General features: G+C 39.6%; 5 protein-coding genes across 8 annotated transcripts; 2 read left to right on the top strand and 3 right to left on the bottom strand.

Annotated features, from left to right (window-relative positions):
• Positions 1–17,754: 17,754 nt before the first annotated feature.
• LOC127575327 (homeobox protein six1-like) lies at positions 17,755–20,307 on the bottom strand. Its single transcript, XM_052025135.1, has 2 exons — positions 19,659–20,307; positions 17,755–18,487 (listed from the first exon to the last, which is right to left on the bottom strand). Exons 1-2 carry the CDS (start codon positions 20,216–20,218, stop codon positions 18,184–18,186), a joined length of 864 nt encoding a protein of 287 aa, XP_051881095.1. The 5' UTR covers positions 20,219–20,307; the 3' UTR covers positions 17,755–18,183.
• A 45,519-nt stretch (positions 20,308–65,826) lies between these two features.
• LOC127575285 (homeobox protein SIX4-like) lies at positions 65,827–85,521 on the bottom strand. The gene is given in 4 exon segments (XM_052025052.1): positions 65,827–70,186; positions 77,975–78,258; positions 78,260–78,667; positions 84,692–85,521. Coding segments are annotated over 4 exon segments (2,247 nt in total). The 5' UTR covers positions 85,426–85,521; the 3' UTR covers positions 65,827–69,365.
• Positions 84,462–191,990, top strand: mnat1 (MNAT1 component of CDK activating kinase). Of its 2 annotated transcripts, XM_052025122.1 has the most exons (10): positions 84,462–84,597; positions 91,546–91,672; positions 91,906–92,054; positions 119,147–119,299; positions 122,192–122,265; positions 124,827–124,930; positions 126,466–126,606; positions 127,825–127,949; positions 145,957–146,079; positions 191,453–191,990. In XM_052025122.1, exons 3-10 carry the CDS (start codon positions 92,020–92,022, stop codon positions 191,571–191,573), a joined length of 876 nt encoding a protein of 291 aa, XP_051881082.1. In that variant the 5' UTR covers positions 84,462–84,597; positions 91,546–91,672; positions 91,906–92,019; the 3' UTR covers positions 191,574–191,990. The 2 variants fall into 2 exon arrangements, with proteins under 2 accessions (XP_051881082.1, XP_051881073.1); XM_052025113.1 differs by lacking the exons at positions 84,462–84,597; positions 91,546–91,672; positions 91,906–92,054 and adding an exon at positions 102,641–102,792.
• Positions 191,991–207,828: 15,838 nt separating this feature from the next.
• On the bottom strand, positions 207,829–216,697 carry trmt5 (tRNA methyltransferase 5). 3 transcript variants are annotated; one of them, XM_052021186.1, is made up of 6 exons: positions 216,666–216,689; positions 215,964–216,047; positions 212,029–212,672; positions 211,557–211,681; positions 209,630–210,281; positions 207,829–208,749 (listed from the first exon to the last, which is right to left on the bottom strand). In XM_052021186.1, the coding sequence occupies exons 3-6, from the start codon at positions 212,516–212,518 to the stop codon at positions 208,679–208,681; spliced, it is 1,338 nt and encodes a 445-aa protein (XP_051877146.1). In that variant the 5' UTR covers positions 212,519–212,672; positions 215,964–216,047; positions 216,666–216,689; the 3' UTR covers positions 207,829–208,678. The 3 variants fall into 3 exon arrangements, with proteins under 3 accessions (XP_051877146.1, XP_051877138.1, XP_051877153.1); XM_052021178.1 differs by lacking the exon at positions 215,964–216,047 and having other exon boundaries at positions 216,666–216,697; XM_052021193.1 differs by lacking the exons at positions 215,964–216,047; positions 216,666–216,689 and adding an exon at positions 216,505–216,603.
• Positions 216,698–216,749: 52 nt separating this feature from the next.
• On the top strand, positions 216,750–263,496 carry slc38a6 (solute carrier family 38 member 6). The gene is made up of 16 exons (XM_052015497.1): positions 216,750–216,871; positions 224,079–224,209; positions 228,086–228,159; positions 228,450–228,502; positions 229,258–229,297; positions 241,011–241,089; positions 241,584–241,669; positions 245,809–245,867; positions 251,510–251,572; positions 252,367–252,417; positions 255,341–255,420; positions 256,159–256,259; positions 256,353–256,477; positions 257,898–258,042; positions 258,866–258,960; positions 261,182–263,496. The coding sequence occupies exons 1-16, from the start codon at positions 216,818–216,820 to the stop codon at positions 261,275–261,277; spliced, it is 1,332 nt and encodes a 443-aa protein (XP_051871457.1). The 5' UTR covers positions 216,750–216,817; the 3' UTR covers positions 261,278–263,496.
• The last annotated feature ends 24,862 nt before the right edge of the window (positions 263,497–288,358 follow it).

Consider the following 288,358-nt stretch of genomic DNA (forward strand, 5'->3'; position numbering starts at 1 on the left):
AAAGTGGGGGGTGGGGGGGGCGGAGGGGAAGATGTGCCTGATGGCGGGATCCCGTTGGAGATAGTGGAAGTTGTGGAGAATGATGTGTTGGATGCGGAGGCTCGTGGGGTGGTAGGTGAGGACAAGGGGAACCCTGTCCCTGTTATGTTGGTGGAGATGGGATGAGGACAGATGTGCGGGAAATGGAGGAGATGTGGGTGAGGGCTGCATTGATGGTGGTGGAAGGGAAACCCATTTACTGAAAAAAGATGACATCTCTGATGTCCTGGAGTGGAAAGCTTCATCATGGGAACACATGCGGCGGAGGCGAAGGAACTAGGAGAAGGAGATTGCATCCTTGTAAGGGACAGGGTGGGAAGAGGTGTAGTCAAGGTAACTGTGGGAGTCAGTGGGTTTGTAAAAGATGTCTGTGGTTAATCGTCTCCGGAGATGGAGACAGAGAGATCCAGAAAGGGGAGAGAGGTGTTGGAGGTGGACCAAGTGAATCTGAGGGCAGGGTGGAAGTTGGAGGCAAAGTTGATGAAACTGATGAGCTCAGCACGGGTGCAGGAAGCAGCCCCAATGCAGCCATCAATTTAGCAGAGAAAGAGTTGGGGAGCATCACCAGTGTAGGCTTGGAACATGGACTCTTTCATGTAGCTGACCTTTTCTAACCTGCATTAACTGTGAGCCTACTCCAATACTCAGTCATTTCCAGTTTCTGGTAAGCATTGGATCGTTTCTTGATTTTAGCTTTTAAATTCCTGGACAGAGGTCAACAACACTGCAAGACCCAGCTGTTCTGTTGCTGAAATGTTAAAGTGTCCTTGATCAGCTTATAGCACTTCCCCCACGGTATTTGTGCCTGTCTCTGGCCTACTGGTCCTGCTGGTTTTTCCAGCCTGGTTCGCTGCTGGAGATAAAACCTTCCGAGTCGGAGTACATTTCTCCATTGCTTCTGGAGCTAAAAGTGGCAAACAATTTGATTTTGCTCCTCAATGAATTCTGCATCCCTCCTGGATTTTCAGCTCCATACAAATAAGTTCCTTCCTGGAGCTTCTGGGCATCCCTTGCCCTCCATCTGTATCTCTGAGGTTGGGTAATAATTCACCAATGCTCCGTGAATACTTCGCTCTTTCTGCATCAACTTTATCCCACCATTATTGGTATTGATATTGGTTTATTATTGTCACTTGTACTGAGGTACAGTGAAAAACTTGTCTTGCATACCGGTCGTACAGGTCAATTCATTACATGGTGCAGTTACATTGAGTTAGTACAGAGTGCATTGATGTAGTACAGGTACAAACAATAACAGTACGGAGTAAAATGTCATAGAAGCAGAGAAAGTGCAGTGCAATAAGATGCGAAGTCACAACGAGGTAGATCATGAGGTCAGAGTCCATTTCATTGCATAAGGGAAAAGTTCAATAGTCTTATCACAGTGGGGTAGAAGCTGTCCTTAAGTCTGGTGGTACGTGCCCTCAGGCTCCTGTACCTTCCACCCGATGGAAGAGGAGAGAAGAGAGAATGTGGAAATCTGGGCCCCCATCTCTCTATTCAGTGCATCAACAGGATGCGTGTACCCGAAGGAAAAACTGAACACGCTGCAAATGTTCCACAGGTCAGGCAGCGTCTGTGGGAAAAGAAACGGATTTAATTACCTTTCTTCAGAACACTGACCAGAAGTGTTAACTGTGTTTCTCTTTTCACAGAGGCTGCCTGCCCTGCTGAAAACATCCAGTATCTTCTGCTCTTATTTCAGATTTCCATCCACAGTACTTTGTTTATTGTAAATTTATGCTAACATTTTCCACATAACTAGAACCTTGAGTTTCTTCTGTGTCCACTTATGCTTGTTTTGGCCGTCATACTGGAGCCAATTATTTGGAGCAATACACAAAAAGTGCTGGAGGAACTCAACAGGTCAGGCAGCATCCATGGAGGGAAATAAACAGTCGACGTTTCGAGCCGAGACCCTTCATCAGGACACTGCCTCCAGCACTTCTTGTGTATTGCTCCAGATACATTCAACATCTGCAGAATTTCTAGTGTCTCTGGAGCAGATTATTTCTGTTGTGACTTCTCCCCACAAACTCCCCACTTTCACCACCTTATATTTCTTCCCTTTACCCTGACAAGACCCCTCTTTTGCTGTCTCTTCTCCACTCTTGGGTCCTCCAATCTCCCAGCTATTCTCAATACTCCTATTCTCCTGCCACCAGGCAGGCATGAACCTGCCTTAGATAAACCAACAGCTTCCCTTTCTCCCTTTCTTGTTGTTCTCTGAAAGGTCCATTAGGTAACTCATCTGTCCTAACAAGCAGCAGATCCAAACAAGTATCACAGCAACTTTCTCGTCTAAAGGGCCTGCTAGCGCTAATCTCATGAGTTTGCTTCCCGTCTAATTCACTCCTCCAAGTGCTCACCCTGTGGACTCGGATTGTGGACCAGCTATCACTGTCAATCTCTCTCCAGAGTGTCTGCTCACTTGTGAACAAGGCCCTTGCCAGCGACCAACTTATTGTGGTCCAATTGAGCCTTGACCTTGAGGGAAACCCTGGCTGATGGGTGAAGATGCTGCTCTCTCAAAGTCAATTCTCCCTGCCTGGGTGTCCTTGCCGCCACTTTCCACTAGTTCTTATCAACAAATTGTATTATTGTTATTACCCTTACTGTTCTTCAACTTTGTCCTCTTTTGAGCATTTCATCTTGTTCCAGCTTGTCTGACAAACTGCTTCCTATCCCAGGATCATTGTATAACTTTTCTCTACTGCAATCTGTTTTGTTAGGCACCTCTCTCTCCTGACTCCTTCCACCTTCACAACCAACAACAAGTAAGAGGAGACCGTAGACCTCTTTGTCAATTTGGTATTCAGTCAACTGCTTCTGCCAATTTTGACCCATCCCCTCACCCATCACACTGAATTTCCCGTTTCCCCACCTTAGTCCTGAACTTGCTCCAGTGTCTCCCTTACTTTGTCTCATGCCCTTGTTGAGCACACTTAGCACTGGTGAGACCACATTTGGAGTTCTGTGTACAGTATTGATCTCTCTATTTAAGGAAGGGTTTGGACACAGTTCAGAGACGATTTACTAGACTAATAACTGGAATGGGCACGCTGCCGTATGAGGAAAGGTTGAACAGTTTATATTGTATCTATCTGAAGTTGGAAGAGCAGGGGAAGGAGGGTTGAAGAGCGAACGAAACATGAGATGTTGCCTCTCTTGAGAGAATCTAAAAGTAGGGGTCATTGTTTAAAATATGGGGTCACCCATTTCAGGGAGAGATGAGACAAAATTACCTCTCTTTAGAGGGTCATGAATCTTTGGAGCTCTCTTCCTGAAAGGGCAGCAGAAGCAGGGTCTTAGAACATTTTAAGACAGAGGTTGATAGATACCTGATAAGCAAGGGGTTTCCTCTGGGTGCTCCAGTTTCCTCCCACATTCCAAAGACGTACGGGTTAGGAAGTTGTGGGCATGCTATGTTGGCGCCGGAAGCATGGCGACACTTGTGGGCCGTCTCCCAGAACATACCATGCAAAGATGCATTTCACTGTGTGTTTCGATGTACATGTGACTAAAAAAGACATCTGACCTTATAAATAGGCAGGAATGGCAGAATTGAGGTTGGAATCAGATCAGCCATGACCTTAATAAATAGTAGAGCAGGCTTGAGTGGCCTACTCCTTCTCCTAATCCATGTCTGATACCTACCTCCTGCCGTCTCATCCCAATTCCCACAAAACTGCTGGTTTCCAATGTACACTTCCTGGCTCCCTTGTTAAATTATGTTGGAGGTTGTATTTTTAGGACTTGCCCTAGGATTTTCCTCTCTACAAGTCTCTATCTTTCTACCTCACTTTCCTCCTCTGACACTCTCTTTACCACTCACCTGTTGCCCAAGGTTTTGGCCATCTGCCCTATAGTCTCTTTATGCAGCCCAATGTCAGCCTTTGTGTGATATCACTCCAGTGAAGCACCTTTGACTGTGGCAAGACACTATACATATTATCTGAACCACAGTTGTACTTGTGGGATCAGTGCTTGTCAATCTGGAAACAAGCACCAGGTGGCAGTAGGTGCTTAGTAAATGTAACCCCTGCCGAATGTTAAAATAGCCCAGAGCATGGGGACTGCTGCTGCATGGGTATTTTTAAAGATATCCTGTAAGCTTTCTCCAGAATGTAAATACTTCTGTTGACATTGACGAATATTTCTGGAGCATTCGACCCCGTTGTGACTTAGAGAGAGAGAAATTTGAGCAGAATGCTCTGTAGTATGATAGAGTCATGTCATTGCAGCAACAAATTTCTGCGAATGAGAAAGACATTGGGGCAAGTGGGTCAAGCAAAGGGTTAAAAAAGGGCCCACGGAACAATCATATAATCTTGCAGTTCAGGAAGAGGCCATTCTGACGGTCCAATAAGTGCCAGCTCTTTGAATCACCATTTCAACATCCGCAGAATCCAGAAAACTATTTGATCTTTGGATCTAAGTTCCCAGACAATTTATAACATTTTGGTGAAGAGTCCTCATTTGCCAATCTGCAGCTTCCTGGCGTGCCTCTGTTAGCAGACCACCAGTAATTCAAGAGATAGAGTCATGCAGCAGGGAAACAGGCCCTTCGGCCCACCATACCCATGCAGGTCACCAAGAGCCTGTCTATTCTAACCTGCTTTCCCAACGCTCGGATTGGACCCATCTATGCCATAGTCTTTCCAATAACTAGTAAATGTTGTGAACGTTCCCACCTCCATCACTCCTCACGGAATGTGTTCCAGATTTCAACCGTCATCTGGGTAAAAAAAAAATTCTTCAAATCCCACCTAAATCTCCTACCACTTGGCTTAAACCTAAGGCCTCTGGTTATACACACAAAATTGTGGAAGAACTCAGCGGGTCAGGCAGCATCTCCGGAGAGAAATAAACAGTCGACGTTTTGGGTTGAGACCCTTCATCAGGACTGGAAAGGAAGAGGACAAAAGCCGGAATAACCCTTGGGCTCTTCTACCTATCACCTCTCAGCTTCTTACTTCTCCCCCTCCCCCCCCCCCCACTCTCCTACCTTCCCCCTCTCACCTGGACTCACCTATCACCTGCCTGTGTGTGCTCCTCTCCCTCCCCTGACCTTCTTATTCCGGCTTCTGCCCTCTTCCTTTCCAGTCCTGATGAAGGGTCTCGGCCCACAACGCTGACTATTTCCCTCCATAGATACTGCCTGGCCTGCTGAGTTCCTCCAGCATGTTGTGTGTGTTGCTCCAGATTCCAGCATCTGCAGAATCCCTTGTGCCTCTGGTTATAGGTACCTTTGCTAATAGGGAAAGGTTTCTTACTCTCTATCATGCTCTCCCATAAATGTGTATGATTCATTCAGGTCCCCCCTCAGCCTTCTCCACTCCAGAGAAAACAACCCAGCCTCTCCAGTTTCTCCTCATAATTGAAACACTCCATTGCAGACAACATCTCCAGCCATCTCCATTTTCTCCTCATTCTCCATTCACCACAACAACCTCCTTTATTTCTGCACCCTCTTCAGTGCAATCACGTGTTTCATATGTGTGGTGACCAGAAGTGCACACATCACCCCAACCGTTGCTCAATGTTTATAAAGCTCTGTGCTCTGAAGTAAGTACTGTGTATGCGTTTTAACCACCTTACCTACTTGTCTGCTGCCTTCAGGGATCTGTGGACATGTACACCAAGGTCCCTCTGTTGCTCAGTACTTCCTAAGATCCTACAATTCATTCTGTATATCCCAACCTTATTAGTCTTCCCAAAATATATTGCCTATCGTGTTCAGGATGAAATTCCATCTGCCAGTTATAGGAATCATTAACATTGCCCCATGCTGTGGGTGTAATGTCTATTGATTGTGTTTACGCATAAATGTAGCTATGCTGGGGAAGTACTTCCAGAACAAACCTGTTGCCAACAAACAGTGCAATACTACCTAAACTGTACTGCTGTAAGATTGCGACTGAGAAACCTCCTTCATTCATAGTCAACAGGGGTGCCTTTAGGTTCAACCAACATAGTTGGTCCTATATGGGGTGAATACACCCTTGGTGGGTTTATTTTCTTCCCAATTCTTTATGTATGCTCTAAATGGCACCAAGACCCTTATCACATTGTGTGCAGAGCACCAAAACAATGCAGTTTATACTGGGAGTCAGTCATGACCTAACTTGGGAGAACGTCCTTTGAGGAAGAAAATCTACCATCTTACCCAGGCTGGCCTGCATGTGACTCCACACACACACACACACACACACACACACACACACACACACACACACACACACACACACACACACACACACACACACACACACACAAGTCTGCTTGAGTCTTACCTCTCCTTTGAAGAAAACTAGCAGGCCTCTGAGGTTCAAGTCAATGAGGAATGGGCATTAGGTGTTGACCTTGGCAACAATGTCAACATCCTGTGAATAAATTAAATGGTCTGCTCCCCAGAAACCAATTTCTGAATATGTCCAAGGATTTCCTTGTGGTGACAGTGCAAGAGAAGCTGTTGAGTCTCAAGGCTTTGGGCAGTATGGGGGAGTGCACCTGGGAAAGTGCAACAAGGGAATGTACAATAACTGGAAGAACACTGACTGGTGCGGAGGAACAAACAAACCTTGGATTGTATGTCCACAGATCCTTAAAGGCAGAAAGACAGGTCAATAAATGATTAAAGCAGCATGTGGATTGTTTTCCTCTATTAGAACAGGCACAGGTTATTACAGGAAGGTCATAGTGCAACTATATATGAAATCAGCTAGGCCACAGCTAAGTATTGCATTTTACAAACCACAACAAGAAATGTATGATTTCACTGCAGAAGGTACAAAGCTGATTTATAAAGATACTGGTAAGGCTGGAAAATTGTAACCATGAGGAAAGATTGCACTAACTGGGGTTGTTTTCTTTGGGATAGAGAAGGCTGAGGAGAAACACAAATAAAATTATTTGGGGCCTCGCTGGAGTAACTGGGAAGGGCTTATTCCCATAGCAGAGGGGGTCAAGAATCAGGGGGCATAAGTTAGTAGAAAGGTTAGGGAGGAGATAAGGAACATAAATTTTACCCAGAGGGAGGTGATTTGGGACTCATTACCTGAAGGGATGATACAGGCATAAATGGTCATTGCATTTAAGCAATAGCCAAGTATTTGTACACAAAGAGTTGTGACCTGCTGAACTAAGGCCCAAGTGCAGAAGGATAGCAGTCAATTGAAGAGCTCACTTTGACCATAACAGACACCATGGGCTAAATATGTCCCAGGATTATTCTGATTTTGATTCTGCATTTTAAGTTTCAAGGAATGGTGCCTTTGGCCTGCTCATACCCAGGTACTGCTGTTAGCTGTATCATAGTCCACACCCCAGGCCATAAGAGAAGTCAATCATTAAATAATTAATAATTCTATCAAGAATTTAATCATGCTGTAAATGTACACCAAGTCTGAGGGGTTGGAAGGTAACCTGAGCTCTGAACTCTAGATGCCAGATTCTATGTTATAGCTCCAGGTTTTTAGGACATTCCAGACAAAGAGGTATCTAACGTGTGTGGGCCAGAGATAATCCAATTAATGTGTGTCAGTAGCAATCTTGGAAACGTGTTTTCTGACCCAAGCTACGTGGAAAGTGGGAAAATGTAAAGTCGACCTCATTTTGCACATCTGTAACATGACTGCAGGGTTGCAGGAGTCTTCGACCTGAAACGTTAACAGTTTCTCTTCCCACAGATGCCGTCTGACCTGCTGAGTGTTTCCAACATTTTCTGATTTTATTTTTTAATATCTGAATAATTTTGATGGATTTGTCTGAATTTGATCGCGTGCGTGTTTGGGAAGGAGGGAGTTATATTTTCCATTATTCAGTAGTTAAATATCTCCCAAATTTAGGATGATATTTTGTGTCCCTTTTCTGTTGCGGTAGTTTAGTGACAAACTGGTTAATCCTTGTGTGATCCCAGGTAACAATAATAATCCTCGGTGTTCATTTGAACTGAAACCTTCCGTTGATTAGTTGGATACTCCTTGTTCAAAATCCAATGACTGAAGTCAAGACGGAAGTAACTTATGCGTCCCCTTCGGTTTCAGGGCAAAGTAAGTGCTAAGAGGCATTTTCCTTCATCCTTGAAGGAGGGGGAAACACAACTAGTCCATTTCAGTGTGAAAATGGAACTCCACGCTTCGCAGGAGAGAGGACTCCATTCTGGAATTTAAAAATTGTGTCTGGGGTTTAAGCACAAGTGCATGAATTCATGTATGTAACATAACCTATGAGTCGTTATCCGAACAGCAAATAAGCACAGATGCAGATCTACACATGCAAAATATATTTGGGCAATCGCGTTCAAATGTACCTACATGACTTTGTGCTTAAAAGTTTTGATGCATTTGTTTTCTAAACGTATACACAGTCTTGCTGTTGACATCTCTTGAAAAATTTCTGCCACTGCCTACAAGATCCCATATTCGGACTCGTGTTTAATGACTCCCGCGTTGGCTGTAAAAGTCTAATAATGGAAATGTCGGTGTTACAAACAAATTTGAAACTACTGTTAGTGCCGTCATAAAACTCTCACCTTTGTTGGAACTCAATTTGCTCTAGAAATCACTGATGCGTGTAATTTGCAACAGATTTGTTTCTGCTGTTTGGGGTCACAGCAAGTAACTTATGAACTCTGTCTGTACCCGGGTTAATTAATATTCCCGATGTAACGCAATGATTTTTTGATTTTTCTGTGAGCAGTATCTGTGTCCTCCTGATACAACTCTGTTACTATTTCCCTGAAACAGGATACCAAGTAGCTTTATTTGTGCTACTTTTATTGAATTTCAAGATGTTACAATAAACTATAGGTCGGATGAAAATTCAATACTCTTGGAATTCTGAAAATAATGTTTTCGGACTATTTGAATTTATCCATTCCCTGCGTTACAATTACGTCTCTTGCCGTTTGTCTTTGAAAAGTGTTATGTATGTGTGTTGGATTACATTCTTCTTCCTTTATTGTCGTTTTAAATTAAATTAATTGTCCACAGCGGGATGCAGACAAGCAGTACTCTGAAATAGGTGTAACTTTGGCACTTATATTACCAATTAATATTAATTTGTAACAATGTTGTTATCGATATCCGGGGCCTTGATAGCATGGCAATGGCAAATTGCTCCTTCCTTGCAGTCCCACTGTAACTATTTCAAATTAAACAGAAACAGATAGATGAATCACCTCGCCTTTTACAGGTGCAATGCACTGTCACGTTATTAATGGACATTTAGTTGAAGGATAGTAATTTGCATTGCGCTAGTGTGACCTCTCCCCTCCCAACGCTCTGTAGCACATCCAAATGCGTACGCATTGGCGGGAGTTTAATGTTACGGGCGATACGATTCTGTATGCTATATTGGCAAATGGATATAACAGCTCTTTTCTGGAAAACCTCAGGTCTTTATACAATGAAGCCGTTTAGAAAGTTAATGCCAATTCGTTGTAACGGTGGGTGTGTTTTACAAATTCGATTGTGCATCAGTGCACAAGTATCATGGTAATAAATACCTGTTAAACTAAGGGATATTCTGACATTGAGAAACAAAAAACAGCTTTCACTAGTCTGATAGGTTGCTTGGCGGTGAAAAATATATGGATAAATGCCGTTCATTTGAACTCCTCCAAGGTCACATGGTTGGACGTTGTTTTGACATGAAATACAGCAATCGTCGAATTTTATGAGCAATGCGCATATTTGAAAAGGGATGTTATTTTTGGGAAGAAAAGTGCTTATTGTACACTTACGAAAATGTTGACCCATTTAAAGGGCTGCTTAGACAGACATTTCTAATAAATGTGGGAGCAGGCTGCCAGCTTTCTGCTCAATGTGACGGCTGTTTTGTCTCTACCATCTAGCTGCAAAATAATCCGGGTAGGTTCCTGTGAGCCTTTGTGTTTGCTCCGGGAGATGTTGGCTGAAAGGATCGAGTTACAACTTTCATTTCCTGAAATGTTTGAGGGGACATCAGAGTTTTATCCTCAAATCAGCCAGCCCCACGAGCTCGTGTTTCTCAGCCTGTCAATCAGCTGTCACCGAACAAATGCCCCTTTTTTAAGAGAAGGAGATGGAGATCTACCTGTTATTCATGACCTTTTAACAGGTGATCGCTCACCGTAAGAACAGGTAGTAATAATGATTTAGCTTGTCCCTTGTTTCCTCTTTTTAAAAATGTTGGTAAGTGAATACTATTCTTTCCTTCCTAGCGTTTGAGCTCTTCAGGACAGATGAATACATCAAATGTAAGTCAATATCTGTCTTGTTTAGAAAACTCTCGGCCATTCATAAAACCCCCAGTAATTATAAATACCTCTGATTTTTTCAATAAATCGTTTGTACAAATAAACCTGGCTTTAAACCTGTAACCTTTACGTCCCATTTAGTTGATCCGAACTGCTGATCAAACAAGGACACATTACCATACACTGGAGACTCCAGCAACAGCTTTGTATAACTTTTTTCATTTTTAATTTCCTTCGTCCTTTAAATGCGATATTATCCATTAAGAAAGTATTCCCCTCCCCCTCCCCCCGAAATAAGAGACACTCGCGCGTCCCTTATGCTTCTTACGTACAAAATCATTTCTAAACAGCTACCGATAGTTTAATTCCTGCCAAATGGAAATTAAACAAAAAAACTTGTCGGCTAAATCCAGGTGGAAGCAGGTAGAAAAATTGTCAACAAGACAGTTACACTGACTTTCTAAATTTGCTTTCCCAATGTTTGCTTGCGTTCAGATTTGTTCGACCTGGGTGTATGGAAATTAGCAGGCTATTACGAAAAGTTTTAATTAAACGCTGGCAAATTAAACTTATGTTGTAAAATAAATTTACTGTCAGCATTTTCCTTTATTTCTGAACCAATATTAAAGTAGAAATACGTTCCACCTCGTATTTTGCGATTTTAGAACAAAATCTTAGTTATGACTTTGCGGGATCTCATATGCAGCGCTGGTTTGGAGTAAATTGGAGGGGGAGGGGAAGCGAGATTTAGTCATAACAGCCCGAGTATTTTAAAATATTGAAGCAGAACATATATAGATCTCAGACAGAAAAACTGAAACTAATTGAGAAAACACTAATAGGAATTGCAATATATATTGCAGAATCTTTCTAGGTGTAAGGATATTTTTTTTTCTTGGTCTGACATTGGATCCCCACTAATTGCAGAAATGTCCAGATTCCCTTTGAATTGTTCCTTATAACAACCCCCACTTTCTCTCGAAATGTTCCGATAAAATATATACCGGCCGTTAACGAATACATTTCTTAAGAACGTGCCGTCACAAGTAAATCTTGTGCTTGTTAGGATTCGCTCTAATTTTAAGTTTAAAAATCACTTCCTGAAGTAACACCATCCGCCTCCCCATTGAGTGCGTCTGTTTTTGAGGTTGAGGGCGAGTACTCTGTCAGGGTATATAATCCGGGTATGTTTCTGTCAAGTATTCCGCTGAGCATTTCACCATATGCCTAAAGCACGTGCTTTGAGGAAGGCAGGGCCACTAACCCACGGTCTGGGTGTTATTTGTTCCTTAGCGCGGTTTGGTTCATTAAGTTCTCCTCCCGAATGGAGCCTGATACTTGAATTTGAAGTGGTCATATCTGAGGCAACTCCCTTTTAATCCCGTTCTCTGGAGTTACAAGTACAAATGGGGATTAGGAAAATTTTAGTTTTACGCACATTCCAGTTACTTTGATCCTGAGAGAATTGCTTTTGTTACCGCATGACATTCGAAGCCCCTCTGCACTCCTGTGCATCTCTGCGGTGCCACCTCGCCTCATATTTCAGCTTTCTCACGGCTCTTGCATTTAAAATAAAATCGATATTTCAATTACATAAAGTAAAAGATCGGGAAACTGCACACTCTTTGGTTTCTCGGAAAACCTACTAAAAAGGGAAGTCTCCCCCCAACACCACCAACCCCTATCCTCGCCCTTCCTAACGCTGCATTTTCATTTCATGCGGATTAAAAAGGCAAGTGCATTACTTCTTTAGCTGGATGTCTCTACAACCCGACTAAAACAATCGGAGGTGGTTCCAAACAAAAAACCGGATAAATTGATGTGGGCTCTCATCCTCTCAATAAAGACACGTCTGGCGGGGGCAGTGAGGTGCAGAGCTGATCTGTTCATTTCGAGCTGTTTGTACATCAGTGGCAACTTCATGAGGATCGAACACCTTGAAGTTCACAAACGATATCCATCACTACAGGGGGCTGCAGGTAGACGTTAATTACCCGGTAACTGTCGAGCTGAGGTTGCTGATGAGAAATGAGAACCAGTTTCATTTTTGTCTCCTTATTTTAAACATACGTTACTACTACTCTGATGCTATCGTTTGAAACAAAAACATAATCTATAAAACGCTTCACGTTTTATTTTGGAAACATGGCTTTGAGAAAATCAACACAACCAATTCAGCTCCTTGCTAAACATAGGGCGTGTCATTAAAGTGATAATGTTTGATGCTTATGCAACATTATTGTCCATTTAAATTATATGTTCGCAGCAATGACTCAATATATATCCTGTAATGCAGGCGAACTCGGGTGGGGGGAGGGGGAGATGGGGGTGGGAGTGCTGGTGGAGAACGGGGTGACGGTGGTCGAAAGGAAATTTTCCTTAACCTTCAGGCAATATAGTTAGGCTCGGCAGAGATCTGCAGACACTCGCCCTTTAGTCAGTGAATTGTATTGGGAAACACGTGGCGAAAGAGAATCTTTAAATGGCTGCTGCCAAGGGTGGATAGAAATAACCTGCTCTGGACAAGGCACTCATCCGTTACTGATACAGGAAGGAACATCACTAATTTTAGAGCGGCGGTGCCTCGGTTGTTTTATTAGTGGTTTGAAACTGCAGCGATGGAATTTAAGTAAATTAATTTCCCTTCTGCAGCCCCTTGCTCTCCCTTTAACATGGCACTCTTTCAAACAAAAAAGTACTAAAATCAACTAAACCGTTTATTTTATATCTAGGTCGTTAAATGGCAATGCCGGTATCATAATAATCTGGTTGTCACAGGCTGTATTCCTGCTGCCGTTTAATACACTGCCTCACCTAATTTTTCAACATAAATCATAAATCACCCATTCAACGCCTTCATATTGACTGTTTTCCCCATAAACCGGTGCATTTTAATACATTTTACCCACGAAAAGGGCATGCTTCTATCAATACATTTAGTGTTTGCAGATTTTATTGTTTTTTTAAAGGAATGTTTTCTTATTTTTCAAGCTAACGAATAAAGACGGCCCTGAACTCAGTGCGATCGACGCTAACGGCTTGTTCCAGACAATCCAACCGCAGTAAGGGTCGAGCGGCCTCACGTCTGGCTTCTAACCCATGCAAGTTCAACCAACATTTTCAATGAATATTTCGAGATGGAGTGTGACATCATCCATTGGACAAGCATCATTAAAGAAACCTACATTAATAAATGATGCAATTAAACAAGCGAAGAAATGTTATATTTTTCCCCAAGAAAATTCCTATATCAGTGGTTAATGCGAGGCCGTTATCTGTCTCCCTTATGGAATATAATGCGCTTGCTTAATATGCGCACCGATTGCCTGTGACGTGGTTCATGCTAGTTAACCTTCCGAAGTATCGAGTTATGACATATTTCTGCATATTTCCTCTTTACAAAAACTAAGCCAAGATTTTTTTTATTCCTGTCTACCTTACGGGTCATTTTGTAAATTTACTTTGAAGGTTTATCACGCTGAATCCTCATTGGTTAGACGTTTCATTTTCCTAATGGGTTATATTTTACATGTCTATTCACAAATCATATTACACTGAACGTTTTCTACCCCAAATTTTGCTCAGTCAATACCGCCCAACCATGTGGCAGGAAAATTTCTGAGAGGCAGCCATGATAATCTCGGAGTTGTTCATTATCTGCCCTTTTTTCCCCACTCGTAATTAAGAAAAACTTTCAAAAATACAGGCAAAATACAAAAAAACTGAGCTAAGGGAATTGGAAGAAATGGTCAGGAAAACAATGAGCCACATCCGTGCATACGAGCAACATCCGCGCAATAACAGGCACCCTGACTATGGCTTCCGTGGTGATGGAGAATCCCCGATGACGACTGAGCAAGGCATTTTATGGGATGTATCAGTTTAACCGATTTGACATTAATTTTTAGATTCCAATCCTGCCCCGCCAATATTTGTGGTCCTGCCCATTCTATCGGACAAATGCAGCTCTTCAGAGATAACGAAGATCTTTTTGGAAGACAACATATTGAACGTCAACTCAGTAGTGTACATAGAACAGCCATGTCCCCAGCCGCCAATAAGCGCCGCCACGGGAGATCAATTAATGTAATTTAGAAACAGAAAAAAACAAACAATTGATAGTTAAATATTGTCCTTTTGAAAGTTCATTTCCATTGTGAGCTAATTGACGGCGTATTTTGCCCAGAGTGAGTTAGGAAAATCTACAATCCAATTCAACAGTCGGAATTTTCAAGTAGATTAATATTTCAATAAATATTTGATGACATCTGAAAAAGTGATTTTAGTTTTATTCATAAGGCCTCGGAGTTTTGTAAACTTATTTACATAAATATATTAAAACGCATCACGTTCAAACAACATTCAACGCAAAACGTTTATATAGGCCAGTGTCCTCAATGAGCACAATCTTTCCAGGCCAGCTTCACTATGATTGCCATTTGAACCTTGCCTCGCAATGCTGTACACTGTTAACCGAAAACAATATAATTTGGGAACTATTTTGTACAACTGCATTTCAAATGCTGCATTGTAGGTCCGGCTGAAAATTGGTCTGAAGTGTATCGGACGCTTGTTCCTATTTTCAGTGGACTTCCTCCCAGTTTTGAAGAGTTATAATTCGATGAGAGCCACGTTTTAAAATAGGCCACATAAGACTCATTTGCACTAATCAAACACATTTTCTTTGAGCATTTTTGCTGCAAGAGTACTTTGTCGTTCTACGTTGGCACTGCTTTCCATTTCAAACAGCCTTTTTATGCATTTCTGATAATTCAAACCATGGTTAGGTACGATCCAAACCAATCACCGCGCTGCGGGGAAATATGCGAAGTCTGTCAATCTGATTGATTCCAACCAAAGAATCAACTTAAAGTTAAGGAATGGACCATATAATGGAAACTGCTTTATTTTAATTCGCTTAGCTGCAGGATTCTTATTAGTTCTGATAAAGGACACGACTTCGGGTTATAGTATAAACATAACCTCTGTTGTGGATTTAAATAAAGAACCTCGTTTTGTGAGCACGCTTAAAATGTAAAGAAAACAAATTTGAAATCAGTGCCGAGGTGCTTCTAAAAACACAAAAGGCTGAATTGAATCCCTGTAATATTTGCCAAAATCTGCTCCACATTCAGCAGGCGCAGTCCAGCCAGCGGCTGGTTCACATTAACTCCAGGAAATCCTCAGTTCTCTCCAAACTCGAGCTGTTCAAAACAATTACCCTCATCTCATAGAAGGCCTTTTTAGTTTCCAGCTAAAAGTGTCTGGAGGCCAGTCGTGTGTTTATTTTACATTTAGAAGAAAACTCGACCAAAACCGAATGTCTTTCGTAACCATTGGGGTATGGGGCGCTTGCCGTTTGAGCTGCTATTTTAAAATTACTGAAAATAAAACGCCCCAAGTGCAGCAAGATCAAATTCACCAATGAGCAGACCGTGATGATGCTACATTTTCTTCACAAGTACGATGCTTAGGTACAACGTGCATGGGGAATACATTTAAAGATCACCAATGGTTAGTATCGGCAGTCGTCATTTGACGAAAATATTCTGTCTCGAATTGCTAAATTGCATTTCGATGAAACCCAACCCTTCGGGTTGCTTTGACTTACTAGGCCAGAGTTGGATATCTGTGTTAATTAGCCTGGTGAAAAGATAATTAAAACAAATCTCCACAAGTCTTCTTTCATAAACTTATAAAAGGGCAAAAAATACAATATTGTCCCAACCTGTATTCCAGGAAACAGAATAAACAGAAAATTCAGCTATGGAGAATCGCTATTGTGTTTTAGTAGCTACAGTTATATATATGAGCTTTCCTAAATATTATGAGCTTCTAATTGTAGATAGAGCTTTAGTCTTTAGAAAATAAATGTTCTGTCTCTGTCCCGATCCTTCTAACCCACTTACTAAAGTTCCCATAAAAGGTTATTACAACCACTGAGTCCAATCTCTTTCATGAAGTGATGCAGCTGATCACAGTTGCGCTACTGACTCTGTCTTACACTAAACAGAGAGAAGGAGAAAAGGGAGCGCATGCCCAATAACTTGCAAATTTAGATTCGAAACGTAGCGCAATAAAAGTTAAAATTCCCTTTCGATCTCAGGTAAAACCTGGAGCGACTCATGTTTCATCTAAATCCCCTTCCAAGGCGATTGTAAGTTTTACACAAGAGTTCAGGCTGAATTGAGTCAGTCCCGAGTGAGGGTCTGGCCTCCAGAGGGGGTGAGATCTCCATGGCCCGAAACACATAGAATAAACATTCTACAATCTTCAGTAAACCATAACCATATACTATCACAGTGCATTAGGAACACGACACACGAATAAAGTACTAGAGAACCTGCAAATATGTTCTAAATATGTATCTGATTTCTATTTGGATTATGGATTTTACCGGAAGTTGGGGCGTATACCACTTTTGTCAGTGACATTTCCCCGCACAATACTACATTTAAAACGCTGCAACGCAAAGGCGTTGAGGACACGGAATAGTAAAAATGTGTTATCTTCCGCAACCTGAGAGTGATATATAGTGTGGGATGTCGAATTAGGTAAAGGACTTTTTTTTGCTCTTGAGAGACTTGACTAACAATGGTATGGATTCATTAACATTAAAGAACAACATTAGTGTTCGCAAAACTGATAACATTTGACTATTGCAATTTCAGCTTCGTTGTGTAAAACAAGTAGAACAAAGCTGATAAGATGGGGATCGAATTTCATCTTTAGGGAGAAAGATTCGAGGGTGGGGAAAGGAGGTAATAAAACAAGATGACACATTTTCAGCAGTTTAGGTATGGTTTCATTTTTTTTGAACATATATGTTGCAAACCAGACTGAAGAAAAGAAATCATTGGCTTCATTAAACACTATTTTCTGGGCCATACCCTTCGCATTCTAGAGAGCAAACCCAAAACCAAAATAAATAAATACTCACAGAAAGTGCACTCGGAAAATGCCGAATAATTGTGGTCCAGCTAAATAGGTCCCCTGCTTTGCTGTAGGGCAGAGGCTTGCTCTTTGGAGGTGAGCCACTAATTTGGCTGGTGGGAAACTCATGTAATCGTTTAGTTGCTAAATTCTAAGAATAATACAGCGGTTACTCACTGTGATATGGTATGAGGGAAACTTGTAGGGTGAGATGGGACAATGTGCAAACGCCGTGTACAAATCGCCGAGCCGTCTTCCTCCTAAACATGGTCACTTGTCCGACGTTTCGTTCCTCTGAATGTAACCGGCAGCAGATTGGATCCAATCATAGTTTCAAGCATCATTTTCTAAAAAAAAAGCTGCAATTTCTTTTTTTTAAAAAAATGAAAATAAGGAGACAACATAAGCACGTACTTTTCACATTTTGGATTTTATTATAAACTACTTCCATGTTACTCTCCATACACCACCGGTGAAAATGTAAACTTCAAATCGCCTCTGTGCCAGAATTTTGCATGGGTTAAATGGGGTGGGTTTTTTTTTGATCTGCAGTTACCTCAGTTACTACTGTTCCTCCTATTTGACGTCTCATTTCAGATTCACGATCAGTCAAGAATCTCAAGAAACGCAAAGAGATCGAAAACGGGATGTAATCCAGGTTGGACTCTGGCAGATGTTCGAACCTGCCAACGACAGAATTGGCGGGCACCCGTGTTAGCTTCATTTGCAAGGCCCTTTGTGCAGTGGAAGAGCAGCGGGATTTGAAGAGCATTAAGTGAAATATTAAGCCTCTCAGCAGTTTATGAAGATTTTGTTTTAATAAAGGCGAGCATCTCGTTTTTTCACAGATTAAGTACCATCAGTTGAAAATCCATAACTTCGACAAGACTGTTAAATTATTTACACAGCACAGTACTGGAGTGTCTGTTCAGTTCATACTTGGACTATCCAGCGGCGGTTTGTTCTTTTTACGATCCCAGGTCGACCAGACTGGATGTGAGAGTGCCCAGAAGGGAGTCCTGCAGTCCATGCGGATGGATTGAGCCAGCGTGGCCTCCTGGCGAAGAACTCAGGCCGTGAAGAGAGAAGGTGGAATCCACAGATTGGTTCAGACTCCCAGGCAGTAGTAACACGGGACTGCCCGAGCAATGGTCTGGACTCTGGGGCGGTGACAACTCCTCGTCCGAACTAGACATCAGGTTTTTACTACGATTGATAGGGGACAACTGGTTCTGTTTATTGCCAGAAGAATTTGTGTTTTCGTTGTTTTCCCTATTGGAACAGGAAATATTGCAAGATCTTAAAATGAGTGATGACAGTAAAGAAGACTTCCAACCAATAAACCTTGCTACATTCAGCGCTCACTTATCCCGGAAAATTTCACCATGCGGTTGTAGTGAGAAAATTATGTTAACACTTGTTAACTTTGTTAATTTCATCTTAAATAAACTACCCCGTCGGATGGGGTCTCTTAATGAACCCCAAACTCCTTTCATAAAATGCCCTGGATTAGTAAGGTTCTGTGTTGGAACAAATGTGCTTTCTATAGAGTGGGTGACATTCACAAGGGGAGTTGTTGTTCCCCCAAAGGACAAGCAAGAGATTCCCGCTTTACCGAATGCTATTGCTGCTCAGCAACTATTTTTAATATTAATGGTTATTAAGGAAATTATTAACCTGGGCTTCAAACTTTCGAAAATGCAGAGCCAAAAGCGACAATGAAATGAAACGAATAAAATGCACCACTGTCGCTTTGTTCCTCAGACTTAGTACGGCGGTGCTGGATTTATCTTGGTTTTACCCGAACAGATAAGGGAGGAAGTGTATGTACCCCGTCAGTGCCAGGACCTAAATTCTATCACCTGGCCAGGCCGCTCCGAACGCCACAACAAAAACCAATGTACGGTGCAAGTGCGTCTGCCTCTTCAATTATCATGCATAATTTCCCTAACTCGAAGAATCGAAACCTTTCGGTTAATTTGAATGTTTGAAATAAAAAATACATTTTAAGCCTAACATTTCTCTCCAGATCTACACCTAGTCTGCAATTAAAATGTTGGCATTTTCATACTTTGCTTTTAACTTAAGGAGATGGTACCGACGCAGGTTTAGCAGAAACTTGCGGTTCCCGATTAAGTAACATTTAAATGTCCAATTAGTGAATTTAAATATTTTCCTACCAATACTCTGTGATTTGGTCGCGAAAACAAAGGGGATTTGATGCTGTAGGATGAATATTTTGCTGCTTTCCCAGAGCGGGGGAGAAGATGACCACACACAGCCCCCGCTGGCTGTGAGTGAGTGGCAGACCGGAGAGGGGCCGATTCTGCTCATTACAACGCCGCCAGAAAATCTCCGCGTAAAAGCGGATTGTATATAGTATTTTACCGGGCGCTTTTGTTTTTGTGTTTCTGCACAGTGTACAAGCAGCGGCGGTCCTTACCTCTCCTTGGCCTCCGCTGCTCGGTCTCTCTGTCTTCTGTTTTTAAACCAGTTGCTAACCTGCGTGGTGGTGAGGCCAGTGGCTTCAGCCAGCTCGCGTTTCTCTCTCGGGGATGGGTAAGGGTTATGAGCGTACCACTCTCTCAGGACGCCCCGCGACTTCTCCTTGAAACAGTAACTTGTCTCTTCCCCGTCCCATATCGTCCGGGGCAGGGGGAATTTCCTTCGGACCCGGTACTTGCCCACGGCACCGAGGGGCCTCCCCCGGAGCTTCTCGGCTTCGATGTAGTGAGCCTTTAACCAGAGTTGCTGCAGCTTGGAGTGATTGTGCGGCGAGAACTGGTGGCTCTCTAAAATCTTGTAGAGCTCTCGGAAGTTACCCCTGTGGAAAGCCACCACCGCCTTCGCTTTCAGGACGCTCTCGTTCTTGTGGAGGTGGTCGCAGGCTGGAAGCGACCAGAGAAACCTCCCCAGCCTCTCTAGGTTACCCCCTTGTTGGAGAACTTCGCAGACACAAGCCACTTGCTCTTGAGTAAAACCGAAAGAAGGCAGCACTGACATGGCTCACTTCGAATCAGGGCGTAGTATCCGCAATCAGATCGCCAAAAAAACAGTCGCAAAGGCCAAGAAGGGTTAACAGATCCAAGCAGGTCGCGGATATCCAGCGGCTGATACTCTCATGCGCTGGTGATAGGTGCTGGCGGCAGTAGTGTGTTCCCATCCTTGTAAGTGCGCATTAATAGCGATGAATCGCCGCTGATTGGCTGCACATCCCTCCTACCATTTGCAAGAGACAAGAGCAAAGTTTTCCTAAATGAAGGACTCTGGAGAACACGTCAGGGTCTGAAATACGAGAGCCTCTCAAATGTCACCTGCGGGATTGGTCGGCTTTACACACAAATCAATTAAATTTCGCCTTTTTGAAGAAGTCCATATATTCTCCCCAGGACTCGAAACTTCCGCCTGTAATTTTTCGAAATGTAGGCGCAAACGTTTAAACAGTTAGTGGTCCACTCATCTCACATTTTAAAATCATCAACTGCTATTTTTTTCAAGGAGCGACGATCTTATTTTTTAAAAAACACCGATTTATAACCGAGGATCCCGGGGAACGAGTAACAAGTATTGTAGGGCGAAATCTTTATACTTGTCCGACCCATTGTCATCAGATATTAACACCCCCCACCCACCCCCCCCCCCAGAAAATATATTCAAAGCTCTAAACAAAAGTATAAACCACCACCTGGTCAATGGTGCACATCTTTGTTTTTGTGACCATTTTGCTCTAGGTGTTGGTGAATGATGGCAAGTCGAGCCCGAGTACTGTACACGCACATTTCTTCTTGCAGCTTCATCATGGAGCAACACTAGGAATACAATCTTCCGACGTTAATCCATTGAGACTTTCCTGCTGCACGCTCGGTTTACCAATGGAGCGTATTTCTGGCAGTTGTTCTGGGCAAAGGCACAACGACAATCAAAAGTAACATCTTTCCACTTACTCTTAGAGCGGAACTGCCTTTCTTTTAAAACAATTGGAAACAAGAGGTTTTTTTTACAACTATATACTTTAAATTGTCTAATCGTTGAATGAGTTTTTGGGACCACCTAAAATTGATCAGATTCATTCAAATCTATGTTGGTCGCTTGAGCAAGAGGAGCAGGCAATATTTCTCAATCTTGACTTTGCCTCTTATACAATTTGCGTCTCATAAAGGTTTATCGATTAAATACTCGTAGCGGCATCAAATCCGGCTTCTGCGCAGCAAAATAAAGGGAAGACACAGATCAAACCGCCGTACTATTCAGTGTTCAACGGAAAATGTTGTCTATACAAAAAAATTATCTTAGTCAAATTGTGTGGCTAATGAATACCAACCACCCTATATATGAAATAATTCGACGGGTATGGTGGTTAAATGGATTAAATAAATACATCCAAATTTTCAGGTGTGTTGGTTCTGCAGCTTAAACTATGGATTGAGTTCCGACCAGTCGGTTATCTATTGTGAGAGTTTTCTGCAATATCCGACAATGTACCTGATACAGACTACAGGTAAGCATTTTGTTGAAAACTCGGCAGATTAGAATGGGCCGGAAAGGGATAATTCATGTTTCAGATTAACTAAAGTTAATGATCTCATGAGGACTTGGTCTGATCATTGCCATGGTAATGAACGTGAACGCGTCGTCAATGGACATATTATTTCTATTTTCACTTTTATTTCGCCTGTGCCAGAAATTAAAATTCAACGTTCTATTATTCCCTATTTTATAATATAACCCAGACATTTACAGTGTTTTTGATCATATACAGGGGAAATAAAGCTAATAAGCAAAGGTAACATAATATATACTTTCTGCCCTAACTGCAACCCTTCTGGTAGAAACAGTTTCTTAATCCCGGAGATCAAAATATTTGGCCAGAATTTACACAGTACATTTATTTTCCGATTAGCAGTTTAGTTTTGGTGAGGTAACAGTCAAAACAATTGGTAGTATTTAATTACCTAAAGGCTTTTCTCTGCCCTAGTCTTTCCAAATTAATTGAAAGAATTCTGAAGCAATTATACTTCTTTATCTACAATGATAATCGGGACGCCTCGGTAGCCTCCAATGGAGAAGTCGCGTTTGACTGATAAAGGGATTAGGCAGTGATCTGTCAGATAGCTGTCTTTATTTAGAATTGTTGATTTCATCAGAATACAAAATTAGAAGGGAAAAGACATTGCCCTGCTATGTGGCGTGGTGACTGCTTTTCTTTCCTTATTTTAATGTCTGAGGGTGGGAGATAGGGTTAGGGAGCAGGGCTGGGTCCTGACAGCAGGGATGTCTCCACTTGTGGCAGATCCTTATTGACAAGGCAGCTGTTTGGGGACCGGAACAGATCCTTAACCCTCTATCTAAGTCAGTGTTTACCGTAAATCTTCGAAATCCCCCGCGCGTCTAACCACGGTGCACTTAGTTCCAAAACGGCCGAGACTTGAATGTGTCTTTTCACATAGGCCCTCTTCATTACAACAATGACTGCATGTCAGAAGAGTTTTATTGGCTGTGAAGTGTGAGACAACCTGAGGCAGCAAGAGGCGCTGTGTAAATGCACGTTCTTTTTTCTGTTCCCGAAGAGTCGGCTGTGGTTTCCATGTCCAGAAAAATAATTAGCATGTTTCCAGAACCAGTGCATTATTATTTCGAGCTAGCCAGAGTTATAGGAAATGAACGGATAGTGAGGCTCGTCCACCAACAACACTTGTATTGAATCAACACAGCAAATAATTGGCATCAGTGAAGGTAATGATTATCCCAAACCGGTCCAATTCTATCCACGTCGATTCCGGGGACCCACTCCACATTTTACTTTCTATTGTTCAAGCTTCGATACTGGAAGTTGTCCCAGTTGCTATGGCCCTGTTTTATACATCTTTTTATGCCCTGGAAATTCAAGAAGTCAGTAACCACAAAACATTATTGCACTTCTTGCCTTTTCACATTGGCAACCACTCTCCTATTTTAATTTTCCCTTTCAGCAATTGAAAAATGTCTTGAAAATACGTTAAGGGGTTAGAGTAGGTTTGCTGATAATCTATTGGGTAAATATAACTTTCTATCGACGTATTAAGAAGTCTAAATAATGTATGCAGTTTCAGTACTAACTAGCCATTGCTCTATTGTGGTCGATAGCGATGACAACTTTAAAAACGAGCGCAAGTACGCAGTTGATAAAGCACATACCTTCCCTACCTGACTAGATCGGTGTCTTCAGAATAATTTATTGGGTTCCACATAATCCCCTTTTTTTAATGAATACATTCTTTATCTCATGGCCGTTCCTGCACCAGGAGCAAATGTCCCGGGGTGAAATAAAAATCACTCTTTTGTTCCGATGAATATATCAAAGTAAAAATGTTATTCGCTCGTTGAGCAGGGTATCAAATTATACATTAATCTTGTGTCACCAAAAAACAGACTAGTTCTGTAAGAAATAGCTAAACATATCCCTCGAGTGTTGGATTTGTCCTCAATTCATTTCTCTTTGTAGGTTTTACCTCTGTAGAACTACGTATGAAAATTGTTGATAAAACTTCTTTTCAAACGCTTTGGTCTCTCTGCAGTTTTAAGGACTATGTCACGTTTCCTTTAACGTCAGTTAACTGTGATGTGAAATGCTATACTCTTTCTCTTCAGATTCTCGGGTTTCTATGACAAGGCGGAGGTCCTCAGATTTTGTTAACCTATTTCTGTAAATGTACGGATCTAGTCCTAAACATTTAACAAATTCAGCCATTCCTTTTGTTGAAGTTATCTAAATCCTCGCCAAATCCATTAGCCTGGGATAGAATAAACTTTTAATCACTTTTAGTGATTCCTCTGAACACCTGTAAAAACAATGTTTGCGAGCGCCCTGGGAGATCTGGGGCTGGGATCATCCTTCTAAGCCAATGCTAGTTTGTCTGTCTTGAAGGAAAATATAACCTACTTTTGGTATTAGCCTTACTTATAGTGCCATCAACAACAAAAACAATCGCAGGTAGTTACTGGGCGCGAACTACTTAGCAGCGCCCCACAAATTTTGTCTGCAGTGAACAAACAGTCCACAGTGATCGTTTAACATACTCTGGTTATGTTACATAGGAATTTATATCTCTGAACTCCAGGGAAAAAATAAAGCAATTTTCAAAGCAAAATTCTTATCAACCTATGGGCAGAGATCACTGTTCTATTCAAATCTGTACTTTCAGCATAGTGGCCACACAAAAGAAATCTATCCTATCCAGAAGACTCAATGGTCGGATATTTAAAAGACAAGCACATTTTTGTGCCTCGGGTAGTATTAAACCACTATCCCAGTAAGAAAACTCCCCGACAATCTTGTAAGAATTTAAAATACATCTATCTGTATTAATTTGGACTTAATGCAATCTGAAGTAGAAATGCCACTTTTTACCTCTATGGTCAAAGATACAATAGAAAATTCAATTAAAATAAACATTTTAAAACAAGGGATTTTGACTTTTGTAGCATTTTCAGCCGGACTATTTCAGAAGTATTTCAAACAATAAGACGGGTGTTCGCTAATTTCAGCCGCGGCCCTCATATTAAACTAGTTTTTCAATGAAACTGAATAAACATATTAGTATTACGAAGTGAACGCTTTGGTCACATGTTTGATCCTTAGAGATAATAGTGAGTTTCATATAAAATTATTTGCAATGACGGGAGAATGCTGTTTAGTAAGAAGAAAGTGTGAATGATACTAATGTTGTGTGACATTAAATAAACAATGGGGCTTGTCTGGAAAGACGGAGTTAATTAGCTGGTGCTTTCTGTTTAAATGAGGGCTCAGGAAGGTTGATTTGTTGTGGCGCAGTCTAATGGGATGGAGAGGGAGGTCTCACTGAGCACATCCCATTGGCTTCCTTTTAGCAATGTGAGCGTAAAATCACACGGTCCTTTTATTTGTCACTGATTGGGAATACAGGGGAAAAAATTAGTTGGGTTGTTAAGAACTAGGCATCGTTTGTTGCAATTAAAATTGCACGCAATAACAATTCACCTTACTCCTGTCCTTTGTGGAAATAAAGATAAGAACAGCGAATGGCCTACCATTTGCTGCGTTTATTATTCATAAATAATATACTTATGTGGATGTGAACTTCGCCGGCGGATATTTAGCAATCTAATTCCAATGGCATATATACCGCACAATAATTAGTAGAGATTACTATTCTGCGTTGCAATTTTTGCTAACGGCGCTTTATATGCTTGGTTTGATTCTGTTGAGAGGTCATCTTCGAGGAAACGCCTCTAAAATTAAACATTTTAAATTTTATTTTAAAATTATCTTAATTTTTTTAAACATTTTTAATTTTATTTTCTTATTGAAATTGAGTTTTTTGAAGTTTCGCTTACGACACACATAAAACAGCGATGTCTTACAATTATATGGTAATTTCTCCTGTAATGAAGCATCATGAGAAGCGTCAAAGCAACTTTAATAATTCAAAGGATCGTATCAATAATATGTTTGAATTTCTAGCCATAATTAGGAAATAGTTGCGCCCAAATTAGTACTTCTGTAGTCAATTGTTACAATCATAAATGTGAAGCCCTGGAACCGAGATAAAGGTTTTGGAATCAGTAGATGTGGTCCCAGTGCTCTGGACTGTACGGTATCGTTTGTCTCTAATCAATCCAAATGCAATGGGGCGATTTGAGTGCATGATGAATGGATCTCAGGTTTCTTGTAATGGCTCTACCACATTTTACAGGCCCGCCTTTTTTAACCCGAGAAGCTGGAGGGACGACCTCATTTAAAGCTGCTGCTTGTTTCAAGATGTTGGGAAAGCCTGTGGGCTAATACTGCCGTGCATTTGCTACTGCTGCTAAATGGAATGATCAGCTGGCAAAAAAAACAGTAAAACCCTCCATCAGCAACTCACATATCTCTCACTGGCATCATTTTTCTCTATTAAATAGAATTTCTGGACAGAATTTTCATTTCTGTCGAAGCATTTGCCCTAACGGCATTTAGTCCGTCGTCTGGGAGAACAACCCTTCGACAGGGCGTTTGTGTGCAATTTGAGACGCTGTAAATCACCGTCCTCGCCTCAAGTCACCATCATTTTTTAATTTGATTGATACCTTGCCTTGCTAATCTAATACATCTCCCAGTAATACTACGTTTCATAGTGCCTATGTTTTAGAAAACGGCCTGTTTGTTATTAATGCAAATTAATATCATTTTGATGCAAAATCTGTACGTACTATTGGAACCACTCTGCCCCTGTATGCGTGTTTTAATGTTTCAACTACGTATTAAAGAATAAATGGCCTACTCAGAATACAATAAAAACGCATTACAATTGTGAAGCGCCGTTATCATTATGCCAGAGTTAGGAGTTAATTATAGAGCTATAATTTAATCTCCTTAAGGGCATTCCAGTAGGCTTGGAAAGTAACTTCAGAGATAACCGCTAAATATTTATTCATTCTATCTATCTATCTATCTATCTATCTATCTATCTATCTATCTATCTATCTATCTATCTATCTATCTATCTATCTATCTATCTATCTATCTATCTATCTATCTATCTATCTATCTATCTATCTATCTATCTATCTATCTATCTATCTATCTATCTATCTATCTATCACCAAACTTGAATATTTATCACTTGAAATTTATGCACACTTATCCAGGAATCTCTTGATAATCAAGGTAATCTGAAATACATATTGAAATAAGAATATATTTTTTTACCAGATCATGTTCAATGTTTTAATATTTGCAGCTCTATTATGTTAAATAACTACTGCAGCCACGACATTAAATATCATCCATTTGTTTAAAAACAATCTAAGAATTTAGCTTCTTTTGAATATTTTGGTCCATTCTTGAAAAGTAAATATACCCCCTTTTGCTGTCACAATTACATTTAATGGCAATGGTGGAAATGAAAGGGGTGTAGCCTGGGTCATTGAAGGCCATATTTGTCAGAGAGACTGTTACCTTATGATCAGAATGTTTCAGTTACACAGTTATGATCCATTTCTTAGCACAGATATATTAGCAAGAATTACAGTTATATCAAGTTACATAGAGTTACATGTATTCCCCTAACTGCTCTATACCAGCTTTTAAGCTCCACATAAGCCTCGTTCTTCTGACTTCATTTAATCCATTCAGTACACCCTTCTATTCCTTTCTCCATGTGCTGATAGAGCTTTATTTATATTTTTATGCTGTTCAATTCAACTGCTGCTTATAGAAGCAAGTTTCACACTTTTACTACTCTTGGTGGGAATACATTTCTCAAATTGCCCTACAGATTTTATTGATCCAGATCTTATATTTATCATTCCTGTTTTTGATCTCTTCCACTGCTGAGGTATGCTTTCAAATCCGTTCACTATCCTGAGGAACTCTATTAGGTTACTTATCAGCCGTCCCTTTAGTGGAGAAAACAATACAAGTTTGCTCAACCTTCCCTGAAAAAATACATCCTTTTAGTCCTGGCATCCTCATAAATCTTTTCCTGCATTTCTTTCTCCAGTGCTTCCAAGTTCTTTTTCTATTATGAAAACCAGAGCTCTGAACAGTATTCCAAATCTGTTCTAATCAATGTTCTATATAGCATTAAAACCAATTCTCTGTTTTACATTTAGTCCAGTGTCTGAGTTGATTTTTTAATTTACTGTTTCCAACCAGAAGAAAAATAAGCAGCCCTTAAAGGGATTAATTTTGCAAATAGAACTTTAAAATATTGTTCATTAATGGCTGAAATTAGTAACTATAATAGATAAATGAGGACATGTAAATGATAAATGATCATTTGCAGGTTCTGGATAGTAAAAGTCTAAGAACAGCTTCTAACACATGTTGCTTTTCATGCAAATCTGGCAGTCACTTTATAACCACTAAACAGGATGTTATCTCAGGTGGGCAAACAAGAGCCACGGAATCAATTTTGGCTACAAATGAAATGTTCATTGATTCCAGGAGTCAAATGGATTATTTCTAAATTAGTTCAAAATGAGGAAAACAAAATCCTTGGAGCTAAATTCGTTCTGGATCATAGTTGGCAGTTAAGTAAGCTTACATCTAACTCTCAAAAATGTTCTTTCTTGAGAGGTTAATGAGCAGTTAAGAAAAATAGAAACCACAAATGCTCATCTCAAATACCCACCTTTGGGAAATGCATTAGGAATAAATAGCAACATTGATTGACTTTAAGAAACCATAGATTAGTCAAACTTGCCACTAGCCAAATCAGACATTTTTCTATGGATCCGGAGTGACATAAAGGTCAGATCATGTAAAGACAACAAATTTCCTTATATCAAGGACATCCATGAAATTTGCTCTCAAAGTTGTCACCTAATAAGTCAACTTCTTAAAATTTATTCATTCACAGAATGTGGGCATCCCTGGTAAGATCATAATTATTGCATGTGATTAATTGCCCTTGACCTGAGTGACTTCAGAATCAGAATCAGAATCAGGTTTATTATCACTGACATATGTCGTGAAATTTGTTGTTTTGCGGTAGCAGTACAGTGCAAGACATAAAAATTACAATATTACAAAAATAAATAAAAGTGCAAAAGAGGAATAATGAGGTAGTTTTCATGGGTTCATGGACCATTCTGAAATCTGATGGCAGAGGGGAAGAAGCTGTTCCAAAAACGTTGAGTGTGGTCTTCCCTGCACCTCCTCCCTGATGGTACTAATGAGAAGAGACCATATCCCAAATGGTGAGGGTCCTTAATAATGGATGCTGCCTTCTTGAGGCACAGCCTCTTGAAGATGTCCTTGATGGTGGGGAGGGTTGTGCCCATGATGGAGCTGGCTGAGTCTACAACCCTCTGCAGCCTCTTTTGATCCTACACATTGGAGCCTCCATAACAGGCAGTGATGCAACCTGTCGGAATAATCTCCACCGTACATGTGTAGAAATTTGCAAGAGTCTTTGGTGACATACCAAATCTCCTCAAACTCCTAATGAAGTAGAGCCGCTGGCGTGCCTTCTTTGTGATTGCATCCATGTGTTGGGCCCAGGATAGATCCCCTGAGATGTTGACGCCCGGGAACTTGAAGCTGCTCAAGCTGCCTGATTCAACTTGTTAGCCAAATCAGACATCTTTCTATGGATCCGGAGTGACATAAAGGTCAGATCATGTAACGATAACAAATTTCCTTATATCAAGGACATTCATGAATTTGTTGGGTTTAATAGGTAGGTCGCTCACTGGGGTTATTTCTATTGTGGTCATTCAAGGACTATGGCGAGCTTTATCCAACTCAAGTATACCATCGACAATAACAAAAAAAGTACTCAGTAATTCAATACTCCCAATGACCCAATTAATGACTTGATTCCCCACACATGCATACTATCTCTCCTTAAACTTCTACAAACCAGCTCTGATTACAATACGTATTTAGCTCTAAACACAGAATGAAATTAAGATGATTAAGAAATACATTTTCTCAAGTAAGAAGTAACATCATATGTGGACTGTTGCAAGCCATTTGATATGCTGTACTTTAACTGCCAAAGGTACTTGACAAGGTTCTGAACAATAGAGCTTAATGTGATGGTGGTACGTGTAATTCACTTTAAGGATTCAGTTCAGGAATTACAGAATGAACCATAGGAAAGGAGGTGAAACAAAGGAAGGTGAAATATAATGTGGACAGGTGCAGTATGGAATGCAGAAGACAAATTGGGTAGCAGAAGCATTCCATTTTCTTGTCAAAATAGAAAAGGATAAAGTTGACAGAAATCTAGTGATTTTGGAAGGTGTGTCATCCTTGTGGTGGGCTGTCAATCTTGCTTTAGTATATTGTCAGCCTTGTCTCAGTGGCAACACCCTCTTCTGAGACAGAGGGCTTTGGGTTCAGGTCTCATTCTAGAGTGCTGGGCATATAATTTAGGCTGACACTTCACTACTATTTTTGGATGAGACATTGAACTAAGTACAAAAGATCCAATGATGTGAAGAAGAGCACGGATGTTCACAATTGTTAATATTTATTCAATATGTATTCCTTAACTAACAATGCTGAAGCAGATTGATTATTATCTTATTGCTCTTTATTGGACCTTGCTCTATTTCAATTGCATTGCAACAGTGACTACAAAAATACTTCTTTGACTGTAAGGCACATACTAACCTACTGATGTTATGAAAGAATTATTTTTGTCTTTGTTAACAATCAACAGATTTGAGCACTGCAGAATGATACAATGAGCAAACAGAATGCTGTACTATTTAATTAAAACAACTGAAAACAAAGCAGAGTAAATTATATTCAGTTTTATCGTGCTCTGCTCAGATGATACCTTGAATACTTCATCCTACTCTGATCACAGAAACGCAGGGCATTCAGGTCCTTGAGGTTATACAGAGAAGAGCTCTGAGGTTGATTCCCAGTGTCAGAAGATTGAATTATGAAGCAAGGCTATTAAAACATGGGTTTAGCAAAGAAAAGCAGATGACTTTATAGAAGTATATACACAAGTGTTTCCACATGTTGGAGGCACAGAATGTCAACAGCAGCTGCTTGGCTTTCTGCAACTAGTCATGCTAGACATAAATCCAGGAAACGCAGGTAATGCTTTCCAGTAAATGTCATTTGAGTAACTAAGTCTCTTCATTAGTTATACAATGGACATCCATCTTCAGCAAGGTGGCATCAATTACACAAGAGAGTTCCTGCCATGTCAAGTGCCACAATATTTTAAGTATTGAAGTGCAGGGCTAACTATCAGGTGTATTTGCTTTTTATTCCTTTACAGATTGTGGACATCTTTGGCAAAGCCAGAATTTATTGGCCACCCCAAAATATTCCCTGAATAGTGGCTTAGTAGGCTGTTTCACAGGGGTTACATATCAACCACGTTGGTATGTCTGAAGTTACATAGAGGCCAGAGCAGGTAAGGATGACAGATTTCCCTCCGTGAAGGATATTAACAAACTGGATGAGCTTTTACAGCAATCTGAAGGCTTTAAGGTGACTATCAATGATATTGGCTTTTTATTTCATGTTTTTTTAATTACTTGAATTTAAATATCCTAACTGCTGTGGAGGAATTTAAATATTTGTTTTCAGGTCAATAGTCCAGTAATTTAACTCTTATCTTACTGTGTGTAGCTGTTCAATTAGCTCATCTTTCAACGTTAACTTTTTCCCTAGCGTTCTTAGTAACATGTCAATGTGGGCCAGAGCATACCCTTCCAACCCTAATACACCTTGGCCCAGGATCTTACACATGTGTAGGCATGAAACCTTGTATTGAAAGATTATGAGATCTATATAGCATCTGCCTACCTGGGAATTCTCCAATTTTTTTTTCAGAGACTCCAGTAATTTACAAAAGGTAATAGGGCTTCAGTGACTTTGGGAAGAGTCCAGGATATATAGCTGTTTTCCTGGATGAAGTTCTCTGTTGATGAGCAAAAGCCTGGAAGAGTCCACAACCCAGAAAACCTACTGGTATCAGAGTAGGCCTAATGGTAAATGGTTGTGAACAGAAAGGAAAATATCATAATGTAATCAGATTGCTGACATATTTTGGGATCAGCTTTGTTCGATGTACATTGTTTGATTGCAAGGCAATGCATGATTTGTAGTTCTTTCCCAATCAGTCTTCTCCTCCTCCTTCTTCAGCACTCCCTCGGGATTGAGGACGATTTGCTTCCACTCTGGTTTTGTGGGTTCTGAGGTGAATGACACAGCCATTCTGGGATCTGCTGACTCTTCTACTAAGAGGGCAGATGGCATCTGATGGGGAGGGTGGGTGCATAGTTTATGCGGTGGTGTGCTCCTTCTGCTGCTTATGCAGACCTTTCTGTGTTCTCCTGATCCATGGACTCGAATACCATCCTGAATGCTCCTTCTCCACTTTGAGTGGCTATGGGCTCAAGATTCTCAGGATTCAGCAGAGAGGTTGCATTTTTATCAAGGTGGCTTTGAGCACATCTTTGAATCTTTTCCTTTGCCTGGTAATCCCTTCCCATGACACAGCTCAGACTAAAGTTTTTCAGAAGTCTGGTGTCAGACATGCGCAACATATTTAATAGAGCTGATTGAATTCAATTAGACCCTCAATGCTAGGGGTGTTGGCATGGACACTGACATTGGTCCATTTATTTGTCCAGTGAACTTGGAGGATTTTATAGAGACAGTGCTGGTGCATCTGAGACCTGAACTACTTGTAGCAGCCACGTCAAGGCACTTGAAAGAAATCACTCAGGAGGCTTTCAGTTTCAATAGCTGTAAGATGGAGTGAGCTTGCACGACAGAGTATGGGGTGCAGGCAAGGTCTAGGGCAATGAAATGTATGAACTTTACACATGGAAAGTACAAAATATATCCCTTACCCTGACTATCAACCCCTGCTGGGATACAATTCCACATTCAATGTGACTGTTGCATATGTGCTTACTATGAACCTAAGGTCTGAATTGTTCAATGTGCCACAAATTTGACCTAGATTTGAATTTTAAATATGTTGAATTTATCTAATAGAAAGAAAGAAAAAAAAATGTGTAAGTTTACTTGAAGGAATGTGTCGAATTCAAATGGTAAGTGAAGCAGAAAATCTTTCAAAAGCTCAGTTATTTTGATTTCACGCTTGGAAATAAACAAATCTGTCATCACTAGGCTGCAGGGTGTTGGATGAGGATATGGTTGTTTTAGTTTCATTGACAGGAAGTGCCAGAACGTGATCTCTTTTTGATTTGTAGTAATTCAGAAACACTTGCTGTATCACCAAAATGTGAAATCTATGGTGAATTTTAGGAAAAATCAGGAACCATGTGGCTGTGTAACCATCAAATGATTCATGTTAATAAAACAGCAACAGTGTGCACATTTCTCTTCAGCCATCAGCATCGGCTTAGGAACAAGAATCTGATTATCCACCTGTGCTTCATGTTGCAGCTTCTTATCCTTAACTTATCAGAAAAAGCATAAATAACAAAAAAAACTATCTTACTACCAGTATGAGTCAGCCAAGTCAATAATGTTTTTGTCATTCTGTTATTTTCCTTTTCTTTTCTGGATTGAACCTTCTGAGTTTGTCTTATTTATGCAACCTAGCCTTTTCCCACCATTAATGTGGACTTCCCATTGCCAAATCTGTTCAAGTTAATTGCCTTCCAAATATTCAATACAAAATATTCAATAACTTTGCTTACTAGATTCTAGATGTAATCATTTTATCTTTATTGAGAAGCAATGATATATTTGGAGCAACACACACAAAAAGTGCTGGAGGAACTCAGTAGGTCAGGCAGCATCTACGGAGGGAAATAAACAGTCAATGTTTTGGGTCAAGACCCTTCATCAGGACTGATATACTTGGACATATCAGGACTGATATGATATACTTGGGATACTTTTCCATTAATTGAAATTGAAAGCCCGCCCTTACAGTGGTGGAGAGATCAAAACTGAAACTTAGAGATTAACAGAATGAATATCAACACATATTATTAAAAACAAATCAGGGTGAAGCTACAGAAGTGGTGCATTTAATGTACAAGCTGTACAATATGTAAGATTTTATGACAATGGAAAATGTTCTGGTTGTCATCATAGCCTTGGTCCAAGCAAAAGTAAAAGAGTCAAATGTCTGATGAGAGTGACTTCCTTGACATTAAGGCAGTATTTGGCTAAGTACAGCATTGGACACCCCAAGTAAAATTGGACCCGAGGGAAATCTCTCAACTGGCTGATGTCATATCTTGCACAAAGGAAGATGATCATGCTTGTTGAAGTCCCAGGACATTGCTGCAGGAGCCCCAACTATCCTTAGTTGTTTCCCGCCATCATAAGGTCAGGGGTAGGGACACTTCTGAGGATTGCTTGGGGATTAATTCTATTTGCAACTCCTTTGATGATGAGGCAGATTATTCCCCACCATCTTGGGAATCACCATTCACAACTGAACAAGATCAACTTCATAAACACATTAACAAAAAGTGTGGGTTAGAGATTGTAACTCACCTTCTGAATTCCCAAAATCTTTTAGTGAGCTGCAAAGAACAAGTCAGGATGGAAAAACCTCCACTTACCTAAACCTACCTACAGTTCCTACAGCGCTCAGGAAGCTTGGCACCAAGCAATTCAAAGCCGTCCATTTGATCAGCACCTCTCCCACTACCTTAAACATTAATTCGCTCTACTATAAAGAAACTTTGCAAACATAATCTTGCTTTTTCTGGATGTGAAAACATTTCACGACACTTTTGTAGAATAGATGCCTATGACCAAATCTATCATTCATGATAGCTAATGCAAATTTGTTTCACAGTATTAAACATTACTACTGATAGTGTGATGTTTAGTGATTCAATTCTGCAGTTCTAAGCTCCTCAGCCTACCTACCTAACAACTGGCAGTGCAGTGAAGTTACAGGACTCATAACCGAAGGTATGGAATAATAAATCTACAGATACGAATTGAAGTCCCATTGTGGCAGCCATGGAACTTAACATATTTTTTTTAAAAAACAATTAATCTTTGTAGCAATGAACACCCGATCTCCAGACTCTCATTCAACTTCCTTTGGGGAGTCTGGAGATCTTGTGGTCATCTCAGCATCCTTACCCAGACCAACCTGAAATTGACCTTGGATCCACAGCAATGTAGTTGATTCTTAAATGCCCTCTGAAATGGCCCAATTAGCCATTCAGTGTATCAAATTGCTGTATTAAAACAAAACAAAGGATAAGACTAGACAGACCAACCATCATTGATCTTGGCACTGAATTTGGACATGGCAATGTTATTCCCAGCCCAGGTGTTCTTGCAAAGTCCTCCCTGTGAACATTTTGGAACTGCTGTCTGATTATGGAGCGCTGTCCCACAGACTAATCAAGCAACAGCCTGACATAGTCAAATGCACTGAATCACACCTTATGATGGTACATGATACATGGCACATAAAAGACTCCCCCATCACACTTCCTCGCTGCCTCCTGTCCCACCAACAGCCAGACCACCAGCGATGGAAGTGCAGTGGTATGTAGGCAGGACTGAATAGCCCTGGAAGTCTTCAACATTGACAGCAGACCCTATGTAGAATATACTCTGAGTGAGTATTTCAATGTCCACCACCTGGAGTGGCTTGGTAGCACCATTACTGATTAAGCTGACTGAGCCCTGAAGGACCTAACTACCAGAATGAACCAGCAGCAAGTATGTATCACCGAAGACCTGTGCTCCAAAACCAGCTGTGACTTTAGTCAATCTGTCCTGGTACAGTTATAATACCGGCATCCAGCTGTCATTGCAGAGAGTTGTCCAGGTATGCTCTGTCCAGAAAAAAATCGATTTGGCTGAATACTGTCCAATCAAGGCAAAAGAATGTCTTATTGTAATGTAAAATGAAACTGAGGGCAGAAGAACATGGCAAAGTCATGAGTGATATAGTTGGCTAGTTGACCATCCTCTCAGTGTCAAGATTACTGATATCAAATTTACAAAATGAAAGACTGACTAATGTTAACAATTAACAATGGCTCCAAATTACCTTGCAATCTTCATTGTGTACACCATTGCAATTATTTTGCTCAGTTCTTTTTGGCACACATGCATTTAGTGTGTTACAGCTCCTATATAAGAAAAATACAATGGAAGTGAGCTTTCATGTATCTACCCAAGCTCGGAGGACTGTGAATCATAATAGTGTGAGTCACCAGGGTATTGCTTGTTTCATACCACTACTCTGCTCTGTTGCTGGTTGTGGAAATGCTGATATTTGGCTTTGCAGACACTTTTTTAAGGGCAGTCTTTTCCTTGAATGGTTAAAATGTAAAGGCATCCCAAGGAAACTTGACTCTAGATCCTCTCCTTGCTAACCCCAAATACTCCGGTGATGGCTATAGTATTTAGCAGATGCTCTTGTGATTCTGCACGTCAGTTAACTCAGACCTAAACTGCCAGCAGTGCTTGTTGGATGTGATTATGCCAGAAATTATGCACCTTAATGCAAGTGAACATAACCAGGAAACATGTGTTCCCTCTGCTGGTAAACAGTGCGGTTCTCTGGCTTAACAATGGCACAAAAATGGTGCAAAAAACACCCACAAAGCAAAATAAATATTTTATTGACAAGAGGCCTTCAAAATGAACCTAGATGTGTTTGCAAATTTTCAAGGTTGGTGGGTTAACTGGCCAGTGAGAAAATTTATGATAACTTATCGGAACTCATTTGGATGTCTTCAGGAGTTAAGGAATTTCTTAGCATTTTATTCTTAACTTCACCTAAGTTTTTTTATTGTTCACTTATGAGTTTCTCTGAGAGATTATTGGGATAGAACAGGGATGATATATTGTCTGATCTTTTCCTGTTGTAAACAATGAGAAAATAAAAGGGAAAAGAATTAAGAGTTAATGAGGAACAACTCTTTCACACAACATGTGGTTGGGAAGTGGAATGCACTGCCCACAGGTGTGGTGGAGGTGGACTCCGTTATGGCCTTTAAGAGGGAATTGGATAAATACGTGGTGAAGAAAAAACTGCAAATTTACAGAGAAAGAACTGATGGGTTGGAATGAGTGAGTTGCTCTGGTAGAGAGCTGGACCAAATACAATGGGTTGAATGGCCTCCTTGTTTATTGTAATAATTTTTGATTCTATGAAAACCATACAGGGACTGCTTTCACTAAAATAATATTAACAATAAATAACAATATATAGGCAATACTACTATATATAATTTTAAAAAAACTAGAACAACACTTTAAATTTTGGTAAACTAGGTTATACGGTGCAGCTAATTCCAAATTTAACTCTTACTCTGTACCATGGTAGCTGATATCATCTGGGGTAGCATTAGGACAATGCAATTGGCTTTAGTGTCCTTGGGCTGTAAAACAAAACAAGTTTCCTGTTCCTGATCACTATCCAGTGACCCGTGCAGGAAAGTGCACATAAGTGTGGACAGATTTGGATTTGGGCTGGACTGGGCTGTGATACCCTCCACAGATGGATGAAAGGTTGTTGATTAAGGTTAATAAATGCCAGGCCCTTAATTTCTGAATGAGAGATTAGCTGTGAAAACATGCCACATATAGGGTAAGTCATCTAATAGGTAAGTTCCTTCTTTTATTTATTTTACAGCTTTGCAAACTGGCATGTAATGCAATATAAGAAATAAACAAAAGTCAAGCAAACTACTCTGTTGTTTGGTTGGTTTTACTGTAAAACTATACAAAGCATATGCCACTTGAGACTTGTGAGATCTTGCAACTTAAATTTCCCAACAGATTTATCTAAGGACCAAGTAAAAACAAATAATGTAAAAATCCAAAAATCATTAGTGACTAGACAGGCAGATGACCTGCATTAGGCATAGTGGAATGCTTTGTTCTTTAATTTAATTTGCTCCATAATATGCAGAAAGAGCTTAATGGCTGATGGTGATTTAAAATTAGTCAGGATTTCACTATGAAGCAATTGTTACTAAAACGGAACCAGCCGTGGCTTTAGTGACATACCTCTTTAAATGCAACTTAATTCTTGTTTCTTCATGGTTTACTTAGTACCTAAAGATAGGTAGATGCTGCTAACATCAAAAAGAGCTTTATATAAGCTCCCTTTCCATTGTTTAGAAACTGACATTTTTTCAAGTTGATTAAAATTTAATGCAATAAGCACATTAATACTTTTTGCTATAAGTTGTAACAATTATCAGTAGCAAAGGAAACCTCTGAATGAGGGATGCAGATGAATGATCCGTTGGAAATGTCAGAAACAAAATTAAGGAATATAAATCATTAATTTCTTTTCTGGAAATAAGTATCTGTTTAAAAAGGTACTTTTTCCTTTTTACTTACCACTTCAGTTATTTACATTGTTTCATTCCATTTCATCTCTGCCTTTAACTTTTATCCTTCAGTTCCATTTGCTCACATTCCTTTTCCAATTTACTTGGCTATATCTCCTCTTCCTGTCTTCACATCTCCAGTTACATTCTTTCTTTCATCAGAACTTTAGATCCCACAGATGCCAACAAGGGCATGTGGCCATGCAACCTCGGTCTGTCTGTCCTGCCCTTTGCTCTTACAGAAAAAGATTCGCATGACTCTACAAGTTACAAAACCAACAAGTATTTTATTAATTTGGCTTTGCTCTTTCTGAGTTTTGTCTTTGATCAGTTGTTTCAAGAGTTTCTCTGCCCATATCCTAGAAATTTCTCTAACTTAGCTCTAATGTGCCTATAGATCTTTCTGCCTTGCATTTTTCACTTAAAAATCCTCTTCATGTGTTTCTTTTATTTGTGTGACTTTTCAAAATCATTTATTGCTCACATGATGTTTTATTGAAAACCTATCCATGCACTTTTTTTTGTCTATGCTTGCAGAGAACTGGATTGGGATTGTTTAAGTTATTTTAAATAGCTGATGGTGTAGGAGAACTAATATTCTGGCAGTCCATACTGAATTCACACACAGGCTCTAGAAGTGTCCTGTGCTATTCCATTGCACCATATGTTCCCATCATCTTGAAAATTTTTGAAATATTTTAATGAACCATATTGTCAAGTGCTTTGTGGAAATAATAACTATTCTGTTCAATTTTTGCATTGCCTTTTTATGTTAATAATACTTTCATGTTCTTTTTACTATAAAAATGCTTTCCACAAGTATCACAAGAGATGATACAAAAGCTAGAGGAACACATGCAGTTTATTTTCTACAAAGTGCTAGCAATTTTAACAGATTATAATTAATCTGCCTGACTCTTTAAATGTGAAATACAGAGAATCAAAGGAATTTAGGAGCAAAATAACTGGACTGTCTACACCTTACCTTAAAAGTGAATTTGGTTTCAGCACGGACGTAGGTAATATTACATTTCCTTTAGTTTAATTGGTATTGGTTTATTGGTATTGGTTTATTATTGTCACTTGTACCAAGGTACAGCGAAAAGCTTGTCTTACAAACTGATCGTACAGGTCAATTCATTACACAGTGCGGTTACATTGAGTTAGTACAGAGTACATTGATGCAGTACAGGTAAAAACAATAACATACAGAGTAAAGTGTCACAGCTGCAGAGAAAGTGCAGTGCAATAAGGTGCAAGGTCACAACAAGGTAGATCGTGAGTTCATAGTCCATCTCATTGTATAAGGGAATTGTTCAATAGTCTTATCACAGTGGGGTAGAAGCTGTCCTTAAGTCTGGAGGTACATGCCCTCAGGCTCCTGTATCTTCTACCTGATGGAAGAAGAGAGAAGAGAGAATGTCCTGGGTGGGTGGGTTCTTCGATTATACTGGCTGCTACACCAAGACAACGAGAGGTAAAGACAGAATCCAAGGAGGGGAGGTGTCCGTGATGCACTGGGCTGTGTCCACAACTCTCTGCAGCTTCTTGCGGTCCTGGGCAGAGCAGTTGCCGTACCAAGCCGTGATACATCCAAATGGGATGCTTTCTATGGTGCATCGGTAAAAGTTGGTGAGAGTCAAAGGGGACAAACCAAATTTCTTTAGCCTCCTGAGGAAATAGAGATGCTGGTGAGCTTTCTTGGCCGTGGCATCTACGTGATTTGACCAGGACAGGCTGTTGGTGATGTTCACTCCCAGGAACTTGAAGCTCTCAACCCTCTTGACCTCAGCACCATTGATGTAGACAGGTGCATGTACACCGGCCCCTTTCCTGAAGTCAATGACCAGCTCTTTTGTTTTGTTGACATTGAGGGAAAGGTTGTTGTCATGACATCATTCCACTAAGCTCTCTATCTCCTTCCTGTACTCCGACTCATCGCTGTTTGAGATATGGCCTACAGCAGTGGCATCATCTGCAAACTTGTAGATGGAGTTAGAGCAGAATCTGGCCACACAGACATGAGTGTATAGGGAGTAGAGTGGAGGGCTGAGGATGCAGCCTTGTGGGGCACCAGTGTTGAGAATAATCATGCCGGAGGTATTGCTGCCTATCCTCACTGATTGCGGTCTGTTTGTTAGAAAGTCAAGGATGCAGTTACAGAGGGAGGTGTTGAGTCCTAGGTCTTGGAGTTTGGTGACAAGCTTGCCTGGGATTATTGTATTGAAGGCAGAGCTGTAGTCAATAAACAATGGTCTAACGTATGTGTCTTTACTGTCCAGATACTCCAGAGCTGAGTGTAGGGCCAGGGAGATGGCATCCGCTGTAGACCTGTTTCGGCAATAGGTGAATTGCAGTGGGTCCAGGTTGTCTAGGAGGCTGGAGTTGATGCGTGCCATGACCAACCTCTCTAAGCATTTCATGATGGTGGATGTCAGAGCCACTGGTCGGTAGTCGTTGAGGCATGTTACCTTGTTTTTCTTTGGTACTGGGATGATAGTGGTCTTCTTAAAACAAGTGGGAACCTGAGATTGAAGCAGGGAGAGGTTGAATATGTCTGCAAATACTTCTGCCAGCTGATCAGCACAAGATCTGAGCACACGGCCTGGGACACCATCTGGGCCAGGTGCTTTCCTCGTGTTCACTTTCCAGAAGACTGATCTCACGTCCTTCACTGTGATCACAGGTTCAGCTGCGTTGGTGGCTGTCAGGGTGGATGGTGACAATCCACTTCCCTTTTGTTCAAAACGTGCATAGAATGCGTTAAGTTCATTCCATGACTCCATGATGAAGATGATGTTATTTGAGTGCTTATTTGGCATTGAATTTTGGCTGCATCACAACTTTTGTGAGCACATCATTGGCAAGAATGAAGCAAACCTGTCTGTATTCGATCAGAAATTTCATATTTCTGGTACTCATTTTTAGCCTCAAAGATTCAAGTTAATTTGGAGTACATTATGTTAGTGATCATTTCTGGATGAATTGTTCATTTTGTACCAATTGTAAACCTTGTAAGCACACATGGTGTTTTCCCGAAGTTAAGCATGTAGCTAATGATGTTACACACTGCACATTTCTGCATGCACTAACATCCAATGGAACTTCAAGTTCTACATAACAAGTATCAGGGGTGCAGTGAAGGCAATGATGAATTTCATCATTAATGTCGGCCTTCCTTTAGAGATTTCTCCTGAGATATAAGAGGCGGTCCATTTCTTCTAGGATCTTTGTGGACATTTATTGTCGAAGGGTGTTGTTTACAGAAAGGGCAGGTTGGCAGAAAACCTTTGCTTTATGAATGTTAAGTGTAAAGCTCGTCCTGTCATTTGCTTCAGTGACTGAATTGATGTTGGCTTGGACCTCAGCCTTCAAACAGGTACACTTGGGACCATTATTTGTGGGATACAGCTTCATTACTGAGGTCATTTCTAGAGTGGAGGCAACATAAATTGAATAGTTTTCCAGTTGTTCTGTAGATCAGCTTCTAGCCAAGAGCTTGTTGGAGATGAGATGTAGCACCATTTCAAAAAAAGGTTATGAAAAGTGTTTTGGACATGATACAGCCTTGCTTGACACCAGTTTGCAATGAGACTGGGTTTGTTGTGTACCATGAGTTAAGATCATGCCTTGCATGCCATAATATAGCAGACATATGATGGAGATGAATTTTTGAAGACAGTCAAATTTGAAAAGGATATTCCACATTGGTGTCTTGTCACAGACCAATGTCCCCAGCATCCATGCTCTAATTATACTCTGTCAGCTCCAATGGACAGGTGACAATGCAGACACTGTACTCTGAGCTCAATCAAAGCAAAAGGTTACCAGGTGGACACAGGAAATGATTCAAGGATGTTCTCAAAGCCTTCTTGAATAAGTGTAACACCCCCATTGACTTCTGGGGATCCATGCCCAAGATTATTCAGAATGGAGATGGAACATTAAGGGTGGCCCTGAGAAAATTCAGTCCTCCATAAACAGCAGAATGAGCAGACCACCTCAGAAACTACCCTCCAATCTGCCCCTTTACTCACTTCCTGCCCACCTGTGGCAGAGCCTGACAACCCACATTTTGCTCTTCAGCTGCCTCAGAAATTGAATGGAAACAAATCATCCTTGACTCCAAGGGACCACCAAAGAAGAATGGTAAGAAGTAGAAAGATAAATTACTGTTTTTGATTTTCTAATTAATATTAACAAATCAGCTCTCGGATAGATGTCAGAAAACTACCTCACTCAAACCAAACAACTTTAATATCCGAACAAACACTTCAGTCTTTTAATTTCAATAGCGCACTTGCACTACAGGTAAGCATTTTTGACGTTTACTGAACCAGTATAGGAGTGATTGACTTGAGAAAGAATAAAGACAAGGCCATGGGGAAACCAGCCAAACCAGGCCGATGGAGTTTACAAAGGAACCGGTTAGGCCAGTGTTTCCCAAATTTCTGAGCTCCACTGTGGGCCAGTAGAGGGAAGCTGATTGGCTCTCTGAGCACAAGCTGTATGTTGTGCACCACTGACTCCATTGCACCTGTCCTTACTGCCATGCTACTATGGAAACCAGGGCTAGGTGACAGGGAAGTAGTAACACACAGCTGCAGCTGCTCATTTTGGCTCAGCTGCAAACTGGTGGGCTTGTGTAGAGCCAAGCAAGGCTGAGTCCTGTTATTTTTTTAAAAATATTGGCCTGATCTTAAATTTTCCACACTACTTACCTTTCGAAATTGTTTGCAATTATGCAAAAGCTTTAGTCACTATGGTCACAACAGAACAATGTTCTTTCATAATAAAGCAAGTTGCAGTGACTAATATTAGGACTATTATGTGTGCAGAATTTAGCAGTGAAAAGTTATGATATTCTTAATGCCCAAGATTGAATTCTCATACATCATTTAAAATGTTAATAATTTTCAGATATATGTAACAATAATTTTCACTGGTTTGTCAATTCTTTATTCAAAGCCAAGTTGTATAGATGTACTCAACTGTGGCATTCCACAAGTATAGAATTTAGTTTCAAAGGACTAATGACATTGTTTGAGCCCTTGCTTCGTGCTGATGCTCTTGTAAATTCTAATGCACTATCTTCAGAACCTAAAAAAAGTGAATAGTGGAATATAACGAAATACCTTTCATTCGCCTACATTTGGGAGGTCTTCACAACCATGTCTAACGAACAGGAAACTTGCAACTGGGATTGGCACAGTGAAATTTACCGGTATCTAACTTGACAAATGGATTGCAGGAGAAGTTTGGTACAAGTAACTTTATATCAAGGCTGAACATACCTTGGTAAATGTTGGTAGGACAAATAGATTATATTGCAGGGACATTAGGAGCGATGATGTATGGAGGGATCTTGGGGTGCTCCTTTGTAGCTCTCTGAGTCTCTGTTTCTCTCTACCCTACCATGGACATTCCTTTGTCCTTGGCAATACAAGTGGATGGGGTGGTAAAGAAGGTGTATGGCTTGATTGATTTCATTGGTTGGGGCATTAAGTACAAAAATTGGGAAGTCATGTTGCAGCTGTACAAAACTTTGGTATGGCCACATTTGGAGTACTCCATTCCTATCCAACCGAAGACGTCTGCAGCCTCGCAGCTGCCGGCAAATCCCCCGCCATTCATCCCATTGGTCTCCCAGATGCTTGAATGTATGTACATGTTGTCCATAAGTTGGGCCCTCAAACCTAGGGAGGACCTGTATTTATAAAGAAAGATTGGATATGCTGCGTTTATTCTTGCTGGAATGTAAGAGGCTGAGGGGCGACTTGATGGAAGTATATAAAATTATGAAAGGCATAGCTAAGGTAGATAGTCAGTGCTTTTTTTCACAGATTTGGGGTGAAAGGGGAAAGTTTAAAGGAGATTTGTGAGGCAAGGTTTTTAACGCAGTGTGGGAGGTGCCTGGAATGCACTGCCATGGGAGATGGTAGAAGCTGATATGATAGTAATGTTTAAGAGACAGTTAGGCAGACACATTAACAGGCAGGAATGGAGGGATACAGGTCATGTGCAGGTAGATGGGATTAATTAGATTGGTATCATGGTCAGCACAGATGTGATGGGCCAATGAGCCTGTTCCTGTACTGTACTGTTCTATGTTCTATAACTATGCTTGTAGGTGTGATTTGGGTTATAAATCTGTTTTTACTTTGCCCCATCTCATTATACATTTTATGCAAAAGAATTTCCCTTTTACTAGCAACAAATTATTTAGAACTAGATTGCTCTGTCTCTACATTATTTTGATCCATGTGAGTTAGGAAGCACGTAGATGCCACGGCCAAGAAAGCTCACCAGCGCCTCTACTTCCTCAGGAGGCTGAAGAAATTTGGTTTGTCCCCTTTGGCTCTCACCAACTTTTACTGATGCACCATAAAAAGCATCCTATCTGGATGTATCACGGCTTGGTATGGCAACTGCTCTGTCCAGGACCACAAGAAGCTGCAGAGAGTTGTGGACACAGCCCAGCGCATCATGGACACCAGCCTCCCCTCATTGGACTCTGTCTTTACCTCTCGTTGTCTTGGTGTAGCAGCCAGCATAATCAAAGAACCCACCCATCCAGGACATTCTCTCTTCTCTCCTCTTCCATCGGGTAGGTGCCTGAGGGCATGTACCACCAGACTTAAGGACAGCTTCTACCCCACTGTGATAAGAATATTGAAGGGTTCCCTTATACAATGAGATGGAGTATGACCTCATGATCTACCTTGTTGTGACCCTGCACCTTATTGCACTGCACTTTCTCTGTAGCTGTGACACTTTACTTTGTACTGTTACTTTTTTTACCTGTACTACATCAATGCACTTTGTACTAACTCAATGTAACTGCACTGTGTAATGAATTAACCTGTACGATTGGTTTGTAAGACAAGCTTTTCACTGCACCTCGGTACGTGACAATAATAAACCAATACCAATACCAATTAAAGATACTTGTGTTAAGTGTCAGCCAGTTCTTTGAGAGGCCTGTCCATTTTTACCCAATTAAAGACAGCTAGAGATAGTTACAGGAAATGCTGCATTGTTACAATCGTGTTGCTAACATTGTCGATTAACCTCATTTAAACTAATCATGTTGGCTGCTTTCTTATCAGTACAGTGTATCTGCCCATATTGGCTTACATTCAACATAGGTGAAATAAACACAGAACCTGCCCAACCAGCCTAGCTTTGTGATTTGTGCATTACTGACCTGTATATCAGACAAGGACCAAGCTCTCCATTTTGCCTCCTTTCCTCCCTCCTTCTTTCTCTCTCTCCTCTGTCACTGCAGGCAAATGGGACTAGCTTAGATGTGCATCTTGGTCAGCATGGACAAGTTGGGCCGAAGGACCTGTTTCCGTGTGGTGTTACTCTATGAGTCTATGCCTCTCCATTCAGCCACTGGCATGAATCTCAGACCATCCATCCACTCCACTAATAAGTCATATTCAATCACAAACACAGCGTGGATAGCTTCAATAATATTGCACTTGGCCAGTAGTTGGTGTATTCTTATCCCTTAGTGAGACTGCCCCTCCTGCCTTTTTATACATTCCACAAAATTATATCAAATGACCCATGGCTGTGACATGGTTCACTATGACAAACTTTATCTTAATCTATCCCCTTTCACCTTTAACATTTGTACCCTATTGAACATTCCACCCTGAACTTGTTTCCCTCTTCTCTTTCACAGACTTCCTTATCTGTTGTTTCTCCACATCCTCTGGGAGTGTTTTAGTTTAAACCTGTTCCTTCTTATGCTCACAGCCTCTGTATTGAATGACTCCACAGTGATCTCAACCTTCACCTAAATTTTCCCAGTTCTCGGTGAACAATAACTTCTTTCAAATTACATCAGCAAAACCAAAGCCCTTCAGTTTGCTTCCACCAAAAATGTAGCCTTTGACTTCATCATTGTAACAGCTTGCTCATGCTGACTGTGCACAATTTTGGTATTTGACCATCCACTGAACTCTATGTTTTATATTCTAGCGGTCACTAAAATGTATTTCTAATTCTAACCTCACCTGCCTCGGTCACTACCTCACTGCCCCAATAGACCCATCTGTGTCTTTGTCACCTGCAGGCACTGACTTTTCCAACAGTCTGCTTAATGGCCTCCTAAGTTCTGCTCTCATAAATCACATTTAGTCTAAAATTCTGTTGCCCATATCCTATCCTTCCAATTTAATTTTCCCTGCAAATTTGAACATTTCATTGGTGATCTTTAGGCTTCAATTCAAAATGCTTGTTCTTATCCACAAGTTGTTCCATTGCTTTGTTCTTCAACATCTCTGTGATTTTCTTTAGTTCTAGGTTTTTGCATCTATTTCCCATTCTTCTGAGTCTGGCCTCATCATATCCCTCTGTTCCACCATCAGTTGTAGAGCTTTCAACTATCCTTACTAACAACCTGTAATACTTTCCTGAAAGTTTTCACTTTATTCAAATATTTTCACAAAATCCACTTCATTGAGCCAGCTTTTGTTTATTATCCATAACTCACTGCTCTATAACACAAAACCTTCTAAGATAGTTTCAGAATTGTAAGCTTTGAATTTGTCAAATCCATCCATAAACCTAATGGCAGTGATTTAAATTTACTTGCAATGCAAATGTAGATATTATCCCTTCCCTAAATTTATCCTGATGCAGGGTCTCGACCTGAAACATCGATCATCTTCTGCATCCATTGATGCTGCCTGACCTGCTGAGTTCCTCCATCAGTTTGGTCTTTGCTCTAAATTTGAATAACCCATTTTAATGTTTAGTTTAGTTCCTGAATGTAGATTAACCATATTACTCACAGTCATGATGTTTTTTCCTCTAGGTTATGTGGACTTCTTCCCAAGGTATAATTATTGACACCTGGGACAAAAGGGTATAGTGAGGCATGGTTTGCCATGTTGCAATGGGTGCATGCTTTCTGACTGAAAACCTGGTAAATCAATTGCATCATTGGTAAAAAGGTAAACTGCTCTGATCCTGTACTTTCAGGTTTACTCACTCAGGAGCAACAATCTGCTGGAAGAACTCAGTGGGTCAAGCAGTATCTGTGGGACGAAAGGAATTGTCAATGTTTCAGGTTGAAACCCTGTACCATGACCATGAGTTCTTCCAGCAGATTGTTTGTTGCTCCAGGTTCCAGCATCCGCAGTCTCTTGTGTCTCCATTACTCACTCAAGGATTTTTTTTTCAAATTAATTAGAATAGGTAGGCCCTTCCACTTGAGGGCAACAAGCAAATTTAAGAGATTTAAATGGGCGGTAAAAGTGTTTGAAATGTCAAGATCTGGGCATTATATTACGAAATCTCAAGTGCTTTAGGTTTTTATGTCCTTCACCCTTTGCCAGCTGCCTCTTTGTTTCTTTTGGTTTCAGTCCATTTTGTTTTCTCTACTTTCATTTGTTTGTCTTTCCTTTTTATATCTTTCCATTTTCTGAGTAAAACAAAGGAGATCAGCACGAGGAAGGAGGATTCTTCTCCTCCTGGCCATATATATAGCCTTTGTCAACAAGCACTGATAAATCTCCTGCAGGTCCTACTTATTTAGATCAATGATGGATGTATCCAGTATTGACCTGATTGGTTCCTATTAATTCTCAGTGTTGGTGCTAGCACCAAACCCTGTATGAAGCTCCAAACTTTAAATAACAGGAGCCTTCTATTACAACTACACTCGCATTAGTGTCAGACAGAAACAACAAGAGAACACTATTACGACACAAGAAGCTCAAAAGTATGTTTAATAATGGAAACAATATAATGGAAGCAGCCAGCATAATCAAAGACCCCACCCACCCGGATCATTGTCTCTTCTCTCCTCTCCCATTAGGCAGAAGATACAGGAGCCTGAGGGCAGATACCACCAGGCTCAAGGACAGCTTCTATCCCACGGTGATAAGACTATTGAATGGTTCCCTTATATGATGAGATGGACTCTTGACCTCAACATTTATCTTGTTTGACCTTGCACCTTATTGTCTACCTGCAATGCACTTCCTGTAGCTGTGACACTTTACTCTGTAGTCTGTTATTGTTTTACCCTGTACTACCTCAATGCACTGTGTAATGAATTGATCTGTATGAACAGCATGCAAGACAAGTTTTTCGCTGTACCCTGGTACAAGTGACAATAATAAACCTATACCAATAGCAATACATAAAGGCTTCCTCATGATTTTATTCCCCACTCTCCTGGATATTTTGCAGATGTCAATGGCTTTTCACATGCCCATGATATTCTATGGAATCTATGCCAACATTCCCCTCTTACTATATGTACTCATGAATGCTAAAGGCTGATTTTGTTGGCCTGTAGAATTTGAGATGCTAGTGTCTCAGAGAAATGGGTCCTGCCCCAGAAATGTCCTTGAGAACCTTTGGCAGCTGGTGAAGTCCCCTGTTCCCCAGCTTTGTTCACAAGATCACAAGACAAAGGAGCAGAAGTAGACCATTTGGCCCATCGAGTCTGCTCCATGAGCTAAACTAAAACTATTCCTATCTAGCCCCAATTTCCGGCCTTATCCCCATATCCCTTGATACCTTGATTAATTAGATACCTATCAATCTCCTCCTTAAACGCCCCCATGATCAGGCCTCCACTGCTGTATGTGGCAAAGAATTCCATAATTCCACTACCCTCTGGCTAAAGAAATTTCTCCTCATTTCTGTTTTAAACAGGTACCCTCTAATTCTAAGATTGTGCCCTCTAGTCCTGGACTCACCCACCAAGGGGAAGAGCTTAACCACATCTACTCTGTCCAGTGCTTTCAACATTCTAAATGTTTCTATGAGGTCCCCTCTCATTTTTCTGTACTCCAGTGAGTACAGTCCAAGAGCCGACAAATGCCCTTTCATTCCGGGAATCATCCTCGTAAATCTCCTCTGAACCCTCTCCGATATCAATACATCCTTCCTAAGATAAGGGGTTGGTTGTAAAAAATAATTGTCTTTTGGTATCCTTGACATGCAGAGGCCTTTAAAACATACAAAATTGAAGTATGTAATTAAAAAAATGATTTAATAAATAACAAAGTTAATAAAAAGCAGCTAACAACATTTAAAAATAATTAAAATCATTGTAAAAATCTAACTTGTTTCCTCAATCAAAGCATTACAATCCATATTGAAATCAATGGGGATTTCAGTCGTAGAGCAGGTCCGACCTGCTGCAGGTTGCGACAAATAATTCTCCAGCACCAGCAAGGTTGGCTGTGCCCTGGATTCCAAATGGAGTTAAGGGGAAGAATGAACCAATAGATTCAGAGTTCAGGATCTATCAGCAAGCCCATGACTTCTATGTATGACAGTGCTTGCACAGGATCTGGGGGCTTACTTCTGTTTAAACACCATTGGTTTTGTATGGGACCACTGACGTTCTACACTGATATCTGCTCCAGCATGTCAGGTTGATGACTTTTCATCAGATTGCTACCTGGAATGTTAACTCTGCTTCTCTCTCTTTAGACGTTGCTTGACCTTTCCAGGTTTTTCCAGCATTTTCCATTTTCACCAGATTTTCAGTTTCCACAATATATTGCTTTTGTACTTTTGTGACATTCTTCATTTTTTGAAGGCATCATGTCCTCAGGCAGCTGCCAGCATCCGTCATATTGCCAGAAAAAGCTCAGTTCCACAAAAAGTTGGCATAGCCACCACCAGCAATTCAATTCATTGCTGGTCACTTTGGCAACATGTGGGTTTCAAGCCCATACCCATCTCCAGTCCATGGCTCTGAATGATGGTGCTTAATAAGCCCACTGCATAAATATTGACTTCAATGATAGTTCTATGTCGCTGATTTTTAAAGGGAGGCTCGTGGTGGAACTCGCTTTGACCTTTTCAAAACAGATCAATCACATTGCACCGGTGATGGTGTGATAAGGAACTTCTTATATGCTCTACTGCAACTGCAGAATGCAGTCTTACTGTGGATCTGTGGAAACAAGAAACTCTATGACAGGAAAAGAAAAACAAAACTAGGATCATCCACCTTGGTCTACATGAAAGATAAATCAAGTGAGTAATGGCATTAATGGTGCTTATGTGGAAGCCTGCTCCATAGATTCCCACACTTTGCTGCTAAATGACCCTATTGCAATGTTCTCTGTAAGGAGAGTCATATGAACATTTAATTGCCATTGATTATCATGGAACCATACTTTCATAGAAATTATGGCACAAAATGACGCCATTTGACCCAATACGTCCATGTTAACAGAAAGAGAGCAATCTGGACTAATCCCACTTTCCAGTGCCTTTGGTTGCTGTGCATTAAGTGAACTTCTAGGTCCTTTTCAAATCTGATGAGGTTTTTGCCACCACTCCCTCATTACCCCACCATGCTCTGGGTGAAAATCTTTTCCTCCTCTTCACCTGAAATCTATGCCTGCTACTTTCCTACCTCTCTGCTATTCACCCCTTTAAACTTCCTTGTGATTTTATATACATGTATTAAATCTCCTCTCTCCCTTCTCTGTTCTAAACAATCCCAACCTAGCTATTCTTTCCTTCTAACTGGTCTAGCCTTGTAAATTCTTGTAAGCTTCCTCTGCACCCACTCTTATATTCTTGTAAAATGGTGGCTGGAAATCTTTTCAAGCTTTAATGCAGCTTTACTGTGACCAATAAGGCAAAGGATTGAGAACTGAAATGTAAGATTAACCTAAATTTTTGTCCAATAAGGAGACATGGCAAGTGGCCCAAGCGACCTCCTGTTTCCTGTTTATATTATCCTTTGCTGCAGCTTGTTTGCTTTTTAACTATTTTTCTACTTGTCCTACTACCTTCAGAGACCACTTGGAAATTAAATATCCAAGGGTATCAGGTAATACGGAAGGATAGGTAGGAAGGTAAGGGAGGTGGGGTAGCACTCTTAATTCAGGGTGAGATCATGATGGTAGTGAGAGATGATATAAGATCTAGGGAGCAGAACATTGAATCCATCTGGGTAGAGATTAGGAATAGTAGAGGAATAATAAATCACTGGTGGGAGTTGTCTATAGACCACCAAATAATAGCACTACAGTGGCACAGGCAATAAACCAAGAAATATCTGATGCATGATGGAATAATGGAATGGCAGTTGTCATGGGGGACTTTAACTTGCACATTTCAAATTGGTCGAGGCAGTCTTGAGGAGGACTTCATAGAATGCATCCGTGATAGCTTTCTTGAACAGCATGTTACTGAAACTACAAGGGAAAATGCTATCTTGGATCTAGTCCTGTGCAATGAGACGGGTAAAATTAGCAATCTTGTAATTTGGGATCATCTTAGAAAGAGTGATCATTGTATGATTAAATTTCTCATACAGATGGAGGGTGCAATATTTCGATCTAAAACCAGTGTATTTTAACTAAACAAGGGAGACTACAATGGGATGAAGGAGGAGTTGGATGGCGTAGACTGGGAACACAGGTTATATGGTGGGACAGTTGAGGAACAGTGGAAGACTTTCAAAGAGATCTTTCACAGTGCTAAACGAAGGTATATTCTAGTTAAAAGCAAAAACAGTAAGGGTGGGGAGAGCCAGTCTTGGATAACTAAGGAAATAAATGAAGGCATCAAACTAAAAGCTCATGCATACAAAGTCGCCAAGTGTAGTGGGAAACTGGGAGAATGGGAAAACTTTAAAAAGCAACAAAGAATCACTAAGCAAGCATTAAGGAAAGATAGATTATGAAAGTAAACTAGCACAAAATATAAAAACATATAGTAAAAACTTTTATAATTATGTAAAGTGGAAAAGGGTGGTTAAAGTGAACATACGTCCCTTGGAAGATGAGAAGGGCGAATTAATATTGGATAATGCAGAAGTGGCTGAGGCTTTGAATGACTATTTTTTGTTGGTCTTCACAGTGGAGGACATGTCTAACATGCCAAAGAGAGATGCTATGGATGCAATGGGAGGTGAGGACCTTGATATAATCGCTATCACTAAAGAGGTAGTGCTGAGCAAACTGGTGGGCCTAAAGGTAGACAGGTCCCCTGGTCCTGATGGGATGCATCCCAGGGTACTGAAAGAAATAGCGGAAGTTATAGAGAGACATTTGTGATAACTTACCAAAGTTCTTTGGTCTTTGGCAGATCCCGGTGGATTAGAAGCCAGGAATCTCATGCCACTGTTTAAAAAAGGATGTAGGCAAAAGGCAGGTAGCTGTAGACCAGGTAGCTTAATGTCTGTAGTTGGGAAAATGCTTGAAGCTATCACTAAGGAAGAAATAATGAGACATCTGGAAAGAAGTGGTTCCATCAGGTAGACACAGCATGGATTCAGGAAGGGCAGGCCCTTTTGACAAACTTACTGGAGTTCTTTAAGGATATAATGAGCATAGCGGATAGAGGGGAACAGGTGGATGTTGTATACTTGGATTTCCAGAAGGCGTACAATAAGGTGCCGCATAAAAGATTTATGCATAAGATAAAGAAGCATGGATTTGGGGATAATGTATTAGCATGAATAGAGGATTGGTTAACCAATTGAAGGCAGAGAATTGGGAAAAATGGGTGTTTCTCTGGTTGGCAATCAGTGGTGAGAGGAGTGCTGCAGGGGTCAGTGCTGGGCCCACAACTGCTCATGATATACATTAATGATTTGGAAGAGGGGACCGAGTGTAATGTATCTAAATTTGCTGATGACACTAAATTGAGTGGAGAAGCAAATAGTGCAGAGGATGCGGAGAGTCTGCAGAGAGATATAGATAGGTTAAGTGAGTGGGCAAGGGTCTGGCAGATGGAGTGCAATATTGGTAAATGTGAGGTCATCCACTTTGGAAGGGAAAATAGAAGATCAGATTATTATTTAAATGGTGAAAGATTGCAGCGTGCTGTTGTGCAGAGGGACTTGGGAGTGCTTGTGCGTAAATCACAAAGGGTTGGTTTGCAGTAGCAACAGGTTATCAAGAAGGCAAATGGAATGTTGGCATTCATTGCTGGAGGGATTGAACTTAAGAGCAGGGAGATTATTCTGCAACTGTACAGGGTACTGGTGAGGCCACACCTGGAGTACTGCATGCAGTTCTGGTCTCCTTACTTGAGAAAAGATGTATTGGCTTTGGAGGTGGTGCAGAGGAGGTTCACCAGGTTGATTCTGGAGATGAGGGGGTTAGCCTATGGGGAGAGATTGAATTGCTTGGAACTATACTCGCTGGAATCCAGAAGAATGAGAGGGATCTTATATATAGAAAAATATAAAATTATGAAAGGGATAGATAAGATAGAGGCAGGGAAGTTATTTCCACTGGTAGGTGAGACTAGAACTAGGGGACATAGCCTCAAAATTCAGGAGAGTAGATTTAGGATGGAGATGAGGAGAAACTGCTTTTCCCAGCATAGTGAATCTGTGGAATTCTCTGCCTAAGGAAGCAGTAAAGGTTACCTTATTAAATATATTTAAGACAGAGTTCGATAGATTTTTGCATAATAGGGGAATTAAAGAATATGGGGAATTAAGGGTTATGGGGAATTAAGGGTTATGGGGAAAAGGCAGGTAGGTGAAGCTGAGTCCACGGCCAGATCAGCCATGATCTTATTGAATGAATGGAGCAGGTGCGATAGGCCAGATGGCCTACTCCTGCTTCTATTTCTTATGTTCAACCAATGCTGAAGGAAGCTCCAACCCTCTGTTTAAGGCATGTGTTAGAGTGTAAGGTCTGTGCTATTCAGACAACTGGTGCCAAAATCTGTGTAACATGTTGTTTACTGACACTATGCATGCGCTGTGGCCTCTGTGTGTATCCACGCCACATACACACAATAAATCTGGAAGTGCATGAGTGACATACTAAGAATGTTTTTTGATAAAATTTCATTGTGTAATGCATGAAACTATTCTGTCACATGTTAGAATTTCCAGGCCACAGTTTTCACTTTTAGGTTGAGCACAAGAAGATGCTAAACATAATCACCAAGAAATCGAAGACAGGATCCAGAAAGAGCACCTTCACCCAGAGACCGGTGAGTGTGGAACTCAGCATGACACAGTGGTTGAAGCAGATAGTTTAAATGACTTGAGGGTTCTGCTGAGAGAAAATCTGAAAATGCTGGAATCACTCAGTGAATCAGGCAGCATCCATGGGGAGAAAAACAGAACCAATGTTCTGCATCAAAGACCCTTTGCAGGAACTGGAAAAATGAGAAAATAGGAATGTTTTAGAGAATGGGGAGGGCTGGAGAGATGGGAGGGAATGCCTGTGACTGTGAATCGCAGATGCAATTTCTCCGGCTCTTCACTCTGCTCTGGACCATCTGGACAACAGGCTCATACGTCAGGCTGCCGTTCATTGACTACAGCTTGGTGATCCACACAATCATCCCATCCAAGCTCATCATCAAGCTTCAAGACCTGCAACTGGATACTCGATTTCCTCATTGGCAGACCTCAGTAACAGTGAGGATTGGGAACAACATCTCCTTCTCGCTGACCATCAACACAGGTGCACCTCAAGGCTGTGTGCTTAGCCCCCTGCTCTACTCTCTATACACATGTGACCATGTGGCTAAGCACAGCTCCAATGCCATCTTCAAATTCATCAACAACACTACTGTTGTTGGGCGAATCACAGGTGGCGATGAATCAGCTTACCGGAGCGAGATAGGACACCTGGTTGAGTGGTGCTGCAACAACAACCTCTCGCTCAACGTCAGCAAAACTATAGAGCTGATTGTTGACCAGGAAGGGGAAGGAGGGCGAACATGTGCCAGTCTACATTGGGGGATCAGCAGTGGAGAGATTCAGCAGCTTTAAATTCCTGGGTGTTAACATATCAGATGACTTGTCCTGGGCCCAGAACATAGATGCAGTCATAAGGAAAGCACAATAGTTTCTTTACTTTCTTAGGAGATTAAGGAGGATCGGCTTGTCACCAAACACTCTGACAAACCTCCACAGATGTACTGTTGAAAGTATCCTGACTGGTTGCATTATGGTCTGGTACATCAATTCGAATGTGCAGGAATGTAAAAAGCTGCAGAGTGGTGGACTCTGCTCAATACATTAGAGGCACATCCCTCCCCACCATTGGTAGTATCTACAGGAGGTGCTGCCTCAAAAAGGCAACATGCATCATCAAGGATCCCCACCATCTGGACCATGCCATCTTTTCGCAGCTACCATTGGGCAGGAGGTACAGAAGCCTGAAGTCCCACACCACCAAGTTCAAGAACAGCTACTTCCCTTCTACCATTAGGTTCTTGAACCAACCAGCAAAACCCTAATCACTACAGTTTAGCAACATTATGACTAATTTGACCACTTTGCACTAAAATGGACTTTGTTTTTTTTCCAATTGTGTTTTCTTGTAAGAATTGTGTATAATTTATGTTTTATTTATGTTTTTCTTGTCAATGCTGCTTATCTGATGCTATGTGCCAGTGAAGCTGTTGCAAGTGAGTGTTTCATTGCACCTGTGCGTATATGTACTTGTGCGTTTGACAATAAACTCGATTTTGACTTTGACAGGGTGGAGACCAAAGTTGTCTAGGTAACAACTACTTTAAATACCAGCAGTTTGGGACAGAAGAGAAAAAGAAACAAGTAAATAAATTGAAATGGAAATATACAGCCACATATGTGAAGAGGTTGAAAATGAAGATGGCTACTGAAAATTATTAAATTCATTACCAACAAGTGAATTAGGAACAGAAGTCCCTCACACCTGATCCCAACATTTGATAACATCATCTGATCTTATTGTAATGTCAACTCTCCATTCCCATTTACCAGTGGTAACCTTTCACACCCTTTCTTATCAAGAACTTCTCTACCCCGCCCTAAAAATAGACAAAGACTACTTCCACAACCCTTTGAAGAAGAGTTCTGAACACTCACAACCTCCTGAGGGAACAAAATTCACCTCTTCTCTACTCTAAATCTGTCTTTTAAACAACTCTCACTTTTCTAAACTTTAACAGATGCAAGTCTAGCCTGTCCAACTTTTCCTCATAAAACAACCTGGTCATTCCAAGTATTCACCTAGTAAACCCTCCTTGAACTGCTTCCAATGCATTAACATTCTTCCTAAAATTTGAAGACCAATACTGTACACAGTACACCACATATGGGCTCATCAGTGCCCTAAATAACTGATGCATCACCTCCCTACTTTTGTGTTCAGTTTTTCGAGTAATAGATGATAACTTTCTATTAGCTTTCCTCATTACTTCCTGTACCTACATATTAGACTTTTCCAAATCATGCACTAGGATTCCCAGATCCTCTGCATCTCAGAACTTTTTAATCTCTCACGTTTTCGCTAATATTATTCCTTTTCATGTTTTGTATCAAGATGGACAATTTCACACTTTCCCACATTGGGCTTCATTTGCCAGATCTTTACCCACTCACATAATCTACCCATATCCCTTTATAGCCTCTCACCTCTTCTTCACAACTTTTGAGTCTTGATTTCATCTTTTCCTCCAGAATAGTGACATTCTAATATCACTTGCAAAGGGCCTTGTTTGATTTTCTATCGCAGAATTCTGCCTGTAATTTTGGCTGCCAAGTGCCAAGGACACAAAGATCGCTTGTAGGTCAAAATACTTGATAATATATGGATGAGAGCTGCTTCCTCACAGCTCCAGTGACTCAGGTTCAATCCTGACCTCAGTTGCTGAAGTTTGCACTTTTCCACATGATTAGGTGTGTCTCCTTGCACTGTAAATTGCCTCCAGTGTGCAGATGAGTGGCAAAATATTGGGGCAGGAGCAGTTGATGGGAAAATAGGGCAGATAAAATGGGTTAGTGTAAAAATGTGTGCTTGATGACTCTATGACTAGAGAAGAGGCTATCTTTCTCAGTGCTCTTGTGATCAAGCATCATTTTCACATTGCTTGCATGCATCCATCTGATTACAGTGCAAAATGAGACACATTATGCCTGGGTGGATCCAATTCCTGGAAAACACAAAGGTAAACATAGATTTGATGGGGCAGGTTTTTGTGCACTCCATCAACCATAAAGCCACTGACATGTTGGTGGCAGACAGCAAATCAATAACCTTGTTTATTGAAAGTGGAGTACAATGCAAAGCCACTACATTATTATGCATATTCTGCGTGCAAATGATTAAATTTCCATCTCTAAATCCTTCTCTTGCTCAGGTGGGGCTCTTTAAGTTGTACTAGTTGATCTCCTGTGGCTGTTACATTTAACTGCTAATGTGGTCTGATCTTTACAAAGCATAGATGATGTATGACCTAAACCAATCTTAACAAGTTGCAAATGGTAGCCAAGGATAACTAGATGTCAGAGATTTTTGGGATCCAGTTCAGTAAAAGTGAAAGGACTGACTTTGTTTCTCTCTTTTAATATTATTCTGCAAAATGTGCAAGTCCTTTACATTTACTAATGAATCTCCTATGGTGAATCTCCCATAATGAATCTCTCAGTAAGTCTAAGGATGAAGTTTTACAAGCATAGCAGTGTAGTGGAGTGTAATGCACAGTGCCCTACTCTTTGGGTATTACTGTATGTCTCTTTAAAGCTGCAAATTGTAAACGATCTGCATTCTTGAAATGAATGCTCAGTATATTTACAGGTCTGAACTTTGCTATCACTTATGAGAAAATCAACCACAACTTCACACAGTCTGGCTGCAGTTCTGAATGTAATACATAATTTTGTATTGTGGACTGCTCTGTCCAATAGATCTAGTATATTAGTAGGTCTACCGTTGCATTGCTGTAAAGGAGTTGGATAACAATGGAGATGTTCATACCCTAGCAGATTACACTTGGGCTACTGATTTATAGTGACAACCAATTAAATTCCATTTTTAACTAGATGACATTCTGTGTGCTAGACTATGATTTTGCATTTCACTTCCTGATCTTTATTATTCTATAAAAACTATAAATATAATTTATTCCCTTTGGTATTTACATTTTTAAAACAGTGTGCACGATGTACCAAATGGAATTACACTTCTAGCTCCTTAACTTCCTTGGACCAACAAAGAAGCTTTGCAAGACTTCTGGTTGATTAAAGGAAGGTGAAATTTGAGGTGGAGACTGGTTCTTTCGGAAATGCCTCATCCTCATTAAATGTACATGATGAAGTCAATGAACTGACTTTCTATCTGTAGCATTCAAATAAAATGGCCCAGAAAGATCCTTCAGCTTGCATGGGAAGTTCTGACACAGTTGGTCTCAGTACAACACACATCAGCTTTACCAGGGCCTTTGGAAAAATTCCAAACCTTTGCTAGATTAAACTAATCAACCCCAGGGGTAATTACTCACCTTTGTTGGCAGGAAGCCCTGAAACTGAGATATGAATTATTAGAAGAACTACAAGGAAGGAGGAACAGTGAGCTTAAATGGAAGCAGCCCTGTACTGTGGAGACATGAAGACATCATCTTTCTTCTAGCAGACGTATACATGGAAGCTTATGCATTTAGCAAACCCCAAGTTCCTTCAGAGCATAGGCTGAAACTACTGTTGTTATTACCACTACTGCAACAATATCTGTTCCTATAGCACCTTCAACAACAAGTAAACCTGGAAAGTCCCAGGAATACCTATCGTGCGCTAAACCTTGCAGCGTGACAGTGCTGACAAACACCGGAAATGGATCTGATCTCAAACCTCCCTATGTAAATTGCTTATCTCTTATGATGCATTCTGACATGCATTTACTGCCGAGAGAGAATGGGGTAGAAATTAGCCATTGATCACCAGAGGTAGACATGTAACACTAGCAATGGTCAGTCATACTCATTTCTGCACACTTGGTTAAATTGAAGTCAATGCTTTTTCTGTTTTAAGTAATTGTAAAGATGTAAGAACTTAAGACTTTCATTAAGAGGTGACCTGGTGGCGCAGCTAGTACAGCCACTGCCTCATGGTGACTGAGACCTGGGTTCAATCTGGACCTTGTGTGCTGTGTGGAGTTTACACGTTCTCCCTGTGACCGTATGGGTTTCCTGATGATGCTCCAGTTTCCTCCCACATCCCAAAGACATGCGTGTCAGTAGATTAATTGGCCCAAGTGTGTAGATGAATGGTAGAATCTGGAGGGAGTTTAAAGAATGTAGGGTGAATGGGATTAAATGTAGGGTGAGTGTAAGTGAGTGGTTGATGGTCAGTGTGGGCTCGGTGGGCTGATTGGCCTGTTTCCATGCACTATCTCTCTACGAGTAAGTATAAGACAATATCATGACGTTCTCTGCTGTGGTTAGCGTAACGTTATTACAGCGCCAGCAACCCAGGTTCATTTCCGGCCACTGTCTGTAAGCAGTTTGTACATTCTCTCCGTGTCTACGTGGGTTTCCTCCGGGTGCTCCAGTTTCATAGACATAGACATAGAACAATACAGCGCATGAACAGGCCCTTCAGCCCACAATGTCTGCGCCAAACACCATGCTGAATTAAACTGATTGTCTTCTGCCTGTACATGATCCAAATCGCTCCATTCCTGGCATATCCATGTGTCTATCTAACAGCCTCCTAAATGCCACTATCATCTCTACTTCCACCATTCTCCCTGGCAGCCCATTCCAGGCAGCTACCACTCTCTGTGTTTAAAAAAAAACTTGCTCCGCACATCTTTAAACATTCCCTCCTCACTGTAAATGAATGTCCTTTAGTACTTGACATTTCTACCCTGATTGTCTACTCTATCTATGCCTCCTGTAAACTATCCCCCTACTCGGTCCTTTCTATGTACATCACATCCTGCAGTATCTAACTCTTGTTACGTATTAAGCCATGCTTCTGTTACTCTTGGCAACTTTCATCAAATTAATGACTCCAGTTATGTTTCAGATTCTCTGCACATTACCTCGTGAGTCATGTTATTTGCTTTTGAGATTAATTGTTCTCCACAATTTATTATTATCTTGTTTTAGAATGGCATTTGTTCCCTGGCTGTTCATCCGGCATTGAATCTTGTCTATTTACATAGCTTTTGTTTTTCAATTCTATCCCTCTGGATATAGGGCAGGCACGGTAGTGTAGTGGTTAGCGTAACACTATTACTGCGCCAGCAACCTGGGTTCAATGCCGGCTATTGTCTGTAAGGAGTTTGTACGTTCTCCCCGTGTCTGCATGGGTTTCCTCCGGGTGCTCCGGTTTCCTCCCACATTCCAAAGACATACAGGTTAGGAAGTTGTGGGCATGCTATGTTGGCGATGGAAGCATGGCGACACTTACGGGCTGCCCCCAGAACACACTACGCAAAAGATGCATTTCACTGTGTGGTTTGATGTACATGTGAGTAATAAAGAGATCTTATTTCAAGGGCAGCAGGGTGGTGTAGCAGTTAGTGCTGTTACCTCACAGCTCTGGGGAATCCAAATTCAATCCTGCCCTTGGGTGTTCAGGATGGTGCTTATATGTTCTCCACTGGGTGTTCTGGTTTCCTCCCAAATCCCAAACACGTGCTGGTAGGTTAATTGGTTACTATAAATTACTCCTCAGTGAAGATAAGCAGCAAAAGAATTTAACGTGAGTTGATAGGTGGGGAGAGAGAGTAAGTTGTAGGACTACAAGGAAATAAGAAGACGAATAGGACTGATGGGATTGTTCTGCTGGGAGCTGGCATAGTCCTGATGGGCCAAATGGCCTCTTTCTGCATTGAAATAAGTAAGTTTTGCTGCTTATGTTTAAGAATATAACATTGACGCTGAGAAAATGCATGGACTTTTGAACTTTTTCCTGCTTACCAGATACTTGGGAGAAGAACATGGGAAAACTGCCCCCCCCCCCCCACCCCACCGACTTTCTACACATTCCTGGGCCCCAAAGAGCACTGGCTAATGTGCTGCCTGCCCTCACATTCACTGCCTCAGGTATTTTCTGCCTATGGGGCAAAGAGAACTAAGTTGAAACAAGAATGCTCTCAGAGCAAGAACCCCAGTCATTTGCGTAACTCACTGGAGACTCTGATCACAGTGGGAGATCTCCCAAGTATGGGAACTGGGATAGGAAACCTGGAAATTACCGGTACTGTAGCAAGGCTTAGGAGGTTTAGCAGCACAGAGGCAGGGATTGAAACCTTTAGCCTGACATAACTGATAACGTGCTTCTTCAGTTTTCTATGTTCAACTTAAAAAAAATCAAGCAAAAATCTCACATTGGGTGCTGCAGAAGCTGATTGTTGATTTTGATCTTGAGCACATGTGAAGGAAGCACTTTGGAGACCAGTACCACTGTCTGTTGTGAGAGACTAATGTATTTCAATGGGCTGCCCCCATTTGAATGCTATTGGTGAGAAGTCAGCACGACACAAACGCAAAGTGGCAGCTCAGAGCTTGGACAGGAGGGCAGGAAACCTGGCAACTCCTCTGTGCGGACTAAGTGAAAGTGTTCAAAGTGAAAAGAAGCAAACTAGGGGTAGCCCTGAGCAGCTGACAGCAGCTGCAAAGTATTCTGTGGGGCCCGAGTGCTCCAGCCTATTTTGTTGAGCTGGCCTTAAGACAGCTGTTCAAAAAAACAAACCTTGTACCAATTTTCCACTTGTTCAAGATGATGAATAAAAATAATGTGTTTTGTGTTCGTGTGTGCTTTGTTCTCTATCAATTTAGAGCATGTAATGAAGTTTGTAGAGCATACAATTTCAAAACTAATGAAAGATGCCACTCTTTAATTATCTGTCAATTTTAATATAACTTGAATAGTTTTTGCAATCCATTCTGTACTTTCCATAGTCATCTCAACACTGAGACTGGCCCTTTGGCCCACTGTACAAGAATCGCATTTTATTCTCCTCACATCCCCCATCAACCTCCTCCTGGTTCCTTCATTACTACACACTAGGGGCAATTGACAGTGGCCAATTAACCTACCAACCTGCACCTCTTCTAGATGAAAGAGGAAACTGGAGCACACAAAGGGAAACCCACACGTTCACAGGGAAGATGTGCAAACTCCACTCAGACAGTATTGAACCCCAGTTGCTGGAGCTGTGAGGCAGCATCTCTACTAGATGCACTACCATGCTGCCCAAATGCATACTTTGCAATATAATTTGTGTACCTGATCAGTGAGCTAAAAAGAAGCACATTATAATTGGGATATATGAAAAGTGGTTGGTGGATCGTAATATTCTATTTTAGAAAGTTGTCAATCATATTTTGGAATCTCATTTCAAAATACTATTTACCAACAACACCTGGCCTAGAAATTGTTGTGACAGGTGTTTCTAACAGTGAGCTTTGTTAACGTTTGTAACACAACAGCAGAGATAAGCCTGAAGAAACTGGTGCACAGTAGTGTAGCGGTTAGCGTAACACTGTTACAGTGCCAGCGACCCAGGTTCAATTCTGGCCACTGTCTGTAAGGAGTCTGTACGTTCTCTCCATGTCTGTGTGGGTTTCCTCTGGGTGCTCCGGTTCCCCCCACATTCCAAAGACGTACAGGTTAGGAAGTTGTGGGCATGCTATGTTGGCGCTGGAAGTATGGCGATACATGCAGGCTGCTCCCAGAACACTCTACACAAAAGACGTATTTCACTGTGTGTTTTGATGTTCATGTGACTAATAAAGAAATCTTATCTTAATCCTTTTGCAGAGTTAAACCTCTTCAATTTGAAATGGTAGCAAAATGTTATTACTTGAAAAAATCAGGTCCCTTTTAAAAACAATAGCAAGTTGTGGGTTAAAAAAAAACAGAAGCTCTTAATGGACAAATTGAAAAGTAGGACTTTTTTGTGAAAAAGATGGACACTAATTAACTCCTGGTGTACTCCCCAACAACACTGAAATGATTTTCCAAATTGTTTTTTGCTCTCTGCCACTAGTTGTAATAACAAAAAAAACCAACAGACTGTGGGCTGATTGACTTTTCAATACAATGATTGGTAATGGCTCTTCCTTCTTCCTCTGCCTTTGTCCAATTGTATTCAGCTGTCCTTTAACTATTTATAACCTGCAAAGTGCATTTGATCCTAATTACGTATGTGTGACAATGTGAGATATACATTAGATATGAACACTCTGCCAAATTTGAGTGGTCCGCTACATCTGTGATAGAACAATTTCACCAGGTAATGTCCCTCATCTAATGGAGATTATATGGGTCAACATGTCTTTTGGAGTTTTTATAATATAACAGCAGCAATCTTCACTTTCATTTGTACAAATATCCATAATATTGTATAATGCCATTTATATTGCTAACATAATAAACATTTCAGTTGGGCTTTCTAATTTTCCAGTTTCCTATTTTTGAGTAGAATTGTTTGATGTGAAAGAGGATAGGAAGAAATTGAATAATTGGGAAACAAACTAATCACAAAGAACTTTGAGTGGAAGATGAACATTGCTTGACATTTTAATTGTCTGATATCTTGACTGGGGCCATGTTTCCAAAGTGGTGATCATTTCTAAAGAATTTTCAATCTAGTTATGTATAGCCAGTAATGTGCAAAGCCAGGTTTTCACTTCAAATGAAGTAATATAATTTTTCCATTATTTATCAATGCTGATCATCTCACACAAACAGGTGGAACTTCAGCTCACATGGAAAGCAAGTAGTGATATGTTCCCTCTAAGATACCTTTATTTATTTTTACAAATGCTAAGATTGATTTGTAAAATGGGCACTCTATCTCAAAAGTTTTGAGAATGGCAATTGATAGGAATGGATTACACAAGGAGGGATGGGGAAATAGGATTCCAATCAGGAATACCAGAAATCCATGTGACCCCACATGCACTGGCGTTTAAACACAAGTTTGGGTCTCTTGTACTTAACTGGCTCACCACCTGGAATTAGCCTGATTGACAGGTTTGGGTTCCAGAGAGGTCTCTAGAGCAGGCAGCCTTTTTTCTGACACAGGACTGTAAGGGGGCTGGGGATGGGGCAGGGTTCAAATCCCAGGGATTACATGGCTCACAGGCAGAGTTGGAAAACATTTATGTGAGATCACTAGAAAAAGGAATTGGCTATGTGACTTAGGTGACCTTCGACATTCAATGAGATCAAGAGTGATCTTCTACCACAAATTCATCTTTGCACTTTATCCCTCAATTCCCTTGATACCTAAAAATCTATTAATCACTCGCATATACTTAATCACTTAGTCCTCATGGTAAAGAATTCCAAAGATTCACAATCCTCTGAGATGAAGAAATTTCTCCTAACGCAAGACATTATTGGCCAAGCCCATAGTAGGGGCTCCAGCCACAGTTTCTCCAATCAGAGCAACCATTCTTAATTTCTTCCCAAACCAGCCCTTCTCTTTCAGTTGCTGGGTTTCCCCAAGTCCTGAGATATCAAGCTAGCCATTGTTAATGATGCCAAACAGATTAAATCAGAGCCCACATATATTATTAAAATATTTTATTATCAATGCACTTCTTGGGAACTGGTTGATAACCCTAACATCAATGGGGGGTAATATACAAAATGTAACCTTTCATCCAACCTCAACCCATCAGTTTACCATTTTCTGACTCTGAAGCCCAAATCCATTTTGCAACAGAAGGAAAGAATGTTTTCACTTATTATCACCCGACAGGAGCCAGGCAAGCAACTGAGTTGTGACAGTTTCTAAGTAGCAGAATATTTTTCCAAAGACAACTTGGAAGATCACAGGGAGAGAGACATTTGTTCACAGATACAAGGTTGTTTTTGTGCTTTTTGGAGAATGAAGTTATTGTGCTGCTACGTAAAATAGTCCAACAATATTCTGTGTAATGAAAATTTTAAAAGCAGCAAACTCTTGAGCTGATACTTCCATCGGCTCTAAAACAAATATTAATGGCAATTTATTCTTTTGCATCAGCCACTATCCCGTTACCTGCAAAATAACAGCAAGGCTGGAATGTCATGGTTTATATGAGAAGCTAACGAAGAGCAAAATAAATTACATTCAAAATCCCATTGAACTTGCTCGACTCAATTATTTTGGTTATATTGTGAGTTAATGCGGACTCTCATCTTCAAAAAAGTGTCTGTAATTTATTTTCAAACAAAAATATATCAAATCTCAGATCAGATTCCAAGTAAATATAAGTTGTTTGGCCCCTGTGACTGATCCAGTCACAATTTAAGTTTATTACTTCAGTTTTAATACGACCCGTTTTAAGATCATAAGAAATAAGAACAGAGTGGAAAACAGCCCCTCAAGCCTGCTCTACCATTCAATAAGATCATAGTTAATCTGATCTTGGCTTCAATTTCACTTTCCTGACCAGTCTCCATAAGCCTGAACTCCTCTATTGTCTAAAAATCTGTCTCAGTCTTGAATTTATTCAATAATGCAACCTCCAGCAGTGTCTGGGACAGAGAATTTCAAAGATTCATCACCATTAAAAAGGAACAACTTCTGCCTCTGTGCCTTAAATGGGTGATGCCTTAATCTGAAACTATGTCCTGTCACTCCCAATTGCCCATGAGGGGAAACACCCCTCAGCAGAACTCAAATGTAGCTAGGTGACACCACAAAAGAATTGGCTTATCCAACCTCATAAGTAATTTAAAATATGGGATGAGACCACATATCAATAGTTTTAAATACAACATAATTCTACAATACATTCATCATTCTGATTTAAAAGTTCTCCTCTTCAGTACCAACATGCCAGTGGCTAAATGCACTGCTTAGCACAATACTGAGGCAAACTATTTGATTCAATCCTTGCATGGTGTTCTGTTAATTTACTTAATTCACAGCAGTGATGAGGACAGCCCTACATATCACCCCCAATACACCAGTGGTGGGGTAGGGCCTTACAACTACTGGCAGACCCAACTGCAGTATGTATGGCCCACTATTTGATGCAGCACGGAGAATAAAAAGTGAGAAAGCTACACTGCCAGAGTTCTAGCTTTTCCCTACTACCTATGAACCCACCTGGATTTATGCATTTGTAGGGACTCGTCAAATTTTGGAATAATGCCCTCAATGGTTCGTTAGGGCTTCCAGCCCATATGAAGTTGGGAAACTGCTACAGGGCTTCTGTTGACAATGAAATCATATACCACCATGCTCAAGAAAGGAGGGGATTTTGTTTGTCATGTTAACAATTGAGATAGGAGGATACTATGATGGTCATTGCTGGCTATGCAAAAGTTAAGTCAACCAGCCAACATTCTGGTCCAAATTCTGAATTCATACATCAAGAACATTCATTCAATGCAATATAATAAAACAAAAGACAACACAAAATGTATAAATATAAAGTTCATTGAGTACAGTGTTTAGAAAAATAAGCTCAAATCATTTCAGGATATAAACAAAGGTCATGTAACAGTATAGACAAACCAGATTATACGTCAAAACTATTATTTAAAATATCTTTGGTATAATAAGGGTGAACACAAAACACTAATACATGCTCAATGTACCATCACCAAGAAGTTAGTGCAGTATAGATGTTTTAGCTATCCATATCCCTCACACTGGTTTGATTACGTCTATGTATACACAATTTAAAACGTTTATAAAGCTTCATGCCAAATCTACAGTACAGTAAAACAGACTTGAAATCAAAGTATATAACTTGCGATGGCTAATAAAACCTTCCCTTTAAATTAGTACCCCTTAAGAGTAAGCTACGAAACATTAACTAACAAATTCCTAGATACAGAAAAAAAGACATTACTTTTCTTCATGTGCAGTCAGATAAGGAGGTGACGCAGTGATACATTACCACTCCACACCCCAATAATTATTTTAGGGATGAACAAAATGTTTTTCTTTGCAAGAACCATTTAGAATAAGAACAAAAAAATACAGAGTACACAATGCACTGTCTCATACCTTGCATGTTTCAAAGTTCAGCAATTCAAAAAATAAATTGAAAAGAGGTGACTAAGATTTTAGGCAAATCAGGCTACATTACTTTACCAGCTGTTAGGTTGATGTTGGAGTACACAAACCCAATATTAGCTATAGTTGAAGAAATATGGAGTGTCATTTCTTAGGTAAGAAACCTTGTTCAGTTTCCTCCTTAAACTATCTACACAGCAGTTTTTTTTAAAATAAGGTTTTTTTTAAACTGATACCTTGATAAAGCTTTTAAAATTTTAAAAACAAAACTTAAAATACAACGTGAGTATCATTAAAAACTTTGCTCAAACCTCCTGCTGACATTGTCATTCGCTTTGGGGAAACTTTTATGCTCATATAAAAATATTCTTATCCAAATAATATGAAGATTGTCTCAACATACAGGCAGGCTCTCACATTCCAGAAAAATCATACTTGGCTACAATTCATTCCCACTTGGAGAAGAATAGTTTTTTTCTATTTACTGCAATGAGTTAGACAGGTTTTCAAATGCCTCACATTCTTAAAATATATTTAAAACCAAAGAGGCACTGAATGCAAAACAGCACATTAAGGTAATGAACATACTTGCATAAATTTAAAATGCATATATAAAGAGTTACAGGATTTCCATTTCACAAAAACAAAATATTTGTTTCACTTTTAAAAAACTAAGGCACGCAGGTTGGGGGAAGGTTCAAGTAGTTGGAAGTCAGAAGGGTCTGTACCAACAATCCAATTTTTTATAGTTTAAAAACTAACAGCAACAGATTAAGGCAAGTTTAAATTTGTAAGATACTGGTATGCTTTATGTGTAGTGACCACAACATGGCTTGCAGCACATACAATCCCATAATATTGGTGAGGAGGAGATGCATACTAAATAGCATGAATTAAAGTTGAGTTTAGTACCATGCTTGTTGAATTTTTGAAATGGGATCAGGTTACCTGGTAAAAATTGATAATACATTAAAGTGTTTCTCTGAATGGTAGGTAGATTGCAAAGTAGCAACATTTCAAATAGTTGAAAAGGACATCATTAAACTGGCTGAGCAAAGCTGAAGGTGTTCACCTCAAGGTTAATGTTATGAGTATACCCACAGTATTACCTTTTTTTATAGTATAGAATGTTATGTTTTAGATTTTGTTCGCTGGGTAACATGATTAGCAGAAGCTTCTCAGAAAAGAAGACTGAAGAGATATGAATCAACAAAGCAGCATCTTGACTTATCTTTCTGACTCAGTGACTAGTGTCGACCAGGAACACTGCAATGCTATAGCACTTTGATGATTGGGGAATATAATATAAACCATGAAAGCTCAACCAGATTGTGAACATAATCTGAAATTCTTAATTTATTGCAACCTAACAGTTCAAATCATGTGCTAACCTGTGCATAATGGATTGTTATATATTTTAAGTTCCATGTATAATATGATACATAAATAAAAGTAAATCAGAAACAAATATTTGAAGTATAAAAAGAAATTAGCTTAAAATGCTGCAAAATCCGATATTTGTTGATAGAGAGCAGGAATTGACTGAATGTGAGTGTGAATGTTGGTGGCACTTGTGCATCACAGTAATGGAACAGATAATTACTGGACTGCAACGGAGTAGATGAGGTGGTACTTTGTAAAGCACAAAGTCTTTTTATTTTTAATTTTGATATTGATTGCTTAATAATGACAGCTTTGAGTAACCCCAGGTGAATAATGATGTCAAGGCACTCAAATCAATGTACAGGAACACCATAAAAAAAAATTCCTGGCCAAGATTCAAGTAGTTCATTGAACTAATCACATGCAAGTAAAAATGAATAAAAACAGTTTCCCTGGATTTTTCATGGATTAGTACCAATTTGAGATAGTCACTTTTTCCACACATCCCATCTACATTAGTATTTTGTGCAGGTAGATGAACAGGAAAGGCACACTTCCTGTCAATTTTCACAGTACTTATTAGACTTCAGGACATTTAAAGATAAAATTTTAGACTGTAATGGTAGTGATAGCTTTGATGTTGATTGTCAGTTAATAGTCATACAAAAGAATGTCAAATATGTTTTCTATTATATGTTTTGGGTAGTTTCTTAAGAAAAATTGTTTGAAAATATGCAGAGAATAAATTACATTTGAAGAGTATTTCTTTCTACTTTTGTCTGGAGAGGGGTAACTAGTGTTTTTTTTAAAATAAAAGCATCTGGGTCAATTAGTGAACAGTGTACTGGAAATGCCAAATATAGTGTTAACATTTGCTGATGGCAGACTGATATCAAACCATGCATACAAAACAACTGATAGACACAAAAATAATAAACACATCAATATAGACATGTACTTTTAAAACAATAACCAAACTGTATTCTCGAGTTTAACTGACTAGATGAGTTTTATGCCATCTTTATACTTTGGAAAAATAAATACCAACTTAAAACTAAGAATTCTCAAGACTCCAGTAAAAATGCGTAACAGACAATGTTCAGTTATTTCGATCCATCCACAAGCTTTTTTTTAAATTATGAAGTAGATAAAGTTCACTAACAAAAACACTTCTGTATTTGGATGCCTTAATGCAAGGACGGAAACTATTAAAAAGTCTAATTTATAATAGTTAGCTGCATAGCTGTAAGCTGTTATAAATCACTGATATCTTCATCCATGGGAACATTTTGAAGTTTTGCTAGTTCTTTTTCTTCAGTTTCTAGTTCTTTGCAGACATTATTAACCACATCATTTATAACATATTTGGATTTAGAGTCCATCACTGTCAGATGGTTGCTAGGTTTGTTCTCTAAAACTACCAAGTAGTTTTCTTTTACCGGGGGGTGAAGTACTGACACATGTCCACTACTGTATTCATGTGCTTCCTCAGTGATGGGATTTCTGGGTTTATCTCCAATGTCAGAAGCTCCAACATTAGATTCAGTTACAGTCTCTTGGCCGGAGTGTGAGAGTAGATTGCAGTTCTGAAGTGTAACATATTCATTGTTGGCCATCGACACAGGAACTGCATTTGTGACAGCAGATGGCAAATGTTGATCACAATTTAGAGGTGCAGTTGTTGATAGTGGAAGACTCACTGTGAGGCTGAAGCTTAAGGTATTTGATGTATTCAATAGATTTGTTGAAGAAGTCAAAGGCAGACTCTGAGACAGGCCTGTGTTTACCAGGGATGACGACTGCGTTTGTAGGGTTGTAACAGCTTGATTCCCAGTAGATGTATTAATATTCAGTTGGTTATTTCCACTCACTGACATCAATTGAGAAAAGATAAGACCCCCTTCCAATGTGTCTTGCTTGACTGGAGCTACAGCCTGTCCTGAATTAGGTAATGCACACATTACTGCATTAGGTGGGAGTGTGGCAGCCAAGAAAACCTTACCTTGTTGAAGACTGGCTGCAGTACCACTTAGGAATGTTCCTCCATCAGATGTGTTTGTTATCAAAATGTTTCCTGTAAAACAGGATGAAGTATAAATCATATTGAAGTGTACATGTAATAATAACCCACTGTGAAAACATATACAAGAGGTACCCTATTTAATCTGTAAATAATGTCCTGATTTATGAAGATGTACAATGTTGGTGCCATATTTATTTCTATATAGTCAATTCTTCTAAACTGGAGGGGATAATAAAATGCACATTTAAACAAAACTGCAATAAGACCATTGAAAAAACTCCCAGAAACAAATATACTTTATGTAAAGAAAGTACTCAGAATGAAATTTGGGTTATAACCAACTTTTTAAAATTACTGCATACAATAGCACACAATTGTGTTGTTAAAACCAGACAGTAACAATTTTAGATCCATTGTTTATTTCATTCTACATAAAAAAGACATGCTGTCATATAATTGGCAATTATGTTTTCAAAAGCAAATTAGCATTGCGGTTACTTCAGCAGGACATAAACTCAAATACCGCCGTAAACCCCAAACCAGCAGAAAGACAAATAAACATGGAAATGGTAATTTGAAGTTGTGTATTTAGTGACTGCTCTGTAGATGGTTCCTCCATTAAAAAAACCACAGTAGCATCCTTTCTTCCCCGTCCTCCCCACCACCGCGCCCCCCCCCCCGCCCCCGATCTTACTTGCCAATTTTGTTTTTGCCAGACTGTGTTCCTGCTGTCAGATCTTTAGCAGAAATAAAAAGCTGGGCTATAACAGGAAAATCTAATGTTGCTGTCATTGATGGTACACGTACTACATTGTACAGCGGGTATGAATAGTTTAGTGAAACAAAAACTCAAAATTTGCCTGTGTTAGAAGCAGTGCAACACTGGAAATGAAAAGATTGAACAATCAAATAAAGTGCAATAGGATTAAAAACTGATAGAAGGAATGAAGTGCAGTGTCTTTCAAGATCTTCCAAACCTGTTGTAATGTCAGTTAGGGCATTGAGTATAGCAGTTGGGAGGTTATGGTGTGGTAGTACAAGATGCTGGAGAGACCACACTTGGGAGCATTGTGTTCAGTTTTGGTCACCCTGCTATAGGAAAAATGTTATTAAATTGGAAAGTAGTGTAGAAAAGATTCATGTGGATGTTGCCAGGGACTGAGTTATAGGGAGAGGTTGGATATAAGACTTTATTCCTTAGAGTGTAGGAGACCAAGACGTGTCAGGGAGGGTAGAAAACAAATAATGGTACTTATGTTAGTGAGGTCCAAGTCCAGTGGAGAACTATTACAAGCTTGTTAACTCTCAAGTGCCCAGCAGGCACTCCCAGAACAATACAAACTAATTCACTCAGCAAAAGGAGCATTGCACATGGAATGAAATTATTTGATGCATATTGATTCAGGTAAAGTAGTGGTGAAATATTCTAGGAAGTGCACAACCAAATTTTTGGAATGACAAGAAACAACCCAGAATTGTTTCACTTTGACCCAGAAAGTCCATTTTTAAAAATCACACTGCACTAAAGAAAGCAGCACTGCATTATCAAACTTCTAGGCTTATATACTCTCTCATCACAAAACTTTACTGTCTATTGTCACACTACATTTCTGTGTCAGCTATTCCACTGCAGATTCTGATGTCCAAAATTAAAATGGAAACTCCTTATGTAAACTTGTCACACTGTAATTACATTCCCTCACTAACGGTGGGGCTGTAGTACCTTAGTTTGGTACCTCATTAGCACTACTAGTACTCTTCAGCTAGTACTACAGGGAAACTCCCATGCTTCCTTGCCCCCAAATCCATCTCTCTGCTTTCTAAACTATTTTCAGCACTGTATTAACTTGACATAAGAATAATTGGAAGTAGAAAGATATTAAACAAATAAAAGGACAGGGTGCATAGTTTTAGAAAGGGTGACTGAATTTTTCTCTGTATACTGTTCATATGTCACTGCCCTCTATTCCCACCTAATTCTATTTGTTTTTGATTGTCCATGTGGAATGAAATAGGATACTGACTGCCAAAATTTAAAAAAATGCAACCAAAAGCAAAATAAAAAACAGCTAGTTAAAAGCAAATACACAGGAACGTGGCACAGGAGGTTGTGCACCTTCCTCACCATCTCCAACAACCCTGTTCAATTCTGACCTCTTGCACTTCCTGTGTGGAGCTTGCACATTGCCCCTGTGACCAAGTAGGTTTCCCCAGGGTGTTCCGATTTTCTCCCAAATATGTACTGCTTGTTAGTTTAATTGGTTACTCCGAATTATCCCTAGTGGAGGTGACTGGTTGAAGAACCATCTGCTTTCATGGGTATATGTGAGAGAATGGGTTACAGGGAAATAAGTGCTGGATGGGACTGATTGGATTGCTGAGAGCCAGCATACTCAATGGGTGGAATGGCCTCCCTTTATGTTGTAGGAAATACAAACTAAAAAGTATATAATATAAAAATATCTGAGAACATCAATGGAAGAACTTCATGAGTGCACGGGTTAGACAATGAGCAAGGGGTGGTTGATGAATGTGACTTGTGTGTGTGACAGGTGGGATATGGGAGACAGGACAAGAGACCATATTCAAACTTGTAAGTAATTAAAAAAAAGACAGAGTTCTGGCTGTGGATAAAAATGAGTGATGGGGGGGTGGGGTGGAAGTGATTTTAAGGAAATGGAGATAGGTGGTCTTGGTGAAGGAGAGGATATGGATTCATATGCTCAATTCAGGCCAGGTTATAGACTGGGGTTGTGAACTGTTTGCTTGATACAGCAGCCAAAGAGCAGGATGGAACTGGTTAAGAAGGAATGGAGTTTGCCTTGGGACCTGAAGGTAAAAGTTTCAGTCTTTTTAACATTTACTTGGGTGAAATTACAAGTAATCCTCAAATAGATACTGCGTAAATAGACTGACAATAAAAGCACCAGAAAAATTAAGTGGAATGTATATACATCTTCAGAGAAAGACTCCAAGAGCTAGCATGGTAGAAGAAAAATGAGAGTGGTCCAATGATAAATTGCTGGGAGGCTTCATAAGCAGGAACACTGGAGGATGTTTTCATGGAATGACCAAAAAGGTAAGAGTGGAACCAGAACAAATTTCAGTAGATTGATGAAGATGGTCACGTCAAAGCTTTGAGACAGACTGAGAAATGCAAAGATGTTGAGAAATGTGCCATTGTACACTTTGGAAAAAGAAATAAATGGGCAGATTATTATCTAGATGGGGAGAAAATTCAAAGTACAGAAGTTCAAAGGGACTGGGGGGTCCTCGTGCAGGATACCCTAAAGGTTAACCACCAGGTCAGATTGGCAGTAAAAAAGGTGAATGCTATGTTGGCATTTATTTCGAGAGGTATAACATATAAAAGTAAGGAAGTGTTGATGAGGCTCTATGGGGCAATGGCGAGGCCTCATTTGGAATACTGTGTGCAGTTTTGGGCCCCATATCTTAGGAAGGATGTACTGATGTTGGAGAGGGTTCAAAAAAGATTTACGAGGATGATTGCCAGAATGAAAGGGCTTACTTATGATGAGCGTTTGTCGGCTCTTGGACTGTACTCACTGGAGTTCAGAAGGATGAGAGGGGACCTCATAGAAACATTTAGAATGTTGAAAGGACTGGACAGAGTAGATGTGGCTAAGCTGTTTCCCTTGGTGGGCGAGTCCAGGACTAGAGGGCACAGCCTTAGAATTAGAGGGTACCGGTTTAAAACAGAAACGAGGAGGAATTTCTTTAGCCAGAGGGTAGTGAATTTATGGAATTCTTTGCCACATACAGCTGTGGAGGCCTGATCATTGGGGGCATTTAAGGAGGAGATTGATAGGTATCTAATTAGTCAAGGTATCAAGGGATATGGGGATAAGGCCGGAAATTGGGGCTAGATAGAAATAGTTTTAGTTTAGCTCATGGAGCAGACTCGATGGGCAGAATGGCCTACTTCTGCTCCTTTGTCTTGTGATCTTGTGTACTTTGTGATTATATGTTGGGTTGCTTCAAAGTCCAACTAAGTTATAAACCACAATACAGTGATTGAAGGATGGTACTGTGGAGGGTACCAATACGGATTTTGGAGATGACAATCTGAACAGCTAATGGAATTGACAAAGTGAACATTCTGCACACCACCTGCCACCCCCCCCCCCCCCCCCCCCACCTCCAAGGATAGAGGTGTCAATTATTTTCTTTGAGGATGATGATGCTGATAAATTTTAAAAAGAGAGTCAGGAGGGAACCATTCAAAATATTAGCAGGCACAGGGGCCAGGAAGAGAAGTTGCATAATCAACAGTTCAGTGATATGTGGTCAGGACAGAGAGAGTTGTGTCACATGGACAAGAGAAGCTTGGAATGGACACAGACAAATACAGGATAGAAACTAGGGTGGATGTGGGGAGGTGGGGGAGAAATTGGCTTTGTGGTCATACAGGAAGAAGACTGAGCCAGGCAGGTCTTTATCTTAGAAATTCACAACTTCCTCCCACTTGTCAAAGAATGGAGGGGCATGGAAGAGGGATGCAAGGATATGGATGGCACTGAATAATCCCGGTCTGGTGAGCAGTTTTGATGGATAGCAAGGCAAGTCAAACCATGCCTGTGATGAATGAATCAAAGCAAACTTCTAAAATATATTTTTTATAAAAACTAGGACATCAGGCAAATGCAACTAAATGCATGATTGGATAAAAACAAGTGATTCTTTAGAGGAGCTGCAGTTTACAGAGGATGGGACACAAGCCAGCAAAACGTTAACAGTTGAGTCTGGAGATGACAAATGATCTGGATGATGACTTCAGCTATAGCGAGATGAGGACAGTGAAGTTATTGAGGTGGAAATAGGACATTTTATGTTGGAAAGTAAACAGGTTTACTGTAAAGTCAAGATAGAGGACAAGATTGTGAACATCAAGAAAAAGGAAAATAGGATGGAAGGAAGGAGGCTGACAAGAAAATCTTTTGTAAAAATCCACCCTAATCTCCCGAGAAGGCAGATAAGGGGGGGGGGGGGGGGTGCCAGTTTATCCAACTCATGGACTTGTTAAATAGAGAGCAATGATGTTTTCCTCCAACATTCAAATTCCTATTATAAATTCATAGAATTATAGATTAATACAGCACAGAAACAGGCCAGTCAGCCCAACTTGTCCATACCAACAAAGGTACCCATCTATGCTAGTCTCATTTGCCCACATTTGGCCTGTATCCCTCTAAACCCTTCCTATCCATATACTTATCCAAATGTCTTTTAAATGTCATTATTGTACCTGCCTTAACTACTTTCTCTGGCACTTCATTCCATATGCACACCATCCTCTGCATGAAGAGGTTGCCCCTCAGGTCCCCTTTAAATCTTTCCCCTCTCACCTTAAACCTATGCCCTCTAGTTTTTGATTCCCTTTCCCTCCAAAGAAGACTGTGTGCATTCACTCTATCTACGCCCCTCATGATTTTATACACCTCTTTAAGGTCACCCCTCAGTCTCCTACATTCCAAGGAATAAAGTCCCAGCCTGTCCAACCTCTTCCTGTAACACAGGCCCTCGAGTCCTGGCAATATTCTCGTAAATCTCCTTTGCACTCTTTCCAGCTTAATGACATCTTTCCTATAACCGGTTGACCAAAACTGTGCACAATACTCAAAGTGCGGCCCACCAATGTCTTGTCCAACTGCAAAATAACATCCCAACTCCTCTCCACAATGCTCTGAGTGATGAAGGCCAGCATACCAAACACTCTACCTGCGATGCCACTTTCAGTGAACTATGTACCTGTACTCCTAGGTTTCTCTTTTGGGGGTGGAAGGGGAAAAAAAATGTGAGTTTGTAAAGAAAAAGTGAGTAGGAAAGGAAAAGGAAGAAAGAACAATGAAGATAATCTTAAATGGTAGTTTAATCTGTAAGATTTTTAATCTGAAATAAAACAATTTCTTGGGGAGAATGGTTAGAAACACAAAACAAAAGAAAATGCAGTAAGAAGGGACTAAAAACTTAAACTGAATGTAAATTACAAACAGTAGGAAAAATTCCCTTATTTGTGCCTCAAGGGCTGGAAAAGCTTCTGTTAGATGAGTTCGTGCAACAGCTGTCCTGTTCCGAATTATTACTTTCAATGTTAGTACAGATCAAGTTAGAACTGAATAAAATTTAACCCTGAGAGCAGTAAACTAATCTGGTACCTGGAAGACTAGCATATTACAAAGTTATTCAAGATAATTATTGTACATTGAAAGACGCTAGACTCTTATGAGCATGCCCATTCTTACTCTCTTGTTCACACTTCCAATTGATTGGTGTTCATTTTAACTCATTCATGTGACCAGATATTTAAACTGGTTCCAATTGCACACTGGAAGAAGTTGCTAAAGTACAGTAACAATATAATTATTTTAATTCAATGCTCTTTTAAAGATTTCTTAAATGTTTAAATAGACAACAGGTAGGTTCTGTGAATGGACATGTTTATCTTTTTCTTATTAAGATAATTCCTTCACAATGAACTCAACAAACCAAGTCCATAAATTGACACAGTTTACGTTATAGAATTTTTGTGCCAGGAATTAAGTTTTAACAAATACAGATACAGAATAATTGTGCATGCTCAATTGTTTAACATTTATTTTAGCGTTCTGCCAACAGTGCTGCTCTGTCGACTGGGGAAGGGAGTACTAGACCTATGAAAACCCTATTGTTGGCCTGCATTCAGCCATCACTGTCATTTGCTACTGGCACTACAGCTGGTTCTCAGGAGCTATGCAAGACTCATTCATGGGGACCTTGATCTTCCAGTGCTTCATTTATACCCAACGACACTGGGCGTACCATTATCAGAAGAGCTGCAACAATTCAAGGAGGTGGCTCAACTTCAAGAACAATTATGGATGGGCAATGAATGCCAGAAACACACACTTCCCATAGATTAATAAGGAAATAAAAAAATCAGAGAGCAGGTATCAAATTCAAGGTTGTCATCAGCCACAACACTCCAGTGTGATAGGCAGTGATTACTTGCTACCTAAGCATTACCAGTATTCAGAACAAAATGGGTTTATTCTGATAGGTCCTGGAGAGGTTACCAGATGCCTTTGATAAGATTATTGGTACATCCAAGGCAGTGTTTCAATTCTGATCTAATTTCAGACAAGGAAACTTGGTCTGCTAAACCTGCATAAGGAGCCACTGCAACAGAAGTTGAAGTTCACAATGGTGAAGAACAGAACAAAGGTCAAGATGTACAGCCAATTTTCAAAAGGGAATCAGATCTTGCCAATGCCTTGTGACTTTCACCCAGTGACCTTGCTTAGTGACTGAACCACACTGGATAACAGCAATGCTGCCAAATTTTTTTTGTGTAGCAGTTGGTATTCACCATGCAAATACTGTACTCATCACATTTCTAGCACAGGTCAGACACAAGTTTCCTTTTTTGTTGGAAATGTCATATTGCAAAGATAAATTCCACAATGCATTTTTGTTTTGTAGGTGAAAGTTGCAAAACGGGCCCCCAGTCGCTCAAAGATTCAACAGGAATTTTCCACAATATACATGTCTGTCAGCCCAGATACCAATCCAGTTAAGTAAGCTGATGATGTTTGCATGCAGCTGGTCAGCTGTTAAGGAATGAATATGGCCTACATTTGTCAGACTTACTGCTTCTCAGCTCTACAGTGCCACTTCCACACACAATACTAAAATGCAATGTCAATAAAATTATTAATACCTTACATTTGGTAGTATGCAATCAAACTAAGCTGTTTTATTTGAGAGTCAAGAGTGCAAAATATATTGAACAGACTAAGACATTGTCTGGATCACAGAAAAAGAAATGCAAATGCAACTTGCCTTGTGACGAAGCAGCAGAAACAGAAGGCAGCTGCAGTGAAGGTATCCCAATGTTTCCATTTACCAATTGGATATTATTTTCTGAGTTTTGAAGCTGCACGAGGCTATATTGGTTTACTTGTGTTGGGCCTCGATTAACTTCTGCAGAACTTGAAGACGCCTCTTCTTGAGAGGGAAGGACATGTACATTTTCAGTTTTAATTTCAGTGCCACTAGCAGAGCCTAGGAAGAGAACACATGAATTTGGATTGAATGTCATAGTTGAACAGAATGATGATTCTGACAAGTTTTTTAAAAATCTTATTTGAAGAACAGCAATTCTTTAATAACCTACCATTTGAAATATTATTAACCAGCACACTTGGAGCGGCTCCTACTGGACTTAAACTTATTGCTTGGGCATTTCCTAAAGACAGCCCATTAACAAGGACACCGGTGGGCCCTTGGATGAAAGAACTTCCATTGTAAAAAACAGGAGAGCCATTTGCAGTTACAAGGTTTCCATTTAGTAGTATGCCAGAGGAACTCTGGGAGGGCTTCAGTTCCCCAATATGATGCATGAACATGCCTTCTGGATGACCATGGACGTTGGATTGGTTCATTCCCTCAGATGGATTGGACAATGGGCGAGGCGACATGTCATCTTGACCCTTGCTGGATTCATCTTCGGTACTGTGATTACCATCTGACTCACTGCAGAAACAAGTTTAAAATTACACGTACTGTGTTATTAATGTTTGTTACTTAATAACAATATTTTAAAGCAATTCTTTAAGAATATTTAAGTTATTTTCACTTGGCATAACAAGGACGGATAGAATTTTAATCCTTTGTCCTAGCAGAACATTAGAACGATAGCATATTTGTAATTCACAAATAGCATTCATCTTTACCTTCTAAAGCTAAACTGATAGTGCCCACCTGAAGATCTAATAATATGAGTTTATGGCAGCTTCGTTTTATATAATATCTGATACCAAAATAAATATATTGATTACCAATTTCAGTTTTGCACTCAGCGCTATCAAGGGGTCCTAGAAAAGAGATTGAATTTTGATTTTAAAAACTAAAGATGATCACTCAAATCCCCTAAAGACATGAAATATGATGAAAATTATATATAGAAAAAAATATACTGTATCAAGAGTACATCATGCAGTAAGTGTATCTATTTGAAATGTACACTTTTACAAATATCAGAATAGATGTTGTTTTAAAATTACCATAAAGTGATTTTCCAACATACTGTGCTGAAGGAGGAGAGGCTGGGTCATCCAGTGACTCAGACCATTAATTATTAAGTCCTATGAGAAATGCTTCATCAAGCTCAGAATGACGGGATCAAGTTTTCCTCCTTCATGGCCCTATGAAATGTGATTGGCCCAGAGGTGGAAAAGAATTAACCACAATTCAGTTTATAGCGGGCATAGGACAGCACCCGTTCCAACTAACAATAAAGATAATAAAATTGACAATAACTCTTTAGTTAAATTGATACAGAGAAGTGTACAAATGTACACAGGACACAGATACTTCTGTGTAGAGTGTACAACAACTTGGGTGATGCAGGGGCATGAAAGCATTATGGTTTAGTTACTGGATTAGTATACAGATACACAGTTTGAACCCCACCTTGACTGCTCAAATATAAATTAACATTATTTCATAAATATGGAATAAAGACATCTGTAATAGTGATCATAAAAACCTATCTGGTTCACTGACATCCTTCAGGAAAGGAAAATATGCCATCCTAATCTGGTATGGTCTATATGTGATTCCAGACCCACCTATGTGGTTGTCTCTTAACTACCTTCTGAAATGCTCAGCAAAACCATTAGTTTGGGGGACAATGAGGGATAGATAAGACCATAAGACATAGGAGCAGAATTAGGCCATTCAGCTCATTGAGTCTGCTCCACCATTCTATCACGGCTGATTTATTTTTCCCTCTCAACCCCATTCTCCTGCCTTCTCCCCGTAACCTTTGACGCCCTTACTAATCAAGAACCTATCAACCTCCGCTTTAAATATACCCAATGACGTGACCTCCACAGTCGCCTGTGGCAATGAATTCCACAGATTCACCACCTTCCTCATCTCTGTTCTAGACGTCCTTTTATTCTGAGGCTGTGCCCTCAGGTCCTAGACTCTCCCACCAATGGAAACATCCTCTCCACATCCACCCTATCCAGGCTTTTGAATATTCGGTAGGTTTCTATGAGATCCCCCCTCATCCCTCTCAACTCCAGTGAGTACAGGCCCAGAGCCATCACATGCTCCTCATACGTTAACTCTTTTATCCCTGGTATCATTATCGTAAACCTCCTCTGGACCCTCTCCAATGCCAGCACATCCTTCCTTAGATATGGGGCCCAAAACTGCTTGCAATACTCCAAATGTGGTCTGACCAAAGCCTTATAAAGCCTCAGCATTACATCCTTGCTTTTATATTCTAGTTCTCTTGAAATGAATGCTAACATTGCATTTGCCTTCCTTACTACCAACTCAACCTGTAAGTTAACCTTTAGGGAATCCTGCACTAGGACTCCCAAGTCCCTTTGCACCTCCAATTTCTGAATTCGCTCCCCATTTAGAAAATAGTCTACACCTTGGCTCCTTCTTCCTAAGTGCATGACCATACATTTCTCACTTTTGTGTCCATTCTCCCAACCCATCTAAGTCCTTCTGCAGACTCCATTTCCTCTACACTACCTAACCCTCCACCTATCTTTATATCATCCGCAAACTTGGCCACAAGCCATCACTTCCATCATCCAAATCATTAACGTATAATGTGAAAAGTAGTGGACCCAACACTGACCCCTGTGGAACATCACTAGTCACCGGCAGCCAACCAGAAAAGGCCTCCTTTATTCCCACTCTTTGCCTGCTACCAGTCAGCCAATCTTCTATCCATGCTGGTACCTTTCCTGTAATACCAAGGGCCCATTTCTTGTTTAGCAGCCTCATGTGTGGCACGTTGTCAAAGGCCTTCTGAAAATCCAAGTAAAGAACATCCACTGACTCTCCTTTGTCTGATGATAAATGCCAGCTTTCTGTGCATGTATAAATAAGGGCTTGCTTTCTGAGGCTGCAGCTACATCCATTCTCTGTGAATGATACAACTGTGTAATTGTAGAGTGCCCAAACTCAACCCCTCCACCATTCCCACAATGGCACTTTTTGCAGCATCCCAGGGCCATTCTCCTGGAGGTTTGGCTGCAGATGTTCCAATAAGTTGAATGGTCTGTGAGCAGCGACTAGGCCTCAGGTGGCAGATCCTAAGGATCCACTCCCCACCCAATGATGGTGCTAATGTACTTTTGACAACTCGATGCCATAAAAGACCTCTCAACTTTTAAATGTTTCTGAGATTTAGAGACGTACAATGTTCAAAGGGTTCCAAATCATTTTTAAATAAATTTATTTTAAAAACATGCAAGTGAATGAAATTAATTTAAAACCGCAAATAAAGAAAAATGAATGGGGTCACAGTCCAGACCTGGCGTAAAGCTGAGGGACCAGGTGTGAACTTCATCCAACCCCTCAGCTCAGTATGGCTGAGCTCCACCCCTGAACTCAGTGTAGAGTCTAGCAGTGCAGCAGCAGGTCAGATGTCCAGCTGAACTGGACAGCATATAACGGATGAACTGCACACAACGTAGCCAACTGGTGGTTCTCAATGGAACTGCCTGCTGGTGAGCAGCTTCATCTGCCTAATAGCATTCACAGTTTTCCAAGGTTCATTGCAACCAACAAGTACTTGTGAAATGCAATGAATTTACATGCAATAAGCATCCACAATAATAATATGAATATCCTTGGAGCTTCTTAACATAAATTATCTAACTTTGAGTGAACGTTGAGGAAGGAATAAACTTTGGGCAGGACACTGGCAAAAACTACACTTCTTGCCTTCAACATTACCTAAGAAGCAGATGGGACCTCAGCTTGTTGTCTGAAAGGCAGGCAACATCTCCAATAATATATCAAACCTTCAGTACTGCACTAGATTCTTGGGCTCCAGCTACAAATGTGGGATGTCAAAATTGAAGTCCCCAGATTCCCAAATCTCACCTTTAGAAATAGAGACAAAAAGTATAATGACCAGGAAGTTATGCTGAGTGCATGTAGACACAATTGTGAACAATTATAGGCAAAACATTTCAGGAAGTATGAAAAGGCTTTGGGGAGGTGCTCAACAAATGAAGGATAATGGTTACGTGGCTTTCTAGAAAAGATGGATATTTCCTCAGAACAGAAATTGGAGGTCTTACAGGTGTCTAAAATAACGAAACATTTTGACAACTAATAGTAATCAACCTTACACCCATTTCAAAGGATGCAAGATAGATAACTAGATTTCAGATAATTGGCAAAAGAGCTTGAGGTGACAAACAAAGAGGTTTTCTGTTTTGAGCGGTTAGGATTTAGAATGCATTTCCTGACAGGATGGTGAGTACATTCAAAAATGGCTTACAACATGAAATTGTTTAAGTACCCAAAGGATATCCAAAACTGCAGGGATATGGGGAAGCATTGAAAGGAATGAGAATAAATGGATCATTCTTCAAAAGGGGCAACAGGATGAACAACCTCCTTTGTTGTACTATGGCAAGATAGGAGATGAGCAACATCCTTCCCATCTGCTAATCAGCAGGTACCATTTCAAGTTCTCGGTAAATTGGATTCCTCATTTATTTTTACCAGTATGTAAAATATGACCTACAGAGATTTCAGCGTGAAAGTAGCTAAAAGCTAACAGTAATAGATATACACTTTAATATGTCATTACTTTTATGGTAGTATTTATCCCTTTAAAAATAAATGACAAGGTTCTGCTAAAAAACATGCAGATTGATATCTGCACCAATAATTCTTCTGCTCTGATATTTATCTAATAGAACTTCGTTAATTTTAGGAGATGCACCAAGAAACAAATACTTCAAAAAGGTATTGGATAAGTATTTGATAGTTGATCAAAAGCAACAGCTTCTATTTTTACAGCCAGTCATGATACAATGTTTTGTTTGAAGTGGATCATGCATCATTGTCTCTACTATATCATTTCAGAAATTTACATTTATGTTTCAGAGTGGATTGCTTCCCAGATTGTTAGTTTATTGGATTATTTTATGAAAATTTGGAACTATTCTTCTTTTGAGTGTGCAGCTGATCTGTCTAAATAAAAGAATCCATCCTCCGTGTTGTCATTATGGACGGACGGAGGCTTTCAACTGACTATTCTTGCGTTCTTTATGATTTGGAGACCACAAATGACAAAGTGCATTACCCTGAATGTAAACATGACTTATCTTTTGGAATGCTTACTGTTCCTTGATGTATTTCCATCAAGTTCTTATTACGTTACGGACTCGCAGTTTGTTTTTTCAGTTATCAGTTAAATGTTTTTAATATTTTGTAAATAGGATGGTGCTGAAAATACAATTGTTGAGGTGCCCGATCACTGTTGAATCCGTATTTCTCTCTTATCCACTTATTCTTTATGTGCTTGAATATCTCAAGCGCTCCCTTTGCTTCGAGGGCTTGCTTTCTCCCGCCATCGCGATCAAACAATCCCAACAGTGCAACTCACTATGGACCCCTGTGACCTTTAGGTCTCACAATGTAATAAGATTGCAACTGAGTAGTTCTTTCCCGAATCATTACCAATGATTCCCTGATTCCATGTGTGGGTGTTTTGCACCAGGTACCTTTATGAAAAAGCAGTAAGAGAGACAAGACTGGCCCATGAGTCAGAAGCCTAATTCCTATTCGTGGAATTTGACTTTTCCTACACAACTGCATGCCGTGCTGATCGAGTACAAAGGCGTGCTTTACCTCGTTTACTTTACAAATGCCCTGCAGCAGTTTCTTACATCACCATTTGAAAAGAATACAGTTCCAACTTGTCGCTCGACACTACCTCCGCCAGGTGCGCACTCACCCCTTAAATACAAAGCATTTCGGCGACTTCATGGAACAGGGAAAAACGAACGTTAATCCGCCACACTGGGTTAGATCCACCACCCACACACACACCCCTCACAAAAAAAGGGGGGGGGGGTAAACAAAACAAAAAATGGAATCAGCTCAATTCCCATCTCCCAGTGGAAGGGGAAAGCAAAAGGCGGAGAAAGTGTTCTATGAGAGATGTGACCTAGTGCAGGAAGGAGTGGGATGAAAGAATTAGGAGCAAACTTGGTGCGGAGAAGTGAACTCGGCTGAAATTCGAGCCGAATGGGAAAGACTCAGGTTTCAAAACAAAGCCAAGAGCCCGGCCATGCTGCAAAGCAGCTTTAAAAACACCAAAAATAACCGGCGCTGGCTCACACACACTCGGTGCCTTCTATCTTTTTAGGAAGAAAAACAAAACAGGATTACACAGAAGAAACGAATGACCTCTTTGTTCTCTTCAGTCTCGTTTTTTTTTGTTTTAGGGCAGAACACTTCCCTCAGCAGTTCGTCTGCCGCCCTCCTCCCGGGGCAGCGGTCCGCACTGCCCACTGACCCCGCGGGCTGAGCTGGGCCGGTGGGGGGGGGGCGGGGGGAGGTGGTTTGAGACAGACACACCGCACACTTCCAACGATCCTCCGGCGTGATCCATTGTAACTTTTGAGGTAGGAAAATAAAGGACTAGATAAGCGCCATTTTGTGGCATTTAGGAAGCGCCCCCGGGAACCGGGAGAAGTTGGGAAAGTTTTACCGCCTCACCTTTTCGACTGCGTTTCCGACGGGTTTCGGTCCCGCTGGCGCCTGTTTTTGAACCAGTTGCTGACCTGGGTGAGGGAGAGTCCCGTGATCTTGGCTAGGTTGCGCTTCTCGGCCGGCGAAGGGTAGCGATTCTGCTTGTACAGCTCCTTGAGCGCGTTGCGTGACTTCTCCTTGAAGCAGTAGACCCTCTCCTCGCCGTCCCATATGGTACGGGGCAAGGGGAACTTCCTGCGCAGCCTGTACTTGTCCACGGCCCCCAAAGGCCGGCCCCGGACCTTCTCGGCTTCTGTGTACCGGGCTTTGTACCACAGATCCTGCAGCGAAGTGTGGCACGACGCGTCGAAGTTGTGGCTTTCCAGAATGCTGTAGAGTTCTTTGTATCTGTGCTGGTGGAAGGCCACCAAAGCCCGTGCTTTTAGGATGCTTTCGTTGCCACGTAGCAGATCGCTAGGAGGCAGAGACCAGAGAAACTGGGCTAAGCGATCCAGGTTCCCCCCTTGCTGTAGAGCCTCGCACACGCACGCCACTTGCTCCGGAGAGAAAGTCAGAGCCGACGCGGGGTTGGTTAAAAGTTCAACGGGAACCTGCTCCGTAATCTCCGGGTTTGCAGACAGTGCACTTACTTCAGGCTCCAGAGTGGCTGGAGAGCCCAATGCATTGATCTTTGGCTGCAGGCTGGCGTTCTCCTCTTTAACCTCAATTGTGCTGGTGATTTCGCTGGAAGCGGAAGACATGATTCTCCTTTTCCCCCACCCTCCCACGTTACGCCCCAAAGCCTTCTTTTCTCGGCTAGATTTAGCCGATCAGGTTTTGCCCCCCCATGCAGATGACTATCTCCCAGGATGGATCTGTGTGTTTTCAACGTGACGGCGACCCACTCTGCAGTAGAATCGGGTCGTCCTCTCTACTAGTGATTGGTCAATTTTTCCGGAGGGTGGGTCCAGATGGATTAAGACCTAGCTGTTTCTATGGAAACTGTCAATCAGCTGAAATTAAATTTCCCTGACTTTCTGGCAGAGAAAGTAGTAGCTAATACTGTTCCTGTCGATTTTCCATCTTTCTTTCTCCAGAAATCTGTGGTTACTCAATTTTGTTTTTAATTAAGCAGGATAATAACTTTTTTGAAAATATTACTTATTAATATATTTCGGACTTGTGCAAACTCTAGGCAAATCAAGGATGTAACTCAGAACGAATGAATTTGTAAATTATATTGGATTGGTCACACATTTCTTTTTTACTCATATGGACACACGTGTAAAATGTGTAAAATACACAAATAATTTATTAGTATTCCCCTGTTCATGGTGGCTGCTTTCTCAGTTTTGCGATAGATTATGAATGTAAAACGTGATTTATTATCTGTCTTTAAATTCATGTGGCTACTATATCCCCCAAATATTGTCCAGGGAGGTAAGAATGTGATCAGATGAAGCACGTGATTTTTTAAAAAGCCATCAATCCTTCAGGTTCTTTCTTTGCTTGCTGCAAATATCATTGACAGATGACACCAACTAAGGACAAATGATGTTAATTTTACCTCGAGAGGATCCGATTAGTTTCGTGTCAGGTTTGGTGAGAGACCGCAGATGCTGGAATCTGGAGCAAAAACACAAAGTGCTGGAGGAGCTCAGCGGGTAAAGCAGCATTTTGTGGAGGCAGAGGGATGGTCGACAGTTCGGGTCGAGACCCTGCACCAGGAGCTAGAAAAGGGTAGATTATTGGCTCTGGATTGTGTCCTTCATCAGGATAGAACTGAAAATGGTACGTCTTTTTTAATAGTATCAGAACAACATAAAACAGCGGAAACTCAAGCAAGTAACAAATTCAGCATCACAAAAGAGTTGAATTCGCCTGGTGTATTTAAGGACATCAGGAACTTCATTTTCATTTCCCGTGAATTTATCCATGACCCCCTTCCTGTTAATTCTCCTTTCGTTGTTTATATACCAATACATTTTTACTATTACTTTTTATATTCGTTGATATTTTAATCTTATATTCACCGTCTCTTTACATGGTCTTAATCTCTCGTTCAAGCTCACCTTGCAATCTTTTATTTATGAACTATGGATCGGGATTTTCCCGTAGATTAATTTTTATCCTCATTTTGTTATCCATGTCAACTGATCTTGGCCAGGTATTTTTTTCAGTTGGAATATATTTCTCATGAAAGCTGTTGATTTCGCATTGAAATGTTGCGTATTGTTGTACTACTTTGATAATATGTTTGTCCTTTTACCTTTCTTGGGACATTCGCTCATTGTTGGCTTTAATCCAGTCTTTTCTTTACTCGGTATTAATATCTGAGCAAGTTGCGACTCTGGAAAATAAAAGACCAAGCGGAGATCTTTAATCTATTATTTTAGGTCAGACAGGAGCTTTATATCTTATTTCATTCCTTTGCCAGCCACTTTATTTGGGATTAATTGTAAATCTGAATGATTATAATTGTTATTTACCCCACTCATTACCAATTATATGCCAACACACTTTTTCCTCCATTTACTTTCCTTATGCAGTGATTTGCAGTTTAATACTAGTTGTGTGACTGAGCTCTCGCTGTTCTTCATTTTAATCCAAATGGAGTTTGTTCCTTCCTCTTTGCTGGTTATGCCCTTCCTTGGTACTGCCAGTGGGTTGTTCCTTACCCTGCCAACGTCAAAATAAAATTGTCTCACACTTGCTGACAGTGCCAACTCCCACGGGACTGGGTTCATGATAGTTTACCATACAAATAAATGATTGCACCTTATTGTCTACCTGCAATGCACTTTTCTGTAGCTGTGACACTTTGTATTCTGTTATTGGTTTTACCCTGTACTACCTCAATGCACCATGTAATGAATAGATTTGTACAAATGGTATGCAAGACAAGTTTTTCACTGTACCTCGGTACAAGTGACAATAATAAACCAATACTAATACCAATTTGGATTCATAAACTGGAAGTAGGCTGTCAAAATTTCCAATTATGGGGGCCATAATTAGGTGTGGATAAATGCAAGGGTACATTAGAATAAACGATAAATGAGATTCATTATAGTGAAGCAAGGTGTGGTTCATGATGATAGGTGGGAAAGGAGACCTTTAATTTCTTGGGAAGATTAAAAATTAGATTGAATGGAGGAGAAAAGGATCTGGGGATATCAACACATGCAAACCCTGATACAGACATGGCTGATGACAAATGCAAAATAAAAATTGGATTAATTTTAATTGCAACAGTACACAGAAACAGCCAGACCATTTTAAAATCATGTAGAAATTGGTTGAACCATATTTGGAACACACCGTGCAGTTCTGGTCTCCACACAACAAAAAGAAAATTGAAGCATTGAACAGAGTGCCAATAAAAAACTGCACAATCTTTACCAAAATCTTGAAAGGATACAACTGTCAGGAACTAGAGAAATCTTTAATCTATTGAAGTCTTTAAAGTTATGGAAATGTTTAATCGTGTGAATGCAGAGGAAACATTTCCATTTGTGGGTGAGTCTAGAACAAAGCAGTATAAAGATAAGAAGCCACTAATAGATCAAATAAATAATTTAGGCTGAGCTTCTTAGCACAAAGTGATGAGAATGTGGAAGTTGCTGGTAGATGGATATTTGAAGATGATGTTTATAGAGACTTCCCGATTCCATTAGTAGGCCAAATAGCTGATCTGTTATCAATGGAGCCTCAAAGTACAATAAATTTGTTTGGTTCAGATATGAATTATCCAATTTACCTTGAGAGATTGGCTTAATTCTAAAGTTCCAACATCCCTTTGACTCCAAAGAGACTTTGTTTATAACTGTTCCAAAGGAGTCTGTCACAAATTGTAAAAAGGCAACCAAGAGGTGAGGATTTGAGGCCTCTCTAGGTGGATAGTATAAATAAGATTCTTTGCATATATCCTAGCCTTATTAGTCCACTCAAAGTTCATCACCTCACATTTCAGGATTAAACTCCATTTCCCTGCTCAAATTACTAACCATTAATATTGTTCTGAAGCCAAAGCTTATCCTCCTCACTATCAACTACTCCACCAGTTTTTGGATCATCTGCAAACCATTATCCCATTGCCATTTGTGCTGGAATTTCAGGTTGAAGAAGAGTTAAATAAGTGAAGTGACACCAGCTATTAGAGAAAATGGCACAAATTAAATGCCCCCATTATGGTGGTACCCAAGGTAGATATTGCCATCGGTTTATGCAGAGATTGTAAGGTGTTCAATAGAGTAGTAACAATCCTTTGCCAATATCTCAAGATTTGTATGCTGAACTATTAGGGGCAAAGGTCTTCACTATCTATAAAGCTTTGTTTACTTTGCCCCAATATCAACACATGACACTCCTAATTGTTACAAACTGGTTATAACCCATCACATTGAGCAGCACGGTGGCACAGCAGTCATTTTTGTTGCCCCACTGTTTGAGGTACATGAGTTGAATCCTGATCCTGGGTGCTATTATAACATAGAACAGTGCAGCACAAAGCAGCCATTCAGCCTACTACGTCTGTGCTGAACACAATGCCAAATTAAATTAAATTTCTTCTGCCTGCACATGATCCATATCCCTCCATTCTCTGCATATTCATGTGCCTAACTAAAACCCTCTTAAATCTGCTTCCACAATTACCTCTGGTAGCCCATTCCAGGCACCTACCACTCTGTGTAAAAAAATTTCTCCTTCTCGCCTTAAACCTGTGCCCCCTAGTTCTAATTCTCCTGCTCTGGGTAAATGATTCTGACTATCCTGTCTATGCCCTCATAATTTTATTAACTTCTATAAGGTCACCCCTCTGTCTCCAAAGTTCCAGTGAGAATAAATCCAGCCTGTCCAATCTCTCCTTATAACTATAGCCCTCCATTCCAGGCAACATCCTGATGAATCTCTTCTGCACTGTCTTTATTGCTGCCGCATCCTGCTTGTAGTCTGGTGACCAGGACTGTATACAATACTCTAAGTGCGATCTAACCAATCTTTTCTACAGCTGCAACATGATGATCCAACTCTTATACTCAATGCCTTTTTTACTACCCATCTACCTATGTCACCACTTTCAGGGAATATGGAGTTGCACCTAACGTCTCTCAGTACATGAACGCTCCTCAGGTCCCTGCCATTTACTCTATATGTCCTACCAGAATTTGACTTCGCAAAGTGCTTATGCTAGTTGTTAGATGAATCAGCTGCTGTAACTGGCTGCAGCATAGGTAGGTGGTTGTAGGGAAATAAATTGCAGAGTGAGATTGTTGGGATTTTACTCTGGAAGCTGGCATTTACTCGATGGGCCAAATGACCTAATTCTATGTTGTAAGGAAACATGGAATATGAAATAAGAAGCTATACTCATATAACAGGCTACTGAATGGGATAAAATATTTTAGACATCAATTGATAATATTCAGCAAGATATCCAATATTATCTGTGCAATCAGCGTGACATTTTAATCACAATCGTCATAGAGGAAGAAAACTATAAGACATTTGAAGAAGTGTTTAGAAGACTGCAGATGTAGAAGACTGCATTGATATTATGTGAATGGTATTATAACAAGATCATAATTTGTAAAGATAATGAGTTATGAATGGTGTTTATTGCTTAGTAAATATTATTGAAGATATGCAAGGCATGAGCCAGAATTTATTAGTTGATTATAAAATTTTACCTATGTATAATTTAAATTGTTCTACATGTATTTCATCTGCTGTTTTCCAGTTTTCATTTTGATTTTTCTGAATTGATTGTGACCTAGAAATCAAGTGGATTCCCAGGATTATGTCTGTACTGCTCCAAAACTATTTCTGGGAATGTGGAAGGACTTTCTTGGGGGCAAAAAGTTCATATCCATAACACCCATTGTTTTATTACAGGTGTTGATTTGCTGTGCGATGGGAACATGCATAATTGTTGAGTGACTCATGTCATTAGCCTGCTATGAAAGGTGTTTATATGAATGCAGGCAAATCATGGTGTAAGTCTTCGAGCAATGCTGATCTGACAAATTGGACCTCAACAATATCACTAATGCTATATGTTTATCTCATAAGACTCCAAAATTTAGCTGCAGAATGAAGTCCTGCTCCACTTACCACTTACTTGAGTTATTTAAAGGAAACGTCATTTGCTTGAAACTTGTTGGTACTGATTTGTAGGATGCTTGGTTCTTAAGAATGAGTTTGTGGTTTAGACTTTAATGACTTTAATGCAGTTTCTGTAAACCACGGGGAGATGTGGTAGAAGAAAGACTGTGACTTCTAGGCTGTAGCCAAGGCCTTTTGCTCCATGATATAAAGGCATTTGTTACCATTTCTCATGTTGCACACTGAAGAAAGGGTTAGCAAAGAACATCTTCTTTTGGGAGGAGGTGGATGGAGAGAAGGGCCCTATTCATCATGGATTATTGGGGTGCAGTTATGTACACCTTAGTGAAGGGTAATCCTTGAAGCTATTTGGCTTCTTTTATCTTCACCAAGATATACCACATGTAGTAGACTCAAATGCAACCACAGAATAGGATTAAATGTGTCAGGACTCTTAGCAATAATTCACAATTTGGAACATCCCGCTACATTAGGGAGGACTTAGTCCCTTGCTCCATGAGTGTGGAATTCATTTCCTTCTCCCTCAAGGTATAGCAGCATACAACATTTGTAAAAATCATGGATTTCATGATGGTGGAAGGTGCTAATATAAAGGTTATTCGTTTTTTCCTCTGTATATTACAATGTGATTTTTTAAAAACAAATTCAGATCCCTGTTTTGATGAAATATGAATTCCCTGCAAATAAATAATTCTCGCCCATTAGATCCTGCCTGACTTGATGTGGAGTTTTAATAATTTTCTCTTTTATTTCAGATTTCCAACAGCCAAATTATGTTTTGTAAAGGAAATTCCTTATAAAGGAAAATCTTCTGACATTCAAAAATGAAGAAATTTCATTACAACATCACACTGTCCCAAAGTGCTTTACTGCTAAAATTAGGTACTTTTGAAATGTTGTCATTTTTTAATTCATGAAATTCAATCATGGAAACTAATAATCTTTTTAAAATAAAATCATGGCATAGATATCGCAAATATCCTTTCTTCTGAGAAGTTTTTCTGTCATATACTATCTAACTTGGCTATATTTTTAATTAATTTTGAGAAGCTCAAGTCTATACTTAAGCACCAAAATAAACATACAGTGTGATTATTTTTGTACATTATTTACAGAAATGACAAAAATTTTTGAACAATGCTGAAATTTTGGTTCAAGAAATTAAAAATCATGAATATAGTACCTGTATAAAGCTATTCAAGATTAATGACCTTGCTGAAGTGGATGCGATGGTGCAACATCTCAGCTGGCATAACTATTTCAGGTAAGCAAATATGTTCTAGCCAAACCGTGATTTGCTTCCTGAGGGTTCTTTTTTCTAATGAAGCAGTAGAAACAAAACAAAATGTGAGTGAGGTATATGATAACATAGATCCAGTAGTTTATCTGGAAGCAATGTGAGAGTCTACCAGTCTAGGTACATTGGCAGATGGAAAAAAAACATAATTCCAATAAGTGTGTAATTGGCTATCACAGTTTGAATTAACAATATCAAAGAAAGAAACTGTATCTGTCGTCCATGTCTTACGTTCAAGCTACAGCTCCCATAAAATAAAATTGCATTTGACAATTCCCAGGCAATTGTTCTGCAGTCAAGCTGCACATAACATTTGGAAGATCAAAAGTTTGTACAAGAACAAACCACAATCAATCAAAATCAACTGACTGCAATCTATATAATAAGGCTATTTCAGACTAATCTTTAGTGATACCTAGGATGTTGAAAGGTAAAGAACAAACATTGATAAGATCCATGCAGTTGGGCTATTCCCTACTTTTTACTAAGAAAATTAGAATATTGAAGATGTTTAAAAAGTTAATCTTGTGCCATTTGCTATTGCAGACACAAATGGAAACTAACTGGCTAGAGTAGTGTTGGAGTGGTTTGACCACATTCTTTTACCATGTGTGGGCAAATACCTAAAGGAATGTCAAACTAGAGGCTGCTGGAAAGGTGTATCAGATTGACCAGCACATGAATGAAAAAGCTAGGTTAACATTTCTCACATTCATTCAAACCCCTCAGAACTGATGACAGCGTGGTCTACCACGACGATCCTTTCCAACTAGGCTCACACTTGGATGAGGTTTTGAGCAGCACCCAAGGGATAGGGCTGTACTGCTAAAGAAAGAAAATGTAAGGAAAGCAAGATCAGAAGAATCAGAATCAGGTTTATTATCACTGACATATGTTGTGAAATTTGTTGTTTTGCAGCAGCAGTACAGTGCAAGACATAAAGACATAAAAATTACTATGTTACAAAAATAAATAAACAGTGCAAAAGAGGAATAACGAGATAGTGTTCATGGGTTCATGGACCGTTCAGAAATCTGATTGTAGAGGGCAAGAAGCTGTTCCTGAAACATTGAGTGTGGGTCTTCAGGCTCCTGTACCTCCTCCCCGATGGTAGTAACGTGAAGAGGACATGTCCTGGGTGGTGGGGGTCCTTAATGATGGATGCTGCCTTCTTGAGGAACCACCTCTTGAAGACGTCCTCGATGACGGTGGGCGGGGGGTGGGGGCTGTGCCCGTGATGGAGCTGAGTCTACAAGCCTTTGCAGCCTCTTACAATCCTGCACATTGGAACCTCCATACCAGGCAGTGATGCAACCAATCAGAATGCTCTCCACCGTACATCTGTACGAATTTTCAAGAGTCTTTGGTGACATACCAAATCTCCTCAAACTCCAAATGAAGTAGAGCTGCTAGGGTGCCTTCTTCGTGATTGCATCAATGTGAGAGTAATGTTGGAAGAAATAGGAAGGTGGAGACACTGAAGTAACATAAACAACTGAAATTGAAAATTCCACTGCACTGCAACAAGCACAAGTGCATACAAGTTCAAGCGACAGAGAGACAGGAAATGATTTTTCCCTTATTTCCAAATAATAGATATTCTTTGACTTGGTGAGAAAAGCAACTTCCTATATTAGAGAGAAAGAAAATGTGGGTAACGTTGAAGATGAAAATGATATTGATATTCAAATCCAAGGAGGATTTATAGTAGAATCTACACCAGTGGCATAATGGGTATAGTGATGGAACAGTGGTTAACTTACCCACTTGTAATCAAGAGACCTGGCTAACAGTCCAGAGTTCAAATCCCACCAGAGCAGCTGTGGAATTTAAATTCAGTTAATAACCTGTAATTGTAGCAACAACTTTTCATAGTAATGATGATCCCAAAAATCAATTGTCATAAAACAAACCTGGTTCACTAATGTACATCAGGCAAGGAAATCTGTCATCCTTATTTGCTCTGACCCATTTGTGACACCAGTTCCACCCTAAGTGATGGTCACTTAAAAATGCCCTCCGAACTGGCCTGTTAAACTGTTCAGGTATCACCATGTACCCAAACGGCCATGCCAGTAATGCTGAGATCCTGAAAAATGAATAAAAGAACCCTGAAACACATCATACTTTTTTTTTCTACAGACCAACCCAAAAAAAAGATGCAGAGTGCAGAAAGAACACCATGAAATGTTGGAAATCCAAATGGAATTATATCCATACTTAACTATATAAATGTGATTTGGCCCTATTTGATATGCATTTTAGAGAAAAAAAACTGCAACCAAACCAGATAATTAAGTGCTATTAACTCAATAACTCACTTGATAAAAATAATATGTAATTGATCTGTATAAATGGACTCAAATGGATATCAGTACATTGCAGCTTGATATCAGCCTTAAATTCTTTTGACCTAAGGAATAGCAAAACAATGAAGGTTCCCACTGGAAAGTATATTCAAATGCAATTAGATGGGGGCACGATTGGTCTTTTCTATGATATTAATTAACAGTTACGTAGCTGATTGATGGTCTCAAGAATCACCAGTGGCCCTTTAAGATGGAAGAAATATTTGGAGGGGAAAATAAACATAAAGAACTGAGAAATAATCAATAAGAACTTAAATACAAAGCTACAGATAATACAGAATATCCAGTGAAGAACCATGTAATATGATGAAGTAATGCAACGAGGGAGAACATGGTAACATGGGTATTTACAGGATCAGAGAAAACTATTGTGCTACATTTGGCTGGCTTCAGAGTTTGAAATCAGAATATACTTCACAACCTAGATTCCTCTATTGGTATTCTTACAAAAATGCTTGGTCAGCTTCCTCTAAAATTTACTTACATTGTCAGTCTAAATTACCTCCTACAAATTGCCCATTCTGAGCATTCACTGCTCTTTGTGTGAAGTAATTATATCACTTTTTTTGATAATGCGAAGGAATTTCTTGCAACATTTTTTTAAAGCCCTGAATAAATACATTTTATAGGTTAAAGGTAAGGCTGAAATAGGTTTAGGTCAGTGTCATTCAAACTTTGGTCCATTCATTGAAATTCTTTAAAAAAATATTTTCCCCGTAAGTTAAATACATAGGAGAGCCAACATATTAAATTAGAATCTCAGGAGTTTGATCTTTCTTTACCCTCAGCATTGGAATGAAGTGGTCCCAGAGAGATGGTAGCATTGCAGGAATGGGATATTTTTTGCCCCAGGCAAAAAACTGGAAGATTTGTACCATCCTCCTTAGGACATAAAAATAAACAAAATTCTGCTTATTAAAAAAAATAAATAATCAACAACTTATTATTCATAATTTCTCTTCTTGTGCATGTAGGGTATAATTGTCATTGAAATATTGGAGATATTAGCTTATGTTGATCAACACCCTTGTATTTGAGAAATTAGGTAGACTTAAGGGATACTTGTGGGTATTGGGCTGTCTGAAAGTTAAGAAGAAAATTTGGGTACATGGATGAAGAGATATACATCAGAGTGTTGGTGTAGATTTGTAATGAAATCCTCGGTCGTCACCTTCTCTGCCGAGGGAATGTCTTTTTTACTGAGATCCTTGGTTGTACTAAGATCCTCGATTTTCACTTTGTCTGCTGAAGCAGTGCCTATTTTAGTCCTAGGTATCTTTATTGAGAGAAATGTTGCTCACTGTAATATGGGATGCATTGCTACTATCTGCGTAGGATATCATTATATTAGACTGACACTTCATTGCGATACTGAAGGGAAGCTGGATTGATGATAGTGACATCTTCTAGATGACATATTATGGTATTCATAAAAGATCCCTTTATCCGAATCAGAATCAGAATCAGGTTTATTATCATTGAAATTATGTTGTCAAATTTGTTGTTTTCTGGCAGCAGTGCAGTGCAAGATATAAAGACATAAAAATTACTGTAAGTTACAAAAATAAGCAAATAGTGTAAAAGAGGAATAATGAGGTAGTGTTCATGGATTCATGGACAATTCAGAATTTGATGGCAGAGGGGAAGAAGCTGTTCCTGAAATGTTGAGTTGTGTCTTCAGGCTCCTGTACCTCCTCCTTGATGGTAGTAATGTGAAGAGGGTATGTCCCCGGTGGTGAGAGTCCTTAATGATGGATGCCGCCTTCTTGAGGCACTGCATCTTGAAGATGTCTTCGATGGTGGGGAGGGTTGTGCCTTTGATGGAACTGGCTGAGTCTACAACCCTCTGCATCCTCTTTTGAACCTAGACGTTGGAGCCTCCATACCAGGTGGTGATGCAACCAGTAACAATGTACATCTGTAGAAATTTGCAAGAGTCTTTGGTGACATACCAAATCTCCTCAAACTCCTAATGAAGTAGAACCACCGGTGTGCCTTCTTCATGATTGCATCAATGTGTTGGGCCCAAATAGATCCTCTGAGATGTTGATGCCCAGGAACTTGAAACTGCTCACCCTTTCCACCGCTGAACCCTCAATGAAGACTGGTGTGTGTTCTCCCGACTTCCCCTTCCTGAAATCCACAATCAATTCCTTGGTCTTGCTGATGTTGAGTGCAAGGTTGTTGTTGCGACTCCACTCAACCAGCAGATCTCTCTCATTCCTGTACGCCTCCTCATCGCTATCTGAGATTCTGCCAACAACAGTGGTGTCATCGGCAAATTTATAGATGGCATTTGAGCTGTGCTTAGCCACACAGTCACGAATGTGGAGAGAGTAGAGCAGTGGGACAAGCACGTGTGTTTGAGGTGTGCCTGTGTTGATTGTCAGCGAGGAGGATATGTTATTACCGATCTGCACTGACTGTGGTCTCCCAATAAGGAAGTCGAGGATCCAGTTGCAGAGGGAGGTACAGAGGCCCAGGTTTTGAAGCTTGTTGATTAGTGCTGAGGGGATGATGGTGTTGAATGCTGAGCTGTAATCGATAAATAGCAGCCTGACGTATGTTTCGCTGTTGTCTGGGTGCTCCAAAGTCTAGTGGAGAGCCAGTGAGATTGCATCCACTGTAGACCTGTTGTGGCAGTAGGCAAATTGCAGCGGGTCCAGGTCCTTGCTCAGGCAGGAGTTAACTCTAGCCATGACCAACCTCTCAAAGCACTTCATCATTATAGACATGAGTGCTACCGGGTGATATTCATTGAGGCAGCTCACCCTGCTCTTCTTGGGCACCAATATGATTGATGCCCTTTTGAAGCAGGTGGGAACCTCCGACTGCAGCAGTGAGAGGTTGAAGGTCATTGTTTAAGAAGAGCTAGGAGTTTTCTCAGTATCCTGGCTAGGATATATCTTTCATCCAACAGCATCATGTAGATTAACTAGTTATTCACTTCATTGCCGTTTGTGGGACTTTTTTGTCTGCATATTGCTTGTGAAGCTCTTGGCTACAGGCAGCCAGTTAGCATCCTAGAGTGGCTTTTCAAACAACTGAAAGCAAAGCAGGCAAGGCAGGTTATGGTAAACTTTCCAGTTAGCATAAAGAAGACATGGGAAGCCGGCCAGCCAAAAACATAGATGGGCAGCTGGCCAATTAAGTATTTGGGTATGTGCAGTAAATCATGCAGAGTTGGCATATGTGAAAGCACTAAGTTATTTATTTTACTTTCTTTTCATTTTCCAGGTATGACTCTGGATGGTTGAGGACTGGCTTTCTTTTTAAAGAACTGTACTTTGACTTTGGCAGAAGTAAAGGCTATAGACTTGGTATCACTAGGATGGCTTGTTAATGCCATCATAATCAGGAGCAATGGCAGTATATTAATGTTGCATTTTAATGTATTGTGATAGTCTATGAATCTCAGGCTTCTGTCTCTCTTTAAAATGCCAGGTTTTCAGTCTCTGAATCCTTCCTTTGAGGTGTATATTGGTGTATACCGGTATTGATTGAATAAATTGGTTGATGAAAATTACAGATGCTTTACATCCAGAATATTTTGGAATATTTGGGAAATAAGTTGGATGTTTTTCAAAGTGGGCCTGAGGATGGAAGGACACGATGGACACTTTGCTCAAAGTTGCTCTCATGCAGCCATCTCTTGATACCAATTCAAGAATGTTATTTATGGAAACTTGACACTAGGCAGCCTTATCTATTCAAACCAATCTAAAAGAAAATCCAGCTAAAAATCTACTTCCTGCTGAAAAATATATTTGTGCCAAATATTTTACGGTTTTGTTCCTGAGAAATAAGAGCCAAGAGGGCTGTTCCTCATCATGACGATTTCCCTTTGTGCATTTATGGGACAGGATGAGATTTTCGCTCATTCTCCAGGTCTCACGGCTGCTCCAGGTAAAATGATGAGATGTGATTTGAAGTGCAGTTGTCTATGTGAAGGTCCAAGTTTAGATTACGAATGTGATTTGCATTTGTTATTTTGGAGTGAAGGTGTGTACTCATTGCATTTTCATCCTAGTTTAGCCATTTGCCTTTTGAAATGCTGTGTAAAAAAAATCTCTGATGATCTTTCTGAATTTGTATTTATAAATGTTGATTCACAAGTTAAGATGGAATTTTAACTTGTATGGATTTCAAAATAGACAATTATGAAACAACACATGTGTCCACTTAAATGAAACTCATTCACACTGCCATGTAATGAGAAACCCATCAACTAGTTCCCCATGATTAATGCTTTGAATTTTATGGTACATCAAATACTTGCTTCTTACAGGGATTCCACCCATTCCTCCAATTCATCACTTTAACTTTATGCAGATTGTATTGCGCAGTTAAAGGTTTAAAGTTGATTGATGAAGAATATGAGGAAGACCACATGCTCAGCTATGCTCTCTGGATCAGCTAACTATTGGACTTTCAGTGGTGAACTCATGACTTAGAGTGAGCCATGACTTTTAACTCCATTGAGGTCCAATGCTCTGTTCATTTTAAATGTTTTCCTGCCACTGATGCATGCTGCTATCAGCTCTGCTAGCTGCTCCACTGCTGGAACTGAGAGAGGAGGCACACTGGGCTGCGGCATGTTAAAGTGCAAAACCCTCCCATTGTATGCACTGAAATAAACCTCACATTACCAGGTGTACTTATTCCATAAGTGGATGGTAGATCAGTTGGGAATACCATCTTCCCGATAATGAAATTTGAAAGGAGGCCAAACTGTAAAGATGATGTAGACATTGGTGGCTCAATTGTCCAGCTCACCTGTCATTCATAAAACCACCTAAAGAGTAAATGGTGGTCTTATTGTCTTTTCATCTTTCAGCTTCTTTGTGGTTCAAAGCAAAATAATTAGCTTTTATTTAAACAAGACATCATTTGACTTTACTACTCAAGAAAGTAAATAGTCGATTGTTTAAAATGCAAATACGAATGAAAGCAGTATGTGTGTATAATCACCATAGTCCACAATCATGGAAGTGAAAAAGGATTTTTATTTCCTTTTTACAGACAAACATGCACACATGCATGCACACACACACACACACACACACACACACACACACACACACACACACACACACACACATGCACACACACACCACAAACACACACACACATAAATAATTTGGTAAATAGGCATATGGTACATTTTTAGACATGGAAGGCCCTTGGTTGATATATGAGAAGTTAATACTTGCAAAAGATTTTAAATATTACTGACAAGTGTGATTTTTTTGACTGTTACCTCTAAGAAAGTGATGTAATGACACAAGGGAAGCAAAATTAGAATCCTAACACAGGATGTATATTGGCAACACACAATTTAAGTACGGTTCTTAATATAATGCAGCCACAAGGAATTGCAATGAGTGCTGCCATTGCCTTTTTTTATAAAAGTGCCCTTATTAAAATTTTAGTTTGTTGTAGGTATCTCCTTTGACTCAGTAGGTTTTCTAAACGGACTGAAGATCTTATGTCAAAGGGAATTTACTCACAATATCCTGCAGTTATTCACACACAAGTATTAACCTGGGGTGCAACAATGACTGAGACCATGTCTTTCAAATGTGTACATCTTTGGAATGAACAAATAGTCTAAGATTGTGTTATTCCTCAGGAAATGAGCATATTATAATGATTGGTAAAAGAGACGGCAGATGCTGGAATCTGGAGCAATAAACAATCTGCTGGAGGAACTCAAGAGGGTTGAACAGCATCTGTGGAGGGAAAGGAATTGTCCGTGTTTCGGGTTGAAATGCTGCATCAGCATTATGATTAGGTTCATTTAATTTAACTGGTACAAGTTGCCTTTGTGTAATGACAAAAAAATGAACACAATATTTCCCCCCTCTCTCAAAAACTAATCTATTCCAATGAGAACCTTTTGGTCCCACAGCCTTCTTTTTCAAACAAAAACTTCCTTTGTTCACAGCCAATTGGACTGATGACTTTGCAATGCAATAACTATGTTACCTTTTCAATTGCTGAAAAAAACCTAACAAATTATTTTTTTGCAGATCCTGAGGTAACTTCAAAGCCAACTCAATCTCTCTTTCGTATTTGCATTATACATTAAATTTTAAAGTAATCCTGTGGAAAAATGATCATTAAAAACCTGAAATATGATAAAGTACTCACACTGTTTAGGTATTTGGTTCCTGGCAGGATGTTTCAGTTTATATCTCTCTGTCTCTGTTAATCTGTGGTTTTGTCTTGCCAGAAGTTGCTCCTGTGTCATCTTACTATACTATCTGAAATTTTCAAAAAATTATAACTCAAGCCCAACAAAACCCTGCAACTGTATGTGAGTAATGTATTTTTTGTCTCATTCACACACTCTCAACTTCTCCATTAAAAAAATACACATTTTACCTCAATGCAGTAAAGCCATAAGTTCTTTTTCAGTTTTTAGAAACAACCAAATAAATGTGTTATAAGGTGAGAGAGAAGAGTTTTCCACCAATTTGCAAGCAAAATGCAATTGGAAACTGGAAATATTGCATTGCTCATTGTAAGGTCTGCTTTGGGCGAACTTTAACCAAAAAGATGAAGCTCAAATTGAGAATTTAAGAAATTAAGACCTTCAAGTAAATTTTTTAATGTATGTATTAAAGAACACCAAAAGCTATTTGTTATGTAACTTGAAAATGAGCCACCAGAAAAATTAGGACAGGTGACCAAAAGCTTGAGTGAAGTGTGTTTTAAGAGGAGAGAGATAAAGTAGTAGAGAATTTAGAGGGCAAAAACTAAAGCTTAAGATGAGGAGAATGAAGGCATGAGTGGCATGGTGAAGTCATCAGAAGAATGCAGAGATTATGGAAGGTTATAGCACCAGCGAAGATTACAAAAAAAAGGGAAAACAAGACCGTGGAAAGATTGGAAAACAAGGATGAGAATGTCTAAACTGAGATATTGCCAAAGCCAGTCAGTGCACAGTGAAGTAATGGCAACACTTGTGAGTTAGAATACAGGCAATAAAATTTTGAATGAGCTCAAGAAAAGCTGGGATTGTTTTCCTTAGCTTAAAATAGATTAAATGGAGATTTAATAGTGGCATTCATCGCTATAAAATGTTTTGGTAAATGTGAAATTACTTCAGTTGTCTAGAGGGTCTGTAACTAAAGGATACAAATTCAATATTTTTGGCAAAGGGCAGAAGACAATTTCTTTTACATAGCAAGTCCCTATAATTGCAAATTTGATTGAAAGACTGGTGAAGGTGGACAGAAACTCAAAAGTGGCTTTCAAGAGTGAATTGGATGCATACTTGAACAATGTAGATGATTGTGGAAAGAGCAGGGGGAATAGGATTAATCAGTTAGTTCATTCAAAGAACTGGCACAAGCATTTATAATGAATGAAACAACTGTTTACTGTATGATTTCAAGCTCAGAAGATGCACTTGTCAAGAATGGCAACAATTTCTTTTTGGAAAAAGATTTTAATTTTTTTCAGTTGCTTCATTGACAGAGTGTAGTTAAAATTAATTAATGTGGATTTCCATTTTAATGCTGGTAGACAGTTTCCTAGTAAAATGCTGATAAGTCAGGAAAGAGAAGTAAGATGTGTTGATTTATAATTATATTTATGGACATAAACACCACATGGAAACTGCTGGTGTATAATATGGAAATAAATAATTCATCATAAAGGTACCATGGGTGGAAATTAAATAAAATGCAGATAAGTTGAGCAAAATATCCTACATAGTGAGAACAAAATGGACCTCTTAATCTTTCCATTTTCATAAAATCAATGTTAAATTGGACAGCTGCACCAAATGTGCAAATGTTAGAAAATAGATTTGAGTTGGTTTAATTAAGCATTCAAAAAGACTTATAGTGCTGAATAAACCTTCTTGTGTACAAACACTGATGCATTCAATAAGGTGTTTGTATTTGTTCAGGTGGTGCCGATTGCAAAGCTAAATAAACAGTCATGGAACAATGACATGCAAATTTAAATTGAATTGGACGAATAGATAAATACAAAATAGACAAGCATTTTTTTATCAGGAAATTCTAAACTATTATAACTCAACACCTGAGACCAAGAGCCTGCAAACATCAGACACTAATGCAGCCAGGCCAAACTCTGCTCAGAATGTGGCGTCATTTGATTTCATTGGTGTCCTCCCGTTTACCTTCCGCCGTCGCCGGACTGTTTGTGAAGCGCTGAGAGTTGCGGTCGGAGGTGTTTGGTTGCTGCACTGTTTCCAAGGGACTTGGCAGGATGGATGATCAGGGCTGCCCTCGGTGTAAAACCACGAAATATCGCAATCCTTCTCTCAAACTGATGGTGAATGTGTGCGGACATACGCTGTGAGTGAACTATTATAACCGCACGCAATCACACCGTGCAAAGGGTAACTTAAAAACGGGATCTTTTTCTGAGCAGGTTTGGGTGATCCGACCTGTGGACGAGTTGGGTCTCCGGTTCAATGAAGTTATTGGAGTTTGATTTATTCAGGCGGATTATGGTTGGTTTTGGTGGAGACCGCTTACGTGGAGCTGCGCTGGATTTTTTTAAAAAAATGAAAATATCCAAGTTATCGTGGTGGAATTCTGATGGAGGGTCTTCAACCTAAAACGTTAACTCTTTTTATTTCCACAGATGCTACCTGACCTGCTGAGTGTTTTCAGCATTTTCTGTTTCAGATTTCCAGCGTCTGTAGTTTTATTTTTCAAGTCATCGTGACTTGCACTTGACAGGAGTTAAGATGATGGTCTTAATTAATGTTTGAAGAAGGTTTGGACTTCCTGTATAGAGCTGATTGCAAACACAGTTAATGCAGGAAATTCATCAATAGGCCACGTTGATATATCTGTAAAAGTGGTGAATGGTATTTTGTGCATTTGACTACGTGAAGCAAGATAAACGAAATTTCCCGTTTGTTTTTTTTTGGTCTCCTGCAGCAGTGCTAATGTACTCAATAAATGAATGGCTTTTTGAAAAAAAAATGTCAATGTTAACTAACAAGTGAATGATCAGTTATACATTTGAACTTTGGAATAACTGTAATTTTATGGGTCAATAATCTAAATATTTTCTTAAGTAATTCATCTTAAATACATGCTAATGTTAATTTTAGTGTAATGACATCTATCTGCTGAGCCTTCCATGACAAACCTTTTACTATTTCATAATTTGACTGTCACAACTTCTTTCATTGCAATTACTTGTTTTATTTTCCCTGAACAACGTAGTGTTGACCCACTGTCAGCTAATCTATTAATTTATTTTTTTGTAAGTGAGTACTAAATTCCTCCTATGCTCTACTATCTCTTGTACTTGAGTTCAGAATGATGGTGGACAAGCTAACAGGAAGGGGCAGTTCTACTTTCTAGTTTGGCAAGCCCCAATGATTGGAAGAGAAGAGATGCAGAGCTGGAAAGCATCTTTGGCCAGAAGTGCTCAGGTCCCCACCACTGTCTTTACCATTGTTTACTGATATTTTTGGTTCACTCATATAATATGAAATGGCTGAGTGTATTGGAGATGGCAAATGACAACTACCTACGTACAGTGTTAAAGATCTGTGTATTTTCCAAAGCAGTTATGGTATTAGAATCCACCCAGTTATGTACATTCCCCAGTTCCAGTCAGGAGGAGTAAGGAAAAGTCTAATACTGTCAATTACTGCCTCTTCTTAGTAAGCATTGGTGGAAGAATTTATCAGTAGTGCAGTTAAGTGACATCAGTTGATCAAAATTGGATACGTATATGGGTGGTAACATTTTCTTTATACCACAACATAATCATTTTCTTTTCTCCACGGATGCTGCCTGGCCTGCTCCATGACCATCTTAAAGTCGGATTTCACAGCACCAATATCTTGGAAGTCAAAATGATGAGAACATAACTGTATTGGACCTTTCTATAGCACACCAACAAAATGATTTACGTTGTGTCAAATGATTCATTTTTTGATCTTTTAAAGCCTCACTATCAAACAGAAGACTGGTACACTTAACGTATATTTGGATGAACATTGGCAACCAACTTCTGAAGCAATCAAAATATTGTGGTTTGCTCAGCTGGGACTTTTTCACTCTGCTGATAAGGAGTCCAATATTGTACAAACACTATCATATCAAAGCTCCCTGCCCAGTTACTTGCCCTATTGCCCTGAACTTTCACTATTGTCACTGGGTCAGTTTTCATGTATTCCTCATTTAATACCATAACATAATCAATGTTAGGGTAGCAGCCAAGGAAGACACGTCAGCATCTCCACCATCTTCATGGCAAATGGGAAGGGCAGTGTTACCACCATCTGTTCTTAAAAACAAAATCACAAACATTGTATTGTTACGGCACAGATAGCAGTTGTTTGGCCCATCCTGAGTCTGTGCTAGTTCCTAGTAGATCAATCATGCCATTCCCATTTCCCTGATTTTTTTTCACCATAGCTCTGCACATTATGCTCTCTAAACTGCCGATCCAATTCTCCAATTTCCTTTTCAAGTCACTGATTGTTTTTTCACCATCCTGTAATCAGTGAATTATAACTGCTTTTTTTATATTAGAAGTTTTTCCTCTCTCTTATTTCTGTATTTTGCCCAGAATTTTAAATCTATATTCTTGGTCTTTGAACCATTTATTAATAGGATCAACTTCGCTGTTGCTCTCTGTGTGAACCATTATGATCTTATAATCCTTTATCAAATCTTTCAGCCTTGGCATCAAAGGGAACATCCCTAGCTTCTCCAGTCTAACCTAAACTGAAATCTATCATTTCTTAAAGATCAGCAAGCAGATTGAACACAATGCAAGTGTGCTGAAAACAGATTTGATGAAAGTTAACTGCTTTTGTACTCTTTGCCTCTATTTATGAATCCTTGGATCCCAAATGTTTCACTAACAGGTCTTTCAGCATAGCCTGACACTTGCAAGGATTTATACACATTTATGCCCAGTTCCTTGTATTCCTGCAAACCTTTAGAGCTCTGCCATTCAGTCCATATTATCCTTTTTTTTCTGCTGTGTAATTCAAATGCATAATTTAGTTTTTAAGGACGAAAATAGTGATCAAGTATAGACTGTAACATAGGGTTATTTATAACATGGATGATTATCCCCTGATATCTTGCCCAAACAAATATTCACGTATCCAGGTTTTAGCATAAAACAATGAACACACTATCTGGAGGCAGTTTCTAATTGGTCCCACGCCCCTTTTAATCTGTTTTATTGTCTTAAATTTGTGTTCTTTCATTTTTCTTTGGTGGTGATAATCTTGTATCTATTTTCCCCAATGTAACCTTTTCAGGTAATAAAAACAGAAAATGTTGGGAAAAACTCAGCAAGTCAGACAACACTTGTGGAAAGAGAAACAGTTTTAGATCCCGGATCCTTTATCAGAACTGAACTGATAAAAGCAAGTTAGGCTAGGTGGCAGAGAAGGTGGGGGAAGGTGATAGGTGGAACAAAGGGAATTTCCCTGAAAGGGTGAAATATTATGTCTATTAAGGAGCAGTAAAATCGGATTAACCTGCTTTACCTGCGTAATGTGTTGCTGAAGTTGTGCAGTCAGGCCTATTAGGACACACCTATTAGACTAGACGATCCTATTCTTGTACAAGAGAGAAAAAAAGAGCAAGTTATATGAAGTTGGAGAAGTAGATATTGAGTCCTACTGGCCAGATTGAACATAGAACCATAGAACCATACAGCACAAAACAGGCCCTTCGGCCCACCATGTTGTGCCATCCATCAAACCACCCTCACACTATCTAAACCTTTCCTCCCGCATATCCCTCTATCTCACATTCCTCCATGTGCCTATCCAACAAACTCTTGAACCTGTCCAATGTATCTGCCTCCACCACCACCCCAGGTAGTGCATTCCATGCACCAACCACTCTCTGGGTGAAAAACCTCCCCCTGACATCTCCCCTGAACCTCCCACCCATAACCTTAAAGCCATGCCCTCTCATCTTGAGCATTGGTGCCCTGGGAAGGAGGCACTGGCTGTCTATCTATTCCTCTCAATATTTTATATACCTCTATCATGTCTCCCCTCATCCTCCTCCTTTCCAGTGAATAAAGCCCTAGCACCTTAAGCCTCTCCTCATATTCCATACGCTCTAATCCAGGCAGCATCCTGGTAAATCTCCTCTGCACCCTCTCCAATGCCTCCACATCCTTCCTATAATGTCCGACCAAAACTGAACACAGTACTCTAAGTGTGGTCTAACTAGAGTTTTGTAAAGCTGCATCATCACTTCGCAGCTCTTAAACTCAATCCCACGACTTATGAAAGCTGACATCCCATAGGCCTTCTTAACTGCTCTATCCACCTGTGAGGCAACTTTCAGTGAACTGTGAATATGAACCCCCAGATCCCTCTGCTCCTCTACACTGCCAAGTACCTTGCCATTTACCCTGTACTCTGCCCTGGAGTTTGTCCTTCCAAAGTGTACCACCTCACACTTCTCCGGATTGAACTCCATCTGTCACTTGTCAGCCCAGCTCTGCATCCTATCAATATCCCTCTGTAAGTTCTGACAGCCCTCCACACTATCCACAACACCGCCGATCTTAGTGTCATCCGCAAACTTACTAACCCAGCCTTCCACCCCCTCATCTAAGTCATCTATAAATATCAGAAAAAGTAGAGGTCCCAGAACCGATCCCTGCGGGACACCACTAGTCACTGCCCTCCAATCCGAGGGCACTCCTTCCACCACAACCCTCTGCTTTCTACAGGCAAGCCAATTCCTAATCCACACAGCCAAGCTTCCCTGGATCCCTTGGCCTCTGACCTTCTGAAGAAGCCTACCATGAGTTACCTTATCAAACGCCTTACTAAAATCCATATAGACCACATCCACCGCACTACCCTCATCAATCTTCCTCGTCACCTCCTCAAAGAACTCTATCAGGCTTGTGAGGCAAGATCTTCCCTTCACAAAGCCATGCTGGCTGTCCCTAATCAGTCCATTATCCTCCAGGTGTTCATAGATCCTATCCCTTAGAATCCTTTCTCACAGCTTACCCACCATAGACGTAAGGCTCACCGGTCTGTAATTCCCTGGACTATCCCTACTACCTTTTTTGAACAAGGGGACAACATTCGCCACCCTCCAATCCTCCGGCACCATCCCTGTGGACAACGAGGACTCAAAGATCCTTACCAGTGGTTCAGTAATCTCCTCCCTCGCCTCTTGAAGCAGCCTGGGGAAAATCCCGTCAGGCCCCGGAGATTTATCCGTCTTGATATTATTTAACAACTTCAACACATCCTCTCTCTTGATATCTACAACCTCGAGAACATTACCCCTACCAGCACTCCCTTCTGCGTCATCAAGACCCTTCTCCTTGGTGAATACCGAAGAGAAGTATTCATTGTGAACTTCTCCCACTTCCGCCGCCTCCAGGCACATTCTCCCACCTTTGTCTTTAATCGGACCTACCTTTACTCTAGCCATCCTCCTACCCTTCACGTAGGTGAAAAAGGCCTTGGGATTTTCCTTAACCTTACTAGCCAATGCATGTCCCCTTCTAGCTCTCCTCAGCCCTTTCTTAAGTTCCTTCCTCACTACTCTATATTCCTCACAGGCCCTGTCTGAACTTTGCTGCTTATACCTTATGTATGCTACCTTCTTCTCCCTAACTAGTCGTTCAACCTCTCTCGTCACCCACGGCTCCTTCACCCTGCCATTCCTTCTCTGCCTCACCGGGACATATTTATCCCTAACATCGACCACATCTCCATGGTACATTTCCCTTCAAAAAGGACATCCCACTTTACACTCCCAAGTTCTCTCCTTATAGCCTCATAGTTCGCCCTTCCCCAATTAAATATCTTCTTGTCCTCTCTGCACCTGTCCCTGTCCATGACAATTTTAAAGGTTATGGAGCAATGGTCACTGTCCCCCAAATGCTCACCCACCAATAGATCCTTCACCTGTCCCAGTTCATTTCCTAAAACTAGATCTAGCATGGCATTCCCTCTAGTCGGCCTGTCGACATACTGCGTCAGGAATCCCTCCTGGACACATTTAACAAATTCCGTCCCATCTAAACCTTTGGCACTAAGCAGGTTCCAGTCTATATTTGGGAAGTTGAAGTCTCCCATTATAACAACCCTGTTATTTTTGCTTCTCTCCATACACTGCCTGCCAATCTGCTCCTCTATATCTCTACCGCTACCGGGGGGGCCTATAGAATACTCCTAGTAGAGTAACTGCTCCGTTCTTGTTCCTTACTTCCACCCATACAGACTCTAGAGATGATCCTTCTACAACATCCATCCTTTCCACAGCCGTAACAGTGTCCCTGACCAGTATCGCCACCCCTCCTCCTCTTCTCCCCCCTTCCCTATCCCTCTTAAAACACCGAAAACCAGGAATATTCAATATCCACTCCTGCCCTGACGTCAGCCACGTCTCAGTAATAGCCACAATATCATAGTCCCCCATACTTATCCAAGCCTTCAGTTCATCTCCCTTATTCCTGACACTTCTTGCATTTAAGTAAACACACTTCAGTTGTGTTGTCCCTTGATCTTGTGTTCAGCAACACTGCAGGAAGCCACAGACAGAAAAGTCAAAGTAGGGTCAGGATGGTGAATTAAAGGGTCAGCCAACTTGAAGCTCGGAGTCATCCCTGTAGACTGAGTACAGACGCTCCATAAAATGATCAAGGGATCTGCCTTTAGTTTCTGTGAACAGCAAATGCAGCACACTAGATTGGTAGAAGTGCAAGTGAAGCACTGCTTTTAGCTTTTCCAGTGTAGGAGGCCACATGTTTGATCCTCAATTTCAGCTTCACTTTTCTTCCCTATATTGTTAAACTCCCTTGCATCCAAAGTTTTTTGATCCTAGCCTTGAATATACCCAACAACAAGCATTCACAGAATTCTCAAGACATGCAATTCACAAATATCTTCTCATGGGAGGTCTCTCATCCTGAGAGAGCCCTTTTTGTTTTAGTTTCTCCATCCAGAGGAATCAACCTCTTAAACACTGTTTTCTTTCACTGAGGTCACCTCTGATTCTTCTAAACTTCAGTGAACGCAAGATCATCCTACCTAATGTGTACTTGCAGAATAACAGCCCTCCAATCCCAAACCCATTAATCAAACTAGTGGATCTTTATTGCATTGTCACAAAGGTAAATACATCCTTAATTTGGGAAAATTGTACAAGTTGCAGCAAGACTTCCTTGTATTGAACTCAAATCCCCTGGTAATAAAAGATCACCACTACATTTGCTTTCCTAATTATTGCTGAAACTGCTAGTTAATCACTTCATGTTTTGTACACAAGGATATCTTGATCCCTTTTAATAGGTTATTTAACATTTTTTTGTCATTTAATACTTTTTTTTCTATTCTTCCTACCAAAACAACTAACTCACCATTTTTTTGCATTACTTTTCTATTGCCACTTTCTTGCCCACTCATTTAAACTCTCTATCCATTTGGGGTTGTTCATGTTTTTCTCTTAGTTTACTGTTATTCATAATTTACTTTCTCTTCCAGCTTTGTGTAGATGTGGACTTGGGTAAGTTATGCTTGGACCCCATTACATTAATGTTGATTGTAATTAGTTGAAGCCCAGCACTGATTCTCATAGCATTCTGCTCGAGAAAGCTGGCCAAATTGTAAATTATCCATTTCTTTCTATTGTTTTTTGCCCTTTAATCAATTCTTTATCCATGCTTATTAATCCTACCCCATGAGCTCTCATTTAGCCTTTCGTTTGGTATCTTAATCAATGCCTTTTGAAAATACAGTTGTACGTCATCTGGTCTTTCTTTTTTAAGCTATATCTTCAGAAAATTTTATTAGATCTGAGAAAAAAAACTATTGCCCTTTCACAAATTAATGACTCTGCCTAATTGAGTATGATTGTTTTTTAAGTGTCCTGTTTTGATTAAAGCTTACTGGTGCTCTCGCTCTAGAACAGCAATGCTGTGTTTTTTGTGCTGAATTTCAATAACCAGAACCTAGGGAATATTGGAAGACCCTATCAAAGCATCCACTATTTCTGCATTCATCTTTTTTTCATTTCCTAAACTATAGGCTATCAGATCCAGGGAATAATTTGATGTTTAGTCCCAATAATTTTTTGTACTTTTTATTTACTAATTAATTACTCAGGCTCATCAAATTCTTGTTTCCTCCTATTTCTGGGTTGTGTTTTGTCTCTTGTGAAGATAGATACAGAATCTTTAATGTGCCATTAATTCATCTATTATTTGAAATGTTTTGTGTATTTGCGTAAACACCTTTTACTATTTTATACTGATTTGACTTGATCCAATATTGCAAAATAATCCTTAAAATTTGTTGCTTATTATTACTCAAATCATTACAACACTATGGCCTTGACTTTTCTCCTTTATTGTTATGGTTTTCCCTCATGTGAACCTTTCCTTATTTTCCATGCTGCCACCTACACCCCCCCGCCACAACACTCCAGTTTTTCTTTAAAGTACCATCTTCATCTTCAGCAATAGTTATTGAATAAAAGATCTTAATGATGAATTTATATCATAACTTAGTAAACCCACAGATGGAGTACTGAGAACATTGTAAAAAGGAAGTTGAAGCAAGATAAGGAGCACAGGTGTTGTGGCGTTTACACACAGGTGTGGTAATGTGACTGGCATGGATGATATAACTTCCTTTATTTCACATATGATTGCCTTGGAAAATCTTGATGACTTTTCTGGCTGTGTGCTTTTCAGGGTAGGGAGTAGTTTAATGGGGGAGGGGGGTATTGGTGTTGGGGAAGTGGGAATTTGTAAAAAAAAATTAAGGGCCAGCTTTTGTCTTCCTTTTAACTGTTTGCCCAAAATAACCTCTGCTCGGCTGGGTGATGTTTTGGGGGAAACAATTATATGAGTGCACAATGTTTACATAGTTAATCTTTCTTGTCGGAGAAGCTGTTTCTTGCCAAGGCCAGAGGCTTATTACTCAATGGTCTAGTTGTGCAGAAAAATTTTGGGAAGGCTGGATTGTTGAATGGTGGGGCTGCCCACTGATACAAAGGTTGGGAGGTTCTAGCTCCTAGTGATGCGGCAAGAAACAGGTTTTGCTGAGTGGGCAGTCAGGAGGTATTCAACCCTCTGATGGCAAGTAATCTCATAATTCTTGACCATCAGATTGGTCAATCTGGTTTATTATGAATAATAATTGACTTAGTTCAGAAAGCAGAAGAAACTGTTTTAAATTGTGGATTGGAGTTAGTAGTGAAGCAGTGACTCTGTCATCATTTTGGTTGAATGGAAGATTGAAGGAAGGAACAAGGTACTTTTTCTGTGGAAATTTAATGACAGTTAAAGTCAAACTGCCTCTTTTTGTTTTAACAATTTCACGTTTGAATACTACTAGTCCTTACATTTTTCACGTTATCATTCTTTATGGACATTTCTCTGCTGGCCTAGCCAACTCTGAAAATTTCTTCCATCATTTGTCTTGGCTGCATTGCTGTTTGTTCATTCCTTGCACATTGCACACAGTTCAATCAGTTTTTTTTTCCCTGATTGATTTGAGGTGTTTTTACATGAGTAGTACTGAAGTACAAATTGTAACAAAATTAGAAACCTGTTACTGAGCTTCAGTAGAATAACTCTGAAGTGTAATGGTAAGTTCAGTGCAAAATCAGTGAACTGTTTTTTTGAATGACTATAATATTTTGAAACCCCAAAGCCCTTCCACCCATCTATAAGACGTAAATAGGGTGCATGATGGGATAATCTCCACTGTTTAGATTCGTACAACACCAACAACACTCATGAAGTTCACCACCATCAGAGCAAAGCTGCAGATTTATTGGCATCCTGAACATTCTTTCCCTCCATAGCCATTACACTATGGCTTAAGTGGGTGCTGTATACCAAATAAATTGCAGTTACTTGCCTAGGCTACTTTAACAGCATCTCACAAACCCATGACCTCAAACGTTGACTTTTAAAAAGACAAGGGCAGCAGGCTGAGAGGAACCTTGCCATCTGCAGGGTCCCTTTTAAGATGCACCATTCTTATCCGGAAATGTATCATTTTTCTTTCTTGTCGCCGGGTCTAAATTCTGGAACACCCCAGACTTCATTGTGAAAATACTTTCACTAGAAAGACTACAGCAATCCAAGTAGATAGTTCATCACCACCTTCACCAAAAAAAGGCTTTAGTAGCTTCACCGTGGTAAGTACTAAGCAAACCAACATGAGGATAAACCTTGACTCTCATCTTCACCAGATACAACTGTCCATGACAGCTTTGACAGGAGTGACCACTTTGCACCTCTGGGGAGACGAGGTGCTGTCTTCACATAAGGTCTCATGTTGTGTGGCATTGCAATTGTGCAATATGGCAGACAGGCAGAACAGATCTGACAGCACAACATGACATCCATGAGGTATTGTAAACCCTGAGCAGCAGCAGAAATGTTCCCTGCCACAATCTTTAGCCTCATGGCTAGCATATCCCTACCCTTTCTTTACAATCAAGCCAGTGGATCAACCTGATTCAATGAGGGCATGCCAGAACCAGCACTTAAAAATGTCAATTTGGCAAACATGCAATGTAGGATGACTTTTCAGTGGTCTTGAAGGATCAATAATGACTTGCCATGACTCCAGTTTTGTTGGTTCTATGGTGACTGATTAGGCCTATGTGGGAATTGCAGACTCTTCCAGAAATGGGCAGGAGATGCCTGATGGGATAGGAAGGTGGGAAGATTATGAGGTGATTTTCTCTTTCTGTTTCTTTATCCAGGACTTCTGTGTACTCATGATGCATGGCTCATGATGCATAACAACTTTGTGGTTACATTCTCACTGGATGGAATGCAGTGGTTCGAAAAGATGACTCGCCATCGTAGTCATACAGCTTGGAAAAAGGCCTTTGGCCCATTGAGCCTGTGCTAACAAGCACCTACTTACACTCACTTCACTACCCCTCTTCATGTTCTACCTCTCACCCACACACTAGGGGCAATTCACAGTGGCCAATTAACCTACCATCCCACATTGGGATGTGGGAGAAAAATTGAACACCTTGAGGAAAGGCACACACTCGTGTGGAGAATGTGCAAACTCCACACACACAGCCCCAGAGGTTAAGGTTGAATCAAGGTTACTGGAGCTGTGAGGTAGCAGCTCTACAAGCTGTGCTACTTGCTGTCCCACCACCACCACAAGGGCATTTAGGGATGGGTAATAAATGCTGACTTTGCTAACAATGCTCGTATCCCAAAAATGAATGAAATACCTTTTACGGTCCTGATGCATGTACCCAGGACTTGAATTTTTTTTTGTTTTTTAATTAATTTTCAGTATTAGGTTAAAGAAAGGTACTGATTTTTATGATGTGCATCTGAATTGAAATGATGGCTATACCTTCATTACTAATTCAACAAAATCACTTTCTTTTAGGTAGTTTCAAATACCTTTTGTATTTCACCCCATTTGTGAGAGTGCTCTTACTTTTCCAGCCTTCACTACTGTCATAGTACTGACCAGATCATCCCACTAATAAATCATCTACAAGAGCATTTTGAAAGCACCATTAAAGCAAAATGTATTAATTTGTGATGCTGCATGGTTGAAATTTTCTGGCAGCCCAGAGTTTTATTGGTTAAAAAAAGCAATTTTGTAGGTAGGTTTTTAGGGACTTGATTGATTCAAAACTAAAAAGATTCAATCTCAACAAACACCTACCTCATTTTGAGGTTGAAGCTTGTACAAAATCTAGAACCTAATAAAGAAATACTTTATTTCAACTATGGCAGTGTTTTCTGAACTAGGGACGGTTATTTGTTCGAAGAAAGGCAGAGCTTTATTTTAGCATTACTTGCCCCAAATAGTTTGAGCCCAATCAGGAAGATTAGACCATGGATTCCCTGCTAGATTGACCTTCTTTTGCTTTAACACTTCCAAGAAGTGGAGTTAATTTCAGCTTGATAAATTAAAGTGCCAGCTGTTCCATTGACTGAACGCACATCCCAGTGTTACATTGCAAAAACATCCAATTAGTTTTGGATGGTAATTTAGCTGTTTTTAGAAACAGGTTTGAGCTAGCCAAGGATCTTCAGCACAGTGGTTTCACGTGACTCGATGTATTTATGTAGGTGGTGGGATGTAATACAGGTGTGTTTAATCTTATTCTTTGAATGTTGGCAAACAGAAGGAGAGTTTGTAGACAATTAGTAATGACTTGTGTGCTCTGTCGAGGGTTATTCTGACTTGTTTAATTCTGTTGCTCTGCAAATAAGGTCAAGACTAGACAGAAATGCTTTACAAGCTCAGTATTCTTTACTTTTGAGTTTGCCCAGAACTTGAATATTAGCAAGCTCATTTAAAATCCATTTGTGTTGTGAGTTATGTTTAAGGATACCCGTGTGAATTTTATTTTTTAATATTTTGGTTTGAGACTTTGTATTTTAATATTGACACCGGAAATCTATATGCTATGATTCAGTCCTTATTGACTGCTAATATGTTCTTATTCTTCTCAGAATTGCAAATCATCACCCCTTAGTTATAAATCTTTCCAAGATTCAAATTGGTCCTAGATGAAGGGTCTTGACCAGAGAAGTCAACTGTCTATTTCCCTCCACAGATGCTGCCTGACCCTGCTGAGTTCCTCCAGCAGTTTGTGTTTTGGTCTTGGAGCTTGCCAGACACCTAGAGGTTTTTCCCTCCTTTCTGAAAGTCCTCATTTGTTCATCTATGTGCTGGATAGTGTTGCATGGTATTTTAGTTACTTATCCAGTATCCATTTACTTCTTCTGGAGACACAAGTTCAAAACCTATGCAGCTGGAGTGTATTTAAGTTTCATTAAATCAGAAGTGAAGAGATAGAATCAGTGATGTTGGCCATGAATGTGTTAGATTTCCCATCAGGGTCTTTAATGTCTTTTCAGGGAGGGAAAATTTTCCATTCTTACCTGGTCTCCCCTAAATGTGGCTACAGACCCTCCAGTGTGAATGACTCTTAACTGCCATCTGAAATGGCTTGGTAAGCCACTCAGTTCAAGGGCAATTGGTAATGGATGTGGCAGTGAAGTTTGCATCCTGTGAATTAATTTAAAGTAAACAGATGTTTGGTTCAGTGGATGCCAAGAGAGACTTTATTTGCTGTTGCACTTAGATTCTCTGGATTGTTGCTGTTCAAGCCTTGAAGCATCCAGTGATATTTACATGATTTTATTATTATTACTGAAGAACTATTATTATGTCATAAATCATTGTGCCCTGTTTTATACTTTTTACATAATTTGCTATTTGCCTAATAACAAGTACCAGTACTTTGACCTAACAGAATGATAACTTTCTTGACTATTTTATGAATTGGTATTGGAAAAGGGCTATTTTGGTCTAAATTTCACAATTGTTCTTCAAAAGTCAGGGCTTATTTAATGCGTAGTTTAAGAACTGAATTATGGATTTGTTCAACCAGGACCGAGGCTCTATGGATTTTCTTGTTTTGTTCTAGCCTTGAAATTTCATGTCAGATCTTAGCAATTCAATTCTCTTGTAATTTAGTACGGCAAAAGAGTGGAAATTCAACTCCTCCAGACAATCTAATATACTACTTCCAAGTATATCACATAAGACTGTAATGGGTAGTGAATTGATGTATATGTAAGTTTGTAATAAGTAGCACACATAAATGAATTACAAAGCAGCAATTTAACAAAACATACATTGAACATTGTACTTTTGGATATGAAGGGATATGCCTTATGATTGAATTGCAGCTTTGTGTACTAATTTATATTAAAGTAATAGCCATTTTTGAGGCTACTTTTTCTTGCTGACTCCAGAGAAGTAATTCAATTTACAAGATCTGGATAGTTTCATGAAGTATAATTGAACATGTCAAGTATCCAATACAAAATCAAGGGTGTGTTCTGAAGCTAAGATGAAACTTGAACAGGCACTATATGATTTCTTTCTTTTGCTTTACCCTTGGGGTATCATAATCAATTTTTAGCAGAATGTAGTAATATTTTAACCTTTCTGATAGGACTCTATATGCAGCTTCTGTTTATCATTGTAAATAATTTATTCTTTGGTCTTAAAAGGAAAATTAATGTCTAAGATCAGAATTGATTTGTGAAACATTTGGAATTGGAATATTGGATAAAGTATGCAACAAATTGATGAAATCACTTAAGGACATTTAAAATTTGCTGTTATTATTGCATTTTCTATTCTTATCTCCCACAAATGTTGTGTGAGACATTCATATTGTAATATTCCACAAGTTAATTTGGTAAATTTTTGCAATTTTAATTGATAATGAAATCAGTGCAGAGTTTCCTGCAGTGGTGAGATTGGCAATATTAGCCACTGTTTTGAACTTTCTCCAAAAATTTCCCGTGTTTGTAATTTTGTTACCACAACAAGCATATTTGCAAACCAGAAGTGGTAAATTGGAGGATGTTTTGTGTCTGGCTGGTCTCTTGGATATTTGTGTAGTTTTGTTCCCATACCAGTTTGCAGCCAAAATAAAGCTTAAGAGGTTCAATGAATTGATTGGTTTGCTGGAAATTGTTAATATTGTTCTTGGCATTACTTAGACAAATGTGTATTGTTTTCACTGGAGCACTGGAGGCTTAGGGTAAGTAGATAGAAGTATATAAGATTGAGAGACATAGATAGGGTAGATAGTCGGAGTCTTTTTCCTAGGGTGGAAATGTCAAATACTGGAGGGCATAGGTTTGAGGTGAGAGGGGCAAAATTTAAAATCGAAGTGCAAGGCAAGGTTAAACAGAGAATGGTAGGTGCCTGTGACACACTGCCAGGGAGGTGGTAGAAGTAGAAATGAAAGTGACATTTAAGAGACTACACCAACAGGGAGATAAATAGAGGGATACGGACACGTGCAGGCAGATAGGATTGGCTTAAATTGGTATCATGGTGGGCCGATGGTCCTGTTCCTGCGCTGTATTGTATGTTCTATGTTCCATGTCAAGTCTGTGGTCAGCAATGAGGGTGGACAAGAACGATGTGAAACTGTCTCAAAAAAGTCATTGAATTGATAGGACTTTACTACATGACTTCATGGTTATCATTAATGATATTAACTTCTTACATTCCAAATTTATTTAATATTTGAATGTTAATTTGATGCTCATGTCCCTGACCAATAATCCTTGACTATGGATGTGAGATCAGTATATGCTACCATACCTGTGGGGCTCTTTTTGCTAATAATATTTGGTGTTGATCTATGCATTGTTAGCAGTTTTCATAAATTATGTATGCAAGTTAACCTAATGAGGAGTCATTTAATTGAAACACCTAAAATTCTTAAGACTGAACATGGTAATGCTGTGAGGATGCTTCACCTGGCTTGGGCCTCTAGAAAGAGAGGCCTGTCTCAGAATAAAGAGTTGATCGGTTAGAACTGCTGAAATGTAAACTTGGGTGCTCAAAGGAGTTGAATCTTTCAAATTCTCTCCTTTTTTAGGCATTGAGTACATTATTGTCTGTGATGCAAAGAAGCTAGCACTTTCAGCTGACGGTGAAGGAACTGCCAAATTTGTTTCTCTCAACAGAGGCTTCTTTAGCTCAGCGTTGCTACGACATAGTCTGGATGTATTCTGGATGGTGACTGGGCCTAGAGCAGTGCAGGGAGGAACCTTCAGCAGCCTTTGATAGCCAACAAAGCTGGAAGGCAAGCCTTTGCCTGCTGTAAAAGCTGTTGTTGATTTTTAAATGTCTCTAATGAATAGAATAGTCCAAAGTTAAAAATGATAAAATTATAAAAAATTAAAACTATACAAAGATGCTCATTAAGGACATTAAAGTGAAGTGAAATAATTTAAAAAGTAATTTGCTGTTTCCTATTGCTTCCTAAAACTTTTCCGTCCAATCTTTATTGATGTGTTTTGGGATCCTACTCCATGTCAGACTTGGCACACGATCTGAGAGGCAACTTCCCTAGTTTAATGCTGGGGAATCCCATCAAGACTGGGCTCTGTCATTGGACTTTATGTTGAATCCAGCTGTGGGGTGAAAACTGATGAATTCATCCTTCCAAATCTGTTAATAAGTCTCGAAGTTCCATATCTCTCAGTGCACATGTGGAAGTCTGGGGACTTTATAGGGTTTCAACAGCTGATCACCAGGAATTCCATTTGGAAATGCTGGCAACAGCCAAAGCACTCTGGCTCACTATATCATTTTGTCACAAAGAATGCTTCCTCATTTGGAATAAACATATTTAGGCAAGTGTTAATTGCATAAGTTTGAAATATCTTTAAATGTTTTGATGCTAAGTTTCAATTGTCTTTCATGACAAAGGAAGACCAGATGTATACTGATGCTGGGGAAATGTGATATTCTAATGTAGAAAACATTAAAATAAATCAATCCTGTAAACATTTTTGAAAAAAAGAAATGGCTTTCTACCAATTTTGTGATTACAGGATTGTAAGGGAAACCAACATTTTTATCACGGTTGAAGTGACTGTATTATGCTCTTTTTCATTGTCTTTGCTGAAGTACCTTTTTGAATACCATGATTTAGTCATTAACTATTCAAATACATCAGGAGGGTATTTGCACTTGTGGGAATGCTGTTTTTTTTTGAAATTGGGAATTAATTGGACAAATGCTAAGATATAATTCACATTTTCTGTTGAGAATTATATAGTCATTCACACTTAAGTTACTCCAAAATAAATCAATTCCCTTTTTTTTAACAGATGCGAGAGCTGTGTGGAACTGTTATTTGTCAGAGGTTCTGGAAACTGTCAGGAGTGTGGCACAGCACTACGAAAAAATAATTTCAGAGTGCAACTCTTTGAAGATCCAACAGTGGATAAGGAGGTAGAAATTCGAAAGAAAGTATTAAAAATGTAAGAAAATGTTACTTCTAATTTTGTGTAGTATTTGTGAAGATGGTTAGCATTAATTCGTGGAATGTGTAGCATTAGTAACAAGCTATTTGACCTAAAAATAGAAAACATTGTCAGAATAACTCAGAAGTGAATATTTCCAAAGGGTCTGTGACTGAAACATTTAATTTTCCACCGCTGCTGCCTACCTGCCAAATATTTCCAACATTTTCTTTTTATATTTCAGATTTCCAGCATCTATGGTTTTGATTTTTTTTTGTTTATCAGACAACTTGACCTAACTAGACAATGGCAGTACTGATGCTTTACTTGAGCCTCCTCGCACTCTTAGTCTCTTTGTACCCTGCTGCTGAGTTGCCTTCTACCTAATGCATATCTGAAACTATCCCTTGAATATTTTTGTGCCATCTGTCTTACCAACTTCATGAATTTTTAGCACTTCTAAATTTTTTTAGCACTCCATATAAAGAAATTCCTCAATATTTAATTGATCTGTTATTTGTTTTGGACTATTATTTGTTATGGACTCCTCCAAAAACTGAACAATTTTTTTTTGCATTCACTCTTTCAAATCCACTTGTAATTGGAACAAGTTCCTTAGTTTTCTCTGCATATTTTTCTGTTATTTTCCATCTAACATGTTCTCACCCACTCACTGTGCTTTGAAGCCACTTTATATTCTCATGTGTACTTACAATTCCACTAAGATCTGTTTATTCCCATGTTTGCTTTGTGTCTCGTAACCAGTTCATGCCAGATTACCTCCTATAAGTGCCCTGACATTGTTGATCAGCCTCCAGTGTGGAACCTTATCGAAAACCTTCTGAAAATCTAAATACACTGCAGCTACTGATTCTCTCTTATCTATTTTACTAATTATATCCGCAAAGAGTACCAGCAGACTAGTCAAACATGAATCCATTTTATAGGTGTAAACATAGAAACTGAAAGAGAAAATAGCCACCCTTCATGCCTGCTTTGCCATGCAAAACGATCATGGCTGATCATCTATCTCAGTATCATATCCCCACTTTCTCCCATTATCCATGCTTCTAGAAATTTATTTGTCTCCTTAAAAAAAAATATTTGGTAGGTTCTAGAACCCACAGAGGTTTCAAATGTCCTTTGTGGAGTTCCTTTATGAAGGAAGTACATGCTATTAACAATTTTGACCCTCTCCTTTATCCATTTTTATATATTTTCTCAATACTTCCTCTTTTACTATGATTTTTGGTGGCTGCATCATCCTCGTTAAGGGCAGGTGCAAAGTATTCATTTAGCTCTTCAGTATCCACACAAGATCATCATTTCAGTTGCTAATAAACCCTGTCCCTACATGTATTACCTCTATTATTTATAAGACCATAGAAGGCCTTCAGTTTCTCATTTATATCGATTGCATGTCTACTCTCATACTCTCTCTTTGTATTCTATTTTCACTTCGTGTCTGATCTTTCTATGTTTGGTCTGATTCTGACTTGTATAATCAACCTTGCATCTGCCATACATCTGTTTCTGCTGCTTCATCTTTCTGTCTGTTTCTGGCTTTGTTATTCCTTCCTTTCTCCCTGATAGAAGTGTAACTTGACTGCACCTGAACCATCTTACCTTTAAAAGATGCCCTTTGCTCTAGTACAGCTTTGCTTGACAGTCTTGACAATAATTTCCCTGACTGACTCCATTTTCAGCTCACTGGAATAGCATTCATTTCCCATTGTTCTTCTAAATTTCAAGATACAATGTTAGCCATTTCCTAAGTTATCCACATTTGCTTACAGTTTGGCCCATGCCAGCTCACAGAGCAATCTCATCAACTACCCTCAGATTCTACTAGTCATCTATACACAAAGGGTAACTTACAGTGGCCAGTGAACCTAACAAAATGTAAATCTTTGAGATGTGATAGAAACTGGAGCACTTGGAGTAAATCCACATTGTCATAGGAAGAATGTGCAAACTTCATACAGACAGCATCAAAGGTCAAAATTGAACTCTTCTGAAGTAGCTGGTCTACTGGCTGCGCCTCTGTGCTGCTGAAAATAATCTTCCAATGACACCTTCTCATCCTGGAAACCGAATTGATTGAATTTATTGCCTGGCTCCAGACTCCACAATCTTTGACGTGGTCATGAATTTCTTAAGAGACTCTTTATCAGAGGCCATCTAAAAGCTCAGTACTGCCCATTCACTGCATTGGTCAAGTATTACTTTAAAAAAAAATAACATAAACCTTTTCTTTTTAAAAGAAGTAGGTGCTGACTATATTGTTACGATATTTCAACACCTTATATCTCATCTTTTAGCAAAGATGTTGGTATTTTTGATAACACTGATGTTAAACTAACTGATCTGTAATTCTGAATTGATTGTTTCTCCCTTTTTGAAGATAAGATTTTTATTTATTGTCATTTAATCCACATCTGAAACATTTAATTTAGCCGATCTCTTTACAAATCATGGATGTTATGCTAACTATTTTCAGTTGTTAACAATATTAAACCAGCCTTTTGTCCATCAAGGCCTATTTTGCTCTTTAGAAAGTCAACCTGTCAAATATGATGCCATATATCACTATATAAATATGGGTTTCAAGTCTACCAAATTCAGTATAAATTGGAGTTATTAAGGGTAATTATTTTACTTATTAAAGGCTTCCACTCACCGAAGAAATATGCAGGGAAAATTTTTAAGTCCAACCCTGGCTCCTGGGAAATGTCAGACTGGATGTCCGTATATCTAAAATTATCATAATAAACCAACATTAAATTGCTGAAAGATTTTAAAGTTCACTTCTTAATTTGAGTATTAAGTAATAGTTTCTTATCATTTAGATTCATGATATTTAAGTGCAAGTTTGTTCAATTGTCCTTTTTGCTCCCTTTTGATGTGAAGATATAACAAAAGAGAAGAAGACTTCCGTACTCTTAAGGAATACAATGACTTTCTTGAAGAGATTGAAGACATTGGTAAGCTTAAATGAATAAACTCACACTTTTTTAATTGTTCACAAAATGTGGATGACCTGTCAGTGTCAGCATTTATTGTCCATCCTGATTTGCTCAGTAAAGAGTCAACCACATAGATAAATAAATACAAACTACAGATAAAATATAAATGTTCAAAATATAACTGTAGAAACAAATTTGTATTATGGGGAGACACTTGAGTTTCCTGTATTGGATTTTCTTGTCCAATATTTCAGTACAAGTCAAATCTGGGGTTGTTGATGACAATGTGGGGTTAGTGTAAATGTAAAAGAATGGTGTAGGATTGGTGTAAATGATCGATGGTTGGCCTGGATTTGGTGGGCTGAAGCGCTTGTTTCCACCCTGTTTGATTCTTATTCAATGAGACTATAATTTTGTACATTGGTGGATGGAATTGAAAAATACTTCACTGTTCATCATAGTTTCTAATTACAAAATACAGGAAGCAAGAACTATTTCCTGTAAAAGACTGGGGTACAGAAGTCATAAGTTATGTTAGTTTTCTAACAGTAACCTGGAAAATGGGTTGTTTATCATGAAGTAGTTAAATTTATTCAATGTCAATGTCCTGTTAATCATTGATGAGTAGCATTTAGAATGCAAATACATTACATTCTACTTGAGGCACAAGCAGTGTATGAAAGGACTAAACTAACTATTGAAGGGTTTTCCTTTTTGCCTTCATCATTATGCTACATTATTCTTTGTTGTTCTTGGAGTTGTTTATGTACTTGAACATTTAGCATAATTAAAATTTTATTTTTGGTAAAATAGTGTATTGTTTTGTCTGCTTGATCTCCACCCTTCTGGCAGATTACTCTGTTTTGTTCATTAAGCCCACAGCAGTTTAGTTGAATTCAGTGTGAGTTGTGATGAGGATGTTAAGAGGCTTCATCTGTATATGAACATTTGAAATGAATAGGCATAGACACAGCAGGTAGAATAGTATGGGCAATTGTGAGGAAAATTATGGCAGGAAAATTCAAAACAGTGTATTTTTTTTAAATTTTGAGGTTGGAAGGCATTGGATTTTAAAAACGTGTTCTTGCATACAAATAATTGAAAGTTGATGTGCAGGAGAGCAGGTGATTTGGAAGGCAAATGATATAATGGGATTTATTGCCAGAGGATTTGAGCTTAATAGTAGAGATGTATTGCTCCGGTTATATAGTTGCTGGTGAAACTGCAACTTGACTATTGTGTATAGGTCTTGTCTTCCTGCCTCTGGAAGGATGTATTTGCAGTTGAAGAAATACAGTGAAGGTTCACTTAATTAATACCTGAGATGGGGCATCCTCTTTATGAGTAGAGATGAAGCATTCTGGGCCTGCACGCAGTATTTAGAAGAATGAAAGTTGACCTCATTGAAACACAGAAAATTCCTATGGGGCATGACAGGGTGACTGGTGTGTTTAGAATTAGATGTAACAATCTCAAATTAAGGGGTTAGTCGGAGATGAGAAGAAATTTCTTCCCCCAAAGGATAGTGAATCTTTGAAGTGAATTTATGGAATTTTCTTTCAAGTGAGCTGTGGAGGCACCTCATTGAGTATATTGAAAACTTCTTGGAAAACGGTGTTGAGCACTGTGATTAGTGAAAGAAAATGGTGCTGAGGTAAACTTGCCTCACCCTTCCACTTTATAGTCATTGGTACTGCATGAGTCCTTTGCCTAGAATCGCTCCCAGGCAATGTGACACACTCTACACACATGATCATTAGGTGATCATTGCTTGTTTCTCTGCTGTGCTTAGCTGCAAAAAGCACTCTGAGATCCTGACATGCCGTGTGAAGCATGCAGAGTAGGTAAAACCTCAGACAGATAGAATAGATTATTGGTTAAGTCACTCGATTGGCAACCAGTGCTTAGGCAATTGACCCATTGTTGCAAGTTTGAATGCCACCATGGCAGCTGAAGAAATTAAATTCAAATAATTAAATAAATCTGGAATGAAAGCTGCTCTCAGTAGCAATGATCATGGAACTGCCCCTTCTCATTTAAAATCCATCTGATTCATGGGAAAGGGGTGAATGAGGTGGAGGTAGTTAAGAGGGAAAGACTTTGAGGCAGCTACTAGGGGAGGGGTGACAGGGCTATGGAGACTGAGAAAAGGGGGAATAAGCAGGGAGGGAATCTGGGTGGGGGTGCAAGGGACCAGGGCTGAGGAATAGTGTGGGCAGGATTGTGTGTGTGTGTGGTCAGAGTATGGTGTTTTTTCCTTATTGTGTGCATGCTAAGTCTGTGCAACAGAGCCTGGTCTTGTATTCCCTTGCTTTAGGACCAAGACCTCCTCGTTAGGTCCAGATGGTAGCTGGTGTTCAGAGGCCATCTCAAGACATGGATATCTTCCCCTTCTCAGAAGTGGAGTAGAAGAGGGTAATCCAAAGAGATGATTGCAATCTATTCTGGTTAATTCAATAACTTAATTTGAAAAACATTAACAGGAAATTTAATTTAACAACCTCTGAGTAAGCAGTAGATATTGGATTGTCGTATGGATAGCTCACAATCATTCAGAAACTGCACTTTTTTTTTTGCAGTGAATAATCTGACCAACAATATAGATGTGGAAAACACCAAAAGAAAAATGGAGCAATATCAGAAGGATAATAAGGACATTATTTACAAAAACAAGTTAAAACTGGTCAGTTGATTTGTTTCAGATTCTTATCCAAGTGAACTAATCTTAAATATGCATGTAGTCTTTTAAGTAAATTTCTTGATGGCTTGCTCTCATATTCTATTTTCAAATTTTTTTTTCAATCTCCTAGTCTGCCACTAATGCTTGGAACTTTATATGGCTTCCAGTTTGATACCATTCTTGACTCCCTTGGATAGCTATGGATATACTAGAATCTTTATTTCTCTATGGAATGTGTCTTTGAGTATTACCTAATCTTATTCACTCTTTCATTTCAGGCAACATCAGTCTTGTTGTCAGGATATTGGAACCACATTTTTTCTTGAATAAGACTAAAATTATGTACAGTACTCTAGAATGAGAATAAAGCAATATTTATGCTCTTAGTTCCTGGTTGTTTTGGCTTTAGCCTGTTGAAATTTTAGGAGGTAATGATCATTTTTAGTATTTTTAAATTCCATTTTTTATTAAACTGCATGTGTATGTCATACAGGATCCATTTACAATTCTAATTAATACTCAATTATTTCCTGTGTTGTTAGACACTACCACATATGTTATGCCATGTTAGTTTATAAGTTATTCTGTCTCCGTCCTCCCATTGTTAAAGAATATGTAAAGCTTCAACTCGGTGCAGCTCTCACTATAGAGCATTTCACTTATCTCCATATCCTATTTGGAATCCATTATTTGAATCACCCTTTGTTTTCAGTTCTATAAGCAATTTGTTAATTTTCTTTCACTCCATTGGATCTATTTTGTTTTTTCATTCTTTGCTGGGAATTTTATCATGAACCTTTTGGAAATCAAATTAGATGATTTGTATAAATTTGATTTGTATTGTTGGTCTTTTTTTTCCCATCATGCTATTGTTTGTCTCTTGAAAGTGTACTTTCAGCCCTGTATTTGGATTCCATTAACTTTTCTAAGACCAAAGTTAGCCCAAAGACTGTAGATTCCAGGATTTGAATTTGGCCTGTTATATTAATGAGAGTTCCTCATGTACTTTTTTTCCAATGTCTGAATGTACCTTGGTTCTTAATATGCAATTGAAGTTATCACTCTGGACTGTATTGGTGCAGGATATGCACCCAAGTGTGAAATTTAATTTGGCCCCACATTGTAAATGGCCTTGGGTTTCTTTAAAGTAGCCGAAGACAGAGAGGAATACAAAATAAGAAAAAGATGAGAAAGAGTAAGATGATTTGAAGAATATTGAAATATGAAGTGGAAGGAGGCAGTAAAGGGATGGGATTTAGTGGGGATTTTTGAAGATATTGACATATTGTAATCAAGCACTGCTCCATGTATTTGTCTTCACAGTAACTTGTGAAACTTTCCCATTGAATGCCAATGCTCGTTGATGTTAAGTTTCTGTCACATGGCCATGTGACTTGGACAGCAATGCCTTAACTTAAAAAAAATTAGACTGCTCTAATTAGGGATCTTAATTGTTTTATCCTTGAATGATTCATCTGGAAGTCTTCAGTTAACTTGAAGTTCTGTGCTGCAGCAAATATGACTGTTTTCCATTATAGAGCCGGGAGCAAGAAGACTTGGAGGAGACTTTAGAACTTGAACGGCAAGAGAGTGATCGAAGACGAATGCTTTTGTTGAAGGAAGAGCAAATGCAGCAGTTAGCAAAAAAGAAGAATAAACAAGCCCTCATTGACGATCTGGTAAGTGTGAATCTGAATCCTAAACTTAGAAGACAATTTAGTGACTAATTTTAGAGACTAATTGTGGTGTCATTCTTCTAAACTCACTAATATATGAATACTTTGACTGACGTGGCACAGCAGGTTGGACACCAGTCTTCACCTCTGGACTTCGCTTAAATTGCATTTTTTGTCTACTGATTATAATCATTTAATGTAAAATAACCTAGGGCCATCTTCATACATTTACCAGTTATGATATTTAACTGTCCTTAATTTACCACCTAGCTGGTAAACTTGCACTGATACTTGTTTAGGATATTATTCCCGAGAATGAATTTTCGAAGAGGCATATTGTTCAAGTGGGATCCTTAAAAAAAACATTTTAAGGCCTGAGAAAAATGAGAATTATGTAAATATAGTGGCACAGCAGTTAGTGCTGTTGCCTCAAAACAAAACACAAGGAGTGCTGCCTGTGCAGAGTTTGCATGCACTCTTTATGACCGTGTGGGATTTTTCTCAGTGCTTTGGTTGCCTCCACATTCTAAATGTGCTGTTAAGTTAATTATTCACTGTAAATCACCCATTAGTGTAGGCCAATGGCAAAAAGAATCAAAAGGAAATAGATGGGTTTGCATGAGAGAGAATAAGTTGGAGAGAACCATGGACATAAGGAGAGGGAGAATGGTACTAATGGGATTACTCCTTTGCAAGCTGGCATGGGTTGTGTTATAAGTACAGGATATTACTAAGAAGCACAAAATATGCTTAAATATGTTAAGTACAACATCAAAATATGAGAGGAGTGTGATAGCAAAAGAGTAGAACGATTGTTAGAACTCTTAAAGGCAAAGTGAAATTGAAAAAGATTTATTGGTAAATATGTATTGTACATCCTGTGGGAAAACTATGGAAGGTGGGTCTCTATTGAATTATGTTAACATGTCCAGAGAACTTTGAAAAATATGCGCTTGTCTCCTCATGAAATGCTCATAAAGCAAATAATTAAAAAGGTGTTTCTTGAGTTTAAATGAGAAAACACTTTGATCAATGTGATAATGAACTAAAGGCATATTATGATCAATCCTAATATGATTCACTAAGTATGAAAATATTGTTGATTCTAATTAATGGTTATGATTTGAATTTTTTTATGCATCTGAATCTGAACATGGAATGAAAATGTCGTTCCCTACCTTCTCACCTAAAATCTTAATCTGTCACTAATTATTTGGGTAGGAGAGTTCCCAGCTGCCTGCCAGTATGCTCTTGGCTCAACACAAGGACCGGGCTGTACAACTGGAAACGCAATTAGAAACACAACGGAAAGTTAAACCTGTTACCTTCTCAACTGGCATCAAAATGTAAGAGATAATATACTTGGATATGGTATAATATAACTACAGTCACAATAATGGCTTTCAAAATGTTCCATAGGACTTGCTTGTGAATCTGAACTTGTCTTAATTTCTACTTGAGCCTACAGAATGTACAGCTGCATAGAATTAATGTTAAACTTCAAAAGTAAAACATTACATCAATGGAAACTTGATCTGTACACAGCATTTGAATTGGTTGAGTCAGGAGTAGGACATTGCTTTCTTTTCCTCACTCTGCTCTATTTGTGCTTCCACATATGTAAAATTTGAAAGTAATGGTAATATTGTAGAATTGTGGATGGAATCCCATATTGATGTGGTGGGCTGTTCAGTGAATCTTGCTTTGGAGTTGCACCATTGCCTATAGTATTACAATTAAGAGTATGTTTAAATATCGTATCTTCATTACTCACTTGAAGACCAGGGAAAGCATGTTGATGTAGACTTTAATAAAAAGTTGGCTATATGTTTTCTCTTCTTTGCTGTCTTTTAGTTATTATTTGTCAAGCTCTTTCGGTATATTCAAGCTACTGAATAGGGAAGAAAGGAAAATTATTTGGTCTTATTATTTTCTTTCTTTGCAGGGTATTTTTCACAATTTTCATAGATGATGGCACAATACCAATATGGGATTCATGAAAAAATTGTGTAGTTATAAAGTGGTAGTCATAATTGGTGTTCCTTTCTCGTTGAAGGGGAAAATTAACTGATGTCGTCAAAACTTCAGATTATGGAGATGTATTCTTCAAGTTGATGATCTGTGGTTATTCCATTCATGTGAAATGTTCCTCATTGATGAAAACGTTACATGGTAGATAGATACTTATTCTCTTGCAATTTAACATTTTTAATTGCTGGATGCTCTATCTTTAAACAATTAAAATTCTTGGTGTAGGGCCTGTAGAATACTAGAGGCCAGTGGAACCTCATTGGAAACGATATTCATCTGGTTGAGTTGGATGTCTGTTGTTTCTATTGCTTTGTGCATTGATTTGTGAAATACAGAATTGTTCAGGTCAGTAGTGGAAACTTAAAACATGACAAGGCATATGCTTTTGGTCTATCAGTGGAGACTTCTAGGCCATTGAACAAAGACATATAATTATATATGGGTTTAATATTTTTTGGTTGTTGAATTATGGATTCATAACTTTAAAGAAAAAGTGGGAAAAATAGTGTAATAAAACATTTTTCATTTCAGATGCTCAGTTTCAATAATCTCCTTAAACAATCAAATGCATGTTCAGGCATTCTCTACTTTGATGCAATCTCTGCTTCAAGCTCAGAAAAGCACCAAACAGCTCAAATTTGACATTTTTCCATTTTGTGTAGATACTGTATCCTAGCCTCTTGAGTCCGATTTCCAAATTGAGTTTTTTCTGTAGGCAATTTTGGCTAAAAAGTTGAGATGACATAACCTTATTTCTACAGCCTTGTCAATGCTAGGTAACTGATTTCTGTCCTTTTAATCACAAGTGGATTTGACTCCCAGCAGTTTTAATTGAATATCCTACTTAATATGTAGGTGCATTCAGACCCTCTAATTCTCAGTTTTACATTATGTATAACCATGATCTATAGGAAGGAAGGAAATGAAAGCAATCTCCATCAGTAGAGAAAAAGCACTACATCAACAAGTACTCTGGACCAGCTGAAAACACTAGGGTCTTAAAGGAAGCAGCTGCAATAGTAGATGCATTGATTATAGCCTACTAAATTCCCCTAAATTCTGGAAAAGTCCTAAAGGGTAGGAAAGCTGCAAATGCAACACCACTGTTCTAGAGAGAAGGGAGACAGAAAGCAGTAAAATAAAGAGTGGTTAGCCTAACATCTAGGACATTTAGAAAATCACTACACAATCAAACAAAGTCAATGTGGTTTTATGAAAAGGAGATTGTTCGACAAATTTATTAGTTGTTTGATAATGTTACAAAAAGAGTGGCTAAAGGGGAACAAGTAGATGCAGTATATTTGGATTTCTAGAAGGTATTCAAAAGGTTGCATGAAAGGTTTTTGTGCAAGATAAGAGAGCATAGGTGGGGAATGGGTAACGTATTGGCATGGAGGGGGCATTGGCTAACCTAAAGGAAACAGTGAGTCAGGATAAATGGATCATTTTTGGATTGGCAAGTAGTAAGATGTGACAGGGGTCAGTGCTGGATCCTTAACTATTAACAATCTAAATGAAAGACTTCAATGAAAGGATTGAGTGCATGCAGCCACATTTGTTGATGTTATAAAGATAGATGGACCAGCAAGTTCAAGGAGTATACAAAGAACCTGGAAGGAAAAACGTATGGGTTAAGTGAGTTGGCAAGTGGAGAATAATGTGGAAAAATGTGAGTTTATCCACTTTGATAGGAAGAATGAAAAAAAGCAATGTTATTAGTTAAATGGAGTGAGACTGCAGAATGTCGCTGTACAAAAGTGATCTGGGGATCCTGGTATATGAAATACACAATTGTCATGAAGTTACTTCAAGTGATTAGGAAGGCTGATGGAATGTTGGCCTTCATTTTAAAGGCAATGAAATGTAAAAACTAGGGAAGTCTTGATGCAACTTTACAGAGTGATGATGAGAATGCATCTGAAGTACTGTATTCAAATTTAATCTTCCCATTTCAGGACTGGAAAAGACTTGTGTTGGAGGCAGTGCAGAGAAGGTTCACGAGGTTGATTCCTGGGTTGAAGCATTGAAAGTAGGTTGAGCCTATGCTCATGAGAGTTTAGAAGGATGAGGGGTGATCTTATTGAAACATAAGGGTGACAAAGTAGATTCTGAGAAGGTGTTTCCCCTATTGTGGGTATCGAGAACTATGGATCAGAGTCACAGAATAAGGGCTGCCATGTAAGATGGAGATGAGGAGAAATTTCTTCTCCTAGTGTCATGACTATTTTGAATTCTGTAACCTAAAGAACTCTAGAGGTAGAGTTAATGAATATATTCATGGTGCAGATTAGAGTTGTACGGCACGGAATTGGGCCCTTTGGCCCAAATCATCCATACTGTCCAAGTTGCCTACCTGAAGAAGTCCCATTTGCCTGCATTTGGCCCATATCCCTCTAAACCTTTCCTATCCATGAACCTGTCCAAATGTCTTCTAAATATTGTAATTTTACCTGCCTCTACCACTTCCTCTGGCAGCTCATTCCATATACCCACATCCTCTGTGTGAAAAAGTGGCCTCTAGGGTCCCCTGTAAGTCTTTCCCCTCTCGCCTTAAACCTATCCCCAGAAGTTTTGGACTCCCCAACTGAGAAAAAGGACAGTGACCATCCACCTTATCTTCGCCCCTCATGACTTTATATACCTCAATAAGGTCACCCCTTAGCTTCCAAGGCTTCAGGGAAATAAGCCCCAGCCTGTCCAGTCTCTCCTTATAACTCAAGCCTTCTAGTCTTAGTAATATCCTTGTAAATCTTTTGGTTTAATATAATTGATGGAGACATTTAATTGTGGCATTATAGATAAACTCCTATGAAAGCATGAATCTTTTGACAGGACCAACTTGTACGGAGCTGGTGGCTAACTAGGATTGTACAGCTATTCTTGTTCAACCGTTTAGTTGGTGGCATTTTTCATCTCTGCGTTTGGGTTCTACTCTTGAGCATGAAAATTCAGGTTGACTATAGTACAACACTGCAGTACCAATGAATTGGTGCACTGTCTGAAGTGCTGCTTTTCAAATAGGATGTTAAACAAGTTCCCTGTCTGCTTTGTTAGGTGGACATTAAAAACTCCTTTGCACAGTTTTGAAGAAAAACAATTACATTATCATTGGTACCCTGGCTAATATTATCCCTCACTCAATGTCATTAAAACAGATTAGCTGGTCTTTTTATCTTGCTGTATGCAAATTTTCTGTTGCTTTTTCTGTATGCTTTGGGATGGCCTGAAATGCGAAAGATGTTGTATGGATTCAAGTATTTCTTTCATTTATATTTGTATTTAATATATCTTGATATCCAAGGGAAGATCAATCAAGTAATAGAAATTGAGCGCATGTTACAAGATTTGATATTTGGATGGATTATTATTTAGAATGACATTGTGAAATATTTAACGTTTTGAAGTGTAGTTAGCTAAAAAGTCACAGAAGCAGATATACCATCCTATAGTATTGTTTTCCAGTTTTTCATTTCATGTCTTCAAAATGTAGTAAAGCTGTAGTTTCTTTTCTCTCCATTGTAAAGGCATGACATTTGATTTGTCTGTCTTGGCAAGTTCCAGCATGGGAGTGAGAACGGTGGATATTTAATACTTGGGCCCTGATGCTAAACATTGAAGTGGAGCTCTAAAAGTGACCTTTTAAAATTTATCTTGTTGTGACTTGTGATCCTATAAAAATGCTTGGGCATAGAATGATAGATAATTTAAAGAAAATTCTAGAGAGATTAATTTAAGAAGAAACTCCAGAGAGGTTAAACTTCTGTGGAGAAGCTGTAGTACTGGTCAGAAGTAGATAATCTGTATCAATATCTTGCAACAATGTAGATTCACAAGCAAATCATGAATATTAACATCAATAATTAGACTAATTTGCAGATCACAACCACAGACAGATTTGATTGAGGGGTCACTTTTGGGGTTGCTTCTTTCTACTGTGGTATGAAATTGTTGATCTGTGCTGTAGCAATATGAGATCATGTTTTCAACTGTGATGTGGGAAGTAGCCAAGTTAAAAGGGAGGCATTTCTGTACAGAAAGATTGAGAGAGGGGAAATGGTAATTTAAGCTCGGTTATAAGTCAGTATCTCCATATGGTATAGAACAGTACAGCAACAAACAATCAGCTGGAGGAACTCAACAGGTCGAGCAGCATCTGCGGGAGGAAAGGGATTGTGTCCTGATGTAGGGTTTTGACCGGAAATGCCGTCAATTCCTTTCCTCCCACAGCTGCTTCTCAACCCGCTGAGTTTCCCCAGCAGATTGTTGCTGCAGATTCCAGCATCTGCAGTCTCTTGTGTCTCCATGGAACAGTACAGCACAGGAACAGGCTCTTTGGCCCATAGTGTTTGTGCTGAACACAATGCCAAATTAAACTAATTCTCTTCTGCCTGTGTCTGTACATGATCCATATCCCTCCATTCCCTGCATATTTATGTGTCTAACAGCCTCTTAAATGCCACTATCTTATCTGCTTCCACCACTACCCCCAGCAGCCTGTTCCAGGCATCTATCACTCTCTCTGTTAAGAAAAAATTGCCCCACACATCTCCTTTAAACTTTTCTCCTCTCCCCTTAAATGCATGTCCTCCTAGTACTTGACATTTCTACCTGGGGGGAAAAATTCTGACTAAGACTCGAAGGTCCCCAACTGCAGAGCTGGACTGAGTAGGTTAGTCCATGGTCTAGAAAGGAAGCAGAAGGAAGAGTGTGAGATAACAAATATTTTTTTTCCCTATTTTCTTAGGATATCTTAAGATTTTTCTTGTGCCCCACCTTTTTCCTTTTTTTTAACCAGTCTAGTACTTCCCTTCTTATTTTTCAATCCCTCCTTTCTCTCCTTCCACTTTTCCTCATCCTCTTGCTCATGTTACCTCTTCTCCTGTTGATGACCACCAACCCAACCCCGACTTTCTCTTTCCTACTGTTTTCAGCAGAGATAGAGCATTCTGTTGCTCTGAGAGAGAAATGATTCTGGGATTGGATAAGCTCAGACACCTACCTTGATTTCAGTAGAAAAGCAAGATTACCAAGAAGGAGGTAGGTCATGGAGGGGATTGTGGGAATTACTGAATTCCATCTGTTAGGCAGGTAAGCTGTGGTTGTAATATTTATATCCTTGGCTTTGTCAAGCTACTTTCAAAAGCAGAATATTGCACATGCTAGAGATTTGAAATAAAAGCACAAAATGCTGGAAATACTCAACAGGTCAGGCACCATCCTTGGGGAGAACATGAAAACATCGGTCCATCATGCTTGCTGTGCCACTTATATGATCATATCTCAGTGCCACTTTCCTGCAGTAACTCTTTATCCCTTTTTTCTCCTAATATGTAGAAAATGATTTATCTCTGTGTTGAACATACTCAGCAATTGAGTCTCCCCAGCCCTCTTGGATAGAGAAATCTAATGATTCACTATCCCCTGGGTGAAGGAATTTCCTCACAACTATCCTGAAGAGCTGGTTCCCCATTTTGAGTCTGTGACCCCTGACTGTAGACACCCAGCCAAAGTATACATCAACTTTTCATCAACCCTGTCAAGCTCAAGAATTTTGTGTGCTTCTTTGAGATCACCTCTCATTCTTCTTCAGTCAATAATATCAGCCCAGTCTGCTTAATCTCTATTTTTATGATATTCCAGGAATCAATCTAGTGAACCTTTTGCTGCACTCTCTCTATTTCAAGCATGTCTTTCCTTGGGTGGGGAGATATAATCTGGACACAATATTACAGATCTACTTTCACTGGAGCTTAATTGGAGAAAAGCACCTTTATTCTTTACCCTGATCCTTTTGTAATGAAGGCAAATGTACCATTTGCCGTCCCAACACAATTCCATGTTTCATATGCAGGAATATCCAACTCCCTCTGAACACCAACTGAATTAACATTTAGGGCTGATGAACTTTTATGAAATCTCGTTTCTTAGACTGAGGATGACTTGCTTCCTCTCCAGAATTTTAGCCTCATCAGCCACTTCAGAAATGAATGTTGGACCTACAGAATCTGCCATAGCTGGGGCAGAAGGTGTTGGATGATGTGAGTGGCAGGTAGTTTGGAAGAGCGTGTGCTCCTTCTGCCTTTTCTGCTGTGTTTCTATGTGCTTCTGATGAATGCATGAGGTTCTCAATGCTATGGCAAATACTCCTCCATTTTGACCTGTCGTGGGCCTGAGGTTTTCAGGAGGCAGTGCGGATATAGCACTTTTTAGGGGGTTTTTGAGAAGATCCCCAAATCTTTTCCTTTTGTCACCTAGTCATCTCTTCCTATGACAGAGCTCAGAACTGAGTGTTTGTTTCAAGTGGATGATGTCAGGCATGTGGGTAATGTGGCCTCCCTTTGGGAGGCAACAGAATATAATTAGGGCCTCAACACTAGGCATGTTGGCCTGTGAAAGGGCAGTGATGTTGGTTTGCTTATCCTGCCGGTGGACTTGGAGGATTTTGCAGTGACTTTGGTGGTGGTATCCCTTCATTGCTCTGGAGTGTCTGAGGTAGTCCATAACTTAGTTACAGGAGGGCAGAAGTCATTGCTGTTATGAGCTTTGTGCTGGGTTTGGAGTCTTGATCTTCAAGTGCTCTTTTCCACAAATGGCTAAATGCTATGCTGACATACTGAAAGCAATGATGAATTTAGTTATCCATGTTTACTTTTTTGAGAGGTGGTTCCTGAGGGATGTGAAGAGGTGGGACCTCTTCATTATTGATCTAATATGCTAATTTTATTTTGCACTTCAGAGATGCTACCTGATTACCAATGTTAAGGTGATAGTGAGTTGGATTGGTGCTATAAGTTTGCAGTTTTTGTACCTAACAGACCTGACAATGTGAACTGACAATACAATTTTGCCAAGTCAACTGCTCCACTAATCCAGTGATGAGAGCCAGTTTTCAAAATTAATTGCAAATATGAAATAATTTAATCTAGCTTGGAAATGGGAGGTAATGTAAAATTTAAAAGAAAAACGATTCTGCAGAATTCCTAAAATACTGACTTCAATTTTTCTAATGTATTTCTGCTCTTTACAAAGCCAGTGAAAAGAACAGGATGGCATTGACTGAGTTGTTCACAGCTGAAATGATGCCATTCTGCATTAGTCAGTAAATGCCATGATTGGGTAATAGGATTGTCTGGCTAGTAGTGAAGTTCATACTAGGCTCTCTTAATAGGAAAGCAGTAGATTTTCAGGTTGAAATTGTTAATTCTGTACACACTTTTGCACAGACTTTAAGGTCTTAAAGAAATTGTGCAGGATAAGCTGTCCTGAAGTCAGGAATATGAAATGTATGTTGTACATATGTATGATGTTTTCCTGGAATATTTCAAAATGTAGTGAACACTGTAAACTTCTGTCTTTTGAGCTCATCCAAAATTTACCAGGCATGCAAATTTTGCACAGTTTGGGCATAAAATGTGAGATGTGTCATGGACCTCGATTCCCAGTGGCTCCCTTCAGTGCACTTGTTGGGGAGGGAATCTTAAAAGTAGAGGTTAGCTGACAGACCATGTTTCAAAAATAGTGGATGACAAATCTATATGTGAATATGTAATCAATTAGTCAACTATATTTTAATTTGTTTTCTTCAAGATTCCAAGTAAATTGGTTTTAATACCAATTGAGGTCTTGTCCTTGTATTCTATTTAAAACAAAAATTCTGAAAGTCATGACTGTCTAATTAATTATCCACATTTGTTGAGCAATAAAATTAAATATTGTAGAAAATAGTCATCTTTTTAGAATCAGAGTTTGCTCCCTGATCAAATAATATTTTTTAAAATGAAATTTAGTGCACTGGTGCATTGTTTAAATTGGATGGCTGTTGAGTCAATGATTAATTGTCTTCAATTTTATCACTTTATAAACCTAATTCAATATATGTATATGAAAAAACATTGAAAAATAGGAAAGTTTAAACAGCTAGTGGTTAATTAGATGTTTCAAGTAATTTAAGTTTATTTATTAAATTGTTTCTTTTAAGCTCTGAAATGTGTTCAGCTGATCATTGGTTTTTTTATAGTGCAAAGTGTGCTACATGTTGAATGATATGTGCTCTGTAACTGTGGCCCCTTCTTGCCTGCCTCCATAAATGTGAGTAGCTTTTACAGCTAGAGGGCTTTGTGCCAAACAGAACAGGTTTTACTTGTCTGTGAAGATTTATACCACAGTGCAATGCATGACTGCCTTTGCACAGGTCATTTCGGAGGTCAACAGAATGAATGTATACGACAAGCCTTGAGCCATTACTATCTTGTCTGTGAGGCAAAAAAAAGTAGTTGGCTGACATCAGGATAAAACTACAAAAAAATCTACTACTATGTAGGTCATTGACCATATTATTTTTAAAATTTTGAATAATTACTGAAAAGGATTGAACTGATTTGAAAAAGATTGACTTGCTGGCAAACAGCCAGTTTTGTGAAGGGAGGGACAGGGTGCAGTGATTAATTAGATTTTGCGAAGTGTTGCAGCAAATGTCTGATTGGCATTAACATGTGTATTGGCAACTGGTGGAATACTAAGTAGATGTAAAAATACAGCGCCAACAAACCTCCTAGTATATAATTGTACATTTTATACATTTTTCCATAATAACAACTGTATTTTAACCCATTCATCATTAAAGCTGTTGCTTATCATCAGCCACTTGGCACTTCCATGAATGCCAAGGTCAAATCATTGTCGATGGTAAGCGTTTATGAGAACAGTGTAAACCGATTGAATTGAGCAGTTATTTCACTTTTAATATTTGTACAAAATGTAAATTTATTTTAGTTAAGTTGCCATTAATTTTAGTAAAGGATTTTATGCATCCTACCATTATCTGGACAGGAAGTAGGCATAATTTCCAGGAAAAATTATCACACTTTCAGCTATTTGGTGTTTTCTTTGGAGTTTGCAATCCTTCTGGGACATTTGAGTGAGTGAGAAAAATGCAGTCAAAATTTATGAACATCTGTGCTAATGATAATAAGTTAAACACAGTATAGTTTAATTTCTGCTTAGCCTATTGAGAGTATATTAAATAAATGTTAATTTTTATTTTTTCAGTTCCCTGCAGATTTACTTGTTCTCTCCCATATGAGGTTCAGTGCTTTATAATTAATGCATTGGTATTCTGGATAGTCGGTGACATCTTTTCTCTTGTAACTTGAGGTGCAATAGTTTATTGAGGAACACTTCATTTGCTATGTTAATAAGAATGCATACCGGGACTGCAATGTTTGTTAGATTAGTTAGCACTTGTTCTTAAATTTGCCACAAAGTAATTTCGTATCAGGATGTATTTCAAATGTAATAGTTCTAAGGAGCAGTAAATTAATAACCAGTGAGTTGGTAGTGAATTTCATCAGCAATCTCTGCCTTCACTAAGAAGTGACACTCGACATATGGAAAATAGGCCATGTTTTCCACTATCTAGGCATAGAATTTTATTGTTTGGTGGGTGGCGGGGTTGAGGGTTGGGTGTTCAGAAGGCTGATAGAGAATATGAGTGTTCACTGTAAAGCCCCTTGTATATGTTTCAGTGAACAAGTCAACAGAGACTTGGAGCTCAGTCTGAGTGTGCACACACATAAGCACTGACTACATGCAGCAGCTCATTAATTGGAGTGACCTTGGTTTTGGAGTGGAGCTTGACCCGTAGATTAGCTTCCCTCTAGTCTTGTGGTGAGAAAGATTGAAAACAGAGTTGGAGCAATGTCACAGCTTTGTCTGACCTCAGTGTGCACAGGTATTGAGTTTATGGTGGATCTATTAGTTAGAATGCAGATAAATTTGAAGCCAGGTAAATTTGAGAAGGATTTCAGTTGGCATATTTCAAAGACTTTTGTACAGTTGGAAAAGGCCATTGTTTTCTCTGAAGTGGTGGAGACTGAGGGGAGATCTGATAGAGGTTTATAAAATTATGAGAGGCATAGATAGAGTAGACAGCCAGTATCTTTTTCCCAGGGTCAGATGCATTTAAGGTGAGAAGGGGCAAGTTTAGTTAAGCATTTATTTACTAGTTTAATTAGTTTAGAACAACATTGTGAGTCGAAGGACCTGTTCCTGTGCTGTACTGTTTTATGTTCCCTGCTTTTTTTTCATATGTCTGTATCATTGTTCATTGTAATTCTTGATGGATGGAGTCCACATTTCAACCTGTAGAGAGGCTCTTCAGCCACTGAGGAGACAGTTCAGGAGTACCCTTGTGATGATTCTCATTGTGGAGGCCTCTCTTTTGAGGTTACAGTCTGATTTGTCTCTTATTGTGAAGGTGGTCAGATTATAGCAAGTCTGAAGTCCTTTTGCTTGCCCTCTTCCCAGATGAGGAAGAGGAGGCTCTGAGTGCACATCAGAAGTTCCACTTCAAGTTTTAGAACATCAGTAGGGGTACCATCTGCTCCTGAGGCTTTGTTGCTTTTCATCTGGCAAGACCGGATAGGATAGCATTTTGTGGAATGGAGTCAAATGCACTTGCCTCAAGGTTGATCTTCAAAAAGGGAGATCTTCAAAATGCTTTTTCCAGTGAGTGCTGACTGCCTGCTTGTCCCTGATAAGCTCTCATCCATTCTTGGCTCTTGGTAGGGGCTCCTGAGTGTTTGGGCCTTAGCTGGTCTTGAGAATGCTGAAGAATGCTCACACGTCATAGTAATCAGCTAGTAGCTGCATCACCTACACTCTTTCCATCCACCATTCGTTCTTTAGGTCATGAGTTGTTTAGTTAGATTTCTGCCATCAGGTGCTTGTAGAACTATTTATTTCCCTTGATGTGATTAGAATTTTTAATCTTGTAATGGTTTCTTTTGTGGTTAATTAGGTCCTGGATCTCCTGGTTATTCTCATCAAATCAATCCTAGTATTTTCTGGTAGTGAAGTCAAAAATCTCTTCACAGGTACTAACTGTGGTGGACCTGCAGGTGCTGTGGATGTCATGCAGCTGCTGTTGGTTGAGAATTGTAAGGCTGTCTGTGAGTACTGACTGCGGGATCTTTGAGACCTTTTTAACATTTGATTTTTCTGTTGCCACTTTGGCCTTGTGGGCTTGCTGATGGATTTAACAGTATAGATTATGTAGTTGTTGGTACAGCGGTCTTCAGCTCCTTTGCGATTCAGATGGTATGGAGACCCTTGCAGCATCTTGCTCGCATAATGACATTTGTGCCTGCATCAGTGTGGTCTTGTACTTCTCTCTCTGACAAAATAGGATGGTGGCTATGGCAAGGTTGTGTTCCAAGCATTTTTTCAGAAGGAAGATTCCATTGGAGTTGGCTTTCTCTACTCCTTCCTTGCCAATCACACCTGTCAAGAAGTTTGCATCCTCTCCAACCCTGACCTTGATGTTGGCCAGGAAGATCAGGTGGTCTCTTTCTGGCACTTGACTAGGGTTTTCTCAGTGTCAGAATAGGGTTACTTATCTATAGTTTTCAGGGTTGGGACTTTTGCTTTAATTCCTGTGGTATGCTAGTTCCATGTTAGTGAGCCAGTAGGTCATGAAGTGTGTGCTTATTCCATAGGGCATTTCACAGACCAGTTCAATTTTGATGGCAAAACCCACCCTATGAAGAAGACATTCCTTTTCTAGAAGTGGTGTATCCACCACCTTGTTCTTTTAAGCTGGCCATCTTCTGTCCGTCATGTTTCTTTCATGGTGGCAATGTCCACCCACATTCAGAGAAGTGATGCACAAGCATTTTCCACTCCTCAGTATGAAATTCAGGACCTGGAATGTGAAGACCCTCAATTATGACCTCAGCATCGACAGATCCAAATGTTATTCAACTATTATACCCTGGGAACCCAGGTACTTTCTTGTACAGTTTTATGAATATGAATTAAAAAAGAAAATGCTGGAAATACTCAGCACCTCAGGCAGCATCTGTGGAGAGAGAAACAAAGTTAATGTTTCAGGTTGATGACCTTTTGCCAGAACAAGGGAAATTTAGAAAGTAGGCATGCTTCACATTACAGAAAAGTGGGAGAGATATCTGAATCCAAAAGAAAGTGGATGACTCATTAGTGTTGGCTGAAAGGGATTGGTGAAGGTTTGTTAATGGTAGTTATTCTGTTTGGAGGAAATGTAAAGAGGGCTGTATCAACAGGAGAGGGCAGAGCTGTCAGTAGTTGCCAAGATTTTCCAGGAATTTGAACAGTTGAGGGTTCTTCATTTTCCTATAAGTAAATGAAAAAAATTGGAATAATCCTTAGGATAATACATTGTTCTACAGTTTAATGTAAGAGCCTTTGGCACCACTGCCTCGTTGAGAAAGAACTGGCATATTTTAAACCTGTCATGGTTCGTATTTTCTGGAACCCAAGGTGGCAGACTCTTTTTGTGTTCTCTGTATAATTTTATAACAGATGCCAATTAGTTTGAAATGCTACGTGGAGTCATACAGCATGGAAAACAGGCCCTTCGGCCCAACTGGTCCATGCCGACCAAGATGCCCCATCCAAGCTACATGAAGCAATTCCTTGTTATATGCAGTATTAAATAGTAGAATTAAAGACTTATTTTAGCTCTGTAAATGAACTTTAAGCATGTACTGTAAAGCTATGCTGGCAATTCTCAGCATGTCAGGATAGATATGTGGAGAGAGAAACAGTTAATACCAGTTTGATGACTTTTCATCAGAAGTAAGAAAAGTCTGAGTTTTTCCAGCATTTTCTGTTCTTATTTATTTCCAACATTTAGCTTATGGACTATAAGACTTCAAAAATTTCCCATTTAAATGTAAAAAGATAATAGCAAAATTTTAACACATTTAAATACATTTGAGCTGGAAAACTTCTTAAATGAAACCACTTTTGTTTGCATCCTGATGCAGGATCTTGACTCGAAGCATCAACTATCCCTTTGCCTCCACAGATGCTGCTTGACCTGCTGAGTTCCTCCAGCACTTTGTTCTTTGCTTCAGACTACAGCATCAACAATCTCTTGTTTCTCCTTCTGTTTTGGTGATGCTGATTGAGGGGGGAAAAAATTAAGATATCGGTAATAACTTGCTGCTGCTCTTTGAAATAATGCTATGGCATGGTTTATATCCATCTGAGAGGAAAGGTGGGGCAGCTGTATCTTGTCTCATCCAAAAGGACATCATTACATTTGTGCAGTAGCTTAGATCCTTGTGCTCAAATCTCAGAAGTGGGAAGAAATCACAATCTTCTGAATAGAGGAGAAGCTGCTGTCAACTGAACGATGGCAGATGAGCACATATAATGCAATAATTGCTTACCATCATTGTATAAATTTATTTCCATAAAACACAGGAGCAGAATTAGGCCATTCGGCCCATTGAGTCTGCTCCGCCATTCGATCATGGTTGATTTATTTTTTCTTCTCAATACCATTCTCCTGCCTTCTCCCAGTAAGCTTTGACGCCCTTACTAATCAAGAACTTATCAATCTCCAATTTAAATATACCCAATGACTTGGCCTTCACTGCCATCTGTGGCAATGAATTCCACAAATTCACCCCCCCTGGCTAAAGAAATTCCTCCTCATCTCTGTTCTAAAGGGACGTCCTTCTATTCTGAGGCTGTGCCCTCTGGTCCTGGACTCTCCCACCAATGGAAACATCCTCTCCATATCCACTCTATCCAGGCCTTTCAATATTCGGTAGGTTTCAACAAGATTCCCCCTCATCCCTCTAAACTCCAGAGCCATCAAATGCTCCTCATACATTAACCCTTTCATTCCTGGGATCATTCTTATAAACCTCCTCTGGACCCCCTCCGATGCCAGCACATCCTTCCTTAGATATGGGGCCCAAAACAGTTCACAATACTCCAAATGTGGTCTGACCAATGCCTTATGAAGCCTCAGCATTACATCCTTACTTTTATATTCTAGTTCTCTCAAAATGAGTGCTAACATTGCATTTGCCTTCCTTACTACTGACTCAACCTGCAAGTTACCCTTTAGGGAATCCTGCAGTAGGACTCCTAAGTCCCTTTGCACCTCTGATATCTGAATTCTCTCCACACTTAGAAAACAGTCTATGCCTTTGTTCCTTCTACCAAAGTGCATGAACATACAGTTCTCTATGCTGTATTCCATCTGCTACTTTCATTGTCTGCCACTGGCCCTGCAGAACACCCAGTAGTCACTGGCAGCCAACCAGAAAAGGCTTCCTTTATTCCCACTCTTTGCGTTCTACCAGTCAGCCAATCTTCTATCCATGCTAGTACCTTTCCTGTAATACCATGGGCTCCTATCTTGTTTAGCAGCCTTGTGGGCAGCACCTTGTCAAAGGACTTCTGAAAATCCAAGTAAACAACATCCACTGATTTTCCTTTGTCTATCCTGCCTGCTACATCCTCAAAGAATTCCAACAGATTTGTCAGGCAAGGTTTCCCCTTAAGGAAACCACGCTAACTTCGGCCTATTTTATCATGTGCTTCCAAGTACCCCGAAACCTCATCCTTAATAATGGACTCTAACACCTTACCAACCACTGAAGTCAGGCTTACCGGTCTATAATTTCCTGTCTTTTGCCTGCCTCCCTCCCTTAAAGAGTGGAGTGACATTTGCAATTTTCCAGTTCTCCAGAACCATTGCTGAATCTAGCGGTTCTTGAAAGATCACTACTAATGCCTCCACAATCTCTTCAGCTACCTCTTTCAGAACCCTGGGGTGTAGTCCATCCAGTCCAGGTGACTTATCTACTTTCAGACCTTTCAGTTTTGCAAGCACCTTCTCCTTATTAATAGTGACTACTCTCACTTCTGCCCCCTGACTCTCTTGAATTTCTGGCATGTTGCTGGTGTCTTCCACAGTGAAGACTGACGCAAAATACTTACTCAGTTCATCCTCTGTTTCTTTGTTCCCCATTACTACCTCTTCAGCATTATTTCCCGGTGGTCTGATGTCCACCCTTGCCTCTCTTTTACTCTTTATATATCTGAAAAAACTTTTGGTATCCTCTTTTATATTGTTGGCTAGCTTACCTTTGTATTTCATCTTTTCTCCCCTTATTGCTTTTTTAGTTTCCTTCTGTTGGTTTTTAAAAGCTTCCCAATCCTCTAGCTTCCCTCTAATTTTTGCAATATTGTATGCTCTCTCTTTTGCTTTTATGCTGTTTTTTCTATTAATCTTAACAAGAGAGAAATAATTTTGTGTAATTCTTGAGAAAGTTAAGCTAACTCTTCGTTTGCTAGCAGCAATTCTTCTGGGATCTTTTAAATGTGATTCCTTTGTTTCTGAGAGCATTCAGTTGAACAGTATTGTTATTGCAGCTGCTGCACGTGTTTGCCCTGTCAGCTGAAAGTCATCTTAGAAAGATTTCTCCCTGCCCCCATCCATCTGAGTCCGTTTCAATGTGTGTGAATTGCTTGAACATTGCAGATACACCTTTGGAATAAGATATTTAGCTTGCCTAAACAAGAGAACAGCATTTAAAGCACAGCTGGAGTTGTTTTGTCTTTTTTCAAAATTCAAGTTAATTATCAGTGAGTGAAAGTGTGGTTTGTAAATAGTTCAGCAGCATGAGCTAGCAAGAATCAGAGATATCGGTACATTTCAATTTAATTCACTAAACAGCTATTATCTTCATACAATGAAAGTCAACGTTAAGTTCTGAGCAAATGTCAGTTGTTTAATTGTTGTGTAGACCATGTACATATTTATACAAAACCACATTTTATTCTGCAGCCCTCTTTTTAAAATGTATAAAATTGTGAAATAATATTTTAGTATTACTGCTTCATTAGAAACCTCTCTTGTGCAAAACCTATTGATAAAAAAATATTATATTTGGGCTGGCTTTCACAACTCAAAATTCATGTAACTACCTTCATTTTATCTTTGAAAACTATATGAAGTCTTTGGTGGAAAAATGTTAACATACAAATTTAGCTCTCTGCAAGTGAACAAAGAATTGGTTATTCTCTAACATCACCTCAGGATGTGCCTGAGGAATTAGCCTTGAACTGACCTCAAGATATAGATAAACTATACCCTGTTACCTTAAAGGGGTGTGCTAGAAAATACATTTCAACTTTGCCAGAAGACTAAGGCACTACATATTGCCATGCTTCAATGTGCGTAGATAAACAAGCCTTCTTCAGTTTTGTGACTGACACTACAGGAGATTAATTACTTTGTTAAATACAATTTTGTTAATAAACATGGTTGCTAGCATCAAATAAAGACTTAAATAATCAGTTCGTGCTTTTTTAAATTGATTTTTCCAAATGGTTGTTTATTGATAGTTAAGGGTTAGATTTGCATGAATTGACCCTTTATTTAGCAAAATCGATGTATTTATTATATATAAGGTCTTTCATCCTTTGGCCTCCACCCTGACAGTCCCTTGTTTCTGCCTTGAACGGAAACCCAACCACTCCTTATCTGTCACCACCCCTTGCTCTCCTGGATGATTTTATTCTTATGTTGACTAACTTTTTTTGACTTAATTTATTCAAATAAAAGCTACTGCTATGGAACCCACCTAGATCTGAGCAATGCCTGTTTTTTTTTTATGTGAAATGTGGAACACTTGTTGTTTCTTGTTCACCACCTGAACTGACAAATTTTATTGACCTGCTTCCAATTTCCACCTTTCTGTTCCCTTTCACATGGTTCATCTCTGGCAATTCCCTTCCCTTCTTTGACTTAGCCTATGCCCAGAAATAGAGTTATGTGCACAACGTTCAATTTGGGATACTTTATTCTGTTCTGATGATGTGGTCCCCTTTACATTGTGAAAATCATTTGCAGGTTGGGTGATGACTGTACAGATCACTACTTTCAGTCTGAAATCAGTACCGAGTGTTTCCAGTCACTTCTGGCTTTAAGTGTCTATCTGACTTGAATACTGCCCTCCCTGCTCCTAGCCTCTTGCATTGTTCTACTGAAACTTAATTTAAGGATCAGAATCTTATCATTTGATTAGACACTTTATCGTCTAGGGGACGGAATATTCAACTTTTTCACAAAATCTATTCCCATTTAAATTGTCTCTTTATAGTGAAACTACGATAATCCACTTTGTGACTATTTAGAAATCCTGATAGTTTGATGACTGGCTCACCAGGTGTTGTTTGCCTTGTATCCTTCCGACTTGCTAGATCCTATGAGCAGGGTTGGGGCCGTTACCCACAGTAGAGAGCAAACATAAATTTGGGACTACCAATACTTTCTGCTGGAAAATCTGGGTCACTAAGTAAATGTCTTTAAAATGTACCTTACAATCTTTGTTATGCTAATTTCCACAAAGTAGTCCATAGCTTTATTTGTCAATTTATAATGGTGGCACACTGACACTGGAGCTTCATGCTTTTAAGCATGAAATTTTTGTCTATTTGCAAAGTACTCCTAATGTGCAATGTATTTTGCAAACAGGGTCAGCAAATATCCTTGCAGCCAGTGCCAAAGATTGAAGAGTCCTTGTATGTGTACCAACCGTTACAGATGGAGATATATGGACCTGAAGTTCCAGAATATGAGCTGCTTGGAACACTAGGGTAAGGAATAAATTCACATTCACATAATAATGTTCTGCAGAGTTCTTTTAAGTATTGGGTATGTAAATAGGTCTTTCTGAAAAGTACTAAATTGTGTGTTCTGCAGATCAATGACTTGTTTTAATTAAAGTTCTGGTTTTGTTTCCTGGCTTTTAAATTTTAATCTTTTGAGCTTCGTTCTTCAAAGGCAAAATGCAGGTCCCATTGTGAGCTCTCAGATAATACAAAATTGCGAATTGGCAAGCACCGATTTTTTTTGTTTTAGAAAAGGTCATGAAATATGCACGGATATTACAAAATAACAAATTGTATATATCTACCTGATTTTGTTTTTCTCTTGCTTAGTTTTTTTTTGTTTTTAACTTTTTTTTATATATAGAAGCACTCTCCCTGCCCTTCATTTTCTGCACTTAACAAAGACCTCAAATGCCTCCTCAAAGGAGTACGTATATCTCCTCCTCCTCACGCACTGATTTTCAGAGCAGATCCTAATCAGCCAAGGAGGTACTCCTGAGAGCTTGATTATGTGAAAATATTTCATATATGAAAGAATATTAGGGGAATAAACTCAGTGCATATAGAAATTCATGCAATAGTAAAGTGACTATTCAATGCGTTGTAACATGGCTCTGAATGGTGGTAATGGAGCATTACATGGAAACAATCTAATCCTGAGAATGCAGAAACTAGCTACTAATCCTATTTTGAGATGTGTTTTGTGGCACATGGCCAACTATTGGTCTTGCTGGTACCTTTTCATATCCTAGTTTAAACTGCCAGCACAAGGGAAGATACTTGATGCCATCTGCAATGAAGAAATTGGGATCTAAAGAGAAGATGCATTGTAGCCATAGGAAAAGGAAGAAGAAAATCTTAGGAATTAAACTTTTGCTACTATTTTAATTATGCTGTCTTGTATGGTATTGTCCATGCCGTCTGAGTCAAATTCAGAATGCAGAGTCCTTGTGAATAAAGGTTGCAGTTGTCGGATCCAGGACCAAATTTATATTGGGTCATTTCTTCAAATACTCTGGGTTAGCATTTTATTTCATTGATTACCTTACAGATGATGCAGATATTGCACATTTTTGTTTAGGGGCACAATTTATTAGCATTTTACACAAAAATATTTATCTGGCAGAAAATCTGTATTTTTTAAATTCACTTAATTGGAATTGAGATGAAATTCAGGTAAGCTGTGCTTGTTTAACAGCTATGGTGTTTACATTAAATTTTATGTTCACCAGTGGATTTTTTATATCTCTGTAACTAAAGCCAAGCCTTGATTTAATATAACAAGTGGGTTAATGGTGCGTTCTTGCTGTTCATTCCAACCTTGATACACTATCTGACTTATTTTCAATAATAGAAAGTTCAGGACCGTTGTAAACATTTTGTAAATGGTTAAATGTCATGAAGGCAAATTTGATCAGAAATTCACACAAAATATATTGATAAATCACATGGTGAGTGATAAATCTCTAATCTTGCAGGTCATTTTTCTTGCTATTATTCAAGCATATTTAGAACCTGGTCTCCAGTTATTTTGGTCTCCCCTTGCCACTGGATCAAGACCTTGCTCTGTGAAGCCCATGTGATAGCTAGTGTGCAATGGCTACCCATGGTAAAAGAAACCACACACAGGCAGTTTTCAGAACGCAATATGGAGTTTCGAACCTGGAATGTTATGAAATTAGTGCTCCTTCCCCGACCTTATTATTCTGGCTTCTGCCCTCTTCCTTTCCAATCCTGATGAAGGTCTCGACCCGAAATGTCAACTGTATATTTCCCTCCATACATGCTGCCTGACCTGCTGAGTTCCTCAAGCACTTTTGTGTGTGTGTGTGTGTGTGTTGCTCCAGATTCCAGTACCTGCAGAATCTCTTGTGTCTCTAGAATGTCAGAACCCTTATGGACAATGCCAACAGTAACAGATATGAATGCTGCCCTACTCTCTTAGCTCAGGAGCTCAGAAAATTTGACATCAATATTGCCACACAAAATGATACAGAAATAAACAGTCAGTGGGTCCACCTTCTTGTGGAGGACCAGATTGGAAGAGGAATGTCTTCTTCATGGAATGAACATCGCCATTAACAGTGAGCTAGTATAGCAATTCAGTGACTTTCCAAAAATGTTGTATGGTCCTTTGGAACCAGATAGTGTGCACGTCAGTGAAAATACCCCAAAGCTGGAAGCTTCACGTGATCCAGGGCAGATTGACTCTGAAAAGATCCTGGTCTAAAGGGCAAAACCAATCCTCCAGGGCAATTTCTATGCCAAGATGGGAAGGGATGCAATCCTCTGGCAAGGAGTGATCAACAAGGAAGGAATGGGGAAGACAAACTCAAGTGGAATCCTTGTCTTAATAAAATACTTGCAGCATTCCTTTGTCATGTCATGTTTCATTAGAGCGGCAAGCACAAGACATCATGGATTGGAGGACCTTAGTTATGAGGAGAGATTGGAAAGGCTTGTTTTCCCTGGAATGAAGTAGGCTGAAGGATGACCTCATAGAAATATATAAGATTATGAGGGCAAAGATAAGGTAGATGGTCAAAATCCTTTTCCCATAGTAGGAGTATCAAAAATGAGGGCATTAGTTTAAGATGAGAGGAAGGACTTTTAAAGGGGATCTGAGGGGTAAGTTTTTTTTTACACAGTGGTTGATACTTGGAACACACTGCCTGAGGAGGTGTTGGAATCAGATACAATTTCTACATTTCAGAGGCATTTAGCCAGATAATAGGCAAAGCATACAGGGATACGGTCCTAATGCTGCAAATGTGATTAGTGTAGATGGGCAAAAAGGTTGGCATGGACATGGGTGGGCCGAAGAGTCCATTTCTGTATTATATCTCGACTTCATGACTCTATGATTAATGTTGAATCTCATAAGGACCTCACATGGGCAGCTCTTCTTCTCACAGACAACCCTTCAACTCCTAGATTACTGAATTGCACCAGAGTTGAGGCCATAGAGACTCTTGGCTTCTCTAACAAGAAGTACCTGGTCCATTTCGATGAGAATGGTAAAGAGATCGAGAAGTTAAGCAACTACAAATAGGCATTCCTGCGTTGGAAGCTCTACCTCCTATTCAAGGAAAAATAGACAGCTGTACAGGAATTTGAAGTAAAGATTCAGCAAAAAACCCATGACCTAAAGAAGAAACGGTGGATGGAGAGAGAGCAGATTGCTCAGCGACTCGGAGTCAGCCATGGCATATGGATTCTTAACTGCTATAAAAGCCACCAATGGCCTCAAAATCTGAAGGGCTCCCTCATTCCTCACCCTGTCCACTGAGAGCCATACATGGGGTGAACTTGGCAGAGGGACATTTAACTCCCCCTGGAAGGAACACGCTGAAGACCACCAAAATCATGAATCTGTCTTGATATGAAAACCCTAGACTCCATTCCATAGCAATCTATTCAGGCCAGTCTTTCTGCCGCCCTAATTGACCAGAAGGCCATATCTCAAACCAAGAATGACAAGCCACAGCAACAGGCAGAATCCCTTATGAAATTCTAAAACTCAGTAGTAAGGAGTTTTGATCTTTAGTCCACAATCTCATTGCCCACATTTTGGAAGGGGAAGATATACCAGGGAATCTGAGGTGTCATCGTCTTCAAGAAAGGAAACGTTTCCAACTGTGGTAACAACAGGGAACATCATCATTAGAGGCAGGTGAGCTGCTCCCCAAATCATTAGTGTGGATTCCATCCATCCAGAGAAACAGTGGACATGATCTTCACTGTGTGAAGACTCAAACAAAAGCAACAAACAGCACCAGCCACGATACATGGCCACCTTCGACCTCACTGATGTCTTTGACTCTATCGATTGAGAGTGACTAGAACACCCTCAAATTCAGTTGCTCACAGAAATTTGTTTCCATCTTGCATTTGCTCCATGATACCCTGTAAACCATGATACTAACTAATGGCCTTGATAGTTAAGCTGCAGTGTCCAGTTATACATGTGTTTGCACATGCTCTGAGCCCAAGCTTCATGACATCATTTACTCATCTACCGAAGGATATGAGAGGATGGACCCACGTCTGAAAGACCCTCTACAAACGTCTCCCTGTTGCACCACACCATCCTCTGAGAATAAAGGTTCACTATGACACCCTGAAAGACATGGACCACTTCCCATATCTTGCGAGGTACCCTTTGGCAAAGGCTGATGTTGATAATAAAATTTACCTCTGTCTTCAATGTGCCAGCACAGCCTTTGGTTGATTGAGGAAAAGTGTTTGAGGATCAAGACATCAGACTTGGCACAAAACTCAGAGTCGACAGGACAGCAGATCTTTACCTTCCTATATGCTTATTAGCCCTGGACTGCTTACAGCAAGGCACCACAATGTACTGGAAAAATACCGCTGATACTGTCTCCACAAAATACTCCACATTCATTAGAAAGATAAGCAAGCCAATATCGGTGTCTTCTTCCAGGCCAACATCTCCAGCATTGAGGCCTTTGTTGCTCTGTGCTGGCTACATTGTCAGGCTGTGTTGTTTACATGCCCGACTCCAGTCTCTTGAAACTTTGTTGTGGGAGGAGGTATGGGAAGTGGTTACCAGACCTACAGAGAAAAAGTTTCAAGGATGGACTCAAAGCTTTCTTGAAAACATGCGATGTTCCCACTGGTTTCTGGGAGCCTCTGGTTCATGGCTACTGAAAGGGGAGAAGGAGAATTTGAGAACCTTGGGGCTGCACATCAGGAGCATACAGAAACTCTGTGTAAGCAGCAGAAGGAGCACTCCATCTCACAAACTACCCACTTACTACCTCATCTGCTAACTTCTGTTCTGCCTGTGGAAGAGTCTGTGGTTCCCACATGGGCCTCATTGGCCATTTCAGGACCCAGAAGAATTTGAGTGGGAGCAAATCGTCCTTGATCCTGAGGGATTGCCTAAGAAGGTGATGATTTTGATATGCTTGGTAAAAGTTGCTGAAGAAAGACACATTTATCCCAAGAAACCACAAAAATTAAATTGTTACTTGGAAAACCTATATGTTTTTCATTGTTTATAGCTCCATTGTGCAGGAAGATGTATTGATTGACTTGTAATGTCTTGCATATTGATCAAAACAACTAATGATTAGTGTTTTTAAAAGGATTGAATACAATTTTTAAAAACTGCAGTTCAAAAGCTGAAAGTCCAATTTTTTCAGTATTATATATTATCTATGCTTGAGAGAGAACTAAAGAACTATTGTCCATTTAGTTTTAATGTGTAGCCAACCCAACACAATCGGGAGCCATTAATATGTTTTGTAATTGATGTCAGGTTCCAGGTGGCAATTACCCTTGTATCCTTGAGAGACAAATTTCTGACCTTCAGAAACAAGATTCTGTTTTGTGTTGGGCAAACAATCACAGGCAAAGTTTGGAATAGATCTATTGTTTGGGAAAACAAATTAATGGTGAAAACAATGCAAACAGGGACACATCAGGAATTGATCTAAAAAGAAAATTTAGTACTGACCTGAAACTCAAAGAATGGGATTAGTCCATAAATTGAGCATATAGTAACTCTTAAAAATAATTCTGTAATGACAGCAGCACCGCATTTTCGCATCACTTTGAGGCTTGCTCTCCAGTGTTTCCCTATCTGTCTTCCTTACATACTTTTTCTGCAAGGTTCAGCAACTCTTATTCATGCCTTTTGGAGCTGTCTGCTGGTTCCCTCTATCCAGCCTCCTTTCTCTTTATTTTCAACACCTCAGGAATACTTTGTTAATAATTTCTGCTCCTTCCAAGCCTCTGTGTATATCCTCTTTCCTCTTAATTTTCATCTTTTCTCATTATAAGGAACTCTGAAATATGTTGAATACTATACTAAAGCGAGCTTTTGTATAAATATGAATTTATATCTCGCATTCTGATCTCTTGGAGGAATGGATTGACACAATATTTGCTACTAATTAAAACAGAACAGTATCAGCAATAATTTGACACAGCTTTTAACAGTACTGATGCAGCTGGTTGTTGACATAATTAGATGATACAATGTGTTGAATACTAGTTGGCATGCATTTTAAAATTGCAAAATAAAGAGAATCTATGCATTTGAAATTGAAACAATTGCAAAGCAGCATTTTATCATAATTCAGAAGTAAGATAAGAATCCACTATGGTGTAGTCAGCTGAGAATGCTCATAAGAAGGTGATGAATTTTTTAGAAATCATGACTTTGGTACTAATATGGTTTATTTTGTGTCAGAAGAATTTATACCGAAGTATGTGCATAATGCATCATTTCTGTTCACTCTTGTTTATTTTTCCATTTTGTGTGACATTGCTTGTTTGTAAAAACATTGTTTACCCATTACTTTAAAACTTTGTTGGTTAAAATCAATGTATAGCTTTAAAGATGTTTTAACCACAGGACTGTTTAATTACACCAATAGAACATCTGCCATTTTTTTAAAAAAAGAAAATATTTATCCTTGCTTCCTTTTTGTTTTCTTGCTTCTCATCCTGCAGCACCTCTAAACTCCAGCATGTCCTGAATTTTGTGCACTTTCCCAAAACCTCTGTCCTGCTGACTCAGAGGTGCTTGGTGTCACATTTAATTTGTTTACTCTTATCTGTGGCAAGTGTCTTAGCTCCTGATTCCCCATAATCTTTTCACCATCATTGTACTGCTTGGGTGACAGTTGCTGCAACAACACTCAAGAAGAACATAAGAAGTAGGCGTAGGCCAGTCAGACTCTCGAACCTGCTCTGCCATTCAATACGATTCTGTCTGATCTGACCTAGGCCTCAACATCACATTCCCTTGTTCTCCTCATACCTCTTGATTCCCTTGTAGCTCAACTATCTGCCTTAAGTATATTCAATGATTTTGCCTCCATACCCTTCTGGAGTGAACAATTCTTAACAGTCATGACCTCTGAGAGAACAAACTCCTAATCTTTATCTTAAATGATGACTTCTATTCTGAAATGATACCTTCTAGTTCTGGATATCCTTGCTAGGAGAAATACCTTTTCAGCATCCACCCTGCCAGTCTCCCTCAGAATCCTGTATATTGATAAAATATGCTGTCATTCTTAATTCTACTGAGTATAGATTCCGCCTCTATTCCTAGATAGTTCCCTTCATCCTCGGAGTCAACTTAATGAGTTTTCTTTGCACTGCCTCCAACACAAACATATGGAAACCTTAAGATCAGTTTTTTTTTCTAAAACCAGGTACAATCTCACCAGCACTCTGTAAACTTCCTTTATTGCAAATGATATACTTAATATGCTTTGCAATAAAGGACAACATTCCATTAGCATTCCTGATTACCTGCTGTACCTGTGTGCCAATCCTTTGTATTTTGTATACCAGGATCCCAGATCCCTTTGTACCACAATATTTAGTAGACTTGCTCCATTTAAATGATAACTTGCTTTTCTTATTCTTTCTTGTTGAGTAGCCTATACATGTCCCATTACAGGCTGTTTTTGTCCTCACAACTTACTAACCCAACTAGCTTCCTGTCTTCAGCAAATCTGACTCTTGCCTCATCGTCTAGAATAAAACAATTTTCTTGATCAGCACCCCATACATTAAATGTTGACACCTTCCACCACCAGCTCCAAGTGGCTTTACTGTGTGTCATTTAGAAGAAACACTGCTGCAAATCTCCAAGCTTTTTTTTTCAACAATATCTCTCAAACCCATGACCTCTACTACATTGGAAGGATAAGGACAAGAGAGTAATTGTATGAAAATGCCAATACTCTCAAGCTCCCCTTTAAATCAAAACAAGTTCTGACTTAAAGACATATTGTTCTTTCATTGTTGAGTCCAAATCCTGGGATTCCTAACCTAACATCACAATGGGTGCACCTTCACATTGCCTGCAGTGGTTCCAGAAGAAAGCTTGGCACCATCCTCTTGATGACAATTAGCAATGGATTATGAATGCTGATCTTGCAAGCAAAGCTCAAGTCGGCAAGGCCAAGGAATTGATTGTGGACTTCAGGAAGGGGAAGTTAGGAGAACGCACACCAGTCTTTATTGAGGGGTCAGCGGTGGAAAGGGTGAGCAGCTTCAAGTTCCTGGGCGTCAACATCTCAGGATCTATCTTGGGCCCAACACATTGTTGCAATCACAAAGAAGGCATGCTAGCGGCTCTACTTTAGGAGTTTGAGGAGATTTGGTATGTCACCAAAGATTCTTGCAAATTTCTACAGATGTATGGTGGAGAGCATTCTGACTGGTTGCATCACCACCTGGTGTGGAGGCTCCAATGCACAGGATTGAAAGAGGCTGCAGAGGGTTGTAGACTTACCAACTCCATCACGGGCACAACCCTCCCTGCCATCGAGGACATCTTCAAGAGGCAGTGTCTCAAGAAAGTGGCATCTATCATTAAGGACCCTCGCCACCCGGGACATGCCCTCTTCACACTACTACCATCGGGGAGGAGGTACAGGAGCCTGAAGACCCACACTCAGCGTTTCAGGAACAGCTTCTTCCCCGCTGCCATCAGATTTCTGATCAGTCCATGAACACTACCTCATTATGCCTCTTTTGCACTATTTATTTATTTTTGTAACTTATAGTAATTTTTATGTCTTTATGTCTTTGTGTCTTGCATTGTGCTGCTGCAAAGTAACAAACTTCACGACATATGTTGGTGATAATAAACCTGATTATGATTCAGGAATTTAAATATTCAAACCATAATCCTATTCCCATCTCAACCGTACCTTTTAAACCTGTATGGCTTTCCACATACACGTTTCCCTGACTCTGGTCTTTTGTGTTTTTTCTCTTCTTTCTCCTTCATTTCTGCCACTGGCCCCACCCCATCTCCTGTCTCTCCCCACCTCCTAACAACTGCCTGCTGTCCAGTTGGCAGCAGAGTGTTCATCTGCCTTGCGTCTCTTCTTTGAGACATTTTAATCTTCCAGATGATAGGTGGCGTGGTTGCATTTGGGAGGGGACTGCAAAATGAAATGTGGCAGGCAGTTATTGTAGCCTCATTGGAACTAATAGATAATTTCAGGATTTTGCACCTATTTTTACATAGCTTTTTTTCTTGCAGTGATTTATCACTTTCATTAAAAGAAATGAAATGGTATTGCTACTGTAATTTTGCAAATTATTAATATTGTTTCATTCTCCAAGAAACATTTTTAACTGTTCTGCAAAAGTAAGTATTTAAAAACTGCCAAAGGCGATGTGTGTTGACAGGTTTACACTGTTTAAAATTATAACCATTCATTAAGTTAAACATTCTTTTGAAAGTAATATAAATCATTCTATATTGGATATTTTTGTACTTTTTTTATCCTTGCTTAGGATAAGATTTTCTAAAACGATTAAGTCAGGCCTCGATTTTTTTTAAAATTGACATTTAGATCAACAAATTGCAGAAGAAATGCTTTGTAAAGCCATGGATTCTTAATCCTCTGCTTTTAAATTAATAGTGAGTATGGAAAAGGACCCTTCAGAGTAGGTCATACTTCTGAGCTTAGAGTGTGTTTCTGTAAAATGTCAAACTCAGGTTTTGCTTAATAAATATTTTTAGTGATGTAATGGTAAATTTTGGCAGTCTGTCAGGACAAAATAGAACATGATTAATGCTTTAATAAGTAGTGTTATACCACTTTATGATGTGGATCTGGTATGGTTTCCTGCACAATGACAGAGCAGCAGGTGTGCAGATGTAATTTTTCCTAAGAAGTAAGCTTATGTTTTTCAAGATGGGGTTCCTTAATCTTTAAAGTCTTAGCTATTTTTATTTATAACAATTACATACTATTCTTTCATGTATTGTACAGAAGTTAATTATATAGTTCCTTGCAATGAAAAGCAAAACATTTTGTTCTCTGCACTTCATTCTGATGATCATTTTGGGTGTACTTCAACTTGGAGGATAACCATTTTAATCAGTAATATTAATGCAGTAGTCCTTAACATACCACTCGTAAATCAGCACCTGAAAATTCTCAGATTTACTCTATGGACCCATAGCTATTTCCTGCATGACCATTTAAGAGACCTCTTAATGTTGTCTGCTCAGTGAGTAACAAGCTTTCCATTTTTAATAGACCTTTTGATTTCCGACTGTTTGCAAATATATACCATAATGACTAAGAAGTGTTTCATTTTGTAGATTTCAGAATTTCACAATTCCCTGCATTCTTAAAGTACATCCATTCAAAGTTAAGATAAGATATCTTAATTAGTCACAGGTACATTGAAACATGCAGTGAAATACATCATTTGTATAGAGTGTTCTGGGGGCAGCTTGCAAGTGTCACCATGCTTCTGGCGCCAATATTGCATGCCCACAACTTCCTGACCCATGTGTCTTTGGAATGTGGGAGGAAACCGGAGCACCCAGAGGAAACCCACGCAGTTGTGGGGAGAATGTACAAACTCCTTACAGACAGTGGCCAGAATTAAACCCAGGTTGCTGGTGCTGTAATAGCCTTGCGCTAACCGCTATGCTACCCATTAGCGTTTCTTAGTTAAGGACTTATTTTCTTAAGAAAATATATTGACTGTATCAGATTTTATATTTAATACTCTTAACAATTTTTATCATTGAGTATTTGATGCATTCAGTGGTATAGCTATTGAATGGCAATTAATAATCATTGAATTCCCTTGTTTTATTGCAATGTACATGTTTAAACTGTAATTATGAAAACTTGCATTTTTTAAATGCCTGTTTGCACAGGTTCTACTTGGTAACAATGGAAGTGTTGAATTCTTCCAAACATAACTTTAGAAAATATATGGCTTCCATCTTTGCATAATTTTTCTCTTTAACTAAAAGTACGATCTTTTACGTGGTAAGGGTTTGTGTTTCTGACATTTATTTATCTGAAGGTGGCTGTACTTGCCCATTGATAACAGCATTTAAAAGTTGTATTTATGTAGTGCCTGTAATGTAACACAAAATCTCAAGGCACTTAACAAGACCGTAACATATTTGACAGCAAATCTCAGAAGGTGATATTAGGACAGACATTCAAACACCTGATCAAACAATTAGGAGTAAGAATTTAAAAGAAAGAAAGGGTGAGAGAATGATGAGGAGGATTTCAGAGCTTACGGCTAAGATAGCTGAAAACATTGCCTTCACTGGTGGTGTAATTAAAATTAGAGGTGCACATGGTTCCAGAATTCAAAAGCTTGGAGACGTGTAGGACTGATGAATAGGAGGGTCAGAATTCCCAATGGAAGATTTGGGAACGAGAATGTGCTTTTTAAAATTTGGGTATTTTTCGGTAGACGAGAAACTAGTGAATTGGGTTAAGGACTGAGTGGACTTGGCGCAAATTAACTTACAGCAACTGAGTTTTGGATTCATACAAGTTTTGTTGTAGTGTGGAAGATAGGAGGTTGACTAAAAGAACATTGATATGGCCAAGTCCAGAAGTAATGAGGGCAAGAATGAACTGAGGCAGGGACGGAAGTAGACAAAACCAGAAGAGGTGGGGGGAAAAAGCAGAATTGGTGAAAGAATGGTTATGTGTCCAGAAGCTTAATTCTTCAGTTAAATGGTTGCCAAAGGGAGGAATGGAGATAGTGGTCAGGGAATGGGGCATCCTACTCACTCAACCATGGATAAGTTATTGGTATTGTTCCCTTCACTAAGGCTGTAGGTGAGTTAAAGGATGACTAAGGGCAATTTATCATACGGTCATACTTGCATAGAATGACATTTGATCTTTTTCAGTGTATAGAGTTGCAAGAAATTTATTTGTGTATTTGAAGAGTGATGTTGAAGTTATTTGATTTTTCCTTATATTTGTTAGAGAATAATTTTTCCCCTTGTGTTGCTATTTTCTTCCTGCTGTTGTGTAACAGCTCTGTTGGTAATGCTAATAGTTCATCAATTTCGTATATAGTCTGGCATCTAGTTTTATAAAAAGAGCTACTTTGGATGGTACATTGTATTTAATTTAGCATGAATATAGTAAGAGCATTTGAGTAAATGGGAACCTGGCTACTCTACAGAATAACAATAGATATGCATTCTATCAGTCTCGGTTTGATACCCAACAAGTATGTTGCCATCAAATAAAGCAAGATTGGTGGAGACACTTGCCTTTTTAATTCTTATCCAGAGTATTTTAACTGTTTTAGTTTATTAAATGTTAGAAATATTGCCCTTGGTTCAAACGTTCAGAATAAATAATTTCTGCATATTATGTTTCAGTTAGGACAGTGTGAACATTTTTAATTAAGTATACTTTATTACCTAAATATGACACAGTGTAGCCTGTTTATTTAATATTTGGCAGTGTATTTCTCACTGTTTTGCAAAAGCCCTGAGGCATTGACCTATACACACTGTGGCAATTGTGCAGAGAATATGGTACATTACGCAAAGCTTTTTGATTACAATTGAGCTGGCTTGAGTTTTAGTATGTGCGCTAAGCAGATGTGGCATGGTATTTGAGAATTGGATTTTATATTTATATTTAAAAAATGCATCTAAGCAATTCATCAAGAAGAACACACATAGACAATGTTAATACAATCATCCATGCTGTTTTATATGTGAAATTATCCTTAACTGAATAGGCACTGTCCAGTCAGCATCTTTTTATGAAACCTTGGTTCTACTCTTTCTCTTAGTTTGGAAATATTAGCAAGTGGCTTAATTTTATTGTTATTTCCTACAGACTTACTCCAGGCTGACAATTCAAACTTAATTAATCTGGATATAGTAGTTTCATTAATGCTATGGAGCAGAGGAGGTTCAGGGCAGATTTAAATGAAGTGGATAAAATCAAGAAATCTCAAAAGTGGGGGCTAAGACAGACCTATATTGCATAAAAGTGAAGTCAATAGCTCGGGGATATGGATTTAAGGTAATAGATAGTAGTGAAGATCTGAAATCACCACCTGAAAGGGTAGTGGATGCAGAACCACTCATCCCATTTAAAAAATGCCTTGGAAAATCACATTGTTCTGAAACCTCCAAGGTAACAGATCAAGAACTGGGAAATGTGATTGAACTGTGTAGAACTTTTTCCCCCGTCATGGACTTGATGGGTGAAGTGGCCTTCTGTGGTGCACCTTTCTATAATTCTGTGCAGACGCTTGGTTGCTGCCAGTGATTTAACTTGCTTCAAACATGATTCCCTGGTGTCCCAAGTTTAATATTCACTTTGCAGAACTTAGTAAAGGGCAGCTAGCTATAAGCATTCCAGGATTTGACCCGTTAACCTCTGTCAGTTTGTTTTTCTCAGACACTTTGATGTTAAAATTCAACAGATTTTTCTTCTAGATGCATGTAGATGTACACTAGTGGGACTTCCTCACAATTATAAAAAATTTGAAATGACCATTTCAACATTTCGATAATTGCTTTAATTTTTTTGAAACAGAAGTAATATAAATTTACTTTTCCTCCACAACTTGTGTTCCTAAAACACCCTTGAAAGCCTTGACAGCTGGCAAAGCACTCCTGCAGCTTTGCTGGCTATAAAAGCTATGAGGGGTTTTTAAACTCTAAATGTCTGACTTTAAGAAACATTAAAAAAAATTTGAAATTGAAATTAAAGCTAACTAAAAACACTAAGGTAAGGGATAAGAGATTCTCAGGGGATATGTTGGCCTATGGGCCAAGTGCTGGAAGATTAGGATTAATACGGAAGGGCACCTATTGGTCAGCATGGATGTGGTAGGCCAAATGGCCTGTTCCCATGCTGTATGACAAAGACCACCTACCTCTGCTACAGTACACAGCCTAATTTTGTCCCTACCACACTCAATTTGACAGTGAAATCCTTATCCATGGGTTCGATATCTCCAAACTTAATAGTTTTTCTTTATTGCTTGACTTTCATCACCGCCCCCTGCCCCATCACTGATAAATTTAAATTCATCCAGGTTTCTCCTGTGCATTTCTTGTGCTGTACTAAGCCCCATTTATCCATTTTCTTAACAACCTCAATTGTGGCACATGCACCTGGAGTGTCATATTTAAAATCTACATTCTTGATGGTTAAAACTGTATGGCCCTCTTAGGTATATTTTCCTCTGTCTCTAGCCTTGTATATAGCACTATTCTGATAGAAGTTTATAAAATTATGAGAAGCATAGACAGAGCAGACAGCCAGTATCTATTTCCCAGGGTCTAATACTAGAGGGATGCACTTAAGGTGGGGGTGGGGTGGGGAGAGTTCAACGGTGATGTGCAGGACAAGTTTTTTTTACACGGAGTGGTAGGTACCTGGAATGCGCTGCCAGGGATGGTGGTAGTGGCAGATATGATAGAGGCATTTAAGAAGCTCTTAGACACAGGAATGTGCAGAAAATGGAGTGATAATGACCATGTGCAGGCAGAAGGAATTAATGCAGTTTGGCATAATTAGCTTAATTAGTTTTGCACAACATTGTGGGCCAAAGGGCCTGTTCCTGTGTTGTTCCGTTCTATGTATTCTCCCTTTGCTTTACTGTTGGTTGCCATGCTTTTAACTACCTGAACACCACGTTAGAATTCTGCAGAATCAACCCCTTCCCCCCGCCCCCCGCCCCAGCAACATCTCTGCATTTTTATTTCCTTTTCGTCCATAAACCCTTATTGCATCGGCCAAACTAATGTTTCTTTTGATTCTGTATTCATTTTCTCCTTTACATATCTGTGCATGCATTTCCATAGTAAAGGTGTTGTACAAATGCAAATTCTTGTATTTGCATATGAACCATGAGGATTAACATAAAGTCAAAGCAATGATTGCATTATTTTGTGCTTTTTTTCTCCACTAAGGTAAGGTAAAAGGGTAAACTATGAGAATGTTGAAATGTGGATTTCTTGGCAGCTGTTTGGAAGCCAAGCTTATAAAACTTTAATGAATTATTACATTGGCATTATTGCTTATAAACTGAAATACTCTCCTTGAAAACACTCACTGTAAACTTGGAGATTGCTCTGCAGAAATTTTGAATATTAAGATAATTTCTGCTCCTTTTGCATATAATGCATGTTCCAATAGTATACAGAAACATATTTTATGTTGAAAACTTCTTTCAATGTTGTCGTCCTTGTGTAAATTTGGTGTTTTGTAGAAACTTAACTGCATAGAGTTCCTGGTTTCATCTATTCTTCAAGGTGGTGCAGGTTTTCAATGACCTTGGATTTTGAGATGTGGGCAAAACTAAACAAATACTGAAACTAGGGTTTACAGATTCTCAGCAACACATTCTCATTGCATAAAATATAAGGATGTTTCAATTTTCTTCTGAGTTGGTATACTCAAAATACTGCAAGAAATTTAATAAAATCATAATTAACAAGCATTACCTGAAGGTTTCTTCCATGTCAAAATGAAATACAGCAAATGGCAGGCATACTGCAAGACTCTTTTGATCTTGGCAGACGGCTGACATTGGCAGAGCTGCATTAATGAGTTTAAACTTTAAAAAACTTTATTTACAGCACAATAACAGGCTCTTCCAGCCCAGTGAGCCCGTGCTGCCCATTCAAACCCACGTTAACCTATCCATACGTCTTTGGAATGTGGGAGAAAACCAGAGCACCGGGAGGAAACCCACGCAGACATGGGGAGAACGTACAAACTCCTTACTGATAGTGGGAATTGAACCCCAATCACTGGCTCTGTAATAGCGACACACTAACCGCTACACTACCATGCTGCCCCAGGAGTTCTCTGTTCTCTGTGGATGATGGTGTTGTGCAGCTAATTATTACAGGGAAATATTGATGGTACTATTTTTTAGTGCCACTTTCCCCTGCTTTTAATTGGCTTTGGTGTGATTTTCTATCATGTGATAGTAGGGAACCACTGAATCTGGTGGAAGTCCTTGATCAAGAAACTTTTGGGTTTTGGTTGATGCCAAGTATGCATGTCTAACTGTAATCAGCATATTTTACCTGTTGGTGGCAATTTTAAAATGTAAATATCTTTATTGTGTGGTGATTAGTAACTTGCATTTTTTAAAATTTGTTAATCGGTGATCATGGAACTTGGACTCTAACTTAGTATATTAAAAATATTGTACCACTTTCAACTGTCCCTGAGAAAATTTTAGCAGTCACTTAAATATTGTTCAAATAGCACAAATAATTGATTTTGAGCATTGAAATGTTGCTTCTTTAGTGTAGCGGTTAGCATAACACTATTACAGGGCCAGTGACACGGGTTCAATTCCAGCCGCTGCCTGTAAGGAGTTTGTATATGTTCTCTCCGTGTCTGCATGGGTTTCCTCCGGGTACTCCGGTTTCCTCCTGCATTCCAAAGACGTACAGGTTAGGAGCTGTGGGCATGCTATGTTGGCGCTGGAAGAGTGGCGACACTTGCGAGCTGCCCCCAGCACATTCTCAATAACGCAAAAAGATGCATTTTACTGTGTGTTTCGATATACATGTGACTAATAAATATCTGGCACTTTTAGTCCAAATAACGCACATAATAGATTTTGAGCACTGAAATGTTGCCACTTTATCTAATTCCAGAGCATATTAAGAAAAGTAGGAATATTCTACTTTTAAAAGTTATTTAGGGAAATTCACATGTTTCCATTCTATTGGAGAGGAAACAAGAGGAAAGGGGCAAGAACTCAAATGATGTTGACCTCAATTTGCCATCTTTGAAACAACTTGACAGCTTTATGGTTGAGAGAAGCTATGAAATTTGAGAAACAACTGCTTTGAAAGCTTGCTGGACTCCAGATTTATTAGTGCAGTATTTATGGGGTACATTTAAACATACAATAAACACTGCTGCAATGGTGTGAAAGAGATTTGTGATGGCTAGTATACTCTCAAAGGCAATTATTGCTTGAGTTAATGTAAACAGTTGGTCATAATTGATGTAATGAGTTATGTGATTGTAGACTACAACAATACTTTTTTGCATTACTGTAGTTGTAATTTTTTATTTGTTTTCTGACTTTTAAACAATATATTTGTCCATCTAGCTGTTCATCTAATTGCAAAAATCAACAAATGGCTGGTGAAATTTTTAGTAAGATGCTAAAGATTGAACTGAAAAATGTGGATGCTCAATCTGCAAAATTTATACAGTGATTTTTGGGCTTAGAGGAAATAGTTATTTTCTGATAAGTAAATAATCTTCCCTTCAATTTTAGAGGATCTTTATTATAAAATACACTCCTTTCAATGCACAATTTTTCCTTGTGCTCACATTTGATTGTATCTTATGTGGTTATGCTGAAGACAATGTCAGACTTGGATTGTAATCAGGTATTAATATAACAAAATAAAAAAAAAGAAAATATTGGAAATAATCAGCAGGCCAGATATATCATCTCTGAATATTTCAATGACATTTCATCAAGACTTTAACGTAACCTGTTTGGTTTGTGCACATAATACAAGGTGTAATTCAGAACTCCTAAAACTTTTGTGGATTTTATAGTTCTTTGATTAATCCAGATTTTCCATGTTGTGTAATTCCTTTTCTACACTGTGGGAAGCTTTAGAGATTCGTACAGTACTAAGTAAACATTAAATTTTGTAAACTATAACATTGCAATGGGTGAGCATGCATTTATTCAGAATCATTAAGGAACCCAATGGGGTGGCTAACTTCAGCTGTTTCTTTATCCCTAGAGCAAGGTTCTTTGCTATCTATATTGAATCTCTTGTCAACATCTTTTTATAATTCTGTACAGGATTCATTAATTGTGGCTTAGTTGTTAAGAACCTAAAGGTTCCAGTTTAAGTGCAGTCCAGAGGTTTCCTCCTGGTGCTCTGGTTTTCTCCCGCATCCCAAAGAGGTGTTGGTTGGTGGGTTAATAAAGTACGTTACTCTTAGTGTAAGTAGGTGGTAGGAGGATTAAGGTAAAGTTTATGGACATGTGAAAGAATAGATTACAAGGAATGGGATTGATCTGAGAGGCAGTTGGTCTCCAAATCCATAAGCAAATATGAGATTGTTTGGGCAAAAATATGTCAAATAGAATTTAATATGGAAAATGTCAGGTTGTTCATTTTGATGGAAAAACTTAAGATGCATATTATCTAAGTGGTGAGAGATTGCAGAGCTTTAATGCAGAGGAATCTGGGTGTCCTCGTGCATGACTTACAAAAGGTGGGTATGCAAGTACAGCATGTAATTAGGAAAGCTTGCAACTGCTCAAGTTTAGAAGAAAGCTTAATCTCATATTTGCTTACAAATGATTAAAAAAAATGTAAGGGCTTGGAGTGTGGAGAGGATGTTTCCTCTTGTGAGAGAATCCAAACTCAGCAGTCACTTTCCAGATTAAGGGGTTGACCATTTAAGACATTTTTTTTTGTTCTCTCAGCAGATTGAGTCTTTGGAACATTCTTACTCAGGGTGTTGGAAGATGAGTCTGAATATTTTTAAGATAGATTTCAATTCTTAACAAGGAAAGGGTGAAAGGCGATAGGTGTGAATGTAAAATTGAGATTACGGTTAAATCTGCTATGATCTTATCGAAATAGCAAAGGAGGCTTGAGGGGCCAAGCAGCCTACTCCTATTCCTAATCTGCACGTTTGTATGATGTTGGAGTGGAATGCCCATAGATCCTTGAATGCAGCAGAACGGGTGGACAAGATGGTTGAGAAAATTTATGGAATATTTACTTTTGGTTGAGGCATAAAGAATAACATGATCAGACTGGAAATGTATAAAACAGAGGAGTATATGCACATTTCTGGTGGCCTTGCCTCCAGGAAGATATCTTATCACAAGAAAAGATGCAGAGCTGATTAACAAGAAGTTTGGTTATGAGGAGATTCTCTCTAGATTGTGATTTTATTTTTCTCTTTGGAACATAGGAGATAGGGGTTTTAATTGTAAGATAAGGTAACCTAGAAGGACCTATTTCCCTAAGGGGAAAGGAAGTGGGATGAACCTAAACAGTGCATCTTCTAGCGGCATTAGAGAAAGTAGAGAGAATGGCTTCCTCACTGTGCTATAAATTTCTAGGATTCTCTTTTTAAAAACAAAACAACTCCAGTTTGAAACCAAACAGAATCTATTATGCCTAAGGAATTGTTATGGGAAACTCAGCAGGTGTTTTTACTCCTTCACACTTTCAGCTTTTCAAGGATGTGATGTCTTCATTACAAAGCAGTCATAGGCATTAGTGAAGGCATATTTATCTGACCAACAGTCATCTATATACTTAACAAATCACAATTTTCTTTTGTTAATGCAAACTGTGGAATTGGATCTAGTTAAGCAGTTGTCCCAACCAGTGTGGATTAATCAGTCTCAACTGCTGTAGATTACAATAGGATGTTGATAGGATGCATTCCTGGGCTGAGAAGTGGCAGATGGAGTTCAACCCAGAAAAGTGTGAAGTGATACATTTGGAAGATTGAATTTGAAGGCAGAATACAAGGTTAATGGCAGGACTCTTAGCAGTGTGGAGGAACAGAGGGATCTTGGGGTCCACATCCATAGATCCCTCAAGGTTTTTGTGCAAGTCGATACGGTTGTTAAGGAGGCATATGGTGCATTGGCCTTCATTAGTCGGGATATTGAGTTCCAGAGCCGCCAGGTAATGTTGAAGCTCTATAGAACTCTGGTTAGACCACACTTGGAGTATTGTGTTCAGTTCTGGTTGCCAGATTACAGGAAGGATGTGGAAGGTTTAGTGAGGGTGCAGACGATATTTACCAGGATGCTGCCTGGATTGGAGAGCATATTTTATGAGGATAGGTTGAGTGAGCTAGGGCTTTTCTCTTCTGGAGAGAAGGAGGATGAGAGGTGACTTGATAGAGGTGTACAAAATGATAAGAGGCATAGATTGAATGGACAGTCTGAGACTTTTTCCCAGGGCGAAAATGGCTAACAGGAGGGGACATAATTTTAAGGTGATTGGAGGAAGGTATAAGGGGGATACCAGAGGTAAGTTGTTTACACAGAGTGGTGGGTGTGTGGAACACACTGCCGGCAGAGGTTGTGGGGGCAAATACATTAGGGACATTTAAGACACTCTTAGATAGCCACATGAATGATATAGAAATGGGAGGGAAGGGTTAGATAGATATTAGAGAAGGATAAAATGTTGGCACAACGTTGTAGGCCAAAGGGCCTGTACTGTGCTGTAGTGTTCTATGTTCTAATTTTCAATTCATCAGATAGTCACATCAGTACAATAAGCTACCTGAAAATCGCTATATTTTGTAATGGTAACAAATAGACTCATTACTGTGCCCATCTGTAGGGGTATTGGACTCGAGAAAATTGACATCAAACACGGTCAAGAGCCCTAATATCACTTGGAATGAAGCTGACTCATGACTTGTTTTTTAATATTTCAGACTAAATTACAAATTTATGTGATTGAGACCAGATAACAGATTAGTGGCAAGCTATTTCTGAGAATATTCATAGAGTTGTATAGCACAGAACTGGGCTCTTTGGCCCACTTTGTTCATGCTAATCCTCAACTACCCATCTATACTAAAATGGAATACTGCCAAACTACTTGTAAGTAAGGGTAGTAGGTGTTGGCAGTTTGTTTCTTTTGTTTCTTACCCTCAGCTACAAACGAGCAGGGTATATGAGATTACTCTGATTTCCGAAAAGGGAACAGGAGACGCTCCCAATAGTCTGAGGGTTCACTATCACAATGTAAAAGAGCAGCACAGAGTTTATAATAGTTTGGCTGTCTAAACATTCATAAGTTCCCCTCTGGGATAACTGAACCCAGTGAAATGCCAGTACTCAGCAGGGCAGGCAGCATCTGTTGAACAAAAAAATATGAGTTAGCATCTGAAGTCAATGACCTATTATCAGAACTACAAACGTGTCTGGAAAGTTTTAAGACATGGAGTGGAGAGCTATGAACTCAAAAGGTTAGTCAGTAAATCAGAGGATTAGGTGCTGTTCTTTGGGCTTAAGTAGAACTTTATTGGAACAGTGTAGGAGAAGGAAAACCTGATAAGATGAATGGGATTGGGGTAGAGAATTAAAGTGACAAGTGACTAGAAGCTAGGTTTCATTATTGGGGACTCTGTGGAGGTGTCTTGCAAAGTAGTCATGAATCTGCATTTGGATTCCAAATATGGAAGAAACAATGTCATATACATACTGGAAATAAGTACAAGTGAATAGGGCAAGAAAAGAGGAATGAATCAAACAAGGTCAAGAGCCCTGTCAAGTACAGTGGAAGGGAATTGGGGAATCAAAAATTCTGCAGATGCTTGAAATCTGGAATAAATACAGAAAATACCTTGGTTCACTATGCCTTGTGCTGCTGCTGGCCTTGATAAATTGAGTGCAGTAATTTCAGCAAATGAATAGGATAGATTGAATGAAAAATGTGATAATTGGTACTGAGCTGGCAGATTGGTGTGAAACAATCCAGAAAAAGTAAAAGACCAGAGGGTGATTCAAATGAAGTGGGAATTCTGAAAACCAAAGAGCCCACTGTAGGGTTAAGGCTCTCATCTAAAGAGGTGGGAACAGGGGTGAAATTAGGGCAAGAAGAGCGTAATGCCGGTTTGACCTCATTTCATGTGATTACAACATTATGGGATGAAGCTGAAGACTGATGATTTAGGGTCATTGAAGAGGGATGGAGATATTATACTATTGTATGGAATTAAAAGGAGAGGTGTAATCAGAAGGTGAAGGGGATGAAAGATCCAGAGGGGTGGTTGCAATTTCAGAGTTGTTGAAGCTTCTCTGTCTTGGTACCTAAAAGGAAAAACACTTCTTTCTGTTGAAATACAAGTTGAGGCAAAACATGAAAGGGATCTGGAGATGGAGAGCTTTGAAACTGAGTGAGTCAATGCTGCTGGCGAGAATGGTCAAGAACATGCATGCAGCAGATTGTGGCAAGTTGCACAAAGTCCTCTTTTATTGTTCTAGGTCATCCATAAGTCGGACATGAAAGTGCATGAAAGATTCCACACATCCGCAGTTACATCAACCAATTTGTAATGCACTTCTGGATGGTGGTTTGGCAGTTTTCATTGGCTGACATATGTGTAACCCCCCATTGTCCAAGGCCCACTTTTGCAGAAGAAGCTTTCATAATATCTGGCAAGCCTGCTTCTCTGTGTTTTAAGAAAGGGAGCCTATCTGAGCAGATTCCAGATCATATTAAATTGGGTACTCACCCACTCCACTCTTGAGACCATCTTATCTCACTTCTGAATTTACCAGTTATGAGGTGTAGAAAAGACCTTCAAACAGCTGGCCAATTTAAATTGTATAAAATTTATTGTGGTTGGGTATTATTTTGTTATTCTGAGCACCTCTTATGGGTGAAACAAATTTGCATTGTAATGAATCCTGCTTATTGTCTTGTTTGACCATTGACAGTAAGGATGTAACAAGAATTTATTTGCAAATATGGGGCAAAAAGTTATTTCTGTACAATCAGTACAAATTATCAGTGTTTCTAATAAGATTCTAATAATTGGATTTAAACCTATTTACTACTACTTAAACTATTTTGTATATTTGTCCCTGCTGTGAGCAGGTTTATAATTTGTCTTCATCCCTCTGTTCTTTCAGATCCAATTTGTAATTAGGCAGCTTTTTCATAACTACTGCCCACTGCATGTGTGGTGGATATTGGGGACTGGAAGTTACAAGGTTCTACCCACAAATCAAAACATACTGGTGTTTTCTTTTATATATACCACATCGGACAAATCCTGCTTTGGTCAGAAACTGAGCAAAAATATATATAAATGTTTTCAATGGTTTCATATGAGTTAGTGATGTGGAAACAGAACCTGCTGTTCAAATAAAATTAAAGACTATACAAATGATGAATGATTTACCCAAGATAATCCACCAATGTAGAATTCTATAATCTATTTTAATTCAGGTGAAAATTCTGAAAGAAAATTACTTTCATGATTGCTAAATTATAGGCTTATTTCCTCCTGAACGAAATTAAAATTTACAGGATTTCATTTGAACTAGTTTATTTCTTCGCTCACCTGTAGAGAAAGACATGCCTTGGCTTGTAAGAGTAATTTCACATTTCCTGAATGGTATTTCTACTTGTTTGGTCCTCCAATTGCAACCTAAATTCTTAGTCTATTCTTGCCTCTGAGGAAGAGCTTCAAAACAGGCAGGTTAAGTATTAGGTGCTTAGTTTTGTAAATAAGGACATTGTTTTAATTCATATTCAATGAGGCTTCCAAACTTTTACAAGCCTCTGATTAGGCCTTGGCTGGAGTACTGGATATGATTCTGGCCTCTAGACTATTGAAAGAAGGTTGAAGCCATGGCAAGGGTAAATAGGATAGCATAATGATACAAAGAATCAGTAGAAGATTCAATAACCTGGATTGTTATTCATAGAGCATAGAAAGTTTAAAGGAGACCTAATTGAAATACTCAGAACATCAGAACCCCTTATAATTTTAAGTATAGAGGAAGTATTTTGTGTGACAAATGGGATGTAGCCAAAGGAATGGCAAAGGCAACTGAGTAGAAATTTCTCCAATCAAAAGATTACTAAGATATAAAATACATTCCTGAAAGGTTAGTAGAAGTAGATTCTATTGTAACCTGAAAAGGCAATTGGATGCAAGAGAAAACTGGGGAATGTTACTAAGTTAGGCAGCTGCTTCAAAGAGCTGGCACTGGCACAAGCTGATTCATTGCCCTCTTTACTGTATAACATTTTGATTCTAAAAGAGATGATTTTTTTTAATAAATTAGTAATAAGAGTGATTAGCAAGATTAATGTTCCCTCTTTTCCAAAGAAGAAATGTACATCTTAGGTAAAGGGTCATAATAGAGACTGCTTCAACTGTAATGTTATGACTTTACGTTGTGACCTACAGCTGCCCTGTTATGTGATATCTTCAGTTTCTATATATAATTATATAAAACACGAAGAGTCTAGTCTTTTATTTTACTGCAGTTTCAATGTATCCCTGATGCAGATGTATTTTTGGTCTGCAGCTGCCAATGAAATTGCAATCTTGCTGCAATTGAAATAAGCTGAAATTAATATTTTTGTACTATTAAATTTGTTTTCAATGATATCAATGCACTTGGCAGAAGTTTTAATATCTCTAATTGTGCAGTTTCTACAGTGAAGCAGTTTCTTGCTGGGAAATTGGCTCTAAATCCCATTCTTTTGTTCAAGATAATTATCTGGTATTGTCCTGTGAGAGTGTACTATTTTATTCAATGCAACTTGTACACACAAGCTGAGCATTGTTACCTTTGTTGTTTACTAAAGCAGTCTGTATGACCTGATCTCTTTTTACTAAAAAGATTAAAACTATCAAAAGGGGGGCATTTTATATCTAGTTTTGGGCAGATCAAACGACTGAATGTTAAAAGAATTTTAATCTATTGCTAATGAGTATTAACTTTTAAATTTTTTTTTGTAACTTTTGCTTGAGAAATTTGGGAAATGGCACTTCATCGTAAATTTGTTAATTATTTTGCTTTGACATTGGCTTGAGAGGATTTTAAAAGCGTTATAAAATTAAATCTGCTTGCTCCAAAAATTGATTCCCTTGCTGTTCATTTTTAAAATTAAGAGATAGTGACAGCTACGAGGATGGGACCCTGCATTTGTCTTTTCCACTTAGGCAGCCCCTCGGGATGCAGGATGACTTGCTTCCACTCCCATGTTGTACATTCTGAGATGGCTAATGAGACCATTGTAGGAACCACTAACCCTTCCACAGATGGGGCAGGTGATGGCCCACAGAACAGGTGGATGGTTAGTTTGTGAGGTGGTGTACTCTTTCTGCCACTTACACAGGGCCGCTATGCACTCCCAATACATGGCCTCAAGATTCTCAATACCATCTGGAATGCTCCTTCTCCACTTTGGTCATGAGCAGAGATTCCCAGGAGTCAGTTTGTTCAAGGAGGCTTTGATCACATTTTACGATCTTTTCCTCTGTCCGCCTGGTAATCTCTTCCCATGAGAGAGCTTGGAATCATGTGTTGAAGTTGGTGTCATACATGCAAATGATACTACCTGCCCACTGTATTAGTTGAGTGTAACTAGAGGCTCAGTACTGGGGATGTGACCTGGAAGAGGACACCGACATTGGTTTACTTTTGAGTGAGTTTGGGGGATTTTGTGGAGGCAGCATTGGTGGTATTTTTCTAGTGCCTTGAGGTGCCTGCTTTAGGTGGTCCAAGTCTCAAACTAGTAGGAGGGCGAGCATCATTACTCCTCATAGACCATGAGTTTTGTGTTAAGTCTCAGATCTCGATTTTCACAAACCCTTTTCCTCAATCAGCCAAAGGCTGAGTTGAAGCATTGGTGGTGAATTACATGGTCAATGTCTGTCTTTGCTGACAGGTTCCTCCCGAGATAATGGAAGTGGTCCACATTTATTGTCTGGCGGGGGATGGTGATGGTGCTGGTGCTCTACAAAGACAATTTTAATGACTTAATAATGTTTGCTAAAATTATAGATTGCCACCAGCTGCTGTTTCAGTAATTGTCATGAACAACTATCACGGCTTAGTTTCTACGTAGTAAGGACAGGCAGAACCCTATACACGTTAACTGAACTTGTTAGGTGGCTTGAGATGCCTGCTGTCAGTAGTCCAGGTGTCAGAAATATATGGAAGAGCAGGGTACACTACTGCCCAGTAGATCCTGAATTGTACAGAGTATGTCAAGGAATTTTTGCCACTCTCTCTAACCTTTTGCTTGTTCCCCCTCTCAGTTACACAGGTGTTAGAAATTAAAAGTCTCTGTGTGCAATTAATATCAAGTTTTACTGTCTGCGACACAAATGAGGTAATCAGTTGGTTTCATAATACAGCTGTGTTTTTTATGAAAATTACTTTGTTTTGGAATTCAGCTGTGTTATATTTATGAAAATTTAAGCAATATTAAATGAAGGAAACATTCTCTTTTGTCTCACTCTTGGACCTCGGGTTGCCTTGCATGTTTCTCTTTCACTCTCCTACACATTAAAGTTTATCGAACATGGGAAACACTGTAAATGATGTATGATCGGAGCACTCATTTGTGCTTGCACACATTTTTTTTAAAAAATCAGTTTTGTAGTTAGTGCCTCATTTAAAGCTTTTGAACTGTTTGCTCCTGTTTGTTAAAATCATTTGAAGGAAGGTTACAAAATATCATAACTGTACAGAAGGAGACCATTCTACCCCTCAAATCTATGCCAGCTCTCTATAGAACAATATAGTCAGACCCATTCCCATGCTCTTTCTCCAGTCCTGCATGTATTTATCCTTATCCATTTTGCTTCCAGCGTTATTATTTGCATACATTTCCACCACCCTCTTAGGCAGTGGCTTCCAGTTCATCATAAATTGCAGAGATGTAAAAAAAAATTCTTCCTCATATCTCCCTTGTATCTCTTGTCCAAAATTTTAACTCACTGTCCCTTAGCCTGTATACCATCAGCTGATGAGCACAGCTTTTCTCTTTCCACTGTACCTGAGCTTGCCATAATCTTGTGTACTGCAATCAAATCAAATCTCCCTGGAACCGCATTTGCTCCAGATTCTCCAGTTTAACCCTGTAGTTAAAACTTCTCATCCCTTGGACATTCTGTTAAATCTCCTTCGTGTCCTCTCAAAGGTCTTTGCATCCTTCCTGTTTATTATGCCCAAGATTTTGTATGCTTTGATAACTATAGTCTTGCCACCTTAAATGATGCACATAATTTCTTGGTCCCTCTATTCCTGCACACTCTTAAGATAGTAATATTAAGTGAATTTTGTGGAGGGAGACAAAACTGAGTTAACGTTACATTAGAACTGGCAGTTTTGACACATACAGGAAAGATTTTCTGAAATTTTTGTATTCACTGAGTCTCAAAGGTTGCAGAGTGCTTAGACAGAAGATGAGGTACTGTTCTTTGAACATACATTGGACTTTGTTGGAATTGTATAGGAGGCCAAAGGCAGACAGATCAGAGTGGGAATGGGTTGAAATATTACAGTGACAGGTGGCAATTTCAGAAAACCTTTCCTACAAGTGTCAGAACTGGTCTGTTCTAATGTAACATTAACTCAATGTTGTCTCTTTCCACAGATGCTCTCAGATCTAATTCCCAACATTCTCTTTTATTTCAGATTTCCAGGTACTACTGTGTACTGCATGTCAGACCCAGCATGTTCTCTTGGTTCTTTTTTTCTCTCTTCTGTTTCTCTAAGTGCCCCTGTTAACTAGAGAGTAATGGAAGCATTGTGTCACCTGGACAATTATTTTTGTAGTCGTGTAAATTCTCATAAGAATTTACTATTTTAAAAAAAAGCCAAAGAATTCATGGAAGTTTATTTTGATGCAGAGAAGTTGGGCATAGTATGAAAGTTTCCCAACAGCATGAAACTGAATGCAGTAAACAAGCAAGATAGGAAATGAGTGTTGGAGGATATAGACTGGTGAAATGGGCAAAAGAAATTTAATGCAGAGAGAGTGAAATGATGGGAGGAAGATTAAAGGATAATATGAACTAAATGTTACAGTTTTAAAAGTGTTGTAAAAATTGGGAGACCTGGGGTGTAATAATACAAATCTTTGATTTGCTGTATATAAGAGCTGGTAATGGCATGATGAACAAATAGTCGACCATTTCAATGATTCCATGACAAATTCTTAAAAGTAATTGGACTATTAGGAGTGAAATGGGAGGAAGCACATTTTCAGAAAGTATAGAAAACACCTGGATCTTATGACACCAAAAGGATGTGGATGCTGATAAGGTGAAAATTTTCAGTCTTGGAGTCCACAGATTGTTGTTAGGTATGGAGGTCATGAGAAATGAAGCAAAGGCATGCTAATATTATTGAGATACAGAGCAGGAGGATCAAATTGAATGTTAAGGCAGGTTTGAGGGATTGAATGGCCTACTCTTGTATTCTGAATTGATTTGTTTGATATGTAAAAGATTTGAAGGATTTTGTTTCTGAATAATGCAGAGCCCTTCTGTGAAAGGTGCCTAACTTGCAACATGCAATTTTATCAATTACCTTTGTGAAGAAAGAAGATTTAAGACTATAGTCAAGTCAAATTCACATCTGTGTGCTTATATTATTGAAGTAAGAGCTCTCGTGTGGTTAGTTCCAGTGTAAAATGGGCATGTTACGGCTTGACTGGTTCTGGTCTGCTTCGAATTCTCTCTTGTGAGAGTAACAACACTTCAGACCCATTTAAATAAACAAGTGCATGTTTTTATAAACTACGATAGAGCCAGGTATGTCAGATTAGGATTGTCTTCACCACCTGACCTTCGTTGTAGAGAGGACCCAACCATGAGCTGTATTTTCCTGGAGCTGTGAAAAATCATCATTATTTGGTTTAAATGCAGATTTTTGTAGGATGCCACTGATTAGAAAAGCCAGTCTGCCACATCTGCAAGAGGTATTTAGAAGAAGGAAAATACTCTGCTACAAGCTTTCTGAGAATTCATAAAGTTGTAAGTGGAACACATTTGGAGGATATATTTTGGGTTGTGGCCTTCCCAATGCTCTTCATAACTTTGCAGCTGATAAGAAGAAGGTATGCTATCTGATATTTTGACCTGGGTAAGCATGGCTAGGGCATTGCCTTTTCCAGCCCTTTTTGTGGCCTTGTACTATAAGCAGATGTGAGTAATTACTAGAGCATCCTGAACAGTATGCCAGCACCCAGATTATCTGCTTTACCCTAATACACTTTGCAAAGTGAACAGTTATGTGCAAAGTGGTATTGTTCCCTATTGTGACTGTACCCTGCAGCCTATTTTGTATGAAGAAAAGAAGTAAATTTTCTCTGTAAATGTTACATTAAATTGCCTTGAGGGTGCCAGAGAGAAAAGCTATTGTCATTTATTGAGGAGGAGTAAACACCTATTAAGGAGGATCTTGCCATGTAGAACTCGGTGTTCCCATCCCACCTGAGCTCTATGCTGCATGTTTGTGATCATGATCAGATTTATAACAATTGCATGTAGTATGCAATTCAGTATTATTTTCCAAATGTTTTGGTTTAAGTTTTAAACAGTTCATATTGCATTCCTTTTTAAGGAACCTGTGCAATTTCACAGATTCCTCTTGGAATTACCTGAGTTTTCTGATAATGTCATGCGGAATAAATTATCTAATGGATAAAGGTACTTCGCAAAATTTAGATACACTAGGATTAATTAATTACTAATTAAAACCACACATTGAGTAAAATGTTAAGACTTGTTCCCTGATGGAATGTGATTGTCTTTGGTAGATATACCATCTTTTGCCCCAGAAATGTCCCTTGAATGTAGTGAATTGATTAGACACCAAATCATGTACATTGGTCAGTACTAGAAAGAACAGTGTTCCTTAACTGATTTTTGAACCAAGTATCTAGTTTTTGGATTTGTTGTCAGATGTCTAGCTTTTTGCACTTGTTGTTGTGTTTCTTTGTGAACAACACACAAAATGTTGGAGGAACTCAGCGGGTCAGGCAGCATCTCTGGAGAGAAATAAACAGTCGACGTTTTGGGTTGAGCCCCTTCATCAGGACTGGAAAGAAAGAGGGCAGAAGCCAGAATAAGAAGGGAGGGGGAGGTGCACAGGCTGGCAGATGATAGGTGAGTCCAGGTGAGAGGGGGAAGATAGGTAGGTAGGGGGAGGGGGATGAAAAGGAGCGATGTAAGAAACTGAGAGGTGATAGGTAGAAGAGGCAAAGGACTGAAGAAGGAATCTGGTAGGAGAGGGCAGGAGACCATGGAAAAAAGGGAAGGAGGTGGGGAATAGATGGGCAGATCATGAGGGCAGGGGAGGGGAAAGGGGTGAGTAGGCCACAGGAATAAGGGAGAAAGAACAAAGGGGGTGGGGGGTGGAGGGGGGAAGGGAAGGGGTTACCGGAAGTTAGTTTCTTTGTGAATTGTTTTGGTTAATGAAAAGTAGTTCAAGTGATGGGTCAGGCTATATTGTACAGCAATAAGCAAAATAATTATAATCAATTCTATAAAGTAAATAACATTTCAAATATAGCCTTATTCCTGAGTGAGAGAAAACATACCTGTCCAACGTGGTCTTGGCAAATTTGTTGGAATTATTTATAAAACTAAGCAGAGCATGAAGAAATCTTGTTGCAGACATTTTGGAAGCCCTTGAGAGATTTCAAATATGAGACTGAAATGCAGATTGCCTATTCTCCAGCACTGGAGAAAAGGCAACCTGACTGGAGAGCATTTTATATTTTTATGTATTAACTCTGTTAAACATATCTATAAAATATTACTGTATAATCTTGTGATCATATTATGCTGTGGTATGTTTCTGTTTAAGGTGACACAAAGGATATTTTGCTGAGATTTACTGTATCTGCCTTTTACTGAATTAACAAATTATGTGAGATACATATGAAAATAGGAACATGTACAAAATCATGATCTGATGTTATACTTTATTTACTGTGGCATTTAAGTTTATTTGCTAATTATCCATTGTATTTGATCTTTTATGCAGTTCCTTTTAACACCTCAAGTTATTGCCATTTGTATTTAGATCAGAACTCTTTAATCAGTGTGTAATTTTGCCCTCTAGTGTCCATTAATCTGTCAACTGTTACATTACAGTTAGCAAGTAACACAATGTCATGATAAAGCAATGCTGATAGATTCAGAGTTAAAAGTAGGATTAATTTTATAGATCACATTAAAAGCAAGAATGGATATACTTTTGTGACAAACATAGTAACTTTTAACAGAAGAACACAAGAAACTTGGAGGACTTTCAAGCCTTCCCCAACATTTAATATGATCATCGTGGTTGATCAGTGCTGCCCTCAAACCCAGGTCCTGTCTGAGCAAAGCTAATTGAAACTGCAGAAAAGCTAATATATTTTTTATATATATATATATACACACACACATATATATATATACATATACATACATATACATATATATATATATATATATACATATACATATATATACATATATATACACATATACATACACATATATATATACATACATATATACATATACATACATATATATACATATACATACATATATATACATATACATACATATATACACATATATACATATACATACATATATACACATATATACATATACATACATATATATACATATACATACATATATATACATACATACATATATATATACACATACATATATATACACATATACATACATATATATACACATATACATACATATATATACATATACACACATATACATACATATATATACACATACATACATATGTATATATATATACATACATATGTATATATATACATACATACATATGTATACATATACATACATACATATATACATATACATACATATATATACATATACATACATATATATATATACATATACATACATATATATATATACATATATATACATACATATATATACATATACATACATATATATACACATGTACATACATATATATACATATACATACATATATATACACACATACATATACATATATATATATACACACATACATATACATACATATATATATATATACATATACATACACACACACACACACACATATATATATACACACACTTTGGTATATATCAGGTACATCACTGAACAATTAGGTTTGAGGAGAATGTAATGGGCTGTTAATTATCACTTATTAGAGCAAGTCAAATACAGATTTTATCTTTTTAAAAGAAATGCATTCAGGTCTTGGACTTGCAACCTCACAATAATTCTGTGTCTTTACTACCTCTGTATTGGCCAAATTAAGGAGAAGTGTATGGGGAGTTTCTGAAAACAGAAAGCAATTGAAACCACGACCAAATTTTATACAGTATTATGGCAGTTAAGTTTATTTTCTAATCATCCGATTGTATCGAGTCTTATCTGCATTTATCCTTTCATATGATACCTCAAAGAATTATGAATTATCTTGCGTTTTTACTGCATTACTTAATCACTCCTTTCTCCATTATTTTCTCCTTTTCCTTGTATTTTCACTTTAGAAGAAATGTGGCCATGTGTTCTATTCAATTTCATGTATCTATATATGAATACAACAGATAAGCCGCAAGTGTGTTAGTAGATCAGCTGGGTCCATTGAATTTCTCTAATGAACTGCTTATATTGTGATATGCATTTTATAATTCAAACAAGACATGGTGTTTTCAAAGCAGCAGAAAAATAGTTATGTGATTGCTCTCGTAACTGAATGCAAGGGTTATTTTAGTTTGTAAATTCAGTTTTTTCTTTTTATTGATGACCATGTGGCTGCTAGGGGAATATTTGTACAGCTTGCGATTTTTTTTTGCAGTGCGTAGTTGAAGGAATGACAGCTGTTAGAGCTGTGGGCGAGCATTATTATGCCCATATAGGGAGGCAAAATAGTCCTAAAAATTCACTGATAATAGCTGAATAATGCAGCCTTTGACCTAATTACACTCTTGACACATTCTTGCATGTTGAGCAATATTTGGATAAGTGGTGGTGTGACTCTATAAAATACAATTTAAATTATATGTCAAGTATTTTGAATCTTTACTGAATACTGACTGGATCACCTCGTTGTTGAAATATTAAGCCAGGTGTTCCTTGGCAATAATTTGAGGAAATACAAGAGGTTTTCAATGACACTACAAAGACCACCTGTACTTCACGTGGTGCTCTGATTTATATAAAATGTATACAAATCAATAAGCCACGGCTAAAACAGTCTTGAATACACTGCATTCATGGTTACAATAAGTAATAATTCCTGTTGTTGAGCTTGAGACATACTGACATTTAGCAATCTACCGTAGACAAGTGAAAATTGTGGTGAGGGTGGAAGCAGCTTTATGAAATCTAGACTTTTTTCTTGTTTTAAAGTTGTATTGCACTTTTCACATTGTACTATCCATGACACACATGGTTTCTGGATAATTGATAACTATTTCATACAATGTTCAGGTATATACTGTGGAATAATAAATAGGGAAAATAAATGTACCTAATTGAATTTTGACTATTGGAGGCTATAATGGTCCATTATAACTCTAGTTAGACCACACTTAGAGTACTGTGTTCAGTTCTGGTCACTGCATTATAGGAAGGATGTGGAGGCGTTGGAGAGGGTGCAGAGGAGATTTACCAGGATGCTGCCTGGATTAGAGCATATGGAATATGAGGAAAGGCTTAAGGTGCTAGGGCTTTATTCACTGGAAAGGAGGAGGATGAGAGGAGACATGATAGAGGTATATAAAATATTGAGAGGAATAGATAGAGTAGACAGCCAGCGCCTCCTTCCCAGGGCACCAATGCTCAAGACGAGAGGGCATGGCTTTAAGGTTATGGGTGGGAGGTTCGGGGAGATGTCAGGGGGAGGTTTTTCACCCAGAGAGTGATTGGTGCTTGGAATGCACTACCTGGGGTGGTGGTGGAGGCAGATACATTGGACAGGTTCAAGAGTTTGTTGGATAGGCATATGGAGAAATGTGAGATAGAGGGATATGCAGGAGGAAAGGGTTAGGTAGTGTGAGGGTGGTTTGATGGACGGCGCAACATCGTGGGCCGAAGGGCTTGTTTTGTGCTGTATGGTTCTATAAGGCTTTGATAAATACTTGAGTTTTTAGTGGGGTTTTAGTCAAAAAGTTGGATGTCACTGGATGCAGGGGATGGAATGAGGCTTTGCTACCGATTTACAAGGAAGATCAAAATCAGGTGCATGGCTTGCATCGGAACAGTTTTGAAATGCAATAAGATAGCTAATCCATATTCTTAGAGAGTAGTCTAATTCAGAAGCTGTCAAATGTCAAGGAAATACTTCTATTTCTTTCATATTTTCTTTTTAAAAATGTTTTGTACAACATAATAAAACAGCATATGGGCTTTGTTGAAGAATAAATAATTGATCGACTTTGATGTCCATTGTTCCATATTATCAGGGTCAACTTGTGCAGCAAAGAAGTGAAAGAGGGTCAATTAGATTAAGGCTGGTGGTATACTGGGGTTCTGTGAAAGATGGTGAACCGTCTGTATGAACATCAAATCTTGTTGGCTTAATAAATCCTACATGAGGCCCAAGGCAGCCTCCAGTATTCAAGGCCCATTCTGTTCTCTTGCCATTGGGGAAAGTGGAGTACATGGATGAAGTGTTGGGGAGCATGGAGAGGAGGTTGGAGAGAAGATTGAGATCTGGGAAGGGGGATGCTGATTGGAAAGAAGAAGATAGATAGCTTTTGAAGAGGTGATTGAGTCCTGGACTGTAAGTCAAGAGCTTTCAGGGGTTGGGACTGACAACCTTGACAGCAAAAGAAGAATGGGTAAGACAATCTCTAAGGCAGAATAAACAAACTCCTTCAAACACACTCCTTCAAATTTCCGGAAGTAGCCCAGCTAAGATCAGTTAAGACTGACTTCAGTATTCAAAGCCCACTCTGAGGGTTTTACGTACACAGTACAATTTTGCTCTGGTAACATCATAAGGCTTGTGTGGTGTTTGATGTTATTGTGCCTGCCTAGCATGTCATATGGCCATAGGAGAATGTGTAAACTCCACACAGGTCGCACGAAGATTAGAACTGGTGGCTTGAACTGTGAGGCAGCAACTCTATTAGTTATAACGCAGTGCCTTCCACAAGAATTTTTCATCTGGGGAGTAAGTGTCCCGTATGCCTGAAAGACACTTAAGTGAACATAGCACCTTTGTGATCACTGGACACCCCAAAGGGCTTTGTGTCAAATTAAGCCCTTTTGAAATATTGTCAGTGTTGTAATGACTAACGAAATGTCATTGTTAAACTGTAAGCAAATATGAGAGGCAGTTTTGTCTGAATGGTAATGATCTCTATGACCTGACAATTTGTTCTTTAATGAAATTGGTTAAAGGCTGAAAACAATAAATCGGTACAACTCCTTTGTCTATTCGTGCTAGTGATCTTGTGTTTCACCAAAAGGCTAGGTTGGGCCTTGGTTGAACATTCCAACCAAAAATGGCACCTGCACTGGGCAGTATTCCCTTAATTCTGCAAGAGAGCATCAATAATTTGTTGAGGTCTCTTGAGTGGGGCTTGAATCCATAACATTCTGATAATGTTCCAGCCCAGACAAAGTAGAAGTGTTAACAGGCAAAATGAACGTCCATCATTTGTAAAACTGTGACCTACATCCTGTGTGCTGAGGCTGCCAGCCCAAGTTCATCAAGCTGAGTAGAAGTGTTGATTGATGAGCATGTGGTCATATGGTGATTACCTGACTATAGGACTACCAAAAATTGTACTCTCTGTCGAGCAAATCTTTACCTTGCTCAAATTACATTGCCTTGGGCTGTGTAACCATTTTAGTTTAGAAATATAATTAATGGTATTCAAAATGGTTTAAATCATGACTGCATTAAACAGTCATCTGAACCTTGAAATCTAATTACAGTATTGTGTAACTGCATATTGCCTGCTGTTGTTTGTAATATGCTCTATTCAATGTATTTTACTTGCTAATCAACATAAATTAGCTGTGTTATTTAAAACTTTGCTTATTATGGGATCTTTCTGTATTTCAATTAGCATTCTTGTCTACAAAACAATAATTACACTTCAATCAATTTATTAGCTTGAAGTGGTTTAGAAGGTCCAGGAGAATTGATGAGTAGTTGTTAATATAGTGGCTAGATTTTCCTTCAGTTTGAATGTTTCTCTGTTCTGATGGTGACACTTGATCATCTTGGTTCTGGTAGCCCTTCATAATTGATGAATAAATATAAAATTACAGTATTTAATATTTGATAATCCTGCAATATGTTTGTGTTGAAACTTGCATAGTTAGAAGCAATTAAGTAAACTTGAAATCCCTCTTAAAAAAAATTCTCTTTAAAAGGTCACAGACTTGATAAAATATAAAATAAAATTACTCATGTAGACTTAAAAGATGTGTGTGGAGCAGGTGGAGAATCAATTTGACATTTTTGAATTGGAGCCTGCAAACTGAATATGTCAAAAGATACACGGATATTTATATGAGCTCAAAAGTGCTGTTTCCAAATTATCTGAAGCACAGTAATCAGTGATGACAGAATTACCAGAATAGTTGCCAAAAGATATTTCTATATTCTCTTATTGCCTCTCTTCCTTCCCCCCCCCCTTCATCTCCTTCCTTTGGCGAGGGGAAAGAGTGGATCCTTTCCTTTCTGGGCCTGCTGGTCGCAGTAAGTTGTAGGATGTGCATGTAAAAGGACTATAAATATTCATGAAAAACATTGGAAAACCACATGAGAAATAGCTAAATGTATGAACAAACATTCAATGCTCCTACTGTTTGCAGATTCTTATGGTTAGGTCAATTAGTTAAAGAATGGACAAAATCTGTTTGATTTTGATAGTTAGCCAAAAGAGCATAGATGGAAGGTTCTGGCTTTGAGGAGCATTGTTGGCAAGTGATGCTTCCTGTTATTTGTTGGCAAGTAGTGCTTCCTGTTGTCATGTGTACCTTTTGTAATAAAAGTCCGTTGTAGGAAGATAGCAGCATTATATTTTTTTCCTGAAAAGGCCTAAAGGACTCAGCATAACATCTGTTTTCTTTAAAGGGTAAACTTAAAGATGTTTAAAAGTATTGAAACATGGGTTCAAAAATTCTTACTCTATGTATTATCAAAACAAATATCGGTAGATAGTAGAATGTGTAAAGTTTGTCTTCCTTGCCCTAAATCCACTCTTTCTGGTCTAATGCTAATGAACCAGAATAATTGATAGCCTTTTTTAAATAGAAAAAGTGCTCATGTGAAAATAACTGCAAAGGCTCATTAGGACCACTATATGAATACCATCTAAATTGGAGTGACCAATATCCACGAGGAAATGTGAGAACATTAACATTCAGTGAGGTTGTAAAGGCTATCTCCAAATCGTGCAGTACACAAGCAAGAACAAAGTTCAATTCCTGTAAATCAGTTCTTTTTGAAATGTGCAATAATTTTTATAACCAAAAATAAGTATTTTGTTAGGTTCTGGTGACTTAATTTGACATTTCTCCAGGTATTTTAATGATTGAAATAACCTAAATGAAGTTATGAAGATCAAGGCACCATTTGTTATTTCTTTTCACTTGAAGTACAGAATCACTAGAGGATTCAAAATGCACAATGTTTAAGATTCCAACTCTCTGGAACCATGCAACCAAATTCCACTGACATAAATGCCAAACATAGGAGTTTTATGCCAATGTCAGAATTTGTGTTTTTACTAAATTAAGATGATTCGTCTTCCTCTCTTCCCTTCCTTTCTGTTCTCTCCTGAGCACAATGACTCATCCTGTGAAGATCCCATTGCATATCTCTGCATTGCTGCTGTTTCTAAAAGTCAGGATGCTCATCCGTCCCTGTGTTCCAGAGGCAGGAGACATTGGAAAAACTGCAATAAGTTGTTCCAATTATTGCCAGTTATTTATTTCCTTGAAAGAATCTTATTAAAGTCTCTCCCTCTCATCAGAACCTTAGACACTTATTAGTTTAACCTGTTTGAGGTAGATTTTCAATTTGGAGTGAGAGGGAATAGTGAGCAAGGACCTGGACCCATTGCAATTTGCCTACCGCCACTACAGGTCTTCAGCAGACGCAATTTCACTGGCTCTCCACTCTGCTTTGGAGCACCTAGACAACCACAAGATGTGCATCAGGCTGCTGTTTATCAATTACAGCTCGGTGTTCAACACCATCATTCCCTCAGTACTAATAACCAAGCTTCAAAACCTGGGCCTCTGTACCTCCCTCTGCAACTGGGTCCTCAGCTCCCTTATAGGGAGACAATAGTAAGTGCAGGTCAGTAATAACATCTCCTCCTCGCTGACTATCAACACAGGCGCACCTCAAGGATATGTGCTTAGCCCACTGCTCAATTCTTTCTACACTCATGACTGTGTGGCTAAGTAGAGCTCAAACACCATCTATAAATTCACTGTTGTCGGTAGAATCTCAGATGGCGATGAGGAGGCTTACAAGATAGATCATTTGGTTGAATGGTGTCGCAACAATAAGCTCGCACTCAATGTCAGCAAGACCAAGGAACTGATTGTGGACTTCAGGAAGGGGAAGTCGGGATAACATACACCAGTCCTCATTGAGGGGTCAGCAGTGGAAAGGGTGAGCAGCTTCAAGTTCCTGGGCATTAACATCTCAGAGGATTTATCCTGGGCCCAACGCATTGATAAAATCATGAAGAAGGCACACCAGTGGCTCTACTTTGGTAGGAGGTTGAGGAGATTTGGTATGTCACGGAATTTCTATAGATGTACGGTGGAGGGCATCCTGTCTGGTTGCATCACAGCCTGGTACGGAGGCTGCAGAAGGTTATAGTCTCAGCCAGCTCCATCACGGACACAACCCTCCCCACCATCGAGAACTTTCTTAAGAGGCGGTGCCTCAAGAAGGTGGCATCTATCATTAAGGACCCTCACCATCTGGGACATGCCCTCTTCTCATTACTACCATCAGGGAGGAGGTACAGGAGCCTGAAAATCCACACTCAATGATTCAGGAACAGCTTCTTCCTCTCTGCCATCAGATTTCTGAACGGTCCAGGAACCCATGAACACTACCTTGTTATTCCTTTTTTTTGCACTATTTATTTTCATAATTTATAGATTTTTATGTCTTTGACTGTACAGCTGTCCCAAAACAACGAATTTCACATCCCATGTCAGTGATAGTAAATCTGATTCTGAGTTAGCATAGACATGTAAACCTTATAATAACATGCAGACCCTGTGTAGCCTATAATCTGAAGTGCATCCGTACAGTTCAATCTGATTAGACAATATTGTAAATTGGAGATCATAATATGGATCCTGTTCCATGTACTAGGTGCGATGATTTCAAATGCATTTTTTCTATTTTTGTAGAAGGTGGACTGAAAAGATTGGGGAAAAATACCATTTCCTATCATGTGCTATAAAAATAACAGACTATATAATTCTGCTCCTGGTTTACTCAGAATTCACTTTCAAGGTAGCTGTCTCTAAGTAAAAGATAATGGTCTTCTTTGCTACCTGCTAAATAAGTTTGAACTTTAACCTGGTACATTTCTGACTGGATGACATTTCATAGAGTGAAGGATACGAAAACATTCACCTGATGTCTCCCTCAAGTATACATGTAGAGAATTGGGCTGCTGTGCAGTCAATCACATCTCACCTTGAATGCAATGCTTTTGGAATCTCGCGGTTCAGTTAACCACGCCACCACCCCCCCCCCCACCCCCCCAAAACAGCTCACTGAATAGAAATCATTCTGTTGCAATGGTGTTTATTGGTTAGAACCAAACCTAACATTGCAATTGTCTGAAAGCTAAGATATTTACAAGCAAGCACTTTGACTGTCCCATCTTTATTCAAAATGCCTCTTTGAGCTATTCTATTTTCACGTGTCTCACTGGGTTTTCAATGTTTAATATCTTTTAACTGCACGTTAACCCTTTTAGATTGAATTTAGAGTCTAACATTAAAATTATATAGTTCAATTGCTCGACAGCTTCTCTAACACTCGGGTGTTGCTTGGAGCTCAGTCTTCAAGAAATGCTTTTTTGGAGATATTGCTGTGTTAATGATGCTTCTAACAAATGATTCATGTGAATTGCTGTTAAGATGAGAGAAAATAGAGTTTTCCTATAAATAGTGGTTTGACAATTATTTTTATTTAATTAGCAGTTGCCCCAATTATATTCTAAATATCTAATTGACTGTTTATAATATCAAACATTTTCTCATTCCAGGTCTTCAAATAAGTAGAGGTGAGAATCATAAAGCACACTTTTAGCCGATCAGTTCTTGCCAGTTCTTTGAGAGAGTTCTTTTGCAAGAGTTTTTGAATTAGTCTTACTCCCTTGCACTTTCACCTTAACCTTGTAGTTTTTTTTCTTTTTCAATAAGTGTGAAGTGATGCATTTTGGGAAGTCAAACTAGTGAAGGACTTGTACTATGAATGGTAGGGCACTAGGGAGTGGAATGGAACAGAGGGACCTCGGAGTACCAGTGCATAGTTCGTTGAAAGTGGCATCATGGGTGGACAGGGTGGTGAAAAAGAGGTTTAGCATGCTGGCCTTCATCAGTCAGGGCATTGAGTATCGGAGTTGGGACATTATGTTGCAGTTGTACAAGTTGTTGGTGAGGCCACACTTGGAGTGCTGTGTACAGTTTTGGTCACCCTGTTACAGGAATGTGGTTAAACTGGAAAGAGTGCAGAAAAGATTTACGAGGATGTTGCCAGGTCTAGAGGGCCTGAGTTGTAGGGAGAGGTTGGCCAGGATAGGTCTTTATTCCTTGGAAAGTAGGGAAATGAGGGGCGACCTTACAGAAATTTTTAAAGTTATGAGAGGCACAGATAAGGTGGATGGTAACAGTCTTTGCCCCAGGGCAGGGGCAGGGGAGTCCAAAACTAGGGGCATAGGTTTAGGGTGAGAGGGGAAAGGGACCTGAGGGGCAACATTTTCATGCAGAGGGTGGTGAGTATATGGAACTAGCTGCCAGAGGAAGTGGTTGAGGCAGGTACAATAGTGTCATTTAAGAAGCACTTGGATAGGTACATGAAGGGGCGGGGTGGGGCTTAGAGGGACACGGGCCGAACATAGGAAATTGGGACTAACTGGGTGGACACAGTGGTCGGCATGGACTGGTTGGGCCGAAGGGCCTGTATCCATGCTCTATGACTCCAACCATATATCTAATTTTCTTTTGGAAGTGACTATTGAATCTGCTTCCACCACTTGTTCAGGTACTGCATTCCAGATTATCAACAGTCTCAAATAAGATGTTGAATTATCACAAGATCACAAGACAAGGGAGCAGAAGCAGGCCATTCGGCCCATCGAGTCTGCTCCAAGGAAAGGGAAAATAGAAATGAGAAATGGGGAATGAGAGAAAGAAAAAGAAAACAAAAACCTATTCTAATCCCAATTTCCGGCCTTATCCCCATATCCCTTGATATCCTGACTATTTAGATATCTATCTATCTCCTCCTTGAACGCCCCCACTGATCTGGCCTCCACTGCTGTACGTGGCAAGGAGTTCCACAAATTCACCACCCTCTGGCTAAAGAAATGTTTCCTTATCTCTGTTTTGAAACTGTACCCTCTAATTCTAAGATTGTGCCCTCTGGTCCTGGACTCACCCACCAAGGGAAACAGCCTAGCCACATTTACTCTGTCCTTTCCTATCAATATTTTAAATGTCGCTATGAGGTCCCCTCTCATTTTTCTGTACTCCAGTGAGTACAGTCCAAGAGCCGACAAACGCTCCTCATACGTAAGCCCTTTCATTCCTGGAATCATCCTCGTAAATCTCCTCTGAACCCTCTCCAACGTCAGCACATCCCTCCTAAGATGTGGGGCCCAAAACTGCGCACAATATTCCAAATGAGGCCTCACTAGTGCCCCGTAGAGCTTCATCAACACTTCCTTACTTTTATACACTATACCTCTCGAAATGAATGCCAACATAGCATTCGCTTTCTTCACCACTGATCCGACCTGGTGGTTAACCTTTAAGGTATCCTGCACGAGTACCTCCAAGTCCCTATGTACTTCCGTGCTTTGGATTTTCTCTCCTCCTAGATAATAATCTGCCCGCTTATTTCTGCTTCCAAAGTGTACAACTGCACATTTCTCTACATTGAATCTCATCTGCCATTTCCTTGCCCATTCTCCTAAACTGTCTAGGTCCCTCTGCAACCTTCCTATCTCTTCAATACTCCCTACTCCTCCCCCTATCTTGGTGTCATCCACAAACTTAGCCACGAAACCATTTATTCCATCATCCAAATCGTTAATGTACAAGGTAAAAAGGAGTGGTCCCAATACCGACCCCTGCAGCACACCACTAGTAACCGGTAACCAACCAGAACAAGATCCTTTTATTTCCACTCTTTGCTTCCTGTCAACCAGCCAATGCTCCACCCATTCTGTTATCCTACCCGTAATTCCATGACCTCTCATCTTATTAATCAGTCTTTTGTGAGGCACCTTATCAAAGGCCTTTTGAAAGTCTAAATACACAACATCTACCGCCTCTCCCTTATCCACCCTACCTGTGATTATGTACTTTAGTCAGCAGCAAATATCCTGACTAGTTTTTATTCACCACCTGAACAACATAAACATAAATAACAAGCATCTTTCTTTCATTTGGGGCATTTTGAAACATTATTTCACATATCCATAATCCTTTGCTTAAGCATAGTCAAGAAAGTATCTTTTCACTTGCTAAATATTTAACAGGGTAATTTTTCTGGTGAACTTTTGCATTTTACAAGTGCTAGTGATGATTCATTGCTATTTATTTGAATTTCATCAAGAGTGCAGCACTTTTTGAAAGTACATTGGAATACACATATTCCAAGATCTGAACTTTTAAACTATTGAGCTGTTGCGAACCAGATGGGTTTTATTACCAAGGTGTACTGGAATTATAACAAATTAGTTAGTAGATCTCTCTCTTGATTGTGTTAAACTTTCCCTCCCAATTTGGAGCATTCAAGATCACCTAATAACCTACTTTTATTTTTGCCCTACACTATCTGACAGGAACAGTGGTTCTTAGCATTATACAAATCTCTCATTTTCAGCTTGCAATTTTTAAGCTCCTTAAACATTCAACTTATGGAAAATTACACCAAGGGCACCTTTACTGTTTTCAATGGAGTATACAGTGCTTTTTGATTCCATTTTTAAAAAATAATTTGCTGGAAGCATGGGTGATTTTAAGAATTTAAGACTGACGCATAGCTGCAGAGTGATGGATGAAACATTTTAAAAGATATCAAGGTGCAATGAATGATCATCAGCTCAGGAAATTAAAAGTCCACATCAGTGGAGTAGAAACAAATTAACATTTAAGGTCAATGATCTATTGCCCATTGTGAATTTTGGAAAATTTGCCCAAAATTAAGTACAATTTAACAAAGAACAAAACTTATCTTAAATATAATCCGATTTGATTTGTAAATATTTTGGACAAATCTGAAACATGGCTTGTAAATGCTCCAAATTACTTGGCACAAAACCACATGCCATTCACTAAATACAGCAGTGTGAGGTATTCAGTAGCAGGCAGGTATATAGGCTAGTTTACAAATGATCAAAAACAGCAATTACTGTAGTTAAATTGACCCTTTTTTTTAATATATAAAAGGGATTATTTAGTTGGTACTTGACAGTGGCTGTATCTGCTGCAGCAGGGATTTGGGTCCCAATTTTAAATGTGCATAAATTGGCAGGGGTATGTATTGATCTGGAAGTTCCCATCCAAGAAATTCAATTGTAAGCCCCCACATGACTGGGAGAATTTAACTTCTGTGATGCCATTTGTAGGAAGCCTGGCTACTTGACACTTCCATTTCTCCTGAAGCAGTTTCACTAGTGCTGTTAATATACATAAGGTGGAAACGTGCACAGTTGAAGCTGAGACAGATGGATATAAGTTTGGAAAACAACTATGCAGATTTTCCTGTTTACTGTTCATTCTGTTGTGCACTTATTGTAGTGGAGCAAATATCCAATTAACAGGTGATTTTTCCAAACAACTTGTTCTATGTAAATCATAGGAGATAATCTGTCCACTGTGCCTATGCCAGAACTAGTTTATCAACATTTCCAGTTAATCTTTTTTCCAAATATACTCTTTATAAGCAATACAATCTGTTTCAGAAGCCATCTAAGGTAACATTCTTTATATTAAATTATTTGTGTGCAAAATATTTTTTCAAACTTCTTTCTTGAATCTTTTGGATATAATTCTGATATGCCTTAAGTGATAGGTCACCTGTGGGTGGAAATATATAATTTATCCCCACAATGTTTTCCTTCTTGAGACCCCTCAAACAGCCTTTAATTTCTCCAAATATATTGTTTCAGGTATTCCACTGTTCTTTAATTCAAAATATACAAAGTAGTTCTCTTGAACTACATCATCTACCCACTTCAGTAACTTGGAAATCATAAATTTACAACACAGGAGGTAATTCAGCTCATCATATCCACAAAGCCAATGTCTCCCAGAAATCTCCTCCATCCTTGCTTAGATTGCATGATTCCTAATTTGACAGTGCATGCAAATATTAAGCAATTTCTATGAAGTCCATGTATTGTCGATGTTTCTGGTCGAGACCCTTCATCTGGACTGAAAGATAGAGGGGAGATAGCCAGTATAAAAAGATGAGAGGAAGCTAGCTCTTGCTCCACCCTTTCCCCTCACTTTTTTGCACTGGCTATCTCCCCTCTATCTTTCAGTCCAGATGAAGGGTCTAGACCCAAAATGTTGACTCTCCATTTCCCTCCATAGCTGCTGCCACTGACTTCCTCTAGCAGGTTGTGTGTTGCTCCAGATAAAAGATATTTATTAGTCACATGTACATCAAAATACACAGTGAAATGCATCTTTTTTGCGTAGAGTGTTCTGGGGGCAGCCCACAAGAGTCTCTAGTGTCTCCATGAAGAATATACTTATCTAACTGATCTGAAAAACGTTAATTTCGACTCTTGCAGTCTCCAAGACATCTCTTCAGCCAAGCAGCTACATTTTTTCAATACTATGGAGACTTGTTAAGATACAACAAGGCACCCTAAAGGTGTCTTCTGAAATTTCATTTAAATATCCACCACCTTACCGAATCTATTTTTTACCTGTCTTTCAGTTCCGTTGTTGTCTGATAAGCTTCTAAGTGTTCACTAAGTTCACTCCATATTGGTGACTTCAGGAGCTTACCAGCAGGAATGTACAATTAAGTACTTTATTGGAATATACGTGGTTGAAAATAGCTTTGCAAAAGAATTGCAAAGATTTTGTAGGCTGTTGTTCTAAATACTTGTTGATCTTATTAAGGAGTTAAGTGTATTGCATATTTTATGAATTTGCAAAATTTGCATTGCATATTTGCAGAGGATGATGTATTTCTGGAATTCTGTACCCTGGAGTGTTGTGGAGGTAAGATCATTCCAGGTACTTTCAAGAGGAAATAGATAATTTTTTGAAAGGTCAGGAAATTGAGGGCTATGGGGAATTGGCACAGAAGAGGAGATGAGGCCTGAGTGAATCAGTCATAGTCATGAATAGCAGATCAGGCTTGAGGTGTGGAGTGGCAGTTTAGTTGCAGCCTTATATCGTTGGCATTGCTCTTAGTGTACCTGTTCAAGGCAGCTCTGTTCACTTAGTGATAGACTTGTTATGGTAAAGTGCAATTACTGCTAAGCAAACTTTGAACAGCAGCTAATCTTTTCTCATGACAAGTGTAGCTGGTTGCACATCTCAGGGCTCCGTTATCACTGTTTTAAAATTGGTTTCAGTACCATACCTGCAAAGCAGTATTAATAACTAATGTTCCGTATTTCCAAGCTATCCAGAAATTCAATTGTGTACGGTTCTAGATTAGAGCAACCTCTATTTTTGGTTTTGCATTCATTTTCTGTGTCAAAGGAAGTAAGTAAATTCATTTCTTAAAGCTCTGCACTTTTTTTTGAAAGGTACCTAAACCATGTGCGTACAGCCACACCCCAGGATCTGGCAGGAGGCTACACCTCTTCGCTTGCGTGTTACCGTGCTCTACAAGATGCGTTTAATGGTCTTTTCTGGCAGTCCAGCTAGTCTGATAGATGTGGAGCTTCAAAGGTAGTCATTGGATTGATACCAGGAATTTCAACAGCCAGACTTCCGTTAAAAGCCAACTAACAGCCACACCACAGCTGAATGGAAAATTGACATGCAGCCAAATAAGTGGAACTTGGACAGCTGTTTGGAGACAGCAGGTGATAAACTCAAAAAGATTAGCATTTTCTATTTACAAGGAGTGTGTGCGGAGATCCACTTACAGGAAGGAGATGCAGGCTAAATACAGGTGGTTACAGATGTGTGAGCACCATTTGACAAAGAGGATCTAACATCTGTTAACTAGAAATTGAGGAACTATTAGTATTTCTCAAAAAGCTATTCTTGGAGCTCAGTAGATAAATCTATATTGTGTAAAATAAAAAAAGAATCTAAGTTTGTCCAGGCAATTGTGAAAATTTTCATTTATTTTGAATAAAATTTATTGACAACTTTTTAATTACTGTTTTATCTCCAATGTTGATACATCTTAAAGACAATGGATGAATATTTAATTTGTATTATTGACACTGGATATTTTATATTGATGCATTCATCGTAAATATACTAGAGGTGAATACATGTTAAAAATCTAAAAATACATATCCACTCATGCTGCAATTTGAGACGTTGCTATTCATGATCTTTCACTTGGAAATATCTGAATAGAACTTCCTGAAATTTTATCCAAGAATTTGAACAGCATCATTTTGTTTAGATTTTTATCAGCTCATCTATGTGTGTATACTGATTATGGTTGCATTGAGACACCTGATGTAGCTTAATCTTACATACCAGATCAAAAATCAACTGTTGCTGACTCACTAAGTTTAGTGATTTTCCCAAGCAAACACCTGTCCAAAACTCAGTGTTGTAGACCTGTATGTTTCACAGTCCTGTTACTGATGCTCTGGGAAGTTGCTGTTTGGGGAAAACCGAGAGCAATTGCAAACTCGAGATACTATCTTTTTATATAAGAAAAAATGCCACTAATTTGCCCTAACAGCCTACAGTAACCCCAACTTCAAGATTATTCCCTTCAGCAATAATGTGACATTTTCCATTTTGATCCGGCCATTTGAAGGATGTTGACAATTGGAGCTGGAGAAAAATAGATGGACAAGAATCGTGGAATAGTTATGGCACAAACAGAACCCATTGAGCCCATCTTTAATGTATCTGTTCCTTGTCCCTTCTTTTCCCCCCCTTAGTCTTCAAGTGACTCTCCAGTTGTTTTTGAAAGCTCTGAATGACCACTTCCACCACCCTGACTGGCAATGAGCACATGGGAAAAAAATTGCAACTTCTCCTGTCTAACTTGTAGTCAAAATTCCTCAACCCAGGAATCATTCTTTATATAAAACATCTTTTCTGCATCCTGTCTAGCACCTTTATATCCTTCCTGGAGTCCTGTCCATACATCTAACCACACTCTATTTCTTGCATACTTGAGATTAAAACAGGAAGTGAAGTCATTGCCATTGGGACGAGGGGAAATTAAAACAACTAGCATTGAAGAGGTCAGTGCAATTGGAATGTATGTAGTGCAGCATACAAATAATAGAAGCTGGATAAGTAGGAGGCTGACAAAAAGAATGGAAGCGCAAGTAACATGGATGGAGATCGTACAGGCGGTTGTGGTCAATTCCAAGATCCCATTAACAGTTATTCAATGCCAGAAACACATTAATGACCTCAATAGACTTCATGCATATATTGAGCTAATTGCTCCAGACCACACAAATAGACATGATAAGGAACAAGATAACTAAATAAACTATGTATTAACAGATGTATTTTTCTAGAATGGCCTGTTATCTCACAATATAGAACATAGAACAGTACAGGCCCTTCGGCCCACGATGTTGTGCTGACATTTTATCCTGCTCTAAGATCTATCAAACCCTTCCCTCCCACCTAGTCCTCCATTTTTCTATCATTCACGTGGCTATCTAAGAGTCTCTTAAATGTTCCTAATTTATCTGCCCCCACAACCTCTGCCGGCAGTGTGTTCCACGCACCCACCACTCCCTGTGTAAAAAAAAATCTTGCCTCTGACATCCCCCTTGTACCTTCCTCCAATCACCTTAAAATTATGTCCCCTTGTGTTAACCATTTTCGCCCTGGGAAAAAGTCTCAGACTGTCCCCTCGATCTATGCCTCATTGTCTTGTACACCTCTATCAAGTCATCTCTCATCCTCTTTCTCTCCGAAGAGAAAAGCCCTAGCTCACTCCACCTATCCTCATAAGATATGCTCTCCAATCCAGGCAGCATCCAGGTAAATCTCCTCTGCACCCTCTCTAAAGCTTCCACATCCTTCCTATAACGAGGCGACCAGAACTGAGCACAATACGCCAAGTGTGGTCTAACCAGAGTTTTATAGAGCTGCAAAATTACCTTGCAGCTCTTGAACTCAATACCTCGACTAATGAAGGCCAATGCTCCATACGCCTCCTTAACAACCCTATCGACCTGCATGGCAACCTTGAGGGATCTATGGACGTGGACCCCAAGGTCCCTCTGTTCCTCCACACTGCTAAGAGTCCTGCCATTAACCTTGTCTTCAAATTCGATCTCCCAAAGTGTATCACTTCACACTTGAACTCCATCTGCCACTTCTCAGCCCAGCTCTGCATCCTGTCAATGTCCTGTCATAATCTACAGCAACCTTATATGCTATCCACACCACCACCACCACCAACCTTTGTGCCATTTGCAAACTTACTAACCCACCCTTCCACATCTTCATCCAAGTCATTTATAAAAATCACAAAGAGCAGGGGTGTGTGAAAAGGTTCTTTTGGAATCTTAAAGATGGAGGACTCTGGACACAAGCTTTCGATTTTAAAAGTAGTTTAATCACAAAGGCAAACACGGGGACAGAATGAATGGGAACAGATGCACACACACGCAATGAGGATGAGATACACACACACACACTCACAAACACACAATAAACAAGGTACAGCTTATCAAGGGATAAACACTTCAATGCCTGAATGCATTGGCCCTAACACTCCCTGGAATCTGACTAAGACGCTCCCAAACCATGTGGTGGTGCACACTCTTACCAGTGGTCTCTGCAGCATTGTCTCACTATTCCTGGGGTAGTCAAGAGAGGAAGGGCCAGGGAAGTGCAACACTCTTTATAGTGCTGGAAGGCTGGGTGAAGCCCGGCCAGGTAATTTAGACAGGCCAATGACTTGGAGGTCAAGAACAAAGGTGCCTGCCAAGGCCAATTGTCAGGCATGTTCAGGAACAAAGGTGCTCTCCAAGGCCAATCCATATGCCCACACCTGATGGGTGGGGTGGAGCCAAACCTTGATTGACAATGGTGTCACTTCTGCTCCGACAAGCAATGCTGTCCTCCGACCAGAGGGGTCAGTGTTGTTACGGTCACGTGACAGCCATGTGCTCTCATACTACATTCCACCTCTCGGAAGTTACATCAACCGCCAATCAAGGGAGAGCTACAACTAAGGAAAGAAATATGTGTCAAAATGTGGTACTAATAACTTTCAAGGATAGCAGAAAATACAAAAAACTATAACAACTAAAACGAGGGCAGTGGCCCAGTGGTGACAGTTGCCCAACATCCCCCCAGTGACCGAAACAGCCACCTCTTTCCCCATCAGGTGTTGTGCTGGAGGAACTGGTCCCTTGGTTCTGAGTTTTGGCCACCGAGTCCCTGAAGTGAGCAGCCAGGTTGGAGGGGTTGCTGGATTTATCAGAGATAAGAGTGCAGTACTCCTTAGTAATCACTGTACACGTACCACCATCCGCAGTGAGTGGATCATCCAGGGCCGTCTGATTCTACCAGGCTACCAGCCTGATGGCAGCCAGCTCCGTTGCCGTCGTTGTTTCTCATGGGACAATCTGGCTGTGCAATATGGGGGCAGGCTATCATCTAGAACCTCTCCGCCTCTGTGATGGCTCTGCTGTCCCTGTACCCGCCGTATGCCGGGTGCTCCCCCTGTTCATCGAGCATGGGTTCAGGGTACCACAAACACTGGAAAACAGCAACTGTACCACCCCATGGGGAGCCACAGATAGGTACTGTAGCTGCAAATCCAGTGTGTCCCGTTCAGAGTTCAGGGAACCCCAGCTTCGCGGCACCATCGGCAGTGGTCATGGAGGCACCCGGATACCAGTCTCGTTCACACTCACAGTGGCCAGCTGAAAAGGTGGAATTGTGCTCATTCTGGAGTCTACACCAGCATTCCCTTGGTGTACTCAGCAACTGTGGAATGCTCTGAGGGCCGGGACTCGCGTGGAGGTCGAAATGTATGGAAGGGAAATACCAGCTCCTGAAGCACACACCCCATTCAGAATCTTTGGAAGGAATGTGCTGCAGTGGTGGGGGAAGTGGTGGGGAACTGCCATCTGGCACCACCCCCCGCCCCCCCAAAACACCGATATACCGACCCCCATAGGTGCAACAGGGAAGGGGAAAAATAAGTCCACGTAAACAGTTCATTTCGAAAGGTATCCAAGGGAATCGTTATCAACGGCAGAGCTTCGCCGGCGTGTGCTGGGGTTCGGAGGTAGATCCAACTGTTCAATATATTCAACAGTCCGATATATTAGAGGTGCTGGTGAATTCGTTGGTAATTTCGAGGAAGGTTTGAGCAGATGTCTGGATGTCAATCATTGCGGTCAGCAAGAGGAAGGGGTGGAGCAGTGCCATCATCCTGTAGCGGGAGGTGGGGGGGGGGGGGGGGTGGGGCCAAACTCATTCCCGGTGGGTCAGGTGTTGGGTTTGGAGACAGGACAGGTTAGTTCGACCCAGAATCGCGACCCAATGAGTGTCCCCGGGACCACGCGCAATAACTTCTCCCTTCTGAGGGGGACCTTGTGGCTGTCGGACCCAGACCCTCCCGGACTCCTCAGTCCCGGGGGGTTTGGGGTCTTGCAAGTCGGGTAGTGGGGAGTAAGCCAGATGGTGGGATAATGGAGACCCCCCTTGGCCAGTGGGCCGTCTGTTGAGCTGATTGACGGCCTGCTGCAGCACACCCTACCACCCCTGCAGTGTGCAGGAGGGCGTCAGCATACATATCATTTCCTTCAGCAGTCCGTTCATCCTTTCTATCAGGCCCGATGCCTGGCTATGGTAGGGGATATGAAACAGCCACAAGATCCCCGCCTCCGCTTCCCAGTTTTGTACCTTGGCCCCCCGCGAAATGTGAGCCCTGATCGGATTGTACCTCCCATGGGACTCCATAGATAGAGGAGAGGTACTGCAATCCTTTGATGGTGCTGTTCTGGTCGGCCCTCTTACAGGGCACTGCCACCAGGACACCTGAGCATGTGTCCACCATCATCAGGGCGTCCTGTTTTTTATTGTGGCGTGGGAGCGGTCCGATATAGTCTACCTGCCACACGCGACCCGCTCCGGTGCCGCAGCGAATGTGACCCGGTGGCCCCATTGGCCAACCTCGTGGTTTTACCTGCTGGCAGATGGGGCAGTTTACGACAGTGGTCTTGCACTGGTCCACTATGAGGGCGACTCCGAACTGTTCTGCCCAGCGACACGTACCATCAGCCCCTAGGTGACCGCTCTTATGGTGTGCCCATGCAGCTAGGGCACTGAGGTCAGGCTCATCCGGGGGGAACGGTAGTGCAACATATCTGGGCAGCCTGGTCCACAGCGGCGTTATGGATGGCCTCCTGGGTATTTTTATGTGTATGGGCGTCCACGTAGTGGACTGATGTGTGTCTCTAGGCGGCTTAGTCCCAAATATAGCACCAGTGTTCCTGCCCCCAGAGGGGGTGTCCATGAATTTCCCACCCCGTTTCATGCCACCATGCCACCCACACCGCCGTACCATTGGCTGCCGCCCAAGAGTTGGTGTAGATATGAACTGGCCCGGTGGAGATCTGTAAAGTGAGTGCCACCGCCGCTAGCTCAGCTAATTGACTAGACCCCCCCCCCCCCGCTCCCTCTTTTGTTAACATTTTCCCCGTGGCGGGATGAAGTGCCTCTGCCTTCCAATGCTGTTTCTCATTTTTCCAGCAGCTGGAGCCATCTGTGAACCAGGCGTGCAGTTTCTGTTCGGGGTCAAGGGAGTCGAAAGGTTGGCCCCAGGATACGAGAGAGGGCTTGATCTTGGGTATGTCTGGGAGTGGTTCTTGGGACTGGGGGAAGGACATGACCTGTTTGTGGAGGCGGCTGACCCCTTCCGGACTGGGTTCAGCCCAGACCGCGATATACCACTTCCACTTCACTACCGAAGACCTCTGGGCTCGGCCCTCTTTGTGAGTCGAGTCAGGGGACTTGACCCATCGCATGATGGGCAGGTGGGGGCGAAGGATCACGGGGTCGGTACCAGTTTAGAGCTTGGTCGCGAGGAACGCCATGTAACAGGCCAGCAGCTGGCGCTCGAAAGGGCTGTAGCGAGAGGCGGCCTCAGGCAATGACTTGGTCCAGAAGCCGAGCGGGACTCTGTGCCCCTGGGCCTTTTGCCAGAGGCTCCATTTGGCAACCAACTCGCTACTGGAGCCCTGTAATTCAAAGGGGACCCCTTCCTGGCGGGGGGCAAGGGGCAGGGCTTGTTCCACAGCTTGCTTCGCTGTCTCAAAGCAGCCTGCTGTTCAGGCCCCCAGGAAAAGGTAGCCTTTTACCGAGAAACCCTATGGAGGGGTCTCAGGAGCATAGTGAGGTGGGGGATATGCTGCCACCAGTAGCCAAGGAGGCCCACGGACCTCTGTGTGTCGGTCTTGTTAGTGGGGACGGCAAAATTTAAAATCTTGTTCCGCGCAGACTCAGGAATGTCTCTCCTGCTTGCGTGCCAACGGATTCCTAGGAACAATACATTCTGGGCTGGGCCTTGTATCTTTTCCATATTAATGGCCCAGCCCCGCTATCTGAGAGAGGATATTACAATATCAAGGGCTTCTGCAACAATGGCCTTGGAATGTCCTTTCAGGAGTACGTCATCAATGTAACAGGTGGCTACCACCCCCTGGGGGAGTTGAATGTTTTGCAATTCCCATGCGATTACCCATGGCATATCGTCGGACTATGGATGTACCCTTGTGGTAGACGTTTAAATGAGTATTGTCTCCCGTCCCAGGTGAATGCAAACTGGTCCTGGGTGGTATCGTGAAGGGGGATGGAGAAAAAGGCATTAGCCAAATCCACAACGGCATACCATGGTTTGTCTGGGCACCCTGAGATATCCTCCACGAGGGTGACTATATTGGGTACTGCGGAAGCGAGTGGGGGGGGGGCAGCCTTGTTTAAGTGTCATTAGTCCACTGTCGTGCGCCAGGTCCCATTCCTTTTACAGACGGGCCAGACGGGGCTATTAAAAGGGGAGGCTGTGGGCCTAATGACTCCCTCCCGCAGCAAGGCTTAGACAGCCTCTGCGATATCTTGGTGTCTCCCCGGTACCCTATACTGCCAACTACAGACAACCTTGGGGGGGTGGGGGGGCGACAACCGGTTCCCATTTGGCTGCCCCCCCTACCACTGTGGCTCGGACGACCCCATAGAGGCATAGAACCATAGAACAATACAGCACAATACAGGCCCTTCGGCCCACCATGTTGTGCCGCCCTTCAAACCACACCTAAGACTATCTAACCCCTTCCTCCCACATGTCCCACTATCTTAAATTCCTCCATATGCTTATCTAACAATCTCTTGAACTTGACCAACGTATCAGCCTCCACCACCACCCCAGGCAGCGCATTCCATGTACCAACCACTCTCTGGGTGAAAAACCTCCCTCTGACAACTCCCTTGAACTTCCCACCCATTACTTTAAAGCCATGTCCTCTTGTATTGAGCATTCGTGCCCTGGGAAAGAGGCGCTGGCTGTCCACTCTATCTATTCCTCTCAATATCTTGCATACCTCTATCATGTCTCCCCTCATCCTCCTTCTCTCCAATGAGTAAAGCCCTAGCTCCTTTAGTCTCTCCTCATAATCCATACCCTCTAATCCAGGCAGCATCCTGGTAAATCTCCTCTGCACCCTTTCCAACGCCTCCACATCCTTCCTATAATGAGGTGACCAGAACTGGACACAGTACTCTAAGTGTGGCCTAACCAGAGTTTTGTAGAGCTGCATCATTACTTCGCGGCTCTTAAACTCGATCCCATGACTTATGAAAGCTAACATCCCATAAGCTTTCTTAACTACCCTATCTACCTGTGAGGTGACTTTCAGTGATCTGTGGATATGAACCCCAAGATCCCTCTGCTCCTCTACACTGCCCAGAATCCTACCATATACCTTGTACTCCGCCTTGGAGTTTGTCCTTCCAAAGTGTACTGCCTCACACTTCTCTGGATTGAACTCCATCTGCCACTTGTCAGCCCAGCTCTGCATCCTATCAATATCCCTCTGTAAGCTTCGACATCCGTCCACGCTATCCACGACACCACTGATCTTTGTGTCATCTGCAAACTTGCTAACCCAGCCTTCCACTCCCTCATCCAAGTCATTAATAAATATCACAAAAAGTAAATGTCCCAGAACCGATCCCTGTGGGACACCACTAGTCACAGCCCTTCAATCCAAATGCACTCCCTCCACCACAACCCTCTGCTTTCTACAGGCAAGCCAATTCTGAATCCACACGGTCAAGCCGCCCTGGATCCCTTGGCCTCTGACCTTCTGAAGAAGCCTACCATGTGGAACCTTATCGAACGCCTTATTGAAATCCATGTTGACCACATCCACTGCACTACCCTCATCAATCTTCCTGGTCACCTGCTCAAAGAACCCTATCAGGCTTGTGAGGCAAGATCTTCCCTTCACAAAGCCATGCTGGCTGTCCCTAATCAGTCCATGATTCTCTAAATGCTCATAGATCCTATCTCTTAGAATCCTTTCTAACAGCTGGCCCACCACAGACGTAAGGCTCACTGATCTGTAATTCCCTGGATTATCCCCACTACCATTTTTGAATAAGGGGACAACATTCGCCACCCTCCAATCCTCCGGTACCATCCCCGTGGCCAACGAGGACTCAAAGATCCTAACCAACGGTTCAGCAATCTCCTCCCTCGCCTCGTGAAGCAGCCTGGGGAATATTCCGTCAGGTCCTGGGGACTTCTCTCTCCTAATATTTTCTAACAACTCCAACACATCCTCTCTCTTGATATCTACATACTTTAGAGCATTACCCTTACCAACACTGTCCTCAGCATCATCAAGACCCCTCTCCTTGGTGAATACTGAAGAGAAGTATTCATTGAGAACATCACCCAGTCCCACAGCTTCCAGGCACACCCTCCCACCTTTGTCTTTAATCGGACCTACCTTTACTCTAGCCATCCTTCTGCTCTTCATGTATGAGAAAACAGCCTTGGGATTCTCCATAACCCTACTCACCAAAGCCTACTCCTCAGCCCTTTCTTAAGTTCCTTCCTTGCTACTCTATATTCCTCACGAGCCCTGTCTGATCCTTGCTGCTTACACCTTATGTATGCTGCCCTCTTCTTCCTAACTAGTTGTTCCACCTCTCTCATCACCCATGGTTCCTTCACCCTGCCATTCCTTCTCTGCCTCACCGGGACAAATTTATCCTTAACATCCTGCAAAAGATCCCTGAACATCGACCACATCTCCATAGTACATTTCCCTTCAAAAATGTCATCCCAATTTACACTCCCAAGTTCTTGCCTTATGGCCTCATAATTCGCCTTTCCCAAATTAAATATCTTCCCGTCCTCTTTGCTCCTATCCCTGTCCATGACAATTCTAAAGGTTATGGAGCAATGGTCACGGTCCCCCAAATGCTCACCCACTGATAGATCTGTCACCTGTCCCGGTTCATTACCTAAAACTAGATCTAATATGGCATTCCCTCTAGTCGGCCTGACAACATACTGTGTCAGGAATCCGTCCTGGACACACTTAACAAACTCCGCCCTATCTAAACCTTTGGCACTAAGCAGGTGCCAATCAATATTTGGAAAGTTGAAGTCTCCCATTATAATAACCCCGTTATTTTTGCATCTTTCCAAAAACTGCCTCCCAATCTGCTCCTCAGTATCCCTACAGCTGTCGGGGGGCCTATAGAATACTCCCAGGATGGTAACTGCTGCTTTCTTGTTCCCAACTTGCACCCATATTGACTCTAGAGAGGATCCTTCTACATTATCCACCCTTTCTGCAGCTGTAACTGTGTCCCTGACCAGTATCGCCACCCATCCTCCTCTTCTCCCCCCCATCCCTTCTAAAACACTGAAAACCAGGAAAATTCAATATCCGTTCCTGCCCCGATGTCAGCCATGTCTCTGTAATAGCCACAATATCATAGTCCCATGTACTTATCCAAGCTCTCAGTTCATCTCCCTTATTCCTGATGCTTCTTGCATTTAAGTAAATGCACTTTAGCCCATCCACCTTACTACTTTTATAGCCTGTACTCTGCTTCTCCTTCCTCAAAGCCTCTCTACCTGTCAGATCTGACTTTTCCCCATCCCCTTCTTCCTCTGACCTACTCCTCTGGTCCCTTCCCCCTTGCAATCTAGTTTAAACCCTCCTGAACCACCCTAGCAAACCTGGCTGCAAGGATATTGGCCTCCCTCTGGTTCGGGTGTAACCTGTCCTCTCTGTACAGACTCCAAAAGTAAACTTGCCTCCGTTGGTGTGTAGTGACTGTCCCTTTAAGACATTTATCCCCAGTATACATTCAGGCGAGTCTGCAATTAAAATGGCCACAGTTCGAGGAGGTTGGTTCCCAACGACCATGCAGACCTTGACTTCCTTCGCGGGCAAAAGGGAACCCCTCGGCCCTTCTATCTGCATCTGCGGCCCCTTCCAAATAGCGGGGTTCCCCGGTACGATGGTGTGCTGGGCACCCATGTGGATGAGTGCCATCCACTTCTGCACGTTCTCCTTTCCCCAATGTATCGCTGTGGGTATGTGTGGCCTCAGGTCCCCCGGGCACGGAAGGGTGACGGAGTAGACATGCTGGGGACCCTGGCCTTCATCATATGGGAGGGGGTTGGGGTCTGCCATTCTGTGGGTGAGGGCTCCTGCTGGCGGTAATGGGACATTTCCTGTCACAGCAGGTCCCGGAGCTGAGCCATGAGGGCAGGGGAGACCATTTCAGGCAGGGGAGGGGCAGAGGCAATATCAGTATCTGCAGGGGCAGGCCACACGGTCCAGCGGTTGGGGGCGCCCCCTGAGTCGGGCTTGGAACCAGGTTGGCTCTGGATCTTCCCACGGCCGGACATCCCACCCGCAAAACTCCTTCCAGCGCGCGTGGAGAGCGGAGGTCGGGACTCCGTTTATGCTAGCGCCGTCCACCCCTGCACGCAAGAGATCTAGGTATAGCTGCTTGTTCGTGGGACGGGGGGGGGGGGGTCGCGTCCCCAGCCCTCGTCTCCACTCTGCGGACCTGGGCGGGCACTCCCCGCTTCATGTACTCCAGCCCTTCCAGGAGGGTGATGGCATCCTGTACGTTCTTCTCTCTAATCGGTCCCATGAGGGGCGGGACCACTGGTCTCAATTCAGGGTGCACGGTGGTGACCAGGTAACCTGCTAGTGCGCTGGCCGCCGTGGTGTTTTCTAAAAGCTCCAGGTCACTGGCCCTCTTATAAATACCTGTCACTAGCACCCATTCCCTAATGACCCTGGTGCCCTCACTGACTGTACTCTACTGGAATCGTCCGTTCAAATCCCATTCAAGGAGGGTAGGGTACCAGATCCTTACTGCAGTCACTACCCAGTTCCACAGTGTAGCATCATTCCCAGTCCTTCCCGGTGGTGTGCCGCAGGGCATTGTTAATGCTCTATTGGTCGGACAGGCTCCCCAGGGCACTCGCCTCCTGGTGAGAGAGGCTCACATTGGAGGCCCCCCCATCCCACAGTCGGAGCAACCACAAGGCCAGGTGTTCACCCGGCTGCTGGTGGTACCGATCCGCCAGCCGGGTTAGCACCTTGATAGAAAAATCTCGGGTCTCCGTGATCTTGGAGTAGCTCCGTGTATTTTCCTCTGGGGCGGCCTCATCCCCATTCCCCTCCCTCGTGGGGTGGACCTGGGACTGTGTTCGGACCATTCGAGCCTGCGAGGGCTCGGGTACACAGGGTGGAGGGCGGGCGTGAAGGGGCCCCTGCTCTTCGGGCGCCCCCTCCTCGTCCGTATCCATCCATATATCCCCATCCCCCAGCCATGCGTCCAGCTTGTCACCGCACCGGACCAGGGCTTGGATGTTAAGTGGGTCTGGCTACCAGCCAGACCTGTGGGCATCTCTTTTTCCCTCTGTAGGCAGGTATCCTGCAACTGGCCAGTAATCTCGACCTGGCGCCTCAGGAGGGACGCCAGGAGCCAGAGAGCACCCCTCGGACTCGCTTTGGCACTGGGGAACCCTGACTGCTGGAGGAGGGCCACCACGTGGTGTCCCAGTTTCTCACCACTTGGATCTAACTGCTCAGCCCAGTCCACTGGCTTGCTGTGGTTTGCCAACATACTAGCCAAGCTCCCAAATCCCTCACTCTCATCTGTCCACCCAGGGATTCTCTCCTCTGTATCTGCGCTAGCCTCGTATCCCCAGTTCCAAAACATTCTCCCTGCGTCTGTGTCCGGCCAAGATCTTCAAGACCCTGCTCGCAGTGCCAAATGTTGTGTGAAAAGGTTCTTCTGGAATCTTAAAGGTGGAGGAATCTGGACACAGGCTTTGGATTTTAAAAGCAGCTTAATCACAAAGGCAAACACAGGGACAGAATGAATGGGAACAGATGCACACTTGCACACATGCAGGAGACTGTGAACGTGAGGGGGAATCGCAACGAGGATGAGATACACACACTCACGCACACAAACACACAATAAACAAGGTACAGCTTATCAAGGGATAAACATTTCAATGCCTGAATACCTTGACCCAAACAAGCATTGGCCCTAACACTCCCTGGAATCTGACTAAGACGCTCCCAAACCACGTGGTGGTGCACACTCTTACCAGTGGTCTCTGCAGCGTTGTCTCACTATTCCTGGGGCAGTCGAGAAAGGAAGGGCCAGGGAAGTGCAACACTCTTTATAGTGCTGGAAGGCTGGGTGGAGCCTGGCCAGGTAATTTAGACAGGCCAATGATTTGGAGGTCAAGGACAAAGGTGCCTGCCAAGGCCAATTGTCAGGCATGTTCAGGGACAAAGGTGCTCTCCAAGGCCAATCCTTATGCCCACACCTGATGGGTGGGGTGGAGCCAAACCTTGATTGACAATGGTGTCACTTCCGATCCAATAAGCAATGCTGTTCTCCGACCAGAGGGGTCAGTGTTGTTACGGTCACGTGACAGCCATGAGCTCTCGTACTACAAGGGGTCCCAGAACAGATCCACTGGTCACCGACCTCCATTGAGTATTGTGGTTAATGTTGATAATAATTGTCTCTGAGATGATATTGATGTTTTAGCCTGAATATTTGCTGAGAGTAATGCAGGGGATCATAAGACGGTTTTTATTTTGTTCAGCAGATAGGGGCATATCTTTACTGGATGAAACTGTTGGCGATTTGCCTGTTGACATCCCAATGACAGTGGGGAGTCTGAGCCAACCCATCTTTCATGGTACCTTGTCTTTAACAAGATGTTAATCTCTACAGCTTTCAGCCAACACAACTCTGAAAAGCCATGAAAAGCAATTCATAGGCACTTCACTTGCCCAGACATTAGAAATCTGGTTTAAATTTTGATAGCCTGCTCCCTATCACAGGCTCGAAGAGAAATCACAGCCTTCCCATACAACACCTGTAGGAAAAAAAATCCAGATAGGCCCTTCAGAAAGGAAGATCTATGGCATGGAATAGGTCAAGAATTACCTGTGTGCATCTAGACATTATTATAGATCCTATTACCTGACATTTCCTGCAGTTTGCAGATGTTATAGTTACTAAATAGCTTGATATCATCTTTTGCAGAGTGCCAATGGTTGGTATTGAAGGCTATCAATTAAAAAAACTGACCCAAATATGATTGTGCTAATACTGAAATATGAAGATGAAATTGCATATTGTTATAACAGTAACCCAAGACACAGACAGAGCTGACGAAATAATGAATGTTGAACTCTTCAGCACATCATTCTTGTCACTTGAACAATAGGAATGGTTCATGCAGCCCTGGGAAACAAAGCAACCAAAGTTGACTACTGCTGGTAGAGTAACTTCATTCAAGGCTGGATACAGTTCACTATCGTCACTTCACAGGAAATGCAATTATTGCCCCTCTGCTTTTTTTTAAAATGGTAGCTGTAAGAATATTTCATTGGAAAGTGGCTCAGGCTGATGGTGGACAATATATTCAAAAAACAGGCAAAAATTAATTGGTTGGGCCTTGGAGACGTGCAGATGGAACATGAGAATATTTTTCTCCTGGGGTGGTAGCAGGGATTCCAGAGACATCAATCCAAGTCTGTGAGATTCCTGGATCATGCAAGAGTGGTGGTAGCTCTGAGATTTGACTGGGAGTGATGGTGCATAGTGATGCAGATTCTTAGAAGCTTTGGGAATAAATCTGAGATATCGGAGTGGGGTTATTTGAAGCTAAAAAACTGGAAGGTGAAAGTAGAGCAATTTCGTTTTGGGGAGGTGGTGGTTGGGTCCAGCTGTTAGATGGCTCACTGACAAAATTTAAAATAAATATATCAACAATGTATTCTATTTAATATTTTGCATGAAGTCCAAGCTGACAGTTTGCCAAAACTAACCAACAGAAGGTCTGGGCTATCAGAGGTGGTCATATGGGGAACGTAGCTGTGGCTGGAGCAAGGAGTGGATTTGGTGACAGGGGCTGGAGAGAAGGCATTATGGCTAATCAGCACCAGAACATAGTCAGAAAAATCATATCCTTCAAAGTAAAATACTAACCTTTAAATGATACAATGTTTTGAATTTTTTTTGTAAGAGGTGATAATGTTACATTTATAGAATCAGTATAACAATGTTGTGTGTCTTTCTATGTGCCATAAGCTAGTGACAAATGGAGAATTCTAAAAGCAGTCAAAATGAAGAAAGTTGGCACAGTTCGGGTCTGACTTATAGACATCCTGGGCACCTTGCCCTTTTACTCACTATCTAGCAGGTTCTCACTCATAGAAGTGAACAAGAAGCGAACACACTTAAAATGCTTTACCCTGAATTGCCAGCAAACCAATAATTCCAGAAGATTCCTTGGCCATCTACGATGATTGGTAACCATAATATGAATAGTGATATAGTTATCTCACTTTTCTCTGTTACCTTAAGGTTCACAACTTTGACCTTTAAAAGATTTACCAGGATGTTGCCTGGACTTGGGGGCCTGAGTTACAAGGAGGGGTTGTGTAGACTAGAACTTTATTCCCTGGAATGTAGACTGGGGGTGACCTGATAGTGGTGTATAAGATCATGAGGGGCATAAAAAGGGTGAAAGCACATAGTCTTTTTCTCAGGAAGGGGATGCTAAAAACAAGAGGGCACAGGCTTAAGATCAGAGGGGAGAGATTTAAAAGGGACATCAGGGGCAGCTTCTTCACGGTGTGTATTTGGAATGAGTTGCCAAAAGTGGTTGAGGCAGGCACATTAACAACATTTAAAAGTCATCTAGATAAGTACATGGATAGCAGAGGTTTAGAGGGCAACAAGCCAAATGTGGGCAGATGGGACCAGCTCGCTGGTCAACGCAGTCAGCATGGACGAGTTGGGCCGATTCAAGGTAATCTTGTCCAGTTAATTAAGAAACTGCAAATATCCTGATCCTGTTATGGAAAATTCCTTTAAAAATACTTGCTTTTCATTGAAGTGCATCACAGACATATGAGCACACTTTAACATAGGCATCTCACTGGTCTCCACTAATTGAGTGCTCAAGTTAGCATCAGAAGTACGATGCCCACAAAAGTGACTGCATTAGTGTGACTGAAAGATTACAATAATGTGTTGTACGACTTTGAGTACAATTGTGTTCTGGCAATGTAGAAGGAACTTAACGTGCCTGGTATTTTTCACAATGATGTCACACACTAGCCACAAAAACAAAAATGTTGATTCCTAAATGTCATTACTGCTCACAGTGATGACCAAAATACCAAGTACCAAAAATAAGTCAAACCTGTCTAACTGGCCGTATTTTATACACAAGATTTAATATTCACACAACTTAATTTTTGAAAATGCTAATGAATCACTTCAGGACAAGTAGATAAAGGACTCACTAGCTGCCAGCAAAACCCAATGCAGGGTCTCAACCCAAAATGTCTACTATCCCTCTGCCTCCACAGGTGCTGCCTGACCCACTGAGTTCCTGCAGCAGTTTGGATTTTTGGTCTTGTCGTCAGCAAAACAGATTTATTGTTATGTTGTTTAATAGTGTGGTACTCATTTTTAACCAATAATTTTCCATGATAAATAACCATTTGGCATACTTTCATTGTCTTGGACCTTAGAAATAATGTCCTTATTTTATTAAGGCAGAGGGAAACTTAGCTACAACATCCCTCCAGCAGTAAAACTCATTTATGTCAAATGTATAGAATAAGCTGAAAGACTTTTGCTCCATTGTTAACAATCTCGGGATATTTTCCTTCATGATTTAAAATTAAAAACATTTGAGCATTCTTTCAGTGGAATGCAAATTGCTTCACCACTACTGTAAATTGAAATCCTAATCTTTAAATACTATAGCTGCAGAAAATAGATCATGATAAATGTAATTTATTTTACTGCATTTGGGCTGAAGCCATCTATTCTTAAACCTACTGAAATTTGCTCTGCTCAAAAGAATATATCTCAGGATATTTAAGCATTCTGAAAGTGTTCCAAAAACCAAAATGATTGATGCATGCTGAATGCATTTTTTTAAGTTTTATTTGCAGTTCTAATGGTGGTGTAGGAGTCAAGATTTTCCATTGGTTACTTATTAATATGATAGAATTCAATATCTACAGTGGAAAAACGATCCTGGCTCGCAAGTAAAGTGAGCCCTTGAGAGGACTTCAATCCCCATTATAACAAATCATTGGCTGTTTATAGAAGCAAATCATGACCAGGAGAAAGGAGACCAGGAAATGATGCAAACATTGAGATTCCTCTAACTGACTGCCAATTAAGTTGCACTGTATTCAGTTTCTTAACTGCTAAAAATGAAGTTGCTCATTTATCACAAGTCACCGTGGTCCAGTACAGGCAGTAGTCTCATCAGACCTGAGGCGTTTTGAAGCTGGTTCTTCAGTATTGTCTGGGAAGTTGAAAAATAAATTGCATATTAAAGACAGAATTTCTAAGCTGTAGCTAAACTAAAACTTACGAGAATAGATTTCTTAACTCTTAATTTTGATCTCCAGTCTCTTGAGTACTTCTTATAATCTCCCATGTTCCTGTTCTGCATCCTAACAGCCTTAAACTTAAATCTGCTTTAATTGTGGCCACTCAGCAATTGCTGGCAGCGTGAAATTGGCTTGATAAATTAAATCCAGCAGTCCTCAGTGTACACCTTAATAAATAATCATTTTCAGCAGTAGAATAATAAATGACATTCTCTTTCATATTTTTCCCAACAGTGTTTTTCCCTGCCAGAAAGGTAGTCACAATAGGATTACAAAATGTGGGATCAAGTCATGTGTAAAATAAAGAAAAGGGAAATATTCATCTCCACTTAACCAAAATTTCACTTATTGGAACTAAATATAACAGAATAAAATCAAAATATTTTTAATTACTTGTGGCTACCATAACAATTAAAATTATGGGGCTGATTTATACGCATACACCGAATAAAAAATAAGTGAATTTTATATTAAAAAGATAAAATTTTGAAGATAATGGTTATATTAATAACATATTTAGGTTTGGGGTAGTACAAGGGCTTTTGGCAATGCAAGGCCTTGGGGTGTATACAGAAATAGTTTGTAGATTCCTTCCAATGCCAGTCCCTGAATTTGTAAGAAGAATATTTTCTTCTTGTACAATAGGTTAACAAAAGTGCTTTTCTGCTTCTAATATAAATGTTTAAGCCATTACCTATTGTGCAATGATAAACCTGATCATACTTAATGTTGGAAACTGTAACAAATATCATGTGACATTATCAGAATAGATACTGCCATCGAGGTACTGACCTTCTGCCAAGAGATTTCGGCACAGCACCTTAGTAGGGATCTTAAAACTTATACACATCATTTCCTTGTTTGGGGCCACATTACGAACCAAATGGATAGAGCAGCGTCCTTCTAAAGTGGTCCTTAGGAAATGTTCTGCTCTTCTCTGAATATCTTTGGCGGGTTCATCACTCTTGGAAAAACTGTAGCAATGGACTGTAGGTAAAATATCAACAGAGTCCTGCTCCTGCAACAGTTGACTGAAGGCATCCAGGAACTCAATAGCCAAGCCAGGCAGATTCATGATTATGTGAATGGAGGTTCTGTTCTCCTTTAAAGAAAATGCTTCAGTTTGTTTTGCTAAATCATCTTTAACTGGGCCCATAATAAAGTCCCTGCCATCCAGATTGAATGTCTGTACTTGTTTATCTACTTTGTTCATCTTGCAGTTATGGACCAGCCACTTATAAGACTCTGGGTTAAGATCATTTGCCATGACTTTGCAGTTTTTCTTTGCTGCTGGAATAGCAAAAGGTCCAACACCAGCAAATACATCATACACTAGATCTCCAGCTTTCAGAAGATCAACTATTCGACCATGTTCTGTGCTGAGCCGTGGATTCCAATAGACTTTGGAAAAATCAAATTCATATGCTATGTTGTTCTCTTTGACCTATCAAGACACAAATTATATACACTTCAATAACCGATACAAGGTAAATGAAATTATTAAAATTGTGCTATTGAAACAGAACTGCAAAAATATACCCTTTTATAATTCTTCCCAGAATGGAACAGATAAGTAAAGTGAAATGCAACTCTGTCTTTAAAAAGAAAAATCGTCTACTTTCTGTTAAAATATCACCATTGATACAAAGTATTCCCCACTAGCTTAACAATATAGTGTATAAACTCATCTCCTGGAATGAATGGACGTAGCAGGAAACTGCCATTTTAACTACTTTCCACCAAATGTTCTGTATTTATTACAGTAAATCTATGCCAGGCTTTACTTGCAAATGGGGGCAAAAACTTCATCTTCAGGTAAACATTCTATCAAGTCTTTAAAAAGTTGTCCACACTTCCCAGAAAAGGCAGTCAGACAATTCAATCCAGGTACTGCTGTCCTTTTCAAATTCCAACCACTATCGGGTTCCTATATAAATTGTATACAATTTCATTCCAAATGAAATGCATTCAAAATAAAATGCAAAACAGGAAATCCAGTTTTTAGCTTTTAACTAAAAAGTTTACTTCAAGTTACAGTGTAACCTAAATATCATGGGACTCAGTATATTGCTTTTCTCCAGATATACCATGGGTATTAAAACATCCCCCAAGATGGAAATTAGATAAAATGTTAATTTCACACAACTCAAGTGTTAAAGTTGTTTCCTGACACACGTTTTATCAAAATTGCACTCTATAATCATTCCACCAAGTATGCACAGAAATAATAATTGAACAACCGACGCACATTGCATGGAACATTCGTATCTTTCTGGACTAGGAAGTTTTGGTTTGTGGTGGATAAGGTTATTTGAATGGTAAAATGATCGTCATATCCTCCTCCTCTCACATCATGTCGACTGTCCATTTCCCTCAACAGATGCTGCCTGACCCACTAAGTTCCTCCAGCAGTTTGTTTTTTGCTCCAGTTTCCAACATCTGCAGTCTTGTGTCTTCATGGTTATTACTATGCTAAGTTTCTTGTTTTAATTTGGATTGGTGTAATCTATACATGTTAAAGAAACCAAAGCACACTGTTTGCATATGAGCATTATACTTTATGTTTCTCCAAAAAGATTGGTCATCATTTCTTTTAATTTTTGTTTTAATTGTGTCTGTTAAAAGTTCCCATACTAAAGAATTCAGAAATGAAAAAAGATGGTACAATTTTAAACTAACATCATAGGGAAACAATTAAACTGAAATTTAATATTCTTACCTTTGCTATCATATTGTCTTCCCCAGCTAGTATTTCCATCTGAAAATTACGGTAAGTGTTGTCAATAATATTAATTTTATTAACCACTGAAGTTATTCCCGGATTCTTATCCATTATGACTTGACCTAAGAAACAAAATTGTTGGCAATTTATACAAGAATCATACTTTAATTCAGGTTTTTTGATTAGTCTGCATTTATTTTTTGAGAAAGGACAACAGTCCTGAACTAAAAGCCTGTTACTTATAAAAAAATGTAAAACTTAATTAACAATAATAATTTAATCTAAATATATACAACAAATATTGATTAAATAAATGATCTGATGTAAGATCTTGTTTTATTAATTTTCTATACAAGAGATTGATCAGTCATATGTCATCAATTCAGCAATGTTTGCATTAAATAAAAATGCTATTTCTGAGACAAAATTTTTATCTTTGCTTTAAGAGACAATTAAATTCAGACCCTACCAATCAAATACTTGTATGGAAGCTGATGATCTCGAAGATTCATGTGAGCAATGTGGCCGACTCTGCTAAATCCAGTGGTTACGTCCTGTCCTTCAGGCAGAACTGCCTTCAGAATCTCCTCAGGTTTGAAATGTTCATATGTCAATTCTAAATTGTACATGTGAATCTTAAGATCAACATCGTGTTCTTTTAAAACAGCTCTCTCGGAAGCTCCAAAGGATTCTGAGCATGATATTTTGTTCGAGTCCAACAGAATGAGTCTATACATTTCATCTTCAGAATCTTCAACTACACGCTTCAGTCCAGGTCTTTTTATTGCTACATTTTTCAATGGTTTCATGACTTTGTTGATTAAGTCCTTTCTCACCTTAAGAGCTGGAAGTGCAACAGTTTTCCGAAACAAGTCCCTGTTTAGCTGAGTTATGCCACGGACTGCTGCAGGAGGCATGTAAAGATCAATGTCCTCTTCAAGGTTCTGGACTGACATCATGCCTAATTCAGAGATATTATCTCTGGAAACCCACTGTCCTGGGAAGGACCGTGATTTTATTGGAGTAAAATAATGCCACTGCTTCTGTGCCAACTTTTTAGCTGATGTACTTAAAACAGCACTTGCCAATGTCTTGGTAAAGAAAACAAGAAACCTAAGTTGAACAAAGATTGAATATCAATCAGTTACAGACTTTGAAAAGAAACCTCAAAATTCTGCATCACCAGCTCAATGACCAGACCTTTGCCAAGCTAAACACAAAGGAACACATTGATGACAATGAAATTTCCCATGACAGAATGTTATATTTGTGAAATAGGTTCTCTAAAAAGTCCAGAAAGAATACATTTCAGGTTTTGTGTTCCATCGATTCCAAAGATGCATCAAATGAGTTTGCTTTGGGAATCTAAAAGACACCTTGCTGCTTGCCTTTCTGTACAATAGGCAGAAAATTCTTTGTTCCCAATTTTTCCTGTACATTGATTTTCATAACAGTAGTGCTTCTTGTTCTTGCCCAAACAAGAAACTTCTGTGAACTTTGCTTCCAATTTCCATCCTTTCCTCCTGTTCACATGGCCCATCTATGACTCTTCGCATTCTCAACTTCTATTTCAGAGGGGGCACAAGAGACTGCAGATGCTGAAATCTGGAGCAAAAAAACTGCTGGAGGAGTTCATCTGTGGGGGGAAAGGAATTGTTGACATTTCGGGTTGAGACCCTACATCTATTTCAGGTTGAGACCCTAGATCTATTTCAGGGGATTGGCTATCAACTGGTATCAAATTTAAGCCAGTTCACTTCTACAGCTACCTTAATTACACTTGTTCCTACTTCACTCCCTGGAAAGAGTCAATCATTCCCCCCCATTTCCCCATCATATCTGTGAAGATAATTCCACTTCCCATACCAATGCATCCAGTCTATCATGCTTTAACCTCAGAAGATGTACCTACACTGTGCTTTACAGGGCAGTCAACAATATTCTTTCCACTTCCTTACTTCTGCTTTCATCACTTCCACTCCCTTCCAGAATGACTATAGAGTTGCCTTGGTCCTCATTGCCACTCTGCTGTGTCAGCTGTGGCTCTGAGGTTCAAATGTAGTCGAAAACTTCAGTTCAGTAGTGAGAGAGTCAAGAGATCTCATGACATGATTTTTATCCTGGACACAAGATAGCCCATGGGATTGCAAAGAAGAAGGGAGTTATCCCTTGTGTCCTTGTTTAAAACTAATTATTTGATTTTTATAACATTATTGTCTGTGAGTTCATGTTGTTCATAAATTGAATGCAAGACTATGATTCAAAAGTATTCAATGGTTGTAAAACACTTAGTGACATTCTGAAAGGGATGTGAAAAGCACTATATAAATGCAAGTCTTTTCTTTTCCTCCTGCCAACCCCATTGCACTTGATGATGCCACTACCAAACATAGCTTCCCATTCTTTTTCTGCACACTTAAAGGACCAATGGCCCAAGTATCAGTTTATTCTTCCCCATGCCTGTTCTTTTTCCACATGGTACTTTCTTTTGCTGCATGTTCTCCCTCATGGACTTCCTTCTGTTCAGGACCCCAAATGTTACTTCATGATGAAATAGCAATGCACATGCACCTGTTTCACTATAATGTATTTGTTGTGCTGATCTCTACACTGGAGATTAAATGCAGATTGGATAAGAACCTAATTCAGTCCATTTGCATGGCCCTGAGTTTCCAGTCATTTTCATTTTAATTTTCTGCCCCACTACAATGTCTCTGTCCCTGGCTTCACACACTGTTCCAATAAGTAGCATTTTATCTTTCAAATGGACAAATTACAATCTTCCCCATTTAATACTATTGGAAAGCTAATTCAAGTTTCAGATCATAACCAATGTTTCCAATTTTGTTTTCGACAGCAGTTGCATTTACAGCTTCTCCTAGCATATCATATGTATCCTTAGTTGTCCCAGTATCATACTATTTTGCCTTATACCATCATGTCCTTTGTCATTTACTCACTCTTTCCTTCCTATCTCAAACATTTTCTTCTGTTCACCTCCAACTAACCCCATCCTTGATATTCCCACAATCTTTCCCTGGATATGCACCACTTTGAATGCAATAAGTCAATAATGCTCGCATCCAAATATGAATACTTTCCCAAAATCAGGCACTCAAATGACAACACCAAATACTCCAAGGTCAGATAATGACAGTCTGTTGCAAAATTTCCTCTATTCACAGAAAAAAGGTTCTTCAAACTGAAAAAATAACTTAGTTTCTCTTTCAATGGATGCTGCCTGGCCCACTGATGTATCCAGCATTTTCTGTTTTTAAATCAAGTTTCCAGCATCTGCAGTTTTTAATTTTCGTTTGCCTCTAATCACATTAATTATGTGCTTAGTCCCAAATTCAGATCAGCATTTTATCACCTTATAATGGCAAAATACCATTTCCCACTCCAATCACTAATAATCATGTGGCCTAGCCTTCAAATTCAGATGAGTATTCTATCATGTTAATCTGCAAATACCAGTTCTCACTCCAACCACTTCTCTGGCTTCTCTAAATAGTATTACTACTTCAATGTCAGGTTTAGTGGGGATTTTTGGTACTTGTACTTTCAAAAACTGGTGTGAAGCTGAGCAAGTTGAGTTCAGATAGCAACCTTACAGCTTGCTGCAAGCAGATGACTGACTGACCTGATACACAACTGTAAGTAACATTATTCCATAATCAGTAAGCAGGGGTAAAACTGAATGTAGTCAAGTCAAACCATCACTGGGATGATCTTTAACTTGACAGCTCACTACCATCTTGTATAACAAAGAGAATTAAGATAAACATATTCACATGACACACAAATCTCAGGGCTGTAAATACATTTTTGTTCGCTCCATTTGTTTCAAGTTTGTACTTATTTCCTCATCCCTCTGAATTCATTCATCTTGCAAACACCAGAATGGTTTGACAAAACATGCATGTAAATGTATGGAAAGAGAAACAATCACCATTTCAGGACTGAGATGAAGTTCAGAATCAGAATCAGGTTTATTATCAACTGAGTTATATGGCATGAACTTTGTTGTTCTGAGGCAGCAGTACAGTGCAAAGGCATAAAAATTACTAGAAATTACAAAATAAATAGTGCAAAAAAAGGAACTAACGAGGTAGTGTTCATGGACCGTTCAGATATCTGATGATGGAGGGGAAGAAGCTATTCCTAAATCTTCTGACAAATAAGTTCTGACAAACGAAGGTGAGTTCAGATGAAGGGTCTCAGGCTTGAAATGTTGATTGTTTCTCTTTCCATAGATGCTGCTTGACCTGCTGAGCTTTTCCTGCATTTTCTGTTTTTAATTCAGATTTTCAGCACTTGTAGTATTTTATTGTTTTTCACGGCATGTAACCCTACTTTTTAGGGAATTGCAATTTAGGAATTTATAAACAAAGTGGCCAGAACCTTAACTAGATCAATCATATCAGCGCAGGGCAGAGACGGATTGCTCTGGAACAACTGGCTCTTGATGCTTCATTACTTCATCATCTGCAATATAAGATGTCAGGAGTGTGAGGTATACCATTAGTCCGGATCAGTGCAGCCTTAAGACTAAAACAAAAATCAGGAAGTTTTGTTAGTGTTTGTGCTACTAAGCTCAATATTCAGCCTTCTAAGCTTGTAGTGTACAATCTACATTAGAGCACTACAGCAACTCGCCAAGTATCCTCCTCCACAACCTCTATCACTAAAGACACGAGAAACAATGTCGCATCAACGGCACAACTTCCTCCAAATCACATAATACCGTGATGCCATTCTCGCTGAGTCCAATAGCTTGGAACTTCCAAGCTAGAATGGTCGTAGCAGCAGCTGAAGAGAGTCCTCCACCACACACGGGAGCAATTCACACACCCACATTAATCCGCACACGGGATGGTCTGACTGTTGCCTGGGCTCATGTGCGGTTAACGTCCCAGAGCCAGTCTCCCCTGCCTGGACTCACCACACTGGCTGCACCTGAAACCGGATCACGCCCGCCCCGATTCACAAGGCATCTTCTCCCCCTAATATCTGGATGGGGGTGAGTCAGGATCCCGCTCCGGGCCGGTGTGTACGAAGCCCCTGCCCCGGTTGCCAGGAGATCCCTCCCGGGCCGTCACTCACCTCATCGCCGACCCCCAGCAGCAGCACCACGAGTCTTGGGGAGCGTCATCAAAAAGCGCGCGGTGACGTCGCCCGTCAGGGGCGGTTCTCAGTCACGTGGTCGCGGCGGTGCCGGGTGCCCGGGGCTCGCAGGTCGGCAACCTCTCGGTGCGATGGCGAGTGAGTTGTGTGACGGTGGGTTGGACGAGCAGTTAATCCCCAGACAAGTGAGTGTGTATAACGGGAAACTAAAGACTTACTGTCCGTGCAAAGACCCGTTGATTTAAGTCCAAGCTCTCTACAGCTGATTAAGCACTTTGCAAAGTGCAGCAATCTGTAACGAAATAGTTATTTTGGAAAAACCTTTATTACATTTTTGTGAGAAGTGTCATTGACAATTATGGGCTGGAATTAGTTCCCCCGCTGTTCTTTTAAATAGTACTATAAAATATTTTATCTTCACCCAAGACATATGGAGCCATTCCAGTTTTACCAGTACTAACCAGTTCTTATCCTAGGTCATCAACTTTAGTATTTAAAAAAAACTCAGGTTTTCTCCCTTTACAGATGCTACCTGACCAGCTGGTATTTGGCATTCTCCCACCAGTGGAACTGATGATGTTGGGTCAGGGCAGTGATAAAATGAAATTGTATTTGAGTGACTGGGCCTATATTTTGTTTGAATTTTGCTACATCTGGTGTAGGATGTAAGGCTGTCTCCAGTTCTTGCTCAGTTGGTAGCACTCTCTCGTGAATCTGTAGATTGTGAGTTTGAGTCCTAGTTGAAGGTCCTGAACAAAAAAAACCGAGATAAAAATCCAGAATAGTACTGAGGGAGCACTGCACTGCTGGAGTTGCTGTCTTTTTGACAAGGCATTTAACCAGCACAATAAAATGGAAAATGCTGGGAATTCTCAGCAGCTTGGACAGCATCCGTTGGGAGACAAACCAAGTTAGTGTTTCATATCTGTGACTTTTCATCTGAATTAGGGAAAAATTAGAAAGCAGTCAAGTTTTGCAGAGGGAGTGAAAGAGAATAAGGGAAATGTCAGTGGTAGAGTGGAGAGCAAGAGAAACAGAATGGTATAACTTATATAACTGGGTGAGAGAGAGTGAGATTAGAAGGGTGGGGTGAGGTTGCAACTGTGAGATACAGAACATTGCAGTTGCTGGAAATTTGGAAAGAAAAGAGAATGCTTGAAATACACAGTGGGTTGGGGAGCAACTGGAGGGAGAAAACCTGAGTCAATTTGCATCGTGCATAAGAAAATGCCAATAAAACAACGCATGTTGGAAATACTCAGCAGGTTGGGCAGCTTCTATGGAAAGAAAAGCAGAGTTAATGTAATTAAGGTAGGTTTAAGTTGCAGAGGGATGGATAGGACAAAGGGAATATCTGTGACAGGGTGACGGCAGAGTTGCCTGGGATGTGTCATCCGGTCAAGTGGTTTAGTAAGCATAGTTGGAGGGTGATTGTGATTGTTTGCGTTATATGTTGCTAATAGCAGGGTTGTACCAATAGAGAGAGAAAGATGGATGACTTAAAGCGGAAATGACCAGTTTTGATGCAGACAGAAAAACAAATTAGATAAAGTTGGAGAATTCAGTATTGAGTCCAGAAGGCTGCAAAGTGCACAGATGGAAGCTGTTCCTCATACCTGCATTGAGGCTTGTTGTAACAGTGCAGAAGGCTACAAAAAATAGGTCTGAGTAGGTGGGATGGAGAAATGAAATTTACAGAACTGGAAGCTCAGGCCCACTCCAGTGGACACATTGATGAGGTAACCAAGAAGGTCGATGAGGGCAAGGTGGTAGACGTGGTCTATATGGACTTCGTTAAGGCCTTTGATAAGGTTCTGCATGGTAGGCTGCTATGGAAAGTTAGATTGCATGGGATCCCGGGAGGGCTAACTAACTGGGTACAGAATTGGCTTGATGGTAGGAAGCAGATGGTGATGGTGGAAGGTTGTTTTACAGACTGGAGACCAGTAATTAGTGCTGTTCCCCAGGGTTCAGTGCTGGGCCCATTGCAATTTGTCATCTATATCAATACACTCAAATAAATGGTGTCATTGACAGTGAAAATGGTTATCAGGATTTATAAGGGATCTTGATCAGCTGGGTAAGTGAGCCAAGTAATGGCAAATCTGGCTTAATTTGGATAAGTGCGAGGTGTTGCATTCTGAGAAGGCAAATGAGGGTAGGACTTTCATGGAGCGGTAGGGTTCTGGGTATGTTGCAGAACAGAAGGACCTAGGAGTACAAGTACATGGTTCCCTGAAAGCGGTGTTGCAGGTAGACGGTGGTGAAGAAGGCTTTTGGCATGCTGGACTTCAGTCAGGGCATTGAGTATAGAAGTTGAGATGTTATGTTGCAGTTGTACAAAGCTGTTCAGGAGGCTGCATTTGGACTACTGTGTTCAGTTTTGGTCACCTTGCTATAGGAAGGATGTCATTAAGCTGGAAAGAGTGCAGAGGAGACTTACGAGGATGTTGCCAGGACTCAGGACTGAGTAATGTAGAGAGGTTGATCAGGTTGGGATTTTTTTCTTGGAACATAGGAGAATGAGGGCTGATCTTATAGAGGTGCATAAAATCATGAGGGGCAGAGATGGGGTGAATGCACACAGTCTTTTTCCCAGAATTGGGGAATCAAGAACTAGATAGCATAGGCTTAAGGTGAGAGGGGAAAAGATTTAATAGGAATGAGGGGCAACTTTTTCACCCAGAGAGTGGTCAGTGTATGGATGAGATGCCAGAGGAGGTGGTTGAGGCAGGTACATTAACACCATTTTAAAGAGTACTTGGACAGGTACATGGATATGAAAGGTTTAGAGGGACATGGGTCAAATGCAGGCATATGGGACTAGCTTAGATGGGAATCTTGGTCGGCATGGACCAGTTGGGTTGAAGGGCCTGTTTCCATGCTGTATGACTCTCACAGAATACGGGTGCTCCGCAAAATTATCATTCAATCTGTATTTGGTTTCTCAATGTTAGGGAAACCATTCTGTGAACACCAAGTGCAGTATATTAGATTGGAAAAAGTGCAAGTGAATTCTGCATAGCCTGGAAAGACTGTTTGAATTCTTGGATGGTGGAAAGGAAAAAGATGAAAGGACAGGTGTTGCGATCTCCTGCAGTGGCATGGGAAAGTGCCGTAAGGTGCAAAATGATTGATGGAATGGAAGGTTGGATCAGGCAGTTGTGAAAGAGATGGTTCCTTCAAAATGCTGAAAAAGGAGAGGAACATTGCCTGATAGTGTAATCTTGTTGGATTTGGAGGAAATTGCAAAGGAAGATCCATTGAATGTGGAGGCTGGTGAGTCTCCTTGCTCTGCCCAGTAGGAGAGGGGTGAGAGCAGAGGTACGTGCCTACAATGGTGGAGGGGACAGGAAGAAAGAAGACATTTCAGAGATACCTTTATAGAATGTCTCATCATTGGAGTAAATGTAAGATGAGATATCTTTATTAGTCACATGTACATCGAAACACACAGTGAAATGCACCTTTTGCGTGTAGTGTTCTGGGGGCAGCCCGCAAGTGTCGCCACGCTTCCGGCGCCAACATAGCATGCCCACAACTTCCTAACCTATACATCTTTGGAATGTGGGAGGAAACCGGAGCACTCGGAGGAAACTCACACAGACACGGGGAGAATGTACAAACTCCTTACAGACAGCGGCGGGAATTGAACCCGGGTCGCTGCCGCTGTAAAGCGTTATGCTAACCGCTACACTACCGTAACTGACGGTGATGCAGAAACTGGGAGAATGGAGCAGAATCTTTATAGAAGGCAGGGTGGGAGGATGTAGAATTAGGATTGCTGTAGAAGACTCTGTACTTTAAAAGACACAAAATGGGAAGGGAAGAGTCAGAGATGAACCACATGAAGATGAGAGCAGGGTGGGAACTGGCAGCAAAAGTGATAACATTTTCAAGTTCTGCTTTAGTGCAGGAAGCAGCACCATTGCCGTTGTCATTGTAGAGAGAGGGGGTCTGAATAGGACTGAAACAAAGACAAGCATAGCTTAGACCCATATGAGTTCACATAGTTAAATCTTTAATCTGGAGAAAGTGAATGGAGTTGAAGGAGAAGTTTGCTCAATGTGATGACTGGCCAGTTTGTATCTCTGGGTGGAAATGAAAGATCTTGTAGTACCATTGAAAGAACAGCAAGGGAACTAATTCCAGTCCATAGTTATTAGCATTGCTGTGAAAGAAATTTTGATTATTGTTGCATTTTGTGGGAAATAACAATTTCATTATGTCAGTGACTGCACTTTTCTATGTGCTTATTTTGCTGTTTCTTTTATAAAGAAAAATGCTTTCCGGTGCCCTGAGATAATGAAAGAGGCTTTGGAGCAATCTGGTTAGGAGCCTTGTCTTCAAGGAAGGCAACTAGAGAAATGTCAGAACGCAATGAGATTGAATGTTGGGGGAATAAATAACTGCATATTTGCAGTTGTCATTGACTCGATGTATTGAGTTTGGGGAAGTTCTTAAAGTCTTCACAAGGTACAGAGTGCTTGGCCACAGGCAAGTAATTGCTGATCAAAGCAATTTGGCTTGTATTTGTAATGTCTCACTGATGAGTAATCTGGATGAACTTTTTTTAAGGAAGTTGCTAACTTGACAGCTAGAGGACTTTCAATGTCAACATTTCAAAGGCCTTTTGTGAAGTTATTCAGAACCGTTTAATTATCAAAAATGAGAATGCATGAAATGAAAACAAAATGCTAAGAGTACTCAACAGGTCAGGCAGCAAATGTGGGGAGAGAAATAGAGTTAACATTTGAATTCAATGACCCTTCATCAGAACTGGGAGTGTGAGAAGATGAGCATGTTTCAAGTTGCATAAATAGAGTTTGGGGATATGGAGAGACCAGAGCGAACTTCCATGATAGTGTGGAGTTTAAAATTGCCTAGGTAATACTGTAGCTTTAGTTGCTGTCTAAGAGAGGAAACAAAGCTAATCTGTTTAGTGGAGCATAATTCGAGAAGATGCATGAGGGCTGTTGGAGAGGAACATGTAGCATGCAGGATGTAGCAGCTACTGGAACTCTGAAATAAAAGGGAATGCCAGACATGCCCAGTGGATCAAAGAGCAGCTGTGGAAAGGAGAAAGATTTGAGTCAATGTTATAGGCAGATGGTTTTGCTCTTCTTGTTTTCAGCAACTACATGTTCCGGATCTCTCAGTTCTGGTGTTTTTGTAACTTCCCTCATTCATCAGTATTTGCACTCATCCATCAAGTCAGGTGCTCTGGTTTCCCCTTGCATCCCAAAGACTTGCGGGTTGGTAGTTTAATTTGAAGCTGTAAATCGCTCCTAGTGCGTAGATGAGTGGTAGAATCTGGGGGGAGAATTTAATAGAAAATAATGGGATTAATGGAGGATTAACTTAAATGGGTGGTTGATGATTTGCATGGACTCAGTGGCCTGAAGGCTCTGTGTCCATGCTGTATTCTGTCTCCACAACTAATAGTAATCCTTAAAATTTTGCTGATAGCCGACAGTAATGCAGAATCTTGCGTGCAGACTTTATATAACTGTAATAGGTGTAGTACCCTAACATTGCACCAGTAACTAGTTATCTAAAGCTCCATGATAAATTTAGAACTGGAAAAATGAGAAAACAATCATCTCTTAAGTTGCAGAGAGGTGGAGAGAACCATGGGAATATCTGTGACGTGGCAGAGACTAAGTTGTCTTCCCTTCCCACCATCCAGGGACATCACTGTAAATGCATTTTGGCACAAATGTTTCTAAATTCTAACTTGCACATAGATTTGTTTAAATGAGGGCTTTTATGGAATGGTAATAATCAGAGCAAGAGAATGGAATTTGACATCTCGTAGCTATGCTGGTGCTTTGTCCTGTAACTTTGATTCTCTTAACACCTTTCCACCCAATACTTTTATTTACATTTCTTCAGATATTTGCTTTATTCAGAGTTCTGCTTTTTTTATATATATATAAAAGACTGTGTAATACTCCTGTTTGACTCTGACAGTTAATTCACTGTTTTCATAACAAATTTTGTTATTCCTATTCATATTAACACAGCATCAACACACAAAATACTGGAGGAACTCAACGGGTCAGGCAGCATCTATGGAGGGAAATGGACAGTCAACGTTTCAGGTTGAGACCTTTCTCGACCTGAAACATCGACTGTCCATTTCTCTGCATAGATGCTATCTGACCTGCTGAGTTCCTCCAGCATTTTGTGTGCTGCTCCAGATTTCCAGCAGCTGCAGTCTCTCTTGTCTCCAGTTAGCATAGTGTCAGTTATCATTCATTCACAACCTTAAAGGAAATAGTTCATGGGTTTTTAATTAACTTGTGTGCTATGGCAGAGAGCTCCCATCTGTGGCCCTTCCCCATAGAGCTCTTGTACTGGCTGCACTCAGCTTCAATGTGCTCATTGGCATATGATCCTGGAAGTTTGTGCATTTTGGTTTGCAGCATGTGATCACGGGCAATACTTTGCCCTGGAATACATGAATTCCCAGTGTACCAGAGGGGGTCTTTCACTGCATTGACGGTTTCCTAGCAGCAGTTCATAGTTGTTTCTGTGTCCCCCTGGGAGCAGCTCATACAAAACTGTTCCTGTGTTATGAAGCTGTTGGGGTGAACTTTGATGAATACCCTAACATCTCTTCTTGGACATTATTGACAAAGGTATATTCTCTAAGAAGACAGACAATGGTCTCATTTCCAATGTAGCCATCATAAGGGCTCAGTGTGGTGTGGACAATTTGTGAATCATGCATGAAATATCCGATGTAGAGGGTATTTCCACCATCAACCATGCAGGGTCCTGGTTCTTATTTGAAACCTTTGGTGATGAGGGATTCGGCCAAGTGACGTTTGCATTCTGCTCGGTGGACTACCCACTGGATCCACTGCTCCTTTTCCTGAAGGTTTCTGATGACACTTCATGCAGAGCACTGACTAATTAATTTGTAATCCGAGGTGTTCTTTTGGATAAAGTAGCTTATGAGGGACAAGTGGGTGCAGAACAGCTGAACTAAAAGATACAAAATGGCTAGACCGGAGACAGATAAAATCTCAAGCAGTGGTTGTTGTGGCTTGGTGGTGGGCAGGGTGGAGAGTGAAGGCACACGGAAATGTCCCGTTTCCACCTAGCAGAAGGTGCATGCAGCTCCGAAGCAGCTGGTAAATCCATCCCCACCCACCCCACCAGCCTCCCAAATGCTCGTTAATATATACAAGGTATCCTCAAGTCGGGTGTTTGTAACCTGGAGAGACCTGTACTTTATTTCTGTATTACATTGAGGCAATGGGACTGCAATTGCCTTGACAAAATGCTATAACTAAATTCTGGTGTGTGGTTAATTCTCACGATGTGGACAGTCTTCTGAAATTGTATTTTTAAATCCATTGTACTGTAACTTTATTTTGGCAGATACCACCACGTCAGGCATCCACAGTAGCTTCTTTTGCATCCTCTGTGTTCAATGTAACACATGCAATCATGGGAAGTGGCATCCTTGGTTTGGCTTTTGCAATGGCTAACACGGGTATTATTGGTTTCAGGTAAGAACGCACAAAGTATCAGGATGTGATTTCATTTGCTGGTTGATCTGAACTTTTTTTTCTGAGCATGGGAATCTTTGGATTTTTTTGAAAATTGAGACCATAAGACACAGGAGCAGAATTATGCCATTCGGCCCATTGAGTCTGCTCCACCATTCACCATGGCTGATTTATTTTTCCCTCTCAACCCCATTCTCCTGCCTTCTCCCCATAACCTTGCTTACCAACCCCCTTACTAATCAAGAACCTATCAACCTCCACTTTAAATATACCCAATGACTTGGCCTCAACTGCCGTCTGTGGCAATGAATTCCACAGATTCACCACCCTCTGGCTAAAGAAATTCCTCCTCCTCTCTGTTCTAGAGGGATGTCTTTCTATTCTGAGGCTGTGCCCTCTGGTCCTAGACTCTCCCACTACTGGAAACATCCTCTCCACATCCACTCTATCCAGGCCTTTCAATATTTGGTAAATTTCAATGAGGTCCCCCCTCATCCTTCTAAACTGCGGCGAGTATAGGCCCAGAGCCATCAAATGCTCCTTGTACATTAACCCTTTCATTCCTGGGATCATTCTTGTTAAACCTCCTCTGGACCCTCTCCAATGCCAGCACATCCTTCCTTAGATATGGGGCCTAAAACTGCTCTCAATACTCCAAATGTGGTCTGGCCAGTGCCTTGTAAAGCCTCAGCATTACATCCTTGCTTTTATGTTTTAGTCCTCTCGAAATGAATGTTAACATTGCATTGCCTTCCTTACTATATGAATGAAAAGGCTGGAAGAGTTGTAATAAAATTATTTATAAGCTGCTGGAGTACAACATAAAAAATGTAATAACTGACAATTATCGTATAGCCAAAGTGCCAGTAAAGCTGATACAGCCCCTAAAAGCTAACCACTCAAAAATGCCTTGAACTTTGAAATAGTTACCTAGGACTTATAATTTAAACTGGGGTATTTCTTCATTTGGATTTACACCAGTACCCTGTTTAGCACTACCCACAGAGCACTGATTTGTGAAAGTGTACTTGGTTCTGGGGTCCAAGTACTTGCAAGTGTGTACCCCCTGTTGTTATGAGAGAGGTTCTTTCGGGTCTCAGAAGTAGAGGTATCTGGACACACAGTCTTGTATTTTAAAAAGGAGAATTTATTTACAAAGATAGACGCGGGAACAGAATGAAAGGAACGGATGCACACTTGCACTCGGGTAATTGTGAAACGTGAGGGGAGTCGCAATGGAGGTGAAGTGCGCGCGCGTGCACACACACACACACACACACAACACACACAAAACACGAACTGGTACAAATGATCAGGGAATAAACAATACATTGCCTGAACCCCTTGAATCTGGACAAGCAATGGCTCTACACTACTGGGAATCTACTTAAGGCACTCCTAGAGCCCTGTGGAAGTGCACCGTCTTACCAGTGGTCCCTCGGTGTGGTCTCAACCCCGGCAGCAATCAGCAAGAGAGCGAGTTACCCACGTGTACCATCTTGTATAGGGCTGGAGAGCTGGGTGGAGCCCGCTCAGGTAATTCAAACAAGCCAATGATTCAGGGTCAAGAACAAAGGTGTGTTACAAAGCCAATCCTTAGGTGTGCACTTGATGGGTGGGGCGGAGCCAAACCTTTGATTGACAGTGGTGTCACTTCCGACCCGCTGAGCAATGCTATCATCCGACCATGGGGGTCAATGTTGTCACTGTCATCTGACAGCCATAGCCTTTCATACTGCACCTGTACTTTAAAACAGACGTGTTTGAATTGTGCCCTCCTGTGCTGGGAACCTGACATGAACCCCTGTCCTCTGCTGGCACTCCTGCACCAATGAAATGGTGATCTTGTTGCCACATGGCGTAGAGTGAATCACTGAGATAATGTGCAGAAGCTGCCTGTGAGGGCTGGTGTTGGGTGGGCTGGGTTGAGCAGCATGACTGCTGAACATGAAAATGTGGGGCTTGGGGCTCGGACTAGCATCATGAGTCCCCCATTGCTGAGGACTGGCAGTAGTTGCTTCATGTGTTGGCAGACTACCTGAATCCTGTGGTTTCTCTCATCACCTCCTCTTGGATGTGATGGAAGCCCTTGTCGTCAGCTCTTTGACTGTACAGCTTTCTCCAGCAAGATGAATCCTCTGTGGTAACAAGATCAATGGTCATTAACCACTGCTGTGTTTGTTATCAAAAAGAAACCTCTGGATTGCCTTGCTTTATGGCTCATTCCATACTGAGCGTTGTGGTGATGAGATCATTTTAACAGTTTTGTTGCTGTGTGTGTACCAGCAAAGGACTGAGCACTCAGCCAGGTTCTCAGCATGCAGCTGTGGGGAGGGCAGGAGCTTGCGCCAGGACCTAGCACAGCTGTCCATAGAGATGTGCAGCAGGAAAATAAGCCCTTGGCCCACTGACTCTGCTCAAAAATCAAGCATCCTATTTGCACTAATAAAATGAATTTTGTTCTCTCCACATTTCCATCAGCTCTCTCCCCAGATTCCACCCTTCGTAAGATAAGATATCTTTATTGGTCACATGTACGGTTGAAACACACAGTGAAATGCATCTTTTGCATAGAGTATTCTGGGACAGCCGCAAGTATCGCCCGCACTTCCGGCACCAACATAGCATGCCCACAGCTTCCTAACCCATCTGTCTTTGGAATGTGGGAGGAAACCGGAGCACCCGGAGGAAACCCACGCAGACATGGGGAGAACATACAAACTCCTGACAGACAATGGCCGGATTTGAACCCAGGTCACTGGCGCTGTAAAGCATTATGCTAACTGCTACACTACTGTGCCTACACACTAAAGGCAATTTACAGATTAGCCTACCAACTTGCATATTTCTGGATGTGTGAGGAAATGGAGCACCCAGAGGAAATTCACACTATCACGAGGAAAACACTGGATGGAACTGGAGATCAGGATTGAATCCAAGTCACTGGAACCATGAGGCACTATGCCGTCCCATAGATACTGCAGTAATGACCCTGTTTATCACAGATACCGCCAGTGCTCCGATTCCTGGGAAAACATCCTGAGCACTGAGGTACCAGTGTATGTATTTTTCTTTTTCCCCAATGAATACATGGCAGAGCAAATGAGAAACATGAATGTTAATAACATGCAATCAAGAGAGGCATTTTGAGGCTTGAATCCCTGGAATTTTTGTCTCTGAGATTAAAACTAGCATGAAAATTGAAACGGCTATATAACAGCAAGCAAGGTTGAATTCAAGACATTGTAGGCAGGATAATGTATATTTTATATTTTATTCTGCTGTCAAACGTGACCTGGGATTGTAAATGGGTGTCAATTTGAACACTGCAAGTTCCAAGAAACTGCAGCACTGTTATTTGAGGACTAAATATTAAGAAGAACATTGCTGCTCTTTGAAAGGGATAGTGAGATCTTTGCACAGCTGAACAGGCTGATTGGACCTCTGTTTAAAATCTGATTTAAAAATTATCTTCAACTGTGCAACACCTTACCATTGCATTTGGATGTCAGCTACAACTATGCTCTTAAACCTTTAGGAATGGAATTTACAATTGAACTAACAGGGTTGAGAATGTTACCAAGTGAACTATAAAGCTTGATTGCAGTTGTATGTATGTAGACAAAATCCAGCCCAATTATTGGAATGCTGAATGTTTAATGGTCTACTCAAATTTTTTGCTTTGGATTATAAATCAAGAATGGTTATTTGGCCTAGATCCTTTCAGTGCTACACTTGTATAACTACAGAAAATTTGGTAGCCAGATGTATAGCAAAACTTGGGGGTTAATTGGTATGTCAACTACGACAGTTATGTTTATTACAGGTAAAGTGTTTTTTGTCTGTGACTGTGTATTTAATATTTTGTTCTTGCAGTGTTCTCTTGCTGATAGTTGCTTTCTTGGCTGCATACTCAGTTCACCTACTGCTGGAGTTGTGTCAACAGACTGGTGAGTGGAAGACCAAACTCTTCTACCCTCCCTGTAGATCGTAAACACTCAAGTTGTCTCAGTAGGATCAAAATGTTGCTGAAAGTGTTTAATGCTTTCAGTTCGAAATATCTAATATCATAGTTCATTTTATTAATAGTACTCAATATTCCACTTAATTGGATATTTATGGAGAGTTCCAGTTGCTGTAATAAAAACTTAAAGAGTTGAATTATATTCATGAAATTTTGAGACTACGTTGTAAACAGTAAGCCCACTTTTCTAATTATATCTGCTTCGTACATTTATAGCACTAACATCCTATGAAGACCTTGGGTTTTGTGCCTTTAAGACAACTGGAAAGGTAATAAATGATGTACTTTGTTGTGCTTCATTGAGGTTTATTACACTCACTGACAAGCTCTAGCTATCTTTCCCTGGTAATAAGCCATGCATATCCGAAGGGCACTGTAAATAATCCCATTCTTTGAAAGCAAGCTATTTTTCTCTGCCCATTTCTATTACCTTGACCAACCTGTCAACATTTCCACATAATCTCATTGCTGTACAAAACTGAAAGCTAAGAACTGTTTTAACTAAATAAAATATTTGCTTGCTAAGTGTTGCTTTATTTGTTTTGGGGAAAGGGGTTATAACTGCATTGCCAGAATAATCAGCAATGTTGGGTACCTTCACACTGCAGATAGAATATTAAATTCCTGCATGATGTTATGATCACTAAACACAACGTTCCTGCCTCTGATTCAAAAGTTGTGGTCTAAAGCTCAATTACAGAACTTGAGCTCATAATCTAGGCTGATATTTCATTGTAGGACTTAAGGATTTCTTTGTTATTGGAAAAAATCTTCTTTTAGATGAGTATTAAACTGAGATGCCCTTGGGGAATTCCAAAGCATTCTGAGCAACATTCTTGCCTCCAACAATGTTAAAAGCAGATAATCTAGTCATACACCTCAATTGCTTTTGAGCTTTTACTGTGCACAAAAAAGTTGATGACACAAAATAACTGTAATTCTTCTCAAAGCATGCCTAATTGGTTGTATTTGCTTTTCAGGTCATCAGTTATTTATAAACTGAGGTTTGTTCTGTTTTCTTCAGGTTATGGTTGCCGTTGCAATATTGATACAGAACATTGGAGGTAATCTTTATAGAAAGAAATTTCTTGACTAGAACATGTTGCATAACCGGATTTCATTCCTAAAATTCAAACAATGACAAAGCTGCAAAAGAGGTCATTCCATTTTTAAAAATGGGTTGTGCCTGTGTATGATTTTGATATCCTTACCCGGGACAAATTCACTTGGAGGGGTTGCAGCAAAGGTACACTTGATTACTGGGATGAAAGGTTATCAAGTGAGGACAATTGATTGGAATAGACCCACAGTCAATACTTAGAAGGATGAGAAATAATTTCATTAAAGGTTTAGGCCTGTAAAACCTACCATGTTGCAGTTTCTCTATAGTAAATTGTCTAGAGGTAGGATCATAGTCTCAAGACACAGATTGGCCATTTGGAATTGGGTTTCCAGAGCGTTGTGAAGATTCAATTGATGAACATGTTCAGGACAGAGAAAAAATGTTTGAACTATAAAGAAATTGAGGAATATGGCAACAGCTTGGGCTACTGGGGGTATTGATAATGAATGGGCAAACAGGCTCAAGGGCTTCAATGACCTAATCCTGCACTTATCCCTCAGGATAAAATATGCCAGTTATAAACAATTTAACAAAAATATGTGCGAGTGGCTTGGAAAATAAGATGTGTAAACATTTGAGTTGGGGGTGGGGTGGCTGGTAGTTATTACACTATTCTGTACTTTGTTCTACCTTTTTATACTACTAGTATTCTCCAAAAAATGAATATCTCTCCATTGAGGAACTAAAATGAGGTTGTAAAGAAGAATTGGATTCTTAAAAAAAAATTCCAAGCAATGGCAAAATTTCACTGTCATCTCATTGGGGGTCTACCAGAAAAGCAGAGAAGTGGGCTGAGACCTAGAGCACTGAGATACTGCACCAGACTCAAGGTTCTAATTTTGTGAAGGCAGGGATTCCTCCTGGTATCCTGAGTTTATAAAGATATTGACAGAGGTATTCTTAATAAGGTTATGGGTATGGCAGGGCTGGGAGAAGCTGAAGCTTCAGGCTAAGATAGTATTGGTTTATTATTGTCACTTGTACTGAGGTACAGAGGCCTCTATCAATAAAGATGGAGTCCTTGATCCCACCTTGTTTGTTGATGGTGGGTGGGGTGGGTAAAGGGAGGGGGGGTTTGGTGGGAATGAGAAACCTAGATGCATTCTTTTATCTGAACAGGGTATCAGCCAGTTATTTCCGGGGAAGCTGTCTTTTAACCTGCTGCCAAACCACTTTTGGAAGACTGTGAGCATTTGTCAATGACATTTGCTGCCATTGGTGCTGCTGTCGGGCAGATTATGAGATCTCCCTCCTGTGGAAGCAAGATGTACGCAGCACAACCTATCACTAGGGAAGTGGTGGACAGGGACCAATATCCAGTGCAAAAGCTGCATTCATGAGATATGGGTGTAATTGGCAAGGCCAGCATTTGTAGTTCACCAATACTTAGTGTTACAAAATTGGTAGTGAGCTACCTACTTGATCTGCCAAAGTCTTAATTGTTGTGGTTGGATAGGGACTTCCAGAAATTTGATTCAATGACAGCAAAGAAATGGCAAAGTATTTCCATGCTGTATTGTCCCATGCTAACACGTGCCACAGACCCTATTAGGAATCTTTGCTCTTTAAGCTTCCTGAAGTGCATTTGAAGCCCTTCAAGCAGCATATATTTAATGTCTTGCTGTCCTTTGTGCTTATTCCAAGTGGTGTTCAATGTGGAGAAACAGTAATTCATCAGCTGAGAGAGGATGCTAGGTGATAATCAGCAAGGGGTTGACTGGATGCTATGAATTTTCATGGGACTTGAGTCAATGTTGAACACTTAGACTTCAATCCTGATTGCATACCACTGCTGGGTGTGACCTACTGTTGAGGCAAATCATACTTGAAGCTGATGGAGGAGTCGAATGTTGGCTGAAAGGCAAGATTCTGCTACTCTTCAATATGTTGGGTGGTGGCTTGACAGTAGAACAGCGCTCTCAATTTCTTGTGATTATTGTCAGATGATAATGAGGGGGGCTTTGCAGTGTCAGTTTGGATAAATGTACTTTTGAAATGTTTTTTGTTGTTTTTCCATGGAATTTTCATAATGTCAGTTCATAGACCATTTTTGAATCAGACTGTGTCAGGGTGGAAAATTTCTTGCACCATAGATGTTAGAGATCACCAGACTTTTGTTTTATATATGAAGTTCCATGTTTATTTCCTGTGTGGTATTGTTGATACCAGCTTTTTTTTGGTCCAGATTAATTTAGTTAACTGAATTCGAATTCCTAGAATTCTGAATGTAGCCACTGTGTCAGGATCATACTACTTCTGTAATATAACCACTATGCTACTAGACCAATATAAAGTTATAGAGTTGTACAGCATACAAATGGGCGCTTGGCCCACCATATCCGTGCTGACCTTTCTTGCCCATTTATACTAATCCCATTTGCCTACATTAGGACTGTAGCCTTCAATGCCTTGCCTACTTAAGTTCCTGTCTAAATTTCTCTTAAATGTAGTGATTGTTTATAGATATCAACCACTCACTGTGTGGAGGAAAAAAAAATTCCCCTTTTCCCTCAAATCTATAAAATGACTTCCTCTCATCGTAAACCTATGCCCTCTTGTTTTTGATACCCCTATCATGGGATAAAGATTCTATCTACCCTATCTATGCCTCTTTTATAATTTTACACATTTCTATCAGGTCAACCCTCAGCCTCCTTTGTTCCAGGAAAACAAGCCTAGCCTATCCAATTTCTCCCCGTAACTAAAGTCCTCCAATCCAGGCAAGATCCTGGTGACGTTTCTCTTCATTCTCTCCAGCGTAAATACAACCTTCCTGTAGTGTGGTGACCAAAATTGCACACAAGTGTGGTCTAACCAGTGTTTTGTAAAGTTGCAACTTAATGCCCCAAATTTTATATTCTATGCCTAACCTATGAGGGCACACATGCCATGTGCCTTTTTCACCATTCCATCTACCTGTTTGGGCAACTATGGACTTGAATATAGTACCATACTGATGTTGTTAGCTGCCCTTGAGGAAACTTTTGGGACAGACACCTACCTCTTCCCTCATATCACCCAAAAGAACAGGAATATTATTATTGGTGTATGAATGATGGATGCCCATTCGATAAATTATACATCAAACAGACTATTCAACATTCTTTCAGCATTCTGGATGTTCTGCAAATATCACTTAAAACGAGGAGATGCTCATTATTTAAAAAAAAAGTAAACACAACATTTCTTATACATGTTGCTATTGTTTATTTAAAATGGCAACTAATCCTATGAGAAACAGTTGCTGCTTTAACTATAAGATAAAAGTTTCTAGCTTTTTAAATAAATTGCTATCTTTTTCATCTTCACCAGATAGCCCAACATGATCCACTAACAGGATTAGCAACATTGAGCTTGAAAGTAAAACTGGTGCCTTTCCCATCTAACTTTGAGCCTCTTCTCCAAAAACCAATTTCAAATGTTGCTAGAAATAAAATAAGCTATTTCATTTGTCCTACCGATTTGAACAGGCCTAACCAGAAGCTGCTGTTAGTTGTCCAATTCCTGGTAAAAGACCTGTTTTATGAAGATGATTCTGCCCAGATTGCTTTGAAAGACATGCAAACCTCTATGAAAGCAGCATATTAATTCATTTTAACACGTGAGATACCAAAGTATATGACCAATTCAGTAATAATACAATAAAATTCCTTTAATTAGATTTTGAATTTTCCTTTAATTTAGAAAATGCCCATGGTAAATTTGGATTAGATTTATCGTAGAATCAGCATTGAACACTCCCATTTCACTACAGTGTGACCAGTAATGTTTTTCTCCTTCGTGGCAATGTAAATTACCCCTAATCATAGAAGAGCATCACTATTAATATACTGCATTGATACTGCAGATTTACAGCACGCTAAGGACTTGTGCCAAGTGTATCACAGAGCTATGCAAATTATTTTGTCCTGGCTGTTGGTTGGGAGGGGTGGGGGGGGGAGGAGGTGGCGGTGGAGGTGGCATGTTGGGGCTAAACTGAAACCTTAAATAGTGAATATATCATGAGCAAGTGCTTCATTAACCTTTCATCAGTCTTGAAATGTATTGTATGTAAGTACTGCGTATACCATGTGCAAGATTGAGAGGCAGAGATAGGGTAGATAGCCAGATTCTGTTTCCCATGGCAGGGGTGTCTGAAACTAGAAGACAGTTTAAGGTGAGAGGGAGGAGGTTTAACAGTGATCTGAAGGAAATGAATACAAGGCTCCAGTTGTGGTGGGTGTTTTGTATAAGTTTCATGAATACTTCCTTGCTCTTGTTCACTATGCCACTATGTATAAAGGCAGAGCCTTGGGTGCACTTTTAACCAATTTCTCAACCTCTCCTGCCAATTTCAATAAATCATGTGCATTAAACCCCCACACACTCTGTCCTAGTACCCACTTTAGAATTGACACCTCTAGTTTATATTTTCCATTGTTCTTCCTTAAAAGGGGGCTTTTAAGAGGGGCTTGGATGGGCACATGAATGAGAGGAAAATGGAGGGATATGGGCATTCTGTAGGTAGGAGGGAATAGCTATGTCGGCACAACATTATGGGCAGAAGGGCCTGTTGTGCTGTACTGTTCTATGTCCTACCAAAATATGACACACCACATTTCTTAAGCAGCAGATGAAAATTAATGCTATCTGCCTATGCTGCCAATTTGTTTAATATCTCCTTAAAGTCCAGTACTATCTACCTTGTGATTCACATGTCTCCAAGCTTTGTCACCTGCAGGTTGAGAAATTGTGACCAATACAGCCAAGTCAAACTTTTTGATGTGCCTTTCCAAAAAAGGTGCTCCTAGTATAGACCCCCAGAGAATTCCCCTGTGAATTTCCCATAAATCTTTTACCGTTATCTGTGTCCTATTACTTAGCAAATTTTCTGTCCATTCTGCCTCAGTCCAGTTTATGCCATCTTTTCAATCTTGGTAACAAGCTATTATGTGTTCCCTTCTCAAATGCCATTTGGAAATCCATATGTTTAAACAGTTGTATATCAGACAGTTGATGTTTAATCTTAAAGTTAGGGAAAAAAGAAGATATTTTTGTTCTAAATAAACAAGCTAGACTAAAAGCTGCCTCAACAGTCTTGTTCTGCTACTCTCATCCTCCTATCAGTGCGCAGCGACTCTGTCCAACTTTCCACCCTGCTTAAGATGTATCCTGCTCCCCATTCAACCTTTCTTGATAACTTTATCAATTAAATTCAAACTATAATCCTTTCTCCAACACCTACCTCCCAATGTTCAATTTGTTACTTATCCTTCCCCTATTGCATTAGTTGCTGGTACATCCACTGAACTGAAAGCTGTTCTCCCTTTCTCTTTCTGTGTTGAGTTGGCATCCCTCTTCTGTTTTGTTCCCCAAAGTTTTTCTGTTTTCCTTGTGCTGGTACCCTTTATCCCCCTCTTGTCTTATTGCTGGCAAGACACATTGTTTTGCATCTGAGTATTTAGCTTCTGGCTTTGTCCTGTAGTTGCTGTACAGCCGTGTACAGTCAGTCCACCTTCTCAGTCATTCTCAGTTGTACTATCCCCATGTTCTTTGATTTCCTTAGTGTCCTGAAATTCTCAGTTTTGTCAATGTCTGAGTAAAGAAATATTTCCTCATCTTTGGCCTAATTGGCCTACCCTTATTCTGAGACTCTGACCCTGGTTCTATTCACCAACCAGGGGAAACATTCTCCCTGCATCCATTTTGTCAAGCTCTGGCAGAACTTTATAAGTGTCAATGAGATCAGCCTTCATTCCTCTAAACTGCAATGGGTATAGGCTTAATCTGCCCAACCTTCATATGTCAATCCCTTCATCTCTGGAATCGGCCTAGTAAATCTTTGAATGTCTCCAACACAGATGTGTCCTTCCTTAAATATGGAGGCCAGTACTGTATTCAGTGTGGACTCACTAGTGGCTTTAAAGTTGCATCAAAACTTCATAGCCCTTGCATTAATTGCCATTGTTCCACTAGCCTTCCTAAACAGTTGCTCTGCCTGCAGGACAATTCTTTGTGTTTCACGCATTAGGAACCCCAGATCTCATTGTACCACAACATTTTGTAGTCTCCCTCAATTTAATAATTTGTTTATTATTGTGAAGTGGATAAACTCACATTTTTCCATTGTATATTCCATTAACCAATTTTTGCCCACTAACTTAATCTATCTCTATCCCTTTGCAAGTTTTTTGTAAGCTCCTTACAATTTACTAACCTGCCTGTCTTTGTATCATCAGCAAATTTGACTACAGTACACTTAATCCCTTCCTCCAAGTCATGAATATAGATTTTACATAGTTGAGGCCCCAGCACTGATGCCTGTGGCACCTCACTGATCTGTCAATCTGAAAGTGATCCATTTATTCCAGTTCTTTGTCTTCTATTAGCCACTTGACTATCTATGCTGAGATATTACCCTCAACCCTCTACACTATTGTGCAATAACCATTTATGTGGCACTTGATTGAAAACCTGCTGGTTCCCCTTTAGCCACCACATTTGTTACATCCTCAAAGAACTCGAGCAAATGTAATTTTGCTTTCATACAACCACATTCACTCTGCTTGATTGTCTTTTATGATTTTCCAAATTTTTTCTTGATAATGGGTTCTAGCACTTTCCTTCACTAATTGGCATCAGGGTCCAAACTTTATAAAATGTCTGGTGATATATCACCTTTCAAAGCTTGAGCATTTAGTGGTTTTGTACTGTCTTCTCGAATAAAGGGAGAATTCCAGTAGTCCTTGTAAATCACATGGAAAATAAACTTTCAAAGTAGACTGAAAATTCGCAGAATGATGTTGAAATTTTTAATTTAAATTAATGGACTTGATTTTCATAAATAGTTCTATTCAAAGTTTTAATGCAAATATTATTAAATGTATTACCTTTATGTATTACAGCCGTATTAGCTCTCAGAATCCATGCAAATTGTATGATCCCTCATGCAGGGTCAATGAAAGTTTGAGTGTATACTTTTACTAGCATCAACATACCTTAAAGGGGAGTATAAAATCTTCCTCATTAAGTTTGTAATTCATGTCTGCAGAAATGATTGGCACTATACCAATTAAAATTACCTATTTGTTAACTTTTATAAAAGTATGACCCAGTTTTGTCTTTTGTTTTAGATCCTCTGTCCAATGCTATAACAACCAAATAGCCCGTTACAGGCAATAATACATAAAATCTGAAGCCCAGTTTTCTCTGTTTTTCTATCAGAAGCATTGACGTGTTCTTTATCAAGAATTGAATGTGAATTAAATATGGAGTCACAAATTTTCATTATTTTGAAGACTTCAAGTGCTTATTTATGTTTTTGTAAGTTTTTAAACTTTATAATTGGCTGACCCTTCAGCCTGATTAAACAACCCTGTCAATTCATAACTTCACTATGTGTAACTCATTGCAACTCCAAAGCATTTTTCCACCAAGTTGTAGTTAATGTAAATGTAATAACTTTTTGTCAGTTTCCATGGCTGCCTCGAATCAGATGTGTTGACAGACCTAAGAGTGAGAGCTTATTGTATATGCTGCTGCACCAGGTGCTGTGAGTAGGATAAAGGAATTGGGTCTCCTGGTATTTAGGACTCTGGATGTGGTTCAGATTCATTAGTTTCAGGTATTGTGTTGTTCCCAAATCAAATTGACTCCAGTTTAATTCTTATCTATCTGAGAAAATTCACTCTGGCAGAAACTAGTAAAATTCATGGGTACGTTAAAAACAAAAAAGCACTGTTTTGTGTTCATTTGGTAGCTTGCTAATTTTAAAACTATGCATGAAAGTGGGATGGCTCAAATCCAGCTGCAGTTTAGTATTGGTATCTGATTGTAGGTTAATCTAACGCAAGTTGAAACCATTAGATTTAGCAACATTTAATTTTTAATTTCGTTTTGTGTAGCTTTTTTTTTAACTGATGTTGGAGGCCTGCCTTTATTGGAAGAAGACAAGTCGCAAGTTAAAGCGACAATAGAAAATTCCTGGTAGAGCTACAGAATATGTTGTTTGAAAATTTAGAACTTTATACACTGTGTGTGTGTGTGTGTGTGTCCATTTTTAACAATGCTTAAATTTCTGAACTTGGTCACTACAAAGTTACCTCCCAAAAATGTTGCATGTCAAAACAGAATAAATATCATTTTACTGAAAATTATTTTGAAATAATAAGATACCCTAAACATTCCATCCTTGTATAGGAATGTTAATTATTTAACTCTACACACTTCTGTCATGAAGTATCCTTTTCTATTTTCCAATCAGTGTAAGTGCAACTTATGAGGAATTTAAACTTGACAGTAAATGAGCTGTCCAGTTTGGCCCAGTATTTGATATGTACCATAGACCACCAGCTGATTTTTGGGTCAAACACAATTTTCCAAATCAAATATTGAACACTTTGTATTAAAGCAAAGCAGTTTATAGATTGACATATTTTATTGGTCTTTCATTTGAGACTTTATTAGTGCAAATGCAACAAGAAACAGTTACTTTACCATACAGTGTTCAGACAGGAAGCTGAGTGGAAGTAATTATCATGTTTAGGTGACCTCTAGACTGTCAGATCACATTTCTTAATCCTGAAGATCAGAAGAGATTTCATTGATGCGACATTCAATAGATATGAAGAGTGTCGGGTGCTGCCTGGCCTGCTGAGTTCCTCCAGCATCGTCATGTTTTTCATTTTGTTGTTTTTTCTCTCCACAAGCGCATCTAAATGTATCTTGAGTCCAATTATCCTGTCTATTTGATGGATTATTTTTCCAAATTATTTAAAAGCAAAGGGAAACATTGTGGAGTGTGAAAGAAGCATGAATGAACTTGAATTCATATAGCATCATTCCAGAGAGCAGAACATTCTAAAGCACCTTATGGATTGGTATTTTTGAAGCACATTCACTGCTGTAATGCAGGAGACATGCAGTCAATTTGTAGACTGCAAGGTCCATAAATCACGTAATGATGACTAGCTAATCTACTTCTGGTGGTGTGATTGAGACAATACAGGGCCAGATGCTCCAGTGAGGAGTACTAGCCAGAGATCAAAGAGATCTTGTTCCACACAACTGAGTAGCCATCCAGAATGCAGCTTAAATAGTGCTTGAACAGAATAACTAATGTTGGGAATTTAGTTAGTGTGGGAATTCACTGCAAAGGGGGAAAAAAAGTTTTGCCAGATATTATGAATTAAAACAAAACAATAGTGTGGTAGAGAAGACATATGGCATGCTTGCCTTCATCAGTCAGGACGTTCAGTATAAAAGTCAAGAAGTCATATTACAGTTGTATAAAACTTTGGTTAGCCCACATTTGGAGTATTGTGTGCAGCTCTGATCACTGCATCACAAGGAGGATGTGCAGAAGAGGTTCACCAGGATATTCTCTGGATTAGAGAGTATTAGCTATAAGGAGAGGTTGGACAAACTTGGATTGTTTTCTCTGGAGTGTCGCTGGCTGAGGATCGACCTGATAGAACTATATTTTAAAAAAAATTATGAAAGGCTTAGACAGAGAGATAGTCTTTTACCCAGGGTGGAAATGTCAAATCTTAGGGGGCATAAATTTAAGGAGAGAGAGGAAAAGTTTAAAGGAGATTTACGTTGCAATTTTATTTTGACACAGAGTGGTAAGTGCCTGGAACACACTGCCAGAGGAATTGGTGGAATTGGTTTTGAGACATTCAGACACGTGAACAGGCAGGGGATGGAGGGATATAGAACAGATGCTGGCAGATGTGCAGTTTGAATTGGCATCATGGTTGGCGCAGTCATCGTGGGCCAAAGAGCTTTCTACTGTGCTGTACTGTTCTACGACCTATAACACTGGAGTAATAATGGGGTTTTCAATTGCCCTAATGTCAACTGAAACATGAACAAAGTCATTGCTGCCTAGGGAGTCTCTTGGGATGGAGGAAGCTGGAGCATCCACTCCAGTTCTTTGGGTTCTGAGTTTACTGAATGAGGCCAATATGAGAACTTCAGATGCTTCCAAAGGTGGGGCAGGAAGTGGCTGTGGGGCATGCCTTGCCTCATAATTAACAAAATATTACACTGACAAGAATAATGTGCTTGTCACTGCCCCCAATAACCCATTTGGTCTTGTCCGATCAGAGATATTCCCTTTGTTCTACCCATCCCTCCCCCACCTTCTCTGCTACTGAAAACTAACTTCCTTTTCTCTTTCCCAGTTCAGAAGAAGGGTCCCAGGCTTGAAACTTAACTGAGACACAAAAAGGGTCTCGACCTGAAACGTCGACTGTTTATTTCTCTCCATGGATGCTGCCTGACCTGCTGAGTTCCTCCAGCACTTTTTGTGTGTGTTGAAACTTAACTGATTCTTTTCCTACAGATGTTTCCTGAGCTGCTGAATATTTCTAGCAGTTTCTGTTTTTTACACCATAAATTTAAGCTTGGTTAAAATATCTCATTGCTTCCCAGTGTGCAACAAGTCCTCATCAACTCATGTCGTCCTGTTTACATTGCATCTCTGAAAATTTTCAACCTTATTTATTTCTTGTTATATATTCCTCCAATTACCTTGAGCATCTCTTGCATTTAATTATTGTACCAATTGGAGCTAAGCCTTCAACTGCCAGTGCCCCAAGTCCTGGAATACTCTTTCCAAACCTTTATGACCTTGCCTCTTTTTGTAAAAATCTACCACTTCTTAAAACCTACCACTTATCTGCTTGGGTCTCTCCTTGTGGGATTTGGTGTTTCGTTTTGATGGCGCTTCAGTGAAATGCTTTGGAATATTTTACAATCTTGAAGGAATTGCAAGTTGTTGATAGCTTCAAGGTTAATTCATCATATTTATGTTTGAATGGTTTGTAATTTGAAATCCGACAGTTTTACTTCAGATGGTGAAGCTGAGGAAAAAGTTGTAATAGAAATCTTCTATTCATTATGTTACTTTTATAGTTTAGAACATAGAACAATTACAGCACAATTCAGGCCCTTTGGCCCACAAAGCTGTGCCGAACATGTCCCTACCCTAGAAATTACTAGGCTTACTCATAGCCCTCTATTTTACTCAGCTCCATATACCGATCTAACAGTCTCTTGAAGGACCTTATTGTATCAGCCTCCACCACCATTTCCGGCAGCCCATTCCATGCACTCACCACTCTCTGAGTAAAAAAACTTACCCCTGACATCTCCTCTATATCTACTCCCCAGCACCTTAAACCTATGTCCTCTTGTGGCTACCAATTCAGCCCTGGGGAAAAGCCTCTATCTACCCTATCAATACCTCTCATCATCTTATACACCTCTATCAGGTCCCCCCTCATCCTCCATCTCTCCAAGGAGAAAAGGCTGAGTTCCCTCAACCTGCTTTCATAAGGCATGCTCCACATCCCAGGCAGCATCCTTGTAAATCTCCTCTGCACCCTCTCTGGCTTCCACATCTTTCCTGTAGAGAGGCGACCAGAACTGAGCACAGTACTCCAAGTGGGGTCTGACCTATATAGCTGCTGTTTAGCGAAAAATACAAATTATTGTAATGGTTTCATGTTATTTGCTTTATGAAATCTGTTTGATCAGTATTAAGTTAAGCAGTCATTTTACTCACAGAATCATCAATAGACATTAGTATGATTCTTGATAAAATAACAGGGGAAAAATAAGACAAATATATCATGATCCCTTGACTGTTATTGCTTTTTTACCATCAGCAATGTCATCTTATCTGTTCATCATAAAATCTGAATTGCCTGCTGCAATTGCTGGTTTCCTACACAACAACCACAATGGGTAAGTGACAGCAGTAGTAATGGTTATTATGTGCAAATTAATTAATAGAAATGAAGCATACAATTCAATTCATTAATCAGAAGAAATGTTTTAAATTGTTCTGCATCTTATTGTACAGATTATTACGTAATAGAAACTATTGGTAACTAATTAGCAAAATCAAAAGTTCTATTGTTGAGAAACATGCTGTCATTTTGAAGTTGCTGCTTAAAAAATTTTGGGTTTCTCATGGCTCCTCTGATGATAAATGTTTTCAGTAACACGTACTACTCAGCCCCCTGCAACACAAATGAATTTCAGTAACCTATTATGGAAGTTTTAATTTTAATCCATATGTAGCACAAACTTCTCTCTGTGAAATGATTTGTAACAGTGCTCAGAATACACTTGCAGCAAATTGTGTCAGCCAATCTTGCATATTCTTACTCTTGTCCCTGCAATCCTTTTACTGGCACTGTTGGTGTTTAATCTGAATATCTTTCTTGACTCCATAGGACACCATGGTATCTTAATGGACAAATTCTCCTCGTCATTATTGTTATCTGTGTCGTTCTCCCTCTTGCTCTTCTTCGTAAAATAGGTAACTGTTTTAAAACTATTATTCACATGTTTATAGACAATGACACACAAAGAAGTTTTTTTTAATTCCAATTCTATTTCCCAAGATCTCTTAAGATAAGATATCTTTATTAGTCACATGTACATCGAAACACAGTGAAATACATCTTGTTGCGTAGTGTTCTGGGGGCAGCCTGCAAGTGTCGTCACGCTTCTGGCGCCAACATAGCATGCCCACAACTTCCCAACCTGTACGTCTTTGGAATGTGGGAGGAAACCGGAGCACCCGGAGGAAACCCACGCAGACACAGGGAGAACGTACAAACTCCTCATAGACAGTGGTCAACAAAATATAAGTAAATGGGATAGAAGAAGCTACTGTACTAATTTTGAAATTCTCAAACTTCGTTCTCAATTGTTATGTTAATTTGCCACATGATGTGTGTAGGTAGACACTTATCTAAGGCATTTGTTTTGATAATAAAATCTCCTTTGTTTTAGTAGGGCAACCAATGCTGTGAGTAAGTGTTGATTTCATTTTGCACTTTCTTGCCAGCATGAAATGAATGAGAGATCAACAATTGCTTTTTTTTGTTTCATTTCTCCTGTCCATTTATCCCCCTGCAAGCTGCATTAGGATTTGCCAAATAACATCATTTGAATTAATTCATTGATATAGAAATGCATCAAGTTGAAGCAATTAATTGCATAATATTTTGATCTGGAGCCAGTGACATTTTTGAATGTTTCTGAATTGATATATTATTTTGTTTAAAGACATTACTTTTACTTTTGTTGGCGATTGTTACTAGAATGTTATGGCAACTGCATGTGTGCAAGCACTAACCTAACACTCCTTCGAAAGCACGGATTTTGTGAAACTTCACATGTCCATACAACAAATGCTGAAAATCTGAAATAAAAACATAAAATATTGAAAATACTCAACAGCTCAGCCAGCATTTGTTTTTCAAGAAAATCAGTTGCTCAACTCTGCTTGAGACATGTCATCTAACATTTGGAAAAAAAAATTAGCCACTAATTTCATGGCCACACACTGAAGGATAAAAATCTTCTAATAACTTTCTTTTTTCTTCTTCACTCTGTATTGTGATGCAAGATTGTTTAATTCAAGGTGCATTGTTGAGTTTAAAAAGATCGATTGGAAGATGTGATTAGTGCTTACTATAACCTTGTTATTAATTAGTATGTAGAATGTTAGAGGGAAAGGTCAAATAGAATTCCATTGGTTTAAGATCCTGAGGAAGATTAAGATAGGAATCAATTGCTGTATTTTAATATATTGTACTTGATCCAGCAAACCCACTCCTTGCTTTTCCTGTCACTGTACTTGTATTTGATCTGGATATCTGTATCCCCTGAGGAAGAGAGAGCCGTGGAGAGATGACTTAGCCTCTTGAGGTCCTGTTCCTGAAATAGTCTGAATGGCTTTTTGATAGTTCACTAAAAGGCCATTTTAACTGAGAGTCATTTAAAAGCATTTCAATAAATGTAAATGAAATATTTAAAAACATATAAAATTATTTAGTTCTTTCATGTACTGGAAATAAAATCATAATGATGAAGAAAAATAAACAAACCACCTGCCTTTTAATTACAAACCCATTCAAATGAACAACACATGCCAGTTATGTAAGCTACTGTAAAACTGGAAGGCCAGATGTGAAGTGCATCCTGTCCTTCAGCTCTGCATGTCAAGGCTGTGTTGTTGGATTGGTGCAAGTACCGTGGCCAGCACCTGGCTTGCAGTTTGTCTGTGACTTGTGCACTTCAATGCGCAGTCATGAAAGCCAGAGAGGAACTGATCCTCACCGCAGTTAACCAAACTACTGGCTGAAGTTCGATATGTTCCAGCTCACTTTTAACATAGAAAGAAGTTTGCCATCTCTGGAGGCATTCCTGATATTTTGATCATATGACAAGTGAATCACATCACTTAAAAAAAATATATAGCCACTAATTTCATGTCACACACTGAATGATAATAATTTTCTAACTTTCTTTTTCTTCCCCATTCTGTTGTGATGCAAAATTGATTAATTCCAAGTTAAATCTTGAAATTAAATCAGTAGATTATAATCTTCACTTAATTGTTATTCACAGAAGACCCCCCCCCCCCCAACCCCAGGTGTCAAACTCCACAGGTGGCTGTTTCTGTCTGTGCTAGTCCCAATCATCACCTTATTCTGATTGCTCCTAACTCTATAGGAATTCTGAGTCTCATTGAACCATGCCTCAGATTTTCTACTTGAGTTTCTTGTACAGCCATTACAGGAAAATTATAAACTCCAGGAACAGGCAAATGCAGGAAGGTGATTAGCAGCCTCAACTTTCCAATAGTACTTTGATCATAAAACAAAATGATTCTGAAACAGAACTATTATTTCAATAATACAAATGTCAAATTTCTTGGATTAAATGCAGTTTATTTGCAATCTAATTTTTTTGTCAAAAGCAGACTCTGCATGAAACTGTTGTTTGGAAAGGTATTAATAGACTACCGTTAGTGATAAGCAACCTGGGCTCTAGATGTTTCTTTCCTCTGTTGGCCTGGATAGTCATTTTTGAAACATGATTTTTCCAAATTGTTGAATTTTTAATTCTCCATGTGACTCTCACCTACGCATCATTTTGTTCTGGGGTCTGGAGAAGGAGGCTGGAGCATTTAAAATTTGATTGCATCCTTTTGGGCGCTTTTTTATTGTACTATAAAGAATTGGGATTCTTTTACTTCTCTGCAGTTATGTTAATAGATGCTAATAGACTGTCCCAGAATGGTTTAAGTTCATTTAGATTATTAAAAATGAGGTTTTTTTTAAGGCAATTTCTAGGTTCATATCTTTGCAGCATGATAAATGAGGAGTGCTGTAAAACAAAAAATAATGAAAGGAAGATGCAGGGGAAAATTCCAGAAGTAAATAAGTTGTAAATGTAAATCAGGAAATAAAGCATTGAAACAACATTTGTCCCATCATGTCAATGGTGGTTTTCCTATTAGTCTCCAACCTGTGCTCTTTTCCTATTGGTTCTACAAATCTTTCCTTGTCATAGAGTCAAGAAGAAACATAGCAGGGAAGCAGGCTCTTCAGCTCAATCTGTATGTACCAACTATTAAGTACCCATTTTTTTTACACTAATTTAATCCTCACCAATTTTATTTTCCCCACTATCAACACGCCTATCTAAATTCCATCACTCATCTGCATACTAGAGGCAATTTATAGTCACCAAGTTACCAATTAATCGGCGTGTCTTTACAATGTGGGAGCAAATCTGACCACCTGGAGGAAATCCATGGGGTCACAAGAAGAATGTGCAAACTCCACACAGCACCACATGAGTAAGGATTGACCCCAGGTCACTGGAACTATGACTCCGCTAGCTGTGCCACTGAAAGTGTTTTGAAAGTTAATATTGCACTTGCTTCCACTAGCCATTTAGGCAGAGTATTACAATGTACTGCAATTATAAAAGCAATTCTCCTTGTTACTTCCCCATTGCCACACCTGTTTCACTGTCTACTACACCACCATCTCTCTCCCCCCCCCCACCCCACCCCCAATTCAGTTCTTTTACATTACATCTGTCTTCTAGTTACAGAAACCACCTTCCATTGGGGGAAATAAATTCATATTTAGTCTTATAAAAAGAGTCTTTTATACTTTATAAACCTCTCGAATCTCCCCTTTTATTTTCTGTTCTCCAAATAGAACCTTCCAAGTTTCTCTAAAATCTCCCACATAACTGAGCATTACCTCTTAGCTGAAATAATGTAACACATCTGAGCTCAGGTTGTGTTCTCACCCAATTAGTTTTAGAAACATGAGTGGTATCAGAAGCATGTAAACTTTGTTTATAGTCCTTTGGTGCCGTTCCCGTTGAATGATTTCTGGTGCTGTTTAGTTCTTGTAAAGGGCTACTAATGTGTTAAATAATCATTAGATGTTTACTGTCAGTGTTTTACTGTGCTCTATTAGAGGTGGAAGACATGCAAGCTTTACTTTTATTCTCACAGCTTTGTGGTTGCCCATGGCCAAAAAAATCATTCTTTTCATGTAAACTATTACTAAATATTTATTCCTTTGCAATGCAGTTTTTATTTGAGATTTTGTAATATTTTGTATTTAATTGTTTTTGTAGAGTTTCTTGGTTACACAAGTGGCTTGTCCATATTGTTCATGGTCTATTTTACTACAGTGGTGAGTTTTGTTTCATATCTATTGCCTTTTAATCTATCTGGTTTCATTTCCGAATGGTTGATAAAAAGCAGACTAATATATACCAGTACGTTAAACACCCAGAGTTCCTCAGTATAAGTACCTACATGTCCGCTGGTGCCTCAAATCATAATGAGGTCAATGCTGGAATAAGACTTGGGCATACATTTGAGCTCTGATGGAACAAAGCCAACCCTGCATATTTTTCGCAACTTGTTTTCATCTTCAACACAGTTGACTACACCCACTAATGCTTCTCCACTATTGTCCTACTCAGTGGACTGCACCTGCTGGTTCTATTTTTATCTACCCATTTACCTGCAGGGGCATCTCTGTTCACACTTTTACCTCTCCTGATCCCTCCCGTTATTCATCCTTGGGGCCCCGCACCATTTCTTATTCATATGCTGGATTTCACAAACGTCGTCTGGAAAATATAGTATCAATTTCCATGTTTATGAAAATGACAAGCTGCTTTACCTTATCTCTACCCTTCTTGATGCTTTCACTACCTCTATAAGTTAAATATTTGTCTGAAGGCTAATACTGGATGAACTAAATTTCCTCCAGCTAAGTATTAACTTTGCACCCCAGTACAAACTCCCATTTCCTTGCAACTGACTCCATCCTGCTCTGTTACAATTGTCCAGAGCATGATAAGGCAGTTTACAATCCATATATTGTACTTGACTCTGGGATGAGTCTCCAACACACATCCACATCACCTTGACCCATTTCCATAACAAAATCCAGCTACACCCTGTCTCTTCTTATCTTCTCTGCTAGAACCCTCAATTTTTGCATTTGTAAGTTCTGGTAGACTATTTCAATGTGTTCCTTGTAAGCCTCTGACTATATAAACTTAAGATCTCTTATTTGGAGGTCTTCCAACAAATTGCTTATTTCATGCTCTCACCAAGTCCCATTCACTATCAGCCATGCACTTGCACATCAATTTCCAGTTAAGCAACACTTTGAAAATTCATATTATTTTTTTTAAATACCTGCCTTGAGTCCTAGTTCTGGACTACCTATGGCCTTCCTGTTTTGGTGTCTTGTGCATTTCTGATTTTAATGACACCAGTTCAGCTGCAAAATCCTTAAAATTCTGAAATTTCCTCTAAACCTCTCCATATCTCTTCTCCTTTTTAAAGTTTCCTTAAAATCTGCTCTGATCCATTTTTGATGGTCATCTATACTAACATCCCTTTTTGTTGCTAAATGTCTCACTTTGATGACATTCCTGTGAAGCAGCCTGGGATCTTTCACTATGTTAAAGATGTTTAAAAATTGAGTTCTCTATCGTTTCTGTCACGTCTCTGCTGGAGTTTCAATACACTCCAGTGACATGATACAAGTTCTTCCACAGTTCCCACTTTGTCATTACTGTTGTCTAATCATTCTTCAAAAATAGCATAGTTGGTACTTAGATAATCGGCAAGAGCATGACTGGAATATCTTTTCGAGGCAATTTTCAGTAGCATTGGCTGATCCTGAGAGTAGGTTGCATGTGCAGTTGAGGAAGTAGATAATCTGGTAAAGGAAATTTAAATTTATGTTCTCAACTTAATTTTTTTCCCAGTATTGTCATTAATGTTTTTTCCAGAGTGTCTTTATCCAGATTTCATTGAAGCAAAATGATTTTTTGGACTGGGATGAATGCACTTGGCCCAGCCAAGATGAGAAGCTCTTGTGTGATTAAGCATGGGAGGAAGTAACAAAAACTGATCATAAACCTATATGACATGCTATAGAAACTGCATCAGAACACCAATGTGCTGCCACTGATCTGCCCTGGCCTATTGGTCTGCTTCCAAAACCAATCTGTCGATGGCTGAGAAATGTAACCACAAAAAAATTACTTCTAACACTGAAATGTGTTGAAGATATGGAAAGTTTACAGCAACTGTTATTATTGTTGAACATTTTAATTTGAATTGCATAGAACAGCTGTTATATATTTGTCAAGTGTTGTATTTTACACTGGTATTAATGATAATGAAACATTAGTATAAAATATGTACCATGACAGTACTTAACCTAAGACAGATTCACACAAGTACACAGACGATCCTTTTGCAGCACAGTATAACATAATTATGAAAGCCATAGCATATTAGAGCAGTTCTCAAAGTTGCATCTTCTGAAAACACGCTCTCATATTTAACTAAGCATATCTGGTACATTAGTTAACAGTTTAAGATATTTGGCTTTTCTAACATTTGTTTTGTCTGGTATTTCAAATCATGAGTTAAAGAATACAATTTTGAATGCGATACACTACACATTCTTCATTAACTGGGATATTTTACTAAATCAAGGAGCTATGCAAATTCACATTGTTATAACATACTCATCAAAGGGAGCAGAAATGGAAATTTACTATTTCCAGGGACTGCACAGATCTAATAATAACAATGAAATGTTTAACTCTATAGGTCACTCCATTATAACTGGGTTTTTCCATGGGAAAGATAAAAAATCTTTGAGGAATATTTGCATATTGCAAGTACAGATCACAATGATATAATTAACAATATGCTCATAGCTTTAAAAAAAAACAAAATTCAGTGCTTTTAGAGATCACCCCCACCCCCTCATCTTTTTTTTAAAGAGAACCTACATTTTATTTTGTACTTTGCTTTCCACTTATTCCATATTAGTCTTGATTCTGAAGTGCTGGATCTCCTTCTAACAGATTTGCTTCCATTCAGCATTTGGGAAGAGAGTTTTTTTTAAATCCCTAAATAATGTATGCTTTTGATCTGTCATGTATCAAGATTCCACTGTAACATTCAAAAGTGCCTTATTTATGATTACAGATATGATTTTTTTTGTTCTATCTTATTCTCTTTGGAAGGAATCTTGGAATGATTTGTTAAGAACCACGTTCATGGCTTCTAGTTATGTGATCGTTTCTTCTTATGATTGATAGAATGTACAACATAAAAGGAGATCAATCAACATGCCTGTGCTGGACTTGCTACTTCCATTGCTATCTATTTTAATACTATTTCCCTTTTCTTCTTGTAATGATTTTCCCTTTGAAATATTTATTTGGTTCTTTCTTTATACAACGCAGTCTCTCACAGTAGCTACTGCAGGAAAGCATTTGTGTTTTAATGATCCTCTGGAAAAATACTTTTGTTCTACTACAGAGAATTCTTGGTCAGTATCAACATTTATAAACCATTGTCAACATTTCTAATTTACTTAGACGGTGAAATATGTCATTTCTTCATAATTTAAAAGAATCATCTGATGAAAAAAAATATTTTCATTATTAGCTTGTACTTAGGTTTTAATCAAACTACCTGTCTCTCATTTAGCTGAATTACATCTCCCTTTTCCATCCTCACCACCTTTTTTGGTCATACTAAGTGCTGATGATCACTCATGTCAGTTAAATATCTTAACATTTGCACAGAAGTTCCTTTTGTTTGAAACTTGGAGAAGAAATTTGTTTCTGACAGGACAGTGGCACTTTTAGCCACCTGTATGCAATTCCATTCAGTGGTGAGAAGGATTTTAAACTAGAGTTCCAACAATAGAGGTACCGAGTGATGACTAAGAGTTTCCCAGGGAGTGTAAATCAGAGGCAGAAGCAAATTCATTCGCCAGCTGCCTTGCACACATCATTTAAGAAATTGCTGTCAGAAGTGGAAGATTGGTAAGTTTGATGCATAATGTGGGGGGAAAAGGAAAAACGTTTTGCCTTCCAATCACATGCTTTTTCCAGCAGATGTAAACATTAATAAACTAGGCCAAAAGCATGGGGGGGTGGGTGGGTGGTGGGGGAAGGGGAGGGAGGGAATGTCAATTATTTTCTCTCATCATACAGTTTCTTTTAAAGGTGTGCCAGGATGGAAATTAAGTCTGTGTTAACAGTGGTTTCTATTTAAAAAGAGATTTTAACATATCAAAACATCCCAAGGAACTTCACAGGAAGTTTATCAAATGAAATTTTGGACTGGGTCTGAAAAGGAATTATTGAGGCTGGTACATTAGTTAATGACAAAGCTCAGTTAAAGTAGCAGGTTTTAAGAGGAACAAAGCAGGAGATGAAGAGGGCCTAAGTAATGGAGGGATTTGAAGACAGCAGTGAGAACTTTAAAACTTTTTTTTGCTTATTTGGGAATCAGCAAGCACAAGAGTGATGGGTGAATGAGGTGGTGTGAATGAGCAGAGTTTCAGGTCTTGATTTTTTTTAATGGAGGTAATGCCTTCTAATCCATTCAGGTGCTTAACTGTGGAGTGGTTTTCTGTTTGTCAATTCCTGATAAATTGGTTGTTAAAATGCCAATGTTCTATTTTTCAATACGCAATTTGCGCTAAAATAATGAGTGACTTTCAATTTTGCAACTGTAAACTGGGGAGGAGCAGATCCCTGGCCTTGTACACCCAACCTGCTTTTCCTTTGCTATTAAGAGTAGGATAATCAGATAGAACATGTACTGATAGCTGATTGATTGATGATGAAATTTGTTTGATGTCAATAAAGATGAAAGCATGGCTCAATGTGCCCAAGGAAGATTCTTGAATTCTTTTGCAAGTTCAAAAACCTATTTTGTTTTTATTTTCTTTAATCATGAAATTAAAATGTTATAATCTGCATTTTTGTGACATTTTATTTTATTGAAGTACTTTAATAACTCTACTTTCTTTTCAATCTACTCCCCCCTGTATTTCTGTGTTATTGCTCCACAGTCTGAGGTGTTTTTTCCCTAAATCTATTGAAATATAGCTGCATTCAGTCTTCTGGAGACCAGCCAGAACGTTAGTCTAATTTGCTTAAAACTGCAGCATACAAATCAGATCCTACAATATTTATTCCAATATAAATATATCTCAATGCAACTTAATATTACTGAGACTGAAAATGGTCTGCATTTTCTTTGTATTTGTGTACAAGAACTAAATCAGCATGCAAAAAGAATCAATTTTGCTGCTGTTTCCAATTATAAGCATAGTAAGCTTAGTACATTGGTACAGAGGCCCCAACATACTTTGCAAAATATCATGTTAGCAACAGGGGGAAAATGGCAATTCCACCATTTAGCATCCTGGTTTCATTTGTCTTAAACCACCCTCTTAGAAGATACTAAAATAGGATAAACAAAGGACTCTTTGCTGCAAAAACTAAAATTTTGTATATTGATGTAGGTTTAGATTTTTGATTCTTCTAGTCATCTTCATTAGTGTTTTGTTTCCCACAGTTGCTGTGTTTCCCAGGAAATGTTTGACGTAAAACTAAATTAAAGCAGTTGAGTCGAATTCCTGCTGATGGTTCATTGGTAAATGCAATGTCACTGAAACAAATGTACCAGAAGGGCCTGAGGTTTTAACTCAGTCTGTATGCACAGTCAGGGATTTGTTAGTTGGTCTCTGGGTTCAGAATGTGGGGCAGTGGGTTGGTAAAACAGCAAGAATTCAATCCATGACTAGTAATCTAAGATCCATGTTGGAAATGCACATGTTGTGTAGGATTAAGCTCAACAGTGACCCCTATCATTGAAAAACCTGTTCATTCCATTGCTGGAAGTTCTCGTTAGTTCTGGCTCTGCAAACAAATGGAATTACTTCAACAAAATCTTCTCAAACACACTGTACGCTTTCTTTTGCAGGTCATAGTTAAAAAGTGGTTCATTCCTTGCCCGTTGTTTAATGACACTGTAGGTTGTGTTCAGGTAAGTTACTTTTGATACTCCTCTGTTTATATATTCTGCTTTGTACTCTGTCCCAACAATGTCATAGCCTCGGCCAGAGTGACCTTTTTGACGTTACCTGCTTTTTTTTGGAAGCTAACCTATTGGCTTCCAAATGGCCTCTTGATTATAGGCAATGAAAGTTGTTAGCCCCAAACAACATTCAAGCCTGTGTTCCAAAAGCTTGGCTTGTTGCTTATGCATAATACAATTTTAGAACCATTTTTCATGAAGATTAAATTGAATTGGTAAAACAATGTTTAACAACATTTAATTTAATAGAATTATTTAATTTAACAAATGGTTTCACTTGCAATCCAATTTAACAAAATACTTGCAATGTAGTATGTTTCCTTTTACTTAATTTTGCACTTTATGGCATGTCCAGGCTTTTATATTTGCTCCAGTCTTTAAAATGACCATTGAGTCTGTCATTGGCTAAGAATATTAACATCAATCTACACCTAGTCTACACCTTACTTGGGAAATATATGAATGTCAGAATCGGACTTGGCTGTGATTATTGTCCTCATTGTATAGGCTTCCACTGGATAACTCCTAGTATCCAACCATGAATTGCTGCATGCAGATAAACATGGTAATGAGAATGAAGGTTTTTTTCATGTTTAAATGTTGGTGTTTTGAATGAAACTGAAAAATACATCTTGCAGTAATATGCAAGTTGATTACCATAGACTGTGCATGGTCGAACAGCTAAATAGACAGGTGATGTGAGGTCTTAACAGAATACAAAATAACTTTTGTTTCTTGTTTAGAATTTCAGTTCCGATGAGTGTAAACCAAAGTTTTTTCAAGTCTCATACAAGGTTTGTACTCCTTCTCACCATATGTACAGAGCAAATACAACTGGTGCAAACTGTACTGATCGGTACAGTTTGCCTTCCAGGAAAGTTCATGTTTATTATTATCTAACAGCTTTTGATTGCTTTAAACCACTTGTGGTAGTTTTTATAAAGGACATTTCTGAATTATCTATGATGCATAATCTGAAAAGATGTAGAAGTATTTTCTAACACCTAAAGCTTTAGATTTAAGTTAAACTGAGATGTACTATGGCCAATTGCTATTAACAAAGTGATCCAACTCTAATCCAATTAGAGTGATGTTTACATGCTCAGTGACAGCAGTGATCCTAATGGAATGTTCCAAGAATATTTGAATGTCATAATGACTGGAATTAATTTAGAATCATAAGTGCGGTCTCTTTTATATATACAAAATTGTGCAATTGATATTTGCGTGATGTGTAAAATGATGCTTTTTTTCATGGTGGCTTTCCATCTTTCCACCTTATTTGCTCCTACTTGATTTGTGATGTTCACTCTGGTTCTCAGCTTTGTTGATGGCCACATATATTACAAATACATAGCACAAAGCTATGTAAAATTAACATACTTATTGACAAATTTTTAAATAAATGCAAAGTTAGATGCAAGTCTTTTGCATGGAAGTTCATTTGGCTTCATGGTTCATTCTTCCAAAGAAAATGACCTATTATTTCATAGATCTGACTGATTTAAAGACCAAAATAAAAGACAAGTTCCTTTGTGAATGAATGCACTTGCTAACAAAACACTGACAGCAATATTCAATTTGAAAATATAACTTTTGGTGACAATAGCAGAAATTGCTGTAAATTGTATTCAATGCCTAGTAAGCTAGACATTGGCAGTCTTTAAATTGTATTCTACAATTTAAAAAAGAACTACTTTCATCCATTGTATATCAGCATGTTAGTGATACCACTTAATAGGGCATCTCTGAAGCTTTTGGTCACTAATGCCGAAGTTTTTCAAATCCTTTTTCAGTGAAGTAAGAGTGACTTACTGACTTATCCTGTATTAGAACAACCTGCTTTTAAAATGGTTGGGGTGATCCTTGTTGAATGTGGCTCAAATTTATTTGGAGGTGTTCTGATTTCAGGACTTATTTTCTATAAATCAGTTGAGACGACACAATATTCTGTGAATAGTTTACTAGCTGCATTGCTTAATGATTTTTTTCCCTCTCAACCTGTAAATGCCTTCAGAGCATTTGTGACCACCTTTTTAATTACAGAACAACTTTTGTTTTAAACTGTTCAACACAGTAAATTATCCCAAGACACTTCATAAGTTCAATGAGGCAGTATCAACAACAAGTCAGAGAAGAAGGTTGAAAATGAAGCTTAAAGCATCTTAAAAGGAAAAGAGATGCAGGATGAAATTTTAAAAAAACTGATGCTGGAAATCTGAAATAGAAACAGAAAATACTGGAAATAGTCAGAAGATCTGGCAGCATTTGGTCTCATCCCACTGTTCAACTGCTCCCCCTTCCACTTTCTCTGCTACTGAATACTAACTGGTTTTCTCTCATTCCTAGTTCTGACCAAGGGCCTCAGACCTGAAATACTAACTCTCCACAGATGCTGCCTGACCTGCTGACAGTTTCCAGCATTTTCTGTTTTATTATTAGAGAGGTGTAAAGCTTGATTTGAGGTGTGGAATTAATACCAGTGATGTTATGGAGCGATTTTTGTTGTGGAAATTTGATCTCTTGTTTAAAACTCTGATCCCTGAGTTGTGGGTGGGACAGAAAACCAACACAATAGGTGTTCAATGGAACACGGGCAGCAGAGTTTTGGATAAAATGAAGCTTGCACACCTGAAGTTTAGGTTACAGTAGTTGAGTCTGGGTGTTACAAAAGTGTAACTGAGAAGTTAGTCAGCAGATTAGTTAAGTCAAGACCAGAGACAATTCTTGTGGTGGAAATATATTCCTTATTTTGGTAACAAAATGGAGTTAGCTCTATACCAATTTGTACCGAGTCCTATTCATCCAGTTTTTCTCTGGTTGCTGAAGCTATTCTGGTTTCTGGTCCAGCAGTCTGAAAGTTCTTATCTTCTTGATAGCCTTGCTGCTTCCCGTCTACATAAGCACCTCAGGCCTTGCAGCCTTTAAATCTGTCTTCTTCCAATTTTGGCTTGTGCATTCCAGACCACTCTTCAACTGAATGAGCCTTCAGCTTAAGTTCCCTCCCATGAAACTCTCCAACAGAAGAGTTTAAGCTTAAGAGAAGCATAGATAGGGTAGATAGTCAAAATCTGTGTCTCTTGGTAGACGTACCAGAAGGCATAGGTTTGGGGTGAGAGGTAGGCGTTTCAAAGGGGATCTGAGCGGTAAGTTTTTTTTTACACAGAGCAGTTGGTATCTGGAATGTGCTGAAGGAGGCGGTAGTGGAATCTGATATAATTGCTGCCTTTCTAAGAGGCATTCAGACAGAATGTGGACAAATGGAATTGGTGTAGATGGGCAGAAAGGTTAGCATGGACATGGTGAGCCAAAGGGCCCATTTCTGTGGTGTACAACTCAGTCTCTTGACTTTAAGTCATTTCCTAAAATCTACCACAGTGACCATGCTCTTATTCAGCTCTCCAAGCACCTTGTGTGCTCTGTTTTCTTTGATAACTCTCTTGTGAGATGCATTGGCATATTTCACTTTAAAGAAGCTGTTTAAATCCTACTTGTTGCGACAGGAGTTTTGGAAAGGAAAAGGATGATACCTGATAAACAGAAACGCTTCACAAAATATCAACTGGCCTGATGGTCACAAAATATTTGGCTGGTCAGCAGTTTAATGAGGATGGAGTGCACGGGTGGATCTCCAGGATGTGTTGATTTTGCTGGATGAGAACAAGACCAGTTTTATCCAATGTGGTTTTCTGACTTCTGTCTTTATTTGCATTGCAGAGTGCTTATGCAATTCCAACCATGGCATTCTCATTTCTGTGTCATACATCCGTGTTGCCCATTTACTGTGAACTCCAAAGGTAAGTGGATGAAAGGGACTGTTAAACAAAATAGTGCATATTGTTCCTGCCTGTGAAAGATTCCACTTTATTGAGTGTGCACCTGATATTCTGTGGAAATCAGTCCACCTGAATTCTAAATTTTGCTCTCTCCAAAATATTGTTATTGTCCAAATACTATTTTAATTGTTCACTTTTCATCCAATAATGTAATTACTTATTCATCCTTATTGTCAATAGCATATTTGTGCCCCAGAATACATCATACCTGCTGATTCACTGGCTTGTCTCCAGTATCATTATGGTAGGAAAAGTAAATTGTGCTAAATTGACCCAGCTTAAAAGCTGTTTGAAATTGATGTGTACAAGTTAAAATATTCAAATAATGAATATAAGTTTACACTTTTAATTTCTTTTGTATAGTTGGCATTTGGGTGTGGAAAATAGTTTTCCACATCCAATTCCCCACTAACCATATAAACTTGCACTTTTTTTTGTATCTTGAATAATTTGGTTAGCAGGAAGTAGGATGTGGAAAACTTTCAATTTCCACATCCAAATGCCCACTAACTATATAGAAGTAATTAAAAGTGTAAACTTGTATTCATTACTTGAATGTTTTAGCTTGTACACATTAATTTAAAACAGCTTTTAAGATACCATTCAAATTTTTGATCCCTGTGGATGATAGTGGATGCTGTACTTGTAACCAAGTGTGTAAAACAGTTTATGTCTATGGATTTCTTTTTTTTCCTCTAGGCCTTCAAAAAGCAAGATGCAAAAAGTAGTTAACATAGGAATAACTCTGAGTTTTTCAGTCTACATGCTCTCAGCCTTGTTTGGTTATCTGACCTTTTATGGTGTGTAAGGTATTCAGTTCCATTTCTAAAGTCTTTCTGTAAACCTTCCAAATTGTTTAATATTCTTTTGTTGAACTCTGCTTATTCTTTCAGGCAAAGTGGAGTCTCAGTTACTACACACCTACAGTCAGTATCTGCCACATGACACTCTCATCATGTCTGTAAGATTATGCCTGCTCTTCTCTGTGCTCCTGACAGTGCCTCTAATCCATTTTCCGGTGAGTTCTGATAAGAAATAATATTGTGTACTTCAGTACCACTTTTATTTTTCATGACATTTGAAACAATCTCTTCTGTTCTTTCAAAACTGCTGGAATTAAAATTTGCATTGCTACTCTATGGATTTTGTCATTAAAGTTCTCATTTAAACCTTGCCCTTTACCCCAGACAGCACAGTGGCGTAGCTGGTACAGCCGCTGCCTTACAGCTTCAGGGACCCTGGTTCAATCCTGACCTTGGGCACTGTGTGGTGTTGGCAGGCACTGTAGCATAGTGGTTAGCATAATGCTTTACAGCGCCAGCGACCTGGGTTCAAATCCGGCCACTGTCTGTAAGGAGTTTGTACGTTCTCCCCGTGTCTGTGTGGGTTTCCTCCAGGTGCTCCGGTTTCCTCCCACATTCCAAAGACGTACAGGTTAGGAAGTTATGGGCATGCTATGTTGGCGCCAGAAGCGTGGCGACACTTGCGGGCTGCACCCCCAAAATCGCTACGCAAAAGATGTATTTCACTGTGTTTCGATGTACATATGACTAATAAAGATCTTATCATAACAGAATCATTTGTACACCTTCGCAGGACCTTGACTCTCAATGGATAATGTAGCACCTTTCCGAGGCATTTTCCTGTCCTCTTATTTTTTTAAAAATTCTTTCCCTTCTTATTCCATACCTTTTGTGCCTGTTTATTCCAATTAATCCATGAAACAACATTTTATGCTGATAGACTTCAAGATGTGATTTTTGTTTCTTGTGTTCACTGGAAGTAGTGGTACTTTGTCCTGCACTAAGGATGGAGTTTTGGTCGGATTCTGAGTACAGTGAATGACCACCTATGCAGAGTGCTGGGCATTGCAGACCCAGTGGGAAGATTCACTGGTACTGCTCAGAACAGTTCAGCTTGTAGTAATTTTTGTCTTATAGTAATTTTCATATCTTTGTGTTTATGTCTTTGTCTTGCACTGTACTGCTGCTGCAAAACAACAAATTTCACAACATATGTCAGTAATAATAAACCTGATTCTGATAAGAACTCAAAATCCACAACAAAAGTGTAAGCAAGAAGAGTCAGTATAATTATAAATGGAGATTTGAAAAAATAAAAAAAAGTTAATTATTTGCAAATTGCAATGGGAGGTGGGGCACAAAATGCAAATTCTAAGGTGTTAAGAACATGATAAACATTAAGTACACTGGCTTGCAAACCAAAACTTTAAAAAAAATTGAAGGAACCATCTTCAGAAATGGTTTATATTCTGATATTGTCATTGCTTCAGGAAAATGTAATTTTCTACATGTTAATGTTTGTTAGTTGAGCAATGTAAAGTTATTTTTTAAAAAAGATATCTCATTTACTATTTGGGTGCATGGAGAAGCATTCTAAAATTCATTTGTTTATCTCTGACATTCATTTATTTGCAGGCAAGGAAATCCTTAATGTTGTTGTTGTTTTCAAACCGCTCCTTTTCATGCATCCATCATATCGTTGTCACTCTTGCTATTCAGATATTGATTGTGCTGTTGGCGATATATGTGCCAAACCTACAAAATATCTTTGGTGTGGTTGGTAAGTTAATTCATTATTTGATCTTTAATCGAGATGGAAATTGCCATTGTATTATCCTAAAGATAGGATTGGGGAAGCATGCAAACTTAGTGAGTTTTGAAAGGGTTGAATTGAGCTCTCTTTAGCATCAATAATCAATTTATCATCTGTACTTAATGAAATGTAACATAGCAAGCATTTTGGTGAAAGGCTTTGTTGGGGCACCTGTGATTTTTAAGTGTGTGAATGATGAGTACCAGGGACTACATGGAGCATGCAGAAATCTTTTTAGGGAGGCTGTGGTCTGCACTATGCTCCTATCTCGCCCCATTTGTGAGGAACTGCTGAAAGATTTGCCGTCAAGCTAACAGCCATAAAAGCTAAAGACTGCAATTTCCTGGTTTTATGATTACTAAGTTTCCTTTTGTGTTCCAATGTTGAGCCTTATCTTAATCTTCTGCGTTTAAAGAAAAGCTGGCAGCGGGGAGTTTGAGGAATCACTGCATTTACAAAATGTTTTACTTGGCCTGCATTAAATAAAAGCTTGGGCTGTTTTGCTCTTTCATCTCGTACCTTGATGGGTTGTAGCTATTAAGATGAACACTTGAAGAAATAAGGGCTACAGTGTTAAGGTTAGACTAAGCTGTGTGAGGGCGTAGAATATAGACATGAAACAGCCCAAATGGTCTGTTTATACACCATACATAAAAATGCAACTTGCATGTAAGTTAAAAGCTATTTTGGCCTTTTGATAACATTATTTAGATTCCTTGATGTTGGGTCCTTCTGCTTTTATATGAACTATAACTTATTAAAGTCTAAAATCCTCTCCCTATTTCTTCAGGTTCCACTACTTCAGCTGCGTTACTATTTATTTACCCTGGGCTCTTTTACTTAAAAATAAGCAGAGAACCTTTAAAATCCTTGAACAAGCTTGGGGTGAGTTTTGTAGTAAAACTACAGCTGGCTTTCAGTTACCTTGGCTGTCATTAATCTTAACAGTTTAATAACTTAGTTGTAAATCACTCTTCCTCCATCATTAGAATGGGGTGAGGATAATTTGTCAAAGTGCTGTCTATATCCTCTAATGTCACTTCATTAATTTAAAAATGTTTTAGATCTTTAACCAGTCATATAACGGTTCTCTCTGTCACAGTCACTTGTTTCCTTTCAGAATAAATGGACATGGTCAGAATCAACCAGATTATCTCACTTAGTCGATTGCCATGTTTGCCTACATAGCCATGTTCTCTAAGTATCAAACACGAATAACAGATTGAAACCAGCATCGCCATGTGGAATGCTTTAAAGACACTTGCCCTTTTAATCTATGACTTTATTCTCCTTCCCATTGTTTCCACCACTTTTACTGAATAACAGTCATTGTGTGAGAGAAGTGATATTAAACAGTACCATCTCTTTCCTGCCTAGAGTATAGAGAAAAGTGGTGGTACATCTCTGGAAGCAGAGGGTGTCAGTTTTCTCTAAAACTCAGAGTGACACTGCACAGATGTATACGGTCATGTCTCCAATTTCAAACGAAACTGGGTATACAAGCAAATTTGATTACTGATGAAACCCTGCTGGCTGAGAGTAGGATGGCTGGTACCATATGATGTAACATGAATTTTAAATCTATTCATCTGAAACTCCTCTCTCCACTTAGTAGAGGTGTTAACCAATTTACAACCAGTGGGTCAACCCCACTTAAAATGGCAGAGTGAGATGGGCTGAAACGTCCTGCACCCAGTCTGTTGTATAGACTTGCTGCATGCCCAGAATTACTTACGGATGTTGACAGCTGAATGAGCTGACCCTCTGCATCTGACAGCTGGAGTAGGCTCCAAGCAGTGAGTAGGCCCTGGACAATATGTCGGGCCTGCCTAGGAATGCCATGGCAACCTTTGACAGTGTCACGAACCAGCAACAAAAGAAACACACTGAGCATGATTCAGTGTTAAAAACTATTTTATTAATCACTACTTATGATAATACGTAAAATAAAAGTAAAAATGTTAGTATGTTAGAATTCAAAAAGGTTAAACCTCGAACGTTAACCCCAAAACTAAACTCTTCGTGTGTGTGTGGGTGTGGCAAAGTCCAAAACTCCCAGTTCAGGAATGGTTCTTAAAGTTCAGTTCCGCAAGCCATAAGGTGAAACATGAGCAAGGGCTTCTTCAACAACCACCGTTGTCTGAAGATAAGACGTAGACGTAGAGAAACATAGAGAGAGTACATATGAAATCCAAATGTTCCACGATGGAACCCAAACGACACTTCAGTGTTTACTCGGTAGTGACTTCTTCACCCCGAAAAGCATCCGAATCGTGGTCGTCCACACACAAATACCTGTTTCCTTCTACAGGTCAGCAACAAAGTGAACTCCACCGGATTACTTCCAACTTCCATACATGGATTTCAGTGGCAAACACAGTTATTGTTTCTCATCCATCGATAGAGAAAACAAGCAGGCTGGTGTCTCTCTCCCTTCTCTCTCTCTCTCCTTCTCCTTCTGACTTCTTCAACAACGTCATTACGTCCTTTATCTTCTATTGACGTAAGCACGCCCCACACACACATACACACACACTCTCTATCTTAAAGGGACTTTCACTGAGTCCGTAACAACAGCCAATCAGCTGCCAAAGACTTCCGCTTTAGTTTAAATGACTCTGACAAGAGACGTTTAAAGTCAAATAAAACTAAGAAAAATGTGAGGGGGGGAAAAAAATTAAATCCCATACAAGAACTTAACATTAGAGTACAGTAAAATAACCTGTATGCTTTTCCTATAGGGTCATTTTTCAAAAGAGACCTCTTGTCATAAAGCTGGTTTTTGAAGTTCATACATTTGCCTTGTTCAGCACGTCACAGTTTCGCTACTGGACTGGATGGTGAACTTGGTGATGGAATGAATAGTCTGATTATATACAAGGCCAAGATGTGAATGGCTGATACCTGGTGCTTCCCTTTAGAACCACTGGCTATCAGGCAGGATGGTTTGGCCCAATGTATTCAAACTAGTACAATGATGGCGGTACACAGGTATTCAACCAATTTCTAAAGCAGCAACTAAACAGAGACTTTAAATATAAACATAATTTGTGTTTGGATTGTGTTTAGATTATTTTGTGCTATATGCTTTTTTTTGTCTTGACAGGCTCTGGGATTAATTATTCTGGGCTTTTTGATGGGTGTCGTTAGTTTAGTCCTTATCATTATAAACTGGCTTCATAGCACTGCAAGTTTAGTGTAATCAGCAGAAGTTGTACGAACATGGAATCATTGGTTGTGCAATGAAGTCATGATCTCAGCAGCCATGTACTAGTTCCAGATCCATTGACATCACTCTTGCAGCAGGAAGAAAAGATGGACACTGAATCAGAAATTCTGAATTTCACATTAGAAGCTTTACTGATACTGATGACCAGGATCCATATTTGTGCAAGAGCAAAAGTAGTGATCTCTTGCTTTTCTCTGTATATTTTGTTTTAGCAACTTTGTTCTCATTTGGGGAGGGGGCATTATCATCTAACTTAAAGCCATAGTACCATGGAGTGATTTCTAACAGAATGAAAATCTTTAGTATTACAACTGAGCAGAGCTTTTTGGAAGATTTCTGTGATGTGTGCAGTGTTTTGTAATGTGCATTTAGTTGCATTGGACGTATCAGGAATTATGGTAACGAGTTTATTTCAGGGTGTATTATTTTCAAATAATTGCTGAGAGTTGTCTGTTTTAAATACTTAACATGTTAATTAATGTAACTTTCATTGTACATGGATTAGAACCTTATAACTTGAGTTCATAGGAAGAAATCAAGGAAAATTATTCGACACTGTGGGTCAAATGTTGGCCTTATCTAATACATTTTGAACTGTGTTGTTTAGCTGTTATTATGATTCAAACTTCAACTGATTTTTAGACTTTGAATAGTAAACATGGGTTAAACAAAATTTTGTATTGAACTCATCAAATTTGTCTAAATAGAGATAGTAAAAGTCATGAATAGTTGAACACCAAGAGAAAGGGTTATTCTTCACATTTAATTTTTTTTTTCTCCCAATAGCTTTAAATATTATGCAGTGATATACAGATCATTTAAAGTGCTGGGTTCTTGTTTAATTTGATGATAATGTTACATAATTTGGATTACTTGTATAATTTTGGTTGGCATTTAAAAACTTAACACAATCTGTGTGTAGATTTTTACACTGGTGAAGGTAGGTAATTAATACTACATGATGTTTGTGTGTCTGGTTTCCTCATAATTATCTTTGTTAAAATGTTTTTGTAGTTAATGTTTTGACAGTTAACACTCGGTCTTTTCGAATGATAGCTATTGTTTACCACATGGATGCAGTTTATGTATTCCAATAGATCAAGTTATGCAAGTTAAACCTTGCTGACAGATAAGGTGCATTAATATTTATCTACCTCTGTCCACTGTTTGAGTAATATTTTACAATTAGTATTTTATTTTGTACTTTGCCTATTAAATATTTTAAGGCAATAGTGTAGTTCACAAATTCGAACGTGCAAAATTAGTAAACCTCTGGGGGGCAGGGGGGAGACAAAACAATGAAATCTCTGGGAATTGAAATGCTGCTTTGCCTCCATATTTAAAATGATATAAAATCTGAATTGCTTTTGATCCTTATGACCTTCATACTTGTAGTCACAAATGATTGCTTTGATGACATTATGAGTCCCCTTCTGTAGTAAAGTGCTCCAACAGAATGAAAATGCATTTATGATACTGGAACTTCTTGGAATCCTTTATCTGATCGGTGTCCAGTTTATTATAAGACATTAAGAAATTTGTACAGCTTAGCTCATTCCATTGATATACTAGCACTGAAGAAAATTCCTCATATTCTCAAGCAAATGAATCGTGCTTATTGTGAAATTTTGCACTGATGCAATATTTTCAAATGTCTTAATTTTTTAAAAAGTAAAGTGTTCAAATATTTGCTCTTTTATTTCTCATTGTAGTTACTGTAATTAAATGTGGTCCTGTATATTTTTGGAATTGTTGACAAAAGGTATTTTATTGCTGTTGGCCTATATTTCCAGAATATGCATGAGGAATGTTAAATTCTCTAAAAATGTTTATTCTGAATTTATCGGGAAGGTTGAGATCTTTGAACAGTGATCTTCTAATTAATGCACTATAAAAAAAATGCACATAAAATAGTTGTATCCTATCACCTCAGCCTGAACTTAAGAATTCTGTTCATGGCACTTTCACTATTCTGTCAACAAAATATGCAGCCTGTCAGCTGTTCTTTGTAGAGCTGCAGCTTAGTTTTGTAAAAAGTATTGTATAACTTTTTGTGCTTTTTTTGAAAAAGGGACATCTCCAAGTATGTGAAAGTTTACATTCCAGCTGTACGTTTTCCTGAATAAAAGTGATTTCTGCAATGTAGTGGTTAAACAACTGGATTATTGTAACATTAAATTTGCCTGCAATTCTCTAGTCTCAGTTGTCTTGTACTGTTTGTGTCATTGGCGATTTCCATGGGGAACAGCTTGATCTGAGGCCCCAATGTTTTTTAAAATATTCACCATTTTTCCTTTGCCCTTTTTCAATACAAGTAGAATTGTGCTGTAAGGACCTCCTTTCATAAAATGATGGCCAATACTGGACATCAGCATTTTCTCCCAAGTGATCCTTAAACTGTGAATGGTGGTCATTATAGCTGAACTCAAATCTCAGATCTCCTCTATATTCAAATCAAAATTGAAGATCTGGCTACTATGACTGAAATTCTTTGCTTAGTTGGGCCCTCTTATGGTCTGCTTTCCATTGGCAATTTGATTTATCCCAGTTTCATTTATTTGCTATTGAATAACTTTTGATATTTGTAATGTCAGACTTTCAAAGCTTTTTTGACAGCTGAGAAGTCTTTGCCAGCTGTCAAAGTAATTCTGGAGGCAGTGATTGCTATTTATGGCACAAAGGCCTCATACACTTGGGCCTCACTGATCAGGGTTCAAATTCGGGACCAAGTTGCTGCCACATACAAGTAATGGTAAGAGCTGCTCGAGCAGGGAGCATGCTACTGGGTAGCAAGGGTAGCCAATGGGCCAGATACACCACTGAAATAATGCCAAATCCGTGGCTGGTATAACAAGACTTTAAGATCTATCTCTATACATTCTTTTAAAAGTGCCTCAATTAGATTTTATAAATACTAGTTTGGGCCATTTTTTCATTCATATGGGATCTGCACGTTAGTGTGGCTGCATGTGACAGCTCCACTATCACCTCAAATAAACTACACAGAGAAACTACTTATTCATTCAAAAGTTGTGGGCACCTTTACTGATGAGGCTGATATTTGTTCATCCCTAATTGCCTCAGAGTGGTTTGCTTGGCCATTTCAAGAGGGGATTTAAAAATCAACCACATTGCTGCTGTTCTGAAGTAACATATGTGCCAGACTAGTCAAGAATAGTGGCATGTGGCACTTTCCCATGCAACTGAAAGAGGGGCAACATTTCCCTTCCCACTACCTTCCAGTTGAAACAATGATATACCTCCATTTGGTTCTATGTGCTCTTAATAACCTCCCTTTAATGGTTCCAATTATCACCTTTACTTACAAGATTCCAGCGCTTTGTAGCCTTTTGTGCGCTGCATATCACCCTCCAGTCTCCCCTTTACCACCCCCCCCCAATCTGCCTCTTTTTAAACCTTGCCTGCTTCCATCTATCACCTGCTTGTCTCCCAACTCCACCCCTTCCCCACCTTGCTCCTTCTGCCCCTCATCCTCTTTGGTTGAACCAACACTTACTGTCTTCTGTCCATCCATCCATCCATCCCTCCCCCTTTCTTTATACCCCTATCTTTCCCCCTCTGTCCAAACCGAAATGTTAACAATTCCACCCCCCCCCCCCCCCCCCCCCCCCCAGGTACTACTTGACCCACTGAATTCCTCCAGCAGTTTGCTTTTTGAAACAATGATTCACTTGCACTTCCTCCAATGTAGTGCACTGCATTCAGGGTTTACAATGTGGTCGCCCTTGCATTGGAGAAACCAAACACAGATTGAACGATTGCTTTGCAGAACCTGCACTAATCCCCATGACTGTGTGGGTTTCCTCCCACATTCCAAAGACGTTATGGGTTAGGAAGTTGAGGGCATGCTATGTTGGTGCCAGAAATGTGATGATACTTGCAGGCTGCCCCCAGAACACTCTGTGCAAAAGATGCATTTCATTGTGTGTTTCGATCTTAAAAAGTGTGCAGGAGTGACCCTGAGCTTTCAGTTGCCTGCCACTTTAATTCACCATCATGCTCCCACTCTGACCTTTCAGTACGTGCACACCTGCATTGTTACAATGAGGCCCAATGCAAACTTGAAGAGCAACACCTCATCTTCTGTCTGGGCACGCTGCAGCCTGCAGGACTAGATTTCGAATTCTACAACTTTAGAGAACTTGCTCTTTCTTTCTCTTTGTACGAGGACTGGCCATTTTTGTCTGCTATCATTTTGGCTGAGCTTTTTCTTTCACTTTCATTATATATTCTGTGCATTTTGTGTCTCTCAGCCCTACTACTAACAACACATTATACACAAACAAAAAAGCTTTCTCTGATTTTAACTGCCACATTAGTTTATCCTGCCTCACCCTTTTGGAGAAATCCCCCTTGTTCCACCAATCCCCTGCCCAACTTTCTCTGCTACAAATAATGACTTGTTTATTTTCCAGTTCTGATGAAGGATCATGGAAATCTTGACTGTTTCCACAGATGCTGCCTGACCTGAGTTTTTCCAGCGCTTGTTTTTATTTCAGATTTCCTGCAGTTGCAGTTTTTTTTCACATGTTTTGTTATTAACTTGATCCCTCTACCCCACAAAATCCATTTGCTGCATTTTCTTTTAGGCTTGAAAAACCTGTCTCTGAAATATTTAATAAAAATCTAATTGATTTCAATCAAATATTATGAAGTATTTTAATTCTGAGCAAATCTTTGGCTGTTTATTTATGTGATGGATACATGTGGTGATTTGATTGCTGCCCATAAGTACTCTACCCTTAATAATTAGCAATTTTATGTGTATGTTACACTGCCAGCTGCAAATACAATTTTTGGTTGAACTTTTTATATCAGACTCAAATTTAGCATTAGTTTCTTATGATTTCATATGTAAACCTAGCACAAATCAAAACAAAATCTAAATTATTCCCTTTCCAGAATTGGTCAGTTGAAGTGCCTGTAGAATGCAGATACGGAGTTAGCAGAGAATAGTCTAGCTCTATTGTTTTGAATATAAATTGTCTTAATGGCATCAGCTGTGCCAGCAATACCTCGGTGCTCTAGCTGTGTGCGGCATCTCTGTGCATTTACACTTGGTACCTTTTAGCACTCTGTCCATGAATCTGTGGACAGAATGGCAGCCACAAGACGCCAGCAAACTATCTGCACCTGGTTTAAATTTAAAGGTTGTTTTACGTAATGTCAGAATACTATTGTCAGCACCCTAAAGGTCAAGGCAACTTTCATTGTAAGAAAGGCTTGTCATTTCTAGAATTCTTCTTACATTATTGTTGGGGATGGGGGTCTCCAACTCCATACACTATGATTACTGGTTTTAGCACTTCATTACTGTGATATTGTATCAAACTTTTTAAATTTTTTAAATCTCTGCCTAGGTGACTTCCTTTGTCATTTTTAACCTGTAATGCACTTGTATCTGTTGCATCTTAATCCAATTGTGGTAGTCTTTAAATTCTATTTAATATTTAATAGGAATGGTTGAAATGTTCTGACTTATGGCTGACTCATTTATGCATTTACAAAATCAGTTAGTAGAGGTTGCAGCCAAATATTCAGTTAATGAATCGGGACGAAACGCTTTAAGATCATGGTGGTACTTGATTGATATAGGCCCTACTAGTCTAATGCAACAAATGGTTACTTAGTAAATTGGCTTATTATTGTCACATGTACCGAAATACAGTGGAAAAATTTTGTTTTGCATGCTATCCATACAGATCATTTCATTACGACAGTGCATTGAATTAGTGCAAGGGAAAACAACAGAATGCAGAATAAAGTGTTGTAGTTACAGAGAAAGTGCAGTGTAGGCAGAAAATGAGGTGTAAGGTCACAACAAGATTGTGAGGTCAAGAGTCCATCTTATCATACCAGGGGACAATAGCATTCAATTCAATAGTCTTATAATAGCAAGATAGAAGCTGTCCTTGAGCCTGGTGGTATGTGTTTTCAGGCTTTAGTACCTTCTACCCAATGGGAGAAGAGAGAATGTCTGGGGTGGGTGGGGTCTTTGATTCTGTTGTCTTCTTTACCGAGGCAGTGAGAAGTGCAGACAGTCCATAGAGGGGAGGCTATTTTCCATCATATGCTGAGCTGTGTTCACAACTCTCTGCAGTTTCTTGCAGTCTTGGGCAGTGTCGTTGCCATACCAAGCCGTGATGCATTCAGGTAGAATGCTTTCTATGGTGCATTGATAAAAATTGAGGGGCAAAGGGGACGTTGCCAAGTTTCTGTAGCCTCCTGAGGAAGCAGAGGTGCTGCTTGCTTGACGTTCTGTGTAATTCTGTTTGGTGAACCAAAGGTGTTGGTTGACCTTTCATTAACTTATTAAAGCAGTATGGTTTTGTTATTAAAATGTGATAGTGTCACTTCAACTTCTTATTTTGCCTAAAAGAAAGTTCCATTTATTTATGGAGTCACAAGAGACTGCAGATGCTGGAATCCGGAGCAAAAAAATACTGCTAGAGGAACTCTGATGAAGGGTCTCAACCTGAAATGTCGACTGTCCATTTCCCTCTCCAGATGCTGCCTGATCTGCTGAGTTCCTCCAGCAGTCTGTTTTTTGCTCCATTTATTTCTTATTTTCTGAATGATGGCCCTTGTAGTGCCAATTAAAAATGGGGAAAGGCATCAAATGAATGAATATAACCATTTTAGTAGGCATAAGTGCTGATATGTTTGCAGCTTACTCCATTTCATATTATTTAAGACATTGGTTGAGTTTGAAATACCCAAGGTGACTGAATAAGATGAAAGAGGTCTCCATTACCCTGTGGATGCATGGCTGATGGGGGCTAACTTTTCAGTGTGGGGTTGTGTCCCAATGCTTCAAATAGGAAGTGTTTTTTTTAGATATACATATACTTTTTTTGTATGCTTCACATGCATTTGACCATGCAACATTTATCTAGAGCTTGGCAGTTAACGCAATTGACTTCTGATTCAGTGCTTTATGTGCTGTTTTGATCAGATAGTCTCTAAAATGTTTAATTATAAACTGCTGTAACCAGTCAACCTCCCCCGGCACAGTTTGACCACATGTGAAACCTGAAACTGTGACATCTACCCCTGGGAGCAGTGAACTTGGTAAGTAAGAGGAATGCAGAGAACCGCTATAAAACATTTCACCCTATAGAGGATATATCTGAACCAACCTTTAACAATTTATAAGACAGGAATGCTATAAAATATTTATGCAGAAGCCTTAAAAAAAAATGTTTGTCTGGGCTAGACCTTCCAATAAAGGTTTACAATGGAGAATCTAGACATATCTCTGTGGCGTGCAAAAGCAGATACTACTCCAAAACCAAAAAATATATAATTTGAACTGAAATGAAAGAGGTAAGTACTTATTTTTAAAAGCTGTCGGCACTATATTTTGCTTGACCAGTTGAATATAAATTAAATGAAAGCTCTGCCTGTTACTGAGTTCCTCATGAGATGGCTGCACAGAACAGTACGTCTGCATAGAGTGTAATCCATATTTTAATAGGCATCAGTGATTTGAATACACCGAATGTGCTTCTGGCTGAATTGGTGACTAGTGCTTTGTTTGCCCTGATTTTTTTGCTCACTGCTGGTGTAATGAATCAATGAAGAACAAGCATTTGAGTTTAATGTTTGCACACTAGAGACACACATCCACCTTGATTATATTACAGTACTGTCAGGAGAATGAGACAGCTCCCAGTGATAGAGGCATGATACAAATTCTCCCAGATCTTAGTGGCAGTGCTAACAGTTATTTAAAGGAATTTAGATGGGGGAATACATAATAATCTACAAAATATGTGGGTTTATTTTGGAACTATCTGTACCACAGTGGCTCAGAGAACTATTGTTATTTATTGGGCTGAATCCTAGCTCCATTTCTTCAATGGTGTCTCACACCATCACTTAAATGTGAATACAAGCTAACAAAAAATTAATTAATTCTCATTTTCATGCTTTTATTAAATGCTTCTGAACTATTAGTATTTTGTTCATTTAAAATATGCAAGAAATATTTGTGGTATTTTGAAAGAGAGATGATTTTGGTGGAGAAGTAACTTGTTCTATCTGGAAATATGCCCTGAAGGATTTATTTACTCCAAGGTATAGAAGCATAAGCACAGGTGTGATGTACAATCTTGGGTAGCATAGTGGGCATTGTGTTCTGTTCTTGTATTTTCTAGATAAGAAAGACAACCTATTAGTCTAAAAATACCTCTCAGACTTGAAATTCCCTTTTTAATTTTTAATTCAAAAAAGCTGAGCTGTGATAGTAACCTATCACAGAAGGACTCCCTCCAATGAAGGTTGAGCAACTTTATGCAGTCAGATGTTGAGCCACACTGACCTGAAAAGTCCCAAGTTTGATTGCTCATCTGTGCCTAGTTATGTAATTAGAACCAGGACGGCAGCAAGTATGGTACAATAGCCTGCAACAGTCTTGGATTAGGGAGGTTAAAATTGGCTGCAGTTCTTCCTGATTATTAACCAGTCGCTCTGGCTGGAAATGCATGTGCAACAACATTGGAATGATGTCAGGATTAGGGGTTGGCTGTGATTAGCCTCACAGCCTCTTGCTACTTGCTGTTGAAATGCGCATGAACTAATGGCCACTTGTTTGAGGCACCAGAGGGTGATGCAGCTGTGGATTTGAATCTTGCAAGGAGTCAACATTCTCAGCACAGGAAAGGGAGAAGAAAAAAAACTGGCAAGTAAAATTTAAAATAAAAACAGAAAATGCTGATTAATATTCAGCAGGTCAGGCAGCATTTATGCAGTGAAATGCAGTTAACTATTTGAGTCGATTACCTTTTATTAGAATGGCATCTGCAATTTTTCTAGCATCTGCATTTTTTTGCTTTTGATTGTCAACAAGTTCAAAGCTTGGAAAGGAAATGACAATATAAGTTATTAATAACATTAAATATTTTATGCTTTCCCAATATTATCAAGGAATCAGCTTTGCTACACTCTTTAGTTGGAATTCAGATGTTTGGGCACATGTTTGAGGCTGACACCTCTGTGCAGGCTGATATCATGGTGATTAGATATTAAACCAATGTCCTGTCAGCTGTCTCAGGTGGATGCATGCAACAGGACTTTCATTGTTATATGGAAAAGAGTATAAAATTTCTCCTGGAGAAACAATGATGCTGGAGGAACTCAGCAGGCCAGGCAGCATCCATGGAGAAAAGCAGGCAGTCAAAGTTTCGGGGTCAGGACCCTTCTTCAGGAACTGAAGATAGGAAAAGGGGAAGCCTAATATATAGGAGGGAAAAGCAGAGCAGTGTTAGGTGGACAAAAGAGGGGAGGCAGGGTGGTGACAGGTAGATGCAGGTAAGAGATAGTGATAGCCAGGTGCGGGAAAGGAGGGGAGAGCAGATCCACCGGGGAGGGGTAAAAGGTAAGAAGAAAGAGGGAAAAAAAGGCTAGGAAAGGGAAGAAGTGGTGGTGATGTGGGGGGTGGGTTGGGGGGGGGGCGGGGGGTTTAACCTAAAGTGGGAGAATTCAATATTCATGCCATGAGGCATGAACTCTCTCAACCACAGTTGGGGGGAAGCACCGGTTAGAAAAGAAGTTAGACACCTCGGATATCCTGGAGTTGAAAGCCTCCTCATAGGAGCAGATGCGGCGGAGGTGGAGAAATTGAGAAAAAGGGATGGTATCCTTGCAAGAGACAGGGTGGGAGGAGCTGTAATCGAGGTAGCTGTGGACATCAGTGGGTTTGGAGAAGATGTCAGTAGATAAGGAATCTCCTGAGATGGAGACAGAAGGAGAGAGGTGTCAGAGATGGTCCAAGTGAATTGGAGAGCAGGGTGAAAATTTCTCCTGTTCACAGACATTGAATTGCATCTGCCACTTTTAAATATCCATTTGCAATTTTCCCTGGTCTGAAATCTAAGTGAACCGATGTTGATATTTTGATGCCATCCGACACTAGACTCAAATACTTCTTCAAACAATATATGCAAAGTGAAGTGATCTGAAAACAGAAGCCTGGCAATGCCTACAACCCACAATGGAAAACTGGCTTCACTGTCTACTCTTATTTTCCTTCCTTCTGAACTCTAAATCCATTTTGCTACCCTTCCACAAATTCTGTCCCTCTTAATCTTGTTATATATCTTATGCAGGACCTTATCAAAGACAATAGTAAAATCAATATATGTTAAATTAACTACAGTGCCCTCATGCACCAAATCTTCTAGTACCCCAAAAAAAGTTGCTTTGAAATGTTTGCTGGCTGCTTCTATTTTCTCTATAACTGAAGATACAATTACCTCCAATTATAAAAGATTTCTTTACCGGAGATGTTAAGCCAATTGGCCCATAATTGTTCAGTTTAGCTGTGTTTTTTAAGAATGGATTTTACATTGGCCATTCTCCAGCCCTTCGGCTCACATTCAGGCTCACTACAGCCCTTGGATATTTTCAGAATGTTTGCAATATCCTCTCTCAATCCAGAAATGTATTCTGTCTGGCCCCAATATATCATTTTACCTTATTTTAACCAATTTAGCTAAAACTTTTTGTATGTATATACAGCAGCAGTTAAACTGTAATGGTTTGAACTGAACAGTTGCAGCACTTTCAATCAAGTCTCCTGGAATTCTGGCACAGTTTCTCCAGGAATTAAGTTGCTTTAGTGAACAATGCACTTATTTGGGACTTGCAGTGAAGGTCTTGCAACTCAACCATTATGTATGCTGTGCAAATTTCAAAATGCATATCTTGCAAGGACCTTGATCTTTTCATTATTTCCCTATGCTATTTTTTTCTTGTTGCCATATATTCATAAAGCATAAGTAAACTTCCTGTAGATTTTTACCCACCACCCATTAACTTCTAAATAAACATGTCTTACCCTGCATCATCTAATTTACACTTTTTACATCCCCTGTCACCAATCCCACCCCTTCTCCCTCCCCCCAATTGCTTTTCTCCCCCTGTGCTACAGACCAAGGGTCTCCTAATATTGTCCCTAACAGAAGAAACAATGGGGAGGATTGATGAAGGAAATGCAGTTAATATGGTAAATAATGAGTTTCCAAAAGGCATTTGATAAGGTGCCATGTAATAGGCTTGTCATCCACAGGGAGGGCCGTGGGATAAATGATTAGACATTAGATTAAGTAATAGGAAGCAAGAGAAGTAGCGAAAGATTTTTTTTAGACACCCACCTGTACTTGCTGAGATCTTAAGCAAGATTCCATGCTAGTGGTCAGTGGGAAACGCTATGCAAAATCAGCCATGAGGCCAGAAAGTTGCCTAAAATTTGCCACAACAGTGAACAATGTCCTTCAAGAGTCCTGAAGGAAAACTGTACCTCTTTGTCAATTTGTAGAATCTTCACGAGTATGTTAAGAAACAGTTTGTATTCCAAAAAAGTGGAAATTTATTAACAAGGCAGATTATCTGACTATTTTGTATTATTGTGAAACATGAACACCACAACTATACAATTAACAGATTAGAAGAGGTAGAATTTAAAAGATTCTGCTTCTGAAATCTTAAGTGTTGTTTATTAAACTAATTTTAACAAGCTAGTTAATTTACTTTGTCAAAAGTCATTACCATTGAATGATTAATGGAAGAAATCAATGGCTAATTGTAACCATAAAATAATTATGCGCTAATTACCAAACCAAAACTCTCGTGCTGCTTTTGAACACCAGAATCCTGTATGAATTGGTGTCTGTGTATGAATGGTTGAAGAGATTTTTGTTGCTGAGGTCAAGAATGTGGCAGCAAATTGCAATGTTCTGGGATTAGTGAGATTGCTGTCAACTCCATGACAGTTTGGACCCCTGGGGTAAATTTATATTGTTCTATGATTATGTTATTAGGGGGGCAAAGGATCTCATGAAAGTAAAGGCTATTTTCTTGCACCTTTTTTCAAACATATTTATAATAGTATTGCCAGTAATTACCAGTTTACATTGAAATAAGTCATATCAAAATAAGGAGCTGCATTTCCAAGTGCACATTCACAATAAACGACACAACAATGTGAGCACCTGCAGATCAAATTTGTTCTTAAGAGCATTCAGTTTTCAGAGAGTATTGGATAAGTATGACTGAATTATTTGCTTTCACTCAATATAGAAAACACTAATTCTGAAAGAAGAACAGGTGGATGAGTAGTAGGGATTTCTGCATTGGTTTCCTGGAGGAAGGTTGGCATAACAGTCACTTGCATTCCTATTGCATCCTCAGCACTCCTTTGCAGGATAATATACTATCAAACAAAATTTGACACCAAACTACAAGAGATGATTTTAGATCAAAAGACAGAAGTTTTAGAGAGCCTCTTAAGGAAGAGGAAGGAGGTGGAGCTTCGGAGGTTTAGAGAAGGAATTCCAGAGCATGAAGTTGGGGCAGGAACCTTGTAGCTGCCAATGGGTGATTGATTGAAATTGGAGAGATACAAGATGCTAGAACTGAAGAAGCAAAGATATGTCAGAGAGTATGACAAAGGTGGGTTCGAGCAAAGATTTGAAGAGATTTAAGAACAAGAATGAGAATTTTAAAATTTGAAGCATTGTTTAACTGGAAGTCAATGGAAGTTGGTTGAACAGAACAAAACGTGAAGATACAAACAGCAAGGTTAAGATATAAAGTTTGGATAAATTTAAGATAATGGAGAGTGGAAGAAGGGAGCTTTTTTTTAATTCAAGTCTAGAGGTAATGGGTATAGTTAATGTTTTCATTATTAGGTGGTCTGAAGCAGGAGTGGAGTTGATTTTTTTTAAACACGGGAGCAATTAGGTGATTTTAGTGAGGATGCGGAGCACTGGTCAGAAGCTTGCCTCAGGGTCAAGTTTGCAAATAGTCTGGCTTTGCTTCAGATGGTTGTCAGGCAGAGGAATGGAGCCAGAGACCACAGACAAATCGCAGGAAAACTTAAAAGCACAGCTTACACCACTTCTCCAGGGTTTTAATCATCTTCTACTAAAGTTATGGAAATACCTCCACTTAGATGAATCACCTTTTGAATCTCTGGCTTTGATGAGCTACATGAGGAGGCAATTTTATTTGCCAGGCAATTTTATATTAAAATCCAGGATTAATATTCTATGAACAAAAATCGTATCCAGATTTGCACAATTTGGAATTTACCGTGCTTAGGTTTTTGAAAAATCATCTCCAGATTCGCATTTTATATAAAAATGTCTTCCAGATTTGTATATCTTAAGATCTGGTTCTACATTCATATTTCCGTTTTTAAAAATCACCTATTCGTAATTGGTAATAATATTGAGTAGGCCTTCTTGGTATATATTCACAAAAATAATATCAAAGTTTACTTTAACTTTTATATGTATTGGAAAAAATGGTAAAAGCAAAATCAGTTTCTGGATTGCATTCTCATTGTTGCAAATGCATGGCTAAGTTGTTGACTGAATGGGGTTAGATCTTCAAAGGGGAAATGCACATGAAATACATTTACCTACATGAGTAAATGTAAATATCTTATACTAAACTTAATCAATGTAACCAATTAATTGCGAAACAGAATTATTTAAGTTTGTATGTACACTTCTCTGTTCCTAGGGATGACTCACTCACTGAATGCTGATTTCAAGATATGCCCCAAATAGCTGCCAGACTGCCCTCTAAACTACTAAATTAAGGGAGAACAACACTGCACCCCTTACCCCATGTCAAAACCCAATTTTCTCATACCCCTGGACTCAGGATGGATACATGAACCAACTTCTCCCAGGCTCCGCATCACCAGTATTGAGGCCCTAATTATTTATTTACTTACTAAGACACACAAAGAGAATGTTCAGGCTATCAGGTCCACACGGGCAGGCACAGTAGTACAGCAGTTAACGTAATGCTGTTACAGTGCCAGCGACCCGGGTTCAATTCCGGTCACTGTCTGTAAGGAGTTTGTACGTTCTCCCTGTGTCTGCGTGGGTTTCCTCCCACATTCCAAAGACGTACAGGTCAGGAAGTTGTGGGCATGCTACGTTGGCGCTGGAAGTGTGGTGACACTTGCGAGCTGCCCCCAGAACACTCTACACAAAAAGATGTATTTCACTGTGTTTCAATGTACAGGTGACTAATAAAGATATCTTACACTGACACCCAACAGAGCTGTCCCATCCCCCTCTCCTTATTTCCCTCTAGCCATGCTATGTACTCTCAGCAACATTCCTATCAACTCACTTTTTGTTTTCTTTGCCATCTGCCTACTCTAACGGGTAATTTATCACAGCTAATTGACCTACCAGCACATCTTTGGGATGTGGGAGGGAAAGAGAGCAACCAATGGAAACCCACAGAGTTGTGGGAGGAACAAGCAAACTTCACAAGCACAACGTCTGAGGTAAGGAGCGGGCTTGGGTGCCTGGCACTGTGAGGCAGCAGTGCTAACTGTTGCGCTGCAATGAGACAGTTGGCTCCAATGGGCAGGGCAATGTCAATCACATGCCTGTCACCAGACTCCTGAAACAGACATTCTATTCCGAGCTCTGTCGTGGGAAGAGATTACTAGGCAAAAAGAGGAAAAGATTCCAGGAAGTGGTCAAAATCTCCTTGAAAAATTGACTCTTGGGAATCTTTGGCGTGTGATGGCTGAAAACAGAGAAGAAGAATTCGGATGATATTGAAAACCTCGAGTCCATGCATCGGCAGCACAAAGAAGCCCCGTGTAAATGGCAGAAGAGTCTGCAGTTCCAACACTGGCCTCATCAGTCACCTTGCAACTCACAAAACTGGAGTGGAGGCGTCATCTTCGATCCTGAGGGATTGCCTAAAATAAAGAAGACTTCGTTCAGACCCTCTGACATTATTGCCAGCTCCCAGACTGCCTCAATGCTGGTAAATCAGTGATAATACTACTTATTATTAACCTTGTTCTCAGCATTGGTAATGCCATAAGACATTTGCTGTTGTGTGTATAATATACTCCCAGTCTGGTTTTGGATCAATCATCTCAATTATACATGTACGCAGACCCAAAGTGACAACAAGTCTTTCACCCGTTAGTAATTCATCCCTTTGCATTCACTGCCCATCTATTGAACGATACATACAAAGTATTTTGTTTCTCTACTTTCCATTCTTGACTGCCAGCCAGTGCTATAGAGTTCATTATACTGATATGGATGCTCATAGGGGACTTGTCAGAGGTGAAACTGCACTCTGGACATTTATTTTTGGAATCCAGCATTTTTAAAAAAAGAAATACCCTTGCTTGGCCTTATGTTAAAATGTGACTATCAAATGATATCATTTATGTAAGATAACAATAACATGAAATGTTAAAAACATATATCCAGAAAGCTAGTGAAGTATGATCTATTGGTATTTATTCCAATAACTACCATGCTATTCCAGTTAGCAACAACCTACTATTCTGAGAAGTTTTTTTTTAGATTCTTCATCAGTTTGAATTTATAATTAAATTTTTGGATTTAGTTGTTATCCCAAAACACAACCCATGCTATTTTGTCAACAAATGAATACTTCCAATATTGTACTTGGACATAGTATAGGTGGTGAAACAAGAATTTGGATTTTAAAGAAAGCTTGTAAATGAATCTCTGAGGTTGCGCAATTCTTTTCCAGTGTTGTAACATTATTGATTTTTTTTTCTCTATATTCATTAATTGACCAAATTATTTTTGTTGCCACGTAATGGTGAGGGTGGCCTATGGCACTGCTTTTGAAGCTTGAATAGAAGTTAGGAAATAAGAACATAAGAAATAAAATCAGGAACAGCCCTTTCAGGCTCATGTGCTTGCAGTAAGATTGTGGCTGTGTTTTTTCACCTCAGTGCCACTTTCCTGCAAATAAGGATATTCTTGATATCCTTAGTTCTCTTAGGGCTCAATCAGAATGTGGAAGTGTTTTCTAGGAGATCTTCAGGAGTGTGATAATATTTACACAATAAAGTAAGTTTGAAAGTCACTGGAAAGGAACTACATTATTCAACAGGATTTTCTGAAAATGTGATTTAAAGGGAGACTCATTTCATGGAGCATATTAACTGGAGTAATTTGATGAAGTTGAAAGATCAATACACACAGTCTCAAAACTGGTTTTCAAATTAGTTTGAATATGATATAAAAGAAATTACCGTATGTAATACAACTGGAGTTTAATGACACCAGTAACTTGGTGGCAGCTGTAATGTCCCAAGGGATTTATGGTGAAAAGCAATAGTTCAGCATGTCATATTATCTGTCCTCAGCACTTTACTTAAAGAGGAGCAAGGAACAATATGTCATTCTAAAAATGGAATTCACTTAGAAAATGTATTAGAGTTTTATTATGCCTTTTACCTGCTTGCAGAGAACAATCTAGAAAATGTTTCTGACATGTTGTCATCTCCAGGGAATCCCAGATTTATCATTTTGACATCTTGGTGACAATGCACAGCATTCTGATAACATGAAAGGCACACTTATGTACACTGCCCACTCCATTACACGCCATATCCCCACCTGCAATTCTCAGCACAGTTTATCTCAACAAAGTTTACAAGTAGATTTTTTCCCTTCAGAATATACAGCTTGAGATTGAATACATCCTATTTCATGCCTGATCATTTGAACAATGATGTGTTATAAATGTGGGTGTGTTTTTCTAATGTGCACAGAAACTATATGCAGTTTTCATTGTCACTGGTCTGTAATCACAACTTAATCATCAGTGGTAGCATACGAAACAGATTAAGGTGCTTTCCTTATGGGGAATAAGATAGGGAAATCTAGGGTACTCTAAATGGATGGACTGAGTACAATTCACTCCTAAATTCACTGTGGACATGGAAACTAATTTATATCAACTCTGCCAAAGGGCAACCTGATTTGCTTGGTTTCAAATAACTTGAATCTCTAGACGTTATATCATAATTGCCTGTCTGTGTGAGAGAGTGTAAGTTTGTGTGTATGGCTACAACAGTACTCAGAATGCATGCAGCTGAGTGTAAAATTTACCAGCAATGAAAATTGTTTCAATGCATTATACAATTATCTGCCATTTTTTTCTTTAACTTTCTCAAATTGCCTGTCTTGCTTTAATTGAAGGGCCCCATGTTTCATTCTAGGCTTCTATGACACTGTAGCTTGTCTGCAAATGCACTCTTAAAAGGATATTCAACCTAATTCTTTTTGGTTGGAGCAAAAAACAGCTGGAGTAACCCAGTGGATCAACTGCATTGAGTTCCTCCAACAGTTTGTTTTTTTACTCCAGATGACAGCATCTGCAGTCTCTTGTGACTCTTATTGGTTGGAGAGGGGCTGAGAATGAGACACTTGTTGCCCATTCAAATGCAGAATGCTATGTGGCATGGGGGAAATGGCATGCTCGGTTGATACAACTTTTACCATCATTTAAATTTCATTGTTATTAACACATTTTCAAGTACACAATTAATTTGTTATTTCAATTCCATTTTAATGCATGGCATGTAAGAATATAAACCAAAATACATTTGAAATGATTCAAAAATTCCACAAGTATTTTGAGAAATGTGCTCTTTGTTTCTGTGATTATAATTGAATGCAAACATCATTTGATCGATTTACCCAATAAATTATCTTTCATTGGATTGTGAAAATTTGTACAAATGCAGTTAGTGACAAGCATCCGAATAATTGATTTCTTTGTGCATTGGATTGTGAAAAATTCTACAAGGGAAAGACATTAATTGGTTGTTTATTTTGGAATGTATTCACTCAATATATTGTGGCTCTAGTCCCAAAAATACCCTGGATTTGTTTTCCTCTCATGAGCGCTGCATTGCTGATTTGGATTGGTTTAGGAACTGTTGAAGTGCAATTAACAGGAAATGAAATAGAAGATCCAGCAGGGTATCATTTTCCTTTTCAATGAGATGCATAGTCTTGCATGTTAGTAAAGGAAACTTGTTTGAAAACTTGACTGGAGCTAATAAACATTCAAAAATAGCCTAACAATGGGGATCATGTGCCATGAGAAGGTGGGGTTAGTCTCCTGATTCATAGCTGAGCATTTTTGTCTCCCTTGAAATATATTCTTGCACAGTGAAGCCAAACCTAGTGGAAGAACACCAACTGCTTGTAAGATGTTCACTTTCCATCCCCTGTATGTTAATGTGGGGGTTCCTATGGATTTGTCCAGTATGCTTGGCTTTAGTGGTTTATTTTTGGTTCTTAGCCACACTGAAGAGAGAAGCAGTGTCAGTAGTCTTTGTTTTGCAGCAACGGTGCTTCCTATTAGATGAGCATATTATGATATTTTGCGCAATTTGTTGGAAGGCAGGAGTTTGCTCGATTTGGGAAAGCTGCATGGAAGCATTCTCAAGGTGAAGGCACATCAGCTTAATATACCCGACTGAATTCTTGGTTTGTGGTGGTTTTCTGTCAAGTAATTTCTGTCAGTTTGCAATTCTGATACACTAGGTGAGCATTACAGTAATTAAGGGATATGGGGTGAGTGCAAGAATGTGGAAATGGGGTAAAAGATTGCCTTAATCTCATTGAATGGCAGTGAGGCACAATGGGCTGAATGGCCTACCCTTCCATTTCTTAGGTTCTGTACTATTCCTGATGGCTGGGAGCATCCAAGGGGATTGCAAAATCCAAAAGTTACTGTGTTTTTGATACTTTTTCCAAAAAAAAAATTAGATTTCATTCCTTTCGATTAATTTTGGTTCCAAATATGTATTTTGTTTCAGCAAGTTATTAGTTTGCACAAAGACAATGGTTGAAGTTCTGACTGAAATGTGCTAAAATATTGCCTTATAGTGGAAGCTGGGCCCTTCCCTCAAAAGTGGAGAGAGTAATGTTCTAATCGCCTCATTCAATCCATATCGTCTCCTGGGTGCTAACTCCAACGTAAAGTGCAGAATACTAGTTTCAAAAAAAATTAATGAACAGTAAAACATACCCCTTACTGTTCCTTTAAGTAGTCCTAATAAAAGAGGTCACCTTCAATCATTGTAAGATGTACCTACACCATGGAATATTTTTGCCCCACGGATCAATGTGTTTGTAATTATTTGGATTGTAACAATCTAATCCAGAAATGTCCTCTATTAGTCATCCATCTGGTTTGGGTTTGCATTATAGCTGTGTAACACAAGAAAGTAAGCAAGCTGCTAACTTTGAATAGCTTTACAGATCTCATATTAGTGCCTGGTTTCAAAATGGCATTGCTGAGGTCTAGAAGTTGGATGCCTGCCTGTCTTATTTTCCCTGGTAGTTAAAGAAAGAGGAAATATTTTGAGAGCATTTTTCATATGTATTGCAGCAGACAGAACCTATATCAATAATTTGGATATAATTCAGTTACTTTGTTGATTAAAAATAATGCTTTCCTGTGGAAGATGATTGACCACATCAAACGCCCCATTCACTATATTATTTTTGAACCATTCCTGGCACTTGTGTCCTGTGGAACTCTTTGAATGTTCCATTTGTTAGGCCATCATTTGCAACATTCTTTGTTAATAGTCCTCAAGTGCAGTGAATTGTAGTATAAATCTCCTTGAAAAAAATCATGAAAAATGTAAATCCTTTCCTTTATAGAAATATATTCAAATCCAAAATAATTTCAAGGGAGTTAGTATTGACTGCTTATTAGTCTGAATTTTTTGAAGCTGGATATCAATGACAAATTGGCCTCTTTTTAAGTCACATGGGTTTATGTGCTAAGGTAATGTTTCCAGAAGACAGTGACTCATTGCACCATTTATTACTGTTTCCAATTGTGGAAGCCACATGCATGATCCTCTGCATGTGGAATGAAGCAAGTTAGATTCCAACTGTCACTCTCCCACATAACCCGCCAGTGGCATCACTGACAAACCTGTCCACAGCTCACAAAAATAAGAATAGCAGATTCTAAAACCAAAGCTCTGTTCACTTCTGTTTCTTTCAGGGGAGTGCAGTGAGGTGATGAATATTATTTGGCCAAGGGGAAGTCTGTTCACAATGAAAAACCGATTTCCATAACGGGATTATTGTTAACAGCCTAGCAAACTGTATGAAGAATCATCTATTTCATTGCTTACATAACAGGCTGGAAGAACTCCCAAACAATATGGGCTGCACATTGATTCATGCTGGCTAGAGGTGGACTCGAGGCTCGCCCAACACCGGCCTGAGGTGGACTCGAGCCTCGCCCAATATTTGCATCAGTCTAGTGAGCTGCAGAAAGCTGCTGGAATTTCCCAGACACCTTGTGAATGAAGGGCATTTGAATTTGAGGCTGGTGTCCTGCTATCTATGGGTAGCTTTTTGAAGTATGGCAAAGTAATCAGGAGAGGGACAGAGAGGCAATTAGGTGGTAGAGCTTGATATTAACATGGAACTGGGCGGACATGTCCAGCAGACCCTTTGAGGGCCATTGGGCAGAACAGGTGAAATTTTTTTTCTGACTTTAAGGCACCTGGGTGCTAGTTTAGTTCAGGACAAACTAATTTTGTAAGGTAGATATCAAACAGATATTTGGTGCCCTATTTGTATATACAAAGAATCCAATATCAGTTTTGGATTAACCTAATATCTATAACAAAATGGAGGCTGGCACATTCGTAGCTCAGAATGCTGACTGTTGTACCAGGTGCTTTGGTTCCTGCTGTAACCTGCAAAACAGGCACAGCTGCACAGATTTTCTAGGCCTGAATTGAAGAAGTCAAGAAGCTATGTAATAGAAGTTGGTCTTTATTTATTCTGAACAGGTAAATTAAAATAATCTACCAGGATAGGTACTGTAAAATATATCTTGTGTTCTTCCTAGATGAATTTTTGTTGTGTATTTTCTTTCCATTAGCAAAACTGAATGTTCCTACATAGTTATTTAATTCTTTACGGTTTATGGTAAATATGGAACAACATGTAAATTAACGTAAAAACATGTCTCTGTTTCCAAAAAAACAAATTGCTTGCTGTATTCAACTTGAGATGGCCTCCTCTCTGCCTCAATGCCATTCAAACCAGCCAGAAGCAGCATGTAATGAGCTTCTGGATGATCAACTTCCTCTTGTAGTGCAGGTTCAGACGGCAGCCATATTTGGAAGGATGTTGGTACAAGAGATGCGAATATACTTTGGAAGTTTGCAGAGCAGGTATATCATGACTTCAGGAGGTGTGGAATGTCACACTTGTGGATCTGTTGCTTATGGGAGTGGTTTAGCTCATTGTTCTTGTCACTCTTGTTTTAACAGTTTTATGTCTTAGATTGTTGTTCTCCAATATGTCAAACTCACTGAAATTATTTTGTTCTATAGCAACTTAATCAGAAGAACTGCCACTGTAGTCACCCATTTGTTTTAAGTTGCTTCTTGGCGTTCCTGAGTGTACTAACTCTTTTCATTTATATGAAGAAGTTTGTAAATTTCTGAAAATATTTTGGTGTAAAAAGTGAAAGGTTGTTTCTAATGTGTACCAAATTGGGAATGAAGGAGGTGTACCCTAAAGGAAGGGTATAAAGTAGTGAAAGAGAAGTTCGAAGAATATTTTTCCATTCAGATGGCTCCAGAAAACAATGTGATTTGGTATTTGTTCTGTCCAACTCTATTCTGCTGGTGCTATTGGACTAAGAGCCCATTTGATGAGGTAGAAAGCTGGAAGTGCTCCACACAAGCTGCCCACTATTTTACTGTGATGGGTGCTGAATTGATTCCAAGATGGCGATTAATGCAAGTGCATGTTGTATTGCAAATTTGTCTTGACGCCATATTGGGAAAGGTGTCAGCGCACAAGATGCTAATGCTTGCTGCAAGTGAGCAACATAGGAAGATCATGAATGCAATGCTGATCTGATGCCAATGCCATTAAATTGGAGTGCATCCTTCCAGATAATGCCCTCCTTAACCTTGTACAGTTTGACATATGTTCAGCAATAGCAAGGCTCCTGATCAGTGCTATTTGAGGGATTATCAAATACTTGCAGGTTAGCTGCTGATTCATTTCTACTGCCTGTACTATAGTTCTACAAGGGATGGCTACTTCCTAGAGCCCTTGCTCAACCCTGCAGGGAGTGGTGTTCCAGATGTTTAAGGAATTTGTCTTGATTTCAAGCTTCTGCACAAACCTGTCGCTCCCAGACAAAGATACAGCAGGAAGCATTCTATTTCATGTGCAGACTGTCAGGGACAATGCGAAAGGTAATAGAGCAGAGTTTTGGCATACTTAAACAATGGATTCCTCTGTATGTTAATAGAGTGGGCCTTATGATCTATGTGGTTCTGCTATAAACTGCTCAGCCTCAATCTATTGAGGGCTCAACTATTGCAGCAGGATCACAGCAAAAAGCTGCAGAGAAGGAAGAGGAAGAGCAAGGGAAAGGGAGGGAATAGCCCAGGCAGCCTTCCCTGAAGCTGTCCTCCATGAGCAGCTGTTGTGCCTGTGCTAACAATAAACTCAATCTCAATCCCCCAATCACCAATAATCCCACATCTACCTTCTTGCGGTTAGTGACCATCTTAGTGTCTGTCTGGTTACTATGCCAAAGTAAAGGTTAAAACAAGAAAAATGTTCCAAACCAAATTTATAATTTAAACATGATAAAAACCATACAACTAATCATTGTGTTTTCCCATAATGCCTGATGGAGTCCAATTATGTGTGTCAAGGTCAGGCGTATTTTCTGATAAAACATTCATCAATTTTAGGCCAAGTGGGCTGTGCTACATCAGGTTAAGAGTCTTTGAAACTGGATAAATAATGAGGCCAGATGAAATATATGCCAAGCTGTAAAAGCAAGGGAGGAGATTACAGAAGCTCTGAATATTTTTCAGTCCTGCCTGTTCCAGGAGTGGTACAGGAGAATTGGAGCTTTGTTAATATTGTGCCATTTTTTTAAAAAAAAGGAAGGGATAAACAGAGTTACTGTGAGCCAATTAGTTCAACTCTACTGTTGGGCAACTTATTGGAAACAATTGACAGTAGTGAAACTTCATTTACAAAGGCAGAGTCAGCATGGATTTGTTAAGGTAAGGTTGTGCGTGATTAATGGTTGAATTTTTTGAAGAAGTATCAAGGAGGATTGATTACAGTAGTTCATTTGATGGGGTCTATATTGATTTGTGAGGGTCCCATACAGGAAGCTGGTCAAAAAAGGTTAAAATCTATGGGATTCAAGGGGAGAGTGGTAAAATGGATCCAAAACTTCTCAGTGGCAAGAATCAAAGATAATAGTTGAAAGGTTTTCTGTGTCTGCAAAACTATTGCCAGATGACACAAATATTGGTGGAGTTATGGATAGGAGAAAGCTTATCAAAGATAGAGATCGGTTGGAAATATGGGTAGAGAAATGGCTTGGAGTTTTATCTGGACAAATGTGTGAGGTATTGTACTTTGGAAGGTCAAATGCAAGAGGAAATTATACAGCAAATGGCAGGACCCTTAGGAGAATTGATGGACAGAGGGATCTTGGGGTTCAACTCCATAGCTCCCTGAAAGTGGCAACACGAGTAGATAAGATGGTAAAGAAGACGTATGGTATATTTACCTTTATCATTTGGGGCATTAAGTATGTTGCAGCTGTATAAAACTATGGTTCGGCCATATTTGGAGTATTGTGTGTGGTTTTGGTCGCCACACTACAGGAAGGATGTGGAGGCTTTGAAGAGGGTGCAAAAGAGGTTCACTAGGACATTGCCTGGGTTAGAGAGCATGAGCTATAAGGAGAGGTTGGACAAACTTGGACTGTTTTCTCTGCAGCATCGGAGGCTGAGGGGAGACCTGATAGAAGTATATAAAATTATGTGAAGTGTAGATGGTCAGAATCTTACTCCCAAGGTAGAAATGTCAAATCCTAGAGGACATTGATTTAAGGTGAGAGAGGGAAAGTTCAAAGGAGATTTACAAGACAAGTTTTTTTTTAACACAGAGTGGTAGGTGCCTGGAATGCACTGTCAGGGGAGATGGTAGTAGCAGATACAATAGCAACATTTAGGAGGCACTTAGACAGGCACATGAACAGGCAGGGAACGGAGGGATTTAGACATTGTGCCGGCAGATGTTTAGGAATTAGTTTAAATTGGCATCATGGTCAGCACAGACATGGGCAGAAGGACCTGTTCCTGTACTGTACTGTTCTGTGTTTGACTGTTCTAGAATCAGTACTCTGTTCTTTGCTTTTTGTAAGATAATGTTCGAAGATGATAACAAAAATTGGCCATGTGGTTGACAGTGAGGAGAAAAGCTTTAAATTGAAGGAAGATGTGTCCTTCAATTGAGTCTATGCCAGTTTCCAATAGAACAGTCCAATCAGTCTCATTCCCAATCTTATTTCCCATAGCCCAGTAAATTATTTTCCCTCAACTTAGTGCAATTTATACTGAAATGTCAAAGTTTTGTGTAATTCTTGATCAACCAGTGAGCAGTCTGGATGTCCAAATAATTTCATCTGGGGGCAGAAGATACTGCAAGAATCTGGGACAAAAACAGAACACTGAAAGAACTTAGTGGGTCAAGCAATATCTGTGGAGGCAAAAGGAGTAAGTTGACATTTTGAGTCAAGACCCTGCTTCAGGACTGAGAGGAAACAGTAAAGATTGTCAATATTTAGCAGATGGTTAAGAGGCTGATAGGTGCTCAGAAGATTTCATTTGGGAATCTTCTGAGGAACGCTGAGAAATCTGAGATGGTTTTAAACTCTTGTAGCAAAAATGCAAGGACACTGGGTGTAATTTTAATCCAAGTTCACCAGGCTGCAAGCTCACAGATTTGGATAGAATTCTTCGCTGACCTCAGTGGACAACAAAAGTAGAGAGGTGAAAAATCCAGCACTGGACTTGATCCATCAATTACCAATGGGTGGATGGTCAGTTCACTGCACACTTGGTGTCCAGCATGATTTTGTTTAAATTAATATTTCTAATACTTTAAATAAATTAATGTTACTGAAGATGATTCATAAATCATGAGATGCTCAACAACACTGCTGCACTAATATTGCATTAAGTAATTACATGGCTTTGAGTGGAAGATCAAGTATTTTCACTTCAAACAACAAATTTCACGTCATCTAAGTCAGTGATAATAAATCTGATTCAGATTCTGCCTTTAAAATCTATACCATGCACTGCTGCCAATCATTTAAAGGGAGGGATGGGTATTTGCTTTAATTGCATTCTGACTTTATACTTTCTACAATTCCTCTTATCATTTATATTTTAAATGGACATAAAATCAAGTTCGTTGCAGTTTTGTCCTTGTTTCAAAGAGGTGTTCGATTTCTCTATCAGTCTGGAACAGCGACAGTTACACGTGTCACTTTGGAAATTAGGTCAGGATTTATTAGTTAAAAATAATGGGCTGCAGGAGTTATCATAAGGAAAAGCAGACCATGTAGTCATCTTATGTGACAGAGTTTCCTCTTCCATGTCTTGGTGTCAGAACATAGATGGTTAGAAGTACTTTATCACAATTTAGCAACCATCTGCTCATCATTTGTGCTCGGAAATATGTGAGTAGTTTACTTCTAAAAAGGCAATAAAACCCTACTTAGCTCTTCCTGCTGATAAATTTAAATCCCTGTGTCACCTTAACCAAAAAGGTTATTTCAAATAGAGGATACCTTATCACGTGGTCTTGAAAGCTAATTGCTCACAGTATTGGAATTGTAAGAAGTTACTTACTCTGAGCAGAAGATTCTGTGATCTGCAGTCTGTTCCCAGGGACACATTGAGACAAATATCAAGTGTTGCCGGCAGATCATCAACTCGGTGAAAGATGCACTTTGGTCTGCCTGAAGCTCGCTGGCCTTCCAGTGTAAGGAGATGTCCGCAAGCAAATGTTGCTGAATGGCACATTTCCAAGATGTGGGAGTACATGCTGAGGGACATACAGAAGCCTGGTGCAGCCACTACAATAGCTTTGTCTAAGGTCTTGCAGCCTCTAGACACTGAGTGGCTGGGTCCTGTGTAGCAGCCTCTCAAACACTTCACAGGTACATTGTGTAAGGAGGAAACGTGTGCACTGATGCATTGTAAGAGAATGTGTTGAACAGATGGTACAATGAGAAAGATGGTTGTAAATACTGTGTGTATACATGATGAGTAAAGTATAATTCTGGAACAAAAATGAAAGAAAAGTATTAGAGATCACAGGAATAGATCAAGAAAAAGGGCTCTGAGCAGGTAGTTCCAATGCCTGCATAAAGGACCGAATGATCTTTCTGTGATTGCTTGGAGATGAGGGTTGTAGTGATTTTCTGATGGAATACCAGTAGCAGCTCTCCGTAAGCAATAAGGAGTTCATTTACTTTTCCAGTCATTTGCCACGTTGTTTCCTATCCTTTCATCCACTTCTAGTTACTAGAAAAATATTTTGGATAAAATTGGAAAGAAACTTTGCTGTTACTTAGCTTTTAGATTTTCACTTTTTTGACCTCTGTTACAGCTGAGAAGATTAAACGTTCTGGCTCAGCACCACAGCTACTATCATGCCAGGTCTGCTGGGAGATACCACATGTATAATAATGTCAGGACCTCCCTCCATGTGGTGCCTGTTTCAAGATCACCAGCTCACTGCTCAGGGGAAGCCTGACTGTGGATGTTAGGATAGGGTTCACACCAGATCTCTCAGTCCCAAGGACAGAACACTTATTTATTTTTCATAATATGATATTGTATCCCTTTTAAGTTTAAATTTCCTTGACGCAATAAGCCCAATGTTTATTTAGAACCCAGGGTTAGCAGCATTGTCATGTGAGCTACTGAAAAGTGATCCGTCCTCTCAGGTTTTTAATTCAATGGCTTCTCTCTCAACAGGGGTCACATTTTGTTTAGAGTCCTTTATATATAATGCATGTCTCCATCTTATGTGAGAAATCCCATTTGATGATAAGAAGCATATGATCATATAAAAGTTTATCCAAATTTCTCTGTTTATCTGCATGACATATATGCTCACTGATTTTAACCCTGTTGATTTTATTTTTTTGGTTTATTATTGTCACTTGTACCAAGGTACAGTGAAAAGCTTGTCTTGCATACCAATCGTACAGGTCAATTCATTACACAGTGCAGTTACATTGAGTTAGTACAGAGTGCATTGATGTAGTACAGGTAAAACAATAACAGTACAGAGTAAAGTGTCACAG

The sequence above is a fragment of the Pristis pectinata genome, chromosome 1 (genome assembly GCF_009764475.1).
Source record: "Pristis pectinata isolate sPriPec2 chromosome 1, sPriPec2.1.pri, whole genome shotgun sequence".
Taxonomy (NCBI): Eukaryota; Metazoa; Chordata; class Chondrichthyes; order Rhinopristiformes; family Pristidae; genus Pristis; species Pristis pectinata.

Coding starts and splice junctions, on each gene's coding strand:
- LOC127575327 (XM_052025135.1), bottom strand. CDS start 20,218: ATGTCAGTGCTGCCTTCTTTCGGTTTTACTCAAGAGCAAGTGGCTTGT. Junction 18,488..19,658: donor GCAGCGGAGGCCAAGGAGAG/GTAAGGACCGCC, acceptor CTGTTCCAATAG/GGAAAACAACGAAAACACAA.
- mnat1 (XM_052025113.1), top strand. CDS start 102,704: ATGGATGATCAGGGCTGCCCTCGGTGTAAAACCACGAAATATCGCAAT. Junction 124,931..126,465: donor ACAAAAACAAGTTAAAACTG/GTCAGTTGATTT, acceptor TTTCCATTATAG/AGCCGGGAGCAAGAAGACTT. Junction 126,607..127,824: donor AAGCCCTCATTGACGATCTG/GTAAGTGTGAAT, acceptor TTATTTGGGTAG/GAGAGTTCCCAGCTGCCTGC.
- trmt5 (XM_052021178.1), bottom strand. Junction 211,682..212,028: donor TCCATACAAGTATTTGATTG/GTAGGGTCTGAA, acceptor TTTGTTTCTTAG/GTCAAGTCATAATGGATAAG. Junction 210,282..211,556: donor AAGACAATATGATAGCAAAG/GTAAGAATATTA, acceptor GTGTCTTGATAG/GTCAAAGAGAACAACATAGC.
- slc38a6 (XM_052015497.1), top strand. CDS start 216,818: ATGGCGAGTGAGTTGTGTGACGGTGGGTTGGACGAGCAGTTAATCCCC. Junction 251,573..252,366: donor ACACTGTAGGTTGTGTTCAG/GTAAGTTACTTT, acceptor TTTCTTGTTTAG/AATTTCAGTTCCGATGAGTG. Junction 258,043..258,865: donor AAATATCTTTGGTGTGGTTG/GTAAGTTAATTC, acceptor CTATTTCTTCAG/GTTCCACTACTTCAGCTGCG.